The following is a 288358-nucleotide window of genomic DNA, read 5'->3' on the forward strand; positions in this document are numbered from 1 at the left end:
ATGGTGAAACCCCATCTTGACTAAAAATACAAAAATTAGCTGGGCATGGTGGCACGCACCTGTAATCCCAGCTCCTCAGGAGGCTGAGGCTGGAGAATCGCTTGAACACAGGAGGTAGAGGTTGCAGTGAGGCAAGATCATGTCACTGCACTCCAGCTTGGGCCACAGAGCAAGACTCTGTTTCAAAAATGAACTAACAAATGAATGAACAAAAACAGACAGACTTGTCCCCCACTTTTTTCTCTTCAACTTCCATTTCATTGGTCAGGTGGGATAATGCTTGAGAAATAATGATAGCAACAAAGAGTAATATTTTTCTCATAATTGTAGGAATTCCTGAATACAGATGGGACATTGCATTTGAAGAGAGATTGATTATCCTCTCTGCACAGCACAGAGGAGATGCAACCTTGCACTAGGGTAGCACTTGGTATCCGGTATATCTAGTCCTCATGATGATCCAAGGAAGGGTTATGTTATCAGACCAACAGGTTCGTATGCCCACTGCATAGTAATAGACCAATTACACTAAGACAGGAGGATGCAGCAAAGAAAGAGTTTAATGATCACAGGGCACCCAGCAAGGAAGTGGAAGGAAACCCTCAAATCTATCTCCCAAGAAGTTCTGGCCTGGGGCTTTAAGAAGATTGTGTAGAGTGAGGGGCTGGAAAATTGGGGTTGCTGGTTGGCTGGGACAAGGGGGATAAAATCATCACAAAGTGGAAACTATAGGTTGGTGAGGTAGCCTCTCGGGGAGTCCTTCAGGTCAGCTGCATCAGTAGTTTCATCTGTATGCAGGACCTGAAGGAATATCTCAAAGTGAAAACAACATTTTATAATGTTTGAGTTGTTATTTAAAGAGCAGTTAAGGGGAACTATAATCTTGTAACTGGATCTAGTGATTCTAGAACAATAAGCACCAAACTGTGAGGAAGCAGTTTGGAGAGCTTGCTGACTTAATGATGAATGCTGAACATGCTGCCAGCTTGGTTTCTTTTTGTTTCTCCTTCCCTCCTTCCCCGATTACTTTTTTTTTTTTTTTTTTTTTTTTTTTTTTTTTTTTTTTTTTTTTTTTTTGAGACGGAGTCTCGCTCTGTTGCCGGGGCTGGAGCGCAGTGGCCGGATCTCAGCTCACTGCAAGCTCCGCCTCCCGGGTTTACGCCATTCTCCTGCCTCAGCCTCCTGTGTAGCTGGGACTACAGGCGCGCGCCACCTCGCCCGGCTAGTTTTTTGTATTTTTTTAGTAGAGACGGGGTTTCACCATGTTCGCCAGGATGGTCTCGATCTCCTGACCTCGTGATCCGCCCGTCTCGGCCTCCCAAAGTGCTGGGATTACAGGCTTGAGCCACCGCGCCCGGCCCCCCGATTACTTTTATGTATTTTTCGAGATGGAGTCTCGCTCTGTCTCCCAGGCTGGGATGCAGTGTCATGATCTCAGCTCACTGCAACCTCCACCTCCCAGGTTCAAGCAATTCTCCTGTCTCAGCCTCCCGAGTAGCTGGAACTACTGGCACACGCCACCACGCCTGGCTAATTTTTGTATTTTTAGTAGAGACAAAGTTTCACCAATTGGTCAGGCTGGTTGTGAACTCCTGACCTTACGTGATCTATCAGCCTCAGCCTCCGAAAGTGCTGGGATTACAGGCATGAGCCACTGTGCCTGGCCTACATTTATAAAGTTTATAGGGGCAGTTTCAGAAGCACGTATCACCATCGTCTTCCTTGGAGCCTCAGGAAACTGTAATTCTGAGAAGTAAAACAACATAGACAAGATTGCATAGATAGTCAGTAGCAGGGTTGAGATTTGAATCTTATTCCATGTCAAAGTCCTACACTTTTCTCTGTTCCATTCATGTTGACTGCCCAATTCTGCTGCTGTTGGGGGTGCCACTATGCCGCAGACCTACTGGACTGAACAAAGGGGGCGAACGTGGTAATACAATACAAGAGACAAAAGAGTATATTTGGAAGAAGGGGTTGGGGGCACCTTGCCTCTACTGGACAAGGGCCCTGAGCTTTACACAGCCCTCCCTATTTATTAGACAAAAGAGATAGCAAGAAGTGGACGTGATTGTCGGATAATTGTCAGTTGGCCATTTGGTTCACAGCAGGCTTGCTAGACTGTATCCTTTGAACAATAGGCGTTAATTTTCTCAGTAGATAATGTCAAGGAGCCTGGTGCCAGGGAGTGATGGCCCTCAGGAAACATTTTTGTGGCAGGGGAGTGTGAGTTTGTCCACAGCCTGCATTCATGATAAACAGTTTGCTGTTTGCTCATATAGCCTCCAGCAGAATGCTGGGTTGGTCACTTCCCAGGGGCCTTCTGCTCCCTGCATATCCTCCTTTTTGTTTATGTATTAATTGAAAGAATGTAAGGCCCGGCTGGGCAGCTCTCATTCTCCAAATGGCAGTTAATCCGATTTTACAGAAAACATAGCATTAGAACCGTGTCATGACTCCGGTGGGCCTTCTCTGTCTTTGCACTCAGCTCGGCTGACTCATGGCTTGTACCGGAGGGACTGTGCCCATGGTTGGCCACTCTGGGTTCCTTCGGTCTCCTGTTCCATGGTCGCACGCACCTTGAGGGCACCCACACGGTTTGTCCATCTCCTGTAAACACACAAGCATACCCTCTTCCCCTGTCAGTAAATCCACTGGACCTTCCACTGTCCTTCTTCTGGAGATTTCCATAACACTTTCTGATAAAATTTCCTCTTTTCCTCTAACACTTGCCAATGTCTTTCTGCTGGAGTCTTACCATCCATACTGTAATGTCTAAGGTTCTTACCTAGCCACACCAAAGAATTGTGTGGCGGCTGACCACAGCAAGTGATAGAGACACAGACCTAGAGAGAGAAAAAGCTGTAGGCTTTATTGAGCAGAGTGAAAGTACAAAGCTTCCACAGCGTGGAAGGGGTCCCAAACAGGTAGCCGGAGTTAGATTATGTAATTGCCTTTTAAACTCTTTAAGGCGGGAAATACGTGTGCCAAGAAGATGTTACCAGAGCAAGAAACAAAGGCAATTAGCCATTTGTGACATGTCTTAGATCTTGAGAAAAACCGGACTTGCAAATTAGGTTTTACCTATCTCATGACCTTGCAGCAGTATGGCAAAAGAGACAGGATCTTACAGGACTTCACAAAGTATGTTCACAAGGAATTGGAATTGGGAGGATAGATAAGGTCTGCTGGTCACAGGAAAATGGGCAGTTAACATTCTTTTTAACTTTAGTTTTGGGGGACGGGGAAGGGAGAGAGGGAGAGATGTTGCGGGAAGTCAGGGACGCTGAATGGAGGGACTGGCTGGAGCCGTGGCAGAGGAACATAAATTGTGAAGATTTCTTTATAATATGGACATTAATCAGTTCCCAAATAATGCTTCTATGATTTCTTATGCCTGTCTTACTTTAATCTCTTAATCCCGTTATCTTCATAAACTGAGAATGTACATCACCTCAGGACTACTGTGATAATTGTGTTAACTGTACAAATTGAATGTAAAACATGCGTGTTTGAACAATATGAAACCAGTGCACCTTGAAAAAGAGCAGAATAACAGTGAATTTTAGGGAACAAGGGAAGACAACCACAAGGCCTGCAGGGTCAGGCAAAAAGAGCCATATTTTTCTTCTTGCAGAGAGCCTAGAAACAGATGTGCAAGTAGGGAAGATATCAGTAAATTCTTTCCCTAGCAAGGAATGTTAATATTAATACCCTGGGAAAGGAATGCTCTCCTGGGGGGAGGTCTATAAATGGCTGCTCTGGGAATGTCTGTCTCATGCGGTTGAGATAAGGACTGAGATATGCCCTGGTCTCCTGCAGTACCCTCAGGCTTACTAGGGTGAGGAAAAACCCAACCCCGGTAAATTTGTGGTCAGACCAGTTCTCTACTTTCAACCCTGTTTTCTGTTGTTTAACATGTTTATTATGACAATATGTGCACCGCTAAACAAACACCCTTATCAGAAGTTCTGCTTTTGCCCTTTGCTTTGTGATCTTTGTTGGACCCTTATCAGTAGTTCTGCTTTTTGCCCTTTGAAGCATGTGATCTACTCCCTGTTCTTACAGCTCCTCCTGTTTTGAAACCCTTAATAAAAAACTTGCTGGTTTGAGGCTCAGGTGGGCATCACAGTCCTACTGATATGTGATGTCACCCCCGGATACCCAGCTGTAAAATTGCTGTCTTTGCACTCTTTCTCTTTATTTCTCAGCTGGCCGACACGGAAAATAGAAACAACCTACATTGAAATATTGGGGGTGGGTTCCCCTGAAACAGAGAGGGAGAGAACAATACAGGGAAACTTATGGTAAAATTTTTGCTGTCCAAGGTTTAACACGGGTGTGGTTTAACACAGGTGTGGTGTCCAAGGTTTAACATGGGTGTGGTGAATCCAGGATTCCACCCCTGTCATTTTAACTGCAGTGGGGATAGGAGATTAAAACTGAGAATGCCATGCCACTGTCCAGGAGGAAGTCCACTTCCTGGCCCTCAATGGTCAGACTTACCTGGGGCACTGTGAGGGTGATGGCATGAGCTGGCGCTTGCCCCAGGCCCCCTCAGTCCTGTTGCTGAAACATCTGGTTGGGTGCATCTGGTCTAAAGGGCCTTTGTCCTCTGGGGCAGTGTGCCTTTCAGTGACTACCTTGGCATATTAGACACGGGTGAGGAGGTGGTTTGTTTCTTGTTGGACAATCTTTCTTAAAATGTCATTGCAAACCACACTGATAACAAGCCCTCATAGGCAATTGGCCGGCTCTTCTTTTGGTTCCTTCTGAGCCACCAAGGTCTGCCATGACTAAGGCTTCAGCCTTTCTCTTTGTGGGGAACAGGCCCCCAAATCTGGCCAAAAACTGGCCCCAAAATTGGCCATAAACAAAATTTCTGCAGCACTGTGGCATGCTTGTGATGGCCAAGACACCCACACTGAAGGTTATCGGTTTACTGGAACGAGGGCAAGGAACACTTGGCCCAACCAGGGCAGAAAACCGCTTAAAGGCATTCCTGAACCACTAACAATAGCATGAGCGATCTACATCTTAAGGACATGTTCCTGCTGCAGATAACTAGCCAGACCCATCCCTTTATTTTGGCCCATCCCTTTATTTCTTGTAAGGAATACTTTTAGTTAATCTACAGTCTATAGAAACAATGCTTACCACTGGCTTGCTGTCCATAAATATGTGGGTAAAACTCTGTTTGAGCCTCTCAGCTCTGAAGGTTGTGAGACCCTTGATTTCCCACTCCACATGCTATATTTCTGTGTGTGTCTTTAATTCCTCTAGTGCCCCGGGTTAGGGTCTCCACCACCCAGCCGGTCTCGGCACTCTTATCTTGCTTTTCCCTTTTGGCCTGTTCTTCTTGGTCCCTGTTATACAACACCAAGGTTGCTAGGTTTTATAATGTCTCCAAATTTTGTTTTGGGCCTAAGGCAGACTTTGGGGGTTTTCTCCTAATGTCAGTTGCTGATTGGGTGATAAATTTATCTTTTAAAATCAGTTAACCTTTTACAGAATCTGGAGTTAGGAAGGTGTCCTTTCACAGGGCCTCCCTTAGCCTTCCTGAAAAGCGAAGGGGTTTTCCTCTTTTCTTTGCATAATTCTGGATAGCATTGTGTAGTTCATAGGTTTTTTCCTGGTCTCCTTCAACCCTTCTAAAATGCAAGTTAGCAAATACCTGTGGCTCTAATCTCCATGATCTGAGTCAGTATCCCAATGAGGGTCTACAGTGGGGACCGCCTGTTGCCCTGTGGGGAATTTTTCCCTCTCCTCCAGGGCTATTTGATCGTTTACCTGGCTAAGGTACCAGGTAAGTTGCCTAAATTGCCAGGCTGCTGCTAAAGTTGCTTCCTTATCAGTAGGACTTAAGGTCTGATCAAGAGATAAAATGATATCTCTCCATGTGAGACTAAAGGGCTGCCCCAATCCTTGTAGGACGTATATATAGTTGTCAGGATCATCTGAGAATTTCCCTAAATCTGCCTTTATTTGTTTTAAATCTGAGAGTGAGACGGGGGCATGCAAATCATACTGCTTATAAGGGACATAGTTTGGGTTGCTTAGCTCGTGGAGTTTATGTTCTCTTTCCAGGGTGCCTTTAACACTTCAGTGGGGCTGGATGGAGGAGAGTCAGTGGGGGAAGAGAGTGGGTCTGAGGGAAGAGGCAGTGAGTATGGAGGCAATTGTGGGCCTCCGTCATTTGGGCAAAGCTTGCAGGCTTGGCACAGGGCAATATTGTTACAAAGGGCAAAGAAAATCTGTGCATAAGGGACTTCACTCCATTTACCTCCTTGTTTACAGAAAAGATCTCATTGTAGAAGGGTGTTCTATTTAATCCTTCTCTCAGGGGGCCAAGTTTCCTTATTTTGTAAGGAATACTGTGGCCAAGCAGTGGTACAGAAGAAAATCAGCCACTTCTTTTTTAAGGTTTCAAGGTCAAATTTGTCTCAGTTATTTAGGATATATTTTAGGGGAGTGTCTGGTTCTGAAGGTGTGGTTCCCATCTGGAATTTTAAACACAGGGATGCTGGCACCCCTGTTTAGTCCTGGGACTTGTCTTCCCTTAGGGCATCTCCTAAGGCTCAGGTCCAGTTGTGCTCAAAACTCATTGCCGCTTTTTCTAAGCTCTCCATCTACCAGATTTAACCATGCTTACTGGTGGGATGGAAACTTTCCTTCCCCTGTCATGTGCCCATTGACCACTAAATGGGGCACAAGGTCTGTTGGATTTATTGTGGTAAATACAAAAAAAATTTTTTTTAATTAGCCGGGTATGGTGGCAGGCACCTGTAGTCCCAGCAACTCAGGAGGCTGAGGCAGGAGAATGGCATGAACCCGGGAGGTGGAGCTTGCAGTGAGCCGAGATTGGGCCACTGCACTTCAGCCTGGGCGACAGAGTGAGAATCTGTCTCAAGAAAAGAAAAAAAAAATTATAGTAAAAAACATAACATTTACCATGCTAATCATGTGTGCAGTTCAGTAGTGTTAAATATATTCACACATTTATGCAACATATCTCTAGAATGTTTTAATCTTACATGACTGAAATTCTACACCCATTGAACAACTGCTCAATTCCACCTCCCGCTAGCCCCTGGCAACCATAATTCTACTTTGTTTCTGAGTTTGACTACCTTCCATGCGTCCTATAAGTGGAATCGTGCAATATTTGTCCTTCTGTGACTTATTTCACTTAGCATCATGTCCTCAAGTTTCACTCATATGGTAGCATTTGGCAAGATTTCCATTTTAAAGGCTGAATAATATTTCCTTGCATGTATGTACCATATTCTCTTTATCCATTTATTTGTTCATGGACATTTAGGTTGCTTCTACCACTTGGCTATTGTGTATAATATGGTAATGAACATGGGTGTATGAATATCTCTTTAAGATCCTGCTTACAATTCTTTTGGCTACATATCCAGAAGTGGGATTGCTGGCTTATATGGTAGTTCTATTTTTAATCTTTTAAGGAATATCCATTCTGTTTTTCCATAGCAGCTGCACCATTTCACATTCCCACCAACAGTGCCCAGGGATTCCAATTTTTCCACATCTTTGCCAACATTCATGATTTTCTGAGAGTGGCCATCCTAATAGGTGTGAGGGGATATCTCATTGTAGTTTTGATTTTCATTTCTATGATGATAGTGATGTTAAGCATCTTTTTATGCTTGTTTGCCATTTGTGTATTTTCTTTGGAGAAATGTCTATTCTTTTGTCAGTTTTTAAACTGGGTTATTTTTGTTGTTGTTGTTGATTGTAGGAGTTCTTCATACATCCTGGATAGTAACCTGTTATTAGATATATGATTTGTATATATTTTCCCCCATTCCATGGGTTGCCTTTCAATTTTGTTTAGTTGATGTGGTTTTTACATTTTTAATAGTTGAAAAAAATCAAAAGAATATTTCTGGCTGGGCGCGGTGGCTCACGCCTGTAATTTCAACACTTTGGGAGACCAAGGAGGGCGGATCACCTGAGGTCAGGAGTTTGAGACCAGCCTAGCCAACATGATGAAACCCCATCTCTACTAAAAATACAAAAATTAGGTGAGCATGGTGGTGTGCACCTGTAATCCCAGCTACTCGAGAGGCTGAGGCAGGAGAATCACTTGAACCTGGAAGGCGTAGGAAGCAGTGAGCCGAGATCACACCACTGCACTCTAGCCTGGGTGACAGAGCAAAACTCTGTCTCAAAAAAAAAAAAACAACCAAAAAACCAAAAACCCCAAAAAAACAAAAAAGACCACCATTTACTTTCACAGATTGCCTCAGAGTGCGGAGCACAAGTTTCTGTCACCTATAAGGAAGAAGAGATGTGGGTTGGTCCCAGCTATCTCTCACCCTGTGGACTAAGGGTAGACAAAAGCCCTTTGGCCTCCCCAGGGTTTTGCTTCCTCACATACAGAATTGAGGGGGGTGGGCTAGATGACTTTTAAAAGACCTTTCAACTAAAATAATTTAAGTCGTCTTGAGATCCTTTCTTCGACCAGACATTTAGGATGGCAAAAGGAATGGATAAAAAATCAGGTGGGGCCGGGTGCAGTGGCTCATGCCTGTAATCCCAGCACTTTGGGAGGCTGAGGCGGGTGGATCACTTCAGGTCAGGAGTTCAACACCAGCCTGGCCAATGTGGTGAAACCCCATCTCTGCCAAAAAGACAAAAATTCACTGGGCTCGATGGCGGGTGCCTGTAGTCCCAGCTCCTGGGGAGGCGGAAGAAGGAGAATCGCTTGAACCTGGGAGGCAGAGGTTGCAGTGAGCTGAGATCTCGCCATTGCACTCCAGCCTGGGAGACAGAGTGAGACTCTGTTTCAAAAATAAATAAAATAAAATAAAACCAACCAACCAACCAAACAAGGTAAATAAAATATTTCTCACTGTTTCATACTGTCACTCAGAACTATTCTGCCCTACAGTTCAAGGAAATCTTTGCTGACTACTGCTAAAGGGTATGTAAATGAAGCATCTGACAATGAAATTTTTAATAAAAAAGTAAAAAGTCTATGCCAAGTTTGAATGGAAAAGCAATGTACCACTGTGTTACTACCAGCAGTCCACACTCTCTGCCTCTGAATTTTAAGAGTCACCAATGTGGTTGGGAAAAATGCCAGGGAGATGCACATTCAAGCCATTCTATAGAGACCTAATGAGTGCACATCTGTTGATGCATTTTCTGAACGGATTAACAGGATGAAGCCTGACGCAGTGGCTCACACATGTAATCCCAACCTTTTGGGAGGCTAAGGCAGGGAGAGCCCTTTGAGTTCAGGAGATGGAGACCAGCCTGGGCAACATAGCAAAACTCCATCTCTCCAAAAAAAAAAAAAAAAAAAAAACGATTAGCCAGGCGTGGTGGCACACGCCTGTAGTCCCAGCTACTCAGGAGGCTGAGGCTGGAGAATCACTTGAGCCAAGGAAGCAGAGGTTGCAGTGATTGTGCTGAGATTGTGCCACTGCACTCCAGCCTGGGCAACAGAGTGAGACCCTGTCTCAAAAAAATAAAAATAAAAGAAGGGATGCAAGAGAGTTAACTGCAGAGCAGGATTTTTTTCTTTACAGAACAGAAAAATAATCCAGAGAGCAATGGCTTCTCATTTTCAGTCTTCTGCAGAGAATACAAATATCACTTCTTCTGAATCTAACACACTAGCTTCCTTTCCAAAATGCACCACTTTATTTCCCTTAAAAGGCAGCCACAGATGATAAACCATAAGCACGTGACAGTCACATGATTTCTTCAGTAAGAACGAAGACTTTCACACACTCTCCTGGAGCTTAGAGCCAGAGGAATCCTGAGCTGTCAAATATTAAAGCTTTCTCCACAGCCACACATTCCTTTGATGATTGGGTTATTGAACACAAGCTTACTGGATAATTTGTTTTCAACACAGTCCATTTCTGTTCCTAAAAGTGTTAGCTGTGCTTTTTTTTTTTTTTCCAGTGGATACTCTGATTTCATCTTGAACAACTTCTTCATCAGAATCTCCATTTGTCTTCCTACATTCTAGAGAATAAGCGAGTCGCTGGTACGGACCTCAGGCTTATCTTTAAAAAGTTGTTTTATCATTCACTGCTGAAGGTGTCAAGAGGAGGGTGGCCCAGGTGGCCTACAGCTTCCTGTTGCTCACAGCCGGGACAGTGGCCCGAGGTAAAGAAGCTCGCATCTTCTGGGTCCTGGCACCCCTGTGCTTCAGGCTGGAGCTTGGGCACCTCAGCCTCTCTCTATAGACACTGTGGGCAATTCCCAAGTAACACATTTTTGATTTGGCTCCAGCAAAATTTGTCTTTGCAAATAAGTTATCCATTGGTCTTTTTTTTGTTTTTCCCTTATGGGAGGAGGTTGGTAGGTAAGAAAATGAAAAAATCAAAAAAGTGCATGTCTGTGTGTGTGTGTGTCTGTGTGTGTCTGGCTGTGTCTGTGTGTGTGTGTCTGTGTGTGTGTGTGTATTTTGTAAATTGTCTGCCATGATTTCCTCCTGTACATTAAAGCCAAGAGACTTAGATTCATGTAATCAACCCAGTAGTTGCCTGGTTATATTTCCTTTGCTGCCTATAAGTTTCTGTCTTTTAAAAAATTACCATTTGGTCATATTTAATCGATATGCTACAAATCCTTTTCCGAATGGGTAGTATTTGTCTGAATTTTAAATTTAAAAAAATTCTCCCTATACAAATTTTAAAAAATTCTCCCTTAAAAGCCCTAGATGGCTTTTAAGAGATCTTTCAACTAACATAATCGAAGTCAGCTTGAGAGCTCATCTTTGACCAGACTTTTAAGGTGGCAAAAGAAATGGATAAAAAAAAAAGCAGGTGGGGCCAGGCGCGGGGGCTAATGCCTGTAATCCCAGTATTTGGGAGGCTTAGTTGGATGGATCACTTCAGGTGAGGAGTTATAGAATAGCCTGCCCAACATGGTGAAACCCCATCTTTGATAAAAAGACAAAAATTAGCTGGGCATGGCGGCAGGTGCCTGTAATCCCAGCTACTCAAGAGGCTGAGGCAAGAGAATCACTTGAACCTGGGAGGCATAGGTTGCAGTGATCTGAGATAGTGCCACTGCACTCCAGCCTGGGTGACACAGTGAGACTGTCTGAAAGGAAAAAAAAAAAAAAACAGCAGGTGGATCCTGCACTCATATGTTTATTACAGCACAATTCACAACAGCAAAGTCTTGTCCAAAATGGTTGATTGGATAACGATGTGTCCAACACATCTTTAAAGATACCAAAGATCTGGATGCTGAGGCAGGAGAATGGTGTGAAACCAGGAGGCGGAGTTTGCAGTGAGCCGAGATAGCGCCACTGCACTCCAGCCTGGCCGAAAGAGCGAGACTCCATCTCAAAAAAAAAAAAAAAGATACCAAAGATAAAGATATTTGGTACACATATATCATCATTGCAATGACTGTCAGAGGCAAGATTGAGTGACAGCTGTATCAGACAATAAAGGTTTTATTAGAGTGTTTAAAATATACCAAAATATCCTTCAGGCAGTCCTCAATGCCAAGGATTAGAACATTCCCAAAAGAAAAATATAGACAAATGGATAAAAGAATTCAAGAGAGGCTGGGCATGGTGGCTCACGCCTGTAATCCCAGGACTTTGGGAGGCCCAGACGGGCGGATCACCTGAGGTCAGGCATTTGAGATCAGCCTGACCAACATAGGGAAATCCCGTTTCTACTGAAAAGAAATACAAAAAAATTAGCCGAGCGTGGCAACGCATGCCTGTAATCCCAGCTACTCAGGAGGCTGAGGCAGGAGAATCTCTTGAACCCAGGAGGTGCAGGTTGCAGTGAGCCAAGATCACACCACTGCCCTCCAGCGAAACTCCATCTAAAAAAAAAAAAAAAAAAAGAATTCAAGAGAAAAGTGTGAAAGAAGCAGGACAAACAGCAAGCTTCAAATTTTTATTCAAAGCTAGAAAGTACAAATGATAAATTATTATCAATTATTCATTATTATATTGATTCCTATGAACCACTTTTCAATGACAGCTTTTGATGTATCAACCTAGTTCACAGGAAAACTTGTGTCCCGAGAGTAGGTATAAGGAGGAAGGAAGAGAGGAAAGATGGAAGGAAAAAGAGAGGAAAGGAAGGAGGGAGGGAGGTTAAGGAGTCAGAATAAGAAAAAAAAAAAAAAAAGAAAAGAAATTACCTCAAAATTTGAAGGGTGGGGAGGCAGGCAGGATTCCGAGACATTTCAAATCTGCCCCAGCTTCACATTATCATAGAACAAAATCTGTCTTAAAGTTTCTCTAGCTTGTTTTAAACCAAAAGAATTATGGGTGAAGGTGAAACAGTTTTTTCTTTGTTTATTTTTTATTTTATTTTATTTATTTATATTTTTGAGATGGACTTTTGCTTTTGCTGCCCAGGCTGGAGTGCAATGGCACGATCTTGGCTCATTGCAACCTCTGCCTCCTGGGTTCAAGCGATTCTCCTGCCTCAGCCTCCTGAGTAGCTGGGATTGCAGGTGCACACCACCATGCTCAGATAATTGTTCTGTTTTTAGTAGAGTGAGAGTTTCACCATGTTGGCCAGGCTGGTCTCAAACTCCTGACCTCAGGCGATCTACCCACCTCGGCCTCCCAAAGTGCTGGCATTACAGGCGTGAGCCACCGCACCTGGCCAAAACAGTTTTAGAATGCTCTTCCTATTCAGGTTGAAGTTACCATTGATACAGAACACGTACATCATATGGTAGCAATTTGCTTTTCTTATCATAACATTAAAAATAATATAACAGGCCGGGCGCGGTGGCTCAAGCCTGTAATCCCAGCACTTTGGGAGGCCGAGGCGGGCGGATCACAAGGTCAGGAGATCGAGACCACAGTGAAACCCCGTCTCTACTAAAAAAAAATACAAAAAATTAGCCGGGCGCGGTGGCGGGCGCCTGTAGTCCTAGCTACTCAGGAGGCTGAGGCAGGAGAATGGCGTGAACCCAGGAGGCGGAGCTTGCAGTGAGCCGAGATCGCGCCACTGCACTCCAGCCTGGGCAACAGCGTGAGACTCCGTCTCAAAAAAAAAAAATAATAATAATAATAATATAACAAAAGTTGAATGTGCTGAAACAGAGAGTAAAAGGGTGATTATCAGAGACTGGGGATGGAGGAGTTGGGGACGTATTGGGCACAGGACACAAAATTTCAGTTAGACAGGAGGAATTAGTTCTAAAGATCTATCATACATCACAGTGACCACCGTTAAAAACAACATATTGTCATTAAAATTGCTAAGAGACTAGATTTTAAGGGTTCTCACTACAAAAAATAGGTATGTGAGGTGAAGGGGAGGCAGAATTCCCCTTCCATTCTCTTGGGGTCCCGGTTGGGTCCAATAATTAAACTGACATAAGATAAATTAGCAGGAGAAATGCATACAAATTTAGTTAGTACAAGTTTTATGTGGCATGGGACCTTCTAATAAGGAAATGAAGACCCAAATAATCAGTTAGAGTCAGTAACTTAAATACTGACTTGGACAAAGTGTAAGATTCTCCCCGGGGCCTGAAAGCTTAAGGAGATGAATAACTCCTCCCTTCTCAGGCCCAGTCCCAAGCACAAGGGCACTTATGTCAGCAGCATGAGTCAGCAAGAGAGCAGAAGCAGGAAGAGAGCCGGCTGGAAGACACCTACCCTGGCGGGAAGGCACCTATCCCTGAAGATCAAGAAAGAGGCCATCCAGGTACAATGTAGCAGTTACATCAGACTAGGACACTTCCTTTTTACAGGAGACTAAAACCTTTGTCCCATCCTCACTTGGGGCTGTCGCCATTTTAAGCCTCAGCCCGCCTGCACCCAGGCACTCCTTAAAATAGCATGTTGCTCCACACTGCCTCGTGTTGTCTGTTGGTGCGCTCCTGGGGTTCGAACCGATACAAGAACCTTACACAAAGTATACTCAGTTATGAAGAAACAACTAAGTTATGTGGGGAGGCTTAAAAGAGAAAAGTTATTTTAGCAAGATCCATAGGGAATTCTCTCCGTCTCAACTTCTTATTCTTAAGGATAAGGACGTTACCTCTTTCATATGGGAGTTTTACCTTCTGCTTTTAAGAAATAGCGTGAAGAAGGCTGGGCACGGTGGCTCACACCTGTAGTCCGAGCACTTTTGGGAGGCAGAGGTAGGTGGACCACCTGAGGTCAGGAGATCGAGACCAGCCTGGACAACATGGTGAAATCCTGTCTGTACTAAAAATACAAAAATTAGCTGGGTGTGCTGGCAGGTGCCTGTAATCTCAGTCACTCAGGAGGCTGAGGCAGGATAATTGCTTGAACCCTGGAGGCAGAGGTTGCAGTGAGCCAAGATGGCGCCACTGCACTCCAGCCTGGGCAACAGAGTGAGACTCCATCTCAAAAAAAGAAAAGAAAAATAGCATGAAGATCAGAGCTATCTTCTTGCACCTGCTGTCTTTCAAATGCATTTAGCTTAACTAGTCTGTGCACCAGACTAGCATATTTTAACCTCATCAGAGGTAATAGAATGTTAAGAAGCTTGATGTAGCCATTCCACAATGTACACAGATATCAAAACATCATGTTGTACTCCATAAATATATGTAATTTGTACTTGTTGATTAATATAAATTTTAAAAATATAACTAGGTGCAGTGTTTCTGTGTCCAGGCATTTGTGGAATGAGAGGAAGGTAAATTTAAATTGAGAGCCTCCCTGTGGTTCTAATCCACTTCAGGCAGAATCTCTCTGAAGCAGCCTCTGACTTGGCAATTTTCTATGAAAGAATTAGGGAATGGTGACTGGGTGCAGTGGATCACTCCTGTCATCCCAGCACTTTGTGGGGCCAAGGTGAGAGGATTGCTTGAACTCAGGAGTTCAAGACCAGAGTGGACAACATAGCGAGACCTCATCTCTATCAAAAATTAAAAAAATTACTTAGGTGTGGTGGGGCATGCCAGTAGTTCCAGCTACTTGAGAGTTTGAGGTGGGAGGCTCACCTGAAACTTGGGAGATTGTGGCTGCAGTGTGCTGTGATTGTGCTACCACCTTCCAGCATGGCTGACAAAGTGAGACCGTCTCAAAAAAAAAAAAAAAAAAGGATCTAGGGAATGAATCAGGAATAAGATTAATCGAAGTTTTTTGCTTTTTTTTTTTTTTTTTGAGATGGAGTTTTGCTCTTGTCACCCAGGCTGGAGTGCAATGGTGTGATCTCAGCTCACTGCAACCTCCGTCTCCTGGGTTCAAACGATTCTCCTGCCTCAGCCTCCCAAGTAGCTGGGATTATAGGCATGTGCCACCAAGCCCAGCTAATTTTTGTATTTTTCGTAGAGATGGGGTTTTGCCATGTTGGTCAGGCTGGTCTCGAACTCCTCACCTCGGATGATCCACCCGCCTCGACTTCCCAAAGTGCTGGGATGACAGGCATGAGCCACTGCCCCTGGCCAAATATTTTTTAACTGCTCCCCGACCACCCACAGCCTTATTAATTTGCTTATTTTAAGTTGTGAGTATATGCAAATGATGTTTACTTTTCTTTTTTCTTTCTTTTTTTTTTGAGACATTCTCAACTCTGTAACCCAGGCTGGAGTGCAGTGACACAAACCTGGCTCACCTCAACTCCCGCTTCCCAGGTTCAAGAAATTCTCATGCCTCAGCCTCCCGAGTAGCTGGGATTACAGGCATAAGCCACTATGCCCAGCTAATTTTTGTATTTTTAGTAGAGACGGGGTTCTGCCATGTTGGCCAGGTTGGTCTGGAACTCCTGACCTCAGGTGATCTGCTCGCCTCGGCCTCCTAAAGTTCTGGGATTATAGGCGTGAGCCACCATGCCCAGCCAATGTTTACTTTTCTCATGAAATACCTTGGAGAAAGACCAAACAGTATTTGTATATGTGGTGGGCAGAGCAGGAAAAACTGGATTTAAGTGTTGGTTTGTCTGTTGACAGCTATGTTCCTTTGGGTAGGACATGTTTTTTTTCTCAGAGTTTGTTGCTTCATTTTATCACAGGGTAGTACATATGTGTCCATGAGCTTGACTTGTGACATAATGTATATGAAAACAATGTACTGTACTTGCGACATAATGTTTATGAAAACAATTTCCGTCTTCAAAGTGCTGGACAAATTAGGGTATATTATTATTGATATTGTTATAAATAAAAATTTGGTGCCACAAAAGAAGTAGCACTCTAATATAAAATTTTCTTTTTAATTCTCAGCAAGGCAAGCTACTTCTATAGAAGACTGAGCCCTTACAGATGGAACAATGGTGAGCGCACGCCTGGACAAGGGAGGGAAAGGGGTTCTTATCCCTGACGCACGTGGCCCCTGCTGCTGTGTCGTCCCCCTATTGGCTAGGGTTAGACCGCACAGGCTAAACTAATTCTGTTGGCTAATTTAAAGAGAATGACGGGGTGAGTGGTTTGACAGGGAAAAATGGTTGTGGCAGAGCCAGAAATCAGAATAAGTCAGGGTGGAGAATGAGGAGGTAATTGGAAAGAGTCAGGGTGGAGCAGGTAATCGAAAAAGATTTCTTTACGAGGAAGTTAAGTTTAAAAGTAGAAGGCAAAGAATTGAATCTACTGACATATTGATTCTTTGAAGAGAAAGTTAGAACTTAGATCTAATAATATAGGGACCAAAGTCCTCTGTGATAGGAAAACTTTCAAGGAGAGAAAGAGCAACTGACTGTATTCAATTTTCTCCACTTGCGCTCCAGGGCCACTCTCCAGCCTGCTCAGCATAAACTGGACCCCTACCCTCAAGCTTCTGCTTGGTTTCGGTGGAGGTCTGATGCTTGTTGATTCTCTCGGTAAGTTACTGCAGGTTGACTATGTCCCTCTAGCAAAAGCCACAGCTCTTTCAGGCAACCCCTGGGCATGCCTCCCCTCCCCAACTCCTTCAGGCCCAAGTGGGAGCTTCTCAGGCTCCACTGGTTTCCCTGTTCCTTGCACACTGCCCTTTGGGTGGGTACAACATCCGTTTCCTGCTGGGAGACTGCTCAGTCTGATTTGTTTATGTATTTATTATAAACAAAAAAGAGATGAAAGTACATTGATTTTGAAAGAGAAAATGCATTTAAAAAGTTCTAGACAAATGGTGTAAATTAATGAAAATTTGAAAAGGACCCCTCCACCTCCACCAAAAAAAAAAGGACATATGGAAGTAAAATGACATCTTGCCCTGTCACCATTGTAAGTATGTACATCACATCTCCCCATCATATAAAGGAGATTTTTTCATTCTGAAATGCAAACAAAAGGAAAAACTAGGGTTAGCACCCGGTATACTACTAGTCCCCCCAGAAATGTGTTACTGGACCAACACGTTCTTATGCTTGCTGTCCAGTAACAGATCAATACACAAAGACAGCAGGGTTTGCAGCAGAGAAAGAGTTTAATGGTCTTAGCGTGACCAAGCAAACAACAGAAGGAGACAGTCAAATCTGTCTTGCCAAGGAGTTCTGGGCTGGGGGTTTTAAGGGAATTGTGGAGGGGAGGGGCTGGAAAATTGGGGTCAATGATTGGTTGGGATAAAGGGGATGAAATCATCAGGATGTGGACACCACATTCTTTGGTGAGTCGGCTTCTTGTGGGGTCCTTCAGAGCAGCTGGCGTCTGTAGTTTCACTCGTGTGCAGGACCTGAAAGAATATCTCAAATGGAAAACTTGATATTTCACAATGTTCAAGATGTTGTCTATAGAACAGTTCTAAGGAGAGCTATAATCTTGTGATGGGGTATTCCAGAAAAACTCTCAAACCATGTTTTTCCTCTGCTCTCGCACCACTACAACAGCAATCATTAACACAGAAGAAGGCTTCTGTGACCAAGTGTGTGGGGATTTCTTCCCACCACCAAAGGAGCAATTAATTCTGCAGTGAACACCAGCGGGATGTTCTCCAAATCAATTTCAACACTACCTACCTGGAGGCAGATCCCACAGGTTGAGGGCTCAGGGGAAACCAACATGAACATGGACATCATGCTGTTTCCTGTGCCGTAAGTGATAAAGTCCTTTGCCTCTGATCCAGAAGTCTTGTGTCTTCTGTCAGCATCCATGAAACTGAAGCAGGCTAACTTGTTGGCTTTCAAGGGAAGGCAAAAATCTCAGTCCCTTCACTGTTCTTGACAATTATAAAGTAAAAAACATGCAGTCATATTTAAAGAAGCACAATTTGGCAGCCAAAAAAGTAGTTAAAAAGCAACCATAGGACTTCCTGTACAGGGGAGGGGGCCAGGCAGCCATTAGACAGCTGTTAGACAGCCATTAGACAGCACAGCCCAACCCAAGGCCGGGGCCAGACAGCGGGGGCTTGGACAGGAGCAAGGTCCAAGGGCGGCCAGGTGCCAGAAGCCCAGGAAGCACATATCAAGGCTCCGTTGCCAGCGGGGTGCTGCCAATAAAATGTAGTCATGTGGAATTTGGAACGTGGAAAGGAGGTAGAAGTCATCCTTTCCTCCCCCGCGGCAGCAGGTGTGCAGGCTCTGGTGGTCAGCTGGACTCCATACTCCCCCACCAGTCACCAACCTGGGGACCGTGGGGCTGCAAGGACATCACCAGCAGTTTCCCCAGTTTCCTGACTTCTTCCATCCTCTGGAAATCAGCTGTGATGGAAACTGTGAGGGCCTGTCATTTACCCCGCGTCCCTGTTGAAGATCTCGTCCTCATTAGAAGATTCCTTGTCATGCAGCTTCTGTGCCATGTTTTTCAAGCGCGTGACACTGACAGCAATGAATCCTCCAATGTACCTGAGTCGCACTTCGTCATGAGCATCTCCAATGTGCCAGAAATCTGAAAATGCCTCTGGGGAGACACATGCACAAGACAGGTGACGACAACTCCATGGGGGTGGAGATTATACATCTCTCATCATTTCAGCAACAAGGAAATAAATTAGTGGCAGAGTAAGGGCGACTTGAGATCTCCTGGAAGCGAGGATCCTTTAAAAATCCCTGAGTAGTCTCTCTCCTCCCGCTGTCCAAGACGCCAAAAGGAAAGAAGGCCAATGGGATGAAGGTGGCTCCAGCACCTGCTGTCGTGAAGAAGTAGGAGGCCAAGAAAGTGGTGAATCCCCTGTTTGAGAAAAGGCCTAAAAATTTTGGCTTAGGACAGGACATCCAGCCCAAAAGAGACCTCACCCGCTTTGTGAAATGGCCCTGCTATATCAGGTTGCAGCGGCAGAGAGCCATCCTCTACAAGCGGCTGGAAGTGCCTCCTGCAATTTACCAGTTCACCCAGGCCCTGGACCACCAGACAGCTACTCGGCTGCTTAGCGTGGCCCATGAGTACAGAGCAGAGACAAAGCAGGAAAAGAAGCAGAGGCTGTTGTCCCCAGCCAAAAAGAAAGCTGCTGGCAAAGGGGATGTCCCCCCTAAGACACTACCTGTCCTTGGAGCAGGAGTTAACACTGTCACCACCTTGGTGGAGAACAAGAAAGCTCAGCTGGTGGTGAAGGCACACGATGTGGATTCCATTGAGCTGGTTGTCTTCTTGTCTGCCCTGTGTCGTAAAATGGGGGTCCCTTACTGCATTATCAAGGGGAAAGCAAGACTGGGCCGTCTAGTCTGCGGGAAGACCTGCACCACTGTTGCCTTCACACAGGTGAACTAGGAAGACAAAGGCGCTTTGGCTAATCTGGTGGAAGTTATCAGGACCAATTACAATGACAGACATGATGAGATCTGCCGTCACTGGGGAGGCAATGTCCTGGGTCCCAAGTCTGTGGCTTGCATCGCCAAGCTTGAAAAGGCAAAGGCTAAAGAACTTGCCACTAAACTGGGTTAAATGTACACTGTGGAGTTTTCTGTACATAAAAATAATTACAATAATACAAAAAATTCCTGGAATATACATTGCAGTAAAAGAACAAAGCATACCTCAGTTTTAAATGACTGAAGAAGAATGTCAGGTAGTAGCAGGTGGGGAAGTGGCTTTGATTTTCAGTTTGTGGGCTCTGAACCCACACAAAAACAGGATTGTATTCTGAAAAGCTGAATTAATTATTGTCCTTACCTCAATGAGATGGAAAATTATAATCAGAATCATCACTAGGCAGAGCTTATAGCTTGCAGTGAAAGCCAATAATGAGTTCTCAGACAATTCCAGCTGAGCGGGGCGGGGGGCAGCTCTTCTAAGAGAGTCCGCCCCAGCATCCGTCCGCCAAGTATTCATTGAAAGGGCTTGTTAAACCACAAACATCCACTAGATGTCTTTTTTGAGGTCGGGTCGTGAGACACCTGTGGCCTTGTAAGAGCACTCAAACTGCATTCTCAGGAGGCTGTTCTCAGTGTTCCTTATCACACCACACACTCCACTCCCTGTCCTGTTTTCAGGGTCAAGGAGTTTCATTCACATGCACAAATAACATACACACAGGGCCTCATTTTCCCATGCCCCAACCTTAAATGCCTTGTACATAGGCGAGAATATGTTGCTGTGCACCCTACACACACTATATATATATACATTTTTTTTTCACTTGGAGTCTCGATCTGTCACCCAGTCTAGAATGCAATGGCGCGCTCTCCGCTCACTGCAACCTCCGCCTCCCCAGTTCAAGCGATTCTCCTGCGTCAGCCTCCTAAGTAGCTGGGATTACAGGCGCGTGCCATCATGCCTGGCTAATTTTTGTATTTTCAGTAGAGACAGGGTTTCACCATGTTGGCCAGGCTGGTCTCAAACTCCTGACCTTGTGATCCTCCCGCCTCAGCCTCCCAAAGTGCTGGGATTACAGGCGTGAGCTACCATGCCTGGCCCCCACACACTATTATAGTCACAGTTGAATGCACTCCCAGCGGAATCTGCCTCAGGAGGATGATGGTAGGTTGTGTTTTCAGAGATGGTGCCTTCTGGCATAGTCGTGTTTTCCATGAAAATGTTTTCTTCAAAGGCATTTCTTGCAGTGGTGTTTTCCATATTAATGTTTTCTATAAAAGGTTCTGAAAAGGCAAATACTTCTGGAAAAGGATTTTCCTGAGGACTCAGGTCCCCAAAAGATGAAAAAGCCCTCACTGAAGAGAATGGAGGCCTCTTTGCAACCATCAGTCATGCACCATCCAGTCTCTCCCCAGTGCCACCATGGTCCCCAGCTTATCTCCTGGTTTGGAGGATACTTTAATGACTCTTGGAATCTACATCTACCTGGCTATCACCCCACCTAATCAGTAGCCACAAGGGTCTGAAGAGAACTTGCATTTCTATACCTCCTCCAGTATCTCTATTGGTTCCTGTCCTCACCACCCAGCATGCTGTGCACAACTCCAGCATCTTCTTCTAGAACACCCCATTTCATAGCAACTATAGTTTTATCTCCCTTACTTCCTCAGTTCATGCAGTACCACTGACATCCTGATGGGTGAGTTGCTCCTAAGAGATATATAAGCTACCAAGGACATCCAGGAAAACCCCTGGAGGAACAAACCTATTAGAAGAAGTGGCCAGGCGCGGTGGCTCACGCCTGTAATCCCAGCACTTTGGGAGGCCGAGGCGGGCGGATCACAAGGTCAGGAGATCGAGACCACGGTGAAACCCCGTCTCTACTAAAAATACAAAAAAAATTAGCCGGGCGCGGTTGTGGGCGCCTGTAGTCCCAGCTACTCGGGAGGCTGAGGCAGGAGAATGGCGTGAACCCGGGAGGCGGAGCTTGCAGTGAGCCGAGATCGCGCCACTGCACTCCAGACTGGGCGACAGAGCGAGACTCCGTCTCAAAAAAAAAAAGAAGAAGAAGAAGTATGTGAGGCCAGGCGCGGTGGTTCACGCCTGAAATCCCAGCACTTTGGGAGGAGGGCGGATCATGAGATCAGGAGTTCGAGACCAGCCTGGCCAACATAGTGAAACCCCATTTCTACTAAAAATTCAAAAATTAGCCAGGTGTGGTGGCACATGCCTGTAGATCCAGCTACTCAGGAAGCTGAGGCAAGAGAATCACTTGAACCCTGGAGGTGGAGGTTGTGGTGAGCCGAGATCGCACCACTGCACTCCAGACTGGGCGACAGAGCGAGACTCCGTCTCAAAAAAAAAAAGAAGAAGAAGAAGTATGTGAGGCCAGGCGCGGTGGTTCACGCCTGAAATCCCAGCACTTTGGGAGGAGGGCGGATCATGAGATCAGGAGTTCGAGACCAGCCTGGCCAACATAGTGAAACCCCATTTCTACTAAAAATTCAAAAATTAGCCAGGTGTGGTGGCACATGCCTGTAGATCCAGCTACTCAGGAAGCTGAGGCAAGAGAATCACTTGAACCCTGGAGGTGGAGGTTGTGGTGAGCCGAGATCGCACCACTGCACTCCAGCCTGGGCAAAAGAATGAGACTGTTTCAAAAAAAAAAAAGAGTATATGAACTGGCACTTGCTGTAGAGAAAAAAATCCAAGTGGTGGACACTGCCTGGTTCTACCACCGTGATCTACACATGTTCAAGACTGAAGTTGGAGGACAGTTTCTTCAGTTATTTCAAAGTGATGGAAGTTATTAGTCCAAGAATCTTTGGAACCCAGTGTATCTACTCTATGTTCAACGAGGCCCATACACAGAGCCTCAGAATAGAAAACTAGAGAATGTTATTCAGGAGAAGCTGAACTCATGGCAATTCAGTGCAGCTCCAGGCTATAGAGGAATGGTTGTGGGAATGAATCGCTTTTTTTTTTTCTTTTTTGAGACAGAGTCTCACTGTGTTGCTAGGCTGGAGTGCAGTGGCACGATCTCGGCTCACTGCAACCTCTGCCTCCTGGGTTCAAGTGATCTCCTGTCTTAGCCTCCCACGTAGCTGGGATTACAGGTGCACACCACCATGTCCAGCTTTTTTTTTTTGTACGTTTAGTAGAGATGGGGTTCACCACGTTGGCCAGGATGGTCTTGATCTCTTGACCTCGTAATCCGTCCACCTCAGCCTCCCAAAGTGTTGGGATTACAGGAGTGAGCCACGGTGCCTGGCCGGAATGAATGACTCTTACATGATTACAGCCTTGCTCCTCAAAGGTGTTCTCTGGACCAGTAGCATCAGGATCAGCTGAGAGCTTGTTAGAAGTGCAGAACCTCAGGTCACACTTCTGACCTATTGATTTAGAATCTATATTTTAAACAAGACCCAGGGGTGATTTAGCACATTACTGTTTGGGAAGCACTGTATTAATGCTTTCTGTGTAGGTGTCTTAGTTTGTGTAAGCTAAGTAAACTGATAACAAAATACTATCAACTGGGTGGCTTATAAACAACAAACATTTACTTCTTATAGTTGTGGAGACTGGGAAGTCCAAGATCAAGGTGCTGGGAAATTTGGTGTCTGGGGAGGGCCCACTTCCTCATAGGTGTCTTCTGTGACCTTGCATGGTGGAAGTGGTGAGAGGTTTTTTTAGGGCTCCCCCTTTTTTTTTTGAAACACAGTCTCACTGTGTCACCCAGGCTGGAGTGCAGTGATGCCATCTCACCATCTCAGCTCCGTGCAACCTTTGCCTACCAGGTTCAAGTGATTCTTCTGCCTCAGCCTCCTGAGTAGTTGGGATTATGGGTGCCCACTACCATGCCCGACTAATTTTTTTTTTTTTTTTTTTTTTTTTGAGATGGAGTCTTGCTCCGTCACCCAGGCTGGAGTGCAGTGGCGTGATCTCGGCTCACTGCAAGCTCCGCCTCCTGGGTTCACACCATTCTCCTGCCCTGTCCCAGACACTCCTTCATCTCAGAAGTGTGCAGAGTGAGGCATTAGGGAATACAAGGCCATTTCGATTACACATAAGTACACACACAGACACTCCTTCATCTCAGAAGTGTCTCCCAGCCCCAACTCCTGCCTGGCATTCTGAGACCACACAATGTGTGTGGAGGGCTGTGCTTGCTATCTCATGATCTCATTCCAGGTTATCATCTCCCCGATACTGACTTGTCTGCACCACACACTCCCAGCTTGCCATCTCCTTACCTCCACACAGACATCAGACAATCTCATTCCACATGTACCCCACCAGCCCCATGTTGGCTCCCCCAGATCCTCTTTGTATGGGGCTGGGGTTTAACAACAAATAACCATTTCCCTGCCAGAGTACTACCTGCCCAGCTAGAAGCTTTTGACAGGAAAAGGTGAGTCAGAAAGTGAGTGGTCTGTAGTCTTTGATCTTTCTGGAAGGCTGGGAAGAAGAAACAAATCCTAGTTGGGTCCCCAAAGCTGAGGCTGAGAGTTCTGCCTGGACGCTTGTGGGCATGCTTGTTCTGGCTGGCGCTAAAATGCAATGCTGGTGTTTGCTAATTCATTCACCACACTTGCCGGGCCTTGTGAAAAGATTCCTGCCAAGAAAGGAACCAGGAATCATGAGTTGGCTGAGGTGACACAGCATAAAGCTCAACTTAAACAGTTTATTGGTCTTTTATTTCTGTTCTCTTTTTTCCTTGGTTCTGGTTTTCTGGCTTTTTATTACTATTATCAGAGTGGGCATAAATTTCAGTTCAATTTAGTTCAGATACGATTCCAGCCGGGCACAGTGGCTCATACCTGTAATCCAAGTACTTTGGGAGGTTGAGGTGGTGGATGGCCTAAGGCCAGGAGTTTGAGACCAGAATAGGCAATGTGGTGAAATCCCAGCTTTACAAATTTTTTTTTTTCTTTTGGGACGGAGTCCTGCTCTGTCGCCCAGGCTGGAGTGCAGTGGCGCAATCTCTGCTCACTGCAAACCGCCTCCCGGGTTCATGCCATTCTCCTACCTCAGCCTCCTGAGTAGCTGGTACTACAGGCGCCCACCACCACACCTGGCTAATTTTTTTGTATTTTTAGTAGAGACGGGGTTTCACCGTTTTAGCCAGGATGGTCTCGATCTCCTGACCTAGTGATCTGCCTGCCTCAGCCTCCCAAAATGCTGGGATTACAGGCATGAGCCACTGCGCCCAGCTCTGAAATTTTTTTTTTTTTTTAATTAGCCAGATGTGGTGGTACATGCCTGTGGTCCCAGCTAATTGGGAGGCTGGGGTGGGAGAATCACCTGGGCCTGAGGAAGTCGACGCTGCAGTGAGCTATAATCACGCCACTGCACTCCAGCATGGGTGACAGAGAGACCCTATTTCAAAAAAAAAAAAAAAGAAAAGAAAAGATTCCAATTCCAAGGTGCTTTGCTTTGTTGCAATCACTCCCTGACAAATGCTTTCAGTTTCCTTGCTTTTTTCTTCTTCCATCAGTCACGCCTGGCATAACCCTAACCCCGAATGAAAGCAATCACTGATTTTTCCACGCCTTCCCATGAGCCCCTGAACATTGTTGGCGAAAATCACTTAACTAGACTGACTGGTTCTTCTCTAATGAACACAAACAACACAAAGGCACACATGACACTGCCCAGCAACCCCAGAGACTCTCCAGGAAATTTGCTTACTCGCAAAATTTGATGACAATTTTATCCTTTCACACAGTTCACAAGCCTCACCCGTCAACTATTCTTACCTGATGCTTCACAGATAGATTAAAATAGATTAGACCAGAGACTTTGTCTTTTTATGGCAAGACTACAAAATTTTCTGCATATGCATCCATCTTCACTTCTTTTGCTTTCTTTCTCTCTTTCTTTTTCTTGAGACAGGGTCTCACTGGGTTGCCCAGGCTGGAGTACACTGGCACAATCTTGGCTCGATGCAACCTCCGCCTCCCAGGTTCAAGCCATTCTCCTGCCTCACCCTCCCGATTAGCTGGGACTACAGACATGTGCCACCACACCGGGCCCATCTTCACTTTTCTTTCTGTGACAATGGAGGAAGGTTCTCTCCTCCTACCAAAGGTTAATGTACTTTGGTTGCATTTCTCCTAACCTTCCTAGGTTACTTGAATTACTTCTTTTCTCCTGCATAACTAACCTCTTCTGAATTAACTAGAATACTTTACACTGCAAGCAAAAAGGCAAAGGCCATCAGCAAACCAAACACTCCCAAATTTATATCTCCTGTCCAGGATGTCTTCCAACCTCCATCTATTAATAGGCTAAAGAGTCTCCTGTTCAGCCTGGGCAACATGGCAAAACCTCGTCTCTACAAAAAATACAAAAATTAGGCGGGTGTGGTGGGGTGTGCCTGTAGTCCCAGCTACTCGGGAAGCTGAGGTGAGAGGATCGCTTGAGCCCGGGTGGTCGAGGCTGCAGTGAGCTGAGATCATGCCACTGCACTCCAGTCTGGGTGACAGAGCAGAGGGAGACTCTGTCTCAAGAATTAAAAAAAAGAAAAAAAAGTCACCTGGACATTTTCCCCATGGCATCTTAAACTGTACATGTTCTAAACCGAACTGATTTCTACCTGGAACAGATGCTTCTAGCTGCATTCTCTCTTGGTTCTTTGCTAGCAAGTATCCCAACGTTGTTTAGAATAGGAACACGTCTAGCTAAAAAATTGTTAGCCAAGCTCCTTTATTGTTAGAAGTGATCGCATGGCAATTCTGCCCAGAGGTATGAGCAGAAGTTACTGGATAGGGCCTCCAGGAAAGCTTTTTAAAAGCGGGCAGAATCAACCTTCTCTTTTTTATCTGCATGGAACATGCATGGAGGTAGAGCAGCCACCTCATCATGAGGTCCACAAGCTGAGGGTGAAAAAGCAGAAGGTTAGAAGGACCCTGAGAAGCAACATCATGGGATCCCAACGTTAGTTCTGGAATGTTACAGCAAAAAAATGACACCAGTACTCGTTTTTTTTGTTTTGTTTTGTTTTTGAGATGGAGTCTTGCTCTGTCACCCAGGCTGGAGTGACAATTTCGGCTCACTGCAACCTCCGCCTCCCAGGTTCAAGTGATTCTCCTACCTCAGCCTTCTGAGTAGCTGAGTCTACAGACATGTGCCACCACACCCGGCTAATTTTTTGTATTTTTAGTAGAGACAGGGTTTCACCGTGTTAGCCAGGATGGTCTTGGTCTCCTGACCTCATGATCCGCCCGCCTTGGCCTCCCAAAGTACTGGGATTACAGGCATAAGCCACCTCGCCCGGCAGCCCTTGTTTAAGCTACTATGTATAGCAGACATTTTGTTACAAGCAACTGACCCTTAGCTATACACCACTCAAACCTACTTCTCCCTAGCCTTCCCCATTAGTAATTGGGACCTCCAGCACCAAATCCAGAGACCTGCAAGTTATCTGGGATTCTTCTCTCTTAACACCCACCTACAATCCAATCTATAGGCAAGTACTGCAGCATCTGCTTCAAAATATTCCTGTTCATGCACTTGTCTTTATCAGCTTTGCCACTATCTGGTTCAAGCCACCATCATCTCCTAAAATAACCTGAATCTGGTCCCTTTGCCTACCCCTTGCCTCTTTTCAGTCTTTTCACCATCTAGCAGCTAGAAGGAGCTTTTAAAATGCAAACTGGGCATCATTACCAGCAGATACTAAAACTTCCTGGAAGGAAATGAACTGCTTTGCTTAAGAGAGAGAGCGAGAGAAAAAAAAGAATTTGGAAATCCCCATTTTAGAAGGAAAAATTAAGAGTAGAGAGAATGGCTCTGGGTTACATCATGGATTCCTTAATCAATGGCTAAGAAATAAAAAAAAAACCTCTGAATATTGGAATGAATTAATTTTCTTGTGGAAATTGGTGAAGGAGATAAATATCCTAATGATCTTGGAACAAAATAGAGCTCACATTTTAAAAAAGCTAGCAGGACGCAGGAGGAGGCAAGCCCAGTGAGCCCACAGACATTGTGGGAGGACTTTGAACTATCATGGAACATAGAATGTGGATTTGTTCCGATTTAATCAGACCTCTGAAGGGGAGAGGAGCCACCCACAGATGGCTTTGGGTTATGTTTGCATTTTACTTGCCAGGTTGGGGGCATTGTTTAGATATCAACTGTTAGTCATGCTGAACTGTGAAACGGGCGTCATTCCTTAACTGAGGTCTTATACCTTGGTTTGTGAATTTTGTGGGAAGGGTAAGGGTGAGTAGGGCCTGCTGATTTGGATGACTTACCTGGATTTATAATCAGATGGATGAGTGGCACTTAGGAGGAACTTTTTATCAACTCTCAGTGGTGTCTTAATTTTTTCATTCAAAATAACCTAAAAACAAGCCTGGGCAATATAACGAGAACTCATCTCTACTAAACTTAAAAAAAAAAAAAAGAGTAGGGCATGGTGGTGCATGCCTGTAGTCACAGGTACTCGGGAGGCTGAAGCAGGATTGCTTGAACCCGGGAGTTGGAAGCTGCAGAAAGCTATGATCATACCACTGCACCTCAGCCCAGGTGACAGAGTGAGACACTGTCTCTAAAATAATAATTTTATATATATATATATATATATATATATTTTTTTTTTTTTTTTTTTTTTTTTGAGACAGGGTCTCACTCTGTCGCCCAGGCTGGTGTACAGTGGCATGATCTCAGCTCACTGCAACCTCTGCCTCCCAGGTTCAAATAATTCTGCAGCCTCAGCCTCCTGAGTAGCTGGGACTGCAGATGTGCATCACCACGCCCAGCTAATTTTTGTATTTTTAGTAGAGACGTCGTCTTGCCATGTTGCACAGGCTGGTCTTGAACTCCTGAGCTCAAAGTGATCCACCTGCCTCTGCCTCCCAAAGGGCTGGGATTACAGGTGTGAGCCAGTGCACCCAGCCTAACAGTAATAATTTTTTTTTTTTTTTTTGAAATGGAGTGTCGCTCTGTCACCCAGGTTGGAGTGCAGTGGTGCAATCTTGGCTTACTGCAAGCTCCGCCTCCTGGGTTCACACTATTCTCCTGCCTCAGCCTCTCGAGTAGCTGGGACTACAGGCGCCCACCACCATGCCTGGCTAATGTTTTGTATTTTTAGTAGAGACGGGGTTTCACCGTGTTAGCCAGGATGGTCTCGATCTCCTGACCTTGTGATCGACCAGCCTCAGTCTCCCAAAGTGCTGGGATTACAGGAGTGAGCCACCATGCCCACCAGTAATTTTTAAATATTTATATGAGAGGCAGAGAAATTTTGTAGGAAAGGAATGCTTTGTATGGAAGAGAGTTAAGATGCACAGACAGTAAGTGGTTCAAGGTCAAGGGGAAAAGCAAGCGCTCAGCTCAGTGTTGGTTACTTGTATCTTAACTTCCGCCCAGACTCTTGGGCTCAGGCCCAAGTTCCAGCTCAGGGAGACACCAACAAAGAAAAAAGTAAGAACTTAAACAAGTGGCTTCATTAAACTCTCTGTGACATACTGAGTAGCTTTGTTACATGAATGGGAGATGGCACCATGACTTCGACCCTATCGGAAACATTGGGATTCATCAATCTAATTACTCATGTGGAGGTACCCAAGGATACCCTTATGTTTGGAGAGCCACTGGAAGGGTTCACAGGATCCAAAATATAGTTGTATCCATGGCTAAAGTTTATTACGGCAATGTAATGAGGAAGGAGAAAGACTCAGGTAGAGCCTGGGGAAATCCATGGGCAGGCATCCTACTGCCCACTCCCTCCATGAGGAATCACACAGTGCACTCTTCCTTCGGCAAGGAAAATATATTTCCCCAGCAATAAGCATTCAATGTTCCTGCTCATTAGAGGGAAACCCATTAGAGTCTCAACACCCAAAGTTTTACTAGGGTCTAGTCACATAAGGCACCCTCTGCCTAGCATGTACCAAAATTCCAGACCCCCTGAAGGAACGTAGGTGTTCAGCATAAACCACACTATTTATACAGTTTCTAGGCAGAATGAGTCACCCTTGTCAGTTAGGGACTGGTGGGGACACTCTTCAAATCCAAGTTCCCGGACACCAGCCCAAGGCCAACGTCACAATCAGGCTTGCTATGTTAACTCTTCTGTACACCAGTACAACCCCTAGCAATAGTGAAGTCATTAAGAGGAATTTCATCCTGGAAATTTTCCACTAGAATTGCTAACGTTGTATGGTGTATGTTCAGAAGTTAGGAATAAATATGTTAAAGCTTGGCAGCTCATCTAACTGGTCTGTATTTAAGAAATATATTCAAGGAAGGGCAAAAGAAAAATAATATAGCCAATTGCAAATGAGGAAGTCATTGGTTCTTTGACTATTTGTCCCTGAAGCACGGCTGCAGATTAACACTTTCTGGTGGGTCGCTGTCGTCTCAGGGGGACAGCTGATGCACATAGACACGCAGGGAGGTGGGCACTGAGGGTGGGCTGTAAACCTGGCGCAACCTAGCTATGACATCCACTGTGACATCTAACCTGCTAGTAGAATGGTGCCAAGGAATGAAAGTAATGCAAGCTGACAGAGGTTTGGGTCCAGGAATTTCCTCTTACAGTAGAGGAACGTGGTAGAGACAGACATAGTCACAGAACCAGAGCTGTGGGCCAAGAGAAGGTTCGAAGATGAGTATTTCTGGCAGAAAGCTAACAGTAACTATTTTGAATTCACCAGGCAGTTCCCCAAGGGAAATTGCTTTCAGAAAACACTGGAGCAAGAGAATAGTGGAAGATAGTTTATACTCCTGCATCCTCCAACCTAGAATTCTAAAAGAAAAAAAAAAAACAAAAAAAAAACGAGTCCCAGAAAAAGAAAGAAGCTGAGGACCTAGGACAAATTGAACAGAGCAATGCAGCCTGGGCTGCAAATAGCCGGATACTAAAACTAGGATTTTTGCAGAGCTATCTTGGGGGTGGAAGAACCTGAACTACAGGTTAAATATGCCAGGTGATGTTCCCGAATAGAAAGTCAAGAATGAGAATCAGATCATGCAGTGTTTGGGGTGGGGCTGTATGAAATGAGCGCCGGAAGCTATAACATTTGTGCGCTTAAATAATGCCAATTTTGAAGTAAGATTTTGTCAGGGTAGAATCTGCTGTGGAAGCATGAGCTGAGCTTCCCACCTTCCCCATCCAACAATGAATTAATCCAGGGAGACACTACCTTTTCTCCATCAATCTGTATCCTTGATCCTGAATATGTGGACAATGGTAAAATTGCACAATGTGAGTTACAATTCTCTTGTGCTCCTTGAATGATGTTTTTCAACTTTTTTTTTTTTTTTTTTTGGAGAGTTTCAGACAGAAAGAGGCATTTGTAGGTTTGGATTGAATCAGATGGTTTTTCCATTTAGAAAACAAAAGGAGAGAAAAAAATAGAAACAATACCTTTGTGCCAAGAGAAAAGCAAATGGGAAAGTTAGATATAGAATTGTTATCAATATGTCTTCTTATTCAGTACAAAATACCTTGAAAACTTAGTTAATCTTGTACATTCAACAGAGTATATTCTGGAATGTTCTATTCACATGTTTCAGGAAGACTAACTTAATCTTTCTCTTTGTATTCTGTAGAATATCAAGACTTCAGCATTGTGTTCAAAATGATTAAGTCAGCTGGACACAGTGGCTCATACCTGTAATCCCAGCACTTTGAGAGGCTGAGGTAGGCGGATCACGAGGTCAAGAGATCGAGACTATCGTGTCCAACACGGTGAAACCTGGTCTCTACTAAAAACACAAAAATTAGCTGGGCATGGTGGCACGCACCTGTAATCGCAGCTACTTGGGAGGCTGAGGCAGCAGAATCACTTGAACCCCAGAGGTGGAGGTTGCAGTGAGCTAAGATCGTGCCACTACACTCCAGTCTGGCGACAGAGGGAGACTCTGTCTCAAAAATAAAAAAAGGAAAAAGAAAAAAAGATTAAGCCATCAACACAATTTTATTTTATTTGCATAGCCTTCAAATAGGAAAGTCTAGGTTCATATTTAGAGACCTTTTCCTGTCTGGCAAGAGACTTTACAGTTTATATAATGGTGAACTAAATTATACAAAACCTGAGAAGCCATGGTCAGAGATTATTGCACACACACACACACACACACACACACACACACACACAGACAGTTGTTTTTTTGATTTTTGTTCTTTTGAGATAGCGTCTTGCTCTGTTGCCCTGGCTGGTGTGCAGTGGCGTGATTTTGGCTCACTGCAACCTCAGCCTCCTGGGCTCAAGTGATCCTCCCACCTCAGCCTCTGAGTAGCTGAGGTTACAGGTATGTGCCACCAGACCCAGCTAATTTTTTTGTATTTTTTTGTAGAGATGGATTTTCGTCAGGTTGCTCAGGCTGGTCTTGAATTTCTGGGCTCAAGTGATCCACTCATATCGGCCTCCCAAAATGCTGAGATTACAAGTATGAACCACTACACCCCGCCAAGATGATCACATTATTAGTGACCAAATTCAATTTCCTATGAAACAATTGATAATTTTTGGTGAGAAAAATCACAGTTTAACAAGTATAGTTTCCCATATTAATGGTACAGTATATAGTCCTGAGGTTACAACTTCTGTTGTTACAATATAGAACATCACTAATTTTACTTAGCGAACATTCACAAAGCACTTTAGTTGTTTATAGGAGGCAGAGCATGTATAAATTTAAACTAGACAAGTTTTATCTCCCTTGGCTGAAAATTCTATCTCTGTCACTGATGTTTCTGAGCAACATTCACCTTAATAAACCACCACATTTATAAGTCACTGTGTAATCTATGCTGTCACTCCAGTGCAACCAAGACAGATGATGCTCACATCAGTACTCTCACCATTGAGTGCTGGCCATGTTTGCAGTAGCATCAGTACTTGTAGCAGTAGTAGCAACAGTGATCCTAATGGGGTATGGGTGGCATTGCTACGTTTCTTGGTAAATGCAGCCACAGAAAACAAACCAGAGTATAGAGGAGCAGACGCTGGGTACCCAAGACAACCTAGTGATAGAACACAAAGCTTTACTGGCAACTGGGGGCCTCGTGGAGCAGATGGGGACAGTTAGAAGAATGCTTTTTTTTTTTCTTTATTTTGAAATGGAGTCTCGCTCAGTCATCTAGGCTGGAGTGCAGTGGCACCATATTGGCTCACTGCAACCTCCACCTCCCAGGTTCAAACAATTCTCCAGCCTCAGCCTCCCAAGTAGCTGGGATTACAGGCGTGAGCCACCATGCCTGGCTAATTTTTGTATTTTTAGTACAGACAGGGTTTCACCATGTTGGCCAGGCTGGTCTCGAACTTCTGACCTCAGGTGATCCACCCGCCTCGGCCTCCCAAAGTGCTGGGATTACAGGTGTGAACCACCGCTCCCAGCCGTAGAAGAATACTTTTATTGTTTTTATGTTGACCTCATTTGCAACTCTAGATTGGTAATGCCTGGTAACACATATATAGTGCCAGAATGAACATCTTTGTGCATACATCCTTTTCCATATTTTGAACTCTTTCCTTAAGACAGAAAAGTATTGTGTGTCAAAGGGTATAAATACTTTCTGGGAGTTGAAACAATACCTGGGCTCTTGTAGTATAGGTATCACAATCACCAAATTGCTTTACAAAAAGCTGCCTCAATTAGGAATTTATGCAGCCCTGAGAAAAGTGTGAGCTGTCTTCTTTGACTGGTCTTGCTAAAATTCGCTATTGCAAGTTTTAGAATCATTGCTAATTTTGTCAGGCAAATGATAATTTGTGGTTAATGTTTGCATTCCTGTGATTACTCATCAAATTAAATCTTTCCATTTATCCTGACTGGTTTGATTTCCTTTTCTGAGACTGTCGATTCAAGACCATTACTATTTAAAATGTCTTTTTTTTTTTTTTTTTTTAAAGAGTCTTACTCTGTCACCCAGGTTGGAGTGCAGTGGCTTGATCTCGGCTTACTGCAACCTCTGCCTCCCGGGTTCAAGTGATTCTCCTGCCTCAGCCTCCCGGCTACCTGGGATTACAAGTGCCCACCACCACACCCAGCTAAATTTTGTATTTTTAGCAGAGATGGGGTTTCACCATGTTGGCCAGGCGGGTCTGGAACTCCTGACCTCAAGTGATCTGCCCTCCTTGGCCTCCCAAAGTGCTGGGATTATAGGTGTGAGTAACCGCGCCCCACCCTAAAATCATTTTAATTATGCCTTTTAACTTTTAAAATAATGTAAATACTTATGTAAGATATACTAATTCTTCGTCAGATTTACTATATCTACTCCCAAATTTGTCATTTGTTCTTAAATACTGAGTTTTAATGCATACCCTTACATTTCATGTAATCAACTTCATGAAAAATTTCCATCATTTCTTTTTTTTTTTTTTTTTTTTTGAGCCATTGTCTTGCTCTGTCACCCAGGCTGGAGTGCAGATCTCGGCTCACTGCAACCTCCGCCTCCCGGGTTCAAGCGATTCTCTTGCCTCAGCCTCCGGAGTAGCTGGGACTACAGGTGCTCGCTGCCACACCTGGCTAATTTTTTGTATTTTTAATAGAGATGGGGTTTCACCATATTGCCCAGGCTGGTGTCAAACTCCTGAGCTCAGGCAATCCGCCTGCCTTGGCCTCCCAAAGTACTGAGATTACAGGTGTGAGGCACCGCACCCGGCTCATTTCTTAATTTAAAAAGCCTTCTCTGCATCAACAATTTTGTTGAGTATTCACATCTCACATCTTTGTTCTTCCAGTCTGTGCTTCGTTTTGTTTTCGTGGAACACAGTGGTGCGAAGCTGGAGCTCTGAGCCAGGCAGACCTGCCTGGGGGTTATGCTAATTAGCAGATGGATATCTCCTTGAGCTTCCTATATAAAACCTTATCATAGAGAATATTTCTGAAATGCCTGTTTATGCAACTTCACAGATTATTTAGACAAAAAGTGAATAGGTGTACACTGGAGCTCTTCATCTGCAAATGTTTTTCCTCCCTGACAGAACCAACTGCCAGGTTTTAAAAAGTATGTTTAGCTTGCTCAAAAGTCCCCTTTGAGGATCACATGAGCCCAGGGGTTTGAGACCAGCCCGGGCAAGATAATGAGACCCTACCTCTACAAAAACATACAAAAATTAGCCAGAGATGATGACATGAGCCTCCAGCTACTCAGGAGGCTGAGATGGGAGGGCTGCTTGAGCCTGGGAGGTTGAGGCTGCAGTGAGCCATGATCCTGCCTCTGCACTTTAGCCTGGGCAATAGAGGGAGAACTTGTCTCCAAAAAAAAAAAAAAAAAACAAAAAATCCCCTTCACCTCCATCCTGATAGGAAGTATGCCAGGGGAATGGGTATTGGAGCTTTTTTTCAGTTTTCCCCATTTGTCTATGCAGCCAATCATACAGATTTATTTTCCCTTCTTGGGTTCTTGGTTTTAAAAAGGTGCTTCATTTATGAATTCTGAGGAAAGCTAGGGAAAATTGAAACCATTATAAACGGGAATTTAGCTTTTAGACATCTCCAACAGGCTGTGCAGGAGTGGGTAGCATCCTCTAGTGGACAATTTTGGAACTGGTATGGTCTCTGATGGGTGCATTGGAACCAGTTGGGGAGATACAGATCCAGGGTGAATCCTCTCCAAAATCTCTGCTCAGCATTTTTCTGTGGCTCTCTGATGGTCAGCAAGTAAACGGCTGCTTTGTATCCCTGATGACCTAGCAGGTCCAGTATTAAACCCGCTATGAGTGGTTTGTGTGAGCTGTGTGAGTTTTCTGCTTGCCCCAAATAAGAATGCCAGAGGAACGGGAGAATTGTAAAATGAGTTTCTCCACAAAAGTGACTGAGTGGGCTGAACAGTAAAGGACAGTGAATGTGGAAAACAAAAAAAGGGAGTGAATACAGGCAGAATTCTCTGACTCCTCACCATTTTTCAAGTGGACAGATTTTAGGAGAGGTAAGGAAGAAACATATATTAATTATTATAATATATAATATAACATAAAATAATTAATTTATTAATTAATTATTTTTATTTTTTAATTCTTTGTAGAGGCAGGGTTTTGCCATGTTGCCCAGGCTGGTCTCAAACTCCTGGGCAGGCTCAAGCAATCCACCTGCCTTGGCCTCCCAAAGTGCTGGGATTACAATCATGTGCCACCACACCTGGCTCAGATATTAACTCTCAACAACAACAAAAATGTAGACATACACCAAGAAGGCAGAAGAGAAACTCTAATCATACAAGCCTGACAAAGTTAAAGATGGGGTTGGCAATGAAATTGGTGGCAGTCCAATGCCATGAACCATGACTCACACTAGTGGGTTGCTACACTGGCAGTCCACCTGCAGTGAGAAGGACAGATTTGTAAATGTCAACAAAAGGAAGTTCAAGGGCAATGCTGGTTTTGGATTAGCTTTTTAAACTGTAATATTATTTTTTAAATGTATATGCATTAAATACATGTGCATTGAAGCATTTCTTTCTCCACTTTGAAAGGAAAGTGTATTAGTCTGTTCTCATGCTGCTATAAGGACATACCCAAGACTGGGTAATTTATAAAGGAAAGAGGTTTAATTGACTCACAGTTCCACGTGGCTGGGGAGGCCTCAGGAAACTTGCAATCATGGCTGAAGGGGAAGCAAACACGTCCTTCTTCACATGGCGACAGGAGAAAGAAGTGCCGAGCAAAGGGGAAAAAGCCCCTTGTAAAACCATCAGATCTTGTGAGAATTCACTCACTATCATGAGAACAGCATGGGGCTAACAGCCCCCATGATTCAATTACCTCCCACCAGGTCCCTCCCACTGGGTCCCTCCCATGGCATGTGGGGATTATGGGAACTACAATTCAAGATGAGATTTGGCTGGGAACACAGTCAAACCATATCAGAAGGATTTTAATTTTGAGACTTCCTGTGATGTGCGTGAATTCCCTACAATTTGCAAATGTGTCTATTCATCAAGGCTTCTATTTTGGAATAAGTATGGGTAATCCGTCCTTGACAAGTTGTCATCAAAGGAAACAATGAAAGTTAAGTTTATGGAACTCACAAGTCCATGTTGATAGAAGAAAATGTTAATTGTCTTTCATATAAATTTCCAAAGCTGTTTATCAAAACTTAGAAATGCTGTACAGACCAATCCCAATTACAAGAATCTTAGATATAGTTGTGATCAAGTTGCTAATCATAACCTGTTGTTAACCCACAAGTCCACTGATTCATTGAAGTAATTTAGCTAAAAGTTATCTGTGAAGACATTACTGTTTGCTGTGCTTCTTAGTTCTCCTTTTACATACCTTATGAAAAAATTCAATGGCTGGGTGTAGTGGCTCACACCTGTAATCCCAGCATTTGGGATGCTGAGGTGGGAGGATTGCTTGGAGCTAGGAGTTTGAGACCAGCTGGGGCAACATAGGAAGATCCTGTCTCTACAAAAATAATTTTTTTTTTTGAGACAGGGTCTCACTCTGTTACCCAGGCTGGAGTGCAGTGGTGCAATCATGGCTCACTGAAGCCTCAACCTCCCAGGCTCAAGCGATCCTCCCACCTCAGCCTTCTGAGTAGCTAGGACTACAGGTGCACTCCATTATACCCGGCTAATTTTTGTATTTTTTGTAGAGACAGGGTTTCGCCATGTTTCCTAGGCTGGTCTCAAACTCTCAGGCTCAAGCAATTCACCCAGCTTGGCCTCCCAAAGTGTTGGGATTACAAACGTGAGTCACCACGCCTGGCCCAAAAATTATTTTAAAAAAGAAACTCAAGGTGCAGATAGATAATTAAGGAATGGAATGTAGAGGCTACATCTCGAAATCCATCTGTGATCATCTAATCTTGACCTTTGGGCTAAAGAAATAGAATCAAAAGCTAGATTTCAGGTAATAGGGATTTTTTTTTTTTTGGCTTAAGATGTTATTACTCAAATAATTATATTGGTCAAAACAACCTCCCCAGAAGATTGTTCTGACTGATTGAGCATGTCCACCTAAGCAATTGGACCAGAGATAGTAAAGAACACTCAAACCTCAGCGTTTGCCTGGGTTGTAGTATGAAATGAACTAATGAATGATAAGCCCCCGATTCTTCTATTCAGCCTTGGCAAAGAAAGCCAGAAAGAAGATAGTTTTGCTCTGTGGGAAGATATCATGGGGAGAATATTATAAATGATACAGCCCTGCAGCTGCAGTTAGAGGTACATCCAGACTAAACCCTGACTTCCCTCAGATTGCAAAGGTGGATATTCATGTAGTAAGTAGTCCAGGAAGAACCATAAACAGCAAGCTCTTCATAAGCCACATTCACTTAGACATTCAACAAATGTTTATTAAGCAACTACTATATACTGGATGCTGAATACATAGTAGTGGACAAAATATATTCCATTTTATAGTTGGTTATTGCCAATAGAGAGAAATGCTATTAACTTTTCTGGGTTGAATTTGTGTGTTAATCTTGCTAAACTCTAATTCTAATAGCTTGATTGTTGATTCTGTTAGTTTTTCTAGATGCTCATATTATTTGTAAATATCTGCAGTTTTATCTCTGCCTTTATAATCCTTACACTGTTTTCTTTTCCTCGTAATGCAGACAAGAACCTCCAGTATCATATTAAACAGTAGAAAGGATATTCCAATGGCTTGTCTTTTTCCTGATCTTAAAGTGTAGTTCGCTGTAAGTCCAACTTTGCTGTAGAATTTTTATACGTAAACTTTTCAAGGTAAGAAAAATGTCCAGTATTCCTACTTTGTAATTTTAAATATCATAGTCATTAAACATTATAAAACATTTTTTTCTGTATCACTTGTGGGAACATGTGGTTTTTTTCTTTTAATTTATTATTAATTCATTGATAAATTTTCTGATTGTAAAACATCTTTACATTCCTGCAAAGGTTCTTACTGGATCAAGATGTAGGACTTTTTAAAGACATTGATGTTGGATGCAATTAGCTGTTATTTTCTTGTATTGCCCTTATCTGATTTTGGAATCAATATGACAATAACCAGTAATCAAACGAATGGGTAGATTTTGAAAATCTTCTATTTTCTTTTTTTTGTTTTTTTTTTTTTTTTGAGACGGAGTCTCGCTGTGTCGCCCAGGCTGGAGTGCAGTGGCGCGATCTCGGCTCACTGCAAGTTCCGCCTCCCGGGTTCACACCATTCTCCCGCCTCAGCCTCCGAGTAGCTGGGACTACAGGCGCCCGCCACCACGCCCGGCTAGTTTTTTGTATTTTTAGTAGAGACGGGGTTTCACCATGTTAGCCAGGATGGTCTCGATCTCCTGACCTCGTGATCCACCCGCCTCGGCCTCCCAAAGTGCTGGGATTACAGGCTTGAGCCACCGCGCCCGGCCGAAAATCTTCTATTTTCTATAGCAACTTGTTTTGTCTTGTTTTTTTTCAGGAGAGATAGTCCTGAATGGCTTTTAAGTTTCTTTAATATTAATACAAGCACTAATTTTGATATTTTATATATTTTTAGGAACTTTTACATTTCATCCAAATTTTCCAATTTCCTGTGCATATGATGACTATGTCAATATTTTATTTCAGATTCTGGTTCATAAGGTTTCCTATGGTGAGAGAGATGAAGTGAGACCTGGTTCACCTGGCAGCACTTTTCAAGCATAGTGTTCATTTTTTTAGAGTAGGATAAGTCCATCAAGGATATATCCTTGCATAATTAGTCTGACAGCTGATCTTCGCCTGGACAAGGCCTTTTGTGGTTCTTCCTGGTTCCCCTGTAGTCTGCCTTATCTTCCTTCAGGTAGGGCATGCTCCTTTATGGTGCTGGTCATGGTTAGCTACTAAAAGGGAGAAGAGAACCTCTTAGTACAGAGCAAAAGATGCAGTAATTGCATGCTTAGGAGATACAGGATTTCCATTTGGAGTGATGAAAATTTCTGGAACTAGATAGTGGTGGTAGTTATACAACATTGTGAATGTACTTAATGCTACTGAATTGTATGCTTTAAAATAGTTAAAATGGTAAATGTGATGTTATATTAATTCACAATAAATAATTTTTTAAAAAATAAATAATGAGGCCGGGCATGGTGGCTCATGCCTGTAATCCCAGTACTTTGGGAGGCTGAGACGGGTGGATCACCTGAGGTCAGGAGTTTGAGACCAGCCTGGCCGACACGGTGAAAGTCCGTCTCTACTAAAAATACAAAAATTAGCCAGGCGTGGTAGCAGGCACCCGTAATCCCAGTAACTCGGCAGGCTGAGGCAGGAGAATCGCTTGACTTGGGAGGCGGAGATTGCAGTGAGCCGAGATCGCGCCATTGCACTCCAGCCTGGGTGACAAGAGCAAAGCATCATCTCAAAAACAAATAATAAATAAAGAATGTAGAGAGCAGCTAATTACTCCTAAGGTGGAGGGAAAAGTAAACAGATATGGAACTTAGAAACTCAGAAAAAGCTCTTCCCTGATCTGAGATTTTTTTAAACTGTGATAAAATACACATAACATAGAATATACTGTTTTAACCGTTTTAAAATGTACATTTTAAAGGATATCTGGTACCTGTTAAGCATGCATTTACTACTCCTTTTGCTCTGAGGGGAGAGTGTGGTTGTCCCAGGAGCGTGCTGCCTGCTTTTGTAGGGAAGAAACTGGCCTCTGTTGAGAGCTAACAGCTGCCACCAGCTTGGTGACAAAGTAACTGACTCAAGCTGCATTAGTGTCCTAGGGCTGTTGTAACAAACAAAGTACCACACACTCGAAGGCTTAAAACAGCTAGAAATTTATTTTCTCACAGTTCTGGGGATGGGAAGTCTGAAATCAAGGTATTAGCAGGGTTGGATCCTTCTGGGGCCTCTGAGGGAGGAGGGGTTCCATGCATCTCCCCAGGTTCCTGGTGGTTGCCAGCAATCCTTGGCATTCCCCCATTTGTGGTAGCATAACCCCAGCCTCTACCTTTGTCTTCTGTGGCCATCTTCTCTTGTGCCTCTGTTTTCTCTTCTTACAATGACATGAGGCCGGGTGGTGGCTCACGCCTGTAAACCCAGCACTTTGGGAGGCCGAGGCAGGCGAATCACCTGAGGTCAGGAGTTCGAGACCAGCCGGGGCAACATGGTAAAATCCCGTCTCCACTAAAAATACAAACATTAGCCAGGGTGGTGGCACATGCCTGTAATCCCAGTTAGTTGGGAGGCTGAGGCAGAAGGATCGCTTGAACCCAGGAGGCGGAGGTTGCACTGAGGAGAGATTGCGTTACTACACTCCGGCCTGGGCAACACAGCAAGACTTGGTCAAAAAAAAAAAAAAATACACGGGTTATTGGATTAGGGTCCACCCTAATTCAGAGTGACTTCACTAATGACATTTACAAAGACCCTATTTCCAAAAAAGGTCACATTCACAGGCACCAGGATTTAGGACTTGAACATATATTTTTTGGGGACATAATTCAACTCACAACCACAGCCAGCCCCAATGTGGCAGCAAAGAAACTGGTGCTGAACAGGGAAACCTGCACGTTGATCCGTTTGCTTTGAGAAGAAAACGTCCTTCTTTTTCCAGGTTTGTAGTGCCCTTCAAGCACCCTCTGCTGGCAACGTTTAACATCCAGCCAGCTGGCAAAGGGGAAATGGACTTTGCATCGTTCCCTGGGGCAAGGAAAGGTGGGTTCAAAGCTCAGAGGCAATAAATTAATAACTGCCACATCAGGGGACCAAAGTTCTCTCTGCTTTGAAGTGAGCCTTCAGCGAGCCTCATTCAATCTTCTTAATTTTATTTTATTGTGGTCACAACACTTAACATGAGATCTACCCTCCAAACACATTTAGTTTTTTCTTTCCTATGGCTGACATAGAACTTGTTGTTGTTGTTGTTGTTGTTGTTGTTGTTGTTGTTGGAGACAGAGTCTTGCTCTGTCGCCCAGGCTGGAGTACTCTGTTGCAAACTCGGCTCACTGCAACCTCCACCTCTCGGGTTCAAGCGATTATCCCATCTCAGCCTCCCAGGTAGCTGGTATTACAGGCGCCCACCACCACACCCAGCTGAATTTTGTATTTTTAGTGGACACAGGGTTTCATCATGTTGGCCAGGCTGGTCTCGAACTCCTGACCTCAAGTGATCTGCCCGCCTCGGCTTCCCAAAGTGCTGGGAGTTGTTTTGAGACCAGGTCTCATTTTGTCACCCAAGCTGGAGTGCAGTGGCCTAATCATATCTCTGCAGCTTCCAACTCCTGGGATTAAGCAATCCTCCTATCTCGGCCTCCCAAGAATGGGACTACAGGTACGAGCCAGTGCACCCAGTAAATTTTAAAATTTCTTGTAGAGGCCAGGCACGGTGGCTCATGCCTGTAATCCCAGCACTTTGTGAGGCTAAGACAGGCAGATCACCTGAGATCAGGAGTTCGAGACCAGCCTGGCCGAAATGGCAAAACCCCATCTCTACTAAAAATACAAAAATTAGCCTCGTGTGGTGGTGTGCACCTGTAATCCCAGCTACTCCGGAGGCTGAAGCGGGAGAATTGCATGAACCAGGAGGTGGAGGTTGCAGTGAGCTGAGATCGATCGCACCACTGCACTCCAGACTCCAGACTCCAGACTCCAGACTCCAGCCTGGGTGATAGAGTGAGACTCTGTCTCAAAAAAAAAAAAAAAAAAAAAAAATTTCTTGTAGAGACAGTGTTTTGCTATGTTGACTAGGTTGGTCTCAATCTCCTGGCCTCAAGTGACCCTCTCACCTTGGCCTCCCAAAGTGCTGGGATTACAGGCATGAGCCACTCACTGTGCTCAGCCAGCCTTAACAGATTTTTAGGTGTTCAATACAGTATTGTTATCTATAGGCATAATGTTGTAAAACAGATCTCTAGAACTTAAAACTTTATACCTATTGATCAGCAAATCCCCTTTCCCCCTCCCTCCAGTCCTGTAACCACCAATCACCGTTTTATTCTTTGCTTCTATGAGTTTGTCTATTTCAGATACATCTAAATCAGGTGTGGGGCTATGACCTGGGAAGGGAAGAGTCAGGAAATTTCTTCCAAGTAGAGGAGACACTTGGGCTAAGTACTACTGTAGGATATAGGAGGTTGGAGAGAGCATGGGGAGGTGGGGAGGAATAATATTTCAGGCAGAGGGACCACTGTGAGCAAACGCAGAGCATCTGAGATCCTAAATTGCCACAAAATCCTGAAAGCTATGTGTTCTAGTCCATTTGTGCTGCTATAACAAATTACCATTGACTGGTTAATTTATAAATAATAGAAGTTTATTTCTTATAGCTCTGGAGGCTGGGAAGTCCAAGATCAAGGCCCCAGAAGATTTGATGTCTGGTAAGGGTTTGCTCTCTGCTTTGAAGACAGTGCCTGTTGCTGTGTCCTCTGGAGAGGTGAATGTTCTGTCCTCACATGGCAGACAGGACAGAAGAGCAAAAAAAGGGGGCTAGCTAGTTCCCCCATGCCCTTTTATGAGGGCGCTATTCCTTTCATGAAGGCAGCTTGTGCATGACTCAATCACTTCTCCAAAGGCCCCACCTCTTAATCCTATCACATTGAGTATTAGATTCTAACATATGAATGATGAAGGGCACATCCATTCAAACCATAGCACTCAGGGATTTGAACTCTAATCTGAGGGGAAAGTTGGGTAAAAGTTACATGGCCAAATTCGTAATGTGGGAAATTTCCTCTTTCTGAAGGCAGTGTGGGAACTTCTTCAATTTGGGAAGAAGAGCCCTGAACAAGTAGCAATGAGCATCTTTAACAGGAGCTTGCATGGAGGAAATAGACTGGGTAACCTGCATATCTGAAAGGCCTCACGGGAGGCAAGGGTCAATGAGAATCCTCAAAGGTTTCAAATATGGAAACGACATGATCCAATGCGGAGATGGTTGGCATCTACAACACATGTTTCAAACAAATGCACCATCCTACTCCATAAGTCTACTTTCCTTCTGTGTTCCCTGTTTCCAGAGTGGTACCTGGTTGCGCAAACTGGAAACCTGGGCATTATCATGACTCACTCATCTCCTTCACTCTTCCAGAGCCAACAACTAAATACTGTCCATTTTGCCTCATAAATATATTATAACTTTTTCCTATTTATTTTCCTTTCCCAGAGCCACTACCTAGAAATAGGCCTGTAGCATCTCTTACTTGGACATTTTCTTCTTCTTTTTTTTTTTTTTTTTTTTTTTTTTGCGACAGAGTCTTGCTGTGTCACCCAGGCTGGAATGCAGTGGTGTGATCTTGGCTCACTGCAACCTCCGCCTCCTGGGTTCAAGCAGTTCTCTCTGCCTCAGCCTCCTGAGTAGCTGGGATTACAGGTGCTTACCACCATGCCTGGCTAATTTTTGTATTTTTAGTAGAGAGAGGTTTTGCCATGTTGGCCAGGCTGGTCTTGAACTCCTGACCTCAGGTGATCCACCCACTTTGGTCTCCCAAAGTGCTGGGATTACAGGCTACTTGGACTCATTTATTACTGTCTTCTAATGGTCTTCCTGATACATCCCAACTCATTTTCCCAGGCAGAGTAATGGTTCTGAAATGTCAATCCGAAGGTGTCACTTTTTGCTCAGAGACCCCATATTGGCTTTCTATTGCTCTTAAGATAAGGAACAACTTCTTCAACACAGGATAAAATGACCCTTCGCAACTTGGCTTTCTTCAGTTTCATCTCCTGCACTCCTTACCTCTACTCCTAGTCATATAGGAGTTCATTTTTCAAGTTCATAGCTTTTCATTTTTTGAACTGATGCTTGTAATTGACCCTGATCCTAATAATTTCAGGTTAGGAGACGCTCCCATATGTTTCCATTAATTTTATCTCTCTCATTTTTAATATATATATAAGCATATATATAATGCATATATAAGCATATATAAACATATATACCATACAAATGTAAATAAGCATATGAAATACAAAATTATGTTATCTTATTATATATAATTTTTGTATCTCATTACATATATTTTATATATGTATATCTCTCATTACATATATAACTGTATATGTTGCTATATAGTCCCATGCAATATTTGGTGGGCTGAGGTGAGAAATAGACACATATATAATATATGTAATGAGGGAGACATATATATGTAATGATATATATATATATTCAATGAGAAATATAAAATTATAATGTATATGCATTATGTATTATAAGTACATAATGCTATATATCAGTATTCTATTTCACTTTATTAAAAGAGTTGATTATATCTGAAAGTTTATTTATTTGTTATTGACTGTCATCCTCCATCAGAATATATGCTCTCTGAAGCTGAGCTTCTTGTTTACCTTGCTCACCACTGTATCCCCAGTGCCTAAGTAACAGTGCCCAGCTCAGAGTACTCAATAAACATTTACCAAGTGAATGATAGAAATAGATTTTTTGAGACAAAGTTTTTCGTGTTGCTATATAGTCTCATGCAATATTTGGGACATACTTATAGTAAAAAAATTATTATCTGAAATTCGAATTTAGGCTGGGCACTGTGGCTCACGCCTGTAATCCTAGCATTTTGGAAGGATCGCTTGATTTCAGGATTTTGGGACCAGCCTGGGCAACAAAACGATACCATGTCTCTATGAAAAAAAAAATAATAAAAACTAGCCAGGCCTGGTGGTGGGTGCCCGCAGTCCCAGCTACTTGGGAGGCTGAACTGGGAGAATCACTGGAGCCCGGAAAGTTGAGGCTGCAGTGAGCCATGATCGTGCCACTGCACTCCAGCCTAGGCGGCAAAGCGAAACCCTGTGTCAAAAGAAAACAAAGAGAAAAATAACAAATGTAACTAAGCATCCTGTATTTTTTTCTGGCAATCCTACCCCTGGCAGACATTTGACAATATCTAGAGAGTGTTTTTTTTTTTTGTCTTCATAATGAAATATTCAATCACATAATGCAGAGTCTGAGAAGAGATACAAAAATGAAATGTAGAAGTTTGATTTGTTTTTGTTTTTGTTTTTTTAAATCATAATCAGATACAGAGGGCTCCGCAGCGAGGCCACAGGTGGGGCAAACCCCTCCTGGCGTAAACAACCGGCAGCATACTCCCTCAGGACTCGGAGGCCACGGGGAGAGTAGAACTGCACTAAGCAGAGCGAGCTCAGCTTCCCAGGCTCTCGGCTGCCTGTGGGTGGGCTGAGATGAGAAATAGACACAGCCCAGCAGGTTGTCCCGGGAACGCGTAACCCAGGGTGGACGCACAGACCTGCGTACAGAGATTTTTGATTGTCATGACTGGGGATGGTGGCACTACTGGCATTTAGTGTGGAGAGGCCAGAGATGCTGCTAAACATCTTACAATGCAAAGGGCAGCCCCTCCAAGGCAAAGAATTATCTGGTCTAAAATGTCAATAGTGTGGAGACTGAGAAAAACTGAACTAGATGGCCACGAATTTTCAGGGTCCCTATCTAGTACACAGGCAGCGCCTAGAATTGCTAAATTCATCTTCCGTTTGGAACGGCAGCATGGGGTTAGTGAGAGGAAGGCGTCCGGGGCTGGCTGCTGGCTTTAAAGGCGTACGTGCAAATCTTTTTGAAGCTGATAACGGGACGCGAGAGAGCCAGGTAGGTTATCTATTACAGCAGGTCAAGTGATGATGTCGAAAAGGCTGCGTGTGCCGGGCACTGTGGTAGGTAAAGCGCTCCGCACACCCCGCCTAAGCGCGCCTGGGACAGAGGCATCCCGCAGGTCCGACCAAAAACAAATCCTCCAGCTGCTGGGACTGGGAAAGCGTTAAGTGACGCACCGGAAGCAGCCTAGTGGCTGAGGCGTCCTTCTCCCTAGCAACCGGTTGCGAAGGAAGTAGTTGCTGTAGCGCGCCCTGTGCGCCTGCGTGGAGGCGCCGGCTGCTGACGTGGAACTGGGGGCCAGGCCGGCCGAGCCGGGCCCGCGGCGGAGTGCTGCAGAATCTCTGGGGTGGCAGGTCCGCCAGCGAGGCTGGGGATGGGGGCGCCGCTGCTCTCTCCCGGTTGGGCAGCTGGGGCTGCCGGTCGGCGCTCGTATGTGCTGCTGGCGCCCTTCCTGCTGACGCTGCTGCTAGTGCGGCCCTCGGGGGCCCTGGTGGAGGGGCTCTACTGCGGCACGCGGGACTGCTACGAGGTGCTGGGCGTGAGCCGCTCGGCGGGCAAAGCGGAGATCGCGCGGGCCTACCGCCAGCTGGCCCGGCGCTACCACCCCGACCGATATCGGCCGGAGCCCGCCGACGAGGGCCCCGGGCGGACGCCGCAGAGCGCCGAGGAGGCTTTCCTGCTGGTGGCAACCGCCTATGAGACGCTCAAGGTGAGGCCTGCGGGAGCGGAGGGGCTTCGAAGCACGGCCATGGGAAGCGCACGGCGCCTTCCGACCCCGGTCCGCGGAGCGTAGGCCTCTGTGACTCCGAAATTGAGCGCATCCGCTGCCGCGACCTTTAAGATACTCACGTGTCCCACGTGGCCCTGTGAAAGAACCGAGTCGGCCCCCCGGGGCCTCAGGGGGCACAGCTAACCTCCTCTTCCTCCTCCTTTTTGTGACAGTCATTGTTATGCAAAGCTTTGGTCATCTTACGATTTCGTGAAAATATTTTAATAACGTGCATTTCACATTCGAAAAGCAGGGTGATCATTATTAGTGGGATCCGGGGTCGCCCACAACAGGGAAAGTGTGGAATATCGAGTGACAACTGTGATCGCATCAGTTTGATAGGACAGAAATTTGGTTTCTGGAAATAGTGTTAATGGTGACACTTAGCTTGGGTTTAAGGAACTAAGAAAACACCGAGAAGAACAATGAACAACCAGTCAAGAGACCAGATGTGACTCTTTGCTGTGACACCCCTGTATGACCTTGGATAGTGACTTAATATGTTGGAATAGCTGTTTCTTCATATGCAAAATTAAGGCCATGTTACCTCCTCCCAGGGTTATTATGGGGATTAAATGATAAGTGTACGAACCGCCCCCCTTTCCATAGGGCCCATAAATGGGTGCTTAATGACTTGGGTACAAAACTCAGAATTTCTAGTAGGAAATATTTTGTGAATATGTATTTATATTTCATTTGACAGAGGTTTTATTGAGTCTTGTGGGGATGAGAAATTTAGCCCAATGCTGTTTTCTTCTACTACTGCAAAAAATGAAGCCAACCAGGACATCACGAAGTATAAATCGTATTTGATGGTGGTATTACTGCTTGAAAGGCCCCATCATACTAATACATCAGCGATTGTAGTTGTAAAGTATTTCTTTCTAGCCTTTTTTTTTTTCCCGAAGCAAAATTTTCCATGTTGCTAGGTAGCCTGCTTTTAATGACTGTACTTTGAGTGGATATAATTTAACCTTGCATTGTTTCTCCAGATTGTTTTTCCAGAGCTGAAAATAGTCAAGGAGCTAGCAGCTTTATTCATGCCTTCCAGAACAGTTTGGATAATCTGGAGTCATAAAATGACTGGTGGAGGGGCAGGCCCTGAATTAGGTAAACTAGGTACATTGAACTAGGTAAAATTTAATTTACCTAGTTCATTAAATTCTCACTAGCGTTAGTGAAATTTTATGGCAGTTAACTGAGGGATGGCTGGGGAACTGGGAAAGTGCTGAGGCCCCAGAGGGCTTTGTTGCTGATTGTGTAAAGAGTGGTGGAAAAAAGACTCCAGAAAAAATTAGGAAAGAACTCTCCATCCGGGGGACTTCAGCATATGAAGCTCCAACCTCTGTTCTTTGTATTCAGCCAGAAGCCCTGATGGTGCATAAGGGAGCCCTGGACCAGTGTGTGAAATCATAATGGGATTTACTAGGGATAGTAAAATTGATAGAATTAGGGATGTTAGTCATGTTAATTTGTTTCAGGCTCGAGATAGTAATAGGGTTGTGGTGCTTGAATTTAGGTTGAGCGTCAGGAATGCAGTAGTTGTTAGGATGATATAGATAATTAGGTTAAAGATAGTGATATTTGGACTGTATATTAGTTATACCATTATGATTTCACACACTGATTTATAAACCAAGACCATGCAATAGTATTTAGTGTGTTTGACTTTTGGGGACTTAGGGAGTTTATGGACTTTGGAAGTTAAACAAGTGGACACTTACCCTCTGTGTCAACCCATCTTCTGGAAGATGGAGAACTTCCAGAAGAGAGGGCAGCAGAAACACTGCCAGCTGTTGCCTTCTGCTGGGCTTTGTAGGATTGGAGATGAGTAGGTTTGGCATGAGAATGGTGAGCATGTTGGTAAGAACTTTGAAAACAAGTGCCATGATTAGACGGTAGAAATAGTGACTGTAGCGATTCCTGCTGGGAGGGCCACCAGGAGAGACTGAACAGACCCCTCCACCCCCGGGACTGATCTGATGAATCTGTATGGTTTCCTCTAAAGGTTTCTACCCCTAAAGTTTACCACTGATTGTCAGCTAATGAAAAGCTAGATAAAATAAGTGATCCATTCAAGATCATGAATGTTTAGGCAGTTAAAAACCAGTGTGTCTGGAGTAGGTAACACTTGTACTCTTGACTCTGACGGGTTTGTGGTAGCTACAGATATCTTGAAACAGGGGAGTAGAAGTGGAGTTGTACTGATGGAGGAGGGAATGAGGTGAGTGTTCTATAGCTCCCCCAGAACCCCCCGTGTCTTACTGTGGAAATTATCTGTGAGACAAAAGGGATGTCTGGAGATATTTTGGATCCTTGAAAATCAGACCTAGCAGAACTCTTTGAAAACTTGCATTTTAAATTTATAGAGATGAACGTGTATTCATCTTCCAAGTGGAGCATCTCCAAGAACTATTTACCTCATTGAAGATGCTCTCTCTTGGAATAAGGATAAGGACTTTGGCTTGCTGTGTGTGGGAGCAATTATTACAGGGTGGTCTGCTTTAATTTCTGTCATAATGGAGAATTGTGAGAAAGTTGCCAAATAATATCTTTTCTGGGTAATGCTAGGTTTTAATGAACTGAGGTCATCCAGTTAGGAGGGCTTCAGCCTTCTATATTATCCCATTGAGGCAATGGAGATGTAATGGCTGTTTTGTTTGGATTGTATCCTCTGGCTCTGAACAGGGTTTGTGAGGGGTAAGAGGTCCAGGTAGTGTTTGCTAAGAGAAGGTCAGATAGAATAGTGGGAGAAGTTGAGTTCCAGTGACTCTGGAATAAAAATGGGATGCAGAAGCCTGTCTCTGAATATTGATAATAAATACATCACCAAAATGGAAACTATAATTATGTAAAACATCAGTGGATTTATGATTCTGAGGTTGTTTTGGTCAAATAAATGCCCTTTTGAGAGGGTTTTGTTTTTTTTTTTTTTTAGATGGTGGTTAAAAATAAGTACACTAACATGACTTAAATACAGTTGGTAAGACAAGAAGATATGACATTTGGTTATTACTATTTTAGCAAAAAGATTTTACCTGTGCATGGAGAAGTGGAGGAAAACCAAGAAAAGAAGTGTGGCTAGTAATGGAAGGCAAAGGCACTGGCCACATGCTTTCACCAAGTCATGCTTAGTTCACATCCCCAAATAAATTACAGTTCCAGATCTCAGCAAAACTTCAAGCCATTATGATTTCACACACTGCTTTAGAAACTAAGACCATGCAATAGTATTTAGTGTGTTTGACTTTTGGGAATTGAGGGTGTTTATGGACTTTGGAAGTTAAACAAGTGGACACTTACCCTCTGTGTCAACATTGGATCTCATGAGGTAGAATAATCTGGTCCCACTTACATGTTTTTAAAGTGGCTATAGCACTTATCACACTGCATTGTAAGTACTGAGTAGGTCTCTCTTTCCCACTAAACCATGCTCCTTGTTTTTTGTGTGTATATCCGTAGCACCTAGCACAGTGTCTGGCACATCAGAGCATTAATGTTATAAAAACTCTTATCTGGAGACATTCAGATAGAATGGAAATGGAAAGTGGATTTCTGGCATTTTGACATTGGTACGTGCAACGCCCTTTGCCATTTCACTCAAATTAATTGCAATTTTAAAGAGTGGTATAGATAAGTAAATTAGATGGTTATGAGTGAAAAATTCCTGCATGAGAGAAAAATTGCACTTCTACTTTTAATGTTCTGAGGGTTTTTAAGTGAGAACAATAATTTTTGAATGTAGATAAAAATTGGATAATACATGAAATATGAGAAATGGCATAGAAATAAGCAGATAAGAGAACAACTTGAAAGGATGCACTTAGAAAAACTATGATTGGTAAAAAATGCAGAAGTGTAGAATTTATGGCATTTTGCAGGATCACAAGAAAAGAGCCTAGAAAAGGTCTTGGGAATATTTCTGGCATGAAGGTGAAGGCTATTTGATAAGTTGAAAGGATGTGTAGAGAGGGCATTCTACTCTGGACTTGTCTTGCAAAGGAAACATTGCAAGAACACTTCAGTTTCCTTTTATCAGTCTGATGTGGCAGGGCTTTAGCACTTGGGAATAATTTAGCAAAAAACGATTCTGAACTCCCTGCCTTGTTATGTTTCTGTTTATTGTTCATTCCTTATATTCTGTTACTCAACCCTTTCTTTAACTGGGACTGACATAGGCGCTCAGAGGAGACCATAACAAAGGAAAGGCGCAGTTTCTGGCTTAAAGTTTTTAGTAACAAGGAGGACAGATACTTATTGTTCAGTTGTTATTTAAGTTATATAATACAAGTCTGTGCAGATTATATTGCGGTGCTGAGAGGAAGTGATTATGTCTTCTTGGATTAGAGAAGGTGGTACTCTTTTGAGTTGATCAGGAACAAAGTCACCAAGGTTGATGGTGAAAGGACATTTCTGGTAGAGAGGAAACTTGATCAACAGAAACATAGTCATGAGTGTGCAAGGCTTGTTCCAGGAATGAGATGTAGTTTCATGAGGTATTATAGTAATGAGCATTTCCTCCACCAAGGATCATTTTTATCATATTTTTCCCAGGGACTCTGTTTTGGGGAAAAAATGAACTGCATGTATTACTATTCTTTTTCGACACTATCCAGATTGTATTTAATCAGTCATTCATGGTAATTGAATAATCATAAAAATATTTAAAAATTATATAAATTGCTTTCTTTTTTGAGACAGGGTCTCACTATATTGCCCAGGCTGGTCTTGAAATCCTATGCTCAAGCAGTCTTCCTGCCTCAGTCTCCCAAATTGCTGGGATTACTGGCACATGCACTGAACCCTAAAATTAGATAAATTTCTATTATAGGTGTGATGCTGATAAACAACCAAATTAAGTTAATTTATAGTCCATAGATGGCGTATAGTTTTCATTTCATATGCCAACCCTGATTGGTCATGATTACCTGGAACAAAACTCTTACCTTTTAAGAGTTTTGAGACCTTTTCTGGGTTTAGTGGGAAAGAGTAACACGTTTGATAGTAATGTTTCCCATGGCCCCAGAAAAAGGATGTGGCAGCATATGTACCACATTTACTATTTCTGCTGTGAACCCATAAATGTTAGTTTTTCCTGGTTTCTTAATTTCAGCGATTACTCCCTACTTATGGCCAAGGGTGATTATATCCCAGGCATGTTTGATTCTGGTGCCATGACTGGCTGACATATGATGTAATCAACAACCAATCAGAGTTCTTAATCAACCTGAAAACTACTGACAATATAATACTAGCTAGAAACTGAGTACTAGACATTTTAATTTAGCTTGTACAGATTTATCGTAGGTAAATAGAACATTTTGAGATACTCACAAGAGCGCAAAGACACTTACTGTTTTTCATAGACTTTAGGGGATCTGCTATTTCTAGGTTGGGAGCCTGCGAGGTCCCATGGGAGGGAGAATGTTGCAGGATACTGGAACATAGTCTGGGATCAGATGATGAATGACCCCTTACGTTGTGTTCAGGAATTGGAACTTTATGTATTGAATAGTTACCAGAAGTTTTAAAGTGGAGAAATGACACAATCTTATGTTTGTTTTAGGAAGAAAACTCTGGGAGCAGTTTTGAGAATGGTTTGGGGAGGGCAAAAAGGTATTCTTGACTGAACTCATTTTACTTAAACTGTCTTCTTCTGGTATCCCTCTTCTGTCATTCTTCTGGAATCTTCTTCCGTCATTCCTCTTTGGCAAATTGAAAATCTCCTACTTGGTTCATTTCCCACTCCTTTCGCTTCATTTTGCTTCTTTTAAAGCTACACTCACATTTTTCCTTCCTTTGCTTGCTATTTACTGTCTTTACTTTCTCATCTCCCTTTCATTCATGCTATCATAGACTGGCGTGTGCCCCAGCATGTGTTGAAACTGTTCTTGTTAAGGTGAACAATGACTCTCTACTCACCAGATCTGATTAGATTGACTGCTCTTCATTTCTTCCTCCTCCTGGAATTTTGTGTCATGTGATATTGTTGACGACTTAGTACTTTTTAAGGTGTTCTTCCCTGACTTCCTTGATGTAGTCTTTGTCTGTTTCTCTGTCCTCGCCATTTCTTTTCAGTCTTTATAGTCTTTTCTACTACCTACCCCATAAGCATTGCGATTCTGTTGAGTTCTTCGTGTACTTTTTCTTTTTTATTTTCTAAGCTCTTCCTGATGAAACTCAACTGTATCCTTGACCTAAGCCACTGCTTTTAAGCTGGCAATTCTAAAACCTGCATGTTCTCCAGGCTCATATTCTCAACTGCCTCTCCTGTAGCACAGGTACCCACAGTTAAACATGTCTGAAGTCAATCTTGTTATCTTTGTGAAAGCATAAACTTTAAAAGAAGATATAATTATGACTCTCACAAATACAGAGTGAACATGTGTCAGAGATTTTATTTAACATATTAATCAGTGAGGGAACCAGTAAGATACTAAAACTAGTTGAAAGAGAAAAAGTGCCAACATTTGTAATCAGATAGGGAATGCTGAAATGCCTGTAAAACTAGAGAATACCTACCAAGCAATAATGTGTTGCATTCCACTGGACAGAATTTGTCTTTCTGTGAATAGGAGTCATTTACATTATTTCCAGTTTTCTACAAGTTACTTCTGTCGGTAGAGTTAAATAGGTTAGTCAAAGACAAAAGGTGCACTCCTCTGCAGGAATAGATAATCCTTGAGGCTTCAGAAATTGAAAGGATATCTAGTAATATTTTTCTTCCTAGTTCAAAATCTTCCACAATTTTTCCTTGCATCTTCTCCAAGCTTGCTGTTTTTTTCCTGTATTCATTATTTTAATAACATTGTCTACGTAGTAACTCTAATTAAAAACTTCAGTATCATGCTGAACATCTCCTTTGTTTCTTGTGTACCCCTTTACTTATCAAGTCCTATTCTTAGCTGCTAAAATCTGTTTCTCCCTCATTCTACTTTTTGCGATACTACCAGAATTGTCTTTGAGCAATATATACTTCTACACAATGCTATTGTTCTCATACTTGGAAACATTTTTGTTTTTGAATAGCACAGATGATAACATCCTAACTCTTTGGCGCGACATACAAGATCCTCAACAGTTCTTATTCAAACTTGCCTTCCTAGCTGTATTTATTACTTCTTTCTTCCTAAATTTCCCCAATGCTTAAGCTTCCCTGAATCCATGATATTTTTTCATACTTTTATACCCTTAACACTTGCTGTTTCCTTTGCCTGGAACAAGTTTCACTACGCCTTACTTGCTTTCCGAGATCTAGCCCCCATTTCCCTTCTGCTGTGAATCCCATTGCTAGTGTTTTTAGACAGAGTCAGCCCCTTTTCCTTAGCATACTCAATTGTGTTTTTCTCGCTTGCTAGATTCTTCTTCTAGATGGAGGGTTCTTGAGGCGATGGCCTTGTCTTGTCTTTTTATTCTCTTTTTGTGCTCAATACAAGGCCTAATGCCCTCCATCATCATTTTTGAAATGAAAACAACTAAGGTTTTTAAAAACTCAGGTGACCAAGTTGATGCTGATAGTATTAACTGAAACACAGAGGAATAGACTTGGTTTTTTAGCATGTTGAGTTGAGATATTTATGTTGCATTTAGAAAATGTTCAGGACATAGTTGAGAATAGGAGGAGGCAAGAAAAACAGATACAAGCGTTACTAGTATGTAGATAATATTCCAAATCATGGAAGTTGTTGAGACTATGTGCAGAATGAGAAGAGAAGATAGAAGAGAAGAGAAGTTGCACTAGTGACTAGTGGGCAGGAAACAAGAAAAAAAATGAAATGGGTAGTGGTTAATTTTCTCCCTCTTTTGTAGGATATAATGGCCTGGAAAAAAATTTAGACCAGAGATTGTTTTTTGTTTTTTGTTTTTTGAAGGATCATTTGTGCGCATGTGTGTTGGGGGGGGGGTTGTGTGTGTGTGGATTTAAAGAAAATAAGATTAATATATATTGAGTGAATACAGTAATACATTTTCATATATCATTGATTCCTGACCTTTACCACCCCAAAAATGGTTTTTATACTCTGTGTAGTAGGAAGTTTTAAATGTAAAACTAGCTGCAATATCAAATTATTGCAATTTATGTACTGAGATCACGCAGTTCATGACTTCCTTCAAGGGCAAGAACATAAATATTTTTGCCTCTGGGGAGGGGGATGACCCCTTTAAGAGAAGGAAGGATTCAGTGCTTTCTTTGCTTGTGGGTTTCCTCTTGTTCACTTTTGATCTAGATATTGGTGGTTATGTTCCAGTCCTCCTGCATATGCCCAAGAGGATTGGGAGTGGAATGGACACCAGCAGAAGCACTACAGTTTTTCCTGTAGAGATTAGAAACAAGGAGCTTATTGCCCTGCTTGTCAAGGCTCAGGACAGACAGGAGGAAGAAACAAGTATAAAGGTTTTGGTTTTGGAAAGAAGTTGGACTCTCCAGACCCTGGGACCTTAAGATCCACAAAATTGCTGAAAGAAAAAGTACTACCTTATTGAAAGGTAAGATATTAAACTGTTTTAAGGTTTAAGCTATGTTAGCCACAGTAGCATATTTTCATAAACTATGAATTCAAGCAGTCACTTCTGCCAAACTGAAGTTTTTATGACATCGCTACCCATCCAGCCTTGCTGGTGAGATGGAGACCTACGTAGTGGAGAGATGCATATTGCAAGGAAAAACCTTCACAAAAGTTCACTCGTTTTTGAAATAATGTTTACTGAATGCCAGGCACTGTACTAGGCCTTGGATATACAGAGATTAATGAGTTACCCTACCTACTTTCTAGAAATTCTCATTCTAAGAAAAGAAAAAACTGATTATTACAATGTGATAAGTGCTATAATAAATAGGTACCAAGTGTAATAAGAATGATCTAACTGTCTGGGGCAGTAACATTTACATTCTAAAGGATTAATAGGACTCATGAGGTTCAAATTAGAGAAAAATATACGTTTGAAGACATAGGTATGAAAAGGAACGTTGTGTTGGAATAACACACCAAATTCCAGAAATTGCTCTCTGAATATTTCCTATGGATAAAAGAGGGGGAAATGATAAGGGATGTTGCTAGGTAGGTAAGTTTGGACCAGTTGTGAAGGCCTGGTGGCATGCGTAGGAAATTTTAACTTTGGCCATGAGAACACATTGGAGATTTAAAAAAAAAAAAAAAAAATTGTGTGGCTACCTTAATTCAAGATGAGTAGGAAAAAAAAATATGGTATTCAAATAAGAATCTACCTTAGCTTTCTACTTGAGTCCCAGAAAGAAAGATGGTCTTTCTTATTATGTCTTTTCTTTGCTAATATTCTTGGTATCCTCTTGTTCTTACTAGGTTGATTCTAAACTTAGTAGGTTACTAAAGAGCAGAAGTTTGACTTAGACTGTTGAGAACTCCTAAGTTTTACCAATTTGTACTGCCCTTGATTCTAAAGTGTATGCTTGCCTCACTGATCGTCATCAGTATGCATGAAAACTGATCATTTTCTTGATTTTGGAGAGAAAGTTTTAAGCCCTAGAACGGAGATAAAATAAATTGAATAAATGCTGTAACAAGGAAGTGGCCAACTTTTTCGTGTAATCATGGCCAAAAGAGGGTCATACATTTATGGTGACCCTAATGAAAAGAAAACCATCCAAAGAGAAGTCAGACTTGACCCTGAGATGTCTTGCAGGAATTTGGTAGTTTGAGGACTCCATTAGGGGACCTTGAACAGATTCCACAAGCTCTGCTTGCAGCGGAGAGGCCAGACACAAGGTATAAATTCTGGAGTTGCTTGTGTTGAAGTATTAGTTGACCGTTGTGTTAAAGGAGTTCAGGACTCGGTAAAGTCAATAATCTAGAAACCAGTGAGAAAATAGTGACCCTGGTGAAAGATCTGAGTGAAATGCTTGAAGAGGGATGATATCTGCGTTCTGTAGAACAGAGATAAGAGAATAAAAAGAGGCGATAGGCATTGGACACATGATGTCCACATACCAATTTCAGTGACACTCCAAGACCTTACTCCATATGCTTCAACCAGGAGGAGTACAGACAGCCGGGGCGAAGGGCTGCGCAGAGACCATGAGGCTCATAGGAATCTGGTCTCAGTGTGGCATTTAGTTTAAGAGCTACGTGGAATCTAGTTGTAGCAAGAAGAACTGTACTTGAAGAAATACACTTCAAAAGGCATCTGTCATGATTGGATGATTAAAGTCAAGGGTTTTAGGCTCCAAAACAGGGCATTTCTATAAAATTAGCCCAAAAAGCAGAGGGAAATGGGAAAATTCTCAGACGATTTCTTGAGGTACTCAAAATGAGACACATGAAGAGACACGGGCTTTAGTCTTCAGGGCTGTCTGTGTAGCCCTTATATAGGTTTACCCTTTCTGGGTTAGAAGCTCTGGAATAGGATGATGACTTAAAGAAGGAGTCACGGATTGACAGTTGAGGCATATAGCAGCTGCCACAAGAAAATCCTTTTTGACTGAAGAGAGCATACAAGGAGTGAATCTGAAAATAATACTAGCTTGAGCTCACCCGTCCTTGTATAACTGACAGTTTTCATATTGGCCCTTCATATAAATATATTTATATCTAATTAAGCTAGCTACTAGTTTATATAATTTCATATACTGGTAAGAGGTAAGAAATTTTTTGAATGTAATGACTATAGGAGAACTTACTGAGAATGATCTCACACAAATTCAACATTTTTATTTTATTTTATTTTATTTTATTTTATTTTTTGAAACGGAGTCTTGCTCTGTTGCCCAGGCTGGAGTGCAGTGGTACAATCTCGGCTCACTGCAAGCTTCGCCTCCCGGGTTTACGCCATTCTCCTGCCTCAGCCTCCCGAGTAGCTGGGATTACAAGTGCAGGCCACTATGACCGGCTAATTTTTGTGTTTTCAGTAGAAATGGGATTTTGCCATGTTGGCCAGACTGGTCTCAAACTCCTGACCTCAAGTTACCTGCCTGCCTTGGCCTCCCAAAGTGCTGGGATTACAGGCGTGAGCGCCTGTGCCTGGCCCAAAATTCTTAATAGAAAATACATAATGATTAAATACATAATAGAAAATACATAAGAGAAAATACATAATGGATACAAGGAAGATTTTGTTATTAGCAAATTTCTTACTTTAAATCTAAAAAACTACATGTTGGAGGACTCAGAAAGTGGTCCTGAACAGACCCCAGAGAATCTGTGTACAGTAGCAAGGCACCAAGTTTAGATTTTGAAATGCTTTTAGCTAGGAATCTACAACTTAATAAATGTTGAAGAATTCATTCCTCTAAGATAAAAAAAGACTTTTTTTTTTTTTTTTTTTGGAGGCAGGGTCTTGCTCCTTGCTCTCTTAGCCCAGACTGGAGTGTGATGGCATGATCATGGCTCATTGCAGCCTTGCTCCCAGGCTTAAGTGATTTCCCACCTGGGGAACATCCTGGGAAGCTGGGACTACAGGCACATGCCACCATGCCCTGCGCAAATACAGTTTTTAAAATTTTTTGTAAAGACGAGGTCTCACTATGCTGCCCAGGCTGATCTCAAACCCCTGGGCTCAAGCAGTCCTCCCACCTTGGTCTCCCAAAGTGCTGGGATTACAGGCATGAGTCACCACACCTGGCAAAACAGACTTTTGTTTTTGTAATGGTTTTTATTATACTCATGTATAGAGATTAAATAATTTGTTTTGATTTTATAATAGTTTTTATCTTTTTTTTTTTTTTGAAATGGGGCAAGTTGGAAAATGTAATAGGTTTCCTGTGAGATAAAGAGCAAATCATGACCTGGTTTAATAACTCTGCAACCTGCCTAGCTCAGTACAACATTGGCATTTATCTCTGTTGGAAATTGATTAGAATCAGAGAATTTTTTTTAAATGTTTTATCTGTGAACATACAGAGCAGCATTTTGGAATGCTATAATTCTTTCAAGGAGTTTGTATCAGTAAGAAAGATCTATATGTTACCTCATTTGTGACCTGGGCTGGACGGCACATTATAGTGATGAAGTACTACATGTTTGTAACATGTTTTTGTATAATGTTTGTTATTTGATCTTCACAACAACCATGTAAAAATAATACAGCAGGGATTGTCACCTCTTTTTGTAAATGAAGAAGAAGGAGGCTCAGAGAGGCTAAATATTTTATCTGAGGTCACAAAGCTAGACTTTGACCATTGGACTGCATGGGTGTCTCAAGTGTTTCTTTGAGATGGACATAATTCAGTTTTGTAGGCACAGACTGGCTTTACCGACTTTTTGCTGTCTTAATCATTGCTTTTAGCAGAAAACTATCTACAAGGCTGGGACATGATTGTGAATATACACAAGAAATAAGCTTTTAAAAAAAATCAACAGTTGTTAAGAGTAGTTGTGAACAGGCTTTTATTAGCACCGAGCATTAGCTAAAAAGATTGAAAGGTTCATTGTTATTAAAGTGTTTTTATTTTTCCAGGAGGACTAACAATACTGAAGAACTTAGACAAATATTTTTGTTATGCTTTTATATCTAATATTGAAGTTTTGGAAATTTACATGGCTTTGAAGAGTAATGGGAAATTTTTTGATTTTGACAATTTCAGTATTTTTACTCAGATTAACCTTACATAATTATAAAATTCTGTATTTGATTTAACAGATTATAAACTAAGGCCATTTAATGGACTGTCCTGTGAAGTTGGATATCTTGTCATTTTACAGGATGAGGAAACACGAAAAGATTATGATTACATGCTGGATCATCCAGAAGAGTACTACAGCCATTACTACCACTACTATAGCAGGCGCTTGGCCCCTAAGGTGGATGTTAGAGTCGTGATTTTGGTCAGTGTGTGTGCTATTTCAGTGTTTCAGGTATGTATCCGTGGATATTTGTATCTATATTTATGTGCATTTAGTGCACATTGCCTAGTGCTAGTCATTAAAGCCTAACTGCGAGTATCTTTTTGTAAAATTTTACTTCTAGTTGAGATCTGTTTTATTCATTGGCAGTATTAGAATCTTTGTTAGTGGCAAATCTAAGAAATTGTTGAAGAATGTCATTATTACTACAAAACAACCCCTCAAAAATCCAGAGCCTTTTTCATTGCTCCCTCTGGAGTATTTTCTACATAGTAGCCAGAGTGAACGTCAGCTAATTCATATCATTTACCTTTGTAGGCCTTTTCAATGACTTCCCATTAAACGTGGGAGAAATCTGAATTCCTTAGTCTGGCCTAACAAGTCCCGGCTCCAGTCACCAAATGCCAGTAGTGCTTGCCATCATTATTGTAACAACCAGAAATGTCCACGCGTTTCTGTGTGCCCCTTTAAGGGTGCTTCTGCTCAGGTTGAAACCACTGAAATAGATTAAAAGAGACATAGGAACTTTTTTTTGTTTTGTTTTTGTTTTGAGACCAGAGTCTCACTCTGTCGCCCAGGCTGGAGTGCAGTGGCGCGATCTCGGCTCACTGCAACCTGCGTCTCCCAGGTTCATGCCATTCTCCTGCCTCAACCTTCTGAGTAGCTGGGACTACAGGCGCGCACCACCACACCCGGCCAGCTTTTTGTATTTCAGTAGAGACGGGGTTTCACCATGTTGGCCAGGATGGTCTCGAACTCCTGACCTTGTGATCCGCCTGCCTTGGCCTCCCGAAGTGCTAGAATTACAGGCGTGAGCCACTACGCCCAGCCAGGAGCTTTTTATGTTGTAAAGTATCACAAAAATTTAACTTCTGCCTAAAATAAGTTTTCCCTGTTATTAAACTAGCCACACCTATCACATGCTCCTTTAGAGGAAATGAGCAAGTCAGATGACTAGAATGAAGCAATTTGCTTGTTTGAAAATTACTTCTCCAGTTTGATTCCCAGAAACGACATGATATTCAGTGTGTGTGTGTTTTTTTTTTTTTTTTTTTTTTTTTTAAGAGATGGGGTCTCACTCTGTCACCCAGACTGGAGTGCAGTGGAGTGATCGTGGCTCACTGTAGCCTCTACTTCTTGGGCTCAGGTGATCCTCCAACCTCAGCCTCCCGAATAGCTGGGACTACAGGCATGTGCCACCACACCTGCCTAATTTTTGTATTTTTTTTAGTAGAGACACGGTTTTGCCATGTTGCCCAGGCTGGTCTTGAGCTCCTGGGCTCAAGCAGTCCACTTACTGCAGCCTCTCAAAGTGCTGGGATTACAGGCGTGAGCCCCTGCACTTGGCCGACATTCAATTTTTATGAATAAAAACTATATTGGAAACTAAGGTGGTGTATTTAAAATGTGTCAGCATTTGTAGAACGATTTACCCTTTCAAAGGGGAGAGCAGGGATAATTTTACTTTCTTGTTTTAAACAATGTAATACTGTAGTAACTTTAAAATATATTCTTAATAGATTGCTACTATTGCAGGGTATTATCTGTATATCCGCTATATTCATTCAGTTAAACAGGAGCTGAAATTTATGGAGGTACTATGTGAGAAGCAGGGCATTTTCTGACAAACCCTTTGTGGTTGAATACAGTTATGAAGTAAGTTAATGTTTTCCTATCCAAATAGGTAGAGTTCAACCATATTTGAATCTCTCAGAATAGGATGAGTGCCACTGTGATATATGCAGATGGCTTAGGAAAAGAGATGGGAATGAATATAGTTGCCTGAGTCTATACCCTATGAGGTTTTTAAACAAATTCCTCACCGGCTAGATTTTGCCATTTAACTCTTTTTCTAGTAAGTAGGTTACTGTTTAAAAAAAAAAAAAAAAGAAAAAAAATTTTTTTAAGTGATCTAGGGAAGAGCCAAACGGTAAAGATATGAAACCACAGGTGTGGTATGACACATTGATCATCCTTTGATCTTGGGCATCTCCTGACTGCATCAGTGATTTTTTGGCTCAGCTCAGAGTTTACCTTACTTATCCAGCCTTGAGATCCTGTGTATGCATGGGCTTCGTTCAGTTGTATCTTTTACTTACAAAGTAGTATCTTTGAGATCCCTAGTTTTAACTGTAATGGTTTCTTGGGAGATAGTATTCACCGAGACTCTATCATTCCTTTAACTTAGATTGGGTAATGAAAATGACTCATTGTTCTCTGTTAATTATTCTAGTTTTTCAGCTGGTGGAATAGCTACAATAAGGCAATCAGCTACCTAGCCACAGTGCCCAAGTACCGTATCCAGGCTACAGAGATTGCCAAGCAGCAGGGACTGCTCAAAAAAGCCAAAGAAAAAGGCAAAAACAAAAAGTCCAAAGAGGAAATTCGTGACGAGGAGGAGAACATCATAAAGAACATTATCAAAAGTAAAATAGATATAAAGGGGGGCTATCAGAAACCCCAAATCTGTGATCTTCTCCTGTTTCAAATTATCTTAGCTCCATTTCACCTATGCTCATACATAGTTTGGTATTGCCGGTGGATCTATAATTTTAACATCAAAGGCAAAGAATATGGAGAGGAAGAGAGATTGTACATTATACGTAAATCTATGAAGATGTCAAAGTCTCAATTTGATAGTCTAGAAGATCATCAGAAAGAAACTTTTCTTAAACGAGAGCTCTGGATCAAGGAGAATTATGAGGTGAGTAGTCACTCTGCTGTGATTTTCACTGTCATCCACCTGGCCAAGTTAAAATCAGGTGTATTATAACGAGGGATCACAGAAGTCTGCTCACATTTCTGAAATCCAACAGTTAAACAATTAGTAAAGATCTTACTTTTATTGGAAGTAGGACTCTATTTGGTAGTGAGACAGTGGGTTTTTAACCTGTAATTTCTCTTTTTAGAGGATGAACTTCAAATACTTTAATTGACTAATTCTGGAAAAGTTTTAAGAATGTTAAACTGCATTGGAAGGATATGCATGTTTGCACTAACTAAAATTTGGCCCGCCCCAAGTTTTCTTCCAATCCTGTAAACCTAGCCACAGAAACTAAAATAAATAAATAAATAAATAAATAAATAAATAAACAAACAGAGTAAGAGGTGGAAATTTTGTTGAGATGACTTCATTTCAAAATAATTGAGCACAAGATCTTCTGCATAATAACTGACATCTATAGAAAGTTACTTTTATTTTGCTTTTAAATTAAATCGAATTATTGTAATGACTCTAAACTTCTGGGCATTTTAATAAATGCTTTATGCTACAGTTGTCACCTACAAAAATTACTTTGAGGTGATCAGCTACGTAGCTGTGGTGTTAAAGGGATTAGCAGTCTCATTATCATAATGACACTGTTTTAGATTCAGGGTAAAATTAATTGGCTATGATGTTAAATATAAGAATAGAGCACAGTGAAACTTTTGTGGTTTTTTTTGTGTGTGTTTTTTTTTTGAGACGGAGTCTTCCTCTGTCGCCCAGGTTGGAGTGTAGCAGCGTGATCTCATCTCACTGCAAGCTCCGCCTCCCAGGTTCACGCCATTCTCCTGCCTCAGCCTCCCGAGTAGCTAGGACTACAGGTGCCCACCACCACACTCGGCTAATTTTTTGTATTTTTAGTAGAGACAGGGTTTCACTGTGTAAGCCAGGATGGTCTCGAACTCCTGACCTCGTGATCCACCCGCCTCGGCCTCCCAGAGTGCTGGGATTACAGGCATGAGCCACCACGCCTGGCGTTTTTTTCTTGTTTTTGTCATATAGTGTTGGGGTTTTGCCATGTTGTCCAGCATGGTCTCAAACTCCTGAACTCAAACAATCTGCCCACCTTGGCCTCTTAGAGTGCTGGGATTACAGGCATCAGCCACTGCACCCAGCCAAAACCTTCTTAAGAAATCTGAGATACATTAGTTTTTTTTAGTTTCACAGTCATTTCATTTTGTATGTGATGTCCTAAATAGATTTCACTGAAATTAAAGTTTTGGTCTGAACTATATTTACGTAATTTAACTTACTGTGAATTGCCCGATATTTTACCAAGTATACCTATATATTTATCCTGTTCATAAATAAAATAAAAAATGTTATTTAGGGCCGGTGTGGTGGCTCACACTTGTAATCCCAGCACTTTGGGAGGCCAGGGCAGGCAGATCACTTGAGGTCAGGAGTTCGAGACCAGCCTCACCAACATGGTGAAATCCTGTCTCAAAATACAAAAAAAATAGCTGAGCATGGTGGTGTGCGCATGTAATCCTAGCCACTCGGGAGGCTGAGGCAGGAGAATCGCTTGAACCAGGGAGGCAGAAGTTGCAGTGAGCCAAGATTGTACCACTGCACTCTGGCCTGGGCAACAGAGTGAGACTCCATCTCAAAAAAAAAAAATGTTATTTAGTTACAGCATACCAGTTAGCTCCTAAACTATTTGAAAAGCTTGTTCTTTTAAGTAGGTTAAACGTTTAAAGGTTTTCTTTTTTAAGAAGGTGAAGCAGCTGAATCTGCAAAACCGTGTCTTTCTTAGGGTGCTGTTGTGGGGTGAATTATGTTATCGTATGAAGTTGCCTTAGTCTTTACTTCCTAATATTTGGAAGTAAAATCATTTCTTTCCAAAATTTTATGTGGCTATGAAACTGGCTAAGACAGCTTGTTCATTTTGCTTTAGTTGACGTGCATTAAAAGTTACAGAATTGCAGGCTGGGTGCGGTGGCTCATGCCTGTAATCCCAGCACTTTAGGAGGCCGAGGCAGGCAGATTGCTTGAGCTCAGGAGTTTGAGACCAGCCTGGGCAACATGGTGAAACCCTGTCTCTACCAAAAAATACAAAAAAATAACTGGGCGTGGTGGTGCCTCTGGTCCTAGCTACTCAGAGGTTAGAGTGAGCCAAGATTGTGCTACTGTATTCCAGCCTGGGTGACAGAGTGAGACTCCATCGCAAAAAAAAAAAAGAGTTGCAAGAAATGCAGATGTTCTGTGTTCTCACAAGTTTTAACTCTGGTTTATTTAACCTTCTTTGGAAACTTTAATTTAAAAAAATGAAAAAATTCATAATTATCTTTAGATGAAAGTAGATGTAAGTTCAGTTTGGAGATAAACATGTATGTAAGGTCATTTTGTTCCTTGGTTAAGATCACCAAATCTGAAAGTCATCAGTTAAATTTACAAAGGACCATATTAAAAAAATAAAGTTTTGATTCTTTGATATTAGACATTAGTTGTAGAGGGGAAGTGTTAAGCCCTTTAGTCAATTTTCATTGAGGAAAAGAATGTATTCCTAGGTTACAGAAATCAGTGACAAAAAATTATTAGTTCTAGGCTGGGCGCAGTGGCCCACACCTGTAATCCCAGCACTTTGGGAGGTCGACGTGGGTGGATCACCTGAGGCCAGGAGTTCCAGACCAGCCTGGCCAACATGGTGAAACCCTATTTCTCCTTTAAAAAAAAAACAAAAAAACAAAAAAATTAGCCAGGCGTGGTGGCATGCTCCTGTAGTCCCGGTTAGGGAGGCTGAGACAGGAAAATTGCTTGAACCCAGGAGGCAGAGATTACAGTGAGCTGAGATGGCACCACTGCACTCCAGCCTAGGCAACCAAGAGAGACCTTGTCTCAAAAAACAAAAAAAATTACTAGTTCTTTTTTTTTTTTTTTAATTTGAGTTGGAGTTTCACTCTTGTTGCCCAGGCTGGAGTGCAATGGTATGATCTCAGCTCACTGCAACCTCCACCTCCCAGGTTCAAGCAGTTCTCCTGCCTCAGCCTCCCCAGTATCTGGGTTATAGGCACGTGCCACCATGCCTGGGTAATTTTTTGTATATATATTTTAGTAGAGATGGGGGTTTCACCATGTTGGCCAGGCTGGTTTTGAACTTCTGACCTCAGGTGATCCACCCGTCTCGGCCTCCCAATGTGCTGGGATTACAGGCGTGAGCCACCACAAGCGGCCACAAAATTGCTAGTTCTCATACAGGTTGTTCTTTCATGTTTAACACTGAATGTTAAAATAGTTAATTGCAAATAAATAAATAAATAAAATACTTAATTGTTTAGTATTTTTAGGAGGTGAATGATTATCAATACATTCACTGGAAACTTTTTACCTAACGTTATATTTGAAAAATGTAAATATGCCATAAAGCTAATGGCAAATGTTTCTCTTTGGATTGTGAAGTTACCTAGTTATTTATACTTACAGGTCTACAAGCAAGAACAAGAGGAGGAATTAAAGAAAAAGTTGGCAAATGACCCCAGATGGAAGAGATACAGGAGATGGATGAAGAATGAAGGGCCTGGGCGGTTAACATTTGTGGATGACTGAAGATTGATGGAATGCTACTATGCCAAACCTTAATTGTGATATTATTTTCATAACTGAATTATTTTAGAAATGTATCAATTGACTGCTGCTCAGCAGTAACTAAAATTCCTCAAGTATTTGATTAAACAGAATAATGTCGAAATTTAAACCTTCCCTTAAAACTTTATACATAAGACATTTATGATTGTTCAACTTTTATAATCTATTTGTGGATTTTGTTAAAAGATTTCACATGAAGATTTATTAGTTGCCATTTAAAATTTTTATATGTTTAGTTAAAAGATTTGACATGAAAATTTATTAGATACCATTTGAACATTTTATGTGTTATGTGTTTATTCTTCGAGAGTGTTCCCTCTTTGTAATAATGCTACATTTTTCTGTTTTCATGGCCTCTGTATTTTCACAAAACACCAAAAACAGCATTTAATTATATTATCATGAGTGTTTTTCTGGACACAAACTTCAGTAGAATGACCTAACAAGTCGTTTTCATTACAGTCATTATAGGATTGAAATACGTTCAAAGTAACCTCTAGGAAAGTCTTCTGCTAGAATATCCCCCCTCTATTCATTATAATATTCTTTGTTTTTAAAGCCAAATATAACAGTCTTAATAAGATCAGAAACTCTCCAGGAGAGTGAGTCTACCCTCATGTCCTTGTAGGATGATCTTGATTATAGTCTCATTATAGGGCTATAACTGTATTCTCAACATTTCTCCAGAAAGGACCTTGTAAAAAGGTCTTTTGTACCACAGTATTGGTTTTTTTCCCCTCTCTTCACTTAAAAAAAAAAAAAAATAGCAGGCAGAAATAGCGTACTGAAAAGTTGTTCATCTATTACGAAGTCCTTGAGTGGTGAAAAATCCATTGTACATGAGAACATTTCTGTGCATTTAAACCAGAAACGAGGTACATGGCTGTGTGCTCTTCTATCAACCAATGAAATGTGTTTTTACATGTGTGGCAGTGCAAGTAAATAACACATTATTTGACTTAATCAGGCATGATACTGCACCAGAGTATCAAAGTATCGGTACATATTCATGGTAGTAAGTCAGTACCCCTGTTAAAGGATTTATCCCATTGCTTCATATTAATAAAATGGTTACAATATATCACAAGTTTGTTGGTATGACATTTTAAGTGAAAAATTAACATTGCTTTCATGTAATTTTTAAAGATGAGTATAGCATATTCAATATGCAGAATCTGTTTCCAGCTAAAGTAAGCTAGTCGTTTTGAGAGCTGAGCCCCAGACAATGTGAGACACAGCTGGAAGGCTGAGTTCCATGCATGCTAACGTAGACAAGGTAGTTAATCTGCAAGGACTTCAGTTGGCTCAATTATAAACTTGGGGAAGAGTCTGACCAGATTATCACTAGGGCCTTTTTGCAGCTCTAAAATTATTTATATTTTTGTAAACTTTAGATGAAAGTGTTTTATGCATCCATTCTGTTGGAGGAGTGTGGAGAAGGTACAGAACTGAATTACAGGTAGCTGTGTTTTAGACTTCAAATGCCCACCTCTTAGCTATAGACAAAATGCCTTTCAAAGATGCTGTGGTTGCCTGTAGAGTCAGCAATCCCTGTCTTGGTGAATGTATTATCATATAGTTAACACACAATGGTATTTACCATCTAAAAACATAAGTACGTAGCATATATTATGAGGACTAAAAAAATGTCAGTACTCGACTCTGAAAATTTTTGAATGCCTCTTTTTAACCTAGTGATAAAGTGTTAAGAGGACTGGACATGTTAGCATTCATAAAGGTTGGCTGATGAAAACAGTTCATCTTTTGATATTCTTTTGCAATCTGCCAGATTACTGTATTTCTTCCTGTCTTTGTAGAAATGTTTCCAGAATTGTCCCCAGTAGCCTGCCCACTTGGTAATGTTCGGTCAGTCTTTCGGAATCACGGTCATTGCGTGAGTCTAGATAAATGGGCCTTCCTTAACAGAAGAACTGATTCTTCCTTCTGTGAAGGAAGAGCCATTAGTTGTCACAAGTGTCAGTCAAGTCTTCTGGGTGTCCTCATTATCTGTACCCTGCCCATCCCTCACTAAAAACCCAAAAACCTCTCCATTTTAGAAACATCTGGAGAAGAATCCTGGGTAGAGAACCCCACAACTCCACTAGTTAGAAAATTTTTCTTGAACTTCATTTTAGGGCTATTCCCATTTCCTTTTTGGTTGGTGTTCAAGGGTTTATACAGCATAGCTATTCAATGCTATCTGTTCATCATCATGTTACATAGTTGATGTCTGCTAAAATTACCCTTCAGGTTATATGAATAACAGATATTCTCATAACAGATTCCATGACTAACTCTTCACTGCCTTATTTATGAATTCTAAGTTCTACAAATCAGAGATTACAGTTTCATAACATACTAGGTACTATACCTAGGATCTTAAATAGAACCATTGAGATACAGGATTTTTTAAATTTAAAAATTTTTTTAATTTTTTAAATGTCACATGAAAGAATGGTTCTGTTTAGAGAATTAATTACTATTTAGTACTATTTATGTTTAGAAAATCATAATTCATTACTTTGAGGGGTTTTTGTTTTTTTGTTTTTGTTTTTTGGTTTTTTTTGAGATGAAGTCACGCCTTGTCGCCCAGGCTGGAGTACGATGGTGCCATCTCGGCTCGCTGCAACCTCTGCCTCCCGGGTTCAAGTGATTCCCTGCCTCAGCCTCCCAAGTAGTTGGGATTACAGGTGCCCGCCACCATGCCCGGCTAGCTTGTATTTTTAGTAGAGTCAGGTTTCATCATGTTGGCCAGGTAGTCTCGAACTTCTGACCTCAGGTGATCCGCCCGCCTCAGCCTTCCAAAGTGGTGGAATTACAGGTGTGAGCCACCGTGCCTGGCCTAGTAGTAACTTTTTTATTTTATTTTATTTTTATTTTTTTATTGAGACAGAACCTTGCTGTGTCACCAGGCTGGCGTACAGTGGCACGATCTTGGCTCACTGCAACCTCTGCCTCCTGGGTTGAAGTGATTTTCCTGCCTCAGCCTCCCACGTAGTTGGGATTACAGGTGCCTGCCACCATGCCTGGCTAATTTTTCGTATTTTTGGTAGAGACACAATTTCACCATGTTGGCCAGGCTGGTCTCGAACTCCTGACCTCAGGTGATCTACCCGCCTCAGCCTCCCGAAGTGCTGGAATTACAGGCGTGAGCCACTGCATCTGACCCAGTAGTAAACTTTTTTTTTTTTAGACTGAGTCTCACTCTGTCGCCAGGCTGTAGTGCAGTGATGGGATCTCGACTCTGCAACCTCTGTCTCCTGGGTTCAAATGATTCTCCTGGCTCAGCCTCCTGAGTAGCTGGGACTACAGGCGCCCTCCACCATGCCCTGCTAATTTTTTATATTTTTGGTAGAGATAGGGTTTCACCATGTTGGCCAGGATAGTCTCGATCTCTTGACCTCGTAATCCACATGCCTCGGCTTCCCCAAGTGCTAGGATTACAGGTGTGAGCCACCACGCCCAGCCAGTAGTAAACTTTTAATATCCAAACCTAGGAGATATTTTTCTTGAGTGGAGGCCAATTGCTAGGGTATCACTCAGCTAGTGTGAACCAGACTGCTGGCCACAAACTGAAAATAATGTGGAAATTAGAAGTGGCTTTTATTAGATAGTATAAATGGAATCTAGCTACTTTAAAACATTAAATCAAACCTGGTCTCTTTTGACTTAGAATTATACACTTGAAGCAAATAGATAAATGTTGGTATTGATACAAACCAGTTGTGTATGGATGAATTATAATTAAATGTTATTTATGAAATGTGATGTGGTTTACATTTAAATATTGGCAAAGGCCAAATCTAGAACCTGATAAACAAATTTACTTCATAAATTATTTCAGTAAAAACCTACATAATTAGTTGTAAACTTTAGCCTCTTAATTCTTTTTTAATTGAGATATGATAGTTGTACACACTTCAGCTTTTTTTTTGGAAACAGCATCTCTTGCCCAGGCCGAGTGCAGTGACTTGATCATGGCTCACCACAGCCTTGACCTCCTGGGCTCACATGATCCTCCCACCTCAGCCTCCTGAATAGCTGGGACTACAGGGGCTCATGCCACTGGCTGGCTAATTTTTTGATTTTTTTTTTTTTTTTTTTTTTAGTCAGGGGGCTTACTATGTTGTTCAAGCTGATCTGGAACTCCTGAGCTCAAGGGATCCTCCTTTCAAAGTGCTGGGATTATAGGCGTGAGCTACAGGGCCTGGCCTTAGCTTCTTAATTCTTAAAGGATTTAGGATATCCTCGACAATTGTGTATGGAATGGATCATGTGGTCTCAGATCAGTGTCACAGATTCCTCCTTCCTGGTTTCATTTGGGGATGGAGAAACTTCCTGTCACGTGACAGTCTTTCCTTTATAACCTCAAGAAGCAGGACATAGTGGAATGACTCTGACTTTATAACCAGATAGACCAAAGTTGACTGGGCAGGTTACTTTAACCTCTGAGCCTTGTTTTCTTTCGTGTAAAGATACTATTTCAGAGAGTTCTTAGAAGATAACGAGGGGAAAATGCCCGGCATATATTAAGTAATCAGGAAATGTGAGTTATTTCACCTTCAGAGGGATAACAAAGAGTCCCATTTGTTAAAAAAGAAATCCATGGTAACAGGAGAGTGTTTTGTAATGATTACAAACCCATTGTTTATTCTTTTAATACATATTTTAATCCCTTACCTTGTGCAAGGCACAGTGCTAGAGTGAAGAAGTGATGCTCCTTAGGGTTGGAATTGGGTATTTTAAAAAGCAGCTGCCTGCCCTGTTGCCACCAGTGTGCAAGGTAGAGCAGTCAAGATGACGACTCAGGAAAGAAAGAAAAACCTTCAGAGATGACAGAATGATCAGCAACTTGCTAGTCTAAGGCCTACATTTAGTGAAGTGACATTTTCAGTATAGCAAACAGATGCTTAGAATGGTTGCTCAAAAAGACATCTAATAGCCCTAAGTTCTACCATCTCCCAAAGTCTCAAAAGTACCTGTGAAAATCTCTCCAGAAAAGCCGTTCTGAATCTACAAATCTGCTGGTGATTCTTTCAGCTCCTGATTCATTATTTCTAGGTTCTAAAAATAACGTAATAGGCAAAAAGAAGTAAAATAATTTGTATGGTACATGATACTGTGTCACATTAAATATAGTTATTAATGTGTTTTCCTACTGTTAATCATTTTGCAAACTATAGATGGTACATAGTATTGTCATTTTGATATAACGTTGGCAGAAATATCTTCCCATTATGTCATTATTTTTATGGAGAAGAGTGATTCACAGCCCCTTTCCTGGAAGAAGAATCCACTGTTAGTAGAAAGGTGATAAAATGCAAGTCAGAGGAGTGAACTGCAGATCCTAACAGGGAAACAAATGAAACATTTGTCATTACCAGGGTATTGACATTTCTAGAAAGTTTCTTGGAAATGAGATTTATAAGTTTGTGCTTAACCAAGGAAAAAAAAATGTGTAACAAAATGTTAAAGATATTATAGTGGTGACCCATGCATTTTAGCTGTGGTGAGAAGGAAAGAAGGGTACTCTGTCTCCATCCCTCACCGTTCAGAGCCCTGGAAATCACAGCACATGTGCGAAAGGCCTCTGGTCCTCTAGGTAAACCTGGAGTTCTCTTTTTGTTTGTTTGAGACGGTGTCTTGTTCTATTGCCCAGGCAGGAGTGCAGTGGCATGGTCTCACTGCAGCCTCCACCTCCCAGGTTCAAGCAATACTTGAATACCTCAGCCTCCCAGGTAGCTGGGACTACAGGCATGCGCCACCATGCTCAGCTAATTTTTGTATTTTAAATTAGCCGGGTGTGGTAGAAACCCACCATGTTGGCCAGACTGGTCTTGAACTCCTGACCTCAAGTGATCCACCCCGCCTCGGCCTCCCAAAGCGCTGGGATTACAGGTGTGAGCCACCATGTCTGGCCTGAATTCTCTTGAAAGCTAAAATGAAATTCTTTTCCCTGCTCCCACTTTGTGATACTGGGCAAGTCACTTCACTTTCCTTAGTGAGTCTGTTTCCTCACCTCTGAAATTGTAGACGTGCCACACTGTCTGATGGTCCCTTCAACTCTGAAGTTCCATGATGCAAAAGTAATGGATGAGAAGTCTTTTGCGGGGGAAGGTCTGGAGCATCACACAGATGGTCAGCCTTCCTCAAGTCCAAGTGGCACCCAGCCTGCTTATCCATGGATCACAGACCACTCCTCTTGAATGGCGCAAAGTAACACTGAGGTGGGCGGGGCAGTGGGTGTGTACCGCATGAAGGAGGCAGACACAGCACACCCCCTAGACTGCTCCTGCTACCTCATGGCTGATAACACACAGTATGACATGGCTGACGTGTGTCTCTTCATTAAGCGCAACTCCAAAGCCTTCATTTCTAATGATTTTGAGGTAATCTCATTATTTCAGCTGTCACTGCTGTGGAGACATCTTTCACATTAACATCTTGGCTGCTAAACATTGTCAACAGCCTAAGGGCATGTAGCAGTGCCATGGAAGTCACTTAGTTACTCCTAAACCAAACCCCACATTGTTTTTTACTCATCTCAAGCCAAGTCTTGTTTCCTAATTTCTGTTTTGGCATTAGTTCTGGCCCACTCTCTGCTACAGAACCCTTTGTCCTCTTTTCTTTGCGTTTCGTGAAGTACCACTGATTTCGTTTTCTAAATTTGTTCCCCCTCATTGCTACTCTAACAGTCCTACCCAGGGCCTCATTCCAGCTACTCCCCCACCATCAGCCATCTTATCTTCTCAACTTCAGTTCATTTTGCACGTTCATCTCAGATTAATATTCCCAAAATGTCTTACCCTGTGGCTATCCCACTGTTTACCATAAACTTTGTGTGTATGTGAGATTTTCTATGACTTCTGGCCCTAGCAACTTTGTATCTGCTGTTAGTCACTACAGCCTCCTCTATTTTTAAATTTCTTCACTCTACATGTGTGCATCACCTCCAGCTCTCCTCCGTACTGCAATGTTCTTCCTTTTCTTCTGAGCCACCTGCAAGACACGTATCTCCAAAGTCCAGCTCTCACGATCTATGATGAGCCTTTCCTAATCCAGTATGTGTATCTTTGCACTGAGTTCTTTGCCATATCTTTTAAATATGAAATCATTCTATTTTGTCCTATTCATCGATATAAGAATTGATTGTTGAATGTTCCCAACATGTACTTTCATCTCTCTACTGAAATGTTTATTAATTTATTTGTGGTGAGGAAATTGGCCACTAGAGAGGGCTTTCAAATGTGCAAGTCTCCATTTGGCCCAGGCACAGCTAATCTGAGCACATCAGTGCCACATATCCTTGCCTTCAAATAGTAATTGGGCCAGGGGTGGGGCCGAGACTCAATACCAGTCAGTGAGGTTCATTGTGGGGATATTTGCTGGAACGATTAGAAAGAGGTACTCTTGTTCTTGGGTTTACTAGATGGGGACAGTGAATGTGTGGCGCTTTCCTTCATACCACTAGAGAAGTCAATCTACCACCAAGGAAAATGAGGCTAATCTCAGAAAAAGCGGAGTCAAAACATGGAGGATGAGAGCCCCAAAATTATTATCTGGGTAATTGAATTCACTAGTTTAAAGTCCCTGGACTTTTCAGTTACACAAGCCAATATATTACCTTTTGCATTGTTCAGTTTAAGTGAGTTCTGACAAATACAATGATGCACAAGAATAATGACGTATTCATGATACGGAAAAAAGCAACACAAAAATGTTAAATATAGTAATGATCCCAGTTTTGTAAAACACTTATTAAAAAATGCAGTAGGCCTATAATGCCAACATTTTGGGAGGCTGAGGTGGGAGGATCACCTGAGCCCAGGAGTTCAAAACGAGCCTGGCCAACATCGTGAAACCCTGTCTCTACTAAAAATACAAAAATTAGCCGGGCGTGGTGGTGTGTGTCTGTAGTCCCAGCTACTCAGAAGGCTGAGGCAGGAGGATCACCTGAGCCCAGGAGGTGGAGGCTACAGGGAGCTGTGATCACACCACTGTGCTCCACCCTGGATGACAGAGCAAGACCCTGTCTCCAAAAAAAAAAAAAACAGGGGGCAGCAGAGTAGAAACAATGATGACAGTTAAATGGTGAGATGAGAGTGAGAGACGCTGAATTTAATTTTATTCTGTATGTTTCACGAAGATGTCAGGGTCTGGGATTTTATCTAATTTACCATACTCACTCCACCAAATCAGGTTTCTAAATGAGCCTGTTACTGTTTCATGGAGATCCGATAGATCACCCTAGATATCTACCGGATCACCACTAGAGAAGTCAATCTACCACCAAGGAAAATGAGGCTAATCTCAGAAAAAGCGGAGTCAAAACATGGAGGATGAGAGCCCCAAAATTATTATCTGGGTAATTGAATTCACTAGTTTAAAGTCCCTGGACTTTTCAGTTACACAAGCCAATATATTACCTTTTGCATTGTTCAGTTTAAGTGAGTTCACTCTACCGGATCTCCACGAAACAGTAACAGGCTCATTTAGAAACCTGTTGCAGCCTCATGAAAATCCTATGAACTATCCTTGGTTCCCTCGGGGATACTGTCTGGCAAGGCCCCTTATCTCCCCAACTCATGTCACACCTTGACTCCAGTTCTCATTTCTCAGGGGTGCGTGTTGCTGCCGCCCACTCCATCCTCGCGTCCCACGCCCTCGCGAGTCCTGCACATCCTAGGGGCGCCAGCTTTGCGGGAGGACGCCCCGCTCGGCGGGTCCCCGCCTCGGTTCCAGGCCCAGCTGCAGGTGCCACCCAGGTTTCCAGCGCTGAGGAGCGGAGAGCACTGCCAGCCCGCTGGGGTCCTCGCTGTCTCTGGCAAGCGGCTCGGCGCCGGGTGGGCTGGGGCGGCGGGGCGGGCGCAGCTGCTTCCCCGCCCCGGGGCGGTGCCCGCGCTCGGGGCTGGCGGCTCCTCCCCGCCCGGCCGGGCCCAGCAGCCTTCGGAGCCCAGCGCCGCCGCCATGTCCTCCGGGGCTAGCGCGAGCGCCCTGCAGCGCCTGGTGGAGCAGCTCAAGTTGGAGGCTGGCGTGGAGAGGATCAAGGTGCGGGGCCCTGGGGACCCACGCTCCGGTCCTTCGCCCGCGGGGCGTGAGAAGAGGAGGCCGGCGGCCAGGGCCGGGCGCCAGCGGGGGAACGCGGGGGCGGCGGCGAGGCCTCGGCGGGGCGCGCGGGGGGCGGCGGGGTCCGCGGTAAGGGAGCGCGCGGGGCAGGTCGGGGGCCCGGGCCCGACAGGAGGAGGCCGCGCCTGGGGGGCCCCGCGGTCGTGGTCCGGACCGGGTCCCTGGGGGCGCGCCCACTCCAGAAGGTGGCCGTGGTCAGTTCCTCGGAGGGCTCCCGGGATGCCGGCGACGCGCGGGCCGGGAGGATTGGACCCAGGGCTGGGGAGGCCAGCGCAGGGCCGCGAATTGGTGATGGATTGGTAGGGTGAGAGCGAGAGGGAGGAGAGCCAGGATGCTCGGGTTTCTGTCGTCGTGACGGGGTGGACGGCGCTGCCACCCGCCGAGGTAGAGAGGAGCGGGAGCGGGTTTGGGGAAGTGATGAGTTCGGCTGCGGACCTGGGGACTTCGGGGAGTCATCCTGGAGGTATTTGTCCTCATGGCCTGAAGCTCAGCGCCCAGGGCTGAAAGAGGTCATTCAAGCGCATGGGGGCGAAAAAGCCTCTTCTATGAAGAGCAGAGCTCAGAGCCTGGGACCCGGGGACCAGGCACACCGATGGCCGGTGGCCGAGAGAAGAGGAAGTGAGAGACAGCAGGGTTTCCCAGCAAGGAAGGAGGGATTTCCAAGAACCGGGGGCTCAGTCATGTCCAGCGTTTAGTCAGTTGCCTAAAAGGCGTCTGCTGTAGAGCTGTGTTTAGCAACGAGTGCAGCATTATTTGCAGAAGGTCTGTAGGAAGGAACACACCCGCGATAGTCCCTGTGCCTCAGTGGCGCCTTTGCTGTGTGCCTGGCGCTGCTACGGGGAATAGGGTGGTTCTGGAGGGGAAGGTAAACAGCAACTTAACGGATACACAGCATCGCTTCACATGCTAAGTGGAGTGAAGATTATAAACAGGGTAAAGGGAGAGAGGCTGTGGAATGCAGAGGTCTTGGTGGTCTATGTGTTAGTAAGAGCAGAATCTGGGCTGTCTTAAGGTAGGCAGACTTTTTTCTTTTTGAAGAAATCTAGTTTTAAAGAGGAAATAACGTGTTTTTTAAACTTAGGAAATGCAAAGCCATGTTTTAGGGTTGAGAAGAAGGAACAAATTATATTTTTAGGTTCCAGGGAAGAAACAAATGGAAGCCAATGGCTGGTAGAGGAGACAAGGCTACTTTGGGGGCGGGGGCCAGGGGATTGGTGGCACAGCTTCTGAGACAGGAAGAAAGAAGGTAAGGATGTGTGTAAAGATAAGTTTCTAGATGTGGGCTAAACTTATATGGTGACACTTGTTGAAATGGGAGGCCACGTTTTCTTCTAAGACAGAGGAAAGGGTAGTAAGGGAGTGGCCCCTGAGCAGGCAGGTAGGTGCGCTGTGACTCTGAAGGCCCAGCTGCTGTGAGAAGGGAGACTGCTGGTCATATTTGTGATTTTTTTTTTTTTCTGCAGCAATCTTTGACCGTCCTGGAATGTGAGTGCTGAAGGTGAACGGTAGTTGAAAGAGGAGTGAGTTAGCAGGGGAGGTATGCCGGAAAGGTGGAGGTGGGGCCAGAGGGCAAGGGGTGTGAAGGTCTGGCCAGAAAGAGGCTGAGCCTAGATGGATAGAGAAGGAATGGAGCCAGCCTGCTGGTGATAGGTGAGACAGAAGGGGAGGAAGTGATGCCTGGTGATCTCGGTGAGGTCAGAGCAGAATAAAGGAAGAATAAAGGAGGCAGCACCCTGGATGGGAAGGAGAGATTGTGATCAGAGAGTAGGATACTGGAGTGTAAAATTTCAGAAGTGGAGCAGTTACAGGTGTTGTAACTGGATCTGTTAGCACTGAGGAGAAGGCTGTTTGAGGGGAGGAAGTCAGGGAACTGAAACCAGGGTTGTTGGAAATTCACAAAGACAAGGTGGGGACCTGAGGTGGAAAGGAAAACTGTGAGCCAGTCAGGTGCCTGCCTACCCGCCAAGTGGCTAAGAAAGAGGAAATACATTCTTTTTTTCTTTTTTTTTTTTGAGATGGAGTTTCACTCTTGTTGCCCAGGTTGGAGTGCAATGGCATGGTCTCAGCTCACTGCAACCTCTGCCTCCCAGGTTCAAGCGATTCTCCTGCCTCAGCCTCCCAAGTAGCTGGAATTACAGGCAGCTGCCACCACGTCTGCTAATTGGCTAATTTATGTGTGTGTGTGTGTGTGTGTGTGTGTGTGTGTGTGTGTGTGTGTGTATATATATATTTTTTTTTTAGTACAGACGGAGTTTCACCATGTTGGCCAGGCTGGTCTCGATCTCCTGACCTCAGGTGATCCTCCCTCCTCAAGCTCCCAAAGTGCTGGGATTACAGGCGTGAGCCGTGGCGCCTGGCGGGAAAGATATTCTTACCTACATTTTAAAAATGATGATGAAACCAAGAGCCATATAACTCAGGTGAGTTGCCCAAGCTCACAGTAAACTTATTTACTAATAGGATACTAAACCTATTTAAGAGGTGCGCTCATGAAAGTATGATCTGCAGTACCTGGCTGCGCTTCTCTCAGACAATACCTTAGAGAGTCACAACATTCTAGGGTCTGGTCTACCTCATTTCAGGACTCAGTGTTGGATGTGCTTAGCATAGCCAGAGGTGTCTTCTCTTTGACAGACTTGCTATCTGGAAAATAAACCAGGACCGATTTTCTAGCTTAGAACAGAGGACATCCCTTCCTGGCTATAGGAATGTTTGGTATCCTTCCAAGAACTCCTCCTTTAGAAGAGCCGCTCAGAAGTTGCTGGGTAAACACGGGCTCAAACCAAGGAAAGTCAGGTAACCTGCGTGGAGGTTATCCCACCTCCAGTGGCAGGGGACAGCTTGCAAGTATTTGGGCTTATAGTCTCCCAGCCCAGAGCCTCTCTCCCTTCCTAGTGTTAGAGAGATGCTGACCACGTTTACTCTTCTCTTACTTTCTCTGCATATCCCCTTACCTTAACTTTTTGACCATGTTCTTGAGACTTGAGTTCAGTTAGTCTCATTTCTCCAGGGGTCCTGGAAGACAGTGTCCTTCCATCTACCATGTGTGGAGTTTACCTGTTACCCCAATGCAAAGATAGTAAGCCTGAGCGTAACTGATTCTCGATTTCTTTTGAATTAATAACTGGTATATATAACCATTAATTCCAATTATAATTAACATGAAAATGTCAGAGCTTCTATTGAGAGAAAAAGCAAACTTCAGCATTAGCCTGGTAATATTATATTATGGTTCTATATTTATATAATACGGAGTAAACTGTCATTACATTAATGCAACCAAAATTCCTAGAGCTGTCCAGAAACTTGGTAGCAATTGTAGCATAAACAGTTAATTTTCCAGTTATTTGGAGGCTTGGAAAATTAACACAAACGAGTAGTAATACCTGAACAGCAATCAGAACCATTTTTGTACAATATGGGTGAATTTTATTGAAAACACCATTTTTTTTTTTTTTGAGATGGAGTCTTGCTCTGTCGCCCAGGCTGGAGTGCAGTGACCCGATCTTGGCTCACTGCAAGCTCCGCCTCCTGGGTTCACACCATTTTCCTGCCTCAGCCTCCCTAGTAGCTGGGACTACAGGTGCCCACCACCACGCCCAGCTAATTTTTTATATTTTTTTAGTAGAGACGGGATTTCACTGTGTTAGCCAGGATGGTATTGATCTCCTGACCTCATGATCTGCCCGCCTCAGCCTCCCAAAGTGCTGGGATTACAGGCGTGAGCCACGCACCCGGCCCAAAACACCTTTTAATGCAAAAAAAAAGTACAATGAGGAAAACCTCCAAGTAGAATTATGCGTCAAATGGAAGATAAGAAAAGGGCTAATGATATTGTATCAGTTAGTTTTTGCTGCCTGACAGACCACCCCAAAATTTAGTGACTTAAAACATTTATACTCACAGTTCTTAGATGGACAATTTGAGCTAGGTTCAGGTGTGCAGTTCTGCTGATCTTCTGGGCTCTGCCATGCATCTGCAATCAGAGTGTTGGCTAGTGTTGGCTTGTGTCTGGGTGATTTAGAATGGCCTCACTCGCATGTGTGCAGGTTGATAGGTAGGTGCTGGTTCTAGCTTACCGGTTCTCCTCCACAAGATCTCCAGGAGGCTATCTTGGGCTTGTTCAGATAGTTGTCTTACCGTTCCACCTGCACCAAGAGAGGTAGGTGCAGAGACTCTTGAGGACTACCCTGGAACTTGCCCTTTATTTCTGCCACATTCTACTGGTCAAAGTCAGCCCAGATTCTTTTGTTTTTTTGGTTTTTTTTGAGACAGAGTTTTGCTCTTGTCACCCAGGCTGGAGTGCAAGGGCGCGATCTTGGCTCACTGAAACCTCCACCTCCTGGGTTCAAGCGATTCTCCTGCCTCAGCCTCCTAAGTAGCTGGGACTACAGGTGCGCGCCACCACACCTGGCTAATTTTTGTATTTTTTTTTTTTTAGTGGAGACAGAGTTTCACCATGTTGGTCAGGCTGGTCTTGAACTCCTGACCTCGTGATCCACCACCACTCGGCCTCCTAAAGTGCTGGGATTACAGGTGTGAGCCACTGCGCCTGGCCGCAGTCAGCCCAGATTCAAGGGGTGGGTCAATAGACTCTACCTCTTGGTGGAAGGAGCTGCAAACTATTGTGATCACGTTTGCAGTCTACCACAAATGTATTGCTATATGTTAGCGCTATTCTGATGGCTTTACATGTGTGAACTCACTTAATTGTTACAGCAACCCAGAGAGGTGGGAGGTGGGTTACTATTTCTAATTATTTCACAGATGAGAAATCAGCTACTGAGATGTTGAGTAACTTGCCCAAGGTTATCTAGGTAGTGACAGAGCTGAATTTGAGTCCACGCAGTCTGGTTCCAGAGGCTGTACTCCTAAACAGTAAGCTATAATGCCTCAAAAGCAAGGCGGAAGAACTTTATCACTTGTTTGGAGCAGACTGAATAAGCCTTCAGACTTGTAAACATTAAGACAATTTGCTCATTTGGCAAACTTGGATATATCAGTGCATGTTTTATATAAGTGAAAATTTGTAAAGGGAATGCTGGAATGAGCTATTTCTTTATCCATTCAGTCTCAAAACTAGATTTCTAAATGGATCAAAGATACAGCTTTTTCTTGCTTTGTTGAATAAGCAGCTAAACAAAAAACTATCTAAATTGAAGTTTGTGGAAATTGTATCCTTTCCTCTTTGTAGCTCAAGTATTAGAACGTTCAGCAGAAAGAGACTTTCGGAGGTCACAAAAAGTTGATATCTACCAAGTTGGATGATCATTTGCAGAATATCCTTGACTGCCGGACGGCTTGGCCGTGAGCAGTGTGCCATGTTGCTGTCCCTTTGTTTCAGGTCTCTCAGGCAGCTGCAGAGCTTCAACAGTACTGTATGCAGAATGCCTGCAAGGATGCCCTGCTGGTGGGTGTTCCAGCTGGAAGTAACCCCTTCCGGGAGCCCAGATCCTGTGCTTTACTCTGAAGACTCGTGAGTAATGATACGCCATTATGTCTTGGGCCCCTAGCATTATCACAGGGCTTCCCAAAGGACTTGAGCAACTGAGTTTTGAATGTCTCCAGTTCTTGGGGGAATTAAAATAACAGCCAGCAAAATGCACAACTTTCCCTGAAGGGTGATTCTAGTGTATAGTTACTTTGCCGGTAGAATACATCTAATTAGGACAGTCTGAAGTCTCTTTGGCACTAAGTCATGAGATGCCAATATCCGTCTGTACTTGAGCTCTTTAATTGAGTTGGCTGGTAGTAATTTCTTTGCTTTTCTTTCTTTTTCTTTTTCTTTTCTTTTTTTTTTTTTTTTTTTTTTTGAGACAGTCTCACTCAGTCGCCCAGGCTGGATCTTGGCTCACTGGCATGATCTTGGCTCACTGCAACCTCCACCTCCCAGGTTCAAGCAATTCTCTTGTCTCAGCCTCCTGAGTAGCTGGGACTACAGGTGCATGCCACCGCGTCCGGCTAATGTTTGTATTTTTAGTAGAGATGGGATTTCACCATATTGGTCAGGCTGGTCTCGAACTCCTGACCTCAGATGGTCCACCCGCCTCAGCCTCCCAAAGTACTGGGATTACAGGCGTGAGCCACCCCTCCCGGCCAGTAATTTCTTGACCTTAAGCCCACCCTCTCTGTCCTTATAGTATCCCAGGGTTGGGATTTGGTACTCTTGGGACTAAGGACTCCCCAGAGTGGGAGATGTGGGCCTACCACCTGCTGTGATTTCTGTCCTAATGGTTTTCAGAATATATCTCTATGTTTTAATGGAGGAACAAATGTAGCTACTGGGAAAAAGTGTGAGGGGTTAAAAGAGCTTTAAAAATTGATAAATGAAAACACCTCTCAGGTAGCATATTAGAAATTTCATGGGTTTGAATACTTTGTATTGGGGTCATTTTCACAATGTGTTTCCCCTGTCACCACTGAGCTCTGTCGCCCAGGCTGGAGTGCAGTGGCACAATCTTAGCTCACTGCATCCTCCGTCTCCCAGGTTGAAGCAATTCTCCTGCCTCAGCCACCCTAGTAGCTGGGATTACAGGCGCATGCCACAATGCCTGTCAAATTTTTTTTGTATTTTTAGTAGAAACGGGGTTTCACCAAGTTGGCTGGGCTGGTCTCGAACTGGCTGGTCTCAAACTCCTGACCTCATGATCTGCCCGCCTTGGCCTCGCAAAGTGCCGGGATTACAGGCGTGACACAATGTTTTTTTAAGATGACAAGGGCATGAATTATTAGAGTCTTTTGGGACCAACATATTTCAAATGATGTATTCTAAGGGCTGTTTATACAGTAAGTAATTATCTTAGCTCCTTCTTCACAAGTAGCAAAAGGAAATTGTTCACATTTAAAAGAAGGAAGCAATCTATCAAATCCTATTGTACTTTTTAATGGAAAAAGTTCATATTCATGGTGTTAAGATAATAGTCTTATGTTGGCATAGCATTTTTCTTTTTACAAAGCTCTTTCCTTCCTTTCCTTCCTTTCCTTCCTTCCTTCCTTCCCTTTTAAAAATTGAGATGGAGTCTCTCGACTGCACTGCTGGAGTGTAGTCGCATGATCCTGGCTCACTGCAACCTCCGCCTCCCAGGTTCAAACAGATCTCCTGCCTCAGCCTCCTGAGTAGCTGGGACTGCAGGTGCGCAGCACCATGCCTGGCTAAGTTTTGTATTTTTAGCAGAGATGAGATTTCACCGTATTGCTCAGGCTGTTCTCAAACTCCTGACCTCAAGTGAAGTGACTTGCCCGTCTCAGCCTCCCAAAGTGCTGGGACTGCAGTTGTGAGCCACTGCACCCAGCTTTGCAAAGCACTTTCATGGGTGCTGCTCATTCAGTGGTGTGGTTTAGATGTCTTTCGTATTCACCTGTTACTGTCTTTTTTTGTTTGTTTGAGACGGAGTTTTGCTCTCGTTGGCCAGGCTGCAGTACAATGGTGCAATCTCAGCTAACCACAACCTCTGCCTCCTGGGTTCAAGCGATTCCCCTGCCTCAGTCTGCCTAGTAGCTGGGATTACAGGTGCCCGCCACCATGCCTGGCTAATTTTTTTGTATTTTTAGTAGAGACGGGATTTCTCCATGTTGGTCAGGCTGGTCTTGAACTCCCGACATCAGGTAATCCGCCCTTCTTGGCCTCCCAAAGTGTTGGGGTTACAGGCGTGAGCCACCATGCTTTGCTCACCTGTTGCTTTCTACTTCGTGAATACTAAAGTACCCTATGAAATGATGACTAGGTAATTTTATAAATAAATCTTCCTAAAGTGAAAACCAAACCAACTCTTTTTCCAGTAGGAGAGAAGTTCGCTGAGGAACGCCTTCAAGCGCAAAGGGACGAATGACTGCCTTCAAGTCTCAAGAAAACGCTTTTCCCTAACTCTAATTAGAGATGTTTTAGCTCTTTCCTGTGGCCTGGTCCTCTAGCGAAAATCACAGAAATTCATGAGTTTCTACTTGAGTGAGGAAACTGGGTGAAGGAATAGAGTTTTAAATAGTAATAGCCTGTTTTTTTGTGCAAGTACTTTTATACATAAGACAAACAAAAACCTTACCACCAAATATACCAAAATGCACCTGTTTCATAAGTGAGTTACTAATATTTCTATACCTGGAACATCATGTATGTTTTATTTACTGGATGTTTACATTTTAAGAAGGAAAATAGTTGTGTTTATTTAAACTTGTAAACTGTTGTTCCTGGAAGATATTTATACCATAAAAAATGTGTTCTTTTCTCATGAATTCACAACTCCTAAATGAATACAAGAAAGTACAAATTGCTGGGAGGAAGAATAGGCTTTACTAATTGACTGATGTCTTGATTTTTCTAAATGGGAAGATTGTTTTATTTTTAACACTAAATATAGGAGCAGTTTCTAGCAAACTTTTTTTGAAAAGTTAATGTTATGATGTGCATTAGGCTGCCCCATCGTGTATATAAATGAAGCAGATTCGATCTTTGTATTCTTAAGTTCCTCTACTTTGTAGTTTTAAAAACGTTTAAAATGTGACCCACAGAACATTGTAAATGGTTAAAAACTAACATGAACATATTACAACCTAAAATAATTCTTAACGTCACAAGTGTTTTACTTTGATGATGTGCCTTTGATTTAATTTGGGACACTTTTTTAGAAGGATACATTATTCATGTCTGTAACAGTCTTTGAAGAGCTTGGAAATAAAATTTCTGCTTAATTAATCATTTTTCTATGACAGCAATATTTTGTGTCTGATTTTGTATTAAGGACTCTTGGATTTCTGTTTGCCTGTGAGATTGAGTGCTGGAAATGAGAGAGTGAAATTCTTGTTTTTAAGTCTGTAGAATTTTGCAAATGTCCTAAAAAAATAGATAACTGTATAACATGAAGAAAATGTCTCTATTAATGGCAACATTTGTTCTCTGAAATAGCTATGTATAAACTCATAAATAAACAGAAATATCTGTGAGTGTAAGTAGTGTTACAATAGAGAAAATAGAAGTCATTAGATGGTAACTCCCTTAACTTTTAGCCACTAAACTCCTAGATCTAGTGATTGGAATCCCTTCCATTCAGTCATAATTCAGGTATCTCTTTTATAACCTATGTGTTCTCTGCATCTGTTTCACCTTCTCTGAAATTTCCCACTACCAGTGATCCTTTCTCCTTCATCTTCAAGTTCTCTGCTGGACGCTTTCTTTCTTTCTTTTTTTTTTTTTTTTTGAGACAGGGTCTCACTTTGTCACCCAGGCTGGAGTGCAGTGGCGCTATCTCAGCTCAATGCAGCCTCAATCTCCTAGGTTCAAGTGTTCTTCCCATGTCTGCCCCCCCAGTAGCTGAGACTACAGGCGTGAACCATCACACCTGACTGATTTTTGTATTTTTCGTAGAGATGGGATTTCGCCATTTTCCCAAGCTGGTCTTGAACTCCTGAGCTTAAGCAATCCACCCACCTCAGCCTCCCAAAGTTCTGGGATTATAGGCGTGAACCACTGCACCTGGCCTCCAGTGGACCTTTTCTATCACCATTTAGCATGTTCCATTCTGTCTTAACAACAATAGCATTTTTAAAAATCCCCATTGAAAAATAAAATTCTCTTTTGATTCCACTTCCCCTTTCAGCACACATTTGATAAGATAGCACAATAAAACTATAAGCATCTCACTTATAGATGAATATAGATGCAAATATCCTAGATATAAACAGACAAAATTCAGTAGTTATAGTAAGAGAAAATACAGTTAGATTAAACTGCTTTAACATAAGGAAATCTATCAATGTAATTCACTACTTGAATCACTTAAAGAAGGGAACCTATGCCAAAAAGTCATTTGATAAAATTCAATTGTTGTTCTGGGCCGGGCGCGGTGGCTCATGCCTATAATCCCAGCACTTTGGGAGGCCGAGGTAGGCAGATCACGAGGTCAAGAGATTGAGACCATCCTGGCCAACATGGTGAAACCCCATTGCTATTGAAATTCAAAAATCAGCTGGGCATGGTGGCGCGCCCCTGGAGTCCCAGGTACTCGGGAGTCTGGGGCAGGAGAATCACTTGAACCCAGGAGGCAGAGGTTGCGGTGAGCCAAGATCACGCCACTGCACTCCAGCCTGGCAACAGAGCGAGAGACCTCGTATCAAAAAATAAATAAATAAATAAATAAATAAATAGCAAGCTGTTCTGAATAAAAACTAAGTAGATTAGTGAAATGAGAGTAGAAAGAAATTACTAAGATGATAAAGACAATTTTTTAAAACCAACAGCCAATATGGTGAAAGACTGACACATTCAGGATATCAGGAACAACATAAGAATACCTTTTATCACCACTATTATTCAGCATTGCTTTGGAAGTCTTAGCTAATGCAGTAAGCTGAAAAAATGAAATGATGTAAACATGTTAGAAGAATTATCTGTATTTATGGGTTATATAATTGTACACCTTGAAAACTCATGAGATTCTCATATAAGAAATACTTGAATTTATAATAGAATTTGGGAGGCTAGCTGGATAAAAAAGACATAGGAAAATAACATTTTCTATACTGACAATAGCTGGTTTAAAATGGAAATGGAAAGTATATCCCCTTTCTACTTTAATGATACAACTATAAAAATACTTGGGAATAAACAAAAGTGCAAGGGCCATAAGAAAGATTTTATTGATGTGATAAAACAGTGTAGATAAATGGAGGGACATGGCAATTCTAGGATATGAAAACAATTTTGGCCAGGTGCTGTGGCTCACACCTGTGATCCTAGCTCTTTGTGGGGCCGAGGTGGGTGAATTGCTTGAGATCAGGAGTTTGAGACCAGCCTGGGCAAGATGGTGAAACCCCATCTCAACAAAAGATGCAAAAATTAGCTGGCTATGGTGGCGTGCACCTGTAGTCCCAGCTACTTGGGGGGCTGAGACAGGAAAATCGCATGAGCCCAGAAGGTTGAGGCTGCAGTGAGCTGTATTCATGCAACTTGACTCCAGCCTGGGCAACAAAGTGAGACTCTGTCTCAAAAATATCAAACCAAAAAAAACAAAAAAAACAAAAAACCCAACATAAAAATACAATTTCATTAAAATGTCAATCTTACTAAATAAAATTTCTGCTTAATCGTTAATCGTTGTGTGTGTGTGTGTGTGTGTGTGTGTGTGTGTGTGTATAAAACATGAGGGGATGGGCATGGTGGCTCATGTCTATAATCCCAGCCTAGGCAAGATAGTGAGACCTTGTCTCTTAAGTTTTTTAAATTAAAAAAAAAAAAACCTCTTGTAAAAATCATTACAGACCAACAAACAAACAAACAAACAAAAGCAAAAACCTCTTGTAAAAATCATTACAGACAAAAAAAAAAAAAAAAAAAGGAAAAGCAGAGCCAGGCATGGTGTGTATTTGTAATCCCAGCTACTCGGGAGGCTGAGGCAGGAGAATCGTTTGAACCTGGGAGGCAGAGGTTGCAGTGAGCCAAGATCGCACAACTGCACTACAGGTATAGGAGAGATAATGGGCTAATATCCCTAATATACAGAATATTCTGATTGTATGTGATGAGAAAAAAATGAGTAAAGGGTATGAAAAAGCAATTCACAGAGGAGAGAATCCAAACGAAAGAGCACATAACTCCACTAGTAAGCAGGGGAAATGTAAAGACAGTGATAATGAGGTATCATTTTTCAATCCCTCAAATTAGAAAACGAAAAATAAAAAGGCATATCCATTAAGAACTTACATGCCATGTTCTAAGTATTATGTGTATTAGGTTATTTACTCCTTACTGGTGTGACCTTGAACAATCAAATTCTCTGGGTCTCAGTTTCATCACCCATAATTATTTTTAAAATTTGGATGAGAATATCTTCTTTGTCTCCTTTGCACAGATGTGGAAAGTGAGGCGCAGGTGAGTTGAACATCATCCATAATCCAACAGTTAATGGATGATAGAACTGCTATCCGATGTCGAGCAGTCCAGCTCTAGAGACCACACCCTAAACCACTGTGCTGTGTACCATTGCTGGTGAGGATGAAGGAGACTGGGCAGTTTTATACCTTATTAGGGTGTAATGTGCTATAACCCTTTGGGAGAGGAATTTGGCAAAATCTCTGTAAATCCCAAACAAGATTGAGGAGTCTGAGATCGGATTAACCCTCATGGCTTCAACTTAACTGTCATTCAGGTTTGGAGAGGCATGGTACAAGGAAGCAAAAATAAATAAATACAGAAATTAAGCATGAGGATTATGTCTATACAAGAACATTGGATGTAGTTACTGGTACATGGAACTAACTGGAAACAAATAGATCAGAACCCATCAAATTTTTGGGGGGATTTGAGAAAATGGCCCTAAAACTGTTGAAGTCAAATAAACTTAACTTGAGGCCCTTAAACTTACATTTCAGAAAGTAAGTGGAGAAAGCTTTGTAGTCCCTACGGAAGACACTCTCTGAAGGGGTCCAAGGAGAATAATGGATAAGGGAGGACTTCCAGAGGGAGGAGCTGAGGATGGGGTGAGGATGGAAAACCATGGATAAGGGTTTCTTCCAGAGGGTAAAATGACGACCTACCAGAGGAGGGCCTTCACATCTGCGCGGCTGGATTTCAGAATGCTGACCACTGACTTCCATGTGTCTCTCATTCTTTCCCCTTCTGCATGGGAAGTTCATTGAGTCTCCCGCTCTTGTGTTTTTAATACTGGTATGTGAGAGTGGGGGAAATGACAACAGATAACCAAAAAGTTTCTGGTCACTAGACTTTCAGGAGCCATATCTAGCCCTGATGGGGAAAAACGAGCATTACCTCATAATCCCGGCCTCTGAGCTGCCTGCAGTGACTAGCTGAACTTTGGTTTTCCTCTCTTGAGGTGGGACTCATTGTATTCTGTGTGTGAGAGGATGAAAGAAATGGCTATGTGGGGACCAGAATGGTAGAGTGCAGTAGAGAAGAGACTTTCTAGCTCTTCACCAAATCCTATTTCTTTTTCTTTCCGGGCACCCTGCTAGAGAGATTACAATTTGCAGCCTCTTTTCTAGTTAGATGTGGCCATGTGCCTCTGGGCAGTGGAATGTTTTTGCTCTTCCCTTGTTTGCTGTCTGTTTGGAAGTAAATACCCTGGGTGGGCTGGCAACCGTGTGTTGAAGATGACAGGCTCTCTCTGTGACTCTGTGGAGTGGAGTACTCTCTTTGCCCTAAGCAAGTGATCTCAAGTGGTCAAGAAATAAATTTCTCAATGTTAAGCCACTGAGGTTTCAGGGCTTTTCGGTTACAGCACCTAGTACTACTGTAACAAATACAACCTAGAACGCTATCTATGATATAATAAGTACAGTCTTCCCTTAATATACGTGGGGGATTGGTTTTAGGATGCGCCCCTCCACCCCACTCCAGTTGACAAAAATCTACTCATACCAAGTCTGGCTGTTGGCCCTGCAGAACCTGTGTATATGAAAAGTTGGCCCTCCCTATAAGTAGGTTTTGCAACTGGCAAATACTGTATTTCCTTCCTTCCTTCCTCTCTCCCTCCCTCCCTCCCTCCTTCCTTCTCTTTTTTTTTTTTTTTTTTTTTTTTTGATGGAGTTTTGCTCTTTGTTGCCCAGGATGGAGTGCAATGGCATAATCTTGGCTCACTGCAAGCTCCACCTCCTAGGTTCAAGCGATTCTCCTGCCGCAGCCTCCCGAGTAGCTGGGATTACAGGCGCACACCACGATGCCCTTCTAATTTTTGTACTTTTTAGTAGATACGGGGTTTCACAATGTTGGCCAGGCTGGTCTTGAACTCCTGACCTCAGGTGATCTGCCCACCTCAGCCTCCCAAAGTGCTGGGATTACAGGTGTGAGCCACCCCGCCTGGCCAAAATACTGTATTTTCGATTCACATGTTATTGAAATAAATCCACCTGTGAGTGGACCTGGTAATTCAAACCCTTTTTGTTCAAGGGTCAACCATATAACATTAAAGAAGTGGTAGCTTCAGCTTAGCTAAGTTGAGTTGACATCATAGCCATATACCATGTCTTATATCCAAATATTCCCCATGTTCAACGTGGTTGATATTTACAGCTTCACAGATGATCGTCAACTGTCATCTAAATCAAACGGCTTAATTTTTAATTTCCTACTGCTTCATATTAAATTCATTTTTCTTCATAGTTATGCTAAAACTAAATAGGCTCAAGTCATCACACTAGAATCCCTTATCTAGCTTTTTGATTACTAAGTTAAGGTGTTTCTATTTAGCGGCAGGGGCAGACTAGAATGGTGGATTGGTTATATTGACACTTTGGGTGTAGATAGATGGTGGTCAGTTTAAGATGTTCTGAGAAATTATGGCAAAAATCTTCACATGGGAGTTGATATGCGCAGAAACTGCCATAGTGATGGTTTTTCTCTTTGATGAGAAGCAAGCGCGACTGATGATGACTACCATTCTTTTTTTTTTTTTTTTTTTTAGATGGAGTCTTACTCTGTCACCCAGGCTAGAATGCAGTGGCATGATCTCGCCTCACCACAACCTCCATCTCACAGGTCCAAGTGATCCTTCTGCCTCAACCTCTTGAGTAGCTGGGATCACAGGTGTGCACTACTACTCCTGACTAACTTTTTTATTTTTAGTAGAGATGAGGTTTCACCATGTTGGCCAGGCTGGTCTCGAACTCCTGACCTCAAGTGATCTGCCTGCCTTAGCCTCCCAAAGTGCTGGGACTACAGGCATGAGCCACCACATCTGGCCATGACTACTATTCTTCAGTAAGGTATACTGTGTTCTTTCTGTCCCTGCCAAAAATTGCAGTCTAAAGCCTTTTGTTCAAAATTTGTTTGGATTATTATCCTGTATCGAACAGATATTTGTTAAAGTTCTTTTAATTTTTATTTATCTAGTTATTTACCTAGAAAAAGCTTGTCTCAGCATTTCTAAATAAGATTTTTTTTAAAAAGATGGTGACTGGAATATCACCATAAATCCTCTGTGGAAACAAAACAATTCCATATATCATGTTAAGTTTACCCTAACCGATTGAGGGATGGTATTTACCTATAAAATCAAACAGTTCCAAAATACTTTCTATCAACAGGATGGCTGGAAATCCCATAACAGTGGGGTTGCATCCCATAGGAGTAGCATAAACTTCCCCTCACAGCTCCCTTAATTCTAGATTGTTACAGGATGTAATGCACATTTTTTTTACCTTCTCATTTTGCAGGTTTCTTAGTATTACCAGATTATGCTGCAAATACACTTTCTCTTTTTTTTTTTGCCATTTAATATAGATCATGGATCCAAAATGAACCCACAGGTTGATCCCTTTCTTTATGGGTATTATGTTTGAATTAGGAATAAGTCCAATAATTGCCTCAATACATGTCTTTTTTTTTTTTTTTCAGCTCTGATTCTGGATTACTATAGTTTGCACTCTTCACCCCGCTCAACCCAGGCTACTCCACTTATTAAAATTGTTAGATCCCTTGTTTTAGGGCAGGCCTAATTATTGGGGGTATATAAGGAGCCTCCTATTGTGAGAGGCAAGGAAATGGGACATCCTGGTGTTTTTCCCCAGTTGTATTCTGAGTCTCAGTGGCAAGGGAAGGAATATCTTATGCCCATCCACAATTGGAAGAGACAGCTGATGTTTGGTGAGGCCCAGACTTAGGCTGGGCTTAGGGACTTGGAGTAAAGCCCCTAAAAAGACCTCAGAGGTGAGCATCACAATCACCAGCAATGAACTGAAAGGCAAGCAGTTCCCATTAGAACCCTACGTGGATGTTGTATTTTGTGCTGCATTCTTACACTGTATGCCATATTTCATATAGTATTTTTCTGTATCCTTTTACGTTTAGATACACAAATACCATTGTGTTTCAATATTCAGTACAGTAATGTACTATACAGGTTTGTGGCCTACGAGCAATAACTTTTACCATATAGCTTAAGTGTGTAGCGGGCTACCCCACCTGGGTTTGTGAATTATGCTCTATCATGTCCACACAATGATGAAATCGCCTAATGATGCATTTCTGAGAATGTATTCCTGTAGTAAGCATGCATGATGGTAAAACGGTAGTAGAAAGAGGAAAGTAGGACAGGCACTGTTAAGCCAAGTTAAGCTTGTTTCAAAAAGGAAGAAGTGATTAATAGTATCAAATGCTGAAGAGAGGTCAATTAAGGTGATGTCTAAATGTCCTTTGGATCTAAGAAGGTAGAGGTTAATTATGGTAGTGATAGGGTGATAATTTCAGAAGTCAGGAAATAAAGGTGGATTATACTTTTGGTCTTCAAACATTTTTGCTTATATGCAACCTAAATGAAATAATGTCAGCCCTGTGTATCTCCATGTTACAGTTGGCATCTAAATGTTTATCATAAGTTTATCTATAATATATATCATAAGTTTATATATATCATAAGTTTAATATATATATAATTTAATATATAATTTTATTAAAATTACAGCATTTTAACATGAAATTATTTCATTCTTCTTTTAAATATATTCAGTGGAATACAAATACCATCATCATTTGAAACCTACCGTCATCCATTTAAAAATATGCAAACCATACTCTCCTTTAGTCAGAAATGTTACGTGATTCTTTCTTCTTCTCTAAAATCATACTACCAATTTACTTTCCCCACAAAATTTAATCCTGTCTCAATCACCCTTTTATTGCCCCTCATCTCCAAAGTCACACTACATTGGTTTTGTGAAAATGGATCTGGATCCTTTAAATATCTTTCCTTTGCCAACTGGCGTAATGCTGATTTGTTCATAGAGGGTGTTGGGGAGATATTCCAGGAGGAAGGAATGGGTATGTCTTCCTGGATCTCACGTGGTTTTCTCCAGTGCTAGGCAAAGTGCAGCTTTTTCTAGCTCTTCATGAAGGCCGTAGTGCTGTAGCTGGGAGCCTCAGACAATGTGGCTCTGAGTCTTAGCCCAGGCTGCTGCGCCTCATACCCTCTCCTCAGTGCCTCATGCATACTTGCTGGGGCCCTACAGTGATGGCCATTTAGCAAGCCAGTCAACTGACCTTTGCTCTGCACCAAAGCCCAGAGCTTTCCAAGCCCAAGCTGTACACAGAAGCATGGTAGGTTTCTACAGAGGGCAGCCTGTTTATTTCCTGGTTCCAGCAATGCCTACAGTGGTGCCACAACTCTCTCTACGTCCCCCACCTCCATCAACTCTGGCTCTGCTGTGTGCAAAAGGTTTTTTGCCCACAGCCCTCCTGTCATGAACATTGTGTGCTCTAGGCCTTATCCTGCCTACCAGCCTTGGCTTGCCAATGCCCCAAAGGGTTGTTCTTGTTTTCCCAGCAATTATAGACCAATTCTGGCCCCAAATAAAATAAAATGTCTTTGTTGTCCAGTGGGCTACAACCACACCTTCTTCAAAGAGGTCTTCAAATAGGTGACCAGGTTTGTTTTTCTTTTGGGCTCTCCCTCAACTTTAGGGTACCCTTAGAGTTCTCATTCACAGCTTAATACATTTTTATATTAAATTTCCTCTGTTTAAATTACCGTGCAGTTTCTCTCTTGGTTGAACCCAGATTGATGCAAATCCTAATGTAATGTTTATGCTTGAAAGCCTTTTATGATCAACCTATCATACTTCTCTGTAATAGGATATAAATAAATTGAAATAATTAAAAAATATTTCTTGTGACCTTAAGACTATAAGTTAAATGGTTTTTCTCAATTACTAATTCAATTTATTTAAGTATAAGTGTTCAAAACCACATAAATATATTATAAATTTTGATAATTAAATATGAAAAGAAAATACATATTACAAATGCATGATATTACTTAACTAAGAGGGTAGAGAAATGGGGGCTGACTTTGGAAATGACTGGAACTCTAAAGACAAACGGATTGTTCATAAGCCTTGTACACTAGTTGGTGAAGTTGTTTCTCATGGGGTATGGGCTAACAAATCTGAACCTACCATAGATATAAATTGGGATTGAACAAAACAGTAAATGGATAGAGGATGGTGGGAGTTAAGTGTCTCACTGTTGGAGTGGGGGTTCAGTTTACAGATAAGCAAGCAGGGAAGCTATAATGAACCGTGTGGTACTGGATTAGAATACAAATGTAAGAATGAACTCATGTTTATCTTTCTTGTTTTTCTTTTTTCTTTTTTTTGAGACGGAATCTTGCTCTGTCGCCAGGCTGGAGTACCGTGGCATGATCTCGACTTGCTGCAACCTCCGACTCCCTGGTTCAAGCGATTCTCCTGCCTCAGCCTCCTGAGTAGCTGGGATTACAGGCACATGCCACCATGCCCAGCTAATTTTTTTATTTTAGTAGAGACAGAGTTTCTCTATGTTGGCCAGGATGGTCTCGATCTCCTGATCTCGTGATCCACCCGCCTCGGCCTCCCAAAGTGCTGGGATTACAGGCATAAACCGCTGCACCCGGCCGAACTCATGTTTTTCTTAATATAGATATTGATGGATAGATGTAGATAAACTTGTAGATATATGTATATACAGAGATGACTATAACACATCTATTTTTAGCTCTGTTTGCTTAGAGGGCCTTGGAGCAAGGACACTTCAGTAGCAATGAGCATATCCAGTGCCCAGATTTTGGTGGCTAATGCCATTCTCCAACAAAGGGTACTAGAGCTCCTTGGAGAAATGACTGATTCTAGAGCTGGGGCAAGGAATATACTAGATGAGTCTTGATATCTTGTAATGTGAGAAAGTAAAGAAGTGGTCAAAAAACAAAATGGTGGGGATTTATCTAAGGAACATAGGAGCAAACGGAAAGAGCTCCCATTGGCTAAACCTAGAATAATTTAAACTTTTTTTTTTTTTTTGAGACAGAGTCTCACTCTGTTGCCCAGGCTGGAGTTCAATGGCATGATCTTGGCTCACTACAACCTCTGCCTCCTGGGTTCAAGAGATTCTCGTATCTCAGCTTCCCAAGTAGCTGGGATTACAGGGGTATGCCATCACACCTGGCTAATTTTTGTATTTTTAATAGAGATATGGTTTCACCATGTTGGCCAGGCTGGTCTGGAACCCTTGACCTTAAGTGATTCACCTTCCTCGCCCTCCCAAAGTGCTCGGATTATAGGCATGAGCCACCACACCTGGCCAATAATATTTTTTAAATGTCATATTGAATTATAAACCTGCCTTAGTCCATTTTATGTGGTATAACAGAATACTACAGACTGGGTAATTTATAATGAAGAGAAATTTATTTGGCTCACTGTTCTGGAGGCTGGGAAGTCCAAAAGCATGGCATGAGCATCTGGCAAGGACCCTCTTGCTGTGTCATCCCACGGAAGAGACAAAAGGGCAAGAGAGTGCAATAGGGCAAGAGAAAGGGGGCTCAACTCATCCTTTTTATCAGGAACTCACTCCTATGGTACTAACTAACTCACTCCTGAGTTATAATAATATAACTGCAATAATACCATTAATTCATTCACGAGGGCAGGGTCTAATAAGCTCTTAAAGATCCTTCCTCTCAAAACTGTTGCATTGGGAATTAAGTTCTCAACATTTGCCTATTGGGGAACATGTTCAAAGCATAGCAAACCCTTAGTATACATAAATATCTATGAGTAAGTACTATATAAATAAATAATTGAATAAGTAAATAAATTGGGGGAGAAGAGATAAATCTCCTGTACAGAAAGCTTCCAAATAATTTATATAGATACCCTTTCCTCAAGGAGGTGGAATATAAATCCCTACCCCTTAAATGTGGACTACACTTTAGCAACTTATTTCCAAAAAGTACAATATGGAAAAGGGTAGCAAGTAACTTTTTAATAGGAAACCTGGCAAATGGTACCTTATCTAGGTGATCAAATTTAACATAATCAGTGGTGAGTCATGTTGATAACATGTACCTTTGATACTATGTATTGAAAATGAAACTTTAATTCTGTAGTTTTCCTCCTCAAAGCGCATAACGCAAGTCTAATCACGAGGAAAACATCAGACAAATCCAAATTGAGAAATATTCTATAAAATACCTGACCAGTATTCCTCAAAACTTCAAGGTCATTAAAAAAAGGCAAATTTGAGAAACTGTCACAGCCAAGAGGAGCTTAAGGAGACATGATGGCTAAATCTAACGATATATCCTACATGAGGGTATATATCTCCTATATAAGGATACATCCCTATAGGAGATCCTATAACATAAATAGGACATTAAAGAAAAACTATGAGCTCTGAATAAAGGATGGACTTTAGTTAATAATAATGTATCAATATTGGTTCTTTAGTTGTGACCAATGTACCATAGTAATAGTAATGTAAGATATTAATAATAGGAGACATGCGGTGTTTTATGTTTGGGAACTCTTTATACTATTTTCATAAATTTTCTGTTAATTTCCTCTAAAATTGAAAGTTTATTTAAATATTGGCTGGGCATGGTGGCTCACGCCTGTAATCCCAGTGCTTTGGGAGGCCGAGGTGGGTGGATCACCTGAGGTCAGGAATTCGAGACCAGCCTGACCAATCTCGTGGAACCCTGTCTCTACTAAAAATACAAAAAATCAGCCAGGCATGGTGGCTTGCGCCTGTAGTCCCAACTATTCAGGAGGCTGTGACAGGAGAATTGCTTGAACCCAGGAGGCAGAGGTTGCAGTGAGCTGAGATCACACCACTGCATTCCAGCCTGGGTGACAGAGCAAAATTCCATCTCAAAAAAAAAAAAAAAAACTTTATTTAAATTTTAAAAAGTAAATGTAATGGAAATGCATCTCTTAGTGAGAAGAATGGGATGTTATGGTGGTTTAATTAAAGGAGATTTTGCTGATCCCAATATTTCAAATTGTTCCTTTATTTACTGCTCTGGTAGTATTTAGATCTTAGGTCTTGGACCTTAGTAAGATTCAGGATGGGTGACAGATATATATTTATTTTGCAAAGTGGAAGGACAATTGTAAAAGTGGAGGATGGAAAAAAAGAGAACCATTGTGATGTGTAGGTCTCAGGTGTGTTCTCTGGCTTGGGAAACAGTGCCTGTGGAAATTAAAGGACTGGAAATTTACTCTTTTACAACTGTTGGTGCCTATGTACTCACTCCTTGAAGTGTCTTTGTAATATGCTCTAATGGTAGGTGTACCTCAGTCTAAAGACTTCTGATATATATCATCTTGAGAAGTTCAGCTGTGAAAGAGAACAGAGCAGGAGTAGTTGGAGAGGATATGAAGTCTAGAAAAGCTTCCTTCAGAAGCTTCAGTACATTTAAATGTCAAGGGGAAGGCCATTGTTGAGGGGAGGAAGGAAGGGAGACGGCATGTGGACTTCAGGTTTAGCCTCAGAGTTTTGAACATGGTTTAGAGAAAGCTCTATATAGAGGTTATATGCACAGCTCAATTTATAATAAAATGTACTTTGTGTCCCATTTACAATGTTAACATTATAACATTATCATTATTATGGTCACTGCCTTGCATACTTCGTCAACTCCCTTGCCCCACTCTCACTTTTGCTTCCTTACACAGTCTTGACTAAGCCGCAGCCCTTTTTTTTTTTTTTTTTGAGATGAGTCTGGCTCTGCCGCCCAGGCTAGAGTGCAGTGAGGCAATTCCAGCTCACTGCAAGCTCCGCCTCCCCGGGTTCACACCATTCTCCTGCCTCAGCCTCCCGAGTAGCTGGGACTACAGGTGTCCGCCACCATGTCTGGCTAATTTTTTGTATGTTTAGGAGAGACAGGGTTTCACCGGGTTAGCCAGGATGGTCTCGATCTCCTGACCTCGTGATCCGCCCGCCTCGGTATCCCAAAGTGCTGCGATCACAGGCATGAGCCACCGCGCCGGCGCTGCAGCCCTTTAAATGCAATTCTCTGTCTGTGTTTTCCTCCTTTCTACTGAGCACCCCTCCTCCATGTGTGACCTATTTAATGCTCTCACTTCAGAGTCATGAGCACTAATTTAAGAGGATCTTTATATTTTCTGGCGAACATACACTATAGTTCCCCATTCCCTTCACTCTCTCACTCTTTAGGTGACTGTTTCATAAATTATTCCTTCTCAAATCTCCAATACAGTCTCCTTCTTCACTCTCAGCTTCCTTGCTTTCATATCACTGAGGTTGAAAGTGACTCTAGTTTGTCCTGGGAAGTTCCAGTTTATCTTTCCCATTTTGCTTCCAGCTCTCCTGACAATGAGCTTAGCTGACCTGAAGTGACTTCAGACCCAACACCAGATGCAAAGGCAACTGTCTTACATAACTTTTAAAGCAATTCCCACATTTGTACAAGGCCTAATCCTTATAATAAACCCTTTATTCTATAATACTCAGTGGTTCTGCTTTTCTGATCAAAGAAACAGAAAAGTTAAGAGGAAAAAAATAGAAGCAATCAGAAGAGAATGACCATAATCTCCCACCACATCTATCTGTATCTCTGCCTATAATCTCAATGGTTCTTCTTATGTCTGTGGACCAACTCTCTATGGTCCTAGCCAAGACTAACTCCCTCCTTTTCTGCACTATATCCCATGTCTTTTCACCTTTCCAGGGACTTCTGTCCAGCAAATCTCTGTCTCTGTCTCCATTAGCATTTGCTCCTGTACTGGAGCATTCCATCCCATCCATTTATTTACAAACACTGTGAGATTTTTCTGTTAAAACTACCTTCTCTTGACTTCTTCCTCTAGCCAATACCCCATCTCTCATCTATCCAGCAAAAGTTTCAGAAAGAGTTGTCTAAACTCCCCATCTCCTGTTTTCCTTTCCTGTGCTTTCTGGAATCTATTATAATCAGGCTTTTGCCCCACCATTGCTCCGAACGCTGCTCCTATCAAGATCACCAAAGAGCTCCACACTGGTAAATCCGATGGTTCTCTTTCCTCCTCTCATTTGATTTGTCAATAGCAGTTGACACAACCGATTACTCTCTCCTTCTGGAAACATCTTCTGCATTTGGCTTTCAGGAAATCTCCTGCTTTTTCTCCTACATCACCGATCGCTTCTTCTCAATCTCTCTATTTTCCTCTATTTCTGTCTAATGTTATCCCATGGCTTGGTGGTTGAAATTTTTCTATTTTCTATCTATATTCACTACCTTGGTAATCTCATCCGTTTTTATAGCCTTAAACATCATCTATACTTTGATGACTCCCAAATTTATACTTTCCAGATTTATATTTTCTATTGAACTTGAGACTTACATAATACAAATACCTACTTAGTATCTCCACTTGGAAGTCTAGTAGGTATTTCAAATTTAACTTGCCCAAAAACTGAGCTCCCAAGCTCTGTAAAGTATACCTTTCTCATAATCTTCCCCATTGCAATAAATGACAATGTCATTCTTCTTAGGTCACAAACCTTGGTGCTATCCCTGATTCCTCAGCTGTACCTTCAAAATATATCCAAATGTATAAAGAATGACAACCTTTGTATTTATTACTATAGCTCCTACTGTTAAAAGTTTGATAATGTGTCTGTCCATATATTTTTCATGACAAAGCTGGAGTCAGCCTAAATGTTCATTAGTGAGAGAATGATTAAATATATCATGGCAGATTATATTAAGCAGCTGCTAAGAAGAATATGTATCCAGTAGTGCTGCTATAATATGACACAGGCATTCCTAAAAATCACCAAGCTATATAAAATCACACAATAACCACCACAGGGCCTGTGGGAAAATGGAGTTGGGGCTTAATATTAAAAAATTTTGCCAGTAACAGTAAAAAAAGACAGAAATCTAAAGAAAATGATAGCACACTTTTAAACATGTTAAATGATTAAGGAATACACAAATACTATAATACATTTGGCTCCTTACCTTGAAAAATACTCAAAGTTTGCTCTTGAGCCTGTAGGTCCCACTGTCCCACTGGCCAGCCCTGCCTAGCAGCCATGGTTGGTACCCTTTCTGCTCAAGGAAAAGAACAAAAGAGAGATAGAAAAAGAGTGGGAGAATAAATAGAGAAAAATGGCAGAGACCTGAGAGGAAAGTGGGGAACAATTAAAGAAAGGGGAAGGTAGGAAGCTGCTTAGCCAAGTTGCAACTGGCGAGTTACTGTGAGGTGGTAGCAGGTGGGCTATCTAGCCAGAAAGTTGAGACACCGAATGTGGCATTAGCTACATTGTGTGGCTCAATGACTCTGTGAAGTGTGGTGTGTGTGTGTGTTTTGTGTATTCCTATCCAGCTTATTTCAGTTGGGTATCGTTTTTGAGTTCACCTAGTGTTTCTTGTGAACAAAATTGCATATCAGAATGTGAGATTCATCTTATGCCCACATTGTTCCCTGATACAGTGATCATTTTGGAAAATTTTTGAATTTTCAAAGGTCTATTTTAAAAAAACAGAAATGAGTTGTGCAACATACAGTATTTTATATATTGTTTTCCCCTTTTTTTTTTTTTTTTTTTTTTACTTTATGTTATGGACATCCTGCCTTTTCAGAGCACACAGACTTACATTCTTCTAATGGTTTCATGGTATTCTATAGTCTTAAGTTGTTGGTCCATTCCCCTACTAATAGCATTTTTATTGTCTATAATTTTTAACTATTACAAATTATATGGTATTTCATTGTATAATTGGATATTTCTTTAAGACAGATTCCTGGAAATGTGGTTGTTGAGTCAAAAGATAGGAGCATTTTTCATCTTAGTGGGTTTACACAAACTGCGTTAAAGAAGCTGTACAAATAATATAGGAAAGTGTTCTTTTCTTCAATATGTAGATATTGGATAGTATGAATATTCAAAAATTTTGGCAACTGATAGGTGAAAAAACAGTAACATTGTTTTAATTTGCATTTGTCTAATACGTAATGAAACTTCATTGTGTTTCAAATGTTTATTGACAATGTTTGTTTTTTTCTGAGGAAATATCTATTCATATATTTTGCCCATTCTTCTATCAGGTTGTCTTCTTTCTATCAGTTTGTAGGAATTCTTTAAATATGAGGAATGTGAACTTTTTTTCCTATTATCTGGGTTGCAAATACTTCATCTTAGTCATTTGTTCTTAAATTGTGTTTACAGAAAACAATACTTTAAGTTGGAAGTTTTCTAACTTCAATTTTGTCCTAGGTTTTAACTTTCTTGATGTGGGAGGGTTAACTGCAGTGATCTTCACTTCCTGACTCAAAGGGTCAGGCTCTGTTGGAGACTCATTTAAATGGCTTGTGTGTAGGGGTGTCTGGAAGACATTTTGAATCTTATGATAATTATTCTACTAATTGATAAATTAGAATGTTTAACTTACAAAGATGCAAACCATAGGGCAGAATACATATTATGAATATTTAATACAGAAACACTGAGACATGTATGAATAATCGCATTTTCTTTAGTGTATAAGCAAATCTAAATAATTTTGCTAGTGGATTAGCATCAAAAACAGTACAATATTGCATGTAACATTGCTCTTCTCCTGCTTCAAAAAAACCTCAGCCGAGTCTGCCCATCAACTCTACCCGGGACTTTTTCATAGGCTAGACGTCGTTTTTTGAATTGTGGTACTTGTGAGTACATAAAACCTGTTAAAAGGAGAAAAAGGAAAACCATTTTATTGCTTACAATAGTAAAGTATAGGTTTTTTTCTTTTCCTTTCTTTTCTTTTTTTTTTTTTGAGACAGAATTTTGCCCTTGTCACCCAGGCTGGAGTGTAGTGGCACAATCTTGGCTCACTGCAACCTCTGCCTCCTGAGTTCAAGCGATTCTCCTCCCTCAGCCTCCCGGGTAGCTGGGATTACAGGCACCTGCAATCACGCCTGGCTAATTTTTTGTATTTTTAGTAGAGACACGTTTTGCCATGTTGGGCAGGCTAGTCTCAAACTCCTGACCTCAGGTGATCCACCCGCCTCGGCCATTCAGAGTGCTGGGATTACAGGTGTGAGCCAACACGCCCGGCTGAAGTATAGGTATGTTTTCCTCACTGTTCAAATGGGTTTTGTGTCTTCATCATCATCTACAAAGTGTCAAAATTTCCCAACAGGGATAAAATAATAACTATTAAAAAGTGTGTTTTTAACATAAATGCCTCTGAACCTAATGGCCCGGTATTAAAAATTAGTGATAAATGCATATATTTTTATGCTCATGCCTTGTACAAGTAGTTAAATCTCCCTGGATTTCAATTTTCTCTTCTGTGAAATGAAAAGTTATAATACGTAATCTCTAAGTTCTCTTCTAATTTTAACACTTTTAAGTAAAAACGATCCAAAATGGTTTGGGAAGCAACTCAGGCAGGGCTTCCTAATTCCTGAACGTTTCCAATAAGTCCTCATTAATTAGGATATAAATTAGAGGCTCATTTTGACAGACTTTGAACCTAAAACAAAGACATATTGCCTGGTCTCCGTGTACCTTGTATCCATTTTTGTGGTGCAAGTGTATACAATTCTGTCCGTTTTTTTTTTTTTTTTAATTCTTTTTTTTTTTTTTTCCTGGTTTGCCCTTCTATTCCTGACTGCAGCTTTTTCTCACTTGGGCTAATTTTCTTCTCATGAACATATACCCTCTAGGGAATACCATTTTCACTAGGGACATATTTCTTTTCAGGGAGAGGTTATGTGTTTAGGAATCTATAAATTCATGTCTTTAAAGGCATGTCTGGGAAACAAATCTTTAACTCTAACTGAGGAGCTAAAGAATCCTTAAGTAAACAATTAGATGAAATACAGGGAATATTAATGATGACAGGACCTTGGTCCTTCGCTGTAGAGCTGTGGGAGAACCTGGACTATCAGTAGCATGCTGGTAAATGTTTAACAACCAGCTCTCGGGGTGGTGTGGGGGAAACAAGGAAAGGCCTGATTTGTAGCATCTGCCAATTTTTCTGATATGAAGACCCCCACCATGGCTGATTTTAAGCTACCAATGTGATAGAAACAATGTTTTTTTCTGGATATCAATCTCTCACAGCCAATTCTAAAATTTCTAAAAACGCTTAAATTTCTTTTTCTATAGCTGCCAGGAAGCTTTCCCATGAAATGAATGTATATTTTGCACCTATTTAATAACTCCAATTTATTATCCATATATTATTTATATATGGATATCCATATATAGTTATCCCTATATTAGTATCCACGTGTTCAATTAGAAAGCACACACAAATTTCCAGTTAACCAATACAAAGTAGCCCAAGTACATTCACAGATGAAAACAGTTTTGAAGAGATTACCAGCATTTTGGACATTATAAGCAAAATTCACTACATCCTTGCCAAGTTGGATAAAGAATCATCATTAATGAATGGAAGGAGTAAATAATAAACTGACAACAATGCAGTTGTCAGAAATAACAAAAGTTCAAAAAAACCCCAACAACATGAGAAAAACCCCACTCTTGGCTCAAAGAAAAAATTTATAATAGATCAATAAGAAAAAAATAAAAATTAGAATACCATATTTAAAAATAGTATTAGTAGCTCATATTCAGCTGCCATTCCAGAGTCTTTAATATGCCATTTTTAATACTCTTGCTTTTAAGTTTTCCCTCATGAGCTTGATCCTTGACCCACAGCTGTAATGTGAAATTTATTCTAAGCCCTGATGAATGATAGCTGGTGATCATGTAAGAACTTACCTTATATGACTTTTTTATATATGATACATTTACGTGAAAAATTCCAGATTTGGATACTTACAGAGGCTGATTATGAACTCAGTAAAATGGAAAACTAAAAATTATGAAACAGTTTTAATAATTATCCCTGGGGATATAATCTCATAATTGCATGAGTTAGGGTACCATTATTTAAAAGTTTAAAAGGCAGGGTGGAGTGCAGTAGTTCACACCTGTAATCCCAGCACTTTCGAAGGCTGAGGCAGGCTGATTGCTTGAGCCCAAGAGTTTGAGACCAGACTGGGCAACATGGCAAGACCTTGCCTTTATAAAAAATACAAAAATTAGCTGGGTGTGATGGTGCGTGCCTTTCGTCCCAGCTACTCAAGAGGTTGAGGAAGGATGATTCAGCCTGGGTGACACAGCAAGACTCTGTCAATAATAATGATAATAATAATAAGTTTTAAAAGCAATGTATTTTGTTAAACAGACATGGCAAAAAATAAAAATAAAGCAATGTAGTAAGCAATTATATCATGGAGATCCCATATATACACTTCAGGACAAATGGAAAATTATCTTGAGGTTATGGGTTATGCTAATGGCTTTGGATAAATTTTCCAGGGCTGTGCCAATATTAATTCAAAAAGTGTTGTATCTTAAGCAATGTATTTGGAGGTAATGATGTACTATGGAAAACCAGTTAAATAAAATTTGTCATATTGAATGTAGATATTAGTATCAAAGAGTCATGTGAAATGTTTGAATAAAATTATCTCATGGAAATAACTTGGAAACTGGAAGAAATTAATGTTTCTAAATTGACATTATTTTATGGAGTATGTGATTTAAAAATATATAACTAAATTAATGAATTAAAATATAGGTAGATGTTTGACCATTCTACTCATATACCTATAAGCTTTAAGCTTTTTCTAATATTTAATGTTAGAATTTATTTAAAAACGACTTCTGGGTCTTCTCATTGAAAAATGGGAGGTTATATACTGGAGTGCCCTGTGTTCAAGAACATATAGTAATTCACATGCATATTTTGTTTCAGAGTAGAAAAATATGAAATTTTCATCCAGTTTATGAAGTTAGCATAACCTTTATGTCAAAATGTGATAAGGCACAAATAAAGAACACAATCTAATATCATGAATGTGGACATGAAAATCATAAATAAATATTAGCTACCGTATTTAACAGCATGTTAAAAGAATCTCTTAGGCCGGGCCCAGTGGCTCACTCCTGTAATCCCAGCACTGTGGGAGACCAAGGCGGGTAGATCGCTTAAGCCCAGGAGTTCGAGACCAGCCTGGACAACATAACAAAACCCTGTCTCTACTAAAAATAGCAACAAATTAGCCAGGCATGGTGGTGTGTGCCTGTAATCCCAGCTACTTGGGTGGCTAAGACGGGAGGATCGCTTGAGCCCGAAAGGTAGGGGTGGCAGTGAGCCGATCATGCCACTGCACTCCAGCCTGGGCCACAGAGGGAGACCCTGTCTTACAAAAAAAAAAAAAATCTCTTAGACAAGGTAGCATGAAATATTAAATAAAACAAAAATATAAAAATTTAAAAAATAAAGAATCATCCCTCAAAAACCAGTTATGTTTATCACAGAAATGGCAAAGATAATTTAATACTAGTAAACCTGTGAATATAATCTTTGACATGAATAGGTCAATAGAGAAAACACATTTGATTTTTCCCAATATGTACTAAAATGAGTTTGGATAAAATTTGGCATCTATTTTTCACAGAAGTTTTTACAAGACTAGACACAGAATACTTCCCATTAAAGTGAGGAACAAAACAAGTTGTAACTATTAAACTAGAGCAAATCCAAGTATTACAAGTCCTGGAGCTTATAAAATCTGGGAGGTCTTTTTAAAACAAAACAAAGAATACAAGATTTTCCTGGCCCCTCTCAGGCCTCACAAAAAAACCTATGAAAAAAAGAAGTTTGAAACTTCAGCTTCCCTCTGGCCTCCCCTTTTTCTCCTATCCTGGGGAAGGCCACCTTTGTATGGCCGTTAGAACTTAATATTTTGTTTTAGATGCTTGGGCCAATGTAATACGAAATGACACTGAAAGAAAAGCTAGAATCACTAGAAATAAGAAAATTAAATTGTTCTTTTAAAAATTTGATAAGCTTAAATGTTCAGACAACTCAAAAACTTCCACCAGAATGGAGCTAATAATAGTGCCTATTTAATAGAATTGTTAGGATTAAAGTAAATAATCCAATAAAGGACTTAGAATAGAGACTGGCACCTAATTAGGCTCTGTTAATAAATGTTCAATTAAATATACCTACCCCACAAAGAGGTTAATTTTCTAATTCACTGATTCCTCTGTTTAATCTTTGTTGATTTTAGTCTCCTGCTTTACTTAGAGTTGCACTGCTTTTATTTTTAACTTCTTAAGTTGAATGCTTAGTTCACTTAAGGCTATAAGAATTTAACACAGTATATTTTCTTTGCATTTATTTTAGAGTTTAGAGTTTCTCTTTTACTCAACAGTTATTAGAGAAGTTTTTTAAGTGTAGTAATTAAAACAAAAAAAAAGGTTAAATTTGGAGATGGTTTTCTCTTTTAAAATTAAATTTGAGAGTAGTTTTATCAACTATTGGATCGTGTTACCTGTTAATGATTCCTTGTCTCCTGAGTTAAATGAAGATTCAGGATGCCTTTTCTGTCCTAAACTTTTTCCAGCTCTTTGGTAGAAATAAAGGCTGTTGAATTCTTTTTGATTTGCATTAGAATCAGAAGCACAAAATAAATCCAAACTGGGGACAGATGGTAATTCTCTCCAGAAAGTCTCATCATTTGAACTTTCACATGTGAGGCCTTCGAACTCATCTGATAGACATTTTTGCTGATCAGTGAATAAATTACCTTTCTGAGAGTACGATTTGTTACATGTAGTCTGCTCTGCACCATATTGTAAGTTGAACGGGTGATTCTCTTGTTCCCATATAGTTTTCTTTAAGTTCCAATGAAGAGGAGAATGAGAGCCCTCTAGTGAAAAGATAGGGTCAGATACTTCTTTATTTATGAAACCTTTTGCTTCATGTGTTCTCCTTTTCTGAGAATTTATAAAACGGGGGACAATTGACACTCTCTTCTGAGCGTCACTTGGTGATTTTATAGTTTCACAGTTCATTTGTGTTAGACCCAAAGAAAAGACATCTGACTCTGAATCACTGTGGTTTAGAAAGGAGTTATAAGCCGGTCTCCTTGATTCTATATTAATTAGAAAAGGAGTATTCTGCACTATATTAGGTTTACAACTAGAGTCTTTCCAGTAGCTGGTCTGATTATATGAAGTCACAAGTGGTAAAAAACCTGAGATTTCTTTTAGTTCCATAATGGAAGAATTGTCATTCAAAGTGGTGGTTTTGTCTTCCTGCACTGTCTCTCCTAATCCTAAATACTGATAATATTCATTATGTTCTTGAATGACAGAATCTAAATCAGAAGCTGAACTCCGAGAAGACGAGGTACTAATCTGATTCCTATTGTCCTGAGGTGATGAAATTTGTGGTGATTTTGTTACAGAAGAAGAACTAATCTTGAATAGGGAAGTGATGCTACAAAAATGCTAAAAAATGAATTAATATAATGCAAACATCAGTTTAGTAAATATGAATAATGATGCTTATCTATATGGAAAGAAGGCAAAATATAAATAAGTAGTCTATTCATAGATATTACATTGATCCAGGTATTAACAACGTGAAATCATTAGGTTCTATTAAAAGAAAAACTCATTGTAATTCATACATATTTTCTAATCACTTGTAATAGATTTTTAATAGTCTATTTTTCAGAACAATTTTAAGCTCACAGCAAATACAATAGAATTTTTAGTTATACAATTCTACATGTATACTATTTCCTTGATAAGAATACTATTATCTTATACATGAATACTATTTCCTTGATAAGAATTCTAAAATATTACCAGTAAGGCTAAAGTTATCTTTACAGCTACAATGAAGTGTGTGTTAGGACTGTTTGGAAGAGGTAATGTAAATACATGTGAATAGGGTATATAATTGAATTTTCTGTGAGCACAATATTCCAAAATGATTTAAAGCTGATTATATTGAATTTATCTGTATAAAATAGCTTTAGAATGTATAATATAGGCTGAGGTTTATGGCTCATGCCTGTAATCCTAGCATTTTGGGAGGCCAAGGCTGTTAGATCACCTGAGGTCAGAAGTTCAAAACCAGCCTGGCCAACATGGTGAAACTCTGTCTCCACTAAAAGTATGAAACTTAGCCAGGTATGGTGGTGCACACCTGCAGTCCCAGCTGGTCGGGAGGCTGAGGCACGAGAATCGCTTGAATCCAGGAAGTGGAGATTGTAGTGAGCTGAGATCAAGCCACTGCACTCCAGCCTAGGTGACAAAATACTGTAATCCCAGCACTTTGGGAGGCCAAAGTGGGTGGATCACCTGAGGTCAGGAGTTCGAGACCAGACTGACCAACATGGTGAAACCCCATCTCTACTAAAAAAAAAAAATTTCAAAATTAGCCGGGCATGGTGGTGTATGCCTATAATCCCAGCTCCTTGGGAGGCTGAGGCAGGAAAATCTCTTGAACCTGGGAGGTGGAGGTTGCAGTGAGCTGAGATTGCACCATTGCACTCCAGCCTGGGCAACAAGAGTGAAACTCTGTCTCAAAAACAATAAATAAATAAAAAATAAAATAAAATAAAATAAAATGTATAATTGATAGCTAATGAAAGTCTGTATGAAATTTAGCTCAAGTAAATTATTTCTTTGCTATTTGAAGTCCAAAACAATTAAATTTGTATACCTTCATTTAAAAAATCCTATTGTAAGAATAGATACTCAAATAGAAAGGAAATAAATTCCTATCATAATACAGATCTCAAATAACTAACCTTTAACACTTTTTCTGGGACTTCAGGTAGGAGTTCCTGAAGTTGACACAGAGTTGCTAATAATATCCAATGCAGTGAAGGTCCTTTATTTAGCATGAGCTGAGCCACCAGTGGGTTAACACATGGAAAATCAAGTAAGTACATTTCTTCCTAGAAAATAGTTTAAGAAATAGTCAGTAGTCTTTTGAAAGTGATCCATTTTATTCTACAAGTACGTACATTTCTTCCTAGAAAAGAGTTTAAGAAATAGTCAGTAGTCTTTCGAAAGTGATCCATTTTATTTTACTCATTGCAGCAGATTAAAATTTTTGTCATTGTACCTACGACTCAATTTGAGACATTTGGGGGAAAAATGTTACCAGAAAGTAAATTCAAATACAGGTTTTTATATTTGTTTTGCAAATATCTAATTTATACATTTAGAAAATATACCTCAGATGGTGAAACTTCAAGCCAGGATTTATCCAACCATTCATGAGGATCTCTCTTTGAGGTCATTAAATTGTGGTCAGCAATTTGTCGAATTATCAAGGCAGTTGCTTCTACTCCTGGGGCAATTACAAGCTAAAAAAATTTTTTTATATTAGATTATAGGAAATACTAGGAAGCAAAATATAATATTTAAAAAAATAGTTTGTAATTAGAAGATAAAATTAAACAACAGCAGATTCTAATCTTTAACACTATTTTAGATAGAAACTGTTGGTTAATCCTACATCCAGGACATTTTATTTATGAGGACAACCAATTTTCCTTCCTTATTTAAATGTGATATCCTTGTATTTTTAACTTTTGGAACAAAATCATTTTCATTTCATTTGGCATTTAGTAATAGAGTCATTAAAATATAGTGTTATATTTCAACTATATTAGAAAAATCAGCAATTTGAATATCACTAGTAATATTACTATTTTGCTGTTTCCAAAAGTTAAACCTAATAGTTTTCAGTTAAAATAAGAATTTTAAAAATATAGTGCAAGATTTTTCAAAGACAAAGTTCAAAAATAAGGATACTTATAAATGAATTTGATCTTGTATTCAAAAAAGAAAAAATAAGGTTTTGATTTAGAGTAGTCATTCCCAGCATTTTGGGAATTGCTCATCTAATATTGGCTTACTGATTCTAAGATACCCCTACCAAAAATGTGGTGTTTCTGTATATTACACAATTCTAAAAAATATTTTTCCCATTAGTACAGTAGTAAGAGAAAAAGTAAAGAAAAAATAATTTCATAATATCCTCTGTTTCCTGTCTGACACCGTTTTCCTCCATTCCCTTCTCTCTTCTGAAATGTCAGCCTTCTTCTTCTGCTTTCATTTCTTTCTTTTCTTCTTCATCTTTTAAATTTGATTGAAGGAAAGATAGTTCATGAGTTAGCAGTTTAATGTGAACAGAGAAATACTGCCCCAAATAATCCTATCTTGGAAATATAAATATCCTGTACCATAGTGGAAATTTAGTAAACCATAGAAATCTCACAAAATAATTATGATTTTTTTCCCTTTTATAAGAATAACAAATACAAAACGGTTAGTACACACCTAGGGAGTACATGCATTTTAAAGGATTTTCTTTAAATGACATTATATAGGGAGAGTACACAGAAATACATTGTTCAATTCCAAATGTACTTAATTGCTAGTTTTGGATGTTTTGAGAAGATATGACACTTTCATTTAAATATATAAACTTTATTTTAACCCTTTTCCCATTTAGGAAAAAAAAGTGCAGCACTCATTTAATTTTACATAAACATGCTCTTTGAGGCTGAAGCAAATCTGACTGATTTTTGATGTGAAAATAAAATATAAAAACTGTGCTTGGAGTTATTTCTAAACAGAACTAACATCAGAATCATCTGAATCATGAGAATTTTCTATTTCAGAAAAATCAGATTCATCAATGGACTCTTCAGCCAACAACTGTTTGAGAATGATGTTAACGTCACAAGTAGGAATGCTATGTTTTCTAGGATTTGACGTTTTCAGGGATTGAGAATTACTATATTTTGTAATGGAAATACCACTACTAAAAATAGAATGCTATAAATAGAAAGATGTCTTTTGTTTCCTAACTTGATATACTAGAGTATGCAAAAATAATAATAAAAACGAGATATTGCGTGGCAAAGTTATCTCGGGGTAAACACTGCAGCAACAAGCCTGGCTGGCAAGGATTCTCAGGGCAAATGGGAAAAGGGTTAAAAGCCATAATTTTATGATGGTGGTAATGATGATTAATTTATTAGGGCAGGAATTCTGGGGCACATGGCTAGATTTGGGAATTCAGGAACCTCCTTAATTTGTTTGAAAAATTTTGCACGTGTGTATTTATGCATTTTCTTACAAAGACGGTTCATAAGAAAATTACAGAACTTTTAAAAAATTGGAATAACACTTAGCATAACACTACTAGCAGTATTTTCTTTTTTTTTTTTTTTTTTTGAGACGGAGTCTCGCTCTGTGGCCCAGGCTGGAGTGCCGTGGCTGGATCTCAGCTCACTGCAAGCTCTGCCTCCCGGGTTTACGCCATTCTCCTGCCTCAGCCTCCCGAGTAGCTGGGACTACAGGCGCCTGCCATCTCGCCTGGCTAGTTTTTTGTATTTTTTTTTTTTTTTTTAGTAGAGATGGGGTTTCACCGTGTTAGCCAGGATGGTCTCGATCTCCTGACCTCGTGATCCACCCGTCTTGGCCTCCCAAAGTGCTGGGATTACAGGCAGTATTTTCTTTTAATTTAAGAAAATATTCTTAAACTTCCTAATACTTCCTTGATTTGCAGGTCCTTCAGATGCCTGAAAATGAAAAGGTGCTAATGGTCCTGATGTGATCTAAGAGATCAAAAGCCATGCTACTAAATAAAGTAAGGTAAAGCAACAATATGTTCTAAAATAGTATGAGTCCAGGGAGCCTCCTTTAATACAGCAGTCATCAAGTCAGGAAAACAGGAGGCTTATGAGTACTGAGGACATACTGATAATAGAGTAAGAGCAAATTGACCGCAGTTGCCTCTCAACATCCATTGAAAAAATGACCTGCTTTTTAGATTATTATGTAAAACCTGAAAAGCTTTTAGAATAGTTTGATCCGGATGGAAACAGACTTGTTTGGAATGGATTGCTCCTACGCAGTACTCCTATTTCATCCCCAAATGCCTTCTTTGGATCATGCCCTTCCTGGGCCATGTGACTGTACTTGAATATAGGATCATTCACTGATATCATATGCCCCCTGTATAGAGGAAAAAGTTTTTCTAAAGCATATTTTGCCCATAATGGTTTACCCTGAGCTGGGAAGAGAAGAGGCTAAATAAGTGGTAAGACCTCACTAGAGACAAATTTACATTTGTCATTCACTTATTTAGGTAACTTTTCTAAGAATTTTATTTTTGTTTAGTATGCAGCACAGAAACAAAATTATCTGGAATTCCAGTTCAAACAGATCATTTGTTGATTTTCTTAGCAAGCGGTACTTTGATTGAATTCCACTTAGTAGACATTTATTGAATGTTTTTGCTTTGTGCAAAGCACTATGCTAGCTGCTAGGTTTTACAAATAAAAAGAACCTCATTCTTACCCTTCAGGGTGGAAGATATATGAATAAATATCCCCATACTATAATAAAGATATGAAGTATTAGCAGGAGAATGGAAGGAGAGATGTATCCTGAGAGAGTAGGACTGGGGCAAGTTTCTTTCTTTCTTTTTTAATTATTATACTTTAAGTTCTAGGGTACATGTGCACAACGTGCAGGTTTGTTACATATGTATACATGGGCCATATTGGAGTGCTGCCCCCATTAACTCGTCATTTACATTAGGTATATCTCCTAATGCTATCCCTCTCCCTTCCCCCACTCCACGACAGTCCCCGGTGTGTGATGTTCCCCATCCTGTGTCCAAGTGTTCTCATTGTTCGATTCCCATCTATGAGTGAGAACATGCAGTGTTTGGTTTTCTGTCCTTACAATAGTTTGCTCAGAATGATGGTTTCCAGCTTCATCCATGTCCCTACAACGGACATGAACTCATCCTCTTTTATGGCTGCATGGTATTCCATGGTGTATATGTGCCACATTTTCTTTTTTTTTTTTCTTTTGAGACAGAGTCTTGCTCTGTTGCCCAGGCTGGAGTGCAGTGGCGCAATCTCAGCTCACTGCAAGCTTCGCCTCCCGGGTTCACACCATTCTCCTGCCTCAGCCTCCCGAGTAGCTGGGACTACAGGTGCCTGCCACCATGCTCCGCTAATTTTATATATTTTTAGTAGAGACGGGGTTTCACTGTGTTAGTCAGGATGGTCTGGATCTCCTGACCTTGTGATCTGCCCGCCTCAGCCTCCCAAAGTGCTGGGATTACAGGCATGAGCCACCGTGCCCGGCCATGCCACATTTTCTTAATCCAGTCTATCATTGATGGACATTTGGGTTGGTTCCAAGTCTTTGCTACTATGAATAGTAGCAAATAAACATACATGTGCATGTGTCTTTATAGCAGCATGATTTAGAATCCTTTGGGTATATACCCAGTAATGGGATGGCTGGGTCAAATGATATTTCTAGTTCTAGATCCTTGAGGAATCGCCACACTGTCTTCCACAATGGTTGAACTAGTTTACAGTCCCACCAACAGTGTAAAAGTGTTCCTATTTCTCCACAGCCTCTCCAACACCTGTTGTTTGCTGACTTTTTAATGACTGCCATTCTAACTGGTGTGAGATGGTATTTCATTGTGGTTTTGATTTGCATTTCTCTGATGGTCAGCGATGATGAGCATTTTTTCATGTGTCTGTTGGCTGCATAAATGTCTTTGTTTGAGAAGTGTCTGTTCCTATCCTTTGCCCACTTTTGATGGGGTCGTTTGCTTTTTTCTTGTAAATTTGTTTAAGTTCTTTGTAGATTCTGGATATTAGCCCTTTGTCAGATGGGTAGATTGTAAAAATCTTCTCCCATTCTGTAGGTTGCCTGTTCACTCTGATGGTAGTTTCTTTTGCTGTGCAGAAGCTCTTTAGTTTAATTAGATTCCATTTGTCAATTTCGGCTTTTGTTGCCATTGCTTTTGGTGTTTTAAACATGAAGTCCTTGCCCACGCCTATGTCCTAAATGGTATTGCCTAGGTTTTCTTCCAGGGTTTTTATGGTTTTAGGTCTAACATTTAAGCCTTTAATCCATCTTGAATTAATTTTTGTATAAGGTGTAAGGAACAGATTCAGTTTCAGCTTTCTACATATGGCTAGCCAGTTTTCCCAGCACCATTTATTAAATAGGGAATCCTTTCCCCATTTCTTGTTTTTGTCAGGTTTGTCAAAGATCAGATGGTTGTAGATGTGTGATATTATTTCTGAGGGCTCTGTTCTGTTCCATTGGTCTATATCTCTGTTTTGGTACCAGTACCATGCTGTTTTGGTTAATGTAGCCTTGTAGTATAGTTTGAAGTCAGGTAGCATGATGTGGGGCAAGTTTCTTAAAATAGGTAGTGTTTGAACTGGGCAGTGAAAGACAGGTAGAACTCTGACAGTTAGTGGTAAGAGAATGGGGCAGTAATATTCCTGGGGGAAGGCAGGCCAGAATGACATGTTTGTGCAAAGGCTGAGAGGTGACAGTATGGAGGCATATTCAGTAAATAGTGAGTACAATAATGTTAAAGAAGGAATCGCTAAGGGCCACATTGTGGAAGAGTTTGAATCCAGCTGAGTTTGAACTTTATGTTGATTTAAGTAGAAGCTATGGACAGTCTTTGAGCAAGAAATTCAAATCAACAGCAAATTTTTATCAAGAGACTACTATGTACCCGGCATTGTGCTAGGTTCCAGGAATTAAAAAAATGAATAAACATGTTTCCTTACCTTTAAGGAGCTTATAGTCTAGTGAGTGAAATATTCACAGCTTTATTTTGGGAATGTAATTGGTGTCTATATGTGATGGATTGAAGTGGGGAAAGAGTAGAAAAGGGATATTAGTTAGGAAGCTACTTTAAAAATCCAACTGTGAGGTGACAAAGACCTGAATTTAGGGAAATAGCAGAAGTAGAAGGAGAGACATATTCTAGAGACACTGCAGAGTTAAAAAGAAGATTTAGCTACCAAATAAATTGGAATAATGATACCATAAACTAAGCTTGTGGGAGGATGAGAAGCTGTGTTTTGGACATGTAGAGTTTGAAGTACTTGTTGGATATTCACGTGGAGATTCCCAGTAGTCTGCTAGAATACAGGTGCAGACCTTAAGAAATGTCAAGAAAACTAAGAATTATACTCAGAAATGAAAGCAAAATCTGTGGAAATCTCTAATTTCATAAAGAAGAGAATGTAATATGATAATGGAGCAGTGCTGAGCCCTGAACTTGGACAAATGTCTAAATTTCAGAGCGGGACACTGAAAAAGGGGACCAAGGAAAGAGAATGATTAGAGATCACCAATATATTACCTCTAGTATATGTCTTAAGAGTTCCATTTACAGCAGATACAAGCTTAGTACATCTTTCATAAGGAACATTTTAAATCAAGGGATATTTATTTTTATTCATATCCTGCTATGTTTAGAAAACATCTGAGTAGTAATAAAGAGACGAAATATGATTTTAAATTCATTAAACTAAAGCCTTTTGGAATAGAATAATGATAAAATATTTATTAATTTGAAAACTATTCTTTATTTAGCTTTTAAACAGTTTTTAACTCATTTGCTTAACACTTTTTTCTCATTGGGCACTTAAATTTGAGTATAATTTTGGTTTATAAAAAATACTTATGAAGAAACACATAGGAAAAGAATACCTTTACATCCAGTTCTTCAGAGTTTAGCCCAAATGAAACCAAAGCTGCATAAATCAGTGCTAGGTGATGAAGTGTCTTTTCTGTAAGTGGATACCTACAAAGAATTATATTACTATATTTCTATTCATTTGATATTAGATTATATTTATTAAAAATTAATTTTATTTTCCACATTTCATAATATTTTTAGAATAACCTAGCTAAGACAACACCAGTGTGGCAAATTTGTGTGTGTTTTTTTCCACTCTGTACTCTTGAAAAAACATCTCCATCTCCATTCTTTAATAATACTGTCAAATCTAGGGGATGCTACGGGTGTGTGTGTTAAGGGAGCTGTGTGTTGTGGGACGAACTTAACCCATCCCTTTACTGACTCCAGGGATGGCTTTATGACCAAAGCCTAGCCAACTAGAATACTCCATCCCCCCGGTCAAAGTAACAGGTTCAGACATAGACACATGACCAGAACCAGGATACATGGAATCCTCCCAGAGTTCCCTAAACTGTTAGAAAATGCATCTTTCTCTTTTCCTTCTGTGGTTACTAAGCAGGTCAGATGTAAGTGCTGAACTGTGGGTAGATAGTTCTACTACCTTTACCCACTTTATGTACCCTAAGCAACAAAGAGGAAATTACTAGCTTACATTATGAAGAAGTCCAGAGGAAGCCATTGTTGGATCCTGGGACTCAAACAATACCATCAAGATAATGGCTCTCTTTATTTCTTGGCTCTTCTTTCCTGTTTTGAATTCTTTCTCAGATTAGCTCTTTCCACATGAGAAGCTGATAAGAACACTGTGCCTAAACTGTTGACAAACAATGTAGTTTCTGTTGAACATCTGCTTTTCTTCTTAGAGTCTAGAACTTTGATTAAGTGCCAGGCAGAGGGTGCCTACTTGACCAGCCCTTAAAAAAAAACCCTGGGCATTGTGTCTCTAATGAGCTGGTCTGGTAGAGAAAATTTTACAAGTGTTGTAACAGTTTGTTGCTGAGGAAGTTAAGCACATCCTGTATGACTCTACTAGGAGAGGACTCTTAGAAGCTTCCTCCTAGTTTCCTCTGGACTTTGCCCCATGAGCTTTTTTCCTTTGCTGACTTTGCATTATAGGCCTTTGTATTGTAACCTTGCGCTGTAATAAATTATAGCCATGAATACAGCTATATACTGAGTTCTGTGAGTCCTTGTAGCAAACCATCAAACCTCAGAATGGTCTCAGGGACCCCTGACACTCTCACTCAAACAAGAATTAATGGCATGAACACTAATGTAATTCAAACAATTTCTGTTGTATTTTCAGTTTTCCTAATTTGGTCAGTTGATTAAGATACTTCCTAAATGTTCTCATTCTCTAAAAATATGAATCTGAGATATCTAGAGGTCTGAAAATTGTTATATTTTATAATATATGATTGTGAATATTTATTTGCTGTTTACATCTTGAATATAAAACTATCTCAGAGTATTAGATAATTATTTTCATGAAAATCTGGGTAAAAATAAGTTTGAATCTCCTTTTATTCTCCCTTATACCTCAATTGCACTACTAGAACTATAGGTAGACAGTAATCTAAAACAACTTTTAAAAATTTCCAAATCAGTGATTTACTAAGAACACGTCCAAGTTCCAGATAAAGCTTAAAATGCTTTACAAGAAAGTTCAAAGCTTAAAATGTTTTACACCCTTTATTATTCTTCAAAATGAAGGTTTTAGACCGGAATTATTATTTTTCAGTTCTGGTAGAAGGGTAAAACCAGGCTAAATCACTTGCTAGAGATGATTTGTTAGTAAAAGGAGGAATAAAAACCAAGGTATTTAGACTCTTATATTCGAACTTATACCAACCTGATAACAAGTGTACACAAAAAATTTAGTATAGTAGTTAGACAGAAATCGGACAAGTCCAGAATTACAAAATAATAAAATACTTCAAGCAGCAATTCTTAGTGAGATGGGGGAGGGGAGGATGGCTTTCATAGAATGTCCAAGGAAATATATCATCTCCAAAATTTGTTTTCCTGTGATCATACCTCCAACTTGAGAATCCTTGACTTAAAGCAAACTAGATGAGCACACAGAAAATTGCATAGCTATTTCCATTCAAATAAGAGGACTTAGGCTTAAGAAATACAAACATAACTTTGGATGAAGAAATGTTTACCTACTCTGAATTTAATGTTTCTTTGGTATATAAAATTATCCAACAATATCTGTACTGTAATGATAATGCCATCAGCCTCATAATGATATTGTCTGATGCCTTCTCACAATTCAATTCTTCTAGATCCTATCAGAAAATAAAGAAAATGTAAAAATTCATTAGGTTGAACAGTTATTATGAAATTATGTTATCATATTTCAAGAATCTATGACATACAAATAAGTTGAAAAGAGGCATGGGTATGAGCCCCCATTTCATGGAAAAATTAAAATCGTCCAGGAAGTAGTAGGAGAAAAGCTACAGTAGACATAAAACACCTAATGACAGCGTCAGCAAGGAAGGCTCCTGAATCTCCCAAGGTCCCAGTTTTGAAGAAAGTAGCCTATGGAGTGCCCCTAGTTTGGCACTCCATAGGCTAGTCCAATTTTCTATTGCCTTTGGAATAACCAGATCCTAGTCCTTTGTGGATGCAAGTCCTTTGTGGACTAGGATCTGGTCACTCCAAAGGCAACAGAAAACATGTTTAAAACCTATGAGATAATGTACACTGCATGGTTATTCAGGGGAGATAAGAAAGGAGCAGTTAATGGACTTTCTGGGAATCTCTACCTAATGGTATGGAATCTCCTTTTCCTTTAACATAAGTAATTTTTGATAGATAAGGAATTCAAAAAATGACCTTCCTCTAACAATAAGTTATATAATTGGACTACAACAGTTTTGCCAGCCAGGCATGGTAGCTCATGCTTATAATCCCAGCACTTTGGGAGGCTGAAGTGAGAGGATCACTTGAAGCCAAGAGTTCAAGACCACCCTGGGCAACATAGCACAACGCTGTCCCTACAAAAAATTTAAAAATTAGCTGGGTGTGGTGGAGCATGCCTGTCGTCCCAGCTACTTGGGAGGCTGAGATAGGAGGATCACTTTAGCCCAGGAGTTCGAGGCTGCAGTGAGCTATGATCGTGTCATTGCACTCCAGGCTGGGCAATGGTGTGAGACCCTATCTCTAAAAACAAACAAACAGTTTTGCCAAACAGAAAAATATTGTTTAAGAACTTTAAATATACAAGACATAGTATCTCTTAAAAATCTCTAATAGAGTTGTGTTTTTCTATCATATAATTCCTATAACATTTGCTTATCAAAACACATATTGGCCATTAATATATTGCAAAATTTATATTGCATACCATCAAACCTGGTTTCTGCTCCTACTCCCACCCCAATAAATTAATTTCTTTTCATTTGGTTTTCCAATCAAGCAAATGTATCAGGGAGATTCACCCAAGAATTTATACATAGAAAATTCCAAACTATATGAATTTTTGAAGAGAAATTCTCTCTCTAAAAACTAGCTTACTTAGAGACAACTCCTATTTACATTGGAAATGCAATGAATGATTGGAAATTCAATATTATCAATCATCAATTAATATATTATCTCTTTGTAATAAATAAAGTGGCTGGAAATTGCTTTTTTAAAGCTTTCAATACTATAATTATTCTATAAATACACTTAAAATAGGTTAATACACAATATTAAATATTCTTTATTTGCCCTATCTTCTTAAAGTATGTTAAAAAGCCATAAGGCATCAGAGAAGTTTGATTATAGTCATTTTCCACAGTGATGATTTTAGCACTTGTGGCCCATTTGCAAAATTTAGAAGAAATTACTAATAGATTATAGTTAAGCTTCCTACAGAAAAGATAATAACAAATTACATAGCTATATATTTTAATCTATTTTAGTTTATATTTTTTCTACCTAGTTTTACCTGCAAAATTATGGCAGTGTGTTCATCAACTGTTACCACTACATAACGCTCTGAACTTCCGAAGAGTTTCAATGACTCACTGCATTCTCTCTCTACTAGTGAGATGTTATAGCTGTAAAATACAATATTCTTGAGTGAAAAAATGAAATGCTAATAAAATTATTTAAGAAAAGTTGTAGTGTCCTCCTGAATGTTAAGTTATTTGGATTTCTATGCTTTTTCTTTTACATGTCAATTTGTTCTACTTTATAAAATTTGAAGCATAAAGTTACGATTTATTCAGTATATAAAACAAATCAGCTGAGATGTGTGTTGCCTTAGGCATTGTGCTAAATGTTACTGCACATAACACTATTACAAATGTTTTGACCAATTTTTTCTAGCTCTTTAAATAATAATTCATGAAATCAAAACATTATGGGACTAAAATATTCTGCATTTATCAGAATTTCCTTTTTTTATTCCTTAAAAATGACTTACATTTTAAGCACTTTTTATTTTATTACTATATATTGTTATTATTTTTAGAGACAGATCTGTTGCCCAGCCTGGAGTACAATGGTACTATCATGGCTAACTGTAGCCTTGAATTCCTGGGCTCAATCAAACCTCCCACCTCAGCCTCCTAAGTGACTGGTACTACAGGTAAATGCCATCATGCTCTTAACTAGCTTTTATAAGCTCATAGTTTTCTGTGAATTCTCCACAGCCTTAATATGTAAAAACAAAAGCATGGAACATACATCTGCATTTTAACTAAGGTAACAGTACAATTATCCTTCCTTGATATGGAGCCCAAGGTCCAACATGACTGTGACAACTGGTGTGTTATGATAAAGTGTTTCATGATTTGATAACGTCTAATGTTGGTATGACCTTAGATCTAAAGATTTAAAACCTTGAGAATTCATTTAAAACTTCACAGTCCTGTTTCCCAGGCAGTAAAGTTCCCTAAACAATACTCATTCTCAATATTATCAATGACTCAAGACATGAACATATAATTCACAGAAAAAAGCATATAAAATGTTCATATTCGCTGGTAACAAAAAAAATGCAAGTAAAACATGAATTTAAACAACAAATATTATTTTTGTCCATAAAATTGATAAATATTACCAAAAATATAATATTCTAAAATTATGAGAGTGTGGTATAGGGAAATAAATATACATTGATATAAACTCTCTGGAAAACTATTTTTTTGTGATATAATTCCAGACTTGAATCATAGACACATGGAGCCACATATACAGCAATAATATTTAGCCTATCAGAATATACACACACACACACACACACACACATATATATATATATATTTTGTTAAAATTGTGAAATCAATAACTTACTTGGATTCTAGCAGCTGAAGTATGTCTGGAGTATTAAGAAGTCCTTCAGATGCAAAAAACACATATGGAATCTGAATTTCCAAAAGAAAACCTCCAAATCTATCCAACAAGGTGCTTCCTAAATAAGAGAAAATTTACAAATATTTCTCTTTTATTCTCATCTCCCAGCTCTTTCTCTTTTTTTACTAAACATGAGGATAAGTAGGAGTAATATAAAAATAATATTCAGCATAAAAAATCAAAAACAGAATAAAGACAGGCTTGAAGAAGAAAATAAAAACCATGTTATCCTACCTAGAAATAAGTTAATAGAGTTTACTAATACCACTATACAGTAAAAACAGAGTTTTGCATATATTTCCAGACTTTTTTCAATATATTTTCCTGCTTATACTCACACATGTACACTCACTTCAAAAAAGAAAGAAAAATTAGGGTCATTCTCTACCTGAAATGTTGAAACTTGCTTTATTCACTTAAGTATATATTGGACATGTGCTGTATAAATATATACTGATTTACATAAAGATTTTAAATTATGTGCAATAACCCATAGGGAAAACATTTTACAGATCAATAAGAAAAGAATAAATACCTCAATAGATACATGGTCAAAAGGCATACACAGTTAATTTATAAAAGAATAGTTACACAAGATCAATTCCAAAGAAACCATTATAGTGACCATATTTTTAGAATTGAGTTGGAATGTCTCAGAATCTATTTAGACTTCCCACTCATATTTGAGGTGAATAGAAAATAATTGATGGCAAGTACTGAGAGAGATGCACTCTCACACTGAGTGTGTTTTATACTCAAAAATGTATCAGACTTATGGATCTGAGAATTCACAGCCTTAGTCATATGAGGTGTTACTGACAAATACAAAGAAATAAACTGACATATGAAGTGGTTTAGACTTTTTTCTAAGTATTTGTAGATAATTTGTTTTGCATATTACAATTTTCTGAATCAGTTAGCATACTATTACACAATTGTCCCCTAAAAATCAATAAAAAATACTATTGCATAAAAGCCATCAGTTTAAGATTGGACATAAATGTAATAAAATTGTGCTATTATAAGTAAAATTTAGAAGTTAGATAAAGGAATGAAAACATATAATTAGTAAAGCTTACTTTACAAATGAGGACTACCAGGTAAGAGACCGTTAAAGGACTACCGTAGGTTACACAGATAGTGGTGGGGTTAGAGGTTGAACTCAAGGCTTCTAATGTCACAGCTTATTTTAATCCATAGATCATAAACAGAAAATAGAAAATTTTCATTCTAATAAAGCAAAAAAGGAAAAGGATTTTGGTTTATATTCTTACTTTTAAAAACTGTGTCTGGAAGAATCACTTTAAAGGCCATGTAAGGAATATTCAAATCTTTGCAGTGTTTAGTCCAACAAGAGTCTTCCACATAATTGTATTCCACCACAAATGTGAAATTACTCCAGGGGAAATCTGCTCCAATATATTGATTATGTACAACTACACAGGAACTTGTACTAAAGACAAAAGAAAGCCAAGAAAATGGCATTATACTTGTGTTATTATTTGCTTGGACTATTAAAAGATGACTGTTTTCTGGCTGTTCCATCCTTCTCTAATCTATGCCTCATCTTAGAAAGGCACTGGTGCATTTTCTGTTGATTTGCTCTTCAATTGTGTTAATTTCCTTATATTTTTCTTCTTAATGATCATATATATTTTATACCAGGATATAAAAACCTGTAGCCCATTTCATATCCTCAAATGGGAGATAGCCTGATTTTATTACCTGAGTACTATCAATAACAGAAATCAGCATGAAAAATCAGTCTCATTTTCTTACAAATATAAGGTCTTAATCTTAGATAATCTACATAACAGGATATTATCTGGCAACTTTAAAATGGGATTTTTTTTTTCTTAATGGGCTTCATAAGTGATTTAACAACAACAAAAAAAGATGGACACTTAAATATCATAAATTTAGCTTTCTTATCTCATAAAATCTCATAAACATTTTCAAATCTCATAAAACATACCACCTACTATAATTAAAATTCTCTATTGCTGCTTTCTATCAGAGCAACCTAGAAGTTAAAAAGTATCTATGTCCAGTTTTTATGAGCTTCTATTTGATTTACATGTTTTTTATTATTTGGATCCCAATATTTGAAAAAAATAATTTCTATGTAAAATGAGGCAAAATAAAGAGTTTTACACAATTCAACACTTGATTTATTATTAGCAGGCCCTCACTGAAAGAATTTCTAAAGGACATACTTCAGGAAGAAGGAGAACCCCGAAGAAAGAAGATGTAAAAAACAATGCTGAGCAAAGAAACTGGTATAAATGTACTCTAAATAGGCACTTCTGTACTACGATAACAATATTATTATTATTATTTGAGGATGTTAAAATAAGATTGAATTAAATTTCTGGACACTAATAACATATAATACACAGGACAATGATCAGAATTAAAGTGCCCTAAGTAAAGCATTTTTCAGGAAGAGGGTAGAGGCATTGCTTAATTTCAGATTTTGTTAAATTTTTAAAGTTAACTTCTAGGAAGATTTTGCTTTTCCTGTGAAACTGGTATGTTTGTTCCTCATAGATGAAGGAATGAATTTTTACCCCTTTAAAACACCTTCAGATTCCAGAAAATCTTTTCTTTCCTTTGAATGAAGGACAGTCAGTGTTAAACCTGTTGGAAAAAAAGAATGCTTTTTTCAGTGTCTTGTTCAGATACATATTTTTGGTGTGTCATATATTTCACTACCATAAGAATGAGTTAAAAATCTGTGAATAACAAAACTGCTTAAAATACAATTTGTTAGATTATTTTTCTAAGTTTAGCATATCAGAAAGTTTGAACCATAACCAATATTTCTCTTGTGTGTATACATAGAACATGGAAATTCTAAATTTATTATATAAAATAGTAACATGGATTAAAAACTTATTTTTTAATTTTTAATTTTATTTTTTTTGAGATGGAGTTTTGCTTTGTTGCCCAGGCTGGAGTTCAGTGATGTGATCTTGGCTCACTGCAATCTCCGCCTTCTGGGTTGAAAGAATTGTCCTGCCTCAGCCTCCCGAGTAGCTGGGATGACAAGTGCCTGCCACTATGCCCAGCTAATTTTTGTATTTTTAGTAGAGACAGGGTTTCACCATGTTGATCAGGCTGGTCTGAAACTCCTGACCTCAAGTGAACCCCCACCTCAGTCTCCCAAAGAGCTGGGATTACAGGCATGAGCCACCACACCCCACAAAAACTTAATTTTAAAGTAAGCAAATTAAACACTCACCAATCCTGTGCAGTTAATTTTATTTTGCTAAATATCATGGTAGATTTTATCTTTGTTGTTTAGCCAAAAATTTAAGTACATAACTAAATAAGAGACTGTATTTCAATGTAATAGGAATGCCTTTATTCTCTTTCTACTGAGTATTTAGAAGCAGAAGACTTATTAGGAACTGTTTCTTAGATTCACTCTTGCTTCTCATACTTTAAATTTCTTATTTTACTAATGTTTAAATAAAATATAATAAATTTCAAAATATTCTGTTCCTATCCACACAATTTATTTTTGGTAGACATAATTGATTCAAGAATAGCTAATTCTAGTTCAAATAAATTATATACTCTATTAGTGTATTTTTTTAACCATAAAGTTGACAAAGGTATGATATAATAATAATGAGAGTAATGGTTAATAATTTCATATAACTTTACTTGACATGACAATAGTTCTAGTAGTGATAAGAAGTGAGTACTATTTCTCTTTTATAATTCATAAGGTGATTATATTTAAATAGATTCTTCTATTTAAAACCTAATCTGGCCAGGTGCAGTGGCTCACGCCTGTAATCCTAGCACTTTGAGTGGCTGAGGCGGGTGGATCACCAGAGGTAAGGAGTTCGAGACCAGCCTGGCTAACATGGTGAAACCTTGCCTCTACTAAAAAAAAATACAAAACTAGCTGGGCGTGGTGGTGCAGGTCAGTAATTCCAGCTACTCGGGAGGGTGAGGCAGGAGAATGGCTTGAACCTGGGAGGCAGAGATTGCCGTGAGCTGAGATCACGCCATTGTACTCCAGCCTGGGCAACAAGAGTGAAACTCAAAAAAACAAAAAACAAAATACAGGCCGGGCGCGGTGGCTCAAGCCTGTAATCCCAGCACTTTGGGAGGCCGAGGCGGGCGGATCACAAGGTCAGGAGATCGAGACCATCCTGGCTAACATGGTGAAACCCCGTCTCTACTAAAAATACAAAAAACTACCGGGCGAGGTGGTGGGCGCCTGTAGTCCCAGCTACTCCGGAGGCTGAGGCAGGAGAATGGCGTGAACCCGGGAGGCGGAGCTTGCAGTGAGCTGAGACCCGGCCACTGCACTCCAGCCTGGGCGACACAGCGAGACTCCGTCTCAAAAAAAAAAAAAAAAAAAAAAAAAAAAAAAAAAAAAAAAACAACAACAACAAAAAAACAAAATACAAAAAAAACAAACAAACCTAATCTGCTTAAATGATTGTATTAGTTATGATCCCAAAGCAGATTAATTACTTGGTGAGTGCAGTACTAGATCTTACAAACACATAGAAAACAGAACTACATTTTTACTTTCTAACACTAGGCAGAAAAGTCCTCGCCTCCAGAAACTGAGGATAACTGCCATCCTGAAAAAGAGTAAAAACATCTCCCAGTTTATAGATTCAAAATTTTTGTGTCAGTAGATATTGTTGAAATGAAGATAACAAGCTCAGCGATTACATAATACTGAATGCCAAAAGAGACAGCAGTATTCAGCATGAAACCTAGATATGCGAAACAGAGTGAGAATCTGTCAATAAAGATGACTGTAGTCAGTGATAACTTAATTGTACATTTAAAAATAAAGAGTGTAACTGAGTTGTCTGTAACTCAAAGGATAAATGCTTGAGGGGATGGATACCCCATTCTCCATCATGGGCTTATTTCACATTGCATGCTTGTATCAAAACATCTCATATACCCCATAAATTTATACACCTACTATGTACCCACAAAAACTAAAACTGAAAAAACAAATCTGTCAGTGTATCTTCAGCAACATCAAAGGAGAAGGTGTCCCACTAAGTAGGTTTAAATATTCTTCTCTGTGGAGCAGGCATATTTCCTCAGGTTCTTCACAAAAACATTCCTTTGGTTATCCAAGTCCCTTTTATAGTGCAAATATTGCTCAGCACTTTCTTGATTTAAAAAAAAAAATGTTTCCAATTACCCTGATTACAGACAACTGTGGTAGTCTCAGCCCCATAATTGTTAACTATTGCTCTAACGTTTTGGTACTAGTAAGGATTTTATGAATTTGGTGGACACAAACTCATCTTCCCAGGATTGGAAAACTGAATGAAATAGTAAGATCCAAGTTTACAAATCTGGACTCTGGATACATGATAACGTTGTCAAGAAATAGCACCTTATAAGACTCTGCTTGAAAGACCTTTCCATTCTCACATGACTATAATTTAAAATATTAGTTAACTTCCTGCACTGATGAGCAGATCTATGTTGCTATATTTGTATATTTGAGTTCAATCTTTTTCACCAGTTTTAGTGTGTACTAGGTATATAGAGAGGCACTAATTGGCACATTCATTTGTTCAATAAACTTTTATCGAGTGCCTTCTATGTTGTGGGCATTTTCCTGAGTGCTAGGAATATAAATTAGGGTATGATTTGAATCCCCCAAAAGCAGACATTTTAGCGAGGAAAACAGATAAGAAGATTATTTCTAAGGGTGATAACACCCTTATAGCCTGAGATGGGAAGTGGTGCCTTAGAAGTATGCACATAATGGCCTGAGAGCACAGAGGAAAAGCATTGAAATCAAGCCTTCCTGAACAAATGTTTTAATTAACTTTTAAAAAATGTGTAGGAGTTAACTTCCTAATGAAGGGGGAAGAGTACTCTTATAGCAGGAACAGGAGGTATAAAGGCGTAGAGATATGAAACAGCATGATAAATAATTTGGTAAGGTAAGAGTAAAGAACTATTTTAGGAGATGAAGATGGCAAAAGATGCAGCTTATAGAGGGAAGAGAAATGGTAACCAAACGGTGACATAGGTTGACAGTGGTATATTATTTTATTTTTAAGACTGAAGGACTTAAACATTAAGGAAAACAGTCATTAGAGAGAAAGGTTGGACTAGGAAGTAACTGATGGAACAAAGTACTTGAGACTGCAGGAGGAGATGGTATCCAAAGCACAAGTGAAAAACTGGTCTTCAAAGGGTGGTTCATTTCTATAGAGAAAAGAGGAAAGGATAAAGAACAGAGAGAAATGCAGGCAAGTCTATAAATGGTGATGGAGACAGGAGGCAGCCAATGGTCCCCCCGTGAAACCCCTCCTTAAAGCCTAAAACAGCCTGAAGGCTGAAAAACCAGACTGCTGGTCCTGGATGAAGCCCAACATTTCATGACTGATTCTTTCTGAATAATGCCCACCTGCGCGCTGTGAAGACGGGATGAGGCCTTGGGAAGTTCCTGCTGTTTGAAGGAGGGAGGATCCTGTCCTCTCCTGTTCCTGTGTGATAACCTGGGATTCAATCTGTGAGATGGCGGCCTGTTAACAGGAACTCCTCTCGCTTTGCTGAGTTTTTTCCTTTTCACCCAATAAATTCTGCTCCTCACCCTTCAAAGTGTCTGCGAGCCTAATCTTTTCTGGTCATGTGATAAGAGCCCGGTTTTTCTACAACAATGGTAGGGAAGGAAACTGAGGAGGACACTTACATGATTAATGAAAATTAGAAGGCACAATTCCCTTCCAAAAAATGAAAGGATGGGTTAACATAGTAGGAGTTTTTGGTATAGTCATTTGGAAAATAGGAGTGGAACTAAGAATATACAAAAAGATTGTTAAGATGTCTTAAGAGCCCAGGTAAATTTAGAGGGCATGAGTTTGTAGTAGTACCAATCTATATGGCTATGTGATTCTCTCCAATAGTGCTCAGCATCTCAGGTGTAGGAATAGAGAAGTTAAATGAATTGATTGATTCAGGATTGAGGTTTAAATGAAAAGTACAATAGAAGCATAAGACTGATTAAAGTGATGAGTCAAATCACTAAGTCTGGAAAGAAAAGGAGATGAAACAAAAAAAGTAGCTGGTAGATTATAGATCTCTAAGATGTTGAAGATCATGAAAGAGCTATAGGTATAGACAAAGAGCAATGTATCAGAATTTAAAATTCAGAGGTAGGACAGTTATGCATTATCACAAGTTCCATGGCATAGCCAAGGAACTGAAGATGAATATAATTTTTGTTGTGGAGGCCAATGAAACTATAAGTCCAGGGTGTTGAATGAATCTTTCACATTAGGAACATTAAAGACACCTAGAATAATGACAGGACTAGAAGTGTAAAGAATACCATGAGCTAGGTACACAATTGTCCATGGATGATGGGAAATGACCAGGTGGTTAGGAGATGATGAGTGGTAGACAATGGTATGGCAATATGGCACAGCCTCAAAAGGTGGAGGAATAATGTTTTGAAAGTGATAATGGAAAGCGAGAAATGGCTTTCTCATCTCTATGAGGCATATATATGTAGAGAAAATGATTAGCTTTTATATGAGAGGAAGTAGTATCATGGAGAAAGTTGGGCTTAAGTTAAGACAAAGGAGATGAAGAATGAGAAGAGTTTGCATAACAAGTAATGGATTCTACAGCACAAAGTGGAAAGGGTTGACAGAAGGGGCAGTAGTGGGTAGAAAAGTGTAGTAAGTGAGGAAAACAGACAAGAGAACTGAAGAACTGAGAGTTGAAGAAAGAATGATACTAAAACGAGAGTCCTAGTTTCAAGTCCTGATTCCCTAACTACCTGTGAGATTTGGCAAGCTACATCACCTTTAGCACGAACTTTAGTTCCTTTATTTGTAAAACCGAGTTAATAAAACCTATTCATAGAGTTGTAAGTAGCTAATATTATTTAGCAACTAGTAGGCAATCAATAAAAGGTGTCAATTATTAGTAATAACAAATACATATAAACACCTTGTAGTATATTTATACTGCAAACTTATAGTCCAGATTGATTTAAAAGCTGGTTAGATCCCAATGAGTTATACACTTTCAAAGGGTGAATTTTATACTATGTTAATTTTGTCTTAATTTTAAAAGCTGGTTAGATCAATACATTTTTATAAGTTCAAGCATTTGTTATCAAATGAAGCATAATTTAAAACTGCCTACCTTCTATTTTGTTAAGAATTTGAATGAGTAAATGTTTTTCACCATCTGAGTCCATTCTTATTATAATCAGTACCTAGTCAAAAATAAAAATTTCATGTATGTGTGAATGATTATTCTTTTTCACAGTTTTAATACAGTGACAAAAATAACACACTTTAATTGGTCCTATGAAACTAATGACAATAAGATTACAAAGCAAATATTTCTGTTGTAAAAGATGTCAACACTTAAACACAAGGAATATATTCTGTTAAGATCAAATATCGGTGAAGAAAATATTTTGGGATAGGGCATTCTTAGCATTCTTCAAGTATCCCCACATATGTGACTATCAATACATAGGTTGTCTCTGTTAGTGTTAAATTCAACTCACACATTTAAATTTGTTGGAGAAAACCAGTGATCTACCGCTATATTTTCCGACTTACCATTACAGCTTTGTGGGGGAGAGGTGGGGAGAGCAAATCAGTTTCAATTTCAAATTTCTCACTTAGATTAAATTATTTTTATGACTTAAGAAAGTTATTACCCAAGAAACTATAAAATTGTGGTTAAGAAATAGGAGGCACAGAGTGAAAAATCAGAAAAAGGCCACATAAATTTATATCTGGATTTTTAGTGTAAACCATTTGAAATGCTTTTCTGCTTGATAAGATTTTAAAAAGCTTTTTCTGTTAAAACTTCATTAATGCAATCTTTATATGCTTGATGTAGGGTAGGCAAATAATTGTGAATGTAATCCAAGGCATAAAACTAAATGTTTGTTTTGGTGGAATCATATGAGATTCTGGCTCGGTATTTTAAAATAAATCATTGAGTTGTATTATTATGTATATGTTCATGGACTTATATAAGTACCAGACAAAATTTCTGACAATTGGAGAACCAATCCATAGGAAAACCATGCATAATAAAAACCAAAGTTTGTTTATTTATTTATTTAGAGACAGGGTCTGGCTCTTTTTCCCAGGCTGAAGTGCAGTGGAACAATCATGGCTCACTGCAGCCTCAACCTCCTGGGGTCAAGAGATCCTCCCACCTCAACCTCCCTAATAGGTGGAACTATAGGTGCACACCACCATGCCTGGCTAATTTAAAAAAATTTTTATAGAGACAAAGTCTCACTATATTGCCCACACTGGTAAAGTATTTTTAAATTTGAGACATGAATAATGATGCAAATCATCCTTTCTATGGTTCTGATTCTGTTCTGTTACCTTATTCAAGGACTAAACCATCAAGGGACTAAGTAGTATAGACTACTTCATAATTTTAAAGTTAAATGCAAAAATGTATCTTACATCCAATTCTTACTTAAACTGATTATTTTACCTGCTTTATTCCAATACTTAACCTTAATTTGCTGTTGACTTTGCATCCAATTTAGTATCTGACATTGCAATTCTTGTATCTTGTAGTTGGTTTCAGGCTTTTTCCCCCTAATAAACTGTACAATTTCCAGCTGTCTCCAAATGTCACCCAAATGGGGGCCTAAAATGCTGTTGTAGATATCTTTTGCCTTTGATAAATATCCTATTGAAGCAAAATTAGAAAAAAATTGTCTAAGTCTTTGCTTTTAAAGAAACTCCACGGTAAAAAAGGCTGAAAGAAAATGAGTCAAAGCAGAGACAGTTAAAATTTCCTTTAATTGTTTTCTGATTTTGATCAAAGATATTGACTAATAAAAACTTTAAAACTGAGTGAAGCTTAAAAGTATGTACCACATATCTCTTTTTAAGCTATATATATATACACATTAATATATGCTACATACTTTCTGAATATAGAACCTACCCTGCCTCCTGGCTTGTTGAATGCTATTGCACTCTTCCTAAATCCCAGGACCTATATTTACATGGAAGTCCTGTTGAAAGGCTACTTAAGTGGAATTTTCTTGGCATTTTATCTGTACAACTTTTGTACTTGATATCTGCTTATTTATGTATATCACTTAGCCTATAAGCTCTTTCAGGGTAGAACATAGGGTATTTATACATATTTAATTCATATGGCTGCTAAAACAGCAGTGCCTAATTCAGGCTCACTAAGGGCATTTTTAAACATAGATTCATCCTTGAAGATTCATATTCAGTACCTCTAGATTGTGTCCTAATGATTTCTCTCCATGTGATTCTGCTGCACAGAATTTTGTGAATTACTGCACTAGAGCACCTGGCATGGTAACTTACATAGATGAGGTGTTTAATGAATATTTGGGTAACAAATGAAATAATAAATTTAAAAAATTTAATGTCTATGTACAAGTTTTACGTATGTGTGCATATTAATTCTATTTTTATATTAAAATTGCTAGACTGATGGGCAACTTAGAGACTGACTTATGTTCTTTCTGCCTCCTTATCTTCAGACCTCCCCCTGATTCTCCATATTGCCATCAGAATTAACCTTTTGAAAAATAAATGTAATCCAGTAGCATCCCTGAAATTCTTTTGTGTAGCTTAAAGGGCTCTCCGTGATTTGGTCTTTTCTTATTTCTCCAGGCTTAGCTCCTGTTTGCCCTCTACCTTGTCCTCTTCAATCTAACTGCATGGAACTGTTGGCAACATTTCCACTGGTCCATTCCTCTGGGCTCTTAATTCTGCCTAGAATACTCTTTTATACTGTATCTACTTGGCAAACTTCTACTTATTTTTTTTTTAAACATATTCATCTTAAGGATAGTAGTCTCCATCCTTTGTGCCACTACAATATATCTCTGTTGTAATACCTATCACATTCCATAATAAATACTGAATTTATTTCTAGGTTAAAGCCCAGAAGAGAAACTCTATTATTTGAACCTAAAACTCACTACCTTGCCAGGTTGGGAGAGGGGGTAAACTGGAAGCTAGGAGAAAACACATAATTCTGGGAGTGGGCAGGGCAGGCAGCCAGACCTCCATGGATTTTTTTTTTTTTTCCTCTGCCATTATACAGAGAGAAAGGACAACCTAACTTGATCTTGGCTTTCAAGAGGTATAGAGGAATGAGAAAGTCCTCTACTAAAAATGTCCAAAGCAACTAGATTATTCATATGGCTTGATACCTGGAGATTAAGAAGTTAGTTTTCCAACAAGAATCTTACTTTTATAGTATTCCTTAAGGTAGATAAATAGTAATGCCAAAGTATGATTTAGTAAATGCATTTCTTAGAGGAACATAAAGAATTCAGTCCAAGTATAAATCTTTCAGTGGTCTCACTTAACTAGGGTAAATTATAGCCTACACTACTTAAAGATAAATATTGTTTAAGCCAACCTCCATAAATATTATTTCTTTTCTTTTCTTTCTTTTTTTGAGATGGAGTTTCATTCTTTTTGCCCAGGCTGGAGTGCAATGGTGTGATCTTGGCTCACTGCAACCTCCGCCTGGGGGGTTCAAGTGATTCTCCTGCCTCAGCCTCCTGCGTAGCTGGGACTACAGGTGCGCACCACCACACCAGGCTAATTTTTGTATTTTTAGTAGAGGCAGCGTTTCACCATGTTGGCCAGGCTGGTCTTGAACTCCCAACCTCAGGTGATCCACCCACCTCAGCCTCTCAAAGTGCTGGGATTACAGGCGTGAGTCATGGTGCCCGGCCCATAAATATTATTTATTTAATCCAAGGCTTTGGTAAGTATTGAGCATACTGTACTTGGCTAGATCATGCACTTGGCCAAATATTATTACTAAACTACAGCTACCTTTAGAAAGCCCAACATGGTGCTGTTCTTTTTTTCTTCAATTAAACCACTTGAGTGTTAATACTGGACCAGGTTGTCTTATCTCCATCCTCAGACAAGTAAGGATTGGGGACTAACAACCCTACTTTACAGTACCTGAAACAAGCATAAGCTTGTAGTGTCACATGCCCTTTTATTTAGTCACCTGACCTCATTGTGCTTCTCAGCTTCTATAAAAGATTGCTAGCTCGACAAACAGTGAGATTGGTTACTACTCATGATATTAAAACAGAATTTCAGAATCTAGAATATCTGAGATCCCACTTCTTTAAACGTACTTTAGACGGAGTACGTTTATGATTCACTGCTGCTCAATAGTTACCAAACCTTGGATTAGAAAAATAATATTTATGTCTGGATCATAAATAAGAGAAAATGTCTGGGTCTTAGATCAGAGGAAATTTATTTTTACTTTATGTTTGAAATAGGTTCTAGGAACTCTAAATTATAAAACCTAATTCCATAAACATACCATTATTAAACAAGTCTAGGCTGGGTGTGGTGGCTCACGCTTGTAATCTCAGCCCTTTGGGAAGCCAAGGCGGGTGGATCACCTGAGGTCAGGAGTTTGAGACCAGCCTGGCCAACGTGGTGAAACCCTGTCTCTACTAAAAATACAAAATTAACCAGGTGTGGTGGCGGGCACCTGTAATTCCAGCTTCTTAGGGGGCTGAGGCAGGAGAATGGCTTGAACCCAGGAGGCAGAGGTTACAGGTTGCAGTGAGATCACACCTCTGCACACCTACCTGGGTAACAAAGGAAAACTCTGTCTCAAGAAATAAAAAAAAAAGTCTAAATAGTCCTGCAATAAGGGGCCTAAAGCAGTAATGTAGTAAGACAGACATTTTAATTTTGATAGATTATAAAAAAATTCCAAAATCTTAGAAATTTACAATATGTTCAAAATAGTTTGATTTTTATTACCCAAGTAATTCATTTGCTAATATAGACATGACTAAAAAAGAAATTACAAAAGATCTTACTCCTTATAGTTATATTTTACATAGCAAAGATTCAAAGCCACAAACATGCAATAAGGACCCAAAATGTTTATGGCAAAATGTCAAATCTCACATTAAAAAGTCATGCATGATAATGATTATACAATCAAATCTGCCAGATTAGAGAATCCTAAACCTATTTTTCTAGGTGATGATAGTGTTAAGGACAATTTCTTTTAATGAATACAAGCAGAATAAAATATATATATCTCATTAGAATTATGTTAAAATGTATGTAATGCTTAGTATAATAGAAAAGAAGGCTACATCATTTCTTATAAGGTGCATCTTTTTCAGAAAAGTAAGTTATTTCAGATGAAATATGTAATAGGAAGAAAATGGGAAATAAAATATTCCCCACCAACCCAATGCTGTGTCCAAGCTGCATGTTAAAAGGACATCTCTAATTGTTACCAGAAGATGTAAGAGAGCGGCATGCTTGAAAGTCATTTCTCTTTCATCAATTGTACCTAAGTAAGCAAAAATACATTTTAAAACATAGACTATATATTACAGTTTTAGAATATGTATCAGAATCTGCCTAATAATGGGAGCTAACATTTATTATTGAGTGCTTACTATATGCCAGGCTGTATATAAGTTGCCTATTTCATTGAATCCATAACAATAATCCTATCAGACAAGTTTATTATGATCCAAATTTTATGAAAAAGGAAATAGTATTAATGAGGTTAAGTAACTGTCCAAGGTCAGTTAGTGAGTAAATGGTAGAGCTGTCATTTAAACTCAGCTAACCTGAGAATTCATGCCCTTGTTGCTTCCAAAGAATATTCAGTTATTTCTACTCCTGTTGGGAAAAAGAGTCAACAATTCCCAGATATGAAACAAGAATAAAAATAAATTCATAACTTGCCAACTGGTTAAGATAAAAGTAGAGGATCATAACATGAAGAAATACCTTGAAATGGAGGTAGACACCTAGGAATATTCATTTAAAGTTATAACTCAAACAAAAGATAAACTCACAGGGACAGGCTAATTGCCTACTTGTGTTCCATTTAGTTCCAGAGCTTTTTGGATGATAGATTGGATTTTTTGCGTATAAAAGTGAGACCAAGAAGATGGGATTCTAGACCCCCTGCCCCAATTCAACCAGAGAAGCTCTACTTTTCTTTTTCATGTATTGGGATCTCATGAAATATTTATTTGAACAAAGAATTCTGCTAAAAAGTTTGCAAATTGATTATCTATTCAATGAAGATCAAGGCCAATATGTAGTAGGGAATTAAGAGGCAACAGGAAAGCCAATTATGGGTAGTATATTCAGCCCCTAGAAGGACTTGTGGGAACAAGTCAATCATGACCTGCAAGAGATGAGAATAGGGCAGAGAAAACATATTTGGGGAACTAGAAATGTAAAAATGCTTGGAAAATGGAGTACAGACTAGGAAACTAGTTTGGGAAATGATCTGACTTCTTTTAATCTAGGTTTACTTAGTCGTTACTTGTAGGCTTAGTTTTATGTCAATTCCAGGGCCAATGAAAGAATATTAAGTATAACAACTATTCCCTTGCTTGGGATTAATGCAATATTGTTCCAATTGGATACCCAAAACCATGTCCCTTTTTTGTCCTCCATTATACTTCATACATACTTATGCTGTATATTTTATAATAGTCATCATTCTGCTCAATGATGTTCAAAGCCTTTAGAAGCTCAACCCATATTCAGCTAATTTAAAACCTGAGAATTACAGGACTGAAACTATATCCAGAAGATGAGTTTTTATTTTATGTAAGTCTTGTCTTCTTTCATAAAGGCCAGTTTGCTGACAATTGTTTTTCTATCCAGTAGAATCATTGCCAGAATGCCAGCTCCCCAAAGTGTTGATCTTGATGCCTTTCTGTGGCTCAGGTATTTCAAGTAGTAAACTATGGATTAACACCTTCCTCTCAGATCAGGTATTCTATCTAAGTAATACTACTGTGACCTCAAGGTTTTGTTGATTAAAATGTTGCTCCCCTCAAAGACTGGGCACTCTATATGGAATAAGATTAGATTCAACTTTCTTTTCATTTGTAAAAGAGAGTTAACCTTTAAAAAATATATAGGACATCTAAGTTTAATGAATTTAGAAAACAGACTTTAAAAATAAATTAAGTAGATTCCAGGTAAGATGGAGTAAGTACACTCCACCTTGTCTCTTCCATTGAATACAACTATAAACACAAAACAGAATACATGAAACAGCTATCTGAAAACTCTAAAAGTAAATGGTAACAAGTGGACTGGGGAAGGAGATCAGATTTCAAAATGCCACCAAACAAGTGGTGAGTTTCCTATTTTTTCTGCTTCTGGTATTTACTGGCCTACACTAAAGCAGCCCAAGGCCCACAAGTGATTACCACCATGTGGACAGAAAGAGCTCTAAGAGAAGTCCTCATTTTGTCTAATATAGAAAAAACTAGGTTGATGTTTTTTGCTTTCAGAATTTTCAAAATGTTACTCATTGTCTTTTCATTTATATTATTTATGTCAAAAACTCTCATGTCACCCTTATCTTTGTTTCCTGCATGTGGCATGTGTTTTTTTCCTCTGGTTCCTCCTACAGTTCTCTTTTTATTATTGGTTCTGAGTAATTTGATTATGTGAACCTTCTTTGTGTCTCTTGTATTAAGTGTTCATTGAGATGTTTGCATCTGTGGGTTTGTAGTTTTCATTACGTTTAGAAAGATTTCAGTCATTATTTCTTCAAATATTTTTTCCATTTACTCTCTTTTCTCCTCTCTTTTGAGAATGCTAATTACAGTATGTTAGGCTACTTTAAGTTGTTCCACAGCCTACTGATGCTCTTTTCTTTTATTTCTTTTTCATTCTTTCCTGCTTTACAGTTTTTGCAGAGTGACTGTTTCTATTGCTATGCTTTCAAGTTAACTAATTTTTTCTTCTGCAATATTTAATCTGCCATTAATCACATCCACTATATTTTTCATCTCATGCATTGTAGTTTAGTCTCTAGAAGTTTGATCTAGGTCTTTTTAAAAGTCTTTAACTTTTCAAGCATACAGAAAACAGTAATAAGAAGTTTTAGTGTACTTTTCTGGTCATTCTAATGTCTTTGTTGATTCTGGGTTTGTTTTGATTTATTATTCTCATTATGGGTTGTACTTTCCTGCCTCTTTGTATACTTCATGATCTTATTGGATGCTAGACATTATGACTGTTACCTTGTTGGGTATTCTTGTATTCGTATCAATCCTCTTGTCCTTTATGATGGGATGCCGCTAAGTTCCTTGGAAGTAGTTTGATCCTTGGGGTGTTGCTTTGTGATTTGTTAGGCAGGTTCAGAGCAGTGCTAAGTCTAGGGATAATTATCCCCCACTACTGAGGCAAGATTTTTCTGAGTACTCTCTTTAATCCTCTATGAATTACGAGTTTTTCTAGTCTAGCTGGTAGGAACAGCCATTATTCCTTCCCTGTGTGAATACAGCATAGTAGTCCCTCTAGTCCTTTCAGATGGTTTGTTTCTCCAACTCCAGGTAGTTTCCTTACATATATTCTTTGTTTGTTTGTTTTTGTTTTTGTTTTGAGATGGAGTCTCACTCTGTTGCCCAGGCTGGAATGCAGTGGCGTGACCTCAGCTCACTGCAACCTCTGCCTCCCAGGTTCAAGCGATTCTCCTGCCTCAGCCTTCCAAGTAGCCAGGATTACAGGTGCCCACCACCACACCAGGCTAATTATTGTATTTTTAGTAGAGATGGGGTTTCACCATGTTGGCCAGGCTGGTCTCGAACTCCTGACCTCAGATGATCCGCCTGCTTCGGCCTCCCAAAGTGCTGGGATTACAGGCATGAGTCACTGCGCCTGGCCACCTCACATATGTTCTTTGATCAATCATCTGCTGAATACTCGAGGGAGAGGCTCTGCACAATTCTATACTCTCTGTGTGAAGCTCTCTGCTCTCTAACATTCTATTTTGAACTCTTGTCTGTCTTGGTCTCCCTGGACTCTTACCTCCTGTCTCCTCAACTTAAATTGTCCACCAGGCTCTGCCTCAGGTAACTCTCCCTACACCTTGGCCTGGCAATTCTTTCAAGACAGGTAGCTTGGGTAATGGTAGGGCTCATTTCACTCATTTCCTCTCTCTCAGGAACCACTGTTCTTCATTGCCTGATGTCCAGGGTCTTAAAAACTGGTTTTATGTATTTTGTCTTTGTCTTATTTGTTGTTATTTCTGGTAGGAGGGTAAATCTAGTCCCTGTTACTCCATCTTGGTAGAAATAAAAAGCCTAGGATTGACTTTAATTAATCTAGTTTTTGACCTTTTTTGGGAGGAGACTGAATGGTTCATATGCTGACAATAATAAAGTTAGTTTCTGCAATAGGAATCTGTCAAGTAATATATGTCAATTAGGAGCTTCACTAAGAAGTAATGCCAGGTGATATTTCTTACCTTTTTCTCTGCTTAGCTGATCCTCCAGTATTGATTTGGCTGGGTATCATAAGCTGAATTATAGTCATGCCATCATCTATGACTAATTTCTGAACCTTCTATACCCAATTTGTACTAATTTGATACAATAATTTCTAAACATCTTTTTTAAATAATGTGACTTTTATTTGCACTCACCTTGGTGAACAGCATCACTTACTACTTTTTCTTGTTCCTTTAAGAGAAACCTTGTTTGGTCAAAAATAACAGTGGCAAATTTCCAATTAGCAGTAGGGAGAGTACAGGAGGATACAAAATTTTTTAAGATAGGAGAAGCTGCTGCTTCAAGGAGGCAAAATGCTTGGCACTGGCTATCTGCAAAAATAAAAGCATTAATGGCAGTGTTTTAATAAAGATGGTATGCTCATTTTGATAAATGTTATTTCGTGGAAATCTGAATTTCTATCTGAATTATTTTCTGAGTTAAAAATAATGAGATTGTATAAAAACTTAAGATATTTATTCTAAATAAACTAATAAAAACAAACATGGAATTATATCATTTTATGGCTGTATTATTTATTTATTTATTGAGACAGAGTCTTGCTCTGTCACCAGGCTGGAGTGTAGTGGCGCCATCTTGGCTCACTGCAACCTCCGCCTCCCGGGTTCAAGCTATTCTCCTGCCTCAGCCTCCTGAGTAGCTGGGACTATAGGCAGCCACCACCACACCCAGCTAATTTTTGCATTTTTAGTAGCGACGGGGTTTCACCATATTGTCCAGGATGGTCTCTATCTCTTGACCTCATGATCCGCCCACCTCGGCCTCCCAAAGTGCTGGAATTACAGGCGTGAGCCACTGCGCCCGGCCTATATTATTTATTAGAGAGGGTTTATTCCATAATTAACTTGACATGGCAAATATAAAGACCCATATAAAGAGAACTGCATTTTTTTCTTTGCCATTCTCCACTATTAGCATACAATCTTAAGCCAAACAATGAAAAATTTTTCCAGTTATCACTAGAATAACATTATTTAAAGATTTGCATAATCATCTAGAGACCAAAAGAATGAAAAGATATTTGAGAACCTGGGTCATATTTCCTGATTGATTTTAATAATGAATCTGATGTTCTTAAGCAGGCTGTTCTTTAGGAGTCAAAGAATACTCTTCTTTATAGCATAACAAAAAAATCAATATAGGAATCAATAGTAACTTATTTACATCACTCTGATAGCAGGTAAGAGAAGAGAGAGAGCATGATTAGCAGTTCATTTTCCGGACTGGGCAGAAGAGTTCAAGGAGGTACAGTTGTTCTGATTGATATAGGGAAGTAGCAGCAGTTTAAATGAAAGAAGAAATAACACTTGAGTCGCTTGGGTAAGGCAATGGGGAGAGGCAGGGGCAGTGAACAGGGCATTCTAGGTCGGGATATAACTTGAAAGTAGGAGTAGAATGAAGAAATACCTGAAACAAGTGAAGAAAGTGACATGGAAAATGAGGTATGTCCTAGCTATCTAGGAAAGGGCTTTCAAACTAAGCAAATCTGAATGCATTTTAAAAGCATATAACATACCTGACGCCTGAATTTCAATGACATTATCTGTTCCCCTTTCCTGATTTATTTCCTCCAGGGTTTTATTAACATGAACAATAGGACTTTCTTGAAGTGTCAAAGAACATGCTTCTTTATCTTGAAATTCCAATAAAAAATATAAATTTTTGTTGTTCAAGAGGAACTTAATGTTGTTTTACCTTAATTTTTAAAAATATGATAACAGTTGTTAAATTTCTTCATTGAAGCATGTCACTATTAAAGTGAACAACTATTCAGATCAATGGACCTAACACTGCTAGGTAGGAAGATGAATGGCAAAAATGGAAAAAAACTTTGATATCAGATCAGCATTTTGAGCTCAGTTCTGACTCAGTTTCCTCATATGTAAAATATGGATAAATATATCTGCTTTAACCACCAAGTGCAGTTTCTGACACAGAAGGTATGTACTGTTCTACTTAATTTCTCTGTGACTCTCCACATACCCTTTCTTCTACTACTAACCCTCTCCTCTGCCCCAAAACTTCCCTATTTCCATCTTTTTCTAACCAGGCCAATTCTTTTTCTTTTCTTTTTTTTTAAGACAGGGTCTCCCTCTGTCGCCCAGGCTGGGGTGCATTGGTATGATCAGGGCTCACTGCAGCCTTGACCTCTTGGGCTCAAGCAATCCTCCCACCTCAGCCTCCCAAGTAGCTGGGAGCACAGGCATGCACCACCATCCTAGGCTAATTTATTTTTTAAATTTATTATTATTATTATTATTATTATTATTATAGAGAGAGGGTCTCCCTGTGTTGTCCAGGCTGGTCTCAAACTCCTGGGCTCAAGGGATCTGCCTACCCAAAGTGGTGGGATTACAGGCATGAGCTACCACGCCTGACCTGGGCCTAGTTTTACTGCTGTACCCTGCAGGTCTCAGGCATCTTCTATAAAAAGTCATCTGTAACTGCCCACCCTACTTCCAGGCCAGTAGAGGGCTCCGCCCTTTGTTTCTTTAGCACTCTGTGAAGACTTCTTTACTGGTACTCACCACATTGAATTGAAATGATCTATCTGCATATCTGACCTGCTCTATTATGCTGTGAGCTTCTCAAGGTCAGCAACAGCATCATATTTATCTCTAATATGTAATTTAGTGCCAGGCACAAAGTATCTAATAAACGTTAGTTTTCTTTCTGTCCTAGGTATTATAGAGGATTTCTTCTTTCCTAAGTATTATGGAGGATTTACACACAAACACATAAAAATGTAGTTATTTTAACCATATAGTAGTATTATCCATCAGTAATATGATTACAAAACAATTCCAGAAACACATTAACATCTTTAAATACATGGTTAAAAATATAATAATGGACTATATTCTAACCTAGATTAATAATGCTACTTTCAAGTAATACTTTCAATTAACCATAAATAATCAGAATAGATATGATCAAATAATATTAATTATTAAACTTTTTGAGGGGGTCTAAGAATTTATAATATTTCTTGCCCCTGAATTAACTGTAAAATAAGACAAAAAGTAAAATATACACCAAAATATTATCTCTATTACTATTAAAGGCTAAGTTGGGGAATAGAATTTAGTTTTAGAGTCAAATGAGCTTGCTAACTAAACACCAGAATTAGACAGAGTTACCCACCCAGTCCTAGGGTATGCTGGACTAGGATAGGATACCCCGCTGGGTCCAGGGAGGACGGGGGAAGTCAGGGGCACTGCCCAGGAAAGAGTCATGACATAGAAAAACCAAGGAGAATTCCTGTTCTTCCTGGGCAACCATTCCCACAACTTATGTCCAATTTATTATTTTGACTTTCCAATTCAGATCATTCTTTCTGTCTCCTCTGCAGAGATGTATAAAAAGGCAAAGAGGCCAGGAACTTAACACTTAATTGAGGAAACATCAGGAGTACAGAAGCATTCCCTCCATAACATTCATGTTCCTTTAATTGTTTAGTAAATGAATGGCTAATTTTTTTAATAAGAAAAGATAAAATAATATTTAAAGATTTCAGAATTTTGTGATCTTTCCTATTTTATTCTTTTTTACATTGTCCTCCTTTCTTGCTGCTTTCCCTCACTTTCTGTTGATAATATTCCCTATCATAAGCCATTATCACCACTATGGCAACCAGAAAAAGATGTCAGTGTTAATTTTGGTGTGGATTCCTTTTTTGCACCAAATATAAATAGGATCAGAAAACATGAACAAATCTGACAATAACAAATCTTTGAAAAATTCCTATTTTTTATCACATTTATACAATAATTATTTATATTTTGCCTATTTTTATGCAGAAGTGATGCTTCAATTATGGTCCAAATATTGGTTAGAAAAAGCTCAGTTACATACAGAATTGTCATCTGGCAAGGTAAGTTATAAGGTGGCCAAACTATTACATAAAAAGAAACTTTAAGTTGAATATGTAGAAATAGAAAAGATCACAGAATTCTGAAATCTTTAAATATTATTCTGCATTTTTACCATGAAAAATGCACTGATTGACACAGTAATACTACTTTTTTAAAAATGACAGCTCACCATAACCTCAAACTCCTGGGCTAAGGCATCTGCCCACCTCAGCCTCCTGAGTAGCTGAGATCACATGTGTGTGCCACCACACTCGGCTAATTTTAGAGATGGGGTCTCATTATGTTGCTCAGGCTGGTCTCAAACTCTTGGCCTCAAACAATCCTCCTGCCTCAGCCTTCCAAAGTTCTGGGATTAGAGGTGTGAGCCCCAATAATATTACTTTAAGCAGATTTATAAAAGGTTGTCACATCTTTTAGAAAAATAAATATAACCATCATGACATTAAGAACTGAAGATCTTTTGTCTATTAATAGTATATGAGACTGTAAGACCTAACTGTCTCTAAGTCACATAAATATTTTTGTATTCTTTAACTGTGAAATGGGGTAATACTACCTACTTTGATTCCTCAACAAAGTTTCTAAACAGATCAAATATGACAATACATGTAAAAGTGCTTTATAAAGCATAAAGATACCTGTATTTATGATAATATTATTAACCTTATGAAGAAAGAAAGAATAGGATTTATCAAACAAATTGATCATTAGAAAATATTTCTGGTGTTTCTGAGTGTAACAATATATAAATATCGAAAGTTTCCAATGTCCCTAGTCATTAGGTTGCATCAATGTGTACTGAAATTTAGGAATAAACAATAGCAGCCAATAAATAAATAAATATATTGTTGTATTTATTTCATCAGGGTAACCTATGTCAAACTTATTCTGGAATGCCTATTTTATTTTTATGGGAAGTAAAATGACATGACATATTATATTACCTTTGATGTGGCTGTAAGCAGTGAATATAAGACAGTTACAACTCACACAGAAACTGTTAGGTAATGTTAGAAAGAGTAATACACAATGAAGTAGGCAGAGAAAATTTTCTTTCAAGTACACATAAAAATATGATTTAAAATACTGAGACAGGACTGATAGCTGAAAGAGAAAAAAGAATGGCAGAATTGACCAACAAAAGTTAGAAATACTATGAATTTCTAAGGCCATGTCATAGAAAGCAAGTTTTACAAATAGTGGCTTTTGTTACAAATTCAAATGCATTTTTAGATTTTTTGAAAAATACATATCTATATCTAAATCATGCCTATATATCCATATCTATCTGTATACAAGAAGTATCAAGAATCAATGACATTTTCCTTGACTATGAAAAATAATATAATTTTATCTAGAAGAACTTTATCTCCTGGCCTTCTATAAATTATGTGCTTAGTCTTTGAGCCTACCATATCTATGGCAAAATATTATTAAATTACCTACCATGTTTTCCATCACTGTTTGTGACTTCAGTCTTTGAGATGCAAGTCTTGTATTTATTTCGCAGCATAATAAAGTCACTCAAAAGGTCCAAATCATTCTCTTGTTTTTTACCATGTTCAAAAGATGCTTTTTTAATTATTGAAGAGGAAGATGATTTAATAGATGGTCCTGTGCAGTCAAGTTCAAAGTGATCTTCATTTTCTTTCTTTTGGATTATTCTATTTACTGGTTCTTGGTCATTCTTTGGTTTTTCTTCTTTTGCTGCTCTTTTGTCAGAGAAATATTCATCAGAAAAACATAGATCTGGTACTTCTTTTGCCAGAGATGGACTCTTTTGTGGAAGTGATAAATGATCATTTGTAGATTTTTCTTCAATAAGTGCAATAGGTGAAGAATGACTTTTATGTTCTAAACATGCTGGAAACAGAAAATAAAAAAGACACAAATAACCTCCACACCTAAACGAGTGTTCTATTAGGTATTTGAATAACTTTTAGTTGTGGTTTCTTATTAGTGTAATTTGATCTTTACGAGTACTTTGTTTACTGCTTTGAAAATCAATTTTTGGTCTGAATAAAATAAATTTTTTAAAAGGATCAAAATTTAGCACCCTTTTTCTTACTGTAGGAGCTAGTTTACCAAGCAAAGAAGAAATTCCAGTAAAGCCCTTTTGTTGATAGGCTTATGAGTCATAGCCTTGGAGGTAACAGTTACTCCATGTGTCAAACACTTACCTACCAGGCAAGCCACAGTGGAAAAAAATACTTGCAATACTATAACTGACAAAGGACAAAGGACTGTATCCAAAATATATAAAGAACTCTTATAACTCTATATTTAAAAAGGAACCCAATTAAAAATTTGGCAAAAGACTTGAACAATAGTTCACATAAGATATGCATATTCTACAAAATAGATGAATCTTGAAAACATGCTAAGTGAAAGAAGCATCACAAAAGGCCACATATTGTATGATTTCATTTATATAAAATGTCCAGAAAAGGCAAATCTATAGAGAGAGAACAGTGGTTCCAGAGCTGAGTAAAAGAGGGAGTGACCACTAACAGGTACAGGATTTCTTTTGGGGATGGTAAAAGTTTTCTAAAATGGTTTGCGGTGATGACTGCACAACTCTGGGCTTATACTAAAAACCATGGAATGGTGTACTTTAAATGAGTCAATTGTATGGTATGTGAAATGTATCTTGATAAAGCTGTTACAGGAATACTTCAGAGATATTGTGGGTTCAGTTCTGGACCATCATAATAAAGTAAATATGTTAAAGTGAGTCACGCAAATGTTTTGATTTCCCAGTACATATAAAATTATATTTACACTATACTGCAGTGCATTGTGCACAATAGCATTATGTCTAAACAAACAAGTACATACTTTAATTTTAAAATACTTTATTGCCCAAAAATGCTAGTGATCATCTGAGCCTTTAGCAAGTCATAAACTTTTTGCTAAGGGTTGGGTGTCTTTGTTTTTTTTCTTTTTGAGACATGGTCTTCCTCTGTAGCCCAGGCTGGAATGCAGTGCCACAATCATAGCTCACTGCAGCCTCCAACTCCTGGGCCCAAGCAATCCTCTCACCAACCTCCCAAGTAGCTGAGACTACAGGTGCAGACCACCGTGCCAGGCTTTTATTTTTATTTTTAGGAGAGACAAAGTTTTGCTATGTTGCCCAGGCTGATCTTGAACTCTTGGGCTCAAGTAATCCTCCCACATTGGCCTCCCAAAGTGCTGGAATTACAGGTGTAAGCCACTGTACCCAGCTAAGGGGTCTTGTCTCAATGTTGACAGCTGCTGACTGTCAGAGTGGTGGTTGCTAAAGGTTGGTGTGGCTGTGAAAATTTCTTAAACTAAGACAACAATGAAGTTTGCCACACTGACTGACTTTCCTTTTCACAAAAGATTTCTCTGTAGCATGTGCTGTTTGACAGCATTCACCCAGAGTAGAACTTTCAAAATTGGAGTCAAGGCTGGGAGCGTGGCTCACGCCTGTAATCCCAGCACTTTGAGAAGGCCGAGGCAGGCAGATCACGAGGTCAAGAGATCGAGACCATCCTGGCCAACGTGGTGAAACCCGTCTCTACCAAAAATACAAAAATTAGTTGGGCGTGGTGGTGCGTGCCTGTAGTCCTAGCTACTCAGGAGGCTGAGGCAGGAGAATCGCTTGAACCCGGGCGGCAGAGGGTGCAGTGAGCCAAGATTGTGCCACTGCACTCCAGCCTGATGACAGAGCGAGACTTGGTCTCAAAAAAAAAAAAAAAAAAAAAAAAATTGGAGTCAATCCTCTCCGACCCTGCCACTACTTTATCAACTATGTTTATGGAATATTCTAAATCCTTTGTTGTCATTACAACAATGTTCACAGAATCTTCACCAGGGGTAGATTCTATCTCAAGAAACCGTTTTCTTTGCCCATCCATAAGAAATAACTCCTCATTTGTTCAAGTTTTGGCATGACATTGCAGCAATTCAACTACACCTTCAGGTTCCACTTCTAATTCTAGTTTTCTTGCTATTTCCACCACATCTGTAGTTATGTACTTGCACCACTAAAGTCTCGAACCCTTTCAAATCATCCATGAAGGTTCAAATCAACTTTTTTCAATCTTGCTAATGTTGATATTTTGGCCTCCTTCCAAGAATAAGGAATGTTCTTAATGGCATCTAGAACGGTGAATCCTTTCCCAAAAGTGTTAGACAAGATGGCTGTGTATAATTTGAGTTGAGAAACAGATTCACCTTCAGCCTAGAGCACAGATTGGCCTTGGAGTTAATTTAATTAATGAATTGTTCTTACCTGTTTCTGGGGGCAACTACTTAGCTGCCCCTATGTGATTCTAGGATGATAAATAAAGGAACAGAGAGGCTGGGCATGGTGGCTCACGTCTGCAATCCCAGCACTTTGGGAGGCCAAGGTGGGCAGATCACCTGAGATCAGGAGTTTGAGACCAACCTGGCCAACATGGTGAAACCCTGTCTCTACTAAAAATTCAAAAGTTAGCTGGGCATGGTGGTCGGCACCTGTAGTCTCAGCTACTTGGGAGGCTGAAGCAGGAGAATAGCTTGAACCGGGAGACGGAGGTTGCAGTGAGCCGAGATCAAGTCACTGCACTCCAGCCTGGGTGACAAAGCGAGATTTTGAGACAAATCTCAAAAATAAATAAATAAATAAATAAATACACAAACCGTGACAGTATTGGGGGGCAGCATCATGATATGGGAGCAAAGCAGTCCTATGAACTGCTGTCTTCTCCAAGCCAAGCATGGTGGCACGTGGCTGTAGTCCCAGTTACTTGAGAGGCTGAGACAGGAGACTTGCATGAACCCAGGAGGTGGAGGTTGTAGTGAGCTGAGATCACGCCAGCCTGGGCAACAGAGCAAGACTCTGTCTCAAAAAAAAAAAAAGTTGTTAACTAATTAAAACACCATATGAGTCAATAATATGTGGGCCGAATAGGATCTGAGTGCCACTTTTCAGATATTCTCTAGTGGTAATCTGGTATGTTTAGCAGGTGAATAGAAACTGTTTATTATTTCAGTTTTCTCATTATTTTCCTTTATTATTCTCTCTTTAAGCACCCCTACCCTGACCACTTGGCATGGGTTCCAGATATAGTTATTGCTACTTAAACTTCAGAATTATACTGCTATACATTTAATTATACGGTTAAACATTCATTTTTTTACAAATTGAAGTTTTGTGGTAATCTTGCATCAAGGAAGTGTATTGCTGTCATTTTCCAACAGCATTTCCAACTTCAGAATTATCATAATTTATTGGATATCAAGAATATCAAATATGAATGATATGTTTTATTTTAATCTCAAATTAGTTACAAATCACAATAAAGACTTTACATAGTTTTATAGATTTAATACATTATATGGATATTTGAAGACCTCATAAAATCTTCTGCCTTGCCTTTGTCTACTAACCTGACCTAATCTTATTTAACATTCTTATTCCACCATGGATACCATCTAGGCCTGAGATGGACTGGTGTGTATTTGCTTGATACAGTCTATCTGTTCTCTTTCCTCCATCCAAACATCTTTGTCTTCTGTCTTTCTAAAAAATTTATTTTACATTGCTTATTGTTCTTTTTATAACAAATATTCAAGAAACAAGAAAACAGATTTTCTTAGGTTACCTTTGAACCTGGAATTTGTGTTACTACTATGGTTATATTACTAGTGAGCCACAGGAGTACACTATAGAAGTGAGTGGAAACAGAGATGGAGATATTATGACAGTTAATTGTCTATCATATATTTATCCCAAGGATCACTTATATATCTGTTATATATTTTGGTATTTGCTATTTGTAGTTTTTTAGTGATTAAAAAATAATTTGTACTTTTTACTTTAGATTTAGGAGTACCTGGGCAGGTTTGTTACCTGGGTATATTGCATGATGCTGAGGTTTGGGCTATGACTGATCCCATCACCCAGGTACTGAGCATAGTACTCAACAGTTAGTTTTTCAACCTTTTCCCCCACTTCCCCCCTCTAATAGCCCCCAGTTTCTATTGTTGCCATCTTTATGTCTATGAATACCCAATGTTTAGCTCCCACTAGAACATGCAGTATTTGGTTTTCCATTCCTGAGTTAATTCACTTAAGATCATGGCCTCCAGCTGCATCCATGTCACTGCAAAGGACATTATTTCATTATTTTTTATGGTTGTGTACTATTCCATGGTGTGTATGTACCACATTTTCTTTTTTTTTTTATATATATATACTTTAAGTTCTGGGATACATGTGCAGAACGTGCACCGTAACATACATGTTATGGTGGTTTGCTGCACCCATCAACCCTTCATCTACATTAGGCATTTCTCCTAATGCTATCCCTCCCCTAGCCCCCACCCCCCAACAGGCCCCAGTGTGTGATGTTCCCCTCCCTGTGTCCATGTGTTCTCCTTGTTCAACTCTCACTTATGAGTGAGAATATGTGATGTTTGGTTTTCTGTTCCTGTGTTAGTTTGCTGAGAATGATGGTTTCCAGCTTCATCCATGTCTCTGCAAAGGACATAAAACTCATCCTTTTTTATGGCTGCATAGTATTCCATGGTGTATATGTACCACATTTTCTTTATCTAGTCTATCATTGATGGGCATTTGGATTGGTTCCAAGTCTTTGCTATTGTGAATAGTGCCACAATAAACATATGTGTGCATGTGTCTTTATAGTAGAACTATTTATAATCCTTTGGGTATATACCCAGTAATGGGATTGCTGGGTCAAATGGTATTTCTGGTTCTAGATCCTTGAGGAATCGCTACACTGTCTTCCACAATGGTTGAACTAATTTACACTCCCACCAATAACGTAAAAGCGTTCCTATTTCTCCACATCCTCTGCAGCATCTGTTGTTTCCTGACACTTTAATGATCACCATTCTAACTGGTGTGAGATGGTATCTCATTGGTACCACATTTTCTTTATCCAATCCAGTGTTAATGGACACCTAGGTTGATTTCATGTCTTTGCTATTGTCAATAGTGCTGTGATGAACGTATTTGTGCAGGTATGAGATAAAAGACCTCTACAAGGAGAACTACAAAACACTGCTGAAATAAATCATAGATGACACAAATAAAAGGAAAAACATTACATCCTCATGGATTGGAAGAATCAATATAGTTAAAATGACCATACTGCCCAAAGCAATGTACAGATTCAACACTATTCCTATCAAACTATCAACATCATTTTCCACAGACCTAGGAAAAACTATTCTAAAGCTCATACAAAACCAAAAAACAACCTCAGTAGCCAAAGCAATCCTAAGCAAAAAGAATAAAGCCAGAGGCATCACATTACCTGATTCCAACTATACTATAGGGCTAGGGTAACCAAAATGCCAAGGTACTGGTACAAAAACAGATACAAAGACTAATGGGACAGAAGAGAGAACCTAGAAATAAAGTCCCCACCTACAGCCATCAGCTCTTCAACAAAGCCAACAAAAATAAGCAAGGGGAAAAGAACTCCCTATTCAATAAATGGTGCTGGGATAGCTGGCTAGCCATATACAGAAGAATAAAACTGGATCCCTACCTTTCACCATATATAAAAATTAACTCAAGATGGATTAAATATTTACATGTGAGACCTTAAACTGTAAGAATCATAGAGGAAAACCTAGGAAACACCATTCTGGACATCAGCCTTGGGAAAGAATTTATGACTAAGTCCTCAAAAGCAATCACAACAAAAACAAAATTTGCTGAGTGGGACCTGATTAAACTAAAGAGCTTCTGCACAGCAAAAGAAACTATCAACAGAGTAAACAGTCTACAGAATGGGAGAAAATAATCACAAACTATGCATCCAACTAAGATCTAATATCCAGAATCTACAAGAAATTTAAACAACTGAACAAGCAAAAAACAACTTCATTAAAAAATGGGCAAAAGACATGAACAGACACTTTTCTAAAGAAGACTTACAAGTGGCCAACAAACACATGAAAAAAGTGCTCAACATCACCAATCATCAGAGAAATGCAAATCGAAGCTACAAGGAGGTACCATTTCATACTATTCAGAATGGCTACTTATTAAAAAGTCAAAAAACAATGAGGCTGGTAAGGCTGTGGAGAAAAGAGAACACTTATACACTCTTGGTGGGGGATGTAAATTAGTTCAGCCACTGTGGAAACAGTTTGGAGATTTATCAAAGAACTTAAAACAGAACTACGTTCGACCCAGCAATCCCATTACTGGGTATATGTTTTAAAAAAAAAATTGTTCTGTCGTCTGTCTTTGAAACACTCCTTGCTGATAACAATTCTTATTCAGATTGTTTATCTCCTTAGACCAATCTCCCAACATAGATAGTAATTTCTAAAATTTATTTCTAAATATGTTCATTATTCTATAATAAACTATAAACTTTCTCAAATCTGACTGGGCATGGTGGCTAATGCCTGTAATCCCAGCATTTTGGGAGGCTGAGGTGGGCAGATCACTTGAGGTCAGGAGTTCGAGACCAGCCTGGCCAACATGGTGAAACCCCATCTCTACTAAAAATACAAAAATTAGTCTGGCGTGGTGGTAGGCACCTGTAATCCCAGCTACCTGGGAGGCTGAGGCAGGAGAATCATTTGAACCTGGGAGGTGGAGGTTGCAGTGAGTTGAGATCATCCCACTGTGCTCCAGCCTGGGCAACAGAGACTGTGTCTCAGGGAAAAGTAAAACAAACAAACAAAAAAAACACACACCCCAAAAAAATATATAATTCATGCTAAATATGTTCGATTTACTATTAATATAATGCCATATATAGCAACCCAAATAGCTCAAGACATAGACACTTAAAAGACATTTTTGTCTTCTTAAATTGTATGGTAAAAAATGAATTAGTAAACTTTTAAGTAACAAAGATCCTCTGTTGTCAATGAGTGATATTATTGAATGCTAATGTTCAGCTTTAGGTCAAAAAACAGTTACTGCAAAATGCTGGTTTGCATCTAGGCTGATGTGAACAGAAACTGCTAGCAATTTAATCATTTATAGAAGGAAACAAAGTCACTTTAAATTAAAATGGCTAGAAATTTAAAAACTGAGACTACAGAATTTCAGGACATAACAAGATTTTAGGGTTAGCTAGTCAAACTTCATCATTTTTTCAAGGAAATGGGATCTAGAGAAATCCAAAGTCATAAAACCTGGCAGAGCCAGGGCCTATATGGAATGTTAGAACCCAGTGATTTTCCCAGTTACCTAGAGGAAATCTAGAATCTAACATTTTCACATTCTGAAAATGTTTACATGACTAATATTTACTATTATGTACTTACATTCTAATTGAAGCACTTTTGTAGGCAAAAATACCTCAATTTCAGTGTCATTAGAAGACAAATTATTATGACATAAATATGTATTCAGATGTTCCAACGTTTCCATCATTTTCAGATTTAGTCCTGCTTGTTTCCACCAGTCTGCCTTTTCCAGATTAATCACAAGGCTTTCTTCTTTAACAGAAAGTATCTTTTTCAAATCTGTAACTGAATATTGGCTGTGGGGCTCTTGAATTCTTGGCGCTTACAAAAATAAAAATAAAAAACAAACAGTTAGAAACAGGCTACAAAGCAAAAGAAACAAAACACAATAAACAGAACCACATTGGAATTTCTTTATGAAATGCATTTTCATGCATTAGAAAAAAAGTGAAACCTGAAGTTATAGCTGGTATTTTTGTTCTCAAGATGCTAATATTTGTAAAAGTTCAAGCTATTATAGCAGTAGAAGTCACATAAAGGATTTATTTCACTCTTTGAAAATATCAAGAAGTTAAAATTATTCTAATATTTAGTAGGACAAGGAACTCTTATTTTGTTTGACCATTTTCAATTACTAAATTAATATGTTTGATTAACATTTTGAAGTAATATAAGCTTTGTTAAATTAGAAATTCTAACTTATTATAATAAGCCTAAACAAGAAGATATATTTGTTCAGATTTTATGATGACTATATCATCTTAGATATTGTGGTACAAAGCTTACTGCCTCATTACTTTCTAGCCTAAACAGGGAGAAATCATAACATATAGAGGAACTGAAGTAGCACAACTACCTAATATTATTATCTGCATTATAAACATCAACCTGAAATTAGGATTATAAATTTTGAAACTCTAATTTTGGAATGGTGCTTTTATAATGACAGTAATATTAAGAAGAAATTAAAACTTAAAAATACTAATATTAATAATAGCAATTACAAGTTACTAAAAAACATCTGGCACTGTGCTAAGTGCTTTCTTTACATGCATTATTCTTAACAAATCCCTAAATAATTCTGTAAGATAGGTATAATTTTTACTAGTTTTATTAAAGTATAACTGACATGCAATAAACTACACATATTTAGAGTGAAAAGTCTGATAAGTTTTGATGTATTTATACATTCATGAATCCATTACCACAATCAAGGTAATGAACATATCCATTCCCTCCAAAGTTTTGTATCCCTCCTGCCTCTTTATATCTCCCTTCTAATCTTCCTCATCCCCCAACCCCTGCACCACTGTTCTGCTTCCTGCCACTATAGATTAAACTACATTTTCTAGAATTTTTTATAAATGGAATTATACCATATGAATTTTTTGTGGTTTCTTTCATTCTGCATAATTATTTTGAGATCATCTATGTTGTGTATATCAACAGTCCATTCCTTTTCTTCAGATAGAAATAATTGTAGATTCACATGCAGTTGTAAGAAATAATACAAGATGTCTTGTTCCCCCCTTTTTTGGCTTTAAAAGTATATTATACTATGTAATTGATAATTTCAATATATGATCTGATTTTGATGTCTAATGTTACTGCTATATCTCACTGATGATGCCAATACATTTTGTGATTTTTGTCTATTAGCATGTGTTTCTCTCAAATTTGTTGAAGGTCTTTGAAGCATGAGTTGAAGTACATTCCTCCAGAAAAAAATGTATTTTCCTCTAGAAAGGATTTACTTTTGTTTTTCTATGTGTTTGGGAGGCACTGTCAACCTGGGACCACTTTAAATTAAATCACCACTATTTTTCAAATTATGTAGGTGGTTGGAATTCTGACTGTAGCCAGGCATGATGGCTACCTTCTGGTTAGAAGTACTTAAGAGAAATGTTTTTTCTTTTCCTCTCTTCCAGCTGCAAGGTAGAAATATGCAAATGTATTCAGAATTCCATTTGATATGGTGGTTTATTTTTGTATGCTCTTATTTTGATGGTAGTTTGTTGAACTGCCAGTTTTATGTAGGGGTCCCCTATCAGACCCTCCACATAGGATATTTCTTGACTCTACACTACATGTAGACCTCAAAACAAAAGTTCAAAGTCTCCAAGGTTTAATAAAAAGCTTGGAGTGAAAGCCAGCTTTGGTGCTTACTTGCTTCCCAGGATTCCTGTTTTCACTTTGTTTTTGGCCTCCAAATGCAACTCAGTGATTCATTTAAACATTTTTTAAAAGAATACCTTATCCAAAGTTCCATTTCCATAATGGAATAGTTGAGACACAGACAAGAGTTTAACTTTACTCAGATAAATTTTGAATATACATGTGAAATGTATATTTACTTCTAAATTATTTTGTTAAACTATAAACAAGTTTTGCTAAAATGTTATTTATTTATTTTTGAGATGGAGTCTCGCCATGTTGCCCAGGCTGGAGTGCAGTGGCAATCTCAGCTCCTGCAACTTCCACCTCCCTGGTTCAAGGGATTCTCCTGCCTCAGCCTCCAGAGTAGCTGGGACTACAGGTGTGCACCACCATGCTCAGCTAATTTTTGTATTTTTAGTAGAGAGGGGTTTCAACATGTTGACCAGGCTGGTCTCGAACTCCTGGCCTCAAGTGATCTGCCCGCATCGGCCTCCCAAAGTGCTGGGATTACAGGCATGAGCCACGGTGTCCGGCCGTTTTTTTGTTTTGTTTGTTCATTTGTTTGAGACAGAGACTCCCTCTGTCACCCAGGCTGGAGTGCAATGGCGCCATCTCGGCTCACTGCAACCTCCCCCTCCCAGGTTCAAGTGATTCTTGGGCCTCAGTCTCCCGAGTAGCTGGGACTAAAGGTGCGCCCTGACACTCCCGGCTAATTTCCGGCTGTTGTTAAAATGTTTTTAAATGTCCTTTTTGGAGAGCTTGGGCAACTAAAACTTTTAACATTAGATGTGATTTTTTTTTTTTTTTTTTTTTTTTTTACAAACAATTCAATTTGGAAATACAAATTACGTGTATGGGACTGTTTTATGTACTACTTGTATTTCATTTCTTTTCTTTTCCTTCTCCCATGTATAGGAATTACCCAGGAAATCAGCAAGATCCAGATCTTGTCATATACTTCTGCACCTAGCATAATGAACCTTATGGAAGATATCTTGATATTTTAGTTTTAGGCTAAGTTATATATTCTGTTAAGAAATGGTCAAAGAAAATGGATATCCTACATTTCTACTGGTTGTACCTTTTTACAAATACTTTCTATTTTTCACTTAAAAGCAATTAATCTTTACCTGTAAGCAAAAATGGGTTCAAAGGGCTTCTACATCTTTCTAATTGCCACATCATGTAGTATTTATTAGCTGATTCTTCAGCAGTAAGCAAATGACTGGAAAAAAAAAAGTTAAAGCTTAATACATTAATAATATTGAGTCTTTTGTATAATAAATTTTATTTTATTTTTTTGAGACAGAGTCTCACTCTGTCGCCCAGGCTGGAGTACAGTGGCACTATCTCGGCTCACTGCAACCTTCTCCCCAGGTTCAAGCGATTCTCCTGTCTCAGCCTCCTGAGCAGCTGGGATTAAAGGTGTCTGCCACCACGCCCGACTAATTTTTGTATTTTTAGTAGAGGTGGGGTTCCACCATGTTGGCCAGGCTGGTTGCCAGCTCCTGACCTCAAGTGATCCACCCACCTTGGCCTCCCAAAGTGCTGGGATTACAGGTGTGAGCCACCGCACCCGGCCCAAAATTTTATTTTTAAAAAGTATTTTTAAAGTACTTTTACACTCAAAATCAAGTGAAAAATTAACTTTATAAATGTGTAAACTGCAGTAGAGTTCTACAGACCAAATATCAAATACAGTACTCACTTCCTCCATCCCTGGGAAAATTTGGTAATTTGTAAACTAAAGTGTTCCTACTGGACTATAAATTACTTCCACCTCTACCTCCCTCAATGGAACCTGGAGCCAGAGAGGGCTGACTTGGGAGAGTTTAGCACTTCCCTCCATAAACTATGCTAGCATCAACCTTATACGCCACCAAAAATAAAAATACAATCTAAGTAAAATTACCATGCTTACCAAGCAAATAGCAACCTCAACAAAAATTTTTATAAAATTGCTGTCCCCAAGTCTAATCCATAAAGAAATTCTGGAGCCTCTACTGGTTGAGGATCAGAACTATAAAACAGTCCTTCTCTGGAGATGGCAGAGTCCTAAAGTTTGGTTTAAGACGTTCAATCTTGGTGGGTTTGTGAGTGAGTGATGTGTGTCTGGGTATGTGTGTTTAGTGGTACTGTGGGGAGAAGGGAGAAAATATGCATGACAATCAGTGTAAATTACAGCTAATCGGTAACTATGAAACTACTAGCTTTGGTAGGGGAAAGACTATTAATTCATAAATCCCTTAATTTGTGTCCCAAGCTTCCTGTTACCGTGACTGAGAATTGATTATATTGTTTCTCTGTTCATGTGGAACATATATGAGCATGCTAATTATAAGTATTTTGGGCCGGGTGTGGAACATACATGAGCATGCCAGTTAAATTGACAATCTAGGGCAGTGGAAAGCTAGGTTTTATGTCTAAGGCATCCAGGTTACCCACATAATCCAAAAATCTGGTCATGCAGTAGCAAATTTGAGAATCTAGAGAATTCCTGAATCTTACCAAGGTTTCTTTGACAACACCTCAGATTGTAAGCAACTATTTTAAAGTGAAAGGAAGGGGTTATATCTAGCAAGCCATGTCCAATATAGACACACATTTCACTCTTAATGGAGATTTCTGAAGGCATGTCTGAATCTGATACATTGTTCATAAAAATATATTCACAAGTCAGCAGTTAGTAGGTTAATAAAATCTTATGCCATACAGACTTTTCTTTTTCATCCCATAAAATCTAGCATAGAATCTTATATGTCATAAGCACTAAAAATATTGTTAACTGGGTATTATTTTCAGCCAAAATGTTGTGCTCTGAAATAAAAATAATTGGGACCATAAAAATAAGTTACAGCTACAATAACATTCTTTATTATTTTTCCTTCTTTTTAAAAAAAATTTTAACACCTTTTCTCCTTGTTTTTAGTTTTACAGTTGAGATATACAGTCGTTCCCCCTTATCCATGAGTTCACTATACTCAGTTTCATTTATCTATGGTCAACCGCAGTCCAAAATATTAAATAGAATATTCCATAAACAATTCATAAGTTTTAAATTGCACTGTTGTGAGCAGTGCGATGAAATTTCATGCCATCCTACACCATCTCACCCAGGATGTGAATCATCCCTATGCCCAGCATATCCACACTATCTATACTCACTACCTGCCCATTTAGTCACTTAGCAGCATTCTCAGTTATCAGATCGGCTATCACAGAATCACAGTGCTTGTGTTCAAGTAACCCTTACTGTATTTAATAATGACTCCAAAGCACAAGAGTAATGAGGATGGTATTTGTTATGGTTGTTCTATTTTACTATTTTACTGTAGTTATTGCTGTTAATGTCTTACTATGGCTAATTTATAAATTAAACTTTATCATAGGTATCGATATATGAGAAAAAAACAGTATATATAGGATTCAATAACATTCGCAGTTTCAGGCATCCATTTAGGGTCTTGGAACTTATTCTCCCTGGATAAAGGGGGACTACTGTAAACTCATTTTTAAAATATGGATTTTTAAGCGTTTACAGTCACCAAACAAATGGAAGTGATTTATCTCTTGCTGGTAAATGTAGTTGTGGGGGGACAACTTATTTCGGTTGTTTCATAGGCTCTAAAACCATTAGCTAATTTGAACGCCTTTTTTTTTCTAACTTTGCCAAATCATAAGTCATTAGTTAAAATTTGTTTCATAAATTCTTTGAGTTATAATAATAACTCAAAGATATTTGAGTTACAACAATAGACATATAACTTACGATTAAAAAGAGCTTATTATGGTTTAAACACTTTTAAAATCAAACTGAAATTAAAGATCATAACATTTCTGCTAGTTTCTGTTTCTAAATATGCCAATCTGCCATAACAGATGGATTAGGGTATATGGAGTAAATAAAAGAGTAAAAGGGCACTAATAAAGACAGTATATGTCCTGCAAATAAATATCTTGCACCTGGCCGGGCGCAGTGGCTCAAGCCTGTAATCCCAACACTTTGGGAGGCCGAGACGGGCGGATCACGAGGTCAGATGATCGAGACCATCCTGGCTAACACGGTGAAACCCTGTCTCTACTAAAAAATACAAAAAATTAGCCAGGCGAGGTGGAGCACGCCTGTAGTCCCAGCTACTCGGGAGGCTCAGCCAGGAGAATGGCGTAAACCCAGGAGGCGGAGCTTACAGTGAGCTGAGATCCGGCCACTGCACTCCAGCCTGGGCAACAGAGCGAGACTCTGTCTCAAAAAAAAAAAAAAAAAAAAAAAAATCTTGCACCTTAGCAACAGAACTAAAAGTATTTAAACAAAGTATATGTAGTTTCCATACTTGTCCTATGCTCTTTTTAGAATTCATATCTGATATGGACAATTCTTAGTTCATGATAGAACTCTGTATAGCACAAATTTACTCTAGAAGTGTAAATAATTCTCAGCCAGAAGATAAAGATATATTTAGGGCCCTTAGTCTTATACTTTGACACATTCCTGAGACCATTAATAGAAGCCTAAGCAGCCAGTGATGAATTATAGAGCCTTGACTCCAGTTAGTCCCAGTAATCCAAATAGCACTCTCCTCTGGCAGATCAGCTAATTATAATAAGAACTCAAACCGAATACACAGCTCCCACAGTTTCCAGTCCTAGAATAATTCATTAGAGACTTGTAGACTTTACTGTCATTTTCCTGAAAATATGTTATTTTAGGACACATTAAGTTCTAGGTTTATAGTAGACTAATTGTACTGGTTATGTTCCCAATTTTGTAACTGGCATAAGATAGCAATGAAAGTTATCTCAGACTCTGTCAAAGGGCAAGGATACTGGGCTATTAAGCTCTGCAATATTGGCTCAAACTAGAATATAACGACCTAGCCCTGCAATATCAATTTTACAATTTCAGACTATTCTCTGCAATAACGATGGGGTACTGAACAAGTTTATGAATCAAGCCTTGGTTCTGTATGTCTGGTTCACCCAATACTGAGACCATATTGACAAGAGGTGAACAAGGTAAGTGGATGTCCTCTGTTAGAGATAGGACATGACCCCTGGTACTCTTAGTGAGAATAAACTGATAGCCAAATCTATTGATCAATGATCGTCCACACTGCTCTGTGATCTTTGGCTATTTCTGGCCACAGACCTATGACAAATCTCTTAGTAGACCTCTTAACAACCTTATGAGGTAGATATTATTATTATCCCAGTATTGTAGATTAAAAAACCCGAGGCCCAGAACAGTTAAGGTTGCAGTTGGAAAGTGATAGAGCCAGGCAATCTGGCTCTAGTTCAGAGCTTCTAACCACTTATTATGGGCTGAATTGTGGCCCCACAAGATTCTTATGTTGAAGTCCTAATCCTCAGTACCTCAGAATGTGACTGTATTTGGAGACAAGGTCTTTAAATAGGTAATTAAGTTAAACAGGGCCATTAATACAACATGACTCGTGTCCTTATAAGAACAGGAGACTGGGGTATAGACAATGATGGAGGAAAGGATATATGAAGGCACGGGGACATCTATAAGCCAAGGAAGGAGGTCTTAGAATGAAACCAGCCCAGCTGACACTTTGTTCTTACACTTCTTGCCTCCAGAACTGTGAGGAAATAAATTTCTGTTGTTTAAGCCACCTAATCTGTGGTATTTGTTAGGGCAGCCCTAACAAACTAATACACCACTACACTGCCTTTCATGGCAGTGACTGCCAGTAGGGACTGCCATTAGCAAGTGTCCAGTGGCAATGTCCTAAGCATACTATTCCAATGCCAGGATCTTAAAAAATTTTTAAGTTATTTATTTTTAATAATATATTCACATTAAAAATACTGAAATGTGTAAAAGCCATACTGTGAAAACTCTCCTACCCACATTGCTAGGTTACCTAGTTCTTTTCTGGATACAACCAGTATTACTTGTTTCTTGTGTGCCCTTCTAAAGATACTCTTTGCATATAAAACCAAACATATACATATATTTATATATTCCTTTTAGTTACTTATTATAGACACTGTACTAGCTCTTAAATTTTTTCATAGAGGTATCTTGGGAATTGCTTTTATATGGAGAGATTTAAATAAAGACTGCTTGTTCTGAATTGCAACTTGGGTTCTAGATATAATCTTTACTTACATTTTACAAACTGGAGATAATGGAAATGTCTGAAGTTCTGTGCATAATGAATTCACTGAAGTATGTTGGCATGTTAGGAATAGAGGAGTTAGTGGCATTTCTAACTCTCCTGGAATATATGAAAATTAAAGTTATGTAAACATTGAATAATATTAAGTAGGCTAGGTGTGGTGGCTCACACCTATAATTCTAACACTTTGGGAGGCTGAGGTGGGAGGATCACTTGAGTCCAGGAGTTTAAGACCTGGGCAACATGGCAAGATCAGTCTCTACAAAAAGTACAAAATTAGCCAGCAGTGGTGGCACATGCTTGTAGTCCTAGCTACCTGGGAAGCTGAGCTGGAAGGATTGCTTGAGCCCAGGAATTTGAGATTTCAATGAGCTGTGATTGTGTCACTGTACTGCAGCCTGGGCAACAGAGCAAGACTTTATCTCTAAAAAAATAAATAGATAAAAATTAAGTATAATATAGAACTTTTTGTAAGCAATTATTATGTTTGGTCATTCTGTTAAAACAAAAATATTTCGACAAAAAGAAATTTGAGTCAAGATATATATAAAATGTCTTAAATGTCCATCTGTATAAGGAATTGCATATATATCACATTGTGTCTCAACTACAACAGTGGTGATTTTTTAAAAATACATTGATAGCTAAACTTTATTGAGTTTACTGTGTTTAACATAAATTCCAAGAGCTTTATATGTATTAAGACTTTTGATTCTAACAGCTTGTGTTGTCAGTACTTAGGTGATAGAATTATTTTTATTTCCAAAGAAAGAAAAAATTATTAGTTTTATTTCCATACTAATTACTAGTGATGTTAAACAAACTGTATTATAAAGAATAATTATTCACCTTAATGACTCTGGACTCTAGATGGCCTAGCACAGAATTATACATTTATGGGGTATACTTGAAAAAGTGATTCTCATGTATTGCTAACTACTAAGTGTGGTTTTATTACTTTCATAAGTAAAGCAGTAAACTTTCAAATAGATAATTCAGATGATCCAATTATAAATGTAATTCAGTAACAGTGCCATCAATATAGTTAAGAAGTAACACAATTTAGCATTGTACTGGAACAAAAGATGATTCTAAGATTCCAAATTTGGTAGAATAATAATATTAACGGTAATGATGACATAGAGAATGATATGATTGCTTTGGGAGATTAAAAATTCAAATTTTTAAAAAATGTGACAGTGGTCAGCAAGATTGCTAATATTGAGATAAAATATGAAATTTCATTTACTGAGCTATAATATTTTAAGGTTTCTATTTTTAATATTAATGCTATTTCCTCCATTCCTCTTCTTTGTAACTGCCATCTATATATTATTCAGTTTTTTTGTTTGTGTTGAGACAGAGTCTAGCTGTTGCCCAGGCTAGAGTGCAGTGGTACAATCTCGGCTCACTACAACCTCCACCTCGCCAGTTCAAGCCATTCTCGTGCCTCAGCCTCCTGAGTATCTGGGATTACAGGCGTGTGTCACCATGCCTGTCTGGCTAATTTTTGTAGTTTTAGTAGAGATGGTGTTTTGCCATATTGGTCAGGTTGGTCTTGAACTCTTGACCTCAAGTGATCCACCCACCTCAGTCTCCCAAAGTGCTGGGATTACAGGCGTGAACCACCACACCAGGCCTATTATTCAGTTTTGATGCCAGTAGAATTCTGAGTTAATAATAGCAATAAATATAAAGGGGCAAATAAGAAAAAAATGACATAGGATTATAACAATCAAATTTTAAACATGGAAACTGACTCACAGTACACCGTATATGTGAATGTACTGTACTTTACATCATAAATCATAAATAGGTAATCATAATATCATAAATAGGTAATCCCCGATAAGCTCAATGATTTATCAAAATTTCTACCTGGTTTACTGCACTCTTCTGGTTCACTCTGGTTTTGAATGGTCAAAATCTCTGTGGAGCTGAATTTTATGTCCCCGATATCCTCAATTCCATGCTTGTTAGTAAGATCTGAAAAGGAAAAAAACTCTACTATTAGCAAATGTACCATTACATTAATTTTCTGTAACCTTGTTCAGTAGCATTTTCCTTTTAAAGTATCTTTATTATTTTATTGCATGTCAATTTTTCCTTTTAGAGAGAAGTAGAGATTTATACTTCTGAAAAAAATGTTAACTTAGGTAAATAACTATTCCTCCATGCACACTCCTTGTTACCCTTCAACTGTCAATCAAAATTACCAAAGGAAAATAAAAATGGCAAAATCTACATAATCACTGGAAGGTAAGATAGGGTGGGCAATCCATAAGCCACAAACTTCAAAGAATGAGGTCGCTTTGAAGGGTTTCATCTCTATCAGTATATGATGACTTTCTATGCCTTGCTTACCTGGAACTCTACTTGTCTATATTAATACTGCTACTTTGGCTTTCTTTTTTCTTTCTTTTATCTCCCTTCTTCCCTCCTTCTCTCTCTTCCTTTTTCCCTCACTTCCTCCTTCCTTTCCAGCTGCCTGACACATTTTACCTATCCCTTTCTTATCTTTGGCCCGCCTTCCTTCCTTCATTCCTCCCTCCCTCCCTCCCTCCCTCCTTTCCTTCCTTCCTTCCTTCCTTCCCTCCCTCCCTCCCTCCCTCCCTCCCTCCCTCCCTTCCTCCCTTCCTTCCTTCCTTCCTTCCTTCCTTCCTTCCTTCCTTCCTTCCTCCCTCCCTCCCTCCCTCCTTCATTTCCAGCTGTCTGACACATTTTGCCTATCCTTTTATTTTCCCCTCCCTCCCTCCCTCCCTGCCTGCCTGCCTGCCTTCCCCAGCTGTCTGACACATCTTGCCAGCCCTTTATTTTTTACCTTTGGCTTTTTTTTCTTTCTTTTCTTAAGGCTCAACTCCTGTAAACAACATATGCAGTGGTTTTTTATTGTAAGACATAGATTTTGTATTTTGTTGTTTGAAATTGTGATGCATCTTACAATCTGTATGTGCATTTAGAATGTTTCTTTCTTCCCTAAAAATTCTTAAGTTGATAATACATCTTGCAGTTGGTAGGATCTTTCAATCAGACATATGGTCATTATATCTGCTTTTTAAATTTAATCTACGAATCTATCTCTCTTTTAATAGAGAAGCTTAACCAATTTATATTTACTCAAACAAAGGTGATACTTTCATAATCTTATTTTATGCTTCCAATGCCTTTTGCTTGCTTTGCTCTCCTTTATTTCCATAGAATTAATTATATTGCTCAGAGTTTTTAAATTTTTTTTTCTCTGTTAGTTCAGAAGTTATACATGTTATCAACTTTTAAGGGGAACATGTGGAGGATGTGCAGGTTTGTTACATAGGTAAACATGTGCCATGGTGGTTTGCTGCACAGATCATCTCATCACCTAGGTATTAAGCCCAGCATCCATTAGTTATTCTTCCTGATGCTCTTCCTCCCCCCTACATTACCCCCCAATAGGCCCTAGTGTGTGTTGTTCCCTCCACCATGTGTCCATGTGTTCTCATCGTTCAGCTCCTACTTATAAGTGAGAACATGCAGTGTTTGGCTTTCTGTTCCTGCGTTAGTTTGCTGAGGACGATGACTTCCAACTCCATCCATGCACCTCTGCAAAGGACATAATCCCATTCCTTTTCATGGCTGTATAGTATTCCATGGTGTGTATGTACCACATTTTCTTTATCCAATCTATCATTGATAGGTATTTATGTTGGTTCCATGTCTTTGCTATTGTGAATAGTGCTACAATGAACATCCACGTGCATCTATCTTTGTAATAATTTATATTCCTTTGGGTATATATATACCCAGTAATGGGATTGCTGGGTCAAATAGTATTTCTGCTTCTAGGTCTTTGAGGAATCGCCACACTGTCTTCCACAATGTTTGAACAAATTTTCACTCCTACCAACAGTGTAAAAGCATTCCTTTTTCTCCACAACCTCACCAACATCCATTGTTTTTTTACTTTTTACTAATAGCCATTCTGACTGGTGTGAGATGTTATCTCATTGTGGCTTTGATTTGCATTTCTCTAATGATCAGGGATGTTGAGGGTTTTTTTTTTTTTTTCATATTTGTTGGCTGCATGCATGTCTTCGTTTTCTTCTGTTTTTTGGGTTTTTTTTTTTTTTTTTTTTTTTTTTTTTTTTTTTTTTGAGACAGAGTCTTGCTCTGTCACCCAGCCTGGATGGAGTACAATGGTGTGATCTCAGATCACTGCAACCTCTACCTCCCAGGTTCAAGTGATTCTCCTGCCTCAGCCTCCCAAGTAGCTGGGAATACAGGCACATGCTACCATGCCTGGCTAATTTTTGTGTTTTTAGTAGAGACAGGGTTTCACCATGTTGGCCAGGCTGGTCTCAAACTCCTGACTTCAAGTGATCCACCCACCTCGGCCTCCCAAAGTGCTGGGATTACAGGTGTGAGCCTCTGCACCTGGCCGTATGTCTTCTTTTGAGAAGTGTCTGTTCATGTCCTTTGCCCACTTTTGGGAGTTGTTTGCTTTTTTTCTTGTACATTTGTTTAAGTTCTTTGTAGACTCGGGATATTAGACCTTTGTCAAATGGATAGATTGCAAAAAATTTTCTCCCATTTTGTAGGTTGTCTGTTCACTCTGATGATAGTTTCTTTTGCTGTGCAGAAGCTCTTTAGTTTAATTAGATCCCATTTATCAATTTTTGCTGTTATTGCAATTGCTTTTGGCATGTTCATCATGCAATCTTTGCCCATGCCTATGTCCTGAATGGTATTGCCTAGATTTTTTTCTAGGATTTTTATAGTTTTGGATTTTACATTTAAGTCTTTAATCCATCTTGAGTTAATTCTTGTATATGGTGTAAGAAAGGGGTCCAGTTTCTGCATATAGCTCGCCAGCTCCCCCAGCACCATTTATTAAATAGGGAGTCCTTTCCCCATTGCTTGTTTTTGTCAGGTTTGTCAAAGATCAGATGGTTGTAGGCGTGTGGTCTTATTTGAGTTCTCTGTTCTGTTCCATTGGTCTATGTGTCTGTTCTTGTACCAGTAACATGCTGTTTTGGTTACTGGAGCCTTGTAGCATAGTTTGAAGTTGGGTAGTATGATGCCTCCAGCTTTGCTCTTTTTGCTTAGGATTGTCTTGGCTATTTGGGCTGTTTTTTGGTTCCATACAAACTGCTTGCCTGTTGTTGGTGTATAGGAATGCTAGCAATTTTTGCACATTGATTTTGTATCCTGAGACATTGCTGAAGTTGCTTATCAGCTTAAGAAACTTTTGGGCTGAGAATATCTTATTTTAAATCAATGCATTATCATTAATTTTATAATATATGCATTTCAATCTTTTTTATCAATTAAAAAAGGCTACATCTCAGTTCTCCTATTTTTAGAATAAGAAATTTAGCATATTTTTTCACCAAAACTTTCTCCCTTTCAAACAGATTAATCTAATTAAAGCTGAGATCTTGGGGATCTTAGAAATCTCTAAGATCTTAGCTTTAATTAGATTAACCTATGTTTCAAATGAGGTTATAATTGATTTCTTTCAAAATTATCTGGCTTTTGTTTCAAGAAAGCAAGAAACACATATATTAGTTCTCCCCTCTAAATCCTATAGAATGACAGTAGCCATCTATAAAATATATAAAGTGAGGAGAAGGGGAAGAAATATTCATCTACAGTTCAGAGATATTAATAGAATCCTAGGAGATAAAAAAAATTTTTAAAAACTAGTATATAAAGCAGAAAGTTTTACTTCTTTTACTAAAGTAAAAGTTTTACTTCTAGCAATAGCTCCTATTGGACCAATCTTCCTGTAGATAGCATTTATAGCTCTCAACAAAATATGTAAAATGACTATCTGAAGGTACTACAGTCTAAAGCATGCAGAAATGGAAAGCAAATTGATACTGAGTAAATTTCCCATTTTTACAGCTTTTCACTTGAAGGGATGATATATTTGGTACTAGCTGGGTCAACTAGAACTTGGATAAAAATCTGCAGTCTTATTATCTTGAAGAATTAGAGGACAGTTCTACCTGAATTAGAGTTCAGGGTTACCACAGCAGCTGGAAGATAAAGGAAGAAAACCAGGAAAGTAGAGAGCAACAGAGGAGGAGCCCCAAACTCTATGTATAAACTCTGCTTAATAAATCTCTGGATGATCCCTGAACTACACATGTATGGGGCAGATTGAAAGCATATCAGCTAAGGTTATATAAAGATTTCAGCTCTTTCCCACCATAGTAGAGACAAAGTTTACAGTTTGAGTTCAGCCAAGTTAACAGCCTATTAAAACAAACAGAGAAAGTCAACTCTCTTCAAAGGAACATAGCAAACTAGTTTCTGTAATGTATCAGGTGCAATGTCAGGATACAATCCAAATGCATTTAGTAAAATGAAGAAACAGGAGCATGTGACTCATTCTCTACAAAAAATATGTTACTGGACACTAACCATGAGATGACTCAGATTTTGAAATTAGTATCCAAAGATTTCAAAGCAATAATAACATAACATAGTAATCACTATGCTAAAGGATGTAAAGAAAAATATGGTTGTAATGAATGAGCAAATAGACATTCTTAGCAGTGAAAAAGAAACTATAAAAAACAACAAATGGAAATTTTAAAAGAATATCTGAAATAAAAAATTCACTGGATGAACTTAACAGAAAATTAGAGGTGACATAAGAGTCAGTGAAATTGAAGACAGAGCAACAGGAATTACCCAATCTGAAAAACAATAAGAAAAAAATTGAATAAAAATGAACAGAGGCCAGGTGCAGTGGCTCATGCCTGTAATTCTAGCACTTTGGGAGGCCAAGGTGGGAGGATCACTTGAGCCCAGGAGTTCAAGACCAGCCTGAGCAACATAGTGAGACCCCATCTCAACAATAAAAAAAGAAAGAAAGAAAACATGAACAGAGCTTCAGTGACTGTGGGACAATTTATCTACCTAGTTTTTAAAAACTATATATCTTTGTATTTTTGTCATAAAATATAATTCTGTGGTCATCAAGAACTACTCACAAAGCAATAAGCTTGCTCAGTTGCCTTCAATGATGAATTCCACTAAACATTTTTAAAAAATCAACATCAATTATTCAGTCACTCCTAAAAATAGAAGTAAAGTGAATGATGCTGAAGTCATTCTATGAGACCCATATTATTCTGATACCAAAACCAGACAAAGACATTGCAAGAAAATAAAACTACAGACCAATATTTCTTATGAATATTGACACAAAATTAATAATCTGGTTTAAAAAAAGTGGGATTTATTGCAGTAATGCAAGGTTGATTGAAAATCCCAAACTCAGTGTAATATACCATATCAAAAGGATAAAAAATTTTAAAACCATGATTATTCAATAAGAATAAGAATATAAAATAAGAATTCTAAAAATAATTTAAAATCCCCAACAAAATACTAGTATATTGTATTTGACAGCCTATTACAAGGACTATATACCATGATCAAGTGAGATTTTTTTCCCCCTGAGATGCAAGGATACATATGCAAATCAATAAATGTGATACACTACATTAATAGAGTGAGGGACAAGAACCATATGATCATCTCAGTAGATGCAAAAGGGCATTTGACAAGATTCAATACCCTTTCATGATAAAAACTCTCAAAAAATTAGGTATTGACAAATACTGCCTAATATTACCACTTCTATTTAGAATCTAAAAAGCCAAACTTATAGAAACAGAGAATAGAAGAGTGGTTACCAGGGGCTAGGGTGTAGGGGAAATGAGGAGAAGTTGGTTAAAGGGTATAAACTTTCAGTTATAAGATGAACAGGTTCTAGAGACCTAACATACAGCATGGTGACTATAGTTAATAATAATGCATTGTACACTTTAAATTTACTAAGAAAGTAGATCTTAAGTATTCTCATCACATACAAAAAGTAACTATGAGCTGATGATATGTTAATTACCTTTTTTATGGTAAACATTTCACAACGTACATGTACATCAAAATATGTTATACACTTGAGGTATGTACAATTTTGTCACAAAAACACTTCCTTAAAAAATTCAAGTAATCCCAAAGGCAGAAAAGGAGGAATTGAGAAACAAAAACAAATGAGACAGCTTATAATTCAATAATAAAAAGAAAAATAACCCAACTAAAATGGGCAAAGGATCTGAGTAGACATTTCTCCAAAGAAGATATACAAATGGCCAACAGTATGTGAAAAGATGTTTGACATCCTTATCCATCTGGAAAATGCAAATTAAAACCACAATCAGATATCACTTCACACCTAGTAGGATGGCTATAAAAAAGTTATATAATAACAAGTTTTGGAGAGGATGTAGGTAATTGGAACCCTCACACATTGTTGGTGGGAATGAAATAGTGTAGTTACTTTGGAAAACAGTCTGGCAATTCCTCAAAAAGTTAAACACAGAATTACCATTTGATCTAGCAATTCCACTCCTAGGTATAGATCCAAGAGAAATGAAAACATGTGTGGACAAAAACGTGTACATGAATGTTCACAGCAGGATTACTTTTAAGCTAAAAGGACAGCCTAAGTATCTATCAACAGATGTACAGACAGACAAAATGTGTTATAGTCATACAATGGAATATTGTTTAGCCATAAAAATGAAGTACTGATACATTGGATAATGTCAATAAATTTGAAAATATTATGCTAAGTGAAATAAGTCACAGATCACATATTATATGATTCCATTTTTATTGAATGTTCAGAGTAGGCAAATCCATATAGTTTTCCTTACACTTTGAGCATGGGAAATAGGAAGGGAGTTATGGCTGGAGATATCCCTGTAGCAGGCAATTTTATTGCTGTACTAAGCAGTTTTATTGTTATCACAACCCAAAGGTAGCTGGAACACTGCCTACCCCCTGAACTTTCAATAGTGTGTATAACTTTCCTTGTTAGAAGTCCTCTGTAGCAGTGACTCTGTTTTACTTAGTACAGCAGCCAAGTCAAGTGAAGGTTGGGAGTTTAACAGTGTAATCACTCAGTAAAGTCATTTGTTGTCCTTTACATTAGCATTTATGGAGCTGAGATTTTTGTCCTGCCAATAAGCCTATGGCCCACCCTGCATTTTGAGATCTACTATATTTGCAAGTTCTGGTATGGAGTTGATCTACTTTCCCAGGTTGGCTTTTCATTCCCTTGCTTTGATTTGTAGGCTGAACAGTAATTCCCTAATTTAGTTTTAACTGTAAGAATTCCTTCGAGTCTGTGGTCTGTTCACGGCAAGCATCCCTGTTCTCAATTGATATCACAGATCTCCCTTCCTTTCTTCCATGATATTATATTTCATTGATCATTTTAAATGAAATTTATGAGAGGGCAGTTAAATATTTGGGCTCATACTGTCATTAAAAATAACTCAATAATATTTACTAAAACTAAATGGGATGAAACCACCTCAGTTCTAAGTTATGACTCTCCTAGTCACCGACTCCACGAATCCTTACTCTGAGCTCTTTATTGTGAGCCTCTCCATAGTTAACTATTGTCAGTATAGAAGTTAATAATGTTTTATTGTTTATAAGAAAACGACTCTTTAAAAAATGTGTATAGTCATAGGTGTTTTAGTTTTATTTGTATAATTATCTTGAAATGGTTAAATTTCAGAGAAGTTTCAAACCTGGAAGTCATATAAAGAGAATGACAGCTGGGTGTGGTGGCTCATGCCTACAATCTCAGCACTTTGGGAGGCTGAGGTGGGCAGATCACCTGAGATCAGGAGTTCAAGACCAGCCTGATCAACATGGTAAAACCCCGTCTCTACTAAAAATACAAAATTAGCTGGTGGTGCATGCCTGTAATCCCAGCTACTTGGGAGGTTGAGGCGGGAGAATCGCTTGAACCCAGGAGGTGGAGGTTGTGGTGAGCCAAGATCTTGCCATTGCACTCTGGCCTGGGCAACAAAAGCGAAATTCTGTCTCAACAACAACAACAACAACAAGAAAATGACAGTGAGAAAATAATCTCATCAAAAGTAATACTGAGATTTCATCATATAACTTGCAGAACATTTTTACAAAATCTGGAGGTTCAGAAAAATTTTAATAAACAAGAACCTATGTAACAAACATTCTTAAGTGGTTTTTACAAGTAATACATTTTAAAATTAATTCTTACCTCTTTTGAAAAGCTTTTCACTTTCATCTACATAGTTTATTATTTCTGGCACTAGGTTTAATAACTCCTTCAGTTCTGAGAGTGATGGAATATCAATTTCTGGTTTGAGGCTTGGAGGTATTAAGAATTCATACTCAATAAGAAAACTTGATGGCTGAAAAAACATATAGTTTAAAAAAGTTTTTAGGGAGGCTTTCCAAATAAATATTTTTGAAATCATAAGTGGACAAAGTTTGCTTAAATGATGTACTGAATTTTAAACTAAATCCACATTCAAAATTGTTAAATCTATATATACTCTAAAAAAAAAAAAAGGGAAATGTAGCAGCTAAAAAGACGTTCTATTATAAGCAATGTTCTCTCTGAGTATTGTATTTTATGATCACTCATTACGTTAGTGATGTACAATATCCCTAGATGCAGAAATAGCTTCTTTTTGGCTAATAGCAAATTGTAAACATTTTAAATTAAAAACAGTCACTGCAGTAGATAAGAGATAATAAATGGGGAGAAGTGAAAGGAGATCATGGAATGGAATAGATCTTTACTGTGCTCCATGGAGTGTTTCTCTTTCATTCCAACAGAACTTGACTCCTCAACAAAAGAGATTAAGTCCACAACTCTCAGGGTTAACACGGCAGGCAAGAGGTACTAGAGGAATGGGGCCTATTGGTGAATTAACATTTTTACCATCATGTTAAAATTTTTATTGTAAGGAAACCCGTTAAGTGCTTTAAGTCCATTAAAATCCCCAAATATAAAACATTTTAAGTTGTCCTAAAAAAATGTTTTTTGTTTGTTTGTTTGTTTGTTTGTTTTGAGATGGAGTCTCACCGTGTTGCCCAGGCTGGAGTGCAGGGGCGCGATCTCGGCTCACTGCAAGCTCCACCTCCCGAGTTCACATCATTCTCCTGCCTCAGCCTCCCGAGTAGCTGGGACTACAGGCACCCACCACCACGCCTGGCTAATTTTTTGTATTTTTAGTAGAGACGGGGTTTCACCATGTTAGCCAGGATGGTCTCGATCTCCTGACCTCGTGATCCACCCGCCTCGGCCTCTCAAAGTGCTGGGATCACAGGTGTGAGCCACCACACCCGGCCAAAATAATGGTTTTTAAAGTAGCTTTGTGAATGCATCTAATCAATATGGGCCTAGATTTCTGAGCTTGTCCAACTGCAAAAAGTTATTGCACTCTCAACAGCTAGAATTCTTTACATACTGATATTATAACCATTTTGTGTGCTATTGAAACTAAATGCATCTTTAAGAAGTTTGGCCTTTAATATGCAAAAAATGCTATCATCCTTGTTAAACACTGGCAGAAAACTAAAATTCAGTTTTGGACCATCTATATCCTTACTTCACAATATTCTCATTAGCTCAAGTACTATTTTTTGTGTATAACTCACAAATCAATATTTCTAGTTCCAGTGTCAGTTTTTTAAACTAGACATGACTACTTAATTTCCTATACCAGGCATATTGATTAGAATTATTGGAAGAGATTTTAAAGTTCCCTATGACTGGCCTGCACACCAGACCAATTAATCAGAATATGTCTGTGTAGAACTCAGGCTTCAATATTCTTTTAAACTATTCAGGTAATTCCAACATACAGCCAAGGCTGAGAACCACTATTTAGAAGGAAATTTGACTTCTTAATTGATACATGTTCATTCAATTATGAAATATTTTTAATCTGACAATTGTAGACAATGTATATTACAAAAATTTTACAAAAATGTGCCTTACTACTTTTACTAACATGTCATTGAAAGCCAGTATTACAACCTCATTTAAACGTATTGTATCTTCTAGTTTCTCCTGACAAAAGTTAACTTTATCCATACAAAAATCTTCTTTCACAAAAGCTTCCAAAGTTTCTTGAAGAGAGAAACATTCCCTTAAAAAAAAAATACATTAATTAGTGTTTACTAAAAGCAAGTCACACACTAAATGTAGCCAACCAAAACACATAATCACTAAAATTAAAGTTGAGGTAAAACAATGATAAGAATTATTGGCTGGGTGTAGTGGCTCAGGCCTGTAATCCCAGCACTTTGGGAGGTTGAGGCGGGTAGATCACCTGAGGTCAGGAGTTCAAGACCAGCCTGGCCAACATGGTGAAACCCCGTCTCTACTAAAAATACAAAAATTAGCTGGGCGCAGTGGCGTATGCCTGTAGTCTCAGCTACTTGGGAGGCTGAGGCAGGAGAATCGCTTGAGCCCGAGAGACGGAGGTTGCAGTGAGCCGAGATTATGCCATTGTATTCCAGCCTGGGCGACAGAGCAAGACTCCGTCTAAAAACAAAACAAAACAAAATAAAACATTATTGATAACATCTAAGCTTGTGATCATGCAAAAAGCTTTTCACCCCTTAAAAATATTTACAGCATTGGTCAATTAAGTAAGTACCTGGAAAAATTAACTTCTGTGAAGATCTGTCCTTTGAAATCTAAAAGAGGATCCTTTACCAAAAATAGTTTTAGTCTACTCAAGAGAGTATGCAAAGTTGGTAGGTGTTTTCTATTACTTACAAAAAGTATTCCTTTATCATCAATAAATAAATCTGAAAAGAAACAAGAAACATAAAGGAATAAGAAAAAAACTAAAAGTTATCCAAAGGGATCTAGATAGTTAATGTAATCAGTCATTAGATACAGTTGGGTTTCTCAATCACATTTTAAACTCTTTAGTTCTTCATTTTACTGTGCATATACAGCATGTAGCATAGTACTGGAACAAAGGCAAAAGTGCAATAAATTTTAATATTATCTAGGACACTGAGTAGCCAAATATCTCAAAAGAGCTGTAATGGCTAATACTTTATCAATAAAGATTAATCAGTGGAGGAAAGTATCTTATGGACTTACACTTCAAAATAGCCAGGAGTAGCCTAAGCAAAATTTTAAAGAAATAAAAGTATTTGACTTCTGCTGACCTTGGTCTTCTCTGCATCATTTTACCTCTTAATATCTCCAATTCATCCCCCAGAGTCTCTGACATGTAGGGAATGGAGATGGTCTACAGTGCCTACAAATTAGACTGATTCTATTATTCTCAAGTTATTCATACATGATTGCTATAAAATTATTTACAGTGAAAGTTATATAGCAAAGAATCTACTCAAGGAGTGTGATACAGCTTATGTATTAAGAAACACTACTGCTAACAGTTAATTTCTGGAATACATTTCTCCTCTTGGTCTCCACCCTGCCATGTATGGGTTTCTTTAGAATCTTGGCTAGTTGTCTAACAGCTTTAACAGTTTCTAAGTCACAGGAAGGAACATAAAACTTGCCACCAATTCTTCAATAAGTCTTTGAGTAGAAAGAGAAAAAGAAAAATATAAGCTCAGATAACTACTCAAAAAGCCAAGCTCCCAGAAAAGAAAGCCATCCTGAAGGGAGAGCAATGGTTTCTTGTTCTGGGTATTGACTTTTCGGTTAAGTGATGCTGAATGGCATGAGAAAATAATAGTATGGAGTTTTCAGGTAGTAATGTTTCCCACGGTCAACTACATAATTGGTATACAGGCAGCAACGGAACATCCCTTTGCTTGGTGCTAACTTGATATGTCTTAAGAGACCTTGTGGTATGAACTAGCCTCCTAAGAGATATTATTTATCTGAACTTAAGTTCCCAATAATCTCATGGCCAAAAGCTTCTTATGACACACCAAAGGAAGTTAGTCAATCAATTCCATGTCTAAGGAGGTCTTATCTGAGACAGTTAAATATGGTTTACTGGTATAATCCATTCTGTAAGTATTAATGAAATCACATTAACAGTAAAAACCCAAACAGCATTAGTTTATATCCTATATCCACCTTCTGCTCCTAAACAGATCCTCCAGCCATCTTCCCTATCTAGGAGCCTCATTCTGGTATTTCTGGAACTAAATAGCTGACATCTGAAGTCAGTTATGTGGTCTTGTTTTCCATCCACCTGTTTTTAAGGAAACCACTTGAGGGCAGCATCACACCACAACCAATATTCTTTGTAATTCTACCAAGATTGTTTATAGCAAGAGTGCCACTTCCTTACCTTCTTCGAGTCATACAGCATGCCCTGGAGTTCTTATTTTACTACAGCTAATATATGTACTATACAGATATAAGGAGACTGTTTTCTTCTATTGTAGAGGAATATTAAATTGTCACCAGGAAACAAATTTTTGGCTAGTTAACTATGAAAAGAAACAGAAAAAGGTCTACTAATATGAAAGAAGAGAAGTTTATTCTTTACAAAGGACACTTTTGTCTCCCTAGAAAATTCAAGATAATGAAATGAAAACAAAAGAGTTCACTAAGTAATCTGATAAAAATTATACAATTAATTTTTTGTTAATATGTAAAAACTTCATCATAAAAATTAATAGAAAAAACATAAAAACACCAATTTGTGAACTATCAAGGACTAAACATAAAAATATTCAGAATTTGTATGCAGGAAATGATAAAACTTTATTGAAGATCTTTTTTTAAAAATTTGAAAAAAAAGCAAGATAAAACACTTTCCTAGCTAGAAAGACTATGGGTAAAATTTTAAAGGATCCCATTACCATTTCAAGAGGTCTGTTTTAGAACTTGGAAAAGTGATTACAAAGTAAATCTGGAAGAATATAGTTATGAGAGTAGAAAAAAATAATAAAATAGGAGATTATTAATATATATTATAATTATACATTAAATAGTTAAAATTATATGACACTGACACAATAATAGGCAAAAGAGATCATAATAGAAAATCCAGAATGAATTCTAATGTGGTTAAGGATTTAATATATAATGTGAGTAGCATTTCTAATCAGTGGGAAAGAAAGGACTATTTCATAAATGATATTGGAGCAATAGTCAAAACACTTGGAAAAAGATTTTTTATTCCTACTTTTAAACATACATCAAAATCTAAAATAAAATTTATACCTTCAGCTGGGCCTGGTGGCTCATGCCTGTAATCCCAGAACTTTGGGAGGCTGAGGTGGGCAGATCACTGGAGGTCAGGAGTTCGAAACAAGCCTGGCCTACATGGTGAAACCCCCCTCTACTAAAAATACAAAAAAATTAGCTGGTCTTGGTGGTGGGGGCCTGTAATCCCAGCTACTCGGGAGGCTGAGGCAGGAGAATCACTTGAGCCTGGGAGGCGGAGGTTGCAGTGAGCTGAGATCACACCACTAAACTCCAGCCTGGGCCACAGAGCAAGACTCCATCTCAAAACAAACAAAAAAACAAACAAACAAACTAACCAACCCCATGTACCTTCAAGAAAATACAAATAAGTATTTATCTAATTAAGAAAGAATTTTCTAAGTATAAAAGGAATGAAAGAAACCATAAAAGAAAACAATTGGCAGAATTGATTAGGTTCAAGTTAAACACATTTGGAGTTAATACCTTTACATATAAAGATAAAATACATGTCAAAATATAGACAAAAGAGAAAATCATTTCACAAAATAAAAAGATGCAGATGGCCAATAAAGACCAGTAATTCTATTAATTTACTTTTTTATGCCCAGCTTGTCAACAACAGAGATCACCAGTAATTTTAAAGATGCAAGTAAAAATAAAATTTTTTTGCCCATCACATTGGTTTAAATGTATTACCACAACATCAGCAGTAATATATTCAATGATGATAATGCTGGCATAAACAGGGCATTCTCATACCATACTAGTGGACATATAGCTGAAAAAGCACTTATACTAAATAGTTCAATTTCTAGGAATTCATGCCAAGGAAATAATTAGAAATAAGAATACTTATTTATATATATATTTGCAATTAAAAACATTAGTGGTCTCAAATTTGGAAATGTGTGATGCATACATAAGATTAAAAACTGCAGTCATTAAAAGCCATGCTTTTGTCTAGCACGGTGGCTCACACCTATAATCCCAGCACTTTGGAAGGCTGAGGTGGGAGGATTGCTTGAGCCTAGAAGTTTGAGACCAGCCTGGGCAACATAGGGAGATTCTGTCTCTACAAAAAAATTAGAAATTAGTCAGGCAGGTGGCACAGCTATGGTCTCAGCTACTTAGGAGGCTAAGACAGGAGGATCACTTGAGCCCGGGGGTTTCAAGGCTGCAGTGAGAGGTGATTGTACCACTATACTCCAGCCTGAGAAACAGTAAGACCCTGTCTCAATTAAAAAGAAAAAGAAAAAGAAAAAGACATACTTTTACAGAAAACTCAAGCATAAAATAAAATATTCCCAAGATCATGTTAATATTTAAAAATAATATCATGCATACATAGTATGATCACAATAGCAAAACAATTTATCTTTGACTTACAGAATTATGAGTTTTTACTAAAGGGACATTCTTTATATTTAAGATGTAGATATCTTAACCTAGGTAGAAAAACATAAAATTCAATCCTCATTCACGATTAAAAGCTGTTATCAAACTAGGAACAGAAGGAATCTTCCTCAACCCACTAAAGGAAATGCTTCTAACGCTTCACCGTTGAAAATGACATACACATAAAATGTTAGAAACATTTTCTTTACCATCAGAAATAAGATAGCAAACATCATGGTTTCTACTGAACAAAGTTCTAGAGGTTTTAGTCAGCATAGTCAGACCAAAAAAAAAAAAAGATGTAAATATTGCAAAGGAAGAAATAGCCATCATTTACATATAATATGATTATATATATTAGAATTAGTAATTGGAAATACTATGAGAGTTTAAGAGGTAGCAAAATATGACAACACTATAAAAATCAACTGCCTTTTCTTATATACAAGCAATAAACAGAAACTTTAATTTAGAAATATAAATAGTAACGGCAGCTAAAATAGAGTACTTATGGATAAATCAGATATGTAACACATTTCTGAAGAAAATAAAAAATATATAAAAATAAATGATATATAAAATCTTTATGAAGAAAAATTTTTAACTTTATTGAAAGACATTAAAGACCTCAATAAATGAACAATAGGAGATTCAGGAAGAGAGAACAAGAGAAAAAAATCATCAAAGAAATAATTCTAGAAAATGTCTTAAAACTGAAGTGCATAAGTATCTACATGGAAGGATATACCATGTATCAAGCCTAATATATAACAATAGACCCACAAAGCACACACCATTGTGAAATTTCACAACACTGGAAGAAAAATATCATTCAAATTTTCAGGATGAAAAGATCTTGTAAAAAATATTTAGGAATCAGAATGGCACTGGACTTCTCAACAGCAATACTGGAAGCTAGAATCGAATGGAATAATGCCTTTGAAATTCTGAGAAAAAAATATAATCTGGAATCTATAACTAGTCAAACTATCAATTAAATGTGAGGATAGATTTAAGACTTTTTGGATATGGAAGTTTAAAAAAAAATTTACTACCTACATTCCTATTCTCAGGAGGCCATGAGTAGAAGTACTCTACTAAAAAGAGGGAATAAACTGACTAAACTGGCAGCTACAAGGTTGAAGAAACAGGAGGCCCAATACAAGAAAGAAGTGAACAGAATCCTCAGGGATGATGATGATAATGACTTGTTCTAGAACTAAAATCCCCAAAGATAAAATTATTGGTACACTTGATGCTTCAATGTATTAAGAAGAGATTTAGACAAACAGGGGAGAGTTTCAGGATCAAGTTCTATGTACCAAATACATAGAAAACAAAATAAAACAAAAAACCAGAAAACCAGCATTAACTTCACAGAGTACAGTAATCTCCTCTTATCTAAGGTTTTAGTTACCCCTAGTCAACTGCAGTCCAAAAATACTATATTGAATGGAAAATTCCAGAAATAGACGATTTATACCTTAAATTGCACAGTGTTGTGAGTGGCATGATGAAATACAGTGCTATCCTGCTCAGTCCCACCGAAATGTGAATGATCCTTTTGTGCACTGTTTCCACACTGATATGCCACCTATTCATTTGTCACTTAGTAGCTGTCTCAGTTATCAGAACGATTGTCCCTGTATTGCAGTGCTTGTGTTCAAATAACCTTTGTTTTACTAAATTCTCCAATTTTATTGTTAGCTATTTATTGCTGTTAACCTCTTACTGGGCTTAATTTACAAATTAAAATTTATCACTAGTATGTATGTATAAGAAAAAACATTGTATATATTGTATAGGGTTTGGTACTATCAGTGATTTCATGCATCCACTGGGTATTTTGCAATGTATCCCCTGTGGATAAGGTGGGACTATTGTACAAGAAAGAAATTACTGAATAACACAATACTATTTTCAGCTACAAATAGTATTTAAAGACTCACAAGTCTATAAATACAGAATACTGATATAACCAAAGTTATAACTACATTGGGAGGGTAGACCATAGGAAGTGTGGGGGGACGTGGTAGCGACAGTGTAAAAAGAGTGAGGACAGCGACGTCTTTACTTTCATGGTGAGAGGTCAATATATAAGGTCTAAAACGAAAAACATCAGGAAATAGCAGTATAAGCATGTCATACAGATAAATAAATGACAAAAGGAATATAGTTTCTTTTAAAACTGTTTCAAAGAGTTGAAAGTGGTTGCCTCTAGAGATTGAAAAAATAAGGGGTGGTTGATGAAGTCAGGAAATTACTGCTTTTAAGAAAAGTGTTGGCCATGCGTGGTGGCTCACGCCTGTAATCCCAGCACTTTGGGAGGCCGAGGTAGGCAGATCACCTAAGGTCAGGAGTTTGAGACCAGCCAGGCCAAAATGGTGAAACCCTGTCTCTATTAAAAATACAAAAATTTGCTGAATGTGGTGGCGCATGCCTATAATCCTAGCTACTTGAGAGGCTGAGGCGAGAGAATTGCTTGAATCCGGGAGGCAGAGGTTGCAGTGAGCTGAGATCATGCTATTGCACTCCAGCCTGGGCAACAGAGCAAGACTCCATCTCAAAAAAAAAAAAAAAAGTGTTATATAACCATTTTAACTGATGGTGTGGAAAATATAAAATGACACAGAAAAGTGTTTATAAAATCTAAGTAAAAAACACACTAAAAAGCATACAAATATTACCTTTGGCTGAATATAACGAAGAATTATACCAAAGATTAAAACTCTGGGTTTTGGCTGGGCACAGTGGCTTAGGCCTGTAATCCCAGTACTTTGGGAGGCCAAGGTGAAAGGATCACTTGGGCCCAGGAGCTCGTGACCAGCCTGGTCAACACGGGGAAAACCTGTCTCTACTAAACATACAAAAATTAGCTGGGTGTGGTGGCATGCACCTGTAATTCCAGCTACTTGGGAGGCTGAGGCACAAGAATCACTTGAACCCCAGAGGCAGAGGTTGCAGTGAGCAGAGATCGCGCCATTGCACTCCAGCCTGGGCGACAGGGCAAGACTCTGACTCAAAAACAAAAACAAAAACAAAACAAGCTTGACAATATTTTCAGGGACCCAAGTTCTTTCCACCTTTCTTTTTGTATTTTTATATTTTGAGGTAAAATACACCTATTAAAATTTACTATCTTTACTTTTTTTTTGAGACAGAGTCTCACTCTATCATCCAGGCTGGAGTGCAGTGGTGCGGTCTCGGCTCACTGCAACCTCCGCCTCCCAGGCTCTCCTGCCTCAGCCTCCTGAGTAGCTGGGATTACAGGCACATGCCACCACTCATGACTAACTTTTGTATTTTTAGTAGAGGTGGCCATGTTGAGTAGAGGTTCACCATGTTGACCAGGCTGGTCTCATTATCTGCCTGCCTCGGCCTCCCAAAGTGCTGGGATTACAGGCGTGAGCCACCGCGCCCAGCCCATCTTTACTATTTTTAAGCGTACAGTTCAGTGGTAATAAATACATTATGAAGCCAGGCACGGTGGCTCACGCCTGTAATACCAGTACTTTGGGAGGTCAAGGCGGGCGGATAATGAGATCAGGAGATCGAGACCATCCTGGCTAACACAGTGAAACCTTGTCTCTACTAAAAATACAAAAAATTAGCCGGGCATAGTGGCGGGCGCCTGTAGTCCCAGCTACTCGGGAGGCTGAGGCAGGAGAATGGCCTGAATCCGGGAGGCTGAGCTTGCAGTGAGCCAAGATCGCGCCACTGTACTCTAGCCTGGGGGACAGAGCGAGACTCTGTCTCAAAAAATACATACATACATACATACATACATACATACATACATACATTATGTTCTTTTTCCCCCCTTATCCCCCTTCCTTGCTACCCTTCCCTGCCTCTGGTAATCACCATTCTACTCTCTAACTTCATGAGATTCACTTTTTTAGCTTCCACATGAGTGAGAACATACAATATTTGTCTTTCTGTGCTTGGGTTATTTCACTTAACATAAAGGACCCCAGTTCCATCCATATTGCTGAAATGACAGAATTTCATTCTTTTTTGTGGCTGAATAATATTCCATTGTATAGATATACCACATTTTGTTTATTCATCCACTACTGGGCACTTAGGTTAATTACATATCTTGGCTATTGTGAATAGAGCTGCAATAAATATGGGAGTGCAGATGTCTTTTTGATATAATTTCCTTTCTTTTCCAGAAGTGGAATTGCTGGATCATGTGGTAGTTCTATTTTTGATTTAGCTGAGAAGTCTCCACACTGTTCTCCATAGTGGCTTTTCTAATTTACATTTCCACAAATGCTGTACAAGAGTTCCCCTTTCTGGCCGGGCGCGGTGGCTCACGCCTGTAATCCCTGCACTTTGGGAGGCCGAGGCGGGCGGATCACGAGGTCAGTAGATCGAGACCATCCTGGCTAACACGGTGAAACCCCGTCTCTACTAAAATACAAAAAATTAGCCGGGCGCAGTGGCGGGCGCCTGTAGTCCCAGCTACTCCGGAGGCTGAGGCAGGAGAATGGCGCGAACCCGGGAGGCGGAGCTTGCAGTGAGCCGAGATGGTGCCACTGCACTCCAGCCTGGGCGACAGAGTGAAGACTCCGCCTCAAAAAAAAAAAAAAAAAAAAGAGTTCCCCTTTCTGCACATCCTTGCTGGCATCTGTTATTACCTTTTTGATACAAGCCATTTTAACTGAGGTGATATTTCATTGCGTTTTTTTTTATTTTTGGGTTTTTTTTGAGATGGAGTTTCGCTCCTGTTGCCCAGGCTGGAGTGCAGTGGCGCAATCTTGGCTCACTGCAACCTCCACCTCCTGGGTTCAAGCAATTCTCCTGCCTCAGCCTCCAGAGTAGCTGGGATTACAGGTGGCCACCACCACACCTGGCTAATTTTTGTATTTTTAGTAGAGACGAGGTTTTGCCATGTTGGCCAGATTGGTCTCAAATGCCTGACTTCAGGTGAACTGTCCAGCTTGGCCTCCCAAAGTGCTGGGATTACCGACATGAGCTACCACGCCTGGTCAGCTCATTGTGGTTTTGATTTGCATTTCCCTGATGATTAGTGATGTTGAGCATTTTTTCATATATCTGTTGGCCATTTCTTCTTTTGAGAAGTGTCTGTTCATATCTTTTGCCCATTTTTAATTGGATTATTTGCTTTTTGCTGTCCAGTTGTTTGAGCTCCTTGTATATTGTGGTTATTAATCTGTTGTCAGATGGATAGTTTGCAAATATTTTCTCCCATTCTGTGGGTTGCCTCTTCACTTTATGATTGTTTCTTTTGTTGTGCAGAAGCTTTTTATCTTTATGTAAACCTATTCATCTATTTTTGCTTTGGTGGCCTTTGCTTTTGAGATCCTATACAAAAAATCTTAGCCCAGACCAATGTCCTAGAGCACTTCCCCAGTGTTTTCTTCTAGTAGTTTCATAGTTTCAGGTTTTAGATTTAAGTCTTTGATCCATTTTTATTTGATTTTTGTTTATTGTGAAAGATAGGGATCTAGTTTCATTCTTCTGCATATAGTCATCTAGTTTTCCTGGCACCATTTATTGAAGACTATCTTCTCCTAATTGTATGTTCTTGGTGCCTTTGTCAAAGATGAGTTAGCTGTAAATGAGTGGATTTATATCAGGGTTCTCTATCCTGTTCCATTGGTTTATATGTTTGTTTTTATGCCAGTACCATGCTGTTTTGGTTAATAAGGCTTTGGAGTATATTTTGAAATCAGGTATTGTGATGCTTCCAGCTTTCTTCTTTTTGCTCAGGATTGCTTTGTCTATTTGAGGTCTTTCGTGGTTCCATTTAAATTTTAGGGTTTTATTTTTCTATTTCTGTGGAGAATGTCTTTGGTATTTTGATAGGGATTGCATTGGATCTAAATTGCTTTGGATAATATTGCTATTGTAGCAATATTAATTCTTTCAATCCATGAGTATGAAATACTTATCTTTCCTTTTTTGTGTGTCCTCCTCAATATCTTTCATCAGAGCTTTATAGTTTTTCTTGTACAGGCCTTTCACTTCTTTGGTATTTTGATAGGGATTGCATTGAATCTGTAAATTGCTTTGGATAGTATTGTTATTTTGGGAACATTAATTTAGTAATATTCTTTCAATTCATGAGTATGAAATATTATATCTTTCCTTTTTTGTGTCCTCCTCAATTTCTTTCATTAGAGTTTTATAGTTTTTCTTGTATAGATCTTTCACTTCTTTGGTTAAAATGATTCCTAGGTATTTTATATTTTTTGTAGCTATTGTAAATGGCATTGATTTCCTGATTTCTTTTTTAGATTGTTCACTGTTGGTGTATATAAATCTACTGGTTTTTGTATGTTAATTTTTTTTTTTTTTTTTTTTTTGAGATGGAGTCTCACTGTCACCCAAGCTGGAGTACAGTGGTGCAATCTCGACTCACTACAACCTCCGCCTCCAGGGTTCAAGTGATTCTCCTCCTTCAGACTCCTGAGTAGCTGGGATTGCAGGTGCACACAGCCACACCCAGCTAATTTTTGTATTTTTAGTAGAGTCGGGGTTTCACCATGTCAGGCTGGTCTCAAACCCCTGATCTCAGGTAATCCACCCACTTTGGTCTCCCAAAGTGCTGGGATTAGAGACGTGAGCCACTGCATCCAGCCGTATGTTGATTTTGTGTTCTGCAACTTTACTGAATTCATTTATCACCTCAGTTTTTTTGGTGGAGTCTTTGGGTTTTTAAAATTTTTCTTTCTAAATATTATTTTAGGTTCAAGGGGTACATGTGCAGGTTTGTTACATGGGTAAATTGCATAAATCCTTGGTTTTTCTAATTATAACATCATGTCATCTACAAACAAGGCTAATTTGATTTATTCCTTTCCAATTTGAACGCCCTTTATTTCTTTCTCTTTTGCTCGGGCCAGGACTTCATGTTTTATGTTGAATAAAAGTGGTGAAAATGGGCATCCTTGTCTTATTTCAGTCCTTAGAAGAAAGACCTTCAATTTTTCCCCATTCAGTATGAAGTTAGCTATCATATACGGCCTTTATTATTTTGAGGTATGTTCCTTCTATACCTATTTTGATGAGGGTTTTTATCATAAAGAGATGTTGAATTTTATCAAATGCTTTTTTCAGCACCTATTGAAATAATCATATGGTTTTTCTTCTTGATTCTTTGAATGTGATGTGTCACATTTAATGATTTGCATATGTTGAATCATCCTTGCATCCCTAGGATGAATCCCACTTTATCATGGTGAATGATCTTTTTAATGTGTTGTTAAATTCAGTTTACTAGTATTTTGTTGATGATTTTTGTATCTATGTTCATTGTTGATATTAGTCTGTAGTTTTCTTTTTTGTTGTTGTGTCTTTGTCTGGTTTTGGTATCAGGGTAATGCTGGCCTTGTAGAATGTGTTTGGAAATACTCCCTCGTCTTCAATTGTTTTGAAGCATTTAAGTAGAATTAGTATTAGTTCTTTAAATGTTTGGTAGAATTCAGCAGTGAAGTCATCAAGTCCTGGGCTTTTCTTTGATGAGAGACTTTTTATTATGGCTTCAATCTTATTACTCATCATTGGTTTGTTGAGGTTTTCTATTTCTTCATAGTTCAAACTTTTTTCCTTTTTTGACATAGGGTCTCACTCTGTCACCCAGGCTGGAGTACAGTGGCATGATCACAGCTCACTGCAGCATTAACCTTCTTAGGCGCAATTAATCCTCCACCTCAGTCTCTCAGGTAGCTGGGACAAGCACATGCCACCACACTTGGCTAACATTTTTTTGTAGAGATGAGGTTTCACCATGTTGCCCAGGCTGGTTTTGAACTCCTGACCTCAAGTGATCCATCCACCGCAGCCTCTCAGAGTGCTAGGGCACAGGCATAAGCCACCATGCCTGGCCCATGATTCAATCTTGATAGGTTGCATGTGTACAGGAATGTATCCATTTCTTCTAAGTTTTCCAATTTGTTGGCATATAGTTGTTCATAATACTCGCTAATGATTCTTTGTATTTCTGAAGTCTTGGTTATTATGTCTCCTTTTTCATTTCTGATTTTATTTATTTGGGTTTTCTCTCTTCCTACTTAATCTAACTAGAGGTTTTATCTTTTCAAGAAACCAACTTTTCATTTTGTTGATTTTCTGTATTATTTTTTAGTCTCAGTATCATGTATGTCTGCTCTGATCTTTATTGTTTCTTTCCTTCTACCAGTTTGGGGTTTGGTTTGTTCTTTCTTTTCTAGTGCCTTGAGGTGCAACGTTATTTTATTTGAAGTCTTTCTACTTTTTTGAAACAGGCATTTATTGCTATAAACTTCCCTCTTGGTACTGGGCTCTTGCCATATCCCATAGATTTTGGTATGTTTTATTTCCATTTTCATTTATTTGTTTCAAGAAATTTTAAGAGTTTCTTCTTAACTTTTTCATTGGCCATTTAAGAGCATGTTGTATAATTTCCATGTGTTTGTGCATTTTCCAAAGTTCTTCTTGTTACTGATTTCTAGTTTTATTTCACTTTGGTCAGAAAAGCTACTTGATATTATTTCTATTTTTAAAATGTTTTCAGATATATTTTGTGGCATAAGATATGGTCTATTCTGGAGAATATTCCATGTGCTGATGAAAAGAATATGTATTCTGCAGCACAAAATACATGATATGAAGTTAGCTATCATATGGGTAAAATGTTCTGTAAATGTTAGTTAGGCCTATTCTAGTGTGTAGTTCATGCTCTTTGTTGATTTTCTGTCTGGATGATCTGTCTATTACTGAGAGTGGGGTGTTAAAGTCCACTACTATTATTATATTGCAGTCTATCCTTTTAGATATATTAATGTTTGCTTTATACACTTGGGAGTTCTGCTGTTGTGTGCATAGATATTTATAATTGTTATATCCTCTTGCTTAACATGATCATCTTTGTCTCTTTTTACAGTTTTAGATTTGTAGTCTATTTTATATAAGTATAGCTGCTCCTGCTATTTTTGGTTTCCAGTTGCATGGAATATCATTTTTCATCACTTCGCTTTCAGTCTATGTGTGACTTTATAAGTGAAGAGAGTTTCTTGAAGGCAGCATATAGTTTGGTCTTGTTTTTTTTAATTCCTTCAGCCACTCTAAGCCTTTTATTTGGAAAATTGAGACCATTTACATTCAGTGTTACTATTAAGTAAAGACTTACTACTGCCATTTTGTTGCCCATTTTCTGATTGTTTTAACACTCCTTTCTTTCCTACTGTATTCTTTTGTGGTTATTTTCTCTGGTAATATGTTTTAATTTGGTGTTTTTTATTTTTAGTGAATATATTGTAGGTTTTTGGGCTGTGGTTACCAGGAGGGTTACAAAAAACATTGTATAGATTTAAAAAGTTATTTTAAAGAGATAATATTTTAGATTACAAAGAAAGGAATAGAAACAAAGACAAACACACATACACACAAAATGCTACATTTTGACTAAGTTGTCTGGATTTACATATTTTAATATTACATCTCTTAACAGGTTGCTATCGCTATTGTTTTTGATTGGGCTTCATACTAGGGTTATGAGTGCTTACACACTACAATTATTGTAACAGAGTATTCTCAGTATTCTAGAGAATTCTTAAAATTAAGTATTCATGTACTTAATTTTACCAGTGAATAACTAAAGAAAAGTTTTCTTTTCGTATGTTAATTTTTTTTTTCCCTTTCAGATTGTAGTACCCCTTTTAGCATTTACTGTAAGATGATGGGTCTGATGGGGGTGAATTCTCTGAATTTTAGTTGTTTGGGAAAGACTATTTCTTCTTCATATTCAAACGGTAATTTTGCTAGATACAATGTTCTTGGATGACTTTTTTTTCTTTGAGCACTTTGAATATGTTGTTCCACTCCCTCCTGTCTGTATGGTTTTTCATTGAAAAGTCTGTTACCATAGAATTGGAGGTCCTTTATACGTTATTTGCTTCTTTTCTCTTGCTGCTTTTGAGATTCTCTCTTTGTCCTTGACCTTTGAGGGTTTGGTTATTATATACCTTGGGGTAGTCTTATTTGGGTTGAATCTCTTGGGTATTATCAGACCTTCCCGTACTGGAGATTTACAGCTTTCTCAAGCTTTGGAAAATTTTGTATTATTTCTTTCTACCCCCTGCCTTTGCTCAGCTCCCTTTTGAACATCAAGAATACTTAGATTTGGTTTTTGAGGTAATTTTCTGTATCTTGTAGGCAGTCTTTGTTCTTTCACTTTCTTTTTTCTTTTTTCTCCTCTGACTGTATTTTCAAATAGCTGGTCTTTGATATCACTGATTCTTCCCTCTGGTTGTTCCATTCAGATGTTGAGAGCCTCTAATGAGTTGTTCAGCTCAGCAAATGTATTTCTCAGTTCCAAAATTTGTTTGAGTTTTTAAAGTTAACTTTAAAAATTTTTTAAATTCTCTTTGTTAAATTTCTCCAACAAATTTCTGAATTGCTTTTCTGTATTATTTTAGAGATCACTGAATTTCCTTAAAACTGCTCTTTTGTATTTTTGGTCAGAGAACTCACAAATGACTTTCTTGTTAGGGTCAGTCACTGGATTTTTGCTTTGTCTTTTTGCAAAGGTCACATTTCCCTATTCAGTGTTGTTTCTTGTGGATATATGTCTATGTCTTTGCACTGAAGGATTGGTTATTTATTCCAGCTTCCTCTGTTCAACTTGTCTTGGTTTTTATTGGATATATTTTCTTAGCAAATCTTCACTAATATTGCCTTTTTCTTGGCTATAGGTGGTATCTTAAGCCCAGGTTTGCCTTGCCTCTAGCAAATAGTCAGGGCACTGTCTTCTCCAAATGGGAGAGTCTGAAAAACATTATCCCAACAGTGACAGAAGTCTGGCTAGAAGTTCGTGCCCAAGGGACCTGTGGCACAAATTAGCTGCTGTGAATCAGCTCCTTTGCCTGGAAAGGCTGGGGAAGGTAGCCCCTTCTCCCCTCTTTGTCTCTCCTTTCAGGCAGTCATGATGCTTTCCATGGGTTAAAAAAAGAACAGTCTCCTGCCAGGGAATCCAAGATGGAGGGAAAGCTAGTTGACTCTTCCACTCTCACTTTTTCCAGCATAGACACCATTAGTTGGGGGAAGATTTTCCATGTGGTTGTTGTCAGGCAGAATGGGCAGGGTGGGGCATCATGGATGTGGAAGTTGGATTCTCCTACCACCTGCTTGAAGTTTTTTCACTTCTCTGTGTCCCTAGGATCTGTCTCATCCTCATATTTGAGATGTGAGTTGTTGCTAGTGAAAATCTTGGCACTGTATATTCATTTTTGGTTTCCTGTATGAGCAGTGAAGCCAGCTTGCTTCTGTGCCACCGTTTTAAACCACAAGTATGATTACTGCTTTTTACTGTAAACTTTAACAAACTATTTGACTCTCTACACTATATGCATATGCAACTTTATTTATTTTATTTTTATTACTTATTATTATTATTTTTTGAGATGGAGTTTCACTCTTCTCGCCCAGGCTGGAGGGCAATGGTGTGAGCTCGGCTCACTGCAACCTCCACCTCCCAGGTTCAAGTGATTCACCTGCCTCAGCCTCCCAAATAGCTGGGATTACAGATGCCCGCCACTACGCTCAGCTAATTTTGTATTTTTGGTAGAGACAGGGTTTCACCATGTTGGCCAGGCTGGTTTTCAACACCTGACCTCAGGTGATCCACCCGCCTTGGTCTTCCAAAGTGCTGGAATTACAGGCATGAGCTACTGTGCCTGGCCTAACTTTATTTTTAAAAATAAAAATAGAAGCTACATTTATATTTGCTTGTATGTTCCCACGATATCTAGAGGGATGCTTAACAGCTTCATGTATTAACAAATAATATGTGAACATTGTAGAAAAATTAGTAAATATCAATAAACCAACACCCATAAAAGAAAACCAGCAACTGTTTTATGTTTTAAAGATACGTGTTTTGAAATTATAATTTAGTAATTATTTATAATTCTTATAAGACATAGCATATTTACAAATCCAAAAATATACTATGTTTCTTTTGATTTAGACAATAAGACCAAAGTATCTACAAATCTGGCAGTAACTGATATAATTGCAAAGAAAATAAATAAAATTGAAAATCTAAATTTATAAAGTGATGTCCGGTGACACAGGACACCTGAGGAAATACAGGATATGGCATTTGGGAAATTCAAGCATATTTTCTCTCAGTCAATAGTTGATTCTAGCCAATAGTAGCTTCTAGTTTGCCACATTTATAATAGCTATGTTTGTGTAACCCATTCGTTTTTACAAGCCATCTCTTTAAATATACTCACATAAACTTACATATATTAGTTTATCCCCACAAAATTATTTAAAAATAGAAGAATAAATAATAGAAATAAATTAGAGAAGAAAACTTAAAATCATAAAAATTTTCTTTTTCTCCAGACAGGGTCTCACTCTGTTACCCAAGCTGGAGTGCAGTGGCATGATCATGGCTTACTACAGCCTTGAATGCCTGGATTCAAGCAATCTTCCCACCTCAGCCTTACAAGTAGCTAGGACTACAGGAGTGCCACCACATCTGGCTAATTTTTAAAAATCTTTTTGTGGAGATAAGGTCTTGCTATGTTGCCCAGGCTGGTCTCAAACTCCTGGCCTCAAGTGATGTTCCACTTTTTAAGAGTAGACTTGGACTCAAAATTCAAGTCTTCTGACTCCAAATTCAGGCTCTTTCTATTACATCATGCTCTCAAGTTTTAGTCCTTAATACAACTAATCTCTGTATCTCTTCCAACTATAAGAGGAATTTCTCTATATATATATATCATCACACAGCTATTTGCCATTGCTGAAATTTTTATACATAATTTATATATCTACATAAAAATAACAGTAAAAAAATCAAATTATTTTTCATGTTGAAGCTATAGCATTTCTTAAATGATAGTAATAATTACGTAATAGAACCTTAAGTTCTATAATTTAAAAAAAGAATAGGCTGTTATACATATAAGAAAGGCAATCCTCAGCAAGTTTTTACATGGTTGAAAGAATTCAACACCCTCTAGTAAGATGAGACATTTGGAATCAAGTTTGAATAAAATATACTTTTATTTTATTTTATTTTATTTTTATTTATTTATTTTTTTTTGAGATGCAGTCTCACAATCTTGGCTCACTGTAACCTCCACCCTCTGGGTTCAAGTGATTCTCCTGCCTCAGCCTCCTGAGCAGCGGGATTACAGGTGCTGCCACCACGACTGGCTAATTTTTGTATTTTGAGTAGAGACAGGGTTCCACCATTTTGGCCAAGCTGGTCTCAAACTCTTGACCTCAGGTGATCTACCCACCTTGGCCTCCCGAAGTGCTGGGATTACAGGCATAGTAAGCCACTGTGCCAGGCCTACTTTTAATTATTTTTGACAGTATGTTTGTAAAACTGAGTATATTTCCTAACTTAATGCTGGAACTATTCCATCTCCACTTTGAACCTTGTTTTCGCATAAATCAGATGAGATTGAAAATATTTATTATGTTTTAAAAACTAAAATATAATAATCACTTTATAATACAGTAATTTAATATTACACTGGATTGCTATATCATGGGATCTGTAAAAGATGCCAATATCATTATAGCAGTATGTTGAAGGCATACTATGATCAAATCTCTGCAGGTTGTTTTGAGGCCCAGACAACTTAAACTCCAAAAATAACCCAACTTACAAAGAGGATTAATATGAATGAGGAAAGTACTGCCCTAATATGGTAAAACTTAGAGTTATGCAGGTGGATCTTTAATAAAAAATTTTTCATTCAAATCAAACAAAAAAATTCACTGAAATGAATATGTGTATATCAGTAAGAAATGTTTCACAACAATATAAAATAAATGTTTTACCTTGGTTCTGGTTTTGAAGTGCTGAATATTTTTCTAAACAACTGACAGGGGTAAAGACTTCATTGTAGTCCATGTGGGTGTATAAACTGACCTCCTCTACTTCAATTTGGGAGTCTGGATTTGAACTTGGAACAACCTCCTCAAATTCACAATTAATCTGGGTCACCATTCTTGTAATTGTTTTTCTGTGACAGTATAAAATTACTAATGTTATGTATGTCCTGTTTTAAAACACTTTTATTAGTAAATAATATATGTCCACTGTGGAAAAAATTATCGAATTCCAACAGACACAGAGAAGAAACATCTATATTCCCATCATTCAAGATGAATATAAAAATTGTGTAAATTTCTCAATTAAAAAAATCTTTAAACAATAGTGGACTAATGACAACAGTATTCTATAACCTGTTCTTTTCTGTAAAAAAAATGAAGCATGAACACATTTACATGTCAATCTATATACATTCACCTAATATTTGAATGAATAAATAGGGTATTAGCGAATCATAATTTATTCAACCAATTCTCTATTGTTGGAAATTTAAGTTCATTATAATTGTTTGCTATTATGAGCAACAATGCAAAGAACATCTATATGCACTAATAATCTCAAATAAATTTCTTAAAAACAGAAATGATGAAGTTAAAAGTATACAGATTTTTAGGTTTTGCCACACATGGCCAAACTACCCTTGTGCTGGATATTCAGTGTCTGTTCCTCAATAAAATTACCCAGCCTTTTATGTTCTGTTCCGTAACCTGGGAAGCTAACCTCTATGAACTAACCAAGCTTCCTTGTCCTCTGGCTTCTGGTTGGGTTCAGCCATGGAAAGCACTGGCAGAAGATCAAAGGTGAGAGAGACAGGTTGCAATATCATTCCTCCCAAATCCTTCTCTGTTGGGCCACAGTTTGGAATTGGCTGCACTCTTCCACCAAAAGTTACATCTTCTGTCAGACAGCCCTGCTCCTGTAGTCCTTACTAGGTTGGTAACTGCTCAGGCACCTTGTTCCTTCAATCTTAGGGTGGTAGCAACTTTGTAACTGCCCAGCAGGTTCACCTTGCCCGCTGCCTAGACAAAGCCAATTTATCAAGACAGAGGAATTGCAATGGATAGAGACGCAGAGCCGGCTGTGTGGGAGATCGGTGTTTTATTATTACTCAAACCAGTCTCCCTGAGCATTTGTGGATCAGAGTTTTTCAAGATAATTTGGCAGGTAAGGGCTTGGGAAGTGGAGAGTGCTGACTGGTCAGGTTGGAGATGGAAATATAAGGGGTGAGTGAGGTTTTCTTGGGGTCTTCTGCTCCTGTGTGGGATCGCAGAACTGGTTGAGCCAGATTACCAGCTAGGTGGTATCAGCTGAACTGTAGAGTGCAGGGTCTGCAAAATATCTCAAGCCCTGATCTTGGGTTTTACAATAGTGATGTTATCCTGAGCAGCAATTTGGAGACGGTCAGACTCTTGCAGCCAGAGGCCGCATGACCCCTAAACCAAAATTTCTAATCTCATAGTGAATTTGTTAGTCCTACAAAGGCAGCCTGGCCCCCCAGGCAAAAAGTGGGTCTTTTCAGGAAAGGGCTATTATCAATTTTGTTTCAGAGTCAAATCATACACTAAATTCCTTCCCAAGGTTAGTTCAGCCTACACCCAGGAATGAACAAGGACAGCTTAAAGGTTACAGGCAGGATGGCATCAGTTAGGTCTGATCTCTTTCACTGTCATAATTTCCTCAGTTACAGTTTTTGCGAAGGCAGTTTCAACTTCCTACTGTTGCTAGTCCTGAGGACATCTTTTTGGCTCTTTTAACCTTGCCCTTACCTGTTTCCTGATTGATACAGGTTTATCTGTATCATACCATTAGAATGGCTGGCATTACAAGAGATCTTCCAATAGATAAATATATTATTGGCAACTTAGTTATACATCCTAATATACGTTTTTCCTGATATCCTGGAATATTTCAGCCCTAATAATTCTCTTGTACAGACTGAAAGAACCAAAATCAATGTAACTCTCCAATTGGAGAAAAGACCAATTGTGTCATATCTTAAAATCACAGGCGGAGAAAGCTTTAGAATTTATCCTGTACTCTAAGAAAATACAAGGTAGAAGAAAAAATATTTTAACTCTTCCATGTCCGTATTATTCATTAAGATCATTGGTTCCTATGTGGATCATTATATACTTAACTTAGTGCTTACATAGGTGCTGTCTTTTTAAAATAAATGTTACTGACAGGGTCAGCACTGTATAACAATAATTCGTACTACAGTTTTGAGACTACCTAGTAAATTTTCTTTCCGTAGATATAAAAGATCTATGAAGATCAGTGTTTCCCAGCTCTCCTCATCTACCTCCCTGTCCAATATATTTATTCCCTTTTCACTGGTGCCTCCTCCTTTGCATAACCTGTAGACACTGGTCTTTCCCAGGTTTCTACCCTAGATTATCTTTGCTTTCCTTCTATATCATTCTTTTTGAGTAAGTTCATCTACTCCTATTTATTAATTTGCAAACTTAACAAAACTATTTATTGAGTGTCTGCAATGTGCTAACACCATTCTAGATACTGGGAATGGGGTGTTAAACCAAACAAAGTTCTTTCCTTCATGGAGCTTATCTGCTAACAGGAAGATAGACAAATAAGTATATGACATAATTTCAGGTGGTAAAAAAATGTTATGAATGGGCTGGGCACAGTGGCTCACACCTGTAATCCCAGCACTTTGAGAGGCTGAGGTGGGTGCATCACCTGAGGTCAGGAGTTCGAGACCATCCTGATCAACATGGTGAAACTCCGTCTCAACTAAAAATACAAAAAAACTAGCTGGGTGTGGTAGTGGGTGCCTGTAATCTCAGTTCCTCGGGAGGCTGAGGCAGGAGAATCACTTAAATCACTGGGAGGTGGAGGTTGTAGTGAACTGAGATCACGCCACTGCACTCCAGCCTAGGTGACAGAGAGAAACTCTGTCTCAAAAAAAAAAAAAAAAAAAAAAAAAGAGAGAGAGAAAGATAAAGCACAGATACATGTGACAACATGGATAAACCCTGAAAACACTATATTAAGTAAAAGAAACCAATCACAATAAAAGCACATATTGTATGATTCCACTTACGTGAAATATCTAGAATAGGCAAATCAATAGACAGAAAGTAGATTCTGATTCAGTTAGTCCATTTTGGAGCCTGAGATTCTGCATTTCCAATCTATTTCTAGGTGGTATTGACACTGCCAGTCCAAAGGCCTACTTTGAGTAACAAGATGCGAGATGATCTCTAAGATCTTTTTTTACCTTATGAAACAATAATTTAGTTTTCACCGAACTAGCCTAATTATTGCCTTTGCTAAATACTTATTGCATATTCCCGTGTCTATGCCTGGAGACATGCTGTTTCCTCTGCCCAAAATGCTTTCTCTCGAGTTAATTTCTCTTTGATTGCCCAGCCCAAGCTCAATTCCTACTTCTGTGAAGCTGACCTCTCCTAGTTACAAATGCACAGCTCTACCAATGTAACTCATAAGGTGAAAAGAGATCTTAGAGATCATCTCGCATCTTGTTACTCAAGGTAGGTCTTTGGACTGGCAGCATCAATACCACCTAGAAATAGATTAGAAATGCAGAATCTCAGGCTCCAAAACAGACTAACTGAACCAGAACCTGCATTTTAATAAGATCCTCAGGGGATTCATATGTACAGTAAAGTTTGAGAAGAACTGATCCATCATCATCATACTGGTAAAATGAGGGTCACAGGTAAAATGACCAGCAAAGTAGTTAGCACTTGACTTTTCCAGTCAAGGCTTAAAAGCTACATATTTTAATTCATAGTGCAGAGCTTTTTTCACTATACCTTTCCGTTTCCTCGCTGCTAGGAGTTTACTCATATGATACATACTTCTAATTGACTATATGCCTTGTAATAGATTTTATGTTGGTCATCCTATATTATCATTTAATTCTTACATTGTTAATTTTTTCTATGTTTTTTTTTTTGTTTGTTTGTTTGTTTTTTTTTGAGACGGAGTCTCGCTCTGTCGCCCAGGCTGGAGTGCAGTGGCCGGATCTCAGCTCACCGCAAGCTCTGCCTCCCGGGTTTACGCCATTCTCCTGCCTCAGCCTCCCGAGTAGCTGGGACTAGCCACCTCGCCCGGCTAGTTTTTTGTATTTCTTAGTAGAGACGGAGTTTCACCGTGTTAGCCAGGATGGTCTCGATCTCCTGACCTTGTGATCCACCCGTCTCGGCCTCCCAAAGTGCTGGGATTACAGGCTTGAGCCACCGCGCCCGGCCAATTTTTTCTATGTTTATCTATTATTTTCCTAACCTGATTTTAAATTCCTAGATGACAGAGATGGTATATTGGACTTCACTGTATCCAGAGTCTAGACACCTTTCAATGTTTTTTTGTTTCTTTTAAGCACAACTAAGGAAAATTTAAATTATAGAAACTTGAAAATGTGAATAATAACAAAATCTTTCCTAGGTCAGATCAGCATTCTGTGCATGAAGTGAAACAAAAGAGTAAATTATTAAATTGCACCAAAATCTCTACTTTATGTCTACCTTTACAATGTAGAACAGGTTAGATGTTCTTCCTCATATTATGCTCTGGGTTCCTATCTCTGTCATTGTACTTTGCACATTGTATTGTAATTATTTCTTTATAAAACTCTATTCCTTGTTTTCTTGTGTTCTTTGAAGGTTAAGACTATGTCTTATTCATTTTTGTATCTTGTATCTAATATATAGGATGATAATGAATATTTGATGAATGCTTAAATAATAAATAATGTTTTGACCAAATATATTACAAAATAGCCTTAAATCTGAATTTATAATATAGGAGAAAAAAAGACTAATTTTAATATAACAGACTTTCTATAGCTACTTTCTACAGAAAGTTTACCAATTGATAAACTAATTGAAAGTTTACTAATTAAAAAAGAAGATATAAGTCACCCTTATTAACCACTCCTTTGTGGTTCAAATTAGGACCTTTTCTTCATATAAAAGAAGAAAATCCATGAAGAAATAAAGGAAGAGATTTTCCCTGTTTAGGTATCTGGAGAACTTAGTGTTTATCTTCTTCTAGATGTAAAAGAGAAATTTGAGATTAAGGATACATACTTCTCAAGGAAATCCTCCACAAAGAAACTTGCTTTCCATTGGTCCAAGACTGAGGTATCTGTCATTCCCGGAACTGAAACAGCTGAGACTAAAAAGAATAATGGTAAACATTAATCTCTAGAATTTTCTTTTATACTTAATTCAAGAAAGTCAAACATTCACCTTTTACATTATGATTTTATCTTCATTTGTTCACAAATGTATTTTTTGCCAAAGTGATACCTGATTCCAAATATTTAAATAGTCATCCTCATTATCATCAACCTACCCCTGCGCCTCAATCAACTACAGTTAGAACAATATCACATGAACATGTCACCTCATTTTATAGACTCTCTTTTGCTTATACAGCACTACTATTCCAAATAGTCCTTTTCAACTGCTCATGCTATACCTCATGAAACTTCTATTAACCCTTTCAGCTCAAGCTGATACATTCTCCTTGAAGGGCCATAATATTGTAACACTTGGAGACCCAACCGTATACAGTCCTATATTTAAAATTGTAGGTGGCACGCAGTGGCTCACGCCTGTAATCCCAGCTCTTTGGGAGGCTGAGGCAGGTGGATCACTTGAGGCCAGGAGTTCGAGACCAGCCTGGCCAACATGGCAAAACCCCATCTCTACTAAAATTACAAAAATTAGCTGGCATGGTAGTGCATGCCTCTAGTCCCAACTACTTGGAAGGCTGAGGCAGGAGAATACCTTGAACCTGAGAAACAGAGGTTGCAGTGAGCAGAGATCATGCCACTGCACTCCAGCCTGGGCACCTGGGTGACAGAGTGAGACTTTGTAAATAAATAAATAAATTAATTAATTAATTAATTAATTTGTATGTGTATATAGCTTATCTCCCAAACTAGACCCTTGGTTCCTTAAGGAGAAAGACCATGTCATATACTACTGTCAGAATATGCAACTGAGTGTTCTCCCTACCACCAGTGTTACTTCTTACTAGTTTTGTTATCTTTAACAAATCATTTAACATCTAAGCCTGTGCCTCATTGAAAAATATGAAAAAAAAATACAAAAGTTTAGTGGTACTTTGGGAGGCCGAGGCGGGTGGATCACGAGGTCAGGAGATTGAGACCATCCTGGCTAACACGGTGAAACCCCGTCTCTACTAAAAATACAAAAAATTTAGCTGGGTGTGGTGGTGGGCGCCTGTAGTCCCAGCTCCTGGAGAGGCTGAGGCAGGAGAATGGCGTGAACCTGGAAAGCGAATGCAGTGAGCCGAGATCGCACCACTGCACTCCAGCCTGGGAGACAGAGTGAGACTCCATATCAAAATAAAAAAAGAAAAAAGTTTAGTGGTTAAGAGTACAGGTTCTGGAAACACTCTGCCTAGATTTTAATCCTTGGACTGCTATTTATTAACTATATGATATTGGGTAAATATCTGAATCTTTTTGCACCTCCGTTTTTTGTTTTGTTTTGTTTTAATGTACAAACTAGGAAGAATAGCCTTTTCAGAGTGTTGTTGTAAAGATTAAATGTAATGTGGCGTAATGTGGCATGCAAATTGCTTAGAATAGTTTAGGTTCCATAGCCAGTCCCATAACCATTGCTCTCAAAGACTCTTGATTCTCTTGCCTCTCTTTCTCTTCTACCAACTTAGGACAACCCCTACTCTACACTTTCTGTGTATGTACACTAAAACAGTTGAAAATTACTGGAAAAAAAATCACCCAGCCATGCTAAAGGAACTCATTCCAAATTATGACTGTAAATTTCAAATGGCCACCCAACATTGACAGATGATAATAGTATACCCGTTAATAAAACTGGCTTTCTTGACCACAGATGAGGTTAACAACAACAAAAAAGAAACAAACAAAAACAAAACTGGCTTTCTTGCTCTTTAAGACAGCTAATTCACACATTACCCCTTCAAATCTTTAGTGTTCATTCCATTATCCACTTTCAGTGTATGACCTTACCTTCACATAGAAAACTGATACAGAGAACTACCTCATTTTCCACCACCAATTCTACCTACTTACTGGCATAAGTACCTACAAACCCTATCTTCCTATCTACACAGGGGAAGAATTATTTTAGTTCCTACTGAATACTAACTTCTCTAACTGTGCTCTTGATCTTATCCCCTTTTACTCCTGTTATCCTTTTTCTTTCCTGCATTGTCTTATTCTCTTTTTACCAAAATTGTTTCCACTGGCAAACATTTTACAGTCTGTCTCATCCTGTATTGTTTAAAAACCACACATCAAAAACAAAAAAGAATAACTCTTTACTCCACTTCTCCCATAAGTTAGTCCATCATTTAAAAATTTTTCTTTATAGCAAAATTCCCCCAAATATTCAAATTCACTCTCTCACTTTCCCACTTCCCATTATCTTCTCAACATACTCCAATCATATTCCAATATATTCCTATCACACTCCAAATATATTCCAATCATATTAATAACCAATATTCCAGGGAAACCACTCTTGTCAAAGTCATCAATGACCTACATTTAGTCAAGCTAATGGTCAACTCACTATCCTCAGATAACTTGAGCTTTTAACACAAGCCCAATGCATTGGACTACTACTACCTTCTTGAAGCACTTTCTTCTTTAGAATTCGACGCCAGAATCATTTGATTTTCCTGTCTTGCTTCTTAGGTAACTCCTTTTACATCAGACTTTTAACTGTTGGAGTGTTCCAGGGCTCTGTCCTAGGCCTTCTAATCTATTTATACTCATGCTCTCAGTGACTTCATCTAGTTTCACAGGTTTATATGTAATTTGCATATTGAAAACTCCAATTTGAAACTCCAGCTTGTGAAGCAGGTTCACTGTGTACTGATTACCAACTTGTCTGAGTATGGTGAGACAGAATACCCATACACAGGAAGTTACATGAAGCAGATGTATTACTTACAGATAGGTAACAAGGGACAACAGAAGCCTAGGATTCATTGTGAACTGGTCCTGTGAGTCTCAGGAAAGCTGCCCAGGGCAAATGAAGTCTTCATGTGCCACAATTGCACAGCAGCTGAAGAACCCCAGAAAGCAGTCCACCTGGGTTTGATGTTCTGAGGTCAAAGGACGTGCTGGGCTAAAGAACTGAAGGACAGAGCATAGGCTGCTCTGGCTAGCTCCTCCTTTATCTCTGAATGTTGCATTCCCAGCACATTTTATAGTTATTCTTAAGAACTTCAAGTGAGAAAAGGAGGTCAAGGCCACCCAGAGAACTGTCCTGAGCAGCTGCGCTCAAGATTAATATAACCAATTGCCTTCTTAATGATTCCATTTAGATGCCTAATAATCTGGCCAAAGCAGAGTTATTGACTCTGGCCACAAATTGGCTTCTCTATAAGCCTTTCCCTATTTTAGGAAATGGCACTGTCATCTACCTGGTTTCTCAGGTCAAAAACCTAGAAGAAAATCTTCATTATTCTATTTTGTAATACCCTCACTGTTGACAATTTGTAAAATAAGCTAGATTTTAAGCACATCTCACATCTCCATTACTATAAGCCTTGTCCAAGACACTATAATATTTTATCCAGAGTTTAGATTCTGGGCTACTAAAATAGCTCCCTGATAGATTTCCCTGTCTCTACTCTTGACTCCTAATCTGCACCCTTTCTATCCTCCAGACAATCATAACTATCTTTCTACAGCATAAATCAGGTTATATCATTCCCTTTCTTAAAATTGTCCAGTGACTTTCCATATCCACAATTGTCTTAGTCAGTCTACACTGCTATAACAAAAATAGCATAGACTGGGTGGCTCAAACAACAAACATTCATTTCTCACAGTTTTGGAGGCTGGGAAGCCCAAGATTAAGGCACCAGAAGATTCAGTGTCTAGTGAGGGCCCACTTCCTGGTTCATGGGTGGCTGTCTTCTTACTGGCCTCACATGGCAGAAAAGTCAAGGGAGCTCTTTGGGGTCTCTTTTATTAGGGTACTAATCCCTTTCATGAGGACTCCATCCTAATCATCTCCCAAAGGCCCCACCTTCAAATATAAATTTAGGGGGACACAGTCAGTCTATTGCAGCTGTAATAAAAAATAAATAAATAAACAAACTCCCTGTTATGGCCTACAAAGCCTTATTCAGAAATTGCCTACTTCTCAATCCATTTTTCATTACCCAGTCACAATAGCTTAATTTTCTGGTCTTTACACACATCAAGTTCATTCTTGAGTCAGGAACTTTGCATTTGCTTGAAAGGCTTTTCCCCCATATTTTTCATGGTTGTTGCTTTCTCACCATTCAGGTCTCAACTCAAATGTCCTCCTCTTCAGAGAGACATTTCCCTAACCATCTTAGGAAACAGCACTCCCTACTCCCGCAATTTCATATCACTTAGCATTACTGTCTCTTCTCTATATATTTATCAATATCAGATACTAGTTTACATATTTAATGGTTTTATTGCTGTATCCTCCTTACCAGTCTAAAACCCACTGAGAGCAGAGACTACTTCTATGTCTTTTAAGTAACTGTGTCCTTAGTACTTATAACAGTGTTTGGTACATAATATATACCAAGTAAATGCTGTTGACTGACTTGACTCCTCCAAGGAGGCTACTTCTTTACTATTCCATGACTTGATAGAAACAAAAAACTATTTTGTACATATATGCTTAAAAATAATTTTATATTCAGTGTGCCATTACAACTTGAAGTAGGCCTCAGATAGTCAAGAAAAATTCTATTATAATAAAACAAATGTTTACAATGTTAGACTATTTTAAGTCTTCATCATCTACATATCTTTTATTTGGTTTATTCATATCGAATATAAGCTTTCCAATTCCTTATTTAGTTACCTAGATTCTATAATAAAAATACTACGTTGTTAACTTCTTGGAATTCTGACATGCATAGATGCAATGAAATTAGTAAAGCATTGCATATTCTTAATAATTTGCTGTGCTAAACTCTGAAATGGCTTTTAAAGCACATTTTTAAGAAATGAAAACAAACATACCTCTTGTCCATGGCCTCCTAAATTTATTATCAGTAACTGCTACATGGTAACTTTCATCTTGATATAAACATGAAGGAATTCGAAGCAATAAAGCATCTCTGTAAAACTTCTTTCTAACTACATTCTGTGGAAGAAAGAAAGATTAGAAAATCTTTTAACATATACTATTTATCTATCAATATTCAGAATATATTAAAATTATACTTTGAAACTTATGTGATATTTCTTTAAAAGTAATACATGCTCCTTATAAAAAACAGGCATACCTAATCCCAGCACTTTGGGAGGCCGAGGCAGGCAGATCACGAGGTCAGGAGATCAAGACCATCCTGGCTAACACGGTGAAACCCCGTCTCTACTAAAAATACAAAAAATTAGCTGGACGTGGTGGCAGGCGCCTATAGTCCCAGCTACTCAGGAGGCTGAGGCAGGAGAATGGCATGACCCGGAAGGCGAAGCTTGCAGTGAGCCGAGATTGCACCACTGCACTCCAGCCTGGGCAACGGAGTGAGACTCCATCTCCTGGAAACAAACAAACAAACAAAAAACAACGGCAACAACAACAACAAAACAGGCATACCTCACTTTATTGTGCTTTATTCTATTGTGCTCTGCAGATTTTTTTTTTTTTACAAATTGAAACTTTGTGGCAACCCTATGATGAGCAAATCTGTCTGTGCCATTTTTCCAAAAGCATGTGCTCACTTCCTGTGTCACATTTTGGTAACCATCCCAACATTTGAAACTTTTCCATTATTATTCTATCTGTTATGATAATCTATGATCAGTGGTCTTTGATGTTAGTTACCATTGTAATTGTTTGGGGGTGGCATGAACTGCACCATATAAGATAGCAAATTAATTGGTAAATGTTGTGTGTGTTCTGACAAAACAGCCTTCTGTTAGAAGAAGATGCCAACAAAGACTTTCATAGCCAGAGAGAAGTCAGTGTCTGGCTTCAAACCTTCAAAGGACAAGCTGACTCTCTTGCTAGAAGCTAATGCAGTTGGTGATTTTAAGTTGAAGCTAATGCTTATTTACCATTCTGAAAATCCCAGGGCCCTTAAGAATTATACTAAATCTACCCTGTCTATGATCTATAAATGGAACAACAAAGCCTGGATGATGGCACATGCATTTACAACATGGTTTACTGAATATGTATTAAAGGCCCCTTGTAATATCAGTAGTGGTTTGATGTATTCTCCTAAAGATATTTTTTCTAGGTTAAGCTAAAACACATGTGTAAGTACTTGACAAAAAACGGGATCACATTATTTACATATCACTTAGCAATGTGCTTTTTTTCACTAAACAGTATAATGTGGATGTCTTAACTTTTGTTTTATCTTTGCATTATTTCCTTTGTTACAACCAGCAAATTCATTTCTAATTTTTAAAAACATATCTAATAAAGGGAACTGTTTCTTTAAAGGAATGTTAAATCAGTTAATAAGTTTGTAAATGAGTCAGTGTTCTCTTTAATTTGGCTCTGCCTTTACTTTCCAACTTTATCTTCCATTACTCTAACTAGTCTCTCTAAATAGACTAGTCTCTTCACTACCTCCCTTAATGTTCAGTGGTCACTCCCTGGTTACCACCATGGTCTACACTGTACCTCTGAAAATGTCCTGTTATTCTTCTCTATTGAGATCCAACTCATCTTTCAAGGCCTATCTTAAGCAATATCTCTTCTATGAAGCCCTTCCCCAGTGATTCTCATTTCTCACATAATTCATTATTCTATGTATTTGGACAAATGATAATTTCTTGCATTATTTCCCAAGACTTTTTAATGTTTGCTGAAGTGTTATAACATATTCAGTAAGAAGTCCTTATTATCCAAGGATAAGTGGTAAAGAGAAAAAGATTACTTATGGTAATTTATATCAAATAAGGACCAAAGATTCACAGTAAATAGGAAAACAAAAAAAAAGGCCGATTAGTATTTAATCTAAAAAGTGAAAGTTATAAAAAGTTTCATAACAAAATTTCATTTATAATTAGTTATAATTATTACTTTTTGACATAATTTTCCCACAAACTGTATTATATGATGATATGCATGATACTACTCATTGCTTTACCTTTGATCATGAAAAAAATATTTTTAGAAAATGTTTGAAGATTTTCCCAAGGCATCTCTGACTCCTTTGATATTCAAACCATTCTCTTTCTCTTGTCTGTCAACTGATCTAATTTTGCATGATCTTCATAATATCCTTACTTGTTATTTAAGTGGTTCCTCAATACTGTTTTCACGAACTTGACAAAGTCCTGCATCTTTTGCAAGATTTGCCATTGATTAGTATTGTATTTGTATTATATCACAGAGTGTCGTATACCAGCAGAAACCAAAATACCATGGGCAAAAAATAAGTTTCAGGATGTTTGAATACAGACTAATTTTGCAAGTGGCCAATACATATGTTTTGTTATGATGACTTTTGATTCCTACCATGGATATCTTTTAACTACACATTTGCTTCTCTCAGTTATGAGGGAATAATAAAATCAGAAGATGCTTGCATGTGTTTCTCATTTCCTGTAAAATGTAGCACAGTTTTGTTATACTGGAGTAATTTTTTTCTTTGGTAGATGGGGTCAGTGTTACAAAGAAAAAAAATTTAACTTGTCAACTAAGATCGTAAGAACAACAGACTGTTGAATGACAGTTATTCTATTTAGTTTCCTAACAACATGTCTGGGCTCAAAATTTAGCTCTGACAATTATAAAAGCTATTTAACTTATGTGGAAACTAGTTTTCTAACCTATAAAATTGTAAAACCTGTAAAATAATAGTATCTGCATCACAAAGTACTTATGATGATAAAATGATAGTAGGATAGTACAAAAGTAATTGCGGCTTTTGCCATTTTAATTAACTAATGGCAAATTAACGGCAATTCCTTTTGCACCACCCTAATATAATCCATCAGAAGGGTAAAGGATCTCCCACAGAAAGTGGTCAATGCATGCTATTAGTATTATTTTATAAAGATAACTGGGATTCTTTTTTCTCCACTCATTTCAAGAAAGATCACTCCAGATTGTTAGCAAAATCACCCTAAACTTGTCAAGAGTTTCCATTTTTTTTCTCCTGACAGCTTTGGATTCATTTTAATTGTTTGATTTTAATTGTTTGATTATTTTAATTTAATAATTTCCTTCCAAAAGTGGCCTTTTTTTTTTTTTGAGATGAAGTCTCGCTCTGTTGCCCAGACTAGAGTGCAGTGGCGCAGTCTCTGCTCACTGCAACCTCCATTTCCTGGATTCGAGAGATTCTCCTGCCTCAGCCTCCCAAGTAGCTGGGATTACAGATGCCCACCACCATGCCCAGCTAATTTTTTGTATTTTTAGTAGAGACGGGGTTTCACCATGTTGGCCAGGCTGGTCTTGAACTCCTGACCTCGTGATCTGCCCGCCTTGGCCTCCCAAAGCGCTGGGATCCCACCGCGCCCAGCCAAAAGTGGCATTTTAAAGATACTAAATGTGGAAAATAATTTTCAATAAATCTAAAAGTAATTAGACTATTAAACAATCTAAGGATTACTGCAAAATTATCATAAACAAGTTGAGCATCCTTAATCCAAAAATTTGAAATCCAAAATCCAAAACCTGTTGAGTACCAATATGATGCCACATGGGTGGTGAAGATATTGGCACTTTTGCTTTTTGATGGTTAGTTCAGTGTACACAAACTTTGTTTCATGCACAGAGTTATTTTAAATATTATATAAAATTACCTTCAATCTAGGTGGATAAGGTGTATATAAAATATAAATAAATTTTGTGTTTAGACTCAGGTCCCATCCCCAAGATCTCATTTTATATATATAAAAATATTCCAAAATCTGAAAAAAAATCAGAAATCTGAAATACTTTTGATCCTAAGCATTTCAGATAAGGGATACTCAACCTATATTGAATGTAGTTAACACTTTTAACATCATAATTGTCAGTAAATAGACAGTAAGCCACTAACACTCTACCTCATATAAATAGTCTATTGCATGATATTTCAATGCTGAAAACATATCTTCTTTCTTTCAAAGCAGTGCAAACTCCAACATCTGGAAATACAAAAATTAAAATTAAACATTGGTAAAATAGCAAGTCAAGTGCAGAAAATCTCAATCACAAAACTTTGGTTCACTCATTTTTAAAAAGGCTCTGAATGATAATCATTGGTAAAAAATAATATACATTACTATAATTTTAAATCTAATATGAAAATAATGTATATTGATATAAAATTGAATATTTTCTCTTATTGTTTAAACCATATAGCTGTTAGTTGGTTGGTGGAAATATATTTAATGTGATCATTTTGTCACAAAAGAGGTTGAAATTCACAAGACTGTCAGAGTGGTGTTCCCAGAATAACCACATTTCTCAAGTGGTCTTGAAATTGGATAACCAAGGGGAGAACTCTGTGCTGAAACAGTGGAGGATTTGGAAAATTGGGAAACAATTCGTGAAACTGTTTCCATTCTCTCACTTAGAAAATAAGAAGTCTAAAGTCTAAATTTTCTAGTAGCTTGCTCATTTGGAATAAAGCAACTATGGCATATTGGTAAATCAACAAATCCATCTAATGAAGCAATAAGTAAAATTTAGAATGCTGAACTTGTCCGGGATGGTTCTCATTTACTTGAGAACTCAAGGAATTACAGCTTTGAAGTTACTCTAGGACAGAGTAACTTCTGTGTAAAACTTTCAGTAAAACTTTCAGAAACTTTCAGTAAAAAACTAAAAACAAACCTTTAAAACAATTCAGGCCAGGCGCATTGGCTCACACCTGTAATCTTTGAGAGGGTTACAAAAAAAGAAAGCACTTTGAGAGGCTGAGGTGGCAGAGCACTTGAGGCCAAGAGTTTGAGCCCAGCTTGGTCAACATGACGAAACCTCATCTCTACTAAAAATACAAAAATTAGCTTGGCGTGGTGGTGCACACCTGTAGTCCCAGCTACCCAAGAGGCTGAGGCACTAGAATTGCTTGAGCCTGGGATGTGGATCCAGGTTGCAGTGACTGACCCAAGATCACACCACTGTACTCCAGCCTGGGCAACAGAGCCAGACTCTATCTCAAAACAAAAACAATCCAGAGCACAATTAGTTTATTAATGACTCAGAAGGATTTTTGGATATTACAATATGTTTTCCAATTAAAATGAGACACATATGTTATCTGAATTGTCTTTAATAGTGTTAGGTTCTGTGGTGTGGAGAATATATAGTGTGGCCACTCTCTTTCACTCCTAAACAAGACCAATGTGGCATTATTTTACTAGTGGCTACTTCTCTAAGAATATTTCCCATCATTGCACCTCTATGTCTTTTCCACCCAGTGTATCATTGATCTTTCAAGCAAATATTGATTCTAGAATTTCCATTTCTTGGTGTTGCACTTTCAGAAGAAACTGATCGTCTCATTCTAAAAGACATGTCAAAAAGTTAACAACAAACTAAACTCTACTGATTGTACCCATTCAGCTTATTGTCAGCATTTATATTAACTTTTCTTTTTTTGTGAAGCCTAGTATTTCTATTAGCTTCATATTTATCACTCTCACCAATTACCTTAAGAAATAATTACTTTTGTATTGAAGTCAACCACTGAAATTCATGCTAAATATGGACTACTTAATAAGATGCCATATGTTATATACATGCTTAGAACCCCATTTATCAAGTTTATTTCATTGCAATACAGATATCGAATACATCTAATAGTGGTGGGTGGATGCAAAAAAGATAGATTGCTCTTATTTCTAAAACCAAAGATACGGCAGAAACAAACAAAATCATGGTTAGAGAGTGGGGAATTTAAATTTATCTAGTTTTGAATTGCAGCAATTCTCAAATTTTTTTTTTTTTTTTAACCTTTTTCTAAAGATTTTCTCTCATGCTACTTCCTGACTGACATCTACTGGGCCAAAATGGAAATGCACACGATAATGAGGTCAGGCACAAGGCCAGGAAGTAAGCTTTCCCAAGATGATGATGATGATGATTAATTAATTAATCAAATCATTTTTTGAGACAGAGTCTCCCTCTGTCCCCCAGGCTGGAGTGTAATGGTGCGATCTCAGCTCACTGCAACCTCCAGCTCCCGGGTTCAATAGATTCTCCTGCCTCAGCCCCCTGAGTAGCTGGGATTACAGGGGGATGCCACCTTGCCCGGCTATTTTTGTATTTTTAATAGAGACGGGGTTTCGCCATCTTGGCCAGGCTGATTTCGAACTCCTGAGCTCAGGCAATCCTCTCGCCTCAGCCTCCCAATGTGCTGGGATTACAGGCTTGAGCCACCATGCCAGACCCCAAGGTTATTTAAAAGCACTCACAGGTGAATGTGAATCTTCGGGCTGGCTCCCCACCTCTCCCCACCAGCCTAAGGTATCAGGAGCTTTCTGCCTTTTTCACTCCCTCGCATAAAAACCGCACTTTAAAAAACCGTAAGATCCGCCGGAAGCGGTGGCTCACGTCTGTAATCCCAGCACTTTGGGAGGCAAGGCGGGCGGATCACTTGAGGCCAGGAATCCAAGACCATCCTAGGCAACATAGCAAAACCCTGTCTCTACAAAGAATACAAAAATTAGCCTGGGCCAGGTGTGGTGGCTCACACCTGTAATCCCAGCACTTTGGGAGGCCAAGGCGGGTGGATCACTTGAGGTCACGAGTTTCAGACCAGCCTGGCCAACATGGCGAAACCCCGTCTCTATTAAAAATACAAAAATTAGCTGGGCATGGTGGCGCCCACCTGTAATCCCAGCTACTCGGGAGGCTGAGGCAGAAGAACCGTTTGAACCCGGGGGGCAGAGGTTGCAGTGAGCTGAGATCGCACCACACTGCACCCCAGCCTGGGGGACAGGGTGAGGCTCCGTCTCAAAAAACAAAACAAAACAAACAAAAAAAAGCCGGACATGGTGGCGGACGCCTGTAATCCCAACTACTCAGGAGGCTGAGGCAGGAGACTCTCTTGAACCTGGGAGGCAGAAGTTGCAGTGAACCGAGATCACGCCACTGCACGCCAGCCTGGGCGACAGAAGAGCGAGACTCTGTCTTAAAACAGACAAAACCATGACACCGCAGAGAAAGCGAGGTGCACTTATTTTCCCTTATTGTTTAGCCCATATGACTTCTAGCTGATGTTTTTTCTCCTGACAGCTGTGGATTCATTTTAATTGTTTGAAATCCCACCAGCATCTCTGAGCCCTTCACATCTTCTATTCTCGGGTTAAGTGGACGGTGGGTCTGAGGTTTTGTCTCTACAGAGCCACATCGGTGGGGCCTCACAGATGTGTTTTCCTGAGATTCCTGAGCTGCCATACTTCTTTGGTCCCACAGGACCTTTTCTTCCCCTCAGCCCTCAAAAAACACCCTCTCACCTGCCTTCAGCCTCTCACGGCTCCTACCTGAGGTAAAATCGCCACCTGCGAGGTCTTCCTGGGGTAAAATTCGCGCCCACTGGACACGTGACCGCTGAGCCTGGACTCTGTGCTTCCATTGGCCAGACCAGGCCCCGCCCCTGGCCCGCCCCTTGGGCTCCCGACACTTCTGTCGGTGAGTGGGCACAGCCTAGGGAGCTGAGGCTTGTGGGGTCCGAGGCTGCAGCCTGGGCAGCGCCGAGGTCCTCGGGAGTGAGCAGAACCCTTGTAGCACTGGGCGGAGTGTGACGGTGGAGAAGTCGGCGTGAGGCCAGAAAGAGTTGGGTGTGAAGGGCTGGGAAGACCACTCTTTGGGAGTGACAGCTCCATGTTGTTAGCCAGGCCGGGCAAAACGCGGCAGGGTTAGCAGGAGGGCGAGGGCAGAAGCCTTCCAGAGGTAAGGGTGGGAGGATTTAGCAATCACACAGATTCAGGGAAAGAGGAAGGCAAGAGGGAGGAGGCAAATGTGCCTCAGAGGTCTGGCTAGGTGTGGGTCATGGCTTGGTAGCAGAAGAACTTTTGAGGAGGGGTTAGGAAGATACTGCTTTTCAATTGGCGCAGGTGGATTTTATACCTTAATTAAAGCCACCCCCTTACATACACACATTTAAGTATCACTAGACTCGCCTGATAAGGAATAATTATTCTTTCCTCCATATTTCTTAACTCCCGTCTTTTCCATGAAACGGCTTGGCATTAAACTCCTTCCCAGAAGATTGCAAGAAGTAACATGCATTTATTTATTTTACCAACACATGGGTGTCTTTTGTGTTGATTGTTCAAATACTAATGGTGAAATGTCAGTGGGTAAGTCACTTTATTTTCTTAAGTTACTTCCTTTATTTTGTACGGGCGTGTGCAGTTTGCTTCAGTTATATGGATTTAATGTTTGACAATAATCAGTTTTAAAGATACTCACCTAACATTGAAGTGCATTAATCATCCTGTGTTCTTGGATGTCTACCTTTTATTAAAATTAATTTTAAATTAAATATCTTTGTAAAAGTTAAAAAAAACTGGCTGGGCGTGGTGGCTCACGCCTGTAATCCCATCACTTTGGGAGGCCAAGGCCAGCAGATCACCTGAGGTCAGGAGTTGGAGACCAGCCTGGTCAACATGGTGAAACCCCATCTCTACTAAAAATACAAAAAAAAAAAAAAAATCAACCGGTGTGGTGGCACACCCCTGTAATCCCAGCTACTTGGGAGGCTGAGGCAGGAGAATTGCTTGAACCTGGGAGGCAGAGGTTGTAGTGAGCCAAAATCATGCCACTGCACTCCAGCCTGGGGGACAGAGCAATATTCTGTCTCAAAAACAAACAAAAAAAACCAAAAACCAAAAATAACACATGCTTATCCTCACTATAACCAGGAAAACCACCCAAAGATGTATACAGAGAAAGTAATCTCCATTCCCACCCCAACTCCCAGGTAACCAGTATTAACAATCTGGGTTGATTCTTTTCACATTTTGTCGTATGTTCATACAAATTTATTCAAATATGCATATACAATGTTGATCGGCTAATTATATATAAAAATTAGTACTTTTTAAAAATAGCTGTATAATATTTTATGGTAACTACATGCCATGATTTATCTAAACATTCCACTACTGATAGATTAACAGATTGTTTCCAGTTTCCTACCTTGACAAATAATGCTGCAGTAAGAATTCTTGGACCATATGCTCTTGAGTACTTTCTGTGGCATAGATTTGTTTTGGCCTGCTGGCTCAAATTGTAAGAGCATTTCAAATTTAACAGATATTGCCATTTTTCCTTCCAAAAATGTATAGCACTTTACATTAATGGTACCAGAAAGGGATCATCATTTTCCTGAATACCCAACAGTACTGAATATATTGCTCTTCAGAAATTTTTGCCAGGCCGATACATGAAAAATTCTGTCTTGTTTTAATTTGCGTTTCTCTAACTACTGCTGAGATTAAACATGTTTTAGATGTTTATGAACCCTTTGAATTTCTTCTTCCATGAATTGTCTAATTATGCATGTGCCTGTGTATGTGTGTATATGTGTATGCATCTGTATGTTTGTGTGTGTATGAGATCAAATGATTTTCCTACTGGGTAGGTTGTCTTTTTGAAAATCTAGTGTAAAGGTGCCTTAGTTAAAATCAGGCTTAGCTGTATAAATAACAGAAAATTCCAAAATAATATTAGATATATTTCTCTTTCATATAAATGAAGTCCAGAGGTACGAAGGTTAAGGACTGATATGACACCTCTGCCCCACTAAGTCCTCCGGGACTTAACTTCCTACCAGCTCATTTTCCTGATATTTCTGTGTAGTGGTCCTTGTTTTCATGGTCTCAGGTGGCAGTTTCTGTTTCAGGAAGCAGAATGGAGGAAGGCTGAAAAGGAGCAAAGGCGAAAGGCACAATGTCTTTTTATATATATGTAACTTAAATTGTAAAATATAATGTTCACATAGAAAAGGAATGTTCATATAGAAATATGATGTTTACATAGAAACTATACCACAATGTATAGTTATAAAAATTATTTTAAGGAAACATCCATGGAGCCTCCCCTCAAGTGAAGAAACAGAGCATTGGAATTTCAGAAGCCCGCTTTTCCTTTCTAATCACAACTCTCCCTAGAGGAAGTCTCCCTCTAGACCTAGAGATTACTATAATTCTGACTTTATGGTAATCATTGCCTTGCTTTTCTTTAAAGTGTTTCACCCAAGTATGCATTTCTAAATGACATAGTTTGCCTATTTTTGAATCTTGGTGTTTGTGTTACTTTGGTTCTTGCTTCTTCCATGTTTATTGTATATGATGATTCAATTTCATCAATTTCGTTCAATGTATTGTATATGATGATTTCAATTATATATGATGATTAAATAGGATACAACAGTATCCTATTTTGTAAACATATTTCAGTTTATCCATTCAACTGTTGATGGACCTTTGGATTATTCTAATTTTTGTCTATTACAAAGAATGCTACTACAATATCCTTGTATATGTATCCTAGTACACATATATGTTTCTCTGGAATATAGATTTAGGAAAAAGTTTTGGATTATTGAGTATACATATCTTCATATTTATTGACTAACACCAAACTGTTTTCCAAAGTGATTATACCAATTCACATACCCATCAGTAATATTTAACAGTCTCTACTGCTCTATATCCTTACCAACCCTTAGCAATTTCATACTTGAAAATTTTGAGATCTAGTAGATGTCTAGTTGTCTGTTAAGGAAGTTTCCCATTAGCTGCCACATGACTCTTCTGCTTACATCTCATTTGCCAGGCCCCAGTCACATGGTCACATTTAGTTGCAGTAAAGGCTGGAAGGTGCAGTGTTCATTCTGAACAGTTGCATGCAGAGTTACGATTTGGAGATTCTATTATTAATATAAGAAAAAAACGTATATTAGGAGATACACGGCAATCTCTGCCACATTCAGAATACTAACTTAAAAATAGCTGCTAGGCTGGGTGCCATGGCTCACGTGTGTAATCCCAACACTTCGGGAGGCTGAGGCAGGAGGATCACCTGAGGTCAGAAGTTCAAGACCAGCCTGGCCAACGTGGTGAAACCCTGTCTCTACTCAAAATACAAAAATTAGTCAGATGTGGTGGTGGGTGCCTGTAATCCCAGTTACTCAGGAGGCTGAGGTAGGGAGAATCACTTGAACCCGGGAAGCAGAAGTTCCAGTGAGCCGAGATCATGCCATTGCACTCCAGCCTGGGTGACAGAGTGAGACTCCATCTCAAAAAAGAAAAAAAAAAATTAGCTGAGTGTGGTGGCACGCACCTGTAATCCCAGCTACTTGGGAGGCTGAGGCAAGAGAATCACTTGAACTCGGGGGACAGAGGTTCCAGTGAGCGAGATCATGCCACTGTACTCTAGCCTGAGTGACAGAGTGAGACTCTGTCTCAAAAAAAAAAAAGAAAGAAAGAAAAGAAAAAAAGCTAAATTTTATTTAGCACTCATTATGTGCCAAGCACTATTCTAAACACTGTGCAACAACTCATAAGCTAGATAAATGTACAAATATTACAAACTCCAGTTTACAGAAGAGAAACCTGGGGCATTGACCACTTAAGTCTCTTACCCAAGATGAGCTTGGAAGTATGAGACAGAGTTGCAAATCCAGGCAGTCTGACTTCAGAGCCCAAACTGAACGAGATCATACACTCTCTAAAACGAATATTTGCTCTTGAGTCATCCATGTTTTGTAAATGTTTTCTCCCCGTTCATTTTGGTGAATTTCTAAGGATAGTTTTATTTCTATATTTGCAGATAATTTTATATCTAAATCATCTGTTTTTTTCTTAGTGGCTAATGTTTCCGCATCATTATTTCTAAAATCGTGCACATGATGAGAATCTTAGAACAATTACTTTTCCCTATAAATTTTAATTAACCATTATTTGCACCATTGTTGTTTTGAACCTAAATGGAAATAAAACAAGTTGAAATAAAACACACTTGAATATAAACTAAGCTGAGGATGGGAAGGAGGAAAAAAATCCCTCTACTGTCCAGACCAATTCCATGCATTTACAGAAATCTCTTATAATAATATCAAACTTCATTGTTGTACTCACACACTGTGCTGTTAAGGCTATATTAATAACATTTAATGTTTATTGAGAACATACTTTGTGCCAGGCACAATACTAGGCACTGATGATGCAAAAAATAGGGAAAACAAATATTTGCCTCCAAGAAGCTCACAAATCCTTGTATGAGTTGCTCTTATTTTTCTTCTCTTTAGGCAATTCTAAACACTGCTGCCAGGATGATATTTCTAAAACAGTTGAGAATACCACTTCCCTGCTCAAATTGTTTCAGCTGTCACCACAGCATAAAATCTGAAATCTTAAGCATGGAACAACTACCCACTCAACCCCATTTATTGTGAAATCCTGAACCATTGGCCATTCTCTGAAAGAGATTCTCCTACTCCTAAGTCTTTGTTCCTGCTGATTTATTTTGTACTCTGATCACATGTTGAAATCCTACTTACTCTATAAATTTTAGTTTAAATATTTCCTCCTCCCACTGGCACTCTTATTGAGAGTCAGTGGTTACCTTTTGTCATTCCTACAATTTTTGTTAATATCCCACTTTGGGCACTTTCCATGTTTTGCATTATAATTGTTTTGTTCACTTCTGCCTTCCCCACCAGACTTCAATCTTCTTGAGATCGTGGGCCATGGACCATGTCTTAATTATCTTTATGTAAGTAGCACAGTGCCCTATCCAGAGTAAGCACTGTGATGAATATTTAATTTAATTCACTTCTTAACATCTGGCACTAGGTCATTTTGAAATAATGACTATCAATTTTTTTACACTTCCTATTAAATATAGGCTTTCAGTGTTTTTGCAGGAGCAATGGTGTGTGAAATATTACACACACACATATACATGCCTGTGCAAAATGGACATGGTATGAATATAGCAGATAATCAGCTCGAGACAGAATTGCAGATTAGCTCAAACCAGATCATGCAGAAAATCTGGATATATGGAATGAAAAGTATTGCACAAATGTATTACATAAGTAATTTATTGTCTTCTGGCTGCTAATTTATAGGTGTAACCTCACATACTGTCTTTTGATCACCATTAAGGGACTGTTTTGCGCCAATAGGCTGAGAGCAAACATTTTAATACAACATATTCAGTCTAATTAAGCTGGATAATTACTGCTGGAAAAGAGCTATGGTAGCAACAGCATGTAAATAAATTTTTGCAAGTATAGAAGGGAAACCTAACATTTCATATTCATGTAGATTATCTCTTTTCAAATACAAGAAGACAAATGTTATTCTAGCCTATTTTGGCAGTATTCGTCTCTGTAAATACTATTACTTTTCTCTGTCCCATATGTTCAACCCTTCAACATTTTTCTGATTATGAACCATTTCACGTATCGTATGCTTACTGGATCTTTTACACACATTGAAAAATTCAGGTAAGCTAAGATTCTTGCTGTAAACTTTACCCATGCCTAGACTTCACTTTGTAACCCAGAAGAAAGAGTGGTAATTGGGTCACCATTTCCACGGGAAAAGTAGAAGTACTAACCCGATACTTTCACCTCTCCCTGGGTAATATTTACCCTAAAACCTTGCACATTATATGGTTCAGTGAAGTTAAGCAATTTGCCCAGAAATACATAGGCAGATCAAGAACTCAGGTCTTCTGACTTCTACCCTGTGAGGTGTAGTTGTTTACTTATTGATTTATCCATCAATTATTTTTAAGCATATATTATATGCAAGGAAATATGCTAGTTGGGGAAAGCAAATTGACTCTACTCTTTCAATGTGATAGGGAAAATAAGCCATTTACATAAATATTATTCCCTAAGAAAATTAACGTTAAAGAGTATGGAAATTTAAAAAAATAAATAACACGTTATTATTTCAACAAATTATAGAGATGCAAAACTTTGATTAGATAACTCATTTAGATATTTTACCAGATTAACCACACCAATGGGAAGTCTAGCTGTTTGGACCACAAAAGCCACAACATAGCACCACTATGTACTTAATGGAAGATGAACCAACTTGCAAAATAAATAACATCCGAAGGTCTAAACTTGCAAATTCGAACTAGAATAAGTTATAATAAATGTCTCAAATATCCAGGTTAACAAACATCATCCTTATAAAATGTGGGAAAACTCTTATTTCTTTCTCTCACCAAAATAAGGCTTAATGTTGTTTGAGGTATCCTTGGTTGCTTTTATGCCTTGTATTTAAAAATGAAGGAGATGGGCATTGGACTGAATTTGGGAAGAAGGATGTTACATTAATAATAATTTCATGGCTGGGCACGGTGGCTCATGCCTGTAATTCTAGCACTTTGGGAGTCTGAGATGGGCCGATCACAAGGTCAGGAGTTCAAGACCAGCCTGACCAACATAGTGAAACCCTGTCTCTACTAAAAATACAAAAAATTAGCTGGGCGTGGCAGTGAGCACCTGTAATTCCAGCTACTCAGGAGGTTGAAGCAGGAGAATCACTTGAACCCAGAAGGCAGAGGTTGCAGTGAGCGGAGATTGTGCCACTGTGTTCCAGCCTGGGTGACAGTGCGAGACTCTCTCAAAAAATAAAAATGATAATAATTTCATATGCAAGAAAAATCATTTTATGAAAAGCTGAAGGTAGACCTTTCCCATAAATAAAAAGATTTTGTAAAACAATTCTCATAATTTTATATTTTCGATTTAGACTTAATCTTGTATCTCAGAATGTAAACTAATTCAACAAATGATTTTTGAATACCTACTGTGTGCTCAGTCTGTACAACTTCAGGAGAAAGACAACTTGTGTTGTCTCTTACAGGAAAGAAGAATAGCTAGAAACAGTAATGTTATTGACCACCAACTGACCACCTATTGATCATTAATATACTATTGACCACCTTCGTTAAGTAACCTTCTTTGTTTTCTGGCTTCCTGGATTATTTCACTGGTTCTGTGCCTGGGCTCTTTATCATTTTGTTAGAAAATAGCAAAACCAGAAAATCAGGCTCGTTAGTTACTTAGCACAGCATATATCTGTAGCTAGACCTTCAATGCCAGTTGTCAATCATTATTTCCCTTCATTTGTTATAGAAAGAGTGTGTTGGTATATGACAGCAATATTCTAGGTGTGAGAAATAGAGTCTCAAACAATACATTATCTATGTATCTATTTATTTATTTAGAGATAGAGTCTCGTTCTGTTGCCCAGGCTGGATTGCAGTGGTACTATCTCAGCTAACAGCAACCTCTGCTTCCCGGGTTCAAGCGATTCTCCTGCCCCAGCCTTCCGAGTAGCTGGGATTACAGGCGCCCACCACCAAGCCTGGCTAATTTTGTATTTTTAGTAGAGATGGGGTTTCACCATGTTGGCAAGACTGGTCTCGAACTCCTGACCTCAAGTTATCCGCCCGCCTCAGCCCGTCAAAGTGCTGGAATTACAGGCGTGAGCCACCCCGCCCAGCCCTATCCCTTTATTTCTAAACGCCCCCTTATCGTATTCTAACAACATCTAGACCAGTGGTTCTCAATTGGAGGTAATTCTGTCCCTCAAGGGGACATTTGGGCATGTCTGAAGATGTTTTTGTTTGTCAAAACTTGGGGAAAGCCAGCCTGGCTCTGCAGCTCCCACCTGCTCCTGCTACTCGGATGCGGCCTTCACCTGCCAGGCCCTTCCCCGCTAGCTTGGGGCAAGCAGAGCTGCATCCAGTGGAAATAAAGCCGTTCCAGGATTATTGAAAACTGAGCAGCAACCTTGGGAGTCCTGGGTCGTCACATACTCCCCAACTGGAAGGTCTTTTTCTGGCATCAATTCCCATCTCAAGGCCCTGCCTTTCACCTACGGTGGTAGAGTGTTCCGTACGCAGCGCATCAACCTTCACGAGCAGGCCTCCCCACCAGATGTCCTCCGCTGGATGCCTAAGCCTTGGGAGCAACGGGGCCTCCTGGAGAAGAGCCTTCCCGACGGGCAGAGGAGTCTGGGTCCCCAGGGGACAAGGAACCTGGGTTGCCCTCACACCGGGAGCTTGTATGTAGATTATAAATATATAAAGGGGAAAGGGGTGGGTTGGGAGGGGTTGTGGGGCTGGAGCCCCACTTCCCCTCCTCCCCGTACCCCTGGTCCCCTGTCCCTGGGGCTGTTAACAAAGAGTAATAAAATGATTAAAAAAAAAAAAAAAAAAAAAGGCCAGGCGCGGTGGTTCACACCTGTAATCCCAGCACTTTGGGAGGCCGAGGCGGGTGGATCACGAGGTCAGGAGTTCGAGACCAGCCTGGCCAACATGGTGAAACCTCGTCTCTACTAAAGATACAAAAAATTAGCCGGGCATGGTGGCGCGCGCTTGTAATCCCAGCTACTCAGGAGGCTGAGGCAGGAGAATCGCTTGAACCCGGGAGGTGGAGGTTGCAGTGAGCCCAGATGGCACCATTGCCCTCCAGCCTGGGTGACAAGGTGAGACTCCGTCTCAAAAAAAAAAAAAAAAAAAAAAAAAAAGAAAAACCTGGGGGAAAGGGTCCTGATATCTAATAGGTAGAGGCCAAGAATATTGCTAAATGCCCTGCAATGAACAGAACAGACTCCATGCTCCCCAAAAAGAATGACCTGTTCCAAAATAAGAATAGTATTTACTACTGATTAAAGGAAATTTAAGAAATCTTGATCTAGACTAATCTAGTCCCACACTCTTCACACTCTTCACACCCTTCTAGTTGTATATGTGAAACCTACCTCATTTCCTGCAGGTGACCTCACGTTCTGCTTGAATGGGAGGTTGTGTTTTTTCCACTTTTCTCTTTTTATCTCAAAACGTCTATTTAGCCTCATTTGGCATTTTCTTATTCTCTTCTTTCTATGAATAAGTATTTTTCTTTCTAAGATATTCTCTTTCAATCTTTGTGCCTTATCTTATTCCCCAAATTATTTATACCTACAAAAATGCATTCTGTATCACAGGATACAAACAGATAAGAAAGGCAGAGTACTATTTCCCTTGGATGCAACATATCCCCACTTACCTCCTCCAAAATTTAGTTCGTAAGTGTTTTCCTCTCGTGTACATCTTCATTCTGTCTCCTACAATGGCTTTTCTGTGTCTAAAACGTGCTTCATTATATTCTATCCTAAAATATTTTCTAACACTGTTATTTTGAACCTTCTACTTTTAAAGTTTTCTGTATTCCCTATGACTCCACTACCTCTTTCTTAGACTACTGTAATTTTCTCCTAGCTGTTCTCCCAGCCTCTAATCTAGTCTACATAGTGCTGTAGAATAAAATTATATTCACTACTCTAATTAAAGTCCTTCAGTAGTTAACCAATAATAACTTTGATATGTCAAGCATCTCCTATTTTCAAGGTACTAAGCTTGGTACTTAAGTTAGTATTAGTCTCTCTATTATGTAAAAGAGGAAACTGAGGTTTAAAGAGGCCAAGTGACTTGCTCAAAACTACATAGCTAGAAAGTGAGGGGCCAACCCAAGTCTAATGCTGAAGTTTGCATGTTTCATACAACTCTTCGTTTCCTAAGGAATGAATTCTAAACTCCTTAGCGTGGCCTTCAGGACTCTTTGTGATCTGGTTCCAAGCTTTTTCCAGCTATTGCTGACCTTCATCCACCCCACACTATTGTTAAATAACTATTGTTTTCCCCATACTATCTTTGCTTTCATCTCTTCTGTTTGCTCCTTCTCTTATTGTATTATCTTAGTCTGTTTTCTATTGCTTATAACCAAATACCTGAAAATGAGTTATTTATAAGAAAAGGGACTTATTTTTTACAGTTATGGAGGCTGAGAAGTCCAAAATCAAGGGGTCGCATTTGGTGAGAGTTCTTGCTGGTGGGAGCTCTGCAAAGTCCCCAGGTGGTACAGGGTATCATATGGCCAGGGGGATTAGCATGGTAGATCAGGTCTCTCTTCTTAAAAAGCTACCAATCCCACTCCTATGATAACCCATTAATTCATTAATTCATGAATGGGTTAATCCATTCGTAAAGGCAGAGCCCTCATGACCCAATCACCTCCTACAGGCCACTTCTCTCAATACTGCCACATTGGGGATTAAATTTCAACATCAGTTTTGGAATGAACAAATATTCAAACCATAGCATATACCCTCTATCTGCACATCCCCATAGGTCCAAGCACTTACCCACCTTTGAAAGCCAATTCAAGCTTCCCAGCTAAATTCCCTGATCTTCTCTGATCGGTTCTTTTCTTTTTTACTGGTAGAGCTTTTCTCACTTTCAAATTTTGTTATCATTAATTGTATGTATGCTCTTTTGTCCTTCTTCTACTCAGACCTCCTTTAGAGCAGGGAATTTGTTATGTGATAGTAACATTTTTGTGTAGCATTTTACAAACACTCTTTCATGTATGTTGAGAACCTGGCAAAGAGTAGGAGCTTAGTAAATGTTTATTTGGTTCTAATCTTCATAGCAACTCTCCAAGGTATTATTATGCTTTGCTAATAGTAAGGAAACTAAAGCTCAGAGATGTTAAGCGACCTGCCCAAGGGCATAAATGTTCCAGGATGACACAAGCTCCAACTGGAAAGTTCTGTCTCCAGTTGAAAGTTATTTCTACTACCCTACCTATGGCATCAGAGTTTTGTTTCCCCATGTATATCCTATCTCGATACCGTGGTAAATGTATGAGTAAATGTCTGTTAAGATTCTTTCATGAGAATCATGAGAGATTTATTGGTCATCAAAAATAAAAGTATTTGAGGATATGACTCATTCTCACACATAGTATTTATTGTTCACTTACGCAGAAGGAAAACAACCCTCCCATTCTGATAAAATATCTTAGGCAACATTATGTTGAGGTCTGTATTCTCCACGTAAGAACACCAGTGTTACACACCTTTAACAAACAAGTCTTTATATTTCATTTAAAATCAGTAGCTAGTAAGAAAATTGAGGAAATAATTTTTTCATCGTTTGTTTTTCATTTTTATGTAGCCAAATTTATCATTCTCTTTCTTATAGTTTCTGCCTTTAGGGCCATATTTAGAAAAGCCACCACCATCCCAAAGATTGTAAAAATTTTCAAATATATTTGCTTCTGTTTTAATCATGTCATCTTTTACATTTAGAACTTCTAGGATGATATATGTGTATATGTGTGTGTAAGGCATAAAATATGTTCTTAATTTAATATTGTTCTTAAAGTTTAGTGAATTACCCCAACACTGTTTTTTGACTTTTCCCTTCTGTTTTAAATTACATCTTTATCATATACTCCCATGTGCTAAATTCTAGATATTTAATTTGTTCTATTGATGGTTTACTCCCAAAATGCTGGGATTACAGGTGTGAGATATCTCTCTGTCTTCCATGGGAAAGTGGGAATTTTTGAGGTGTTCCAGCAGTGGTGTGAGTTGCCAGCAACTCAATCACTTTGCAAGTGTACAGCTACCTCCCTGTCTCTGCTAGTAGAACCTTTAGCTCTATAGACAACTCTACGATGAGCAGAGGACCTCTAACAATCTCTAGTCCTAGTTGTATTGTAAAAAATCCTTGTCCTTGGAGAGGGCTGAGGGCATAATCTAGCTAGTGAGCATTCTGTAGGTCCATACCAATGGGAAGAACCTCTTACCAAAGACTTACAATAATGTGGATATCAAGGAAGCATAAAAAGCCAACAGTAGAGTGAAGAGTCAATGTGGATAAGTTTGAGGGACTTAAAATGTCATCAAATCCAAACAGGCAGCCTAGAAATAGATTTCCAAACACTGGATATGCAGACCTAGTGATGACCAAAGTGTGATTACTTAAAACTGCTCTTGACAGTTGCAGTCGCTTATACCTATAATCCCAGCACTTTGGGAGGCCGAAGTGGGTGGATCACTTGAGTCCAAGAGTTCGAGACCAGCCTGGGCAACACGGTGAAATCCTGTCTCTACAAAAAAATACAAAAATTAGCTGGACATGGTGGCGCATGCCTGTAGTCCCAGCTAGTCAGGAGGCTGAGATGGGAGGATCACCTGAGCCCAGGAGGCAGAGATCGCAATGAGTCAAGATTGTACCACTGCACTCCAGCCTAAGTAACAGAGCAAGATCCTGTCTCAAAAATAAAATAAAATTATACCCTCAAATTATTTGACATTCCTCTGATTTAGGGGTAGGTCTGTCCTCTCCTGTTGCATCTAGGTAGGCTTATTAATGCATCAACAAAGAGAGCATGGTGGGAAATGAGAATGTGGATATTCAAGGCTGGGTCAATGCAGTTTCTGACTTATTCACTCACTCGTAGAGCCTTGAGCCATACAAGAAGCCCGATTAGCCTGAAACTAACAAGCTGTAAGAAGCCAACTTATACAGGGCTCTGGTTCTTAGCCCTCATCTTTAAGTCATTCCAGCCAAAGTGTCAGACATGTGAGCAAAACGTTTTTCAGATTATTCCAATTTGGTCATTTTGCTCCATGTAAGGAGGTTCCTCAGTGACTAACACAAATATCCCTGGATTGGTTCCTTCCCTTTCATATCAGTCTGGTCCAGAGGTTGGCAAACTATGGCCTGTGGGCTAAATCTAGCCTGCTGGCTGCTCTTTGTATAGCATACTAGTTAGGAATGATTCCTACATTTTAAAATTGTCATGATCATTTGGAAGAGAAGAGGCACTCTGGCTTTTTGAGGCTTCAGCGGTTGTTTCTTTGATTCTTTCTCATCTTCTGAGTTCATCTACCTTCAATCTTTGAGGCTGCTGACCTTTGGATGGGGGGGTTTTTGTGAGGACTTTTACTTAAAATTAAGTTAAATTAAATTAAAATTGTTACATTTTTAAATGGTTACCTAGGTACCTTCATAATGTCTTGATCTGTCTCTTTGGTCTGCAAAGCCTAAAATATTTGCTATATTGTCCTTTACAGAAAAAGTTTTGGCTGGGAGTGGCAGCTCACCCCTCTAATTCCAGCACTTTTAGGCAGGAGGACTGCTTGAGGCCAGGAGTTTGAGACTACCCTGGCCAACAGAGTAAGACCCTGTCGAACAAGAAAAAGAAGGAGGAGGAAGAGGAGGAAGAATTAAAAAAAACCCTGCTACTTCCTGATTTAGTCCCCCAAATAGAAGAGAGATGGAAGAAAATAAGAGATTATTGCAGAGGCCTATCTAGATAGTATTGACTTCAGTTCCCCCAAAACAGAAATTAGACAGATAGGAACTATTGAGACGAATCTCTCTAAGTGTGACATAATGCTCGATAATCTACTTTAAACTTCTGTATTTCTTTCTTCAAGTCCTAGTTTCCCAAGGAAAATGACATTCTTCATACTCCTTAAGGAAGACTTTGATATTCCAAAGAGATATACATCCTATGTTGCTGAATCATTTCAAATTCTAGAATGCTGGAGCCACAGGGCATTTAGAGATTATCTAGTTCAACCCCTGTTCCATATTAAAGGAGGCTGGGCTAAATGGCCTAAAAACATGACTACTGTGAAAGGAAAATAAATCTTGGGACCCCCAAATCACTAAGCTAAAGGGAAAAGTCAAGCTGGGAGCTGCTTAGGGCCAACCTGCCTGCCGTTCTATTCAAAGTAGCCCTCTGTTCACTGAGATAAATCCACATCTGATCGCCTCCTTTGGAGAGGCTAACCAGAAACCCAAAAGAATGCAACCATTTGTCTTCTATCTACCTATGATCTGGAAGCCACCTCCCTGCTTCAAGTCTTCCTGCTTTCCTGCCTTTGCTTCAAGTCGTCCCACCTTTCCAGACCAAACCAGTGTTCATCTTGCATATGTTGATTGATGTCTCATGTCTCCCTAGAATGTATAAAGCCGAACTGTGCTCTGACCACCCTGGACACATGTCAGGATCTACTGAGGCTGTGTCACAGGTGCACGTCCTCAACTTTGGCAAAATAAACTTTCTAAATTAACTGAGACCTGTCTCCAATTTTCAGTGTTCACACTACTCATCTAGAGTAAAAGGCCTCATGAATTCACTGCAAGACAAGGACACAGGAAAGCAACCACCACACAGAAGAGATGTGGGCCCCAACATGTTGGTCTCTTACATCCAACCAAGTGTAATTGGCAAGCAACACAGGGCCAAGCACTACACCTGAGACGCCCTGATAACAGTCACAAAGACTGAATCTAAAACTTTGTCAGTACCCTGTGACTTACAGATGACTGTATTTGCTATACAACAGTGTGCTGGTATTGTTAAAGGGGTGGTGTGGGTGGGCGTGGGCACTAAGTTGCTAAGTAGTTTGCACTTTACTGTCCCTAATTGTTGCTGCTAAATTGAGGCATCCTTAAGTCCTCTGAGAACAGAAAACCCTCAAATCTTATTGAAGACAGGCTCTTATTTCATATTCTCCTTCTCTTCTTGCATCTTTTCCCCCTATGCTTTCTTCTCTTACTATCTTCTGTAAAAAAAAAAAATTTCTTTCTACTTCTATTCCTGGTCTTCCTTGCTTTGACTCTTCCTCCTCATATTCATGCCAAACTGTTTTTATTTAATTTATGCCTATAATCCCAGCACTTTGGGAGGCCAAAGTGGGTGGATCACTTGAGTCCAGGAGCTCGAGACCAGCCTGGGCAACATGGTGAAATCCCGTCTCTACAAAAAAATACAAAAATTAGCTGAGTGTGGTGGCATGCCTGTGGTCCCAACTAAGTATTAATATTTAATATTAAATAAATATTTCTGTATTTATTTAACACAAATGATGGGTTGCTTCTAACTGGAGTAGCAGGTGAGAGTCTGGCAAAGGGAAATGATCTGTAGTAACAAGGCAGAGACATCTAAAAGTCTAGAGAAAGTATTGGAAAATGTGATGAAAAAAATTCATTGATTTGCCAATACATATCATGACGGCTGAGATGAGAGGAAGCTGAGAAGTGTATAGCTCTTCCCAAAGGAAATATATGCAAAATATCCCAAAGGAAATGCAGCAGACTCATCCTTTTAATAATTTCCAAGTAAATAGTCAAAAACCCTGCTTAGGAAAAACTAAGAAAATATTGCTTCCACTGGCTCCAAATGGCCTGCTGAATTCCTATGACTATGTAGACTTCCACGAAATCCAAAATTGAGGAAATTTAAGGGACACTGCATTAATAGTATAATCACCCCATGCTTTTTGATACATGCCAGTGTTCTTCTTAGCTGAAAGTAATTTGACCTGGCTATGTGCTAAATGGTTCAAGATAAATGCTGGAAGATTTAGCTAACTGCCTTGTGAGAACTACCTAACATTAAGAAAAAGCTGATGCTATGTGGGTAGGCTTTGTCCTGTAAGAATTGTTGAACCAGCCTGCTTACTACTGAAACCTCCTTTGCAAAAATTATAAATGAGGAAATTATGGCAGTGAAAGATATCAGACCTAGCCAACTCCATCCTGCTTCTAACCTTTAAGCCGTCCTTGTTCATTCCTAGCTGTAGGCCGAACTAGCCTTGGGAAGGAATTCAGTTCGTGGTTTGACTCTGAAACAGTATTGATAATAGCCCTTTCCCCAAAAGACCCCCTTCTTGCCTGGGGACCAGTCCGCCTTTGTAGGACTAACAAATTAGCTACAAGATTAGAAATTGTGGTTTAGGGGTCATGCAGCCTCTGGCTACATGAGTGTGAACCTCCCCTATCTCTTCTAGGGATAATATCACTATTGCAAAACCTAAAATTAGTGCTTGAGATATTTTGCAGACCCTGCCCTTGATGGATCAGCTGATACCACCCAAACTGGTAATCTCGCTCAACCAGTTCTGTGATCCCATCCAGGAGCAGAAGACAGCAAGAAAATCTCACTTGACCCCCTGTGATTCCATCTCCAACCTGACCAATCAGCACTCTCAACTTCCTGAGCCACTCACTACCTGTCAAATTATCTTTAAAAACTCTGACCTCCCCCTTCCATGCTCAGAGAGACTGATTTGAGTAATAATAAAGCTCCGGTCTCCAGCACAGTTGAGTCTGTGTGAATTACTCTTTATTGCAATTCCCCTGCCTTGATAAATCGACTCTGTCTAGGCGGTGGGCAAGGTGAACCCACTGAGCGAATATACTACTACCCACATTTTTGCTGTTGAGCTCAGCTGTCTGGTTGGGCTTCTCTTTGGTGCCTACCCTATTCCAACAGACACATCCATCTTACATAATAGGACTATTCTCAACTTAGACCATCCTACCTCAACCAATGAGTTGTGAAGGCAGAATACATGACCAAAAGAAAAAAAACAGAAGCAGAAGAAGAAAGTTTAAATAACCCCTACACAATCTGATTTTGGATTTCAACTAAGAAAATAGCATTTTGTATGATAAAATGATATATGATCTACTGAAGCTAATTTCTCTAATTTAACTAATTTGAGAATGCTTGTCAGAACCTTCTTAGAGTGGTGCCAACAACATTTCTATACTTACTTGCATATGAGAAAGTTTAGGCAGAAATCAGAATTTTGATTTGCTAAAATGTAATCTTTGATGGTTAAAAAAATTCATTGATTTTTTTTTTTTTACATAAACATTAACATGAAGCCAGACTTTGGAGGACTAGATTATTAATAAGGTGGCTTTTTAAACTTATTGTTTAAATCTCACACTTCTGAGAATGAAAGAAGCAAATTAATAATCATGCCAGGGCAACGGGAAAAAACTGAGGTTGTCACAGTCAAGTCAGGAAGTTCAGTCACTCTAATTACGCGAACCACTTTTTGTGGGAATGTATTCAGAATTTCCCAAGTGGTAGCAGAAGGGATGCTGGAAAGATTTTTTCCCTGCATCTACTTTCTCACTTCCCTTCCTCATTTCCCTAGAGTTCCCTAATGTCTCCTCCAACATCCTCAGCTACTTTTTCTCATCTTTATTCACTAGAATGTGAGCTGAATTTGACATAAAAATGAAGCATCAGGCTGGGCGCGGTGGCTCAAGCCTGTAATCCCAGCACTTTGGGAGGCCGAGACGGGCGGATCATGAGGTCAGGAAATCGAGACCATCCTAACTAACACAGTGAAACCCCGTCTCTACTACAAAATACAAAAAACTAGCTGGGCGAGGTGGCGGGCGCCTGTAGTCCCAGCTACTCGGGAGGCTGAGGCAGGAGAATGGCCTAAACCCGGGAGGCTGAGCTTGCAGTGAGTTGAGATCTGGCCACTGCACTCCAGCCTGAGCGACAGAGCGAGACTCCGTCTCACTCAGAAAAAAAAAAAAAAATGAAGCATCAAAACTAGTTTCACAGCCAGGCACTGTGGCCCATGCCTGTAATCCCAGCACTTTGGGATGTAGAGAGGGGCAGATCACCTGAGGTCAGGAATTCAAGACCAGCCTCACCAACATGGCGAAACCCTGTCTCTACTAAAAGTACAAAAATTAGCCAGGCATGGTGGCCCACGCCTGTAGTCCCAGCTACTCAGGAGGCTGAGGATTGAATCTGGGAAGCGGAGGTTGCAGTGAGCCGAGATCATGTCACTGCACTCCAGCCTGGGTGACAGAGTGAAACTCCATCTCAAACAAACAAACAAAAAGAAATAAAAACATCTAGTTTCACATATACTTGAACTTCAGTGGCTGACTGTCCTTGGCAGCAAAACAGCTGTAATTTTTAGGAAACTCAAGAGTGGCTACCAGTGTGGCTGCAGACTGCACAGCATTAATGTAAAAGATACATCTGTATATCCTATTTTTCTTTAGAGAAGAAACTTCATACCCCCTTTCTGGCATGCAAAAAAGCAACAGTATTAGAAGGTTAATTAGAAGTTGAATGAAGTTTCATGCAGACTAGCTTGTAGATCAACAAACTTGACCTGATTCTATCCTATGTATGTGGCACTCACGTGGTTTCTCATATCTCTCCCAAGCAAAAGGAGAACAATCTGTCTTATTCACAGTATTTGTGCTGAATGCCTGAGATGCACACGCCACGCATGTCACAAGGCAATCATGTCTTTACAAAGTTAGAGAAAGAGGTAAACCTATGATGGCTGGCCCGGTGACCCCTAGGGACTTCAAGAAATCCCAAAGACTCACCCTTTGAATAAGATGTCACCCTTTGAAGAAAATGTCAGCAACGGAAAAGTCAGAGGGAGAGCAACGATGGAAAGGAGATGTGCTCTCAGAAAACTTTTGAAAACTGGCTTTTAAATAAAGTGGGAAAAAGCATGTCTTTACTTACAACTTAGACGAATACCAGCTCTCAAGCTTCTATGTGAACAGGTCTGTTAACGAAGTCGTCTTCAACCTGTCTCCAGATGTGTCTCAGGCACATGGGAATCGTCGTCAGAAGAAAGAGGGAGCCACCCTTTTGACAGACATTGCAATGTCATAATAATGACAGAATTATAAATAAATAACTTTAAGTTATGATAAAGAATAGCCAATACTTACCTGGAGCTTACTATGAATCAGGGACTGTCTTGAGTACTTTTTCTGTATTATCTCAGGAAAACCTGGGCTTAGAGTCATTCAGGCCTGAGTCTGAGCCCTGGTTCTGTCACTTTTTAGCTGTGTGGTCATGAGGAAGAAGTTTCTTAAACTTCTTTAATATTGAGTTTCTTCAAATGTAAAATACTCTTAGGGCTGTTGTGGAAACGGATTAGATCAGGTATGCACAAGCACCAATAGGGTCCGTTTCCTCTTGTGTTGGACACTGCAAGCCTTCAGATGACAAAACTTGGGTGTTTGGGAACATTGTCTGAAGGTTATTGAGTAGTTAACCATTCTAATGTCACATGGTGTGAAGCATTCACAGCAGTGCCCATTAACTTTGAGAAGATTGTGTGCCTCCTTCTGCTTGGGAAAAACTCATTTCTATTACCTATTTTCTACAAACATTGAGAAGTGTGGGAGGAAAGAGCCCAATAGGATTAATCAAAACCAAAGAAGATATAACAAGAATGGCAAAGACGGTATCATGAAATTGATGGAATTCATTTGCATTTCCCTTCAGGGTGCGAGATTTCAGATTTTTTCCCCAAAAGGGTATTCATGGAAAGGTACTAAATGTCTGCACTACCTCATCAGAAATGTTTATTTCTTTTTTTTTTTGAGATGGAGTCTCCCTCTGTGGTCCAGGCTGGAGTGCGGTGGTACCATCCCAGCTCACTGCAACCTCCACTTCCCGCGTTCAGGGGATTCTCCTGCCTCAGCCTCCAGAGTAGCTGGGATTACAGGCACTTGCCATCATGCCTGACTACTTTTGTAGTTTAAGTAGTGACGGAGTTTTGCCATGTGGGCCAGGTTGGTCTCGAGCTCCTGGCCTCAAGTGATCTGCCTGTCTTGGCCTCCCAAAGTGCTGGATTTACAGGCATGAGCCACCACACTGAGCCAGAAATGTTTATTTCTTGTGAACTGGTGCTCATTAAAATAGAGTACACTCAGCCAGGCGTGGTGTCTCAGGCCTGTAATCCCAACACCTTGGGAGGCTGAGGTGGGCAGATCACTTGAAGCCACGAGTGTGAGACCAGCCTGGCCCATGTGGTGAAGCTTCATCTTTACTGAAACTTCAGAAATTTCCCGAGCGTGACAGGCGTGCCTGTAATCCCAGCTACTTAAAAGGCTGAGGCAGGAGAATCACTTGAACCTAGGAGGTGGAGATTGCAGTGAGCCAAGATGGTGCCACTGCATTCCATCCTGGGCAACAGAGAAAGACTGTCTCCAAATAAATAAATAAATGCATAAATAAAAAATAGAGTACCCCTTACATAGTTTCCTCTTGTCAAAAACTTCAGATACACAATATTTGCAGCTCCACCCATTCTCAATAGAGTAGATAGTTTATGTTGCTAATTATTAGTACTAAAATACTTGCTAATTAAACAGTCAACAACCACAAAACTGCTTTGGGAATGAGGCTGGTCCTTGTAATTGACCTCATTTTGTAAGTGAAGGAAGGAACATGAGCACAGAAAAAGACTATGGGACCTAGCCAAAGCCACAGCTAGTAAAGGACAAGGACAAAAGCTAGAACTGATGAATCCTGAATCCTAAATTACAATGCCTTGTTCATCAGCTTTTATCAACCTTCAGCAATTTTAGGTGCTTTTCTGTGGTTGTACTTGTGGGATTCAAAGCTGGATTTTGTTATTGTTGTTCCTTGGCATAATAAACAAAGCAAATTTTATTTAAAAATAAACACACTTTTATACGTAAACATGCACACACATGTAAAAATCTAAATTCCTTCTTAAACAGTGGCCTACTAATAATTACTTTTAGGATCAGTGTACAAAATACAAAGGATCAGTGCCTCTGGGTTGCGGGGAGGACTTGGCAGGCTTAGATGCTATATGAAGGGATGCTAGAACACTTTAAATGTAAAGTGTTTTACTTCCATGCTGTGTGATGCTATTCCTGGCTCCTTCAGTTTAGCCAGTCCAATCATGCTAAAGCCAGCCACTAGTACCAGCTCTTTTTTTTTTTTTTTTTTTTTTTTAGACAAAGTCTCATGTCTCGCTCTGTTGCCCAGGCTGGAGTGCAGTGGCACAATCTCAGCTCACTGCAACCTCTGCCTCCCAGGTTCAAGCAATTCTCGTGCCTCAGCCTCCCAAGTAGCTGGGATTACAGGCATGCACCACCACACCTGGTTAATTTTTGTGTTTTAGGCCGGGCGCGGTGGCTCACGCCTGTAATCCCAGCACTTTGGGAGGCCGAGGCGGGCGGATCACAAGGTCAGGAGATCGAGACCACGGTGAAACCCCGTCTCTACTAAAAATACAAAAAATTAGCCGGGCGCGGTTGTGGGCGCCTGTAGTCCCAGCTACTCGGGAGGCTGAGGCAGGAGAATGGCGTGAACCCGGGAGGCGGAGCTTGCAGTGAGCCGAGATCGCGCCACTGCACTCCAGCCTGGGCGACAGAGCGAGACTCCGTCTCAAAAAAAAAAAAAAAAAAAATTTTGTGTTTTTAGTAGAGACGGGGTTTCACCATGTTGGCCAGGCTGGTCTTGTCAATTCCCAACCTGAAGTGATCCACCTGCCTCAGCCTCCCAAAGTGTTGGGATTACAGGTGGCGTGAGTGAACCATTGCCCTGGCCAAGTACCAGTTCTTAATGCTGGTATTTGCCTAGGATCTTGACATTTGCCTGTGATCCCCTTCCCACCTGCATAAAGATCCTATAATTTGAGCTCAGTTCCTTGAGCTCTCTGATACCCTCAGACTATACTGTGATAATAAGAAACTACTTAAGTCCCTTCTCTGGCTGACTGGTCTCATGTTCCCACTAATAATAAATAACATAGTTTGTATTCATGATCTGGGTTACACCCAAGCTAGCAGCTATACAATATTTTTGTAACCATAATATGTTCATTGCTGATGTACACAGCAAGTCAATACACTGAGACAATATGTTGTGTGTTGCAGAGAAAGAGGTTTAATCATAGCGCCAGTGAACGAGGAGATGGAAAGTAACTAATCTGTCTCACCGAGAAGTTTGGGGCTAGACTTTTTTTAAGGCTTTTGGAGTGAGCCAAAGAGTGGAGATTGATTGGTTGAAGAGTGCAGGGTGAAGTCATGGGATAAGGAGATGAAGAAGCTGTATTCTTACACTGATCCCGTTCTTCTGTGGGGGTCTTCAAACTGGTCTCTAGAATTCAAGGTCTGAGAAAGATCATAAGTAATCCTTAAACAAAAGCCTTATTATTCTAATGTCAGATATCCTATCTATAGGAACAATGGGGACGCCAATGAGTCTCGAACAGTCTTATGACCCTAATGTCAGAGACCCTATGTATAGGAACAATGGGGATGCAAATGGTCAGCATCTAATGCTGCATGACTTTTAGCAACAAGGAAGTGGACCAAAGTGCAGCCTGATTGATGCTTAATTATAACTATATTTCTGTCCTGAACCTGGCATGCAATTCTTGTCAACCCTGTGGGAGTGGTTTCATTTTGAGACATAGAGAGTTTTTTTCCTGTTGTGCTTTCTGGATCAAGCTACCGGCTCCAGATCAGTGGGGTGGCAGCAATGGTTTCTAAAAGGTACTGCCTATACAGCCAAGAACAAAAAGTCATATTCTTTTTTTTTTTTTTGAGAGAGAGTCTCGCTGTGTTGCCCAGGTTGGAGTACAGTGGCACCATCTCAGCTCACTGCAACCTCTGCTTTCCAGGTTCAAGTGATTCTCCTGCCTCAGTCTCCTGAGTAGCTGGGATTACAGGCATGTGCTACCACGCCCAGCTAATTTTTGTATTTTTAGTAGAGACAGGGTTTCACCATGTTGGCCAGGCTGGCCTTGAACTCCTGACCTCAAGTGATCCTCCTGCCTCAGCCTCCACAAGTGCTAGCATTACAGGCTTGAGCCACTGTGCCTGGCCTCCAAAAGTCAAATTCTTGGCTTTGAGTTCTCAAGTAGACACTTGAAATTCATAGCAGAGACAATAGGCTGGAAAGCAGAGATTTCTAAATTGCAAGAGCTGGGCTGTTTGAAAGAGAAAGTATTTTTAAGTTCAGAAGCTTGGCTTTGAAAATCAAGAGCCAAAGTCCAAATGTAAACTTTAGACCATAATTATCAGACTCTGGAAGAATATAAGATGATGCATGAGCATTTTCCTAGCCAAAAGGAAGTAAAATTTCTGCCACTTGGCAGGAGATAGAATTGGAGAGGACATGAAGGAACTTGGCCTCATAGATGTAATTTCTCTCCTTTACACACTTCCAAGCTGAGTCCTAAGAAGGAGACGGGGAAACACATCAGCTATTCTGCTGAGGACTGGGGGGCTCTCAGAGCAGGAAAATCATCATCAAGCTCCCCAGGTGTTGCCTGGTATCATGGCACAATTGGTGGTGAATCCCATCTATAGCAGAGAGCCTGATCTGAGGAGGAGCAATGACTAAATGTACTCTCCAGGTAGATGGGTCTCAGGGCAGCTTCTAAGAGGCCTGCACACCCCTGAATGATGTGGGAATATAACCGTCCAACGAGTTCTCCTTGCCCACTGCCAAAACAGAGCCAACTTATCCAGGAATACTGTCTAGGCCTGCTCCTAGACAGAGCCGACTTATCAAGGAATTTCAATGGAGGAAAAGTATAATTCGTGCAGAGTCAACTGTATAGGAGACTAGAGTTTTATTATTACTAAAACAAATCAGTCTCCTTGAAAACCCAGAGACCAGCGTTTTTCAATTTGGTGGGTAGGTGTCTGGAAAGTGGGGAGTGCTGATTGGTCGAGTCAGAGGTGAAATCATAAGGAGTCAAAGTTGTCCCCTTGCACTAAGCCGGTTCCTGGGTAGGGACCACAAGACCAGATGAGCCAACGTATCAATCTGGCTGGTGCCAGCTGATCCACTGAGTGCAAGGTCTGGAAAATATCTCAAGCACTGATCTTAGGTTTTATAACAGTGATGTTATTCTCAGGAGAAATTTGAGAGGTTCAGAATCTTGCAGCCTCCAGCTACAGGCCTCCTAAACCAAATCTAATCTTGTGGCTGATTTATTAGTCCTACAAAACCAGTCTAATCTCTAGGCAGAAAGGGAGTTTGTTTTGGGAAAGGGCTGTTATCTTCTTTGTTTCAAAGTTAAACTATAAACTAAGCTCCTCTCAAAGTTAGTTTGGCCTCCACCCTGGAATGAACAAGGACACGTTGGAGGTTAGAGGCAAGACGGGGTCGGTTAGGTCAGATCTTTTTCACTGTAATAATTTTCTCAGTTATACTTTTTGCAAAGGCGGTTTCAGGAAAACCTTCAAAAGTTCCCGGTATGGTGGCTCCTCATAAAATGAAAATAGAATTATCATATGATCCAGCAATTTCACTTCTAGGTATTTACCCAAAAGAATTGAAAGCAGGGACTGAGACATTTTTACATCCATGTTCATGGTAGCTTTATTCACAATAGCCAAAAGCTGGAAACAATGCAAATGCCTATCAATAGATAAATGGATAAATAAAATGTGATGTATCCATACAATGGAATATTATTCAGCCTTCGAAAGGAATGAAATTCTGAAACATGCTAAACATGGATGAACCTATAAAACATTAGGCTAAGTGAGGCTGGACATGGTGGCTCACACCGGTAATCCCAGCACTTTGGGAGGCCGAGGCGGGCAGATCACGAGGTCAGGAGATCGGGACCATCCTGGCTAACTCGGTGAAACCCCGTCTCTACTAAAAACACAAGAAATTAGCTGGGTGTGGTGGCACGCGCCTATAGTCCCAGCTACTCTGGAGGCTGAGGCAGGAGAATCGCTCGAACCCGGGTGGCAGAGATTGCAGTGAGCTGAGATCGCGCCACTACACTCCAGCCTGGGCGACAGAGTGAGACTATGCCTCCAAAAAAAAAAAAAAAAAAAGTTATGCTAAGTGAAATGAGCCAGATGCAAAAGGACAAATCCTGTAGGATTCCACTTATGTGAAATATTTAGAACAATCAAATTCAGACAAACAGAAAGTAGAATAGTGGTTACCAGGGGCTAGAGGGAGGGGAGAATACAGAGCTATTCTTTAATAGGTACTGAGCTTCAGTTTGGGGTGATGAAAGTATTGTGGAGATGGGTAGTGATGATGGTGGCTCGACAATATAAAGATGAACAAGAATGCCACTGAAATGTATACTTTAAAATGATTAAAATGAAAATTCTTATACATATTTTACCATATTTTTAAAAGATATAATTAAAAAAACTATCATGCCCCCTAAAGAAGGACAAAAATGACTGAAAGTGAGGCCAGTGGACCTGGAGAGGTCAGGATGAGGAAGACTTAGAGTGACTTGTGAGGTCCTGGGGACTGATGAGCCAAGGGGGCACAGACATTTCAGCACGGTTATAGGAGGATAGGCAACCAATACAAGGGAAACACAGATTATTCATCTCAGAAGAAGCCAACTAGGTGGTTTACTGAAGCCCATGAACCATGTTCCTCTTTCCCAAAGTCAGGATGATAGACCACCCAGGACCTGGATCATTCAGAACCTAGATGTTACTCCCCCAGAAGGGATAGTAGGAAGTAGAAGTAGAAAATCCTAATTTGACTATTTATCCAAAAAACATTGAGTTTAAACTGCAAGTAACTGAGATTACTTTGTATTACAGAGTTAGGTTTTCCATCATCAGTGAAATAACCCACGAGCTAAAGTGAGTTATAAAGAAATCATTTCCATTTTGCACACATGAATGTGACTGTGAAATGTATTCCCATTGTATTGTTATATACCTTTTCTAAACCCAAATCTAAGGTGTTTCTCAAATCTGTGGCAATAATGGGGCACTTTGGTGTGGAACAGGGAGCTCTTGGTTCAAGATGATTACATCTTCTTTGCATTCACCATCTGATGCAACCACGTAGTCATACCGATGGTCATCTTCTAGACCAACTCTAGAACATGGGTATTTATGAAGCTGGATCTTTGGAGTACCTACAATTAAAACAATGAACAAACATGGCTCTTCAGGTCCCATGTTGCACCTAGGCCTTTGAGAACCTCTTTTTTTTTTTTTTTTTCTGAGACATAGTCTCTTTCTGTTGCCCAGGCAGTGGCGTAATCTCGGCTCACTGCAACCTCCGCCTCCCAGATTCAAGCAATTCTCCTGCCTCAGCCTACCGAGTAGCTGGGACTACAGGCACGTGCCACCACGCCTGGCTAATTTTTTGTATTTTTAGTAGAGACGGGGTTTCACCGTGTTAGCCAGGATGGTCCCGATCTCCTGACATCGTGATTCCCTCACCTCAGCCTCCCAAAGTGTTGGGATTACAGGCATGAGCCCCCGCGCCTGGTCCCGAGAACATCTTTATACTGTTTGGATAACCCTGCTACCAGCATTTTCCAGTGGTTAATGATAAGCAACAAGAAGGGCCTTCTGAGCTAGTAGCTATTAATAATTGTAAACATGTATTACATACTTACTCAATGCTAACACTGTGTTGAGTACTTTACATGATTATCTCATTTAGTCCTCACAACAAATCTTTGAGGTAAGTATTACTGTTAATTGCATTTGGCAGAAAAGCAAACTGAAGGTTAGTGAAGGCAAATAACTTGCTCAAGATGACACTGCTAATAAGTAGCAGAGCTAGGAGGAACCTAGAAACCTGACTTCCCAGCTCAAGTGCTAATGATGGCATTACATTGAGTATTGTTACTGGGACATCCTCCTGATCTACTCTAAAAATCTAGATCACTGACTTGAATATTCCTGGATGCAGTATAGTTAAGAACTGGCTTAACCACTAGATCTGTGTTTGAGGACTCACAGATTCATTACTGGTCCACATATACAAGCAGAGCTTCTGCATGATACCCAATAGGACTTTCTTAAAATTGTGGAAAGCATTCAGTGTATCTTGGGATTTACTAGTCTTATGGATAATTCATCTCTCCAATTCTATCCAGACCACCGCATAAAGGAGAACATATTATGCATTGCCAGGCTGCATCATCAAGCTATGAAAAATAGCTTGCCTCTCAAGCCTTCCCTACTTCCCCATATCATTGGAAGCTCCACTTCTATCCCTGTGGTGTTAGGGAGTATCTTACTCCTAGAGAAGCCAGACAACAGTGACTTCCACAATAGCCTCATGTGGAAGTGAGAGTTAATAACCTGAGAGACAGCCATGTGCGGTGGCTCACAGCTGTAATCCCAGCACTTTGGGAGGCTGAGGTGGGCGGATCACGAGGTCAAGACCATCCTGGCCCACATGGTGAAACCCCGTCTCTACTAAAAATACAAAAATTAGCTGGGCATGGTGGCGCCTGTCTGTAGTCCCAGCTACTCGGGGGGCTGAGGCAAGGAGAATTGCTTGAATCCAGGAGGCGGAGGTTGCAGTGAGCTGAGATGGCGCCACTGCACTCCAGCCTGGGAGACAGAGCAAGACTCCGTCTCAAAAAAACAAAACAAAACAAAACAAAAACTTGAAACACTGCCCAAGAAAGGTGAAGGCTAAACCTCAGGGGATGATCTTGAAGCAACTGAGACAGACCTAGAAACTTGCCTCATGTGATACAAGAAGACCCAGCTTCTTTTTCTCTACCCTATAGGCCCTGGGCAGGCATGTAGGTGATATTTTATTTCACAAACAAGGGAACTAAAAGTATGGACATTTCTCTGTTCCTCATTCTGTCTGCCCTAAAATATCTCAGCTATCTAGCCCCAAGTAGAGCAGACTGGCACTACCTGGCAGGATTCAGAGGGGAACTGTTCTAACCAGGAGCAGCCAATTAAATCCAGGCCAGAGAAACCCATATCCAGGCACTTTATCTTTGTCCTAAAATGAACCTAGCTAACCTCTTCAGGCTATCCACAACCCTGACCACTCCACACAGAGAGGCATTTGCTAGCCTTACATGTCACTTTCCACTGTACACATACCAATGACACCTGAACCAGATATAAAGACAGACCCACAAAGGTTCTGCTGAGCCTAAGGATCTGCTCACCTGTTTCTGATCCTGAATGCCCCTGAATGATCCTGAAAGATGGAGACATCTTTCAGAATGTGTGCCTCCAAATAAAGTCTAGAAAATTGATGAATCGAGAAGGAATAAAAGCCATTAGAAATTCTGGGGAAAGAATTAAGAAATATAGAAGAAAGTCAAGGGGTTGGGTGTGGTAGCTCATGCCTGTAATCCCAGCACTTTGGGAGGCTGAGTGGGGCGGATCACCTGAGGTCACAAGTTCGAGGCCAGCCTGGCCAACATGGAGAAACCCCGCCTCTACTAAAAATACAAAAATTAACCAGGCGTGGTGGCACATGCCTGTAATCCCAGCTACTTGGGAGGCTGAGCAGGAGAATCGCTTGAACTGGGGAGGTGGAGGTTGCGGTAAGCTGTGATCATACCACTGCCCTCCAGCCTGGGTAACAAGAGCAAAACTCTGTCTCAAAAAACCGCCCCCCGCCAAAAAAAGAGTCACAACCCAAATATAAAGCAAACAGACTTTCAGATCATGATGGTACAGTGTGTTTATAACACTAACAACTCACTTTTCTCCCCACACATAGCAATTGTAAAAATCAAACAAAACAGCCAGGCATAGTGGCTCACGCCTATAATCCCAGCACTTTGGGAGGCCGAGTCAGGCTGATCACCTGAGGTCAGGAGATCGAGGCCAGCCTGGCCAAAATGTCAAAACCCCGTCTCTACTAAAAATACAAAAAAAAAATTAGCTGTGTGTGGTGGTGAGTGCCTGTAATCCCAGGTACTTGAGATGCTGAGGCAGGAGAATTGCTTGAACCCAGGAGGTGGAGGTTGCAGTGAGCCAAGATCGCAGCATTGCACTCCAGCCTGGGCGACAAGAGTGAAATTCCATCTCAAAAAAATAAATTAATGAAAAAAGAAAAACAAAAAGAAACACAAAGGCTTGGGCACAGTGGCTCAGGCCCATAATCCTAGCATTTTGGGAGGCTGAGGCAGGAGGATTGCTTGAGTCCAGGAGTTCAAGACCAGCCTGGACAGAATAGCAAGACACTATCTGTACAAAATTTAAAGTTAGCTGGGCGTGGTGGCATGTGCCTGTAGTCTCAGCTACTCAGGAGGCTGAGGTGGAAGGATCACTTGAGCCCAGGAGTTTGACTCTGCAGTGGGCTATGATTATACCACTACACTCCAGCCTGGGAGACAGAATAAGACTCTGTCAATAATAATAATAACAAAAAAAGAAAAGAAAAAGAAAACCAAAAGATATAGTTAGGCTCAACTATCAGATAAAGATATCCAAAATCCAGAGAGCAATAGAAACTGTAAACAGTGAAAAGGACTGAAGCTAGGTAGCTGGTAGTTTGGCTTTTATAGGGCAAAAGGATTGAAAATGCTCCACAGGAGACAGGAGACTGGAGCCAGGCACAAGCTCAAAGACCTGAACAGTGGTGGGGCACCCTCAATATTATGAAGAGAGAATGCAAATGAGCTGCTCCTAACTGCTGCTTGGGACCATAAGTTCTAGTGAGCTACATGTAGCCTTGGTTGTAGGCTATAGCCTTGCAACCAAGAGACGAGTCAAACACCCAATGGTTGTGACTAGATCTGCCCTGCTTTTAATACCTTCTTTGATTCACTGCTATGAGGCTTTGTTCTGAATTAGAGACCCAGAGTGGGGAATAGAAGCAATTAAAAAACTGATGGGCAAGGGAAGATAAGAAGAGGGGTTGAGAAAGACAGAAAAAGAGGATGGGCAGAGTAAGATTCTGAAAGAAAGAAAGAAAGAAAGAAAGAAAGAAAGAAAGAAAGAAAGAAAGAAAGAAAGAAAGAAAGAAAGAAAGAAAGAAAGAAAGAAAGAAAGAAAGGAAGGAAGGAAGGAAGGAAGGAAGGAAGGAAGGAAGGAAGGAAGGAAGGAAGGAAGGAAGGAAGGAAGGAAGGGAAAGAGAGAAAGAAGGAAAGAGAAAAAGAGATAGAGGAAGGAAAGAGAAAAAGAGATAAAGGAAGGAAGGAAGAGAGAGAGAAAGAGAGAGAAAGAAACAGAGAAAGAAAGAAGGAAAGAAAGAAAAGAAAGAAAGAAAGAAAGAAAGAAAGAAAGAAAGAAAGAAAGAAAGAAAGAAAGAAAGAAAGAAAGAAAGAAAAGAAAGAAAGAAAGAAAGAAGAGAGAGGGAAGGAAGGAAGGAAGGAAGAGAGGGAGGGAGGAAGGAAGGAAGGAAGGAAGGAAACAATAAATTTTCACTAAAAATAAACCCATACACCAAAACCCAAAACAAATGTACTGCTAATAAAGATAGCCAATAAAATCAACAATTGGAATAGTAATCCAATCCAGCTGAATGCTTTATACAATGGTATGACAAAGCCTTAAACATAAGTATGTTGAGGATGTAAAAAAATATATAAATTAAGATATAACTTCCCTAAAACAAAATGGGAAAAAAAACCGAAACTATTTTAGATAGGTATCTAAAAGAACCAATTCAAAATATGGAAATCAAAACTAACAATCATTTGAAAAAGGAATGAACCACTCATACATACGACGTGGATAAACCTCAAAAACATGCTAAATGAAAGAAGCTAGATGCAAAAGACTGGCCGGGCACAGGGGCTCACACCTGTAATCTCAATACTTTGGGAGGTGGAGGCGGGCAGATCACCTGAGGTCAGGAGTTTGAGACCAGCCTGGTCAACACTGTGAAATCTCATCTCTACTAAAAATACAAAAATTAGCTGGGCATGATGGTGGGTGCCTCTAGTTCCAGCTACTTGAGAGGATGAGGCAGGAGAATCACTTGAACCTGGGAGGTGGAGGATGCAGTGAGCCGAGATCACGCCACTGCACTCCAGCCTGGGCAACAGAGTGAGACTCCATCTCAAAAAATAATAAGCTTTTTGGGGTGATGGAAATGTTCTAAAGCTGAATTGTGGTGAGGGAGCCACAACTCTATAAATTTACTAAAAATATTCAAATTAAACACTTTAAATGGGTGAATTTTATGGTATATAAATTAAATCTTGGCTGGGTGCGGTGGCTCGTGCCTGTAATACCAACACTTTGGGAGGCCGAAGTGGGAGGATCACCTGAGATCAGGAGTCCAAGACCAGCCTGACCAACATGGAGAAACCCCGTCTCTACTAAAAATACAAAATTAGCTGGGCGTGGTGGCGCAGCTACTTGGGAGGCTGAATCAGGAGAATAGCTTGAACTCGGGAGGCAGAGGTTGTGGTAACCCGAGAGCATGCCATTGCACTCTAGCCTGGGCAACAAGAGTGAAACTCTGTCTCAAAAAAACAACAAAAAAAAATTACATTTCAATGAAGTTATTAAAAATTATATCATCATTGGAATAAAAAAGTGTTATAGTTAAAGATACACTCTAAACTGGACATAGCTGAAAATTAGGAATTGAAGACATCACTGGGGAACTCTCAGTATGCCATGCAAAGAGACCATGAGATTAAACATGATAGAGCATTAAAAGACACAGAGAATAGATTTTGAGGCTCCAACAATTATCTAATAAAAGTTCCAGAGAAAGAGAATGGAAGTTGTTTAGAGAAGCAACATTTGAAGTGGAGATTGCTAAGGATTTCTAAAAAAACGGAAGAAAGACTAATTTATTTGTGAAATATTCATCAGGTGTCTGTTTTGTGCCACGCACTGGGAACTGAACTTAGTGAACAAATTAGATGTGCATTTTCACTGCCAAGCAGGATAAATAAAAATACCAAGCTACATAACAATAGAACTGCAAAGCTTTAAGGAGATTTTAAGACATAATCTTAAAGAGACGAATGATTATCTGCAGAGTAATGACAGATCAACAGCAAATTGAATATCAGCAATAGTGGACGTCAGAAAACACAGTAATGACAGTGATGAGAAATAGCCACCTGCACAGAAGTTTTTCACCTAGATATACTATGATTCATTAATGAGGGTGGGGGGAAAATATGTCCAGATACGCAAAAAAGCAAAAGAAATTGCCATCCATAGAGCTTCATTAAGAGTTCAGGCATGGTGGCTCATGCCTGTAATCACAGCACTTTGGGAGGCCGAGGTGGGAGGATTGCTTGAGTCCAGGAGTTCAAGACCAGCTTGGGCAACATGGTAAAACACCATCTCAACAAAAATTAGAACATTAGCTGGGTGTGGTGGCACAGATCTATAGTCCCAGCTACTTGGGAGGCTGAGGATTGCTTGTGCCTGGGAGGCAGAAGTTGCAATAAACAGTAATTGTGCTCCTGCACTCTAACCTGGGTGACAGAGCAATACCCTGTCCCAAAAAAAAAAAAAAAAAAAAAAAAAAACAATGAAAGATGTCCTTTAGCAAGAAAAAAAAAAAAATAAACAGAAAGAAGACATGGAATACAAGAAACAATGAATAATGTCAGTAAGTTTATTTCCTGTTTAAAAAATACTAATTTCTGTGTCTTTTCAAATAGATTGAAGCCCAGTAATTTTAGGGGGAAAAAAGAAAGAAAAGAAAAAGTAGAATTAAAGCTATACCTCTAAATTACAGTAGTAAGACAGAGCTAGTATTTAATGGGTTGTTAAGCATCCTAAGACCTGTGTTTGGGTTAAGAGCATAATACAAATACTGAATTATTATAAATGAATAAGAAACATGTATAATTCATGATGTATATAAAAGTTTAATTTAAAAATAGAAATATCGGCTGGGCACAGTGGCTCAGGCCTGTAATCCCAGCACTCTGGGTGTCCGAGGCAGGCAGATCACAAATTCAAGAGGTCGAGACAATCCTGGCCAACATGGTAAAACCCTGTCTCTACTGAAAATACAAAAAATTAGCTGGTTGTGGTGGCACGTGCCTGTAGTCCCAGCTACTCGAGAGACTGAGGCAGGAGGATCACTTGAACCTGGGAGGTGGAGGTTGCAGTGAGCCGAGATGGTGCCACTGCACTCCAGCCAGGCAACAGAGGGAGACTCCATCTCAAAAACAAACAAACAAACAACAATAACAACAAAAAACACCAAGAAATATCTGTAATAATTATTTAATTAAGGGGGAAAACAAACCCAGAAATTTTATCAAGTATCAAGTAGGAAAAAAGAAAAGAAAAGAAAAATTATAGTAAACAGAAAACACAAATTAAGCAGTAGAATTAGGTTAAACTATTTCAATCGCAAAATATATAAATGAATTAAACTCCTCTATATAAAAACAAAATTATCAAATTGAGTTTGTAAAAATTCTAGCTCTATATGTCTGGGACACACACCTAAAACAAAACTACCCAGGCCGGGTGTGGTGTTTCATGCCTGTAATCCTAGCACTTTTGGAGGCCGAGGCGGGTGGATCATGAGGTCAGGAGTTCAAGACCAGCCTGGCCAACATGGTGAAACCTGTCTCTACTAAAAATACAAAAATTAGCCAGGCAAGGTGGCAGGTGCCTGTAATCCCAGCTACCTGGGAGGCTGAGGCAGGAGAATCGCTTGAACCCAGGAGGCAGAGGTTGCAGTGAGCTGAGATTGTGTCACTGCACTGTAGCCTGGGCAACAGAGCAAAAGTCCGTCAAAAAAAAAACAAAAACAACAACCAAAAAACTACCCAGAAAGGTTAGAAATAAATGGATGGAAAGAGACAGGTAATTTAAATATTAATATTACCCCTGCAAAAGCTAGGGTAGCAATATTAATATAAGACAAATATTATTTAAGGCAAACAAACTAAAGTGTAGCATAATTTTAATTGGTTGATAATGTAAGAAAATAGATGCCATCTGACCTTGATGTTAGGAACAATTTATTTTATATAGCCTAGGCATAATGACATTGAAGAAGAAAATGTAGTCCTAATATGCTACCTGGCCCAGCATTGGACAATATTTACACGATCATACTAATGGAAATGTTGTTTGGTTTGCAACTTTTAGAGTCATCTCAGGGAAAAACCAAAGATGTCTTGGCAGGCAGAATACATATGTTATCAATTTGACAAAGTAAAAATAAAAGTATGCAGACATTAAATAGAGATTAATGGCACATGGAAGGAGGAAGGAAGTACAAGAATTAATATAGTGTACAAGAATTAATATAATTATATAGAGTGGGAGTGAAGAGGCCCTGTCAAAAGTTGATGGAATAAGAAATTGGAAGTTTAAGGCCAAGCACGGTGGCTCATGCCTGTAATCCCAACACTTTGGGAAGCTGAGGCACGTGGATTGCTTGAGTTCAAGAGTTCAACACCACCTGGGCAAAATGGTGAAACCCCAGCTCTAATAAAAATACAAAAAATTAGCCAGGCATGTCGGTGCACGCCTGTAGTTCCAGCTACTTGGAAGTCTGAGGTAAGAGGATGGTTTGAGCCCGGGAAGCGGAGGTTGCAGTGAGCCAAGATCTCACCACTGCACTCCAGCCTAGGTGACAGAGCCAGATCCTGTGTCAAAAGATTAAAAAAAAAAACAACCTCATGCAGCCTGAACAAATTACTGAGGATGTAACCCAGAGCCACTGAGTGTGTGTGTGCGGCTTGAGAGGAGCTATATCTCTGTGGGATTTCTGTGAGTTTTTTTTGGCATTAGCTTTGACACCGGAATTTTGGTTCTACCATTGTCAGTTAACAACCATAAATTCTTACATCCAGTAACATTAAAGTCATTGGTATCCTCATCCTTCGTGCCTTGAATGGCGTATCTGAATTTCTACTTTCCTGCCGGGGTCAGCAATCAACAATTGCTAGTATTTCTTCCTGAACATAAAGAAGGCTGGCCGGAAAAGGATGGGTAGTCTTGCAAAGATCTTGACTGCGGTTCTGATTATTCAGCTAGAATCCTTCTCTTCCTTTCAGACACCATTTTCCATAAGGAGTACATACCTTTTGGAAGGGAGTTGGAAGGTTGGGTGACAGGGTAAGAGGAGGACTTACTTATCTCAGTATATACTTTGGTATCTTTCAAATTTGAGGCATGGATTTTATTTTTTTAATTCAAAAAGTCTATAAAATCCTATCTGCTTTAATCTCGAAATCCTAAATTGATATATTATTAAGTTTTTAAGGCTCTCTCTGCAAGGATTTTTAAGAAGAGCCGGTCTTTTGGAGCCTAAGCCCAAAGAACCTGTTGACAATTTTACAGGGAAGAAATCCAACAAATATTTAATAACGTTGGCAGTGTTATTGCAGATAATAATTATAAGTGTGCCAATGATAAACAGCAACCCATTGCATCACCTCACAACCCAAAGCACTGGAGCTTTGTGAAGAGTGAACACCCTGATTGCCTCAGAATGGCATGTCAGTAATGCCACTGCCAACTTCCCTGAAGGCTGGCCCTGTCCTTGACATGGCTCCACTTGTTCTCAAGAGTTTCTTCTCTCTGCTCTCTCAGCATATCATTCTGTCCTTCATCACTGGATTTGGGAGCCCTGACTCTAGGAACTTTCTCCACTCATTGTCAGATGCTGTGGTCGAGAATAACACATGTATTTGGGAAGAATCTACCTTTCAGTGAACTATAAATGCTCACTAGTCAAGCATCATGCACGGAAAGCGTATTATTAAATGATGTGGGCCGGGCGCGGTGGCTCAAGCCTGTAATCCCAGCACTTTGGGAGGCCGAGACGGGCGGATCACGAGGTCAGGAGATCGAGACCATCCTGGTTAACACGGTGAAACCCCGTCTCTACTAAAAAATACAAAAAACTAGCCGGCCGAGGTGGCGGACGCCTGTAGTCCCAGCTACTCGGGAGGCGGAGGCAGGAGAATGGCGTGAACCCGGGAGGCGGAGCTTGCAGTGAGCTGAGATCCGGCCACTGCACTCCAGCCTGGGTGACAGCGCGAGACTCCGTCTCAAAAAAAAAAAAATAAAAAATAAATAAATAAATAAATAAATAAATAAATAAATAAATAAATGATGTGTTCGTATCTCTCAGGTGCCAAACACGTCCACTAAAGCATTGTCTGACAATTGCAGACCTGTAGACAGGGACTGTGGGGAGAGACATGAAAATCATTGCCACATAGACATACCACTTAGCCCAATGAATCACGCATCAGTTGTCTGAATGCTGCCTGGCCCAAGGCAGACGCTGAAATTCCATATACCTCATGGCATAGACTTGATCTTTGTCACAGAGGATTCCCCATCCCTGCTCCTCCCTCCCTCCTCTCCTCCCTCCTTCTCTTCCTCCCTTCTTCTCCTTATCTTCTCTTCACTCACCAGACATCCTTTGATCTATGGGTGCTAGACGCTTCTCCAATAAGAAGGTGTCAAGAATCCTATGCCAACTTTAAATTTAGGAAAGTCTGAAAGATGCTAACATCAAGAGATGAGGTGGGTTTTTTTCAGACTCTATCCTAGAAACAAGTGGAACAAACTCCATTTGAAACTGAGCAATTTGGCTGCGCGTGGTGGCTCATGTCTGTAATCCCAGCACTTTGGGAGGCCGAGGTGGGCAGATCACTTGAGGCCAGGAGTTCAAGACCAGCCTGGCCAACATGGTGAAACTCCATCTCTGCTAAAAATACAAAAAAATTAGCTGGGCATGGTGGCACATGCCTGTAATCCCACCTACTTGGGAAGCTGAAGCAGGAGAATCTCTTGAACCCAGGAGGCAGAGGTTGCAGTGAGCCAAGATTGCACCACTGCACTCTAGCCTGGGCAACAGAGTGCAATTCTGTTCCAAAAAAAGAAGAAACTGAGCAATTCTCATTAAGAGTTGCATCTGCGTAAGTAACTCCCTCTCCTGTAGCCATACCTGATTCGGTTGGTAGGATTCTGTGGGCAATCGTAAGTATGACAGATGGAAAGATTCCACTGCTTCCTCTGGGTTCTTGGAAGGAGGAATAGAAAGGGTTGATGCCCCGTGTAGTTGTGCAACTTGGTCCATGCAAAGACATGCCTGGAGAAGGTAAGTCAGAGCAGAAACCTAGCACCTGCTGTACTCACTGAGCCATGAAGCTAAGGACCCAGAGCACAGGGCACCTTTTTCTTATTTCCACAGAGGTTCTGTATGTTCTAGGAAGCAGACCTGTGTTCTCTGATTGTAATTCTCTGGTGGGAAGGTCAGGAAGTTTACGAATCAAAGTGGAAACCCACTGCAGAGAGACCCAAGCTTTACAGGGCAAGGTACAGGGTGGACATCACCATCCACATCAGGTTGCCTACTTTGAAACAGCCTGGGGCCAGGATTTTTCTGAATACACATTTGAAAGTCCCGACACATTTCTAACTTGTGATCCAGACTTCATGATGGTTCTTCTGTTTTCTACCCAATCACTCTTTACATTATTCTTACTGATTTTTTTTTTCTTTTTTTTTGAGACAGAATTTCACTTTTGTTGCCCAGGCTGGAGTGCAGTGGTGCGACCCCTGGTCACTGCAACTTCCACCTCCTGGGTTCAAGCGATTCTCCTGCCTCAGTCTCCCAAGTAGCTGAGATTACAGGCATGCACCACCACACTGGCTAATTTTTTGTATTTTTAGTAGTGACAGAGTTTCACCGTGTTGGTCAGGCTGGTCTCAAACTCCTGACCTCAGGTGATCTGCCTGCCTCAGCCTCCCAAAGTCCTGGGATTATAGGCATGAGCCACCACGCCAGGCCAATCCTATTGATTTTTATTTCCCAAATAAACATATCTCCTAAATGTCAACATGTATGCTTCATCCTAACATTTTCATATGGGAACTTCTAGAGCATTCCCCAGAAAGAGCCAACTGGACTTAAACTCTAGGAATTTAGGAGATGAGGCATAGAAATGCTGATTTCCCAAGGCCAGCCTCATTGTCTCCTAAAAAATCTGCCTGGAAAAAGATCCAGGTCCCACTTGTGGTTGTGGTCCTAACTCTGTACCTGCTCTTGAATAAGCCTTTACATCTCTGTGGGCTCCACTGTCTGGATTGGTAAGATAAGAGGATTGGGCCTTTCTTGTTCTGGGAGGTCATAGTTATACCTTTTGGCTGCCAAAGGTTGGAAGCATAAAATCGAGTTGGCAGCAAACCCTGCTTGTAGTCCCCTGTACCGTGCATCTAGGATAAGAAGGAAGGTGTGATGGGGAGAGCTCACAGGGCTGAGCTACCAAGGCACAGGTAGCTGTTCCTCTTTCCCTATGCAGTTCATGCCAAGAGGATCGAGGATATAATTAGCTTTGGCATACTAAATATGACTGTTCTTACTTCACCTGGAGCTTCTCCTTTTGTTCCTTAAGCCCATGTGGAAGTTGACATGCCTCCCACCTTTACGTGGGTATGCAGGATGCTACAGTAAAACATCAGGTGTTTTGAAGTCCCAGTTTCACCCCTTATTAGTTAGGTGACTGATTCCCAGTTTCCTAATCTGTAAAGTAGAGATAATAATGCTTATGTCATGGAGTTGCTGTGAGGAGGAAATGAGATTCGATATAAAATCCACACCAAACAGGACCTGGCTAATCTGCATTAACTTCCTTTCCCCACCTCCACTCCCCACCTCTGTTGTTCCCTCATTCAGTATATACCCACCCATGTCAGTAAAAACTATTATAAGTTTGCATCCTAGAGGAGTGGATTCACTGGCTAATGACACAAGCTCAGGCATGAAATAGATATGCACTTGGCTGTTTGCAGCTTGAAAACTCTCACCCCTGACATTTTTTCATTATGAGTTTCATCTGAAGAGAGGTCTCAATAGAATGACCAAAATATGTCTTTCCCTCTGAAGTGGTGGGTGCCTCCAGTTACATTAGATGTAATTGTCCTATGTGTGTGCTTGGAGGAGCTTAGCATCCAATGGGTTTGCTCAAATGGCATTGAGAAGCTCCCTGAAGTTTCAACCTCAGGGTCTCTGATAAATTGATTTTCTCCCACCATTCATTTGTGATTTGAAGCCCAACTATGCTGTCCCATCTGTCTCTTTTAGAGAAATGTACAACCTGCAACAACCATATACTGTCCCTATCTGTATAAAACAGGAGACTGAGTGTAATATATTGGTTAAGTCCATATTTAGAGTGGTTCAGCTGTTTACCAACTTCGTGACCTTGAGTAAACTAGTTAGCTCCAATTTCCTCATCTTAAAAAAATGAGGTCAACTTGATAAATTTGTTTTAAAGATTAAATGACTCAATATATATAAAGTGCCTAGTATGTAATAAGTTCTCATAAATAATAATTATTAATAATGGTGATGATCTCTTCTCCACATGACAAGTGGTCATATCTTAGAACAAAGCCGAGAATGGTGCAGTTAACTGCAACAGAATAGAGTCGGTAGAGAGAAGCCAGGACCTAGAACTTGAATGAGCAATTTCAGAAACATACCCAGCTACTGGTCCTAGGAACCTTATCATGAGACACACCATTGTAACTGGAAGGAAACCCAATTGTCTCTTTGAAGGAACCAGATGGAAGATATGACTATTCAATATGAAGGGTGGAATTCTGCCTCTTAATCTCATTTATTTATGTTTCTTTTTTTTTTTTTTTTGAGGCCAAGTCTTGCTCTGTCACCCAGGCTGGAATGCAGAGGTGTAATCTCAGCTCACTGCAGCCTCCACCTCTCTGGTTTAAGTGATTCTCATGCCTCAGCCTCCCCAAGTAGCTGGGACCACAGGTGTGTGCCACCACTCCTGGCTAATTTCTGTATTTTTAGTAGAGACAGGGTTTTCACTATGTTGGCCAGGATGGTCTCGAACTCCTGAACTCAAGTGATCCACCAATCTCAGCCTTCCAAAGTGCTGGAATTATAGGCATGAGCCACCATGCCCGGCCTATTTTTCTTTTTTCCTTTTTTTTTTTTTTTTCAAGGTAGAGTCACACTCACTCTGTCACCCAGGCTGAAGTGCAGTGGCACAGTCTCAGTTCATTGTAACCTACACTTTCCGGGTTCAAGTGATTCTCCTGCCTCAGCCTCCTGAGTAGCTGGGATTACAGGCATGTGCCACCATGCCTGGCTAATTATTGGTGTTTTTGGTATAGACAGTGTTTCACCATGTTGACCAGGCTGGTCTCGAACTCCTGATCTCAAGTGATCCACCCTGCCTTGACCTCCCGAAGTGCTGGGATTACAGCTGTGAGCCACCACACCCATCCTATTTATTTATTTTTCTTTAAAAATGTTTTAAAAATAAATAGAGATGAGGTCTTACTCTGTTGCCCTCTTCCTGCCAGCTGGGCCAACTGAGCACAGTAAGGTCAGGATGCGTGGAATGATGGGATTCCTGGCCATCTTTGCATCATTGTCTTGATGACCATGACCCAGTCATCCCCTGGAACTTCTGCATCACAGCCTTTAGCTCAGTCTGCTGCTGTGAACAGTATATGAAACTTCTATCCATGATCACTTGGCTCTGCCAGGACTTGAGGTACCTGCTGGAGAGGATTTCTTGCAGGAAAAGGCCAAAGAACTGCGCTGGCTTTGACCTCATATCTAAATCCTAAGAGTACACTTGCTTCTGGTTTCCAGAGCCTGAATACTCAGAAATATAGCACAGAACCTGTTGGTAAGGATTCCTCTGGCTTTGGTTTACTCTGCCATGCCAAAAAAAAAAAAAAAAAAAAAAAAGCAAGAATCAGGTTGTGTTAAGATTACAAAGGCTTCTCAGCAGTCAGAGCATGCAATCACTGCCCACTCCTGATTAGCTTCAACTTGCTGGACCAGCTGAGGAAAGCTGGGGTATTCACAAGGTCTGAAGTCAGGGAGTTTCATAACCTCATCAGAATCTAGAAGGATGCGTGGATGGTTGCATTCTACAATGACTCAGGCAACCTGAATACCAAGGGATGCCTTTTGGCTTCTGCATTTAAAGACATTAATTTTTACCAGTGTAGAGGATAAGGGATAGATAAAGATAGGATTGGTTGGGGAAAGTTCCCTAGAGGAGGTAGTCCACATCCTCTCTGTCCACTTATAAGAGCAACCTTCCACTTTTTTTTTTTTTTTTTCCTGAGTGAGTGAGTCTCTCACTCTGTCACCCAGGCTGTAGTTCAGTGGCGTGACCTCGGCTCACTGCAGCCTCCACCTCCTGGGTTCCAGCGATTCTCCTGCCTCAGCCTCCTGGGTAGCTGGAATTACAGGCACACACCACTATGCCCAGCTAATTTTTGCATTTTTAGTAGAGATGAGGTTTCGTCATGTTGGCCAGGCGGGTCTCGAACTCCTGACCTCAGGTGATCAGCCGGCCTCAGCCTCCCAAAGTGCTGGGATTACAGGTGTGACCCACCACACCTGGCTAGCTTACCACTTTTGAACCATTCATTCTGTGATACCTGAAGTCCTCTATATCTTCAACCTCTTTTTCCTGACATAACTGATGCAGGTTTTCCCCTGAAGACATTATTTCCCCCACTGCCCTTTCCATACTCCATCTACCACAGGACCAGAAACAAGATGAGCATTCATCTTACATCCCAATGCCTTCTGCAGACCCTTGCTCCTATGCCCGCAAGCAAAAACCTTTCTTCTGTTGAATTTCAGGCTGCCACATTAAACCACAGCCCTCTTCCTTGACCTACTACCATTGGCCTGGCCCTGATCCACCTCCGGTCCCACAATCACCATAAGTGACTAGAATGTCCATGTACATAACCCATCCAACAGCACCTTGACCTTCTCAACCCTATGACCTCCATGTAACTTTAGTCACCCCCATTCTTGGACGATTCTTGAATCTCACTGGTTGCCTCAAATTACTCCACCTCCAGAAGCTTAAATTCTAGTATCCTATCCTCTTACTTCAACTTTCCATTTCTCTCACTCCTTTCTGCTTCTAGATTTACTCTTTGCTCTTAACAAGACCTTCCTTTGATTTTTCCGTTTTCTTTCAGCCCCTGTGACTCTCCTCTATCCAACCTAAATTCTTGGCTCTTCAACTCAATTGCTGTGTCGACAAAACTGTCTATTCTTTTGTCCCCTCAACCCTTCATCTAACCCAACTGGAAAAACAGTTGGGCCTTCCATGAAGCAGGTCCCTGGTCATTTCTCTCTCCTATTCCCCCATAGCAATGAACTCCTTCATTCTCTTTCAACTCCCTGGTTCCTCTGTATCCCATTCTACCTCCTCTTATAAGATGGCCTCATTTAACACCTTACAAAGAAAATAAAAAGTATTGAAGAGTAATTACCTTAAGTCTTTGTTCCTCAACTCCAGTATGCAAAATTACCTTCATCTGTTCATATCTTTTTCTCTTTCCTCTCATCTAAAGCTAATCCTCTTACCTAAAGCTAATCTAAAACTAGAGCCACCTGTACTCTGAATTTTATCCCGTCTACCTCATCATGGGCCTGATTCCATCAGTTAACTCTCTGGTGTCATTAGTGTCTCTGTCTCTACTTGCATCTCAGAAACTTCTGCTCCAAGTAAGCCCCTGCTCACTGGGCCTTCCCCAGGCCTGGGAAATACCCTCTTTGTCCATTTCTTCAGGGGCACCATTGACAGAAGAAAGCCCGGAAAGGTGAATGATTTTTAGGAATGAGAATTTGGAATTGGGACTTTACTCTTTTTTTTGAGACAGGGTCTTACTTTCTCACTCAGGCTGGAGTGTGGTGGCACAATCACAGCTCACTGCAGCCTCAATCTGTGCTCAGGAGATCTTCCCACCTCAGCCTCCCAAATACCTGGGACTGCAGGCATGAGACACCACATCAGGTTGTTGCCTAAGCTGGCCTTGAACTCCTGGGCTCAAGCAATCCTCCTGCCTTGGCCTCCCGAAGTGCTGGGATTACAGGTGTGAGCCACTGTGCCTGGTCTTGGGACTTTAGTTTTTTAAAGTACAGGGTTTGATGGGCCATCCAGCAGAAATGTCAGGTAGGAAGTTTGTAAATGCACACGTTATCTTTAGGAGAGAGATTAATCCCAGACATACACTGTCTTCCTTACTCTGAGACATCAAAGGCATGTACTTAGGTATTAACTGGGTTGGGGAAGTGTCCCTGGGTGTTTCTTTTCCTGGAGTTTTTTCCCAAAGGGCCTTTAAGTTTTCAGCATATAAACACATTTATTTCAAAGGCATTTCCATGACATTGAAGGCATAGATGTTACAACTGAATTTTATCCCAACCTCCACATGTGGAATCCAGAAAAAAAATTCTCTGGTCTTATGATTGAACAGGAAATGAAAGACAGTGTCACTCTGGGTTCTTATTAGGAATTCCTATATTTTTACACCATTGGAGAAACATTTAGGGAAAATGTGCAGCCATGTTTTTAAAAAGGTTCCCAAAACTCTTGTTAGAGAATAATTTTGCTATTTCTCTGGGAGTCACAGCAAACTATTCTAAAGATACTTCCACCTCTTCTTTTGAGCACCACCTTCTAACATAGTGTATGCTACAATGAAAGTAGGTTGCTGGAGAGGCTGAGAAATGCTGATTTCTTGGGTAGCATGCCTTTGGCCTTTGGTTGAAACTACTCCTTGGAAAGTTATTATATGCCAAATTCCCTCTGATGGATAATTGATTTGTCAGTCTCAATTTCTTCATTGTATATTTTAAAATTTATCTTATGTTGTTTTGAACTACCAAAATCAGCACACTCTTTTTGATGATAACACACTTTGGTTATAAATATCATTGCAAAGCGCACTTGAACATTCATCAGAAACTTGAAGATTTTGTTAAACTATGAGGATGACATTCATCAGGATGGCATTCATCAGATTTCGTTAAACTATCAGGATGGCATTCATTGAATATCTGCAATGCAGCTCTGCCAAATGGTCATCTGTCTTCTCTTGAATCATGAGTCATTATACAGGTAGATGAAAACCTGTAAATAAAAAGATAGATGAGAATTATAAGACTAGAAAAGTCTTTTAAAGATTGCCTACTAGTTTTCAGACAATAAACTATAAAAGCCATTTCAAAGGATAATATTTTATAATCTATTCCTGTCTCTTTCCCTTTCTTCTTTCCTCTCTTCTCTTCTTCCTTTTCCTTCTCTTTACACAAAACATTTCCTGAGCACCCATAACATGCCAGATGCTATGTTAAGTATGATAAGTATGAATGATGAATGATATAGTAATGACTAGAATCAGATTCTGCCTTTATTTATTCATTTTTGTTTTGTTTTGGTTTGGTTTTGAGACAGAGCCTCACTCTGTCGCCCAGGCTGGAATGCAGTGGCATGATCTCAGCTCACTGCAACCTCCACCTCCCGGATTCAAGCAATTCTCCTCCCTCAGCCTCCTGAGTAGCTGTGACTACAGGCACCCGCCACCACGCCTGGCTAATTTCTTTATTTTTCTTTTTAGTAGAGATGGGGTTTCACCATCTCTTGATGGTGAAAAGAGATCAGGAGTTGTCCAGGTTGGTCTTGAACTCCTGACCTCAGTTGATCTGCCCGCCTCGGCCTCCCAAAGTGCTGGGATTACAGTCATGAGCCACCGCGCCCAGCCAAGTTTCTGTCTTTAATACTCTGTTTAGAGGAAAGAGAGGATGTTACTACATCCAGAAACCCAGGTGGGACATCTGTGTTCCTTAACTCCACTGGATGATCAGGCAATATCTTGATGGAGGTGATGCTTGAACTCATTCTTTAAAGGACAAGTAGAGTTAGGGGAAGCAGGCAAGGGGAAAGGGGCGTTCCAGGCAGAAGAGATATTGTAAGTAACGTCATGGAAAACTGAGAGCACATGGTGAAACCGTGTAGGTGGCGTGGCTTGAGCAAATTGTGTGACTGTGATACAGGAGGGTCCTCATCCCCGCTATTAATGATGACATTTAAGTAAAATAAAATTAGCTCTTATTTTTAACCCTCTTCTGTGGTAGAATTCTTAAAAAGCTGAGAAGAATAAAATCATATTCTATGTCATTTAATCAGAACCAAATACAAGGAGAGGAAACTCAAAGGAAAATTTTCACCCATTCAATTCTTTCTTAGTAGTTATTATTTGCTGAGGGCAATGGTTATTAATAGGAACAGTCAAGGAATAATTTCTCGATTATTCTCAGCTGATTTTCCTGGCAGTATTTCATTCAAATTGGAAGAATGTTAATTCCATTTTTCATAAGATAGGGGAGCATGACCATCTGTGTCGAGAAGAAACGAAACCTCAAAGAGTTCCAAGTTAGTTTGGATCAGTTTCAGGAAATCCTGACTTTTATTTGATGTGGCCCATAAGTCCAATTATTATACTCACAAGAAAGGCTCTTCAAAGACTGGCTATTAGCCTCATTTTACATTCAGGGACAGGAAATGACAAATCTTAAAACAAGGACACAGGACTTTTAGAACTGATGTCACTGAGAGTCTCTCTCTCTTATCTTTCTATCCTTCTTTTTGATCTGCTTCCTTCCTCTTTGCCCATTCTTTTTTTTTTTTTTTGTCCCCCTATTTTTTTTCTTAATTTATATCTTATGCCTACCAGTGTTTCCCTAGGTAGTTTAATATTTCTAATGGTGATACTTGTATTTATGACACTTTCCCTAAAAAATATTTCAAATAATTCTTCAGATCATTCACTTCCCAAGGATTGTCAAATAAGTTCCTTTTATGGCTTCTTACACACTCCTATGTTTGACAGAGCCACACCTGAAATGGTAGGATTATTGTCTTTGCGTCACTCAGATGCAAGTCTTGTGGAGGATTCAGTCTCTCCCTAGCCCTGCCCTGTGAGATAGTTTTAACAGAAATGTGTATGAAGACGTGCATGGCAGAATCACCAGATCAGCCAGTGACTCAAAGCTAAGATCATAAATTACAGACTCTATATCCAAAATGATCTCAATTGGTTGGAATGCTGTATGAAATCAATAAAGCAAAATTTAAATCAGATGTAAACACTGGGTGTGGTGGCTCACACCTGTAATGCCAGCACTTTGGGAGGCCAAAGCCAGCTAATCACTTGAGGTCAGGAGTTCAAGACCAGGCTGGCCAACATGGTGAAACCCCGTCTCTACTAAAAGTACAAAAATTAGCTGGGTGTCGTGGCACATGCCTGTAATCCCAGCCTGTAATCCCAGCTACTCAGCAGGCTGAGGGAGGAGAATTGCTTGAACCCAGGATGCTGAAGTTACAGTGAGCCGAGATTGCATCACTGCACTCCTGCTTGGATGACAGAGCGAGACTCTCTCAAAAAAAAAAAAAAGGAGGAGACCTGCTAGATCTCAGAATTATAGCAATAGTTTCAGTTGACCTCATCTCCCTCCTACCTGTGTTCCCCTCTCTGCCCAGGTCCTTCTGTCCTTGTGAGTTCTGAAATGAGTCTAAACTTCTCCCATCACAGTCCTTCTCTCTAAGTATACAGATTTATCTCTCTATTGTGATTGAGGTATGGACAGAGTTGGCTCTATGAGAGTACGATCTGTGTTGCTGCAGAGTCCTGCACTTAAATGGACCCCATGCTCAGTTTCATGCCTCCTTCTGGAAATTCTTCTTTTCTTTTCTTTTCTTTGTGCTCACTTTGGCAGCATATATACTAAAATTGGAACAATACAGAGAATTAGCATTGTGTCTGAGCAAGCATGACACACAATTTCATGAAGCATTTCATATTTTTATTTATAAAAAATAAAATTTTTTAAAAAGTTAAAAGTAATTTTATTTAATTGGCAAATAAAAATTATACATATTTATCATGTACAAAATGATGCTTTGATATATGTGTACATTATAGAATGGTTAAATCAAGCTAATGAACATATTCATTACTTCACATGCTAATAATTTTTTTTGTGGTGAAGACACTACAAATCTACTCTCTTGGCTATTTTTCAAGTATGCAATACACTATCGTTAACTATAGTTACCATGTTGTGCAATAGATCTCTTGAAACTTCTTGAAATTCTTAACAATTTTTGCATTTTTTTTTTAGAGACAGAGAGTCTTACTATGTTGTCCAGGCTGGTCTTGAACTCCTGGACTCAAGCGATCCTCCTGCCTCAGCCTCTCGAGTAGCTGGGTTTACAGATGCAAGCCACCGTGCCTGGCTTTAACAGTTCTTGAATAAAGATTGTGGCATTTTCATTTTGCACTGAGTTCCACAAATTATGTAGCCAGTCCTCGGTATGGGAAACATCCTTTTCTTCTCTGAGCAGTTGAAGTTTTCCAAAAGGAAGTTTTAATATGAAAATGAGGTAGCAAACAAACAAGTTGGCTATGCCAAGAGTTAGCAAAAATAAAATTTCAGATTACAGGTGAATCTCAAAGTGAACTAGCACCAAGCCAAAAATGGAATTAGTCAGCACTGTAGAGACAGTCCATAGCATTTGGCTCCTTTCCACTTCATTTGTAGCTGCCCAAAATGTTAAATAAAGATATGCATGGGATCTGAGATGGATTCTGTTCGGCAACAAAACCAAACTGTAGCATCTGTAGGATTCTGGCTATGTTAGGAATAGACCCTACGTCACTGGCCGTAGCTCCATCATCACTTGTTAGGCCCATTTCTGACCCTCTCCTTCTGTTCTTTCAACTTATTTCAGATCTCCGGGGCTCTGACTTCTTCAGTTTGGCTGCATTTACTTAATATCTGTTTTCTAGCCAACTGAAAAGGTCAGTTTGTTATGCAAACTGGAGAACCCTGGCTTCCTTACTTATTATTAGCAAAATATAAGCTTGCCAGATTTAGCTAATTAAAATGCAGGATCCACAGTTACATTTGAGTTTTAGACAAACAATGGATACATTTTTAGTATATGTTCCATATATTGCATGGCATGTACTTATAGTAAAAAATTATTTGTCTAACTTAAATTCAAATTTAATTGAATGTTCAGCCGGGTGCAGTGGCTCATGCCTGTAATCTCAGTACTTTGGGAGGCCGAGGCAGGAGGATCACCTGAGGTCAGGAGTTTGAGGCCAGCCTGGCTAGCATGGTGAAACCCCATTTCTACTAAAAATACAAAAAATTAGCCAGGTGTGGTGGAAGGCACCTGTAATCCCAGCTATATGGGAGGCTGAGGCAGGAAAACCGTTTGAACCCGGGAGACGGAGGTTGCAGTGAGCTGAGATTGTACCATTGCACTCCAGCTTGAGCAACAAGAGCAAAACTCCATCTCAAAAAAAAAAAAAAAAATTAATTGAATGTTGAATGTTCTGTATTTTACCTTGGGACCCTGTCATCATGGGTACCCATGGATCATGGGCTGCCCTGAACATACAGGAGATGCCTACTATCTAACTTCCTTGGAGGCCATTGGCATGTCTTCAGTTTTCTTGGGACCAAAACACTCTTGGCCTCATCTGATGTCAAATTCTCTGCTCCTGCAGTTTCTGCCCCCTCTCAAGTTCCCACTTCAACAAGAGAGCAGAAATTACTGACAAATCCTGGGTTTATTGAACAATCATGCCTCTTTCTCAATTTACCTGAACAATTCTTCCCATTTACTCAAGTTCTCTTTTGTAATTCTATTTCCAAGTACCCCCAGAAAAGCAACTGTTACCAGATTTTGCAACAGAGATGTTGACCGGTTTTCTCATCCATATATCTACAGTAGCCACTGTATTGCATGGCATACAGTGGAATTCAATTAATGTCTGTTGGGTGATTCAATTAGTTAATTAAAAAGAATATTCCCTATAGGTTTTTTTCTTGGAACAGATAGAACAGTGTGTTCTATTTTATTCCAGAGGGAAGGACCAGGGCCAATAGCATGAACGCTTAGGGAAATCATTTTGACTTCAACATCTGGAAACTTTTCTTACACCAGAGATCAAAGTGGTGGTGTTAAGAAGTCAAGAGCTTCCTACCCTTGGCAATGTTCAGAAGGAGGTCTAATTTCTACCACTATGGCATTGCTGTCACAGACAGAATTTCTGGACTAGGGGCAGTGATAATTAATTATTAAACTACTTCCAAACCTAAGAATCAAGAATGCTAATGCACCCTCTCCACACACACACTTTTATTTTTTCAGCTTAAAAGTTGCACATGTTACTGAGTTCTGCTCTTCTGAGAACAAGGACACATAACAGATGCATGCACACGTTAATGATGTGTCAACTCCCTTTTGTTTCAGGCCTTATAGAGCATAAAGACAAAGAGGTGGTTTCTAGTAATGGAGAGTAAAAAGCCCTTAACTTTTCAGTTAATCTTTGATTTATGTTTCTGTGTTTGTGTGTGGCTAGGCTCTCCTTGGCCTTTTCAAAAGGAACATGGCATAACCACTGAAAGTGTGTGGTAACTGACTACATGTCCATGGGGGGAAATCTTGCGTTACTCAAAACACAGCAGCTAATGAACACCCTGCGTTAGTCCTTCAACACGAGAGAAAAAAACTATTTGTGGGTGTGTAGGCAAGCACAAACATTCCCCCCAATAGCCCTGGAATTCTTATATATCTCACCCTTTTTTTTTTGAGACAGAGTCTCGCTCTGTCACCCAGGCCGGAGTGCAGTGGTGTGATCTCAGCTCACTGCAACCTCCACCTCCCAGGTTCAAGCGATTCTCCTGCCTCAGGCTCCCGAGTAGCCAGGATTACAGGGACCCACCACCATGCCCAGCTAATTTTTGTATTTTTAGTAGAGACAGGGTTTCACCATGTGGGCCAGGCTGGTCTCGAACTCCTGACCTCAAGAGATCTGCCCACCTCGGCTTCCCAAAGGGCCAGGATTACAGGCATGAGCCACCACGCCCAGCCTCACCATTCTTTTAATGTAATATGCGAGGGAAAGGGAGAGATGTTTGGGGTGAAGTAATTGTGCGTATTTGAGCAGCATATGCTGTGTATGAGGTGGGGGTAGGGAGATAGAAAGGTATTGTGGGGAGGGGACAAGATGTGTGATGTCCACGGGGCTATGGTGGGGAGTTTATGATAGCTTAGCATGTTGTGTGCCTGTGAAGGCTGAGTGGAGGCCGCTGTCATAGGCTGTGTGTGTGTGCAAGTGTGTGTGCACACATGCATGAATGTATGTATGTATGTGCATGCAATAAAGATGGTTGATGGAAACCAAGTGTCTGTGGTGGGTAGGATGGTGGGCAGAGTGTATATACGTGTAAGTGGTCGGGGTTTATATGAGGGTGAAGGTGGGAAGTGTGGTAACTGACTACAAGTCCATGGGGAAAATCTTATGTTACCCAAAACACAGTTTTGAGTAAGAGAAGTTTGAGTTTTATAGAAGAGAAATAAGTCTATGTGAAAGGACTGAGCACAAGTGCGTTTGTGTCTTTGTGTATGAAAGAAACTGTTGGTGGCAGCTAAATGTGAGGAATGTATAAAGTGATAGGGACAAAGCCTAAATGTATATAACAGGGTATTGTGGGAGTGAGGATTGGCTGTAGTGTGTGTATGAGTGTGTACAGAAGTGAACAGAGTGAGTGTGAGAGAGAGAAAGACAGACTGAAAGGGAGGTAGCTTTGGGGAATGTGTGCTTATTTATGGATGGGGTATGTTTTTGAAGCGTCAGTGGTGTATGGACAGGTTATATGTTTATGTTTGAACAAAATGTGACAGAGAAAGTGTGTACGTGAATTTAGGTCAGAGTATTCAAGTAGCGGATGGAGCCCCAGTGTGTGGTCCGGTGGTAGACCAATGCATACATGTTTGTGGCAGGTGTGCTTGTTTGGCAAATGTGTGTGTGGTGTAGTCCCCATGGTGATGGTGAGTGAGACCCAGAAAAAGGAAAGCCAAGTCACCATTGTGCAGTTTTTCTGTCTGACCTGCTTATCCTGTTTCCATTGTCTCCAGAGACCAGGAAGGTATACTAAGTGCAGGTTCAGAGCAAGCTGATCATGAATAAAAGAAGACCTTTAGTCTCCTCCCTATGGATTAGTCATGCCTAAAAGACACGAAGGCAGGGAGGTGCCAACACAGTTCTTCCTCAGCTGTGCCCTGGGCATGGCCTTCCATGTGCTCTCTGACAGCCCAGGGGAAAAGGGTACACCCAGGATGTATCCACCCTCAGGGCTTTGTGCCGCCATCCTCTCAGCATTCCCGAGTCCCAGCCATGTGACACACAGGTCTCTTTGCTTATATGCAGTATTAATATCTCATTCACTTCTGTCCCAGAAATCTGCAGATCCATAGAATGTTAGATCTGGAAAGACCCTCAGAGGTGTTCTAGATAGTGGTTCTCATCTGGGATAATGGGGGAAAGGACAGTGGCTATAACAGAATCTGAGAGTTTGATTGAAAGGGTGGATGACAGGGTGGTTCAAATTCTAGGGAGCTTTAAACCACGTAATGGGGGAAATGATAAATATGCCACCTGAGTTTCAACGAAAACTGAAAGATGAGCAATCATGACCTTTACAAGGCACTGTGAAATACACGTTTATGAGAGAATAATTTTATAATAGATAATGGACTAAAAATATCAACTGGTATAGAAAAACGTTTTAATGCATCAATGTGTGTCTTAAGAAGAGACACTGGTCTTCTCAAATTATGAAGCTGTATGCTTAAGAAATAGGAAATCTGCCAGGCATGGTGGCTCACACCTGTAATCCCAACACTTTGGGAAGCCCAGGTGGGTGGATCACTTGAGGTCAGGAGTTTAAGACCAGCCTGACTAACATGGTGAAACCTGGCCTCTACTAAAAATACAAAAAAATTAGCTGGGCGTGGTGGCGGGCACCTGTAATCCCAGCTAGTTGGGAGGCTGAGGCAGGAGAATTGCTTAAACCCAGGAGGCGGAGGTTATAGTGAGCCAAAATCGTGCCATTGTACTCCAACCTGGGTGATGAGAGAAACTCCTGTCTCAAAAAACAAAAAGAAAGAAAGAAATAGGAAATCTTCCACCCTTTTTGCTTCCTCAATTTGCCTTCATTCCTTTCACTGGGCTTCAGATTTAACTAGAGAACTTAGAGAAAATAATTTACTGAGTCTTTTAACAAACCTGTCATTTCCTCTGCCCTTTCTTTGATCCCAAGGTTTTTCCTCTTACTGCTTAAAAAGTAGAGCAATAAAAAAGAACCCATAATTTATATTTTATTGATTTAATTTTTTTTAATTTTTAATTTTTGTGAGTACATAGTAGGTGTATATATTTGTTAGGTACATGAGATGTTTTGAAACAGGCATGCAATGTGAAATAACCATATAATGAAGAATGGGGTATCCATCTCCTAAGCATTTATCCATTGAGTTACAAACAATCCAATTATACAAACAATCCAAATATACTCTGTTATTTTAAAAATACAGTTAAGTTATTATTGACTATAGTCACCTTGTTGTGCTATCAAATAGTAGGTCTTATCTATTCTTTCCTAACTTTTTGGTGCCCATTAACCATCCCCACCTCCCCTGCACCTCCCCTGCACGACCTTTCCCAGCCTCTGGTAACCATCCTTTTACTTTTTATGTCCCTGAGTTCAATTATTTTGATTTTTAGATCCCACAAATGAGTGAGAACATGTGATGTTTGTCTTTCTAAGAACTTGTAATTCAGAATCAAACAGATCTCTCTTTAAATCTTGGCTCCATCTCTTACTGTATGACCCTGGAAAAATTGCTTAACCTCTCAGAGTCTCAGCTTTCCCATCTATAAAACAGTACCATACTGACTATAAATAAAAATTAAATAGTATGTATATACTAAATGTATGGCCCAGAGCAGGCCATAGGCAAATATGTGCCCCATTTCCTTCTTCAGCAGATGCTTTTACCTCTACCTGTTGTGCTAACAAGTACCATTTGTCCAGTAGAGTCAATGAAGGCAGAGAACACCCCAAACTTCATCTGCCAGGGGAACCCAGAAGGACCACGAATAGGATGAGATGAATGAGGTGTTTTCCTTGGGCACAGAATTTAAGGAGCTATCAAAGAAATTAGTAATCAAGAGAAATACGTAATGTATTTTTATTTTTATTTTGAGACAGAGTCTTGCACTGTCGCCTGGGCTGGAGTGCAGTGGCGCGATCTCGGCTCACTGCAACTTCCGCCTCCCGGGTTCATGTCATTCTCCTGCCTCAGCCTCCCGAGTAGCTGGGACTACAGGCGCCCGCCACCATGCTCTGCTAATTTTTTTTTTTTTTTTTTTTTTTTGTATTTTTAATAGAGACGGGGTTTCACCGTGTTAGCCAGGATGGTCTCGATCTCCTGACCTCTAATGATCCACCGCTGTGGCCTCCCAAAGTGTTGGGATTACAGGCGTGAGCCACTGTGCCCGGCTAATGTAGTATTTTTAAACATAAAAATAATGCTTTGGGTGATTAACATGTTCTAAAATTAGTGGAAATGGTGGCACAACTATATGAATATACTAAAAACCACTGAATTGTACACTTTAAAAAGATGAATTTATGATATGTGAATTATATCTCAATAAAGCTGTCATTTAAAAGCTAATATAAAAAATCATGATAAATTAAATGTCAAAATTTTAATGAATGTAAGGATCAAGCCGGAATCTAACCAAACCCAAGGACACCAGATTCCAGATCTCAGGACCACAAACAATGCTTGAGAAAAGTGTGAGAAGGAAAAACAAGGGACAACATACAATGAGGAAAAAAAGAACATACTTTCTGTTTCCTTCTTGCAGTTTTTTGTTTTTTTTTTTTTTTTTTCTGAGACTGAGTCTTGCTCTGTTGCCCAGGCTGGAATGCAGTGGCATGATCTCGGCTCACTGCAACCTCCACCTCCTGGGTTCAAGCGATTCTCCTGCCTCAGCCTCCCGAGCAGCTGGGATTACAGGCGCACGCCACCACGCCGGCTAATTTTTCTGGTTTTAGTAGAGAGGAGGTTTCACCACGTTGACCAAGCTTGTCTCCAACTCCTGACATCAAGTGATTCGCCGACCTCGGCCTCCCAAAGTGCTGGGATTACAGACGTGAGCCGCCACGCCCGACCCACAAAGACATTTTAAAGCAGGAATATCTGAAGTGGCTTTTAAACCTTGTTTTATGTGTCCTGTGCGGTGTAATCTCTTCCAATAACTCCCTGCTCTTTAAATGAAGACTATGTGTATGGGCGGCGGTTTGTGTGGAAGCCAGGGGAGGGGCTGAGTTTCACGTGTAGATTGACCTGCTCAGGATGGAAAACGGAACAGAGGAAGCAGAAGCTCAGGACGCAGAAGAGGCTCTGAGATGTAAGCCCCCTGGACCGTCCGGACACCCAGCAGTGGGCTCTGGATTCCTGCCAGCCATGGAATTAGGAGGGTTGAGGCCGTTTTATCTCTAGCTCTCAAGGATCAAAGAGGCCGTATCTGAGATCCAGGTTAAGAGTAGATATAAATCCTGTTTGGAATGTTTTCGTGATCTCCATGGAGGAGAGGTGGAGAATCCTGCCAGTACATTCCGTTTATATCTAAAGGGGCAGTTGGAGGAAGGAAGAATAGATTGGATTGATACCAACCATTGCTTCAACAGACTCGTCCAAATGCTTGGGAGTCCAGTTCTCGGAGGTCCACATCTAACTTTGTTATTTGATATATTTCAAATATGTCACACTCAGGAAATTAAAACCTGTATCAAGTTGAATATCTGAGTTAGACAGATAAGTTTCTTACTTTGATAACAGATGTTCCAATGTAAGAGTAGATGTCTGCCATTTTACCTTGTATATGTGGTCTCTTCTTTCCACCTGATCCCACATTAAAGATTTCCCATTGGGGCCCGGTGCGGTGGCTCACACCTGTAATCCCAGCACTTTGGGAGGCCAAGGCGGGCAGATCACGAGGTCAAGAGATTGAGACCATCCTGGCCAACATGGTGAAACCCCGTCTCTACTTTTAAAAATATAAAAAGTTAGCTGGGCGTGGTGGCGGGTGCACCTGTAATCCCAGCTACTCAGGAGGATGAGGCAGAGAATTGCTTGAACCCGGGAGGCGGAGGTTGCAGTGAGCAGAGATCACGCCACTACACTCCAGCCTGGGCGACAGAGTGAGACTCTGTCTCAAAAAAGAAATAAAAATAAAGAGACAACAACCCCATATAAAAAGATGAATGAATGGCTACACACACACCCACCCACACACACACACCCCCCACACACACACACCCCCACCACACACACACGAATGAAATGTTTGGACAGAAGCAAATTTCATATGGTCATTTTTGTTTCTTTTTGAATACAGTTTTCTGGGGTCATATGTTCTTTTGTTTCTTTCCAGCTATTAAAAAAAAAAAAGGCTTCAAAGTGTATATGTGAGAGGAAAAGGCAGAAATTAAGCAATAAAGTAGTTTTCCCACATGATGTGGCCAAAACAGGAAGCAGTGTTGGGAGAATTTGCTTTGCTTATCCCTTGGGCTTCTTGCCTTTCATTATTTGCATTTTATACTTTGTTTTTCCCCTTTCCATCAAAGCACAACCTAAGGAATGCAAATTTAGAAATTAACATATTAATCCCAAAGTGTCCTGATAACTTAGTTCCTAAAAATAAAATAATAATAATTTAAATTACTCCACTGGGGCTCAGTAATTTCATTTATTTATTTGCTCATTAAATAAACATATTATTAAGTACCTATTGTGTGCCCATACTGTTCTAAGCACTGAGGATGCAAAAATGGACAAGAGAGTCCCTGACCTCAGAAAAAATCGACAAGGCAATATACAATTACAATATACTGTGTTGCAAGTTAGGGAAGAAGTAAGCAAGCACTCTGAATGCACACTGAAGGGCATTTAACTGAATCTTGGTGGTTGTGAAAGTGTTAGAAAATGTCTAAACTGAGACTCAGTGGATGAGAAGGACTTATCCAAATGAAGATAAGACACAAGAGAATTCTAAGTGCAAAGGTCAAGAGAAAACCACAGAACAAAACCAAACAAAAAACACTGAAGGATCTGTAAGTACTTTCGTGTGACTACAGCTTAAAATTCAAGATGGGTAGTGATTAGATATGAGGCTGGACAGGTAAGCACAAGTTTGATTCTGAAGGGCCCTGTATATCACATTATGGAGTTTGGACTTTATCCAGGTAGGGTATCACTGAAAGATTTTAAAAGTCACCAAAATGGTTAAAATTAAGATTGACAACACCAAGAGCTGATGAGGAGGTGGAGTAAACTGGAATTCTGATATACAATACCTACAAATGCTGTATGACCCAGCAATTCTTCTGTAAGGTTCTATGTTGAACAGAATGAGTGCTTGTGTCAACCAAAAAGATGTACACAAAAATGTGGATGACAGGTTTGTTCATAATATCTAAAAATCTGAATATGACCCAGATAGCCACCAATGATCAAAAGCATTAAAATATTGAGATGTATTCATAGAATGAGATATTACATAACAATTTTAAAAAATGAATTACTTCTACATGCCACATACTGGATGAATGTTACAGATATCATTATTATTATTATTATTATTATTATTATTATTAAGAGAAAGTCTTGCTCTGTTGCCCATACTGGAGTGCAGGGGCGTGATCTTGGCTCACTGAAACCGCTGCCTCCCAGGCTTAGGTGATCCTCCACCTCAGCCTCCCAAGTAGCTGGGACTACAGGCACATGCCACCACACTCAGCTAACTTTTTGTATTTTTTATAGAGACAGGGTTTCACCAAGTTGTCCATACTGGTCTTGAACTCCTGGACTCAAGCAATCTGCCCACTTTAACCTCCCAAAGTGCTGGGATTACAGGCATAAGCCACTGCACCCAGCCTACAGACATAATGTAGAGTGAAAAGGTCATACACAAAAGAATATACTGTATGATTCCACTTACGTAAATTTTTAAAGTCATAGATCTTTTAGTCTGTAGTGACAGAATTCAGACTTATAGTCACCTTGAGGGCAGAATATGACTCAAATGGGGGCATGAGGGAACTTTCTGGAGTGCCAGAAATGTTCTATATCTGGATCTGATGTATATATCTAAAAATACATCAAACCATATATTTAAGATACAGACACTTTACTATGTGTAAGTTATACCTCAATACAAGTTCAAATAAAGGGGGGAGTATTACATTTTAGAGTGACCACTCTAGTTGTACAACAGACTGGAAGTGATGAGAAAAATGAGCATTTATCTCAGTAAGAGACAGTGGGGCCTAAAATAAGGGGTGGGCGAATTTTGCACATAAAGGGTAAGTAAAAGGAAACTTGGTATTTCTTGTGTGTGGTAGACGAAGGAGAGGGAAGAGTTAAGAGTGATTCAGATGATTCCGGCTTAGGCAACGGGGGGTGGGGGGTGGGGGGGAGGAAGGTGAGGTGAGGACATGCACTGAGATGGGGAACACAGCAGGTGGAACAAGCTAGAGGTCATATTCAGTAACTGAGAAAAACTCTGGGAAGGGGAAGAACTGGGTGTGGCCACATAGACCATCCACTCTCGCCCCCTGGGCTAATGAGCTGTTCATAATCTCAATTTGAGTCACCTGCTTTTTATTGGCACTGGAAGGACAGGCTCCAGCCAGTCAGAGTGGCTGGGGGAAGTATTAAGGAACCACTGTCACCTTATGAATGAGAATCTGGTTTGAAAACAAAGTTTGTGAAAAATTAAAACGGATTTAAAGCAATGGCCCTCAAGTATCCTAAATGCCAGGAAATGGAAAAGTAAAGGCAGATTATGCCAGAGGAAATAAGTATCCTTACCGTCTTTAGCCACGTGATGAGGAACACAGCTCTTGGGCCTTGGAGAATGCATTAATGTGGTTGTGTGGAATGAGGGGTATTGGGGAAGGGCAAGGGCGCTGGGGCCCTACAGACACAGGTTCAAATCCTGTCCCACTGCTTATTTATATTATGATTGAGGGAAAGTCAGTAAATGTCTGTAGTCATCATTTCTTTATTTGTAAAATATAGCAAATAATACCCACCTTTCAGGTGTGATGTGGAAGAAATTAATTCATTATAGCTATTGAATATATGGGTTTCCCTTCCCACAAAGTGTGTCTCCCATGTGAAAGTCATATAATCAGTGATCAACGGTAAAATGGCCTTCTCAGAGCACTTTACCAAATACCACTGTACCTTCTTTTAATTGGTTTTCAAAATCCTACTTTGCAACCTTTCCTGACAATTGCGTACATAATCATTGTCTTCCTGTAATGCATGGTACAAAAGAAGCAATTCTTAAGAGCTACAGGAAATCTCTTTATCTTGTCTATTCCATCTCTGATCTCTCATCTTTCTCTCACTAAAACATAGTTAAAAATTGCTGCAAGGATAATGCAGTATACCCAGGTAACAAACCTGCACATGTACCCCTTGAATCTAAAATAAAAGTTAAAAAAATAAGGAATAGGCCGGGCACGGTGGCTCACGCCTGTAATCCCAGCACTTTGGGAGGCCGAGGCGGGTGGATCATGAGGTCAAGAGATCGAGAACATCCTGGCCAACATGGTGAAACCCCATCTCTGCTAAAAATACAAAAATTAGCTGGGCGTGGTGGCGGGTGCCTGTGGTCCCAGCTACTCGGGAGGCTGAGGCAGGGGAATCGCTTCAACCAGGGAGGCAGAGGTTGCAGTGAGCCGAGATCACACTTCTGCATTCCAGCCTGGTGACAGAGTCAGACTCTGTATCAAAAAAAAAAAAAAGGAATAAAGAAAGGAAAGATATCTTTTTTTTTTTTTTTTTTTAAAGAGTTGCTATATGGTAACCAGAGACTGAATAAAGGGCTTTATCGCTAATAGTTTAAAATCATCCATTGGCAAATGTATTAGAGTTAGGATTAGTTTGGCAGCATTTAATCAAAAGCCCTAAAACAATAGTGGCTCAAAAATACAGAAATGTGTTTCTCTGTCAAGTAAAAGAAATCAAGAAGTAAGTATTCCTGGCTTGGCTTGGCAGCTCTGTGGTAACAGAAGGGACTTAAGCTACTCTATTTCTATCCACCATCTAAGCACATGATTTCCAACCTCAAGGTACCTCGTGGTTCAAGATGGCAGCTGCGGCTTTACCCATCTCATCTTAGTTGCAAGCCAGAAGGAGAAGAGGCAGAAGAGCAATAAGGGTACTTCCAGATAAGGCAGTTTTCTTTGCATGGTTTTTATGAAAGTTCTACAAAACATTTCATTGACCACATTACATTTCACTGACCAAAACTGGCTTCAAGGAAAGTTGGAAAACATAATTCCAGATGGTAAGATGCCCAGACAAAAATCCAGATTCTGTTACTAAGGAAGGAGTGAAGAATCCGTGTTGAGGTAGGCAACTAATACTCTCTTCTCAAGGGTTTTATTCATCCAACAAGTATGTATTATATAACTTTTATTTAGCACCAGACCCTATTCCAGATATTGAGTTTTCATCAAGAAAAAAAAAAGACAAATTCTTATCTTTATAGAGCTTACATTCTACTGAAATAATAATAGATAGTATTTATTAAGTGATTATTCTATGCTAGGCAGAGTTTTAAGAATTTTACTTCTGGCACGACACAGTGGCTCATGTTTGTAGTCACAGCACTTTGGGAGGCTGAGGCAGGAGGATCACTTGAGGCCAGGAGTTTGAGACCAGCCTGGGTAACATACTAAGACTCCATCTCTACAAAAAAATTTAAAAATTACCTGGGGATGGTAGCATGCACCTGAGGTCCTAGCTCTTTGGGAAGCTGAAGCAGGAGGATTGTTTGAGCCCAGGACTTCACGGCTGCAGTAAGCTATGAGTGTGCCACTGCACTTCATTCTGGGCAACAGAGCAAGACCCTGTCTCAGAAAAAAAAAGAAAAAGAAAAAAGAAAAGGGCTGGACGCAGTGGCTCACACCTGTAATCCCAGCACTTTGGGAGGCTGAGGTGGGTGGATCACCTGAGGTCAGGAGTTTGAGACCAACCTGGCCAACATGGTGAAACCCCATCTCTACTAAAAATACAAAAATTAGCTAGGCATAGTGGCAGGCGCCTGTAATCCCAGCTACTCGGGAGGCTGAGACAGGAGAATCACGTGAACCCAGGAGGTGGAGTTTGCAATGAGCTGAGATTGCGCCATTGCACTCCAGCCTGGGTGACAGAGCGAGACTCTCCATCTCAAAAAAAAAAGAAGAAGAATTTTATTTGTATTTATTTGATATTTGCAATAATCCTTTGGGATAGGTACCATTATTACCTATATTTTGCAGATAAGGAAACTGAGACACAGAGAAGTTAATTTGCCCAAATTGATATATGTCATAACTAGTAGAACCAGAATTTGAATTCAGATAGTTGAACTCCAGAGTGCATGCTTTTAACTTCTACCCTGTATTGCCTCTCCACGAGTTCCCTATATGTTTCATTTACTTTCTCTTCTGGGCATGAATAATTGTATGTATGCTTTGGGGGCTTAACTAGTTGGGCCTAGTTCTCCCACTTTTGAACTGGGTGAAACTGGTGAAACTGGGGCAGTAGAAGGCTGATGCATGGCTACATGTCCTATCAGGAGTGAATGGGAGAAAGTTGCCGTATACAGAATGTAGGAAACTATTAGGATCCTTACTGACTTACAGTGCTGCTTAGATGCTATAGCAAGTAGGAAGTGTCCTCCTTTAGTTTTTGAAGAGCCATTACTTGAATTGAGGCCAATTACGGCATCACTAGTTGCTCAGTCCAGAAACCCGGACATCATCTCTGGTTCTTCCCACTCCTTCACTCCCACATATAATCAATTAGTCCTTTTGATTGAACCTCCTAAACATTTCTAGGATTTTCAGCTTATCTCCATCTCCATTGTCGCATCTCCAAATTCATGACATTACCATCTTCGATTGTGTAAATCAGTTGTCACACATGTGGCGTTCCTGTCTCCAGTCTAGTCTTTTTGGGTCCATTCTTTGCACTGTAGCCAGAGGATCTAATACCCAAAGCTGATCTCATCCCCTCCTACTTAAAACCCTTCAATGACTCCATATTGCCCTCAGAATAAAGTCCAAATTCTTACGTTTACAAAGTCTGATTTACAAAGCCTTGTATTCCCAAAGCAGGCTGAAAGACTGTTGCAGGTTGAGTTTCCCAGGAAGCAGAGTCAGATGGAGATTAGCATGGAGGAGGTTTCTTAGGGAGTCTCCTTGGTGTCACACTGTGAAAGGGAGAGGAATGAAGCAGAATGGAATGGAGAAAGAAGCCGAACTATAATACAGTCTCAGTGGAGGCCTCAGCTGCCATCATATCCCCATCTGAGACTGGGATGACCATCAGAATCATCTCAAATTGGGGTGAGAGGACTGGGTCTTTATAGCCCCATATTGATCCGTCATTGGATGTGGGTTGCCCTAGGAAAGGAGCATAACCCTGGATGAGGCTCTTCACTCATTCTGCAGTCTCTTATGCTAACTCCAAGCCCTTTTTAGAACAATGACCCAAATTCAACACTTCCAGGTGCCACACCCTTGAATACTCAGGACCTCTCACTTAATTTTCCCAGTACACTGGGGGTGGGGGGGTAGGATTCAGAGAGGCTGATGCCCTCAGGCTCATCCTCCCCATTCAACTGCCTCTTACTTCCCACACTGGACCCTTGGCTTTTTTATGAGGGTTGCATCTTCCAGGTTCCTGGGTCTGGCTGTCAGAGCTTTCTTTCCCTGAGCCTCCTCTTACCCATCACAAGCAGGTATCATTTTAGGAAACTTCCCAGGAACTCAGGTAGTAGCTGAGTTTCCTTTTTCCTTCTATGCTAGTCAGTCAAATTCTTACTCTCTTTGGATAGCAAAATAGCTCTTATATTAACCTTCACTGATCTCAAATTGATCCAAAAATTTGGGGTTTTAAAATTTTGTTTTATTTCGTTTTCAGACAGGGATCTCACTCTGTCAGGCAGGCTGTAGTGCAGCGGCGCAGTGACAGCTCACTGCGACCTCAACCTCCGGGACCCAAGTGATCCTCCCACTTCAACCTCCCAAATAGCTGGGATTATAGGCACATGCCACCACTCCCAACGAATTTTTGTAGTTTTTGTAGGGATGAGGTTTCGGTTTTACCATGTTGCCCAAACTGGTCTGGAGCTCCCGGGCTCCAGCGATCCTCCTGCCTCGGGTTCCCAAAGTGCTGGGATTACAGGCGTGAGCCACTGCGCCTGGGGGCTGATCCAAAAGTTGTATGGTAAAATTCTGTGCTCTGAGTCCCTGAACTTTGCCCAGGCTGGAGTGCAGTGGCATGATCTCGGCTCACTGCAAGCTCCGCCTCCCGCGATCATGCCATTATCCTGCCTCAGCCTCCCGAGTAGCTGGGACCACAGACACCCGCCACCACGCCCGGCTAAGTTTTGTATTTTTAGTAGAGACAGGGTTTCACCGTGTTAGCCAGGATAGTCTCGATTTCCTGACCTTGTGATCCGCCCGCTTCGGCCTCCCAAAGTGCTGGGATTACAGGCATGAGCCACGGCGCCCGGCCAATTTTGCCCTTATTTTTTAAAGCCCAGTGTTTTTTTTAATCTCAAGCATCAGGCTTGTGAAGTTGAAAGCTATGACTTTCAAGATTATTGTTTCTTACAAAAGTCTACTTGAAAGCTCAAAATGCAAAAATTCAACTCGTGTGTATGTATGTGTGTATACAAAATTCTTTTCCTGTTCTTGGATAGTGGGGAGAATGATCTGAGCAAAAGAAATTAAAAAAAAAAAAAACCGGCCAGTCATGGTGGCTCATGCCTGTAGTCCTTTGGGATCAGGCCTGTAATCCTGTGGCATTTTGGGAGGCTGCTGCAGGCGGATCATTTGAAGTCGTCAGGAGTTTGAGACCTGTCTGTCCAACAAGGTGAAACCCCATCTCTACTAAAAATACAAAAATTAGCCAGACATGGTGGCACGCATCTGTAGTCCCAGCTACTCGGAAGGCTAAGGCAGGAGAATCGCTTGAACCCAAGAGGCAGTGAGCCCAGATCATGACATTACAATCTTGCCTGGGTGACACAGCCAGACTCTGTCTCAAAAAAAAAAAAAAAAAAAAGAGAGAAAAAAGAAAAGAAAGAAAGAAAAAACAACATTGTTTCAAATCAAATTTACTCTGCTATGTACAGGAACCTGCTCTGTCTCATTCTACCTTCTCCCTGCCTCTTGCTCCCTGGGATTGTCTCCCAAATAAATTACCTGTATCCATTTCTCCGTCTTAAGTTCTGCCTTCAGGGACGCTCAGAGAAGGGAATTACATTCCTCGTTAATTCCTGAGCATTCCCCAGGGTATTGCTTCATGTGTGTTCCGGAACAGGATCTTCAAGATCTTGCATGCAGTTACCCCCTGAACTTCCCACCCTGCAAACTCTGCTACCTACAACTCTCATTAGATTCTGGCTGAGCCACTGACCCCAGGGTTCTCTCTTGGAGATTACATACCTGCTACTGTCAGTAGACCTTCGAGGTAAGGGATACTCTTCCAAAATGGAAACACTTTTTGGAAATTGTGTAATTTGCCATGGCTCAGAGGAGATCTGTCTATGCATTTTAATGGGATGTGACTAATGGTTTCAGGATCTTGGCAGGGTCACACAATAATGATTATAGCCATCACACAAGTCCAAATCTGTCCTGGGGTTTCTTCCTGGCAAGGCCAATTCTTGGCTCCTAATGAACTGCCTCCATGGTAGGAGGGTCAGTTCAAACTCTCTCTCTGGAATTACGGCTGGTACCTCCACATCCCAGAGTTCAGGCCAAACTGGCCCTCAGCCCTCAGAAAGAAGGGTTGTTTTTCCCTCCTACTTTATTCTAAAACACTTATAAGTCCTCCCTGTTCTCCGTTGTTTTTGTTTTGTTTTGTTTTTTGTTTGTTTGTTTTGTTTTGTTTTGGTTCAAAAAAGATATCTTTTTTCCCCAGATAATTGTTGGTGGGATGTACATTACTTGCAGAGAAATTAACCCATAGGTGTGTGGTCTGGTTCTATGGAACCAACAAGACGCCAGCACACAATATCTATAATCAATACATTCTCTAAATCTTGTATAAAATGTCATATTTAGGCAATCAATGTCCAGTTTGGGTTAAGTCTGATAGTTTCAACATCTGGCTCATCTCTGAGTCTATGTAAAACTTAGCTTGGTTCCTTTTCAGTCTCTTTTTATTGAATATTCAAAATTTTAGGGTCCAGTCTCAGACTTTGTTACAAATATATATTAAAGAAGGTGGAAAGTTGGACAATCTTTGGTTAAAAGTGACAGAAATCTGACTTACACTAGCCTAAGCAGAAAAGGAGAATTTGTAAGCTCATGTAATAAAATCATGGTAAAGAGAGGAATGATGAGACGGGGTGCAGTGGCTCACACCCGTAATCCCAGCACTTTGAGAGGCCAAGGCAGGCGGATCACGAGGTCAAGAGATCGAGACCATCCTGGCCAACATGGTGAAAACCTATCTCTACTAAAAATACAAAAATTAGCTGGGCATGGTGGCGAGTGCCTGTAGTCCCAGCTACTCAGGAGGCTGAGGCAGGAGAATCGCTTGAACCCAGGAGGCAGAGGTTGCAGTGAGCAATAAGCAGAGATTGCGCCACTGCACTCCAGCCTGGTGACAGAGCAAGACTCCGTCCCAAAAACAAAACAAAACAAAACAAAACAAAACAAAACAAAACAAAAAAAAAAAAGAAGAGGAATGATGTTTGTCTTAAGGGTCCCTGGAGCAAAGTAGTTGAATGCTTTTAGTAAACGCTCCTGTCCCATCTCTCATCTCACTCCTTCACTCTTTATTGACTTTATTTTTTCACGCTTCTCCAGTGAAGCTGAATGGTAGTTGTGGTCTTACGGCTTTTTGGTTCTTGTATTAAAAATATTTTTAGACTGGGCACAGTGGCTCATGCCTATAATCCCAGTACTTTGGGAGGCCAAGGTGGGAGGATCGCTGGAGCTCAGGAGCTCAAGACCAGCCTGGGAATTATGGTGAGACCCCATCTCAAAAAACAAAAAAAAAAAGTTAAATACCTATATATATGTCTCTTTGATTTACGGTCATTTTTTTACAATCATTTTTCTCATTTTGGTTATTCATTTCTTTATATAGCTCCAGATTTCCGTCTGATATCGTACTCCTTCTGCCTGAAGAACTTCCTTTAGCAATTCTTAATGTGTAGGACTTCTGGCAATAAATTATTTCAGATTTTGTTTATCTGAAAAAATCTTTATTTTTGAAAAATATTTTGTCTAAAATTCTGGGCTTACAGTTTTTTAAAATTATTCTTTCTTTCTTTTTTTTCTTTATTTTTTGAGATGGAGTTTTGCTTTTGTCACCCAGGCTGGAGTGCAGGGGCATAATCTTGGCTCACTGCAACCTCCACCTCCCAGGTTCAAGCAATTCACCAGCCTCAGCCTCCTGAGTGGCTGGGATTACAGGCGTGTACCACCACACTTGGCTAATTTTTGTATTATTAGTAGAGACAGGGTTTCACCATGTTGGCCAGACTGGTCTTGAACTCCTGACCTCAGGTGATCACCCACCTCGGCCTCCCAGAGTGCTGGGATTACAGGCGTGAGCCACTGCGCCCGGCCTTTTTATTATTATTTCACTTCCTTAGAGATGCCACTCTATTGTCTTCTGGCTTGCACGGTTTCTAATGAGAAAGATATTGTGATTATTTTTCATTTTTATTCTATTTTAAAAATTGATTTTATTGTGTATATTTAAGGTATACAGTATGATGTAATGGAATACATATAGATAGTAAAGTGGTTACTATAATGAAGCAAATTAACATATCCATCATCTCACATTGTTACCTTTTTGTTTTTTATGGCAAGAGCAGCTAAAATTTATTCATTTAACAGGAATCCCAAATACAGTACAATTTTATGACCTATAGTCTTTATGTTGTACATTAGATCTCTAGACTTTTTCATCTTACATGTTTGCAACTTTGAATCCTCTGAACTACATCTTCCCATTTCCTCTCCTCACTCCCCCTTCCCTGACCCTAGTAGCCACTGTTTATTCTCCATCTCTGTATATTTGATTTTCTTTTTTTTAGATTCCACATTTAAGTGCGATCATGCAATATATTTCTTTCCATGCCTGGTTTATTTCACTTGGCATAATGTCCTCCAGATTCATCCATGATGTGGCAAATGGCAGGATCCCCTTCTTTTTCTAAGGCTGAGTAATATTTCTCTGTGTGTATAACATTATCTTTATCCATTCATGCATCAGTGAACACTTAGGTTGTTTCCATATCTTGGCTTTTAATGGGATATATTCCCAAACATATCCCATTAAAAAATTGTAAATACCACTGCAATAAACATGAAAGTGCAGATATCTTTATGAGGTGATTATTTCACTTCCTTTGGGTATGTGCCCAGAAGAGGGATTGTTGGGTCCTATTGCAGTTCTATTTTTAATTTCTTCAGAAACTGCCCCACTGGTTTTCATAATGGCTGCACCAATCAACATTCCTACCAAGAGGGTCCAAGAGTTCCCTTTGCTTCACATCATTTTTTCCAGCATTAGCTGTCCTTTCACTTTTTGGTAATAGCCATCCTAATGGGTATGGAGGTGGTATCTCACAGTGGTTTGATTTGCACTTCCCTGATGATTATTAATGTTGATCATCTTTTTATATAACTGTTGGCCATTTTTATGTCATCTTTGGAGAAATGTTCAAGTTCTTTGCCAATTTTTAAATCAAGTTATTTGTTTCTCTGCTATTAAGTTGTATGAGTTCTTTACAACTTTTGGACCCTAAATTGTTGTCAGATACATGACTTACAAATTATTTGTCCTTAATCTATCGGCTATATTGTTGATTATTTTCTTTGTAATCCAGGAGTTTTTTAATTTGATGTAGTCCTGGTCATTGATTTTTGCTTTTGTAGCCTGAACTTTTGATGTGATATACAAAAACATCATGCCAAGGCTAAGTCCAGGAGATTTTTCTTATATTCTCGTCTTGGAGTTTCATAGTTTCAGGTCTTAAATGTAGGTATTGTATCCATTTTGAGTTGATTTTTTTTTTGTATGACGTAAAATAAGAGTCCGATTTCATTCTTTTGTATGTGGAAATGTAGTTTTCCCAGCACTATTTATTAAAGAGACTATCCTTTCCCCCATTATGTCCACTTGTTACTCTTCTCAAAAATCAGTTGACCATATGTTTGGATTTATTTCTGGGCTCTCTATTCTGTTCCACTGGTCTATGTGCCTGTTTTTCTGCCAGAGCATGCTGTTTTAATTACTATTGCTTTGTAACATAATTTTGAATGCGGAATTGTGATGCCTACAATTTTGTTTTTCAAACAGTAATTTAAAAATATTTTGGGGCCAGCTGCAGTGGCTTATACCTGTAATCTGAGCACTTTTGGATGCCAAAGCAGGAGAATCTCTTGAGTCCAGGAGTTCAAGATCAGCCTGGGCTCTTAGGGAAACCTGCGTTCACACACACAAAAATTTTATTTTAATTAGCTGGACATGGTGGCACACACCTGTGGTCCCAGCTACTGGGGAGGCTGAGTCACGAGAATCACCTGAGCCCAGGGGGTTTAAGGTTCAGTGAGCTTTGATTGCACCACTGTACTCCAGGGCAACAGCAAGACACTGTCTAAAATAAAATAAAATAAAATAAAATAAAATAATATAATATAATATAATATAATATAAAAAGCTGGGCACAGTGGCTCATGCCTGTAATCCCAGCACTTTGGGAGGCCGAGACGGGAGAATCACTTGAGTCCAGGATTTCAAAACCAACTTGGGCAACATGGAAAACCCCATCTCTAAAAAAAAAAAAAAAAAAAAAAAAAAAAAAAAAAAAATTAGCTGGGTGTGATGGCTTGCTCCTGTAGTCTTAGCTACTCAGGAGGCTGAATTGGGAGGATCACCTGAGCCCAGGAGGTGGAGGCTGCAGTGAGTCATGATTGCACCACTGCACCTCAGCCTGGGTGATAGAGTGAGACCCTGTCTGAAAATGTTTTTAAAAATGTGGGGAAAAGAAAGAGATCAGCCTGTTACTGTGTCTATATAGAAAGAAGTAGACATAAGAGACTCCATTTTGTTCTGTATTTGTGATGCTGTTAATCTGTGACCCTACCCCCAACCTTGTCCTTTGCAAGAGACATGTGTTGCGGTGACTCAAGGTTTAATGGATTTTGGGCTGTGCAGGATGTGTCTTTGTTAAACAAATGCCTGAAGGTAGCTTGCTGGTTAAAAGTTATCACCATTCTCTTAATTTCAACTATCCAGAGACACGTACACGGCCAAAGGTCGCAGGGACCTCTGCCTAGGAAAGCTAGGTATTGTCTAAGGTTTCTCCCCATGTGATAGACTGAAACTATGCTGCTAAAAGGTTTATGGAGATGTTTGCATATGCATCTCAAGGCACAGCATTTTCCTTTGAACTTATTCATGTCACAGAAGTTTTTGTTCATATGTCTTACTGCCGATTTCCTCTTTTTTCTTTGATCCTATTGTCCTGCCACTCCCCTGTCTTTAAGATGGTAAAGATAATTATCAATAAATACTAAGGGAACTCAGAGACCGGGGCCGGCGTAGGTCCTCTGTAAGCTGAGCGCCGGTCCCCTAGGCCCCACTTTTCTTTCTCTATACTTTGTCTCTGTGTCTTATTTCTTTTCTCAAGTCTCTCGTTCCACCTTACAAGAAACACCCACAGGTGTGGAAGGGCAGGCCACCCCTTCAAAAAAATAAATAGGCTGGGCATGGTGGGTCATACCTGTAATCCCAGCACTTTGGGAGGCCAAGGCGGGTGGATTACCTGAGGTCAGGAGTTCAAGACCAGCCTGACCAACATGGTGAAACCCTGTGTCTACTAAAAATACAAAAATTAGTTGAGCTTGTTGGCAGGCACCTGTAATCCCAGCTACTCAGGAGGCTGAGGCTGGAGAATTGCTTGAACCCGGGAGGCAGAGGTTGCAGTGAGCTGAGATTGTGCCACCGAACTCCAGCCTGGGTGACAGAGTGAGACTCCATCTCAAAAATGATAATAATAAATTAAATAAATAATTTTTGTTGTTGTAATTCTTATTTTTGACTCTGAATGCAATTTTTTATCTGGCTGCATTCAAGATTTGCTCTTTAAACTTTTATTCTCAGAAACAGTTGACTATGGGTCAGTCAAACTAGGGTGATTTTGTTTTTTGTTGTTGTTGTTTTTGTTTTGTTTCTTTGATCCTGCTTGCAATTTTTCTGGGCTTTGTCGATTTATGTCTTGTGGTTTTTCATTAATTTTAGAAAATTCTTTGCTATAATCTCTTCAAGCATTCCTTCTGCCTTGTTCTCTCTTCTCCTTCTGTTTCTCTAATTACACATATATTAGACTTTTGATATCATATTTTGAATACTTTCTTCTGTATTTTTCACTTTTTTTCTGTAAGGTTTCAATTTGGACAATTTCTACTGACTTATCTTCAATTCTCATTCTTTCCTTTGGCGTATCCAATATGAAAGGCTGACTGTTGAAGGAATTCTTTATTTCTTTCATTTTTTTCTTAGCATTTCCATTTGACTATATTATTTAGTTCTTTAATGAAATTTACCATCTGTTCATGCATATTGTCTACCATTTTCACTAGATCTTTTAACATATTAACCCTAGTTGTTTGAAAGTCCCTATCTGATAGTGTCAACATCTGGCTCATCTCTATCTGGTTCTGCTGAGTACTTTATCTCTGGGTTTTGATTTCTATATAATCAAATTTTTTTTATTGAATGTTAGACACTGTACACAGAAAAACAGAAAAGACTGAGTTAATAGTGTTTATGACCAGAAATAGGTATAGTTTTCTATTGTCAGGCTAATATGGTGGGGTATTGAGTCAACCTAGTCATAAATTGAGCTGGATTAGGATTTTGTTGTTTTTAACCTTTAGTGCACCATAGGCTTTACACCCTCCAGCATTGGCTGTTGTTACCTTATGCTTATAGGGAGATCTAGGGTGCTAGAAAATTTCTCTCCATTTTCTTGCTCCTCTCTCAACTTTCAGGAGTTCTTATATGCCTATGCCACAGAGTCTCTCTCCATGCCCTTATACCTCTCCAAGTAGTAGACTGCTGTTGCTTTTTACTTGGTACTAGGCTTACAGGATCAAGAGGGTTCTTTGTCATCCTGATCCAGCCTAAGTCTTAGGCAGGCCCTGTGCTCAAAGTTTTAGTGTCTCAGCATGTCTGCCTCTCTTCCTGTTTCTGCATCAGCTTCCTATGTCAGTTAAACTCTGCCCTGTATTTGTGGTTGGTCTTGGCCATGAGAGCTTCTTACACTTCCTTTAGGGCAGGTGACCTCTACTTGGTTTTGGTACAGAATTCTGGGCCCTCAAAAAGTTTCCTATTCCTTTCTCAAGGGCAAAGGATTTTTGTTTCTGTACTTCCCCCAGCAGCAATAGGTCTTTGTCTTTGTCAGACAGGTAAGAGTTCCTTCTGCCACTGCAGAAGCAACCAATTTTGCCTCCACTCCTCTCCCAAAGGAATGGAATTTTGCCTGGCCCTAAGATTGGAAAGATTTACTGTCCCTCTCCAGTGTTTTAAGGCTTTTGTTTCCTTTGAGAGAAGGGTCTGGGGAATTGGGTAGGCTTTTGTGTCTGTTTCCCAATAGCAGCTGATCACCTCACCTTCTTCATGTCTGCACCCCCCAAGGGTGGGGCTCCCATTGAGTATCCTCTCCTGTTTCCATCTTTCTTATGAGTACCCAGTGGAGGCCATGGAATAGAGTTTGGCACTGAGTGCAAACTCCCCTTGTGTCTGGGGCTTCTAGTCATTCCAAATTAATGCACAAGACCAGGCATGGTGGCTCGTGCCTGTAATTCCAGCACTTTGGCACTCAGTGCAAACTCCCCTTGTATCTGGGGTTTCTAGACATTCCAAATTAATGCACAAGGCCAGGCATAGTGGCTCATGCCTAGAATTCTAGCACTTTGGGAGGCCGAAGTGGGAGGATCACTTTAGCCCAGGAGCTCAAGACTAGCCTAGACAACATACTGAGACCTTGTCTCTATGAATAAAAGAAAAAAATTATTAGCCATGTGTGGTGGCGCACACCTGTGGTGCCACTACTCAAGAGGCTGAAGTGGGAGGATTGTTTGAGCCCAGGAGGTCGAAGCTGCAGTGAGCCATGATTGTGCCACTGCACTCCAGCCTAGGTGACAGAGCCAAGACCCTGTTTCAAAAAAGAGAAAAAACCCAACACTCCCCCCCAAAAAGCCCACAACCACAGCAAATTAGCACACTAGATCACACTTAGCCTTTAAGAATTGTTAACATTTTAGCTAATTTTCTCCTACCTGTTTTTATGGCAGTAACCTCTTTCTCTCATGATCTGTCAAAAGTGAAAAAGTTTATGTGTCCTCAATGGACTTTGGGGACTCAGGGGGAAAGGGTGGGAAGGAGGTGAGGGATAAAATCCTACAAACTGGGTGCAGCGTACACTGCTTGGGTGATGGGTGCACCAAAATCTCACGAATCACCACTAAAGAACTTACTCATGTAACCAAACACCACCTGTTCCCCAATAACCTATGGAAATAAAACAAAATTAATTAAAAAAAAAAGAGTTTATATGTCCCACCTCTCTTTGGAGTAGCTTGTCACTCTTTGGAATTTAGTTTGCCTGGTTGCCTTACAATCTTAGCTCTGTGACAGGCTCAAGAAAGGTCACGATTTTATAGATTTTCTGGCTTTTTTTGTGTTGTTATACTGGGAGTTGTGTTCGCTTGAGGCTTTCTGCATTCTAAGTGGAAACAGAACTCTCTCCTATAGCTTCTTCACCAGCAGGATGCTTCAATTAGGAAAAGCCCCCAGATAAGAATCTGATTGGCCTAGTCACAATTGGCCTTCATCACATGCTCTTTCCCACACCAATCACTCCTCACAGAGGAGTTCTATGGCTGGCCTCACCTGGGATGGGGGCAGGAGATTAGGGATCTCTTACCAGAGGAAGGGGCTAAAAAAAATGTCTAATAAACAAAAATAGTCACCTAATAGTATAAATACAGATGATTTATAAAACCAGTTTTTAGTGAAAAAAGCAACATATGTACATGGCAAAAAATTCAAACAGTATAAAAGGAGTCTACGATGAGAAACAATTCTTCCTCCAAAATCATACTCCAGTCATCATCCTCAGAGGCAACCATTGTTAGCAATTTCTGGAATATCTAACCAGAAAGCGTCTCTGCATATACAAACACACACACATGCAAACACATACTTCTACTTGAAATAGATGCTTTCTTAATCAAACCTCCACTTAACTAACTCATAGGATTCACCAACACTCTTCACTTTCTCTGTAAAACACACAATGAATAACTATGGTATCCATATGTCTGCTTCTACCAGGCGAGTATATGCTTATCAAAAGTCAGCATGTTGGCTAGGCGTGGTGGCTCACACTTGTATTCCAACTACTTTGGGAGGCCAAGATGGGTAATTGCTTGAGTCCAGGAGTTCAAGACCAGCCTGGGCAACATGATGAAACTCTGTCTCTACAAAAAATACAAAAATTAACCAGCATGGTGGCACATGCCTATAGTCTCAGCTACTCAGGAGACTGAGGTGGGAGAATCTTCTGAGTCCGGAAATTCAACGCTGCAGTGTGCTGTGATCTTGCCACCGCACTCCAGCCTGAGTGACAGAGTGAGACCCTGTCTCAAAAAAAAAAAAAAAAAAAAGTCAGTGTGTTTATTCTAAGCCCATTTATGCCAATTGTGGTTATTATGATATTTAAGTAATTCAATGAAATGTTACACAAACTGATGAAAATGAGTGCAAAATAAACTATTATTTGTACAAAACGTTTTGGAAAGACTTGCTAAAGGTGAGTTCTTTCAAAAAATGTATGAAATTAGCTGTGGAAGAAACAACTACAAATTATTTGGGGAAAAACTGAAAAATCAAAAAATTTATGCTGAGATTACTTTAAGGGTGTTTAAGTCTTCATTCTACTTGGAAAATCACAAATAATGTTATTAAAATTAGAGTGTTACTTTAAATGGAAAGCTTAGGGCCAGGCATGGTGGCTCATGCCTGAAATCTCAACACTTTGGGAGGCTAAGATGGGCAGATCACCTGAGGTCAGGAGTTCCAGACCAGCCTGGCCAACGTGGTGAAACCCTGTCTCTACTAAAAACACAAAAATTAGCCAGGCGTGGTGGTGGGTGCCTGTAATCTCAGCTACTTGGGAGGCTGAGACAGGAGAATCACTTGAACCCAGGAGGTGGAGGCTGCAGTGAACCTAGATTGTGCCACTGCACTCTACCCTGAACGACAGAGCGAGACTCTATCTCAAAAAAAAAAAAAAGAAAAGAAAAGCATAAAAATGCGTTTTATGTGTTGTTTATGTAAGAAAGAAAATGTGAAACTAATCAATAAATTTATACCAAAAAAAGGTTTTAAATTAAAATTAAATTGTTACATTCAAAAATGTATCATTTTAAAGGATTTCCTGGGGGTGCTTTTACTAACTTTTTGATTAACCAACCAACTGATCATCTTGACTTCATTAGATAAAAGGATGTCTACTCTGTGTATATGTATGTCTGTATGTATGAAAAAGGAAATGAAGAGAACTAGTGTGTGAGAGGGTATGTGTGTCCCCACATGCACGCGCATCTCACTAACATTAGTGCTCAGCAGTCAGGAAACAAGTCTCTAATGAAATGTTATCTGACGAGAAACCTGAAGGAAGTGAGTCATCCATCCAATTATCTGAGAGAAGAGTATTCCAGGCAAAGAGAAGGAGTGCGAACATCTGATATATACATGCGAAGGTGGGCAACTAGAAAACTATGTAACTGACTGATTAAAACTTGAATTAGATTATGTGAAAGTAACTCCAAGATACATTGCTATACAGTATAATAAAATCAAGGCATGTATTACGTTTGTAATGAACTTGGACTTTAGAACCTCATGTCCTATATAACTGTACAAAATATATAAATAAAAACTATTAGGAATACAAAACAAAATGGCAAGAAACAACAGGTGTAATAGGAATTGCAATTCAACACTATCAGTTAGTAACATTAAGTAGACAGTGTTCTAGTACATTTGTGCTGCTATAATAGAACATCTTAGACTGGGTGGCTTAAAAATAACAGAAATTTATTTCTTATAGTTCTGGAGGATGGGAAATCCAAAAGCAAAGCACTGGCAGATTTGGTGTCTTGTGAAGGACAATCCTGGATCATAAATGGCTGTCTTTTCACTGTGTCCTCACCTGACAGCAGACATGAGGGTGCCCTCAGGAGTCTCCTTTTAGAGGGACACTAATATCATTCATGAGGGCTCTGCACTCAGACCTAATCAACTATCAAAGGCCTTACCTCCTAATACCATCACACTGGGGGTAAGGATTTCAACATATGAATTTTGTAAGGACATTAACATTCAGTCTATACAAGATAAAAATAAATAGGGTTTGAGAATTTAGATAAAATAAATATGAGTAAACTAATGAGAATATAATTTGTACCCTAATATGTATTTTATAATTTTTTATAAATAATAAATTTATTTACAAATAATTATACATTTCTCTGATCTCTTTTTAGAGTTACACTTCTCATTTCTATTTTGCGTCTTGCAGTATTGACTAGAACTTTCAGATCTATATTAAAATGTAGACTAAAAGTTATTTAAGCCCTAAATTATCTGACCACTGTCTATCACTCTATTTCATATTGTACCAATAAGGGAGGAGACCACCCCTCATATCGTCTTATGCCCAATTTCTGCCTCCAAAGAAAGAAGAAGTAAAAACTAAAAGGCAGAAATGAAATCCACAGGTAGACAGCCCGGCGCCGCACCCTGGGCCTGGTAGTTAAAGATCGACCCCTGACCTCATTGGTTCTGTTATCTATAGATTACAGACATTGTACAGAAATGCACTGTGAAAATCCCTATCTTGTTTTGTTCCGATCTAATTACCGGTGCATGCAGCCCCCAGTCATGTACCCGCTGCTTGCTCAATCAATCATGACCCTCTCACACGCATCCCCTTAGAGTTGTGAGCCCTTAAAAGGGACAGGAATTGCCCACTCTGGGAGCTCCGTTCTCGAGACAGGAGTCTTGCCGATGCCCCCAGCTGAATAAACCCGTTCCTTCTTTAACTGAGGAGTTTTGTCTGAGGCTTGTCCTGCTACACCTATATTCCCTTCTGCCACAGATCACAGCAGTATTATTTATGACAAATGAAAGGGATGAAATGATATTAACCTGGGTAATATTGATACAGATGATAGAAATTATTTAGGCAGATTGTAAGGGCAACAGAATCCTCAGCAGAATTTCCCTTTTAACAAAAAGCAGCCCCCAAATCATTTCTTTTCCAACAAAGAGCAGCCTGAAAAATTGAGCTGCAGACATAGATAAGCAAGCTGGAAGCCTGCACAGGTGAATGCCAGCAGCTGTGCCAATAGAAAAGGGCTACCTGAGGGCCAGGCATCTTCAACTTGGAGGCTCCATCTTCCCTTTTCTTTGTCACCACGTGTACAGTGAAAAAAGCAGGCAACATGGTGCCAGCCAGGTAGAGAACCCCTCTGCATAATAAAAAACTGTGTGAGAAGGCCAGCTTCAAGCACTATACAAAATGGCACACCTAGTCCTGACCAGTTCTTCACGCACTATGCAAATGACACACCTGGTCTGACCAATCTTTCCTGCCGTATGTAAATCAGACACCTCCTCCTTAAGCTCATCTGTAAAACCTCCTGCCCTTCACCGCAGACCAGAAGCACTGCTTGGGACTCCCTGTCTCTGCAGGAGAGAGCTTTTCTCTGTCTTTTGCCTATTAAACTTCCACTCTTAACCTTATTCTGGTGTGTCTGCATCCTAGTTTTCTATAGCCGTGAGACAATGAATCACGGGTATTTATCCCAGACAACGATGCCACTTCAGTATCAGTGTACCTGGCCAAAGTTGGGATATGGAGGGGAAGAGAAAATGGAGGAAATCTAAAAAGTAGAACTAGGGTTAGTAGTAAGAATCTATAAAAGATTTTTTTTTAAGAAAAGGAAAAGCGGGGAGTAGGGAGGGGGCTCAAGACATAAACTTTTAATTTTCTGTGGTCTGTCCCATTTTAAAAAATTTGTAAATCGTCTTCCTGTGTTACTGTGATAACTTTTAAAGAAATAAAAATAAAGAAAAATATTGAAGCCTGAAAGAAACCCCTTTGTCATGGTGAGTAATTCTATTAATTTTTGGTTGTATTTGTTATTCTAGCATTCTGTTTAGAATTTTCACATCTTTTTCTTTCTCTCTCTTTCTTTCTTTTTCTTTTTCTTTTTTTTTTTTTTTTTGAGACAGCCTCATTCTGTTGCCCAGGCTGGAGTGCAGTGGTGCTGTCTTGGCTCACCGCAACCTCCCCATCCCAGGTTCAAGTAATTCTCGTGCCTCAGCCTCCCAAGCAGCTGACATTACAGGCTCATGCCACCACGCCCAGCTAATTTTTGTATTTTTCGTAGAGATAGGATTTTGCCATTTTGGCCAGGCTGGTCTTGAACTCCTGACCTCAAGTGATCCACCTGCCTCAGTGTCCCAAAGTGCTGGGATTACAGGCCTGAGCCACCATGCCCCGCCTAGAATTTTCATATCTATTTTCATCAATAAGCTTGGTTTGGCTAGTATTCTTTTTGTATGTGCTGACTCTGGTTTGGGTCTAAGGATTATGTTAGGTTTATTTAACAAAATGAGAAGTTTACCAACTTTTTTCAGTGCTCATTCATTAATTCATTTATTTACTTAGTCAACAAATCTTTATGTCATGTTGGGCATAATTACAGGTTTGGGGGCCGCTATGATTTGAGTGTTTGTGTTTCTCCAAAATTTATAAGCTCAAACCTAATTCCCAATGTGAGGTTTTTTGAGGTGGGGCTTTTGGGGGGTGATTAGGTCATGAGGACTCCTAAAATCCTTCAAATCTCCAAAGTGATGTCTTTTCATATGCTAATGTAGACTGATGGTGGGCAGCCCCCAGGCAGTTTCAGGATGGAGGCTGGTCACCAGAAAGACCAAGGCAAGATCAGAGGTTTGGGACTTTCAGCCCCATCCCTCAATCTCTAAGGAGGGGCTGAAGATTAAGTCAATCACCAATATCTAATGATTGAAACAACCTTGCCTACATAGTGAAGTCTCCATAAAACTCCAAAAGGATGGGGTTTGGGGAGCTTCCCAATAGCTGAACACATAGAGGCTTATAGAAAGGTGAACAAGAACTCATCGATGTGCCAGGAGGGTGGTGCACCTCGACTCCACAAGGACAGAAGCTCCTGGACTCAGGATCCTTCCAGACCTTGCCCTATTTATCTCTTCATCTGTCTGTTTGTTTGTATCCTTTAATATATCCTTTGTAATAAACCAGTAAACATAAGTGTTTCCCTGAGCCCTTAATCAACTCGAAGAGGAGGTTGTGGAAACCTCAAATTGAAACCAGTTGGTCAGACATTCTAGAGGCCCAGACTTGGGACTGGTGGGAAGGAGGGGGTGGTCTTGTGGGACTGAGCCCTGAACCTGTGGTTTCGGAGGCTCTCTTCATCTAGATAAGGTCAGAATTGAATTGACTTGGAGGACACCCAGCTGATGTTTGCTGCAGAATTGATTGCTTGTGTGCTGTGGGGGTGGGGGAACCCCCACACATTTGGTCACGGAAGTCTGTGTTGATTGTTGTTGTAGAGTGAGAGGATAGAACTTTTTTTTTTCCCCCTCTCACAGTGCCCTTATAAAACAGGCTCAAGGGAGCTTGTTCACTCCTTCCGCTATGTGAGGACACAGCAAGATGTCCCCTATGAAGCAGGGAATGAGGTCTCACCAGACAAATCTACAGTTGTTTGATTTTAGACTTCTCAGCCTCTAGAACTGTGAGAAATAAATTTCTTGTTTATAAGCCACCCAGTCCATGGTATTTTGTTACAGCAGCCCGGACGGACTAAGACAGGCTACAGCAGTAAATAAGAAAGACAAAGTGCCTATATCCATGGAGTACAGCTTTCATTCTTGTGGAGTCCTAACTAGGGAGAAGGAGTCAGATAAGGAAAAATCAGATAAGCTATAAGTCTGCCTTTCTTCATGGTCCAGGACACACAGCCCTCCCTGCACAAATAACTCATAATCTTCCTGTGCCAGCTATCACCAGACCCTTGGCTGATAGGGAAATGCAAGTTAGCTCCTGCAGCATTGGCGCTATCAGAACTGCACGTAGCCCTCTCCAGCATAAGCACCATCCTATGAAATCCCCAGCAAGCCTTTGTCTCCTTGCAGTCAGCTCCTCTCTTGCTGACTTACCCATTGCTCTCTTGCGATGGATTTTCTCCAGCAGATCTGCCTTTCTTTACCTATAACTGTCTTGGTAAATTATTTTTACTGCCTGCACCACTAGCCCCATTGGGAGACTCAGTAAAAAAGGAGATAAATTAATACGCTTTTAAAAATCACACATGATAAATACTTGCCAGAAAATGAAAACTGAGTGATAACTGATAGTCTGAGGAGGTGGTATTTAGGCTGAGATTCAAACAATAAAAAAGGAGGTAAAAAAGAGAAAATTGTAACTTTAGATGTTGTACCACTGCTATAATCAGAAAAATAATTTCACTGAATTAAAGATCATGTATTCTGAAATTATTTTCTTGCATGGAAAGTAACACCATTATATACACACAAATAGTCTCTCTTTGGATGGGGGTATAAATTCTGCTGTTCATTAACCTAGTCAGTGTCTAGAAGTAATATGCCCTATATTTCTTTCTTTTAAAATTTTACTGAAAATCAAATGACATAAGTAAAAAAATCTATGGAGACAAAGTTTCTACATCTCCGGAGTTTGCCATATGTGACCTGGAAGGTCACTGTGTCATTCTGTTCTGATCTTAGAGTGACGCAGTGACCCCTCTTACTTTTAGGAGACTTCTCTTCTATTTTTCCCTATGCAGAACATGTCCTGTCACTACAAATATAGTAGATAGACTTGCTCTAGTGAGAAGTAACTTAATTTCAAATAATCAGTTACAGTTTGGAACATCTACCTTTGTTGCTTACACAATATCACAATGAAACAAAAGTTTGCTGAAAATGTTGAAAACAAAGCTCAGGCAATGAGTGATATCCTAGAAATAAATACTGAATTACCTTTATTACTCCTTAGCCCCAGATTTGGGGAGCACCCAGGGTTGAATTAAGATATTTGGAAGCCCTAAACATTAGAAGCGTGGTTCCTCTGTCCTTACCAAATGCAATTCAAAATAAGAAAAAAATCCCAAGCCATGAATTATATCTAAAGAAGTATAGTAAATTTTAGATGTTACTCCATGATGACTAAATTGAGATTTTAAAGAAAATATTAAAAATAAAAGAGTTTAAATTTTCTTGTAGGTGATTCCATTTTGCTTGAGTTCTAAGCATTAAGGTCAATTCTGCCATTTGTCAACTGTATCTCATTCATTCACTTCTACGTTAGTACTTTCCTTCTATAATCACCTGCACTCCTCTTTATTGAATCATTTACATTAGTCAGAAAACTTGCTTAGTATTTGATATGATTTGGCTCTGTGTCCCAACCCAAACCTCATCTCAACCTGTAATCCCCATGTGTCAAGGGAGAAAGGTGATTGGATCATGCGGGAGGTTCCCCCATGCTGTTCCAGTGATAGTGAGTTCTCATGAGATCTGATGATTTTATACGGGGCTCTTCTCCCTTTGCACTCTCTCTTCTGCCGCCTTGTGAAGAAGGTGCCTGCTTCCCTTTCCACCGTGATTGTAAATTTCCTGAGACCTCCGCAGCCATGCAAATCTATGAGTCAAATAAATCTCCTTTGTTTATAAATTACCCAACCTTGGTAGTATCTTCATAACAGTGTGAAAACGTACTAATATAGGATCTCATTTCTTAAAACAAAAACCTTCCTGCACTCCATGCCCTTTTTATATAGCTCCTTGTTTATCTGTTCCCCATCAGAGCACTCAAAAATGTTATCGATATCCACTCCACAAAAGGTGAAACCACTTGATCAAGGTCACTAATGGCCTCCTTTTTGCCAAATCTAATGGTCAATTCTCAGGACTTATTTTATTGCACCTCTCACCAAAATTCGATATAATTAGTCATGTCCTTCCCTTTTACTCCTTTTTTCACTTGGCTTCCATGACTCTGAAGTCTTCTGGTTTTCCTTCCATGTCACTGGTTATTCTGTCTCAATTTCCTGTGTTAATTCATTTTGTTAGTGTCTAAACAGCTGTGTTTAAGTGCCTTAGAATTCAGTCTGAGATCTCTTCTTTATCAAGAAGGCTTTAACAATCTGTTTTTCATCCACACTTTATTGGTGCTGATGGCTTTTTAATCTTTTGGGCCTATGGATAGAATGTCATTTCAATATAATTGACTTCCTTTTTGTACTAGTCTGTTCTTGAACTACTATAAAGAAATACCTCATCTGGGTAATTTATTAAAAAAAGAGGTTTAATTGGCTCATGGTTCTGAGGCTATACAGGAAGTATGACTGGGGAGGCTTGGACAGCTTCCCTCACACATCTGGCACCCTGGCAGTGATGGCTGGAAAGCTGGGTTTATCTGGGACAATTGACTGAAATACCTATGGATCCTTTCCAGCATGGTGATCTCAGAGAGGTAAGATTTCTCTTTTTTCTTTTCTTTTCTGTTTTTTTTTTTTTTTTTTTTTTCTCCTGAGACGGAGTCTCACACTGTCACTGGGCTTGAATGTAATGACGCGATCTCGGCTCACTGCAACTTCCTGAGTAGCTGGGATTACAGGTGCCCACCACCATTCCCAGCTAATTTTTTGTATTTTTACTGGAGACAGGGTTTCACTATGTTGGCCAGGCTGGTCTCGAATTCCTGACCTCGTAATCTGCCCACCTTGGCCTCCCAAAGTGCTGGGATTATAGATGTGAGCCACCACGCCCAGCCGAGAGGTAAGATTTCTTATGTGGGAGCTCAGGGCACCATGAGTGTTCCAAGAGGCCTGGGTAGAAACGGCAAGGCTTCTCACGGCCCAACCCTAGGTGTCCCAGATTGTCATTTTTACCACTGTTTGCAGGTCAAGCAAGTCATTAAATCAACCCAGATTCAAGAGGAGGGAAATTAGACACCACCTCTCAAAGGGAAGAGAAACACAGCGCTATGGCCATCTTTAATCTACGACAGATGCCTGATAAGTATCTCATTTGTGACATGTCCAAACAAAACTCTTAATTTCCTCTCTATACCTGCTCCTTTCTGGTGATCACCCTCCCAGTAAATTGGACCAATTGCTCAGGCCCCAATTCTTGGAGTCATCCTCGACTGTCCTCTTAGTTCCATACTCTACATTCTTTTTTTTTTTTTTTTGAGACGGAGTCTCGCTCTGTCGCCCAGGCTGGAGTGCAGTGGCGCGATCTCAGCTCACTGCAAGCTCCGCCTCCCGGGTTCACGCCATTCTCCTGCCTCAGCCTCCCGAGTAGCTGGGACTACAGGCGCCCACAACCGCGCCCGGCTAATTTTTTGTATTTTTAGTAGAGACGGGGTTTCACCGTGGTCTCGATCTCCTGACCTTGTGATCCGCCCGCCTCGGCCTCCCCATACTCTACATTCTATTCGTTAGCAAATCCTGCTGGCGCCATGTTGAAAATACATCCTCAATCTGACTGCTCACTCTCTCTACCTCTATTGCTATCACCCTAGTCCAATCCACTATCATTTTTTCCTGGACTACTTTCATAGTTTCCCAACTGGATTATCAGCTACCACTCTTGTCCTCATGACTCCTCCACACAACAGTCTCAGAGATCCATTTATTTATTTATTTTTGAGACAGGGTCTTGCTTTGTTGACCAGGCTGGAGTGCTGTGGTGTGATCACAGCTCACTGCAGCCTCAACCTCCCCAGGCTCAGGCAATCCTCCCACGTCAGCCTCCTGAATAAATGGGACTACAGGTATGTGCCGCCAAACCCAGCTTAGTATTGTATTTTTTGTAAAAACAGGGTTTGTAGGTCTCTGGCCTAGAGCAGTGGTAATGAGGATTGAAGAGCCAAAGTGAATTCCAAAGCTATCCCAGTGGTAGAGCAAATTATTGAAATAAGACCCTCCTTTCCACTCTCACATTCTAAATTCCAAAAATGCAAGAGCTTAGGTACATTTACGAGCTGCCCTGTTGTAACGTTGCCTGGGCTGGTTTCAAATTCCTGGGCTCAAGTGAGCTGCTCGCCTTGGTCTTCGAAGAGATCCTTTTAAATGTAAGTCAAATCATGTCATCAATGTGCTTATAATGTTCCAGTGGCTTCATATCTCAAAGCAGAATCCAAAATTCTTACGAGGACTTTATAATATCTAAATCCTGGCCACTATTCTGATCTCATTTCCTACCTTTCTTCCCTTCATTCACTCCAGTCCAGCCCCACTGGCTTATCTGTTCTTCCTCAAAGAAGCCAAATGTGCTCTTCCACAAGGCCGTTGCAGTTGCACTTCTCAATACACAGAACGCCCCTTCCTTACATATTTGCATGGCTTACTCCCCTATTTCACTGAGGTCTTTGCTCAAATGTCATTTATTTAGAGAAGCCCTGTCTATCACTGCAGCACCTATATTTACTCTTTTTTTTTTTTTTTTTTTTTTTTTTTGAGACAAGCTCTCCCTCTGTCTCCAAGGCTGGAGTGCAGTGGCGCGATTATGGCTCACTGCAGCCTCGACCTGCTGGACTTAAGCAAGCCTCCCACCTCAGCTTTCCAAGTAGCCAGGACGACAGGCACACACCACCACGTCCCGCTAATTTTTGAAATGTTTATACAGACAGGGTCTCACCAT

The 288358-nt window shown here is 39.8% G+C and overlaps 3 protein-coding genes, 2 long non-coding RNA genes, 1 other non-coding gene and 2 pseudogenes across 10 annotated transcripts; 6 read left to right on the top strand and 2 right to left on the bottom strand.

Annotated features, from left to right (window-relative positions):
• Positions 1-9804: 9804 nt before the first annotated feature.
• Positions 9805-10219, bottom strand: LOC112426526 (iron-sulfur cluster assembly 1 homolog, mitochondrial pseudogene; annotated as a pseudogene).
• Positions 10220-13542: 3323 nt separating this feature from the next.
• LOC112426518 (uncharacterized) lies at positions 13543-17950 on the top strand. The gene is made up of 4 exons (XR_003017870.2): positions 13543-13691; positions 16183-16232; positions 16683-16775; positions 17760-17950. It is a non-coding gene; the product is annotated as an uncharacterized lncRNA (long non-coding RNA).
• Positions 17951-18730: 780 nt separating this feature from the next.
• On the top strand, positions 18731-21660 carry LOC139358054 (large ribosomal subunit protein eL8-like; annotated as a pseudogene).
• A 6598-nt stretch (positions 21661-28258) lies between these two features.
• Positions 28259-45371, top strand: LOC105481071 (uncharacterized). The gene is made up of 3 exons (XR_986759.3): positions 28259-39326; positions 42799-42849; positions 43215-45371. It is a non-coding gene; the product is annotated as an uncharacterized lncRNA (long non-coding RNA).
• A 130-nt stretch (positions 45372-45501) lies between these two features.
• On the top strand, positions 45502-68447 carry LOC105481073 (DnaJ heat shock protein family (Hsp40) member C25). The gene is made up of 4 exons (XM_011740359.3): positions 45502-46809; positions 59544-59696; positions 61918-62388; positions 65872-68447. The coding sequence occupies exons 1-4, from the start codon at positions 46474-46476 to the stop codon at positions 65992-65994; spliced, it is 1083 nt and encodes a 360-aa protein (XP_011738661.1). The 5' UTR covers positions 45502-46473; the 3' UTR covers positions 65995-68447.
• Positions 68448-74935: 6488 nt separating this feature from the next.
• LOC105481072 (G protein subunit gamma 10) lies at positions 74936-83862 on the top strand. 3 transcript variants are annotated; one of them, XM_024792597.2, is made up of 3 exons: positions 74936-75081; positions 80504-80635; positions 82939-83862. In XM_024792597.2, the coding sequence occupies exons 1-2, from the start codon at positions 75001-75003 to the stop codon at positions 80627-80629; spliced, it is 207 nt and encodes a 68-aa protein (XP_024648365.1). In that variant the 5' UTR covers positions 74936-75000; the 3' UTR covers positions 80630-80635; positions 82939-83862. The 3 variants fall into 3 exon arrangements, with proteins under 3 accessions (XP_024648365.1, XP_024648366.1, XP_070934257.1); XM_024792598.2 differs by having other exon boundaries at positions 82942-83862; XM_071078156.1 differs by lacking the exon at positions 82939-83862 and adding an exon at positions 82711-82922.
• Positions 83863-100456: 16594 nt separating this feature from the next.
• On the bottom strand, positions 100457-224862 carry SHOC1 (shortage in chiasmata 1). 3 transcript variants are annotated; one of them, XM_011740363.3, is made up of 28 exons: positions 224776-224862; positions 202691-202771; positions 198698-198821; positions 193743-193830; positions 188613-188797; positions 170899-171052; positions 170274-170385; positions 168483-168636; positions 160265-160372; positions 158377-158485; positions 153374-153468; positions 150165-150407; positions 142338-142754; positions 138533-138649; positions 137151-137327; positions 132924-133028; positions 129190-129368; positions 127836-127908; positions 122237-122306; positions 120941-121119; positions 119607-119724; positions 118255-118366; positions 116481-116602; positions 114317-114410; positions 107980-108111; positions 107548-107697; positions 105274-106234; positions 100457-100590 (listed from the first exon to the last, which is right to left on the bottom strand). In XM_011740363.3, the coding sequence occupies exons 2-28, from the start codon at positions 202733-202735 to the stop codon at positions 100490-100492; spliced, it is 4524 nt and encodes a 1507-aa protein (XP_011738665.2). In that variant the 5' UTR covers positions 202736-202771; positions 224776-224862; the 3' UTR covers positions 100457-100489. The 3 variants fall into 3 exon arrangements, with proteins under 3 accessions (XP_011738665.2, XP_070934258.1, XP_011738663.2); XM_071078157.1 differs by lacking the exons at positions 188613-188797; positions 198698-198821; positions 202691-202771; positions 224776-224862 and adding an exon at positions 196632-196656; XM_011740361.3 differs by lacking the exons at positions 188613-188797; positions 193743-193830; positions 198698-198821; positions 202691-202771; positions 224776-224862 and adding an exon at positions 171357-171528.
• A 27425-nt stretch (positions 224863-252287) lies between these two features.
• LOC112426530 (U6 spliceosomal RNA) lies at positions 252288-252392 on the top strand. The gene has a single exon (XR_003017898.1). It is a non-coding gene; the product is annotated as a U6 spliceosomal RNA (small nuclear RNA).
• The last annotated feature ends 35966 nt before the right edge of the window (positions 252393-288358 follow it).

The sequence above is a fragment of the Macaca nemestrina genome, chromosome 14 (genome assembly GCF_043159975.1).
Source record: "Macaca nemestrina isolate mMacNem1 chromosome 14, mMacNem.hap1, whole genome shotgun sequence".
Classification (NCBI taxonomy): domain Eukaryota; kingdom Metazoa; phylum Chordata; class Mammalia; order Primates; family Cercopithecidae; genus Macaca; species Macaca nemestrina.

Coding starts and splice junctions, on each gene's coding strand:
- SHOC1 (XM_011740363.3), bottom strand. CDS start 202,735: ATGTTTTCAGCATTGAAATATCATGCAATAGACTATTTATATGAG. Junction 119,725..120,940: donor TCCAGACACAGTTTTTAAAA/GTAAGAATATAA, acceptor TCTCTTATTTAG/GAAGCACCTTGTTGGATAGA. Junction 108,112..114,316: donor CTGAAGAACTGGATGTAAAG/GTATTCTTTTCC, acceptor AAATTTTTTTAG/CTTGTAATTGCCCCAGGAGT.
- LOC105481072 (XM_024792597.2), top strand. CDS start 75,001: ATGTCCTCCGGGGCTAGCGCGAGCGCCCTGCAGCGCCTGGTGGAGCAG. Junction 75,082..80,503: donor CTGGCGTGGAGAGGATCAAG/GTGCGGGGCCCT, acceptor CCTTTGTTTCAG/GTCTCTCAGGCAGCTGCAGA.
- LOC105481073 (XM_011740359.3), top strand. CDS start 46,474: ATGGGGGCGCCGCTGCTCTCTCCCGGTTGGGCAGCTGGGGCTGCCGGT. Junction 59,697..61,917: donor GTGCTATTTCAGTGTTTCAG/GTATGTATCCGT, acceptor TAATTATTCTAG/TTTTTCAGCTGGTGGAATAG. Junction 62,389..65,871: donor GGATCAAGGAGAATTATGAG/GTGAGTAGTCAC, acceptor TTATACTTACAG/GTCTACAAGCAAGAACAAGA.